This window comes from Neofelis nebulosa, chromosome 8 (assembly GCF_028018385.1).
Source record: "Neofelis nebulosa isolate mNeoNeb1 chromosome 8, mNeoNeb1.pri, whole genome shotgun sequence".
In the NCBI taxonomy this organism is placed as follows: domain Eukaryota; kingdom Metazoa; phylum Chordata; class Mammalia; order Carnivora; family Felidae; genus Neofelis; species Neofelis nebulosa.
This window is the reverse complement of record NC_080789.1, coordinates 64,562,759-64,835,193: the sequence shown is the minus strand read 5'-3', so window position 1 is coordinate 64,835,193 and position 272,435 is coordinate 64,562,759. Positions and strand designations below refer to the sequence as shown.

At 42.9% G+C, this 272,435-nt stretch overlaps 8 protein-coding genes and 1 pseudogene across 38 annotated transcripts; 4 read left to right on the top strand and 5 right to left on the bottom strand.

Annotated features, from left to right (window-relative positions):
* The first annotated feature begins 15,047 nt into the window (after positions 1–15,047).
* TMPRSS12 (transmembrane serine protease 12) lies at positions 15,048–37,275 on the top strand. Its single transcript, XM_058682231.1, has 5 exons — positions 15,048–15,928; positions 16,495–16,702; positions 23,777–24,045; positions 33,444–33,586; positions 36,699–37,275. The coding sequence occupies exons 1-5, from the start codon at positions 15,598–15,600 to the stop codon at positions 36,948–36,950; spliced, it is 1,203 nt and encodes a 400-aa protein (XP_058538214.1). The 5' UTR covers positions 15,048–15,597; the 3' UTR covers positions 36,951–37,275.
* A 9,882-nt stretch (positions 37,276–47,157) lies between these two features.
* On the top strand, positions 47,158–56,643 carry TMT1A (thiol methyltransferase 1A). The gene is made up of 2 exons (XM_058742796.1): positions 47,158–48,010; positions 55,020–56,643. The coding sequence occupies exons 1-2, from the start codon at positions 47,513–47,515 to the stop codon at positions 55,254–55,256; spliced, it is 735 nt and encodes a 244-aa protein (XP_058598779.1). The 5' UTR covers positions 47,158–47,512; the 3' UTR covers positions 55,257–56,643.
* LOC131483705 (heterogeneous nuclear ribonucleoprotein A1-like 3) lies at positions 51,074–54,557 on the bottom strand (annotated as a pseudogene).
* A 618-nt stretch (positions 56,644–57,261) lies between the features above and the next one.
* Positions 57,262–88,406, top strand: HIGD1C (HIG1 hypoxia inducible domain family member 1C). The gene is made up of 4 exons (XM_058742797.1): positions 57,262–57,592; positions 73,707–73,808; positions 78,089–78,223; positions 87,976–88,406. The coding sequence occupies exons 1-4, from the start codon at positions 57,475–57,477 to the stop codon at positions 88,038–88,040; spliced, it is 420 nt and encodes a 139-aa protein (XP_058598780.1). The 5' UTR covers positions 57,262–57,474; the 3' UTR covers positions 88,041–88,406.
* On the bottom strand, positions 80,363–135,219 carry SLC11A2 (solute carrier family 11 member 2). Of its 9 annotated transcripts, XM_058742776.1 has the most exons (20): positions 134,675–135,219; positions 134,071–134,232; positions 129,955–130,088; positions 125,980–126,688; positions 113,802–113,873; positions 111,730–111,878; positions 111,064–111,189; positions 110,067–110,186; positions 108,565–108,671; positions 107,963–108,033; positions 107,792–107,859; positions 106,319–106,474; positions 105,502–105,660; positions 104,603–104,689; positions 103,288–103,407; positions 102,994–103,143; positions 101,890–101,963; positions 101,117–101,270; positions 99,282–99,335; positions 91,658–93,180 (listed from the first exon to the last, which is right to left on the bottom strand). In XM_058742776.1, the coding sequence occupies exons 4-20, from the start codon at positions 126,023–126,025 to the stop codon at positions 93,103–93,105; spliced, it is 1,791 nt and encodes a 596-aa protein (XP_058598759.1). In that variant the 5' UTR covers positions 126,026–126,688; positions 129,955–130,088; positions 134,071–134,232; positions 134,675–135,219; the 3' UTR covers positions 91,658–93,102. The 9 variants fall into 9 exon arrangements, 7 of the variants coding, with proteins under 7 accessions (XP_058598759.1, XP_058598762.1, XP_058598763.1 ...); XR_009265714.1 differs by lacking the exons at positions 129,955–130,088; positions 134,071–134,232; positions 134,675–135,219 and adding an exon at positions 80,363–83,229 and having other exon boundaries at positions 93,015–93,180; positions 125,980–126,034; XR_009265713.1 differs by lacking the exons at positions 129,955–130,088; positions 134,071–134,232; positions 134,675–135,219 and adding an exon at positions 88,599–89,648 and having other exon boundaries at positions 93,015–93,180; positions 125,980–126,034.
* A 9,283-nt stretch (positions 135,220–144,502) lies between these two features.
* On the top strand, positions 144,503–153,655 carry LETMD1 (LETM1 domain containing 1). Of its 12 annotated transcripts, none has more exons than XM_058742788.1 (9): positions 144,503–144,619; positions 145,548–145,699; positions 147,522–147,637; positions 148,296–148,378; positions 149,916–150,102; positions 150,226–150,327; positions 150,432–150,584; positions 151,012–151,108; positions 152,654–153,655. In XM_058742788.1, exons 2-9 carry the CDS (start codon positions 145,693–145,695, stop codon positions 152,722–152,724), a joined length of 816 nt encoding a protein of 271 aa, XP_058598771.1. In that variant the 5' UTR covers positions 144,503–144,619; positions 145,548–145,692; the 3' UTR covers positions 152,725–153,655. The 12 variants fall into 12 exon arrangements, with proteins under 12 accessions (XP_058598771.1, XP_058598772.1, XP_058598778.1 ...); XM_058742789.1 differs by having other exon boundaries at positions 144,508–144,619; positions 147,518–147,637; XM_058742785.1 differs by lacking the exon at positions 144,503–144,619 and adding an exon at positions 144,843–145,000 and having other exon boundaries at positions 145,527–145,699.
* Positions 153,656–156,626: 2,971 nt separating this feature from the next.
* Positions 156,627–170,800, bottom strand: CSRNP2 (cysteine and serine rich nuclear protein 2). 3 transcript variants are annotated; one of them, XM_058742783.1, is made up of 6 exons: positions 170,507–170,800; positions 166,430–166,595; positions 165,464–165,700; positions 163,218–163,477; positions 159,444–159,740; positions 156,627–157,638 (listed from the first exon to the last, which is right to left on the bottom strand). In XM_058742783.1, the coding sequence occupies exons 3-6, from the start codon at positions 165,612–165,614 to the stop codon at positions 156,715–156,717; spliced, it is 1,632 nt and encodes a 543-aa protein (XP_058598766.1). In that variant the 5' UTR covers positions 165,615–165,700; positions 166,430–166,595; positions 170,507–170,800; the 3' UTR covers positions 156,627–156,714. The 3 variants fall into 3 exon arrangements, with proteins under 3 accessions (XP_058598766.1, XP_058598764.1, XP_058598765.1); XM_058742781.1 differs by lacking the exon at positions 166,430–166,595 and having other exon boundaries at positions 170,507–170,799; XM_058742782.1 differs by lacking the exon at positions 166,430–166,595 and having other exon boundaries at positions 170,398–170,511.
* A 7,347-nt stretch (positions 170,801–178,147) lies between these two features.
* On the bottom strand, positions 178,148–223,659 carry TFCP2 (transcription factor CP2). 4 transcript variants are annotated; one of them, XM_058742770.1, is made up of 15 exons: positions 222,830–223,659; positions 197,413–197,564; positions 196,769–196,845; positions 194,392–194,497; positions 190,497–190,603; positions 189,112–189,264; positions 188,186–188,296; positions 187,745–187,833; positions 185,566–185,632; positions 185,071–185,164; positions 184,106–184,196; positions 182,466–182,584; positions 181,891–182,033; positions 180,088–180,139; positions 178,148–179,670 (listed from the first exon to the last, which is right to left on the bottom strand). In XM_058742770.1, the coding sequence occupies exons 1-15, from the start codon at positions 222,949–222,951 to the stop codon at positions 179,633–179,635; spliced, it is 1,521 nt and encodes a 506-aa protein (XP_058598753.1). In that variant the 5' UTR covers positions 222,952–223,659; the 3' UTR covers positions 178,148–179,632. The 4 variants fall into 4 exon arrangements, with proteins under 4 accessions (XP_058598753.1, XP_058598754.1, XP_058598755.1 ...); XM_058742771.1 differs by having other exon boundaries at positions 178,148–179,667; XM_058742772.1 differs by having other exon boundaries at positions 185,584–185,632; positions 222,830–223,658.
* An 8,916-nt stretch (positions 223,660–232,575) lies between these two features.
* Positions 232,576–262,514, bottom strand: POU6F1 (POU class 6 homeobox 1). 7 transcript variants are annotated; one of them, XM_058742763.1, is made up of 14 exons: positions 262,156–262,513; positions 258,516–258,568; positions 258,049–258,288; positions 256,185–256,264; positions 250,557–250,648; positions 248,099–248,294; positions 243,880–244,001; positions 242,751–242,976; positions 241,961–242,214; positions 241,163–241,291; positions 240,327–240,530; positions 237,048–237,189; positions 236,327–236,495; positions 232,576–235,320 (listed from the first exon to the last, which is right to left on the bottom strand). In XM_058742763.1, the coding sequence occupies exons 5-14, from the start codon at positions 250,602–250,604 to the stop codon at positions 234,975–234,977; spliced, it is 1,836 nt and encodes a 611-aa protein (XP_058598746.1). In that variant the 5' UTR covers positions 250,605–250,648; positions 256,185–256,264; positions 258,049–258,288; positions 258,516–258,568; positions 262,156–262,513; the 3' UTR covers positions 232,576–234,974. The 7 variants fall into 7 exon arrangements, with proteins under 7 accessions (XP_058598746.1, XP_058598752.1, XP_058598745.1 ...); XM_058742769.1 differs by lacking the exon at positions 258,049–258,288 and having other exon boundaries at positions 241,961–242,211; positions 262,156–262,514; XM_058742762.1 differs by lacking the exon at positions 258,049–258,288.
* Between the last annotated feature and the right edge of the window lie 9,921 nt (positions 262,515–272,435).

The following is a 272,435-nucleotide window of genomic DNA, read 5'->3' as shown; positions in this document are numbered from 1 at the left end:
CAAAGGAACGCTTACCTCAAGGTTGTGGAATTCAGAAGCCTATCCTAGGCAGAGTTTGGCAAGAATTTTTTTATTGTTTATTTTGAGAGTGAGCATGCATGCACATGAGCAGGGGAGGGGCAGAGGAGACCGGGAATCCCAAGCAGGCTCTATGCCAGCTCACAGCCCAAAGCGAGACTCCAACCCACAAACTGTGAGATCGTGACCTAAGCCAAGATCAAGAGTCGGTCATTTAACCAACCGACTGCACCACCCAGGCACCCCTGGCAAGAGTCTTGAGGGATAGTCATTTAGAGGAGGCCTAGGCCATTTAACTTTTTTTTTTTTTCAAGTTTATTTGAGAGAGTACCTGCACATGAAGTTGGGGAGGGGCAGAGGGAGAGTGAGAATCCCAAGCAGGCTCCGCACTGTCAGCTAGGATGGGACCCGTGAACTGTGAGATTGTGACCTGAGCCAATACCAAGAGTCCGACGCTTAATCCACTGAGCCACCCAGGTGTCCCTAACATTTTTTTTTTTTTTAAAGACCCATTCTGATAACTCTGTCCCCTTGTGTCAGTGTAAGTTTCTTTGTAGCAAAGAGGTGTTAGAGATCAAGTCTTTATCATTTCATGATTGGAATCCTTTTCCTGAAAACTGACAGATATAGTTTGCTGCCTTCCATAAGTATATATAACAGTTTTTAACTGGTAACTTATGTAAATATGTATAAGCTTAAATTGTTACAAATTCAGAGTTTCCTATATACATAATATACACAGTAGTACCATTTCTTTAATATCTACTATTGAGTGCAGCAAGCTTAGTAAATGTACCCAGAAACTGTATTAAAGTAAAGCCATTCATTCATTCATTCGTTCAGATATTAAAGGCCTCTTATATGTCAAGCTTTACTAGGGAAAGTGATGAATGAGGCAGTGTTACAACTCTTGTGGAATGTAGATATCTGTGTCATCCTGTGAGCTTGTTAACTTGCCTAAGATTATAGGAGTATTAATAATTAGGGATCTGAGACTTAAACCTAATAATATCTGACCATTCAATCGAAAATAGTAGTCTTGGGGCACCTGGGTGGCTCAGTTGTTTGAGCGTCCAACTTCGGCTCAGATCATGATCTCATAGCTCAGGAGTTCGAGCCCCGCATCGGGCTCTGTGCTGACAGCTCAGAGCCTGGAGGCTGCTTCAGATTCTGTGTCTCCCTCTCTCTCTCTGCCCCTCCCCCACTCACGCTCTGTCTCTCTCTCTCTCAAAAATAAACATTAAAAAAAAGAAGGGCTCCTGGGTGGCTCAGTCGGTTAAGTGTCCAACTTCACTCAGGTATGATCTCACAGTTTGTGAGTTTGAGCCCCTCGTCGGGCTCTGTGCTGACAGCTCAGAGCCTGGAGACTGCTTTAGATTCTGTGTCTCCCTCTCTTCTCTGCCCTTCCTCTGCTCATGTTCTTTGTCTCTGAAAAATAAACATTAAAAACTTTCTTTAAAGAAGAAAAAAAATAGTCTTGGGGTGCTTGGCTGGCTCAGTAGAAGGAGCATGCAGCTCTTGATCTCAAGGTTGTGAGTTCAAGCTTCGTGTTGGGTGTGTAGAGTTTACTTAAAAATTTTTTAAAATAAAAGGGCACTAATCTCATTTACCAAAAAACCCAGTAGTCTCTACTTGGACAACAAATCTAGGATTCATACCTAGGTGTGGCTCAACTCCAAAGTTTGTGGTCTTAACCACCAGAATGGACCTTCTTTCCTATCTGTGTTGTTGAAGAAATGTAAAAAGCTTTGTTCCATGGTATCTTTACAAAGATTTTTAAAGTTGTACTTAAACATGTCCACTAGATGGCAACCTCCATTTTAAAATCACAGTTTTACAAACTTAAAACTATATTAAAAACTACACAAGTTTAACACAAAATCCTTATACACCTACCATTCATGATAATAAATGTTAATGTTTTGTTATCTTTACTTCAGATCATTTTCTGAAGCCTAATCCAATTTCCCCCGAGTCCATGTTTTTTATTTTTTAATATTTTATTTTTGGGGGCGCCTGGGTGGCTCAGTCGGTTAAGCGGCCGACTTCAGCTCAGGTCATGATCTCACGGTCCATGGGTTCGAGCCCCGCGTCAGGCTCTGTGCTGACAGCTCAGAGCCTGGAGCCTGTTTCAGATTCTGTGTCTCCCTCTCTCTGACCCTCTCCCTGTTCATGCTCTGTCTCTCTCTGTCTCAAAAATAAATGTTAAAAAAAAAATTTTTTTTTTTAGTAAAATTTAAAAAAAAGATTTTATTTTTTAAAGTAATCCCTAAACCCAACATAGGGCTCAAACTTACAACCCTGAGATTAGGAGTCATATATTCTACTGACTGAGCCAGCCAGGCGCCCCTAGTTCACGTTTTTATGTTTATTACATGAATCCATAAATAACATGTTAGAAGATAGTGTCTCTTTTAGAAGTTCATAAATGATACCTTACTGATGTACCATTCTCTAATGAAAGGTCAAGAACACCAAAGAAAACTTGGGATTTTATCTATGGTAATTTAATACGTTGTTTTTGGGGGGGAAAGCAGCATCAAAGATTTTTTTCCACTGGCAACAGATATTTAATATCACATCTGGGAAAAAAATGCTTGCCCCCGCCCCCAAATTTTTTTTAATTAAGGAAACACTGTGCAAGTAACACTTGGGTTAAGTTTACAAAATGCTAAACAAAAATGGATGCAGACAGAATTTCAAAAAGGAAAAAGGCCACATTCCTTTTTTGCCCACTACTCTTTACCATCATAAGTAATCAAATGCAATTTTTATGAATTAACTGTACAAAACATTGTGCTTGATGAAGATACCAAAAAAAAAAAAAAAAAGAAACATGGTCTTTCACAAGCTCAAACTACTTGGGGAAATGACAAAAGAGCCCTCTGGTTTTCTCTATGTCACTGTACATAATAGTACAACATCTAGGGACGCCTGGGTGACTCAGTTGACTGTCCAACTTCAGGTCATGATCTCACAGTTAGTGGGTTCAAGCCCCGCATTGAGCTGTCTGCCATCATCACAGAGTCTCTGTCTCCCTCTCTCTGTGTGTGCTTTCTCTCAAAAATAATAAACATTAAAAAAAAAAAAAAAACTAGAATTCTATACTTAATGGAAAACACTCGTCAATCCAAAAGAAAACCGGGAAGGAGGGAAAAGAAACAGGACAAATTGCCCAAAGTAAAACGGTAGAAATCTTTATGCATCAGTAATCATGATAAATGTAAATGCACTGGGTGTTTTAGTTAAATACTAAAGATTGCCATGTTGAATTAGAAAACAAAATCCAGCTATATGTTATTTACAAAATAACAGCTGTGCTGACAGCTCAGAGCCTGGAGCCTGCTTCAGATTCTGTGTCTTCCTCTCCCTCTGCCCTTACCCCACTTGCGTGCAGTCTCCCTCAAAAATAAACAAAGATTAAAAGAATTACAATAGGGGCACCTGGATGGCTCAGTTGGTTACGTGTCCAACTTCAGCTCAGGTCATGATCTCATGGGTCATGAATTCAAGTCCCACGGCAGGCTCTGTGCTCACAGCTCAGAGCCTGGAGCCTGCTTCAGATTCTGTCTCCTTCTCTTTCTGCCCCTCCGCAACCCCCCCCCCCCTCAAAATAAACAATAAAAAATTTTTAAATTAAAATAAAAAATAAAAATATGAGGGTACAGAAGGTTTAAAGGAAAAATATGGAAAAAGTTATACCAAATACTAGCCAAAGGAAAGTACTGATATAGCTACATTTATATTGGACAAAATAGACTTTAAAGAAAAAAATATTGGTACAAAGACGGTCACTATGAAATGATAAAAGATTCAATTCACCTGGAAGATAAAACACATCTGAACTTGTAGGCACATACTAATACAGGATCAGGATGTTAAAATGTAGAAAGATAATGAGAAAGAAAAATACACAATCTTAGTAAGTTTTTAACATCCCTCTCATAAGTGATACCAAAAAAAAAAAAAAAAACCAAACATGAAAACAATCAGTAAATTTAGACATTGATTTGAACAATTAAAAAGCTTGACCTAATATACTGAATTTCATCAATTATAAACCACCATTGATAGTAAGACACCCTATTATCTCAAGTACCCATAAGGAAGAAAAACCACCGCCAGTGAAAGTATGAGATGCCCTTGAGAGCCAGATCATTCTGATTTCAGAGATGTTTAAACGTGAAAAATGTGCATCTTCTAATCGAAATTTGATGTAGAATACAAAGCTAAAAGTAGTTCTTTTCAAACACATAAGAGTGTTTATAAAAAGAGAACCATGTATTAGGCACTAAAAGAAGTCCAAAATTTTTTCAAAGGATTCGTTTCAAACGACTATGTTCCATTGATCTATGTGTCTATCCTTTCACCAAAACCACGCTGCCTTGGTTACTATAGCTTTATTGTCAGTCTTGAAATCAGTATGAATTCTTCGAGTTTTAGTTTTAGTTTTTCCTTTTTTCCCCATTAAAATTGCTTTGGCTATTCTGGTCCCTTTGCCTTTCTATATAAATTCTAGAATCAACTTGCCTATATCTATAAAAAAAAAAAAAATCCTGCTGGGTTTTGATTGGGTTGTTTTTAACCTATATATAGATCAATTGGGGAAGAACTGACACCTTAACAATACTGAGGCTTCTAGTGCATAAGCACAATATATCTCCATTTATTTAAACCTGTTTCAATTTTCTTCCTTAGATTTTCTTTCTCAGATTTTCTTTCTCTTTTTCTTCCTTCTTTCCCTTCCCTTCCCTTTTGTTTTTGTTCTTCTGGCATAGAGACTCTGCATGTATTTTGTGAGATTTATACCTAATTACTACTTCTTTTTCTTTCTTATAGCGATTTAAAATGTTTATGGGGCGCCTGGGTGGCTCAGTTGGTTAAGCGGCTGACTTCAGCTCAGGTCACGATCTCGTGGTCCGTGAGTTCGAGCCCCGCGTCGGGCTCTGGCCTGATGGCTCAGAGCCTGGAGCCTGCTTCCGATTCTGTGTCTCCCTCTCTCTCTCTGCCCCTCCCCCGTTCATGCTCTGTCTCTCGCTGTCTCAAAAATAAATAAAACGTTAAAAAAAATTTAAAAAATGTTTAAACTTCAGTTTCCAATTGTTCCTCGCTAGGATATAGGAAGAGGCCTTGTGTCCCCTTACCTTGCTACATTCACTTATTCTAGGAGGGTTTGTTTGTTTGTTTGTTTGTTTTGTAGATTGCTGGGGCCCTGGGGACAGAAGGAGTGGGCTCAATGTAGATAATGTCATCTGTGAATAGAGATAGTTTTATATCTTTAAAACCGATATGCCTTTAACTTATCTTGCTTTATTTTACTGCCTAGGATTTCTAGTACAGTGTTAAATAGGATTGGTAAGAGTGGACCTCTTTCATTCTTAATTTCTCCCAGTCTTAAGGGGGAAACCACATGGTCTTTTAACATTAAGTATAATATTAGCTGTAGGAGTTTTGTTTTGTTTTGTTTTGTTTTGTTTTGTTTTGTTTTTAGAAGCCATGTCTCATGTTAGGAGAGTTTCCTTCTGTTCCTAATCCAGGAGATTTTTTTCTATCGAGGACAGATGTTGAATTTCATCAAATGCTTTTTCTACATCCATTGATATCATCATGTTTTATGTTTATTTTTGAGAAAGCACAAGCAGGGAAGGGGCAGAGAGAGAGGGAGACACAGAATCCGAAGCAGGCTCCAGGCTCCGAGCTGTCAGCACAGAGCCTGACGTGGGGCTCGAACTCACAGACCGCGAGATCATGACCTGAGCCGAAGTCGGACACTCAACCGACTGAGCCACCCTGGTGCCCCTCATCATGTGGCTTTTTAAAAAATGTTTATTTATTTATTTTGAGAGAGAGCACAAGTGAGCAAGGAGGGGCAGAGAGAGAGGGAGAGAATCCCAAGCAGGCTCGGCACTATCAGTGTGGAGTCCCACGTGGGGCTCAAACTCACAAACTGTGAGATCGTGACCTGAGCAGAAATCAAGAGTTACTTATCCGACTGAACCACCCAGGCACCCCATGTGGCTTTTCTTTATTAGTTTGTTTAGATGATAGATTTTATTAATTGATTTCCTAATATTGAACCAGTCTTGCATTCCCCGGAGAACTATCACTTGGTCACGATGTATAAATCATTTTATTAATTTTGGACTTGATCTACTAATGTTTTATTGAAGATTTTCATTCATGAGGGATATTGGTCTGCAGTATTATGTTCTTAAAATGTCTTTGTCTGTTTTGGGGTATCAGGGTAATGCTGGATTTATTTAATGGGTTGCTATTAAAGAATTCTTATTTTAAGTGTGATATTGGTGTTGCAATTATGTTTTGAAATTCCTTGTATTTTTGAATAAAAAATGTTTATATATAAAAGTACATAATTTTTGGAATTTACTTCAAGATAATTTTGGTGGTGGGGGAAAGTAGATAGGGATATAAAGGTAGCAAGATTGGCCATGAAATTATAATTGTCGGGTTTATTCTATTCTTGCATATATACATGTATGATTTTTCCATACAAAAAGTTTAAAAAAGTCAATAAGTGGTGCTGGAAGTACTGGTTATTCACATAGGAAAATGGAAATCGGATGCATACCTCACACCATGCACAAAAATCAATTCCAAGTGGATGGAAAACTTAAATACGGGAGACAAAAACTATGAAACCTTTAGAAGACAATGTAAGGAATACCTTTAAAACCTCAACTTAGGGAAGGATTTCTTAAGTCATATAAAGTACATCCTAAACAAGTCACAAAAAAAGGAAAAAACAGACATTGTTGGATTCAGTTATAAGTAAGCAGATGAAAAAAATAAAAATTAGAATCTGTGAAATCGAAAACAGGAAATCAGTGGAGAAAACCAATGAAATCAAAGCTGGTTCTCTTAAAAGAGCAATAAAATTGAGAAGACTCTAAACAGGTTAAGAAAAAAAGAAACACATAAATTATTATTAAAATGGGAAGAGGGGACATTGTTATTGAACCCATCGACATTAAAAGAAAGAAGAAAGGAATACTCTGAACAACTCTGTGCCAACAAACTTGATAACCTGGATGAAGTGGACCAATTCCTTAAGGCACAATCTGACAAAACGCATGCAAGAAAAAACAGTCAATCTGAATTAGGCCTCTATTTATTACGGAAATTGAATCAATAATGAATAACCTTCCAAAATAGAAAGGACTGGGACACCTGAGTGGCTCAGTCAGTTGAGCATCTGTCTTTGGCTCAGGTCATGATCTTGCAGTTCATGGATTTGGCCCCGCATCAGGCTCCATGCTGGCAGTGCAGAGCCTGCTTGGGATTCTCTCCCTCTCCCTCTCCCTCTCTCTCTGCCCCTCCCCTACTTGCACTGCCTCTCTCAAAATAAATAAATAAACTTAAAAAAATAGGGTCTCCTGGGTAGCTCAGTCAGTTAAGCGACCAACTTCAGCTCAGGTCATGATCCCACTGTTCTTGAGTTTGAGCCCCGTGTCGGCCTCTGTGCTGACAGCTTGGAGCCTGGAGCCTGCTTCAGAGTCTGACCCATCCCCCGCCTCTCTCTGACCCCTCCCCCACTCGCGCTCTCTTTGTCTCAAAACTAAACATTAAAAAAAATTTTTTAAATAAATTTAAAAAAATAGAGAACAGTATACCTGAATGGGTTCACTGGTGAATTCTACCAAACACTTAAGGAATTATAATTATAGTAACTAAATTAAACCAATTCTCCACAATCTCTCTCAGAAGGTATAAACAGAAGAAATAATTCCTAACTCATTTCCTGAGTTACCCTAAACCCAAAACCAGACAAAGATATTCTTTTTTTTTTTAATTTTTTAATGTTTATTTATTTTTGAGAGAGAGAGAAACAAAGCACAAGGTGGGGCGGGGCAGAGAGAGAGGGAGACACAGAATCTGGAGCAGGCTCCAGGCTCCAAGCTGTCGGCACAGAGCCCGATGCAGGGCTCAAACCCACAAATCGCGAGATCATGACCTGAGCCGAAGTCGGACGCTTAACTGACTGAGCCATTCAGGTGCCTCCCAGACAAAGATATTCTAAGAAAACAGAACAATGCTTCTCATGCACGAATGCAAAAACTCTCAAAATATTAGCAAGTCAAATCCAACAATGTATAAAAAGAACTGTAGTAGACCGTGACCAGGTAGTATTTATCCTAGGGATGCAAGGCTGGTTCAACATTTTAAAATCAATCCATCACAGGTCACCTGCCTTGGCTCAGTGGGTTGAGGGTCTGACTCCTGATTTCAGCTCAGGTCATGATTTCATCATTCATGGGATCAAATCCCACATCAGTATTTGTTGTCAGCAAATCTGCTGTCAGCACAGAACCTGCTTGGGTTTCTCTCTCCCTCTCTCTGCCCCTTCCCTGCTCACACACATACTTTCTCTCTCTCTCTCTCTGAAAAAAAAAATTTTTTTAAATAAAATAAAACTAAGCCATCACAACAGGCTGAAGAAGAAAAATCATATAACAATAGATGCAGAAAAAGCATATGACAAAATTCAACACTCCTGATTTAAAAAAAAAAAAAAAACCTAGTAAACAAGAGGGGGAACTTCCTCACCGTGATAAACATCTACTAAAAAACCTACAACTATCCTCATACTTACTACGGAGAAACTCCCAAAGCTTTCCCACTATAGTCAGGAACAAGGCAAAATGTCCCCTCTCACCACTGCTTTTCAACATTGTACTGTTAAGTCCTAGCTAATGAAATATGAAAAGGAAATGAAAGGTAGACAGATTAGGATGGAAGAAATAAAACTGTATTTGCAGAGGACATGATTATCTATGCAGAAAATCCAAAAGATTCAATAAAGAAATTCCTGGAATAAATAAGTGAATACAGCAGAATTGCAGGATACGAGGTTAATATACAAAAGTCAATTGCTCTCTTATATACCGGCAATGAACAACTGGAATTTGAAATACAATACTATTTACATTAACCAGCCCCCAAAATGAAGTACTTAGGTACAAATCTAACAAAAATATGTATAAGAGCTATATGAGGAAAACTACAAAACTCTGATAAAAGAAATCAAAGAACTAAGTAATATGCCATGTTAATGGACAGAAAGATAATATTGTCAGGATTCCCACCTTGGTCTATAGATTCAGTGCAAGCTCAGTCAAAATCCCAGCATTTTGTGGATATCAACAAACTGATTCTAAAGGTTATACAGAGAGTAAAAAGACCCAGAATAGACTACACGATATTGGAGGAGAAGAAGAATGTTGGAGGACTAATGGTACCTGACTTCAAGACAATACTATAAAGCTACAGTAATCAAGACAGGATGTATTGGCAAAACGAACACACAAATACATCATTGGAAGAGAACAGGGAGCCCAGAAATAGACCCACACAAATATAGTCAACTGATCTTTAACGAGGGAGCAAAGATGGTCTTTTCAACAAGTGGTACTGAGACAATTAGACATCCACATGAAAAAAAAAAAAAAGAATTTAGACACAGACCTTACATCCTTCACAAAAATTAACTCAAAATGGATCACAGACATAAATGTAAAACACAGAAGTATATAAAAGTCTTAGAACATAGGAGAATAACATAGATGACCTTGGATTTGGTGATGACTTTAAGTGAACACCAAGGGCATTATATATGAAAGAAAGAATCGATAAACTGGACTTCATTAAAATTAAAAATTTCTGCTCTGTGCAAGACAACTTGAAGACAATGAAAAGACAAGCCACAGACGCAGAGAAAGTACAGTTGGTCCTTGAACAACATGGTTTTGAACTGAGTGAATGCACTTATATGTTGATTTCTTTCAATAAATACATTGGAATATTTTTTGGAGATTGGCGACAATTTGAAAAAAAGGTGCAGATGAACCACTTGGCCTAGAAATATCAAAAAATCTAAGAAAGAGTGATGTCATAAATGCCTTCTAGGGATACTGGATTCCAAAATAGATAAACCCATTGTGTCATATTCCCAGTAGGTGTATGGTACAATAAATGAATTACAATCATAGATAGCCACATGAGTGAAAGTCAAGAACCTAATACACATAAAATAAAGCTAGCTGCAAAAGAAAACTCAATGTATGATGCAACTTATGTAAAGTTCAAAAACATGCAAAACTAGACAACATACTGTGGAGAGCAGAGCTGTCCAATGGAGCTCTGCAATGGTGTAAATACTCTATAACTTGGCTGTCCAGTATGGTAACCACTAGACATAGGTGGCTATTAAGCGCTTAAAATATGGTCAACATGACTGATCAACTGAATGTTTATTTAATTAAATGTAAATTTAAATTATCATCTGTAGCTAATGGCTACCATACTGTACCCCCAGGTTTATAAACAGAGCCAATGGAATAACAAGTACAAAATTCAGAACATTTCCTTCTAAAGGAAAGAGAAAGGCAAAGAATCAGGGAGGGATATGCCGCAGATTCAAAAGTAACAATAACGTTCTTTTTCTTAAGTGGGTATCCTTGTATCCTTGTACGGTATTCTTTAAATTGTACATAAATTCTATAAATGTTCTTCTTTAGGGGCGCCTGGGTGGCTCAGTCAGTTAAGCGTCCGACTTCGGCTCAGGTCATGATCTCATGGTTCATGAGTTCGAGCCCTGCATCAGGCTCTGCGCTGGCAGTGCGGAGCCTGCTTCGGATCCTCTGTCTCCCTCTCTCTCTGCCCTCCCCATCTCTTGTGTGCAATCTCTGTCTCAAAAATAAACAAACATTTGGGGCACCTGGGTGGCTCAGTCGGTTGAGCGGCCGACTTCGGCTCAGGTCACGATCTCGCAGTCCGTGAGTTCAAGCCCCGCGTCGGGCTCTGTGCTGACAGCTCAGAGCCTGGAGCCTGTTTCAGATTCTGTGTCTCCCTCTCTCTGACCCTCCCCCGTTCATGCTCTGTCTCTCTCTGTCTCAAAAATAAATAAAACGTTAAAAAATTTTTTTTAAAATAAACAAACATTTAATAAATAAATAAATAAATGTTCTTTTACATGGACTAAATATTCAGTAAAACAAAAATAGTGAATGAGGTGGTAGGTATGTGGATATTTACACTGTTGTTATTATTTAAAGTCTGCATCGTAAAAAATTTCTATTAAAAAGATTTCTGGGCTTCACATGAGCCCCAAGTGGAGCCCTCGGGCACAACTAGGAAGAATAAAACTTGGCCCAACTCCAGACCTAGTCAGCCCTGACATCTGCCTTCCCCCACACAGCCAACCAACCAACCCCAAGCCCTAGACACAGCCCCCAGCACTAATGCTCTCATCCTCCTTCAAAGGTAGGAGAAACAAGTTGTATTACCTGTTGCTGCATAACAAATTATTCCAAACACTCAGTGCCTTGAAACAATAAAAAATCATCTCACGGTTTCTGTGGGGCATGAATCTTGAGTGTGGCTTGCTAATCCTCTGCCATAAGGTCTCTGATGAGGTTGCAGTTGTGGTGTTAGCCAGAACTGTGCTCTCGTCTGAAGGTTTGACCAGGGGGAGATCTGCGCCCCAGCCCCCTCATGTGGTGCGGTAGGATTTGGTTCTTCCCGGGCCATCAAATCAAGGACTTCAGTTCCTCACTGGCTACTGCTAGGAGCCACTCCATAGAGCAACTCACAACATGGCGGCCAGCGTCCCTCAGAGCAAGATAGGTAGAGAGAACATCAAGAACAAGTCATGGGGCGCCTGGGTGGCTCAGTGGGTTGAGCGACCGACTTCATGATCTCACGGTTTGAGAGTTTGGGCCCCGCACTGGACTCTGTGCTAACAGCTCGGAGCCCGGAGCCTGCTTGGGATTCTGTGTTTCCCCCGCTCATGCTCTGTCTCTCTCTGTCTCAGAAATAAACATTTAAAAAAAAAAAATTTTTTTTTTAACGTACATTTATTTTTGAGACAGAGAGAGACAGAGCATGAACGGGGGAGGGGCAGAGAGAGAGGGAGACACAGAATCTGAAACAGGCTCCAGGCTCTGAGCCGTCAGCACAGAGCCCGACGCGCGGCTCGAACTCACGGACCGCGAGATCATGACCTGAGCCGAAGTCGGCCGCTTAACCGATTGAGCCACCCAGGCACCCCCCAACTTTTTTTTTTTAAAAGAGCAAGTCACAATCTTTCTATAACCTAATCTTGGAAAGGATGGCCCATTACCTCTGCCACTTTCTATATGCTAGAAACATGTCACTAAATCCAGCTAACCCTATAGGCAGTGGGCGGGGGGGCGGGGGGGCAATGATTAAACAAGGGTGTGACTACCAGGAGAAGGAGGATTGGAGGTCATTTTGGAGGCTGCCTACCTCTGCGGATGGGCGTGATCCCACAAAGAAAGGAAGTGATAGAAGGTACAGAAGAGTGAAGATCTAGAAAATGCAGAGGAAATCCAGGTGCAGGACCTTTGCAGTTACTGGCCCATTGCATTTTTCATTGCCCTTTCATGACTTGGCTACGTGCACCTGTTTTTGATCAGAATCTGTAAAAGAATGTGTTGCATCCCTGTTAACTGTCACACCAAGACCTGTCATTTGACTTGCTTTCAAAGCCAGTCTGGTCACATTCCCCCCATACAGAGAAATATACCCTGTGTTTCTCCCCTTTCAAGTATCACCTTCCACTAAGATATTTGGGGAATAGGAAGTTTGTTTCTTGTCTGCCCCTGGGTCAGTTCATGCTGCAACTTGTTTCACTCCAATATGCACCCTCCCCATTTCAGCGTGCCCCTGATCTGTTCCCTTTCCCATGTGTCACCACCTGTAAGCCCCCACTAATAGCCTCCTTTGATTTTTAAAAAAAGTTTTTTTAATGTTTATTTATTTTTGAAAAGAGAGAGACAGAGCATGAGCAGGGGAGGAGAAAGAAAGAGGGAGACACAGAATCCCAAGCAGGCTCCAGGCTCTGAGCTGTCAGCACAGAGCCCAACGCGGGGCTCGAACTCACAGTCCGTGAGATCATGACCTGAGCTAAAGTCAGACGCTTAACCAACTGAGCCACCCAGGCACCCCTGGCCTCCTTTGATTTATTGCTGCCAACCATGACGACCTCAGAAAGATAATATGAGCAAGGTGGCTGTCCTTTTACTGACCCATACTTTAATTCCTCACCAGGTGACCAACCTCCTAGACTAACCACAGCCCACATTGTTCCCTTGTTACTGACAGTGTGGGATTAAGAGAAGCAGCCTTGGGGCGCCTGGGTGGCTCAGTCAGTTAAGCGTCCGACCTCAGCCAGGTCACGATCTCGCGGTCTGTGAGTTCGAGCCCCGCATCAGGCTCTGGGCTGATGGCTCGGAGCCTGGAGCCTGTTTCCGATTCTGTGTCTCCCTCTCTCTCTGCCCCTCCCCCGTTCATGCTCTGTCTCTCTCTGTCCCAAAAATAAATTAAAAACGTTGAAAAAAAAAATTTAAGAGAAGCAGCCTTCAGCACAGCTCAAGATAGCAACAATAAAACAATTTAAAACCAAACATTGGATCATTACTGTTTTAAAAACCCTGGGTCAACCCACCACAGTGAAACTCTCCTAGATCTCTTTTGGGCTCAGGCCTGGCCTTCTGCCATATTATTGGGCTGCCTGCTTCTTTCCTCCCTCTTCCCCAGCTTCCTTTGCACACTGAAAATTTTCTCGTAAGTTCTGCCGAGCAATCAATGCCTTTACTCTTAAGTAGGAAGCAGGCTCCAGGCTGACTACTGCATATCCAAAAGCTGTATTAAATGACTCTGCTAAAGGGAAGAGGGCCACACATGTTGATTCTGGACTTTAAAACAAAATCAAATCAAATACAAAACCAGGAAGAAGGCTTTAACTTAATTTTTGTCTTACATATCCTGATCAAAAATTTTAAGGCATGGCTTCTCTCTTTTGTCTCTGTAAGATAATAGAAAACAGTAAAAACAATAATAAAATTACACACACACACACACACACACATTACATTAGCATTATTGTGATGGTAAATTTGATGTATCAACTTGACTAGACTAAGGGATGCCCAGATAGCTGGTAAAACAGTATTTCCGGGTGTGTCCATGAGAGTGTTTCTGGAAGAGATCAGCATTAAGTCAGTAGACCCAGTAAAGATCTGCCCTCACCAATGTAGGCGGGTGTCATTCAGTCCAATCCACTGAGGGCCCAAATAGAACAAAGAGGTGGAGGAAGGGTAAATTCCCCCTTTCACCTTGACTTGGGACATCCATCTCTCCTGGACTCCCACACCAGAGCTCCTGGTTCTCAGCTCTTTGGGTTTGGACTGACTGATACCACTGGTCTTCCAAGTTCTCTAGCTTGCAGATGGCCTATCATGGGATTTCTCAGTCTCCTTAATTGCGTGTGAACCAATTTCCATAATAAATATATTATCTCTACATATCCTGTTGGTTCTGTTTCTCTGGGGAAATATGCATGGATATATGTCCATGCCTTTGTTTATGCTGTACCATTAGCCCAGCTGGTCTTCACTACATCTCCTTCCTCTTCTTCATCTTCCCCCTCAATCTAGGCCCAGCTCACAACCCCCTCCTTCAGGGACCTTCCCAGACTGCCACAGCCCACATCAATCCCTTGCGTCTGAATTTGTACTAGGTTTGGGTGTCATAGTTTATTTCTTTGTTCCCCAGGTGATTTTCTCTGCTAGCCAAGTTACAAAGTTCCCTGGGTCAGAGGCTGTGATATTTATTTCAGGACAGGTGCATAATGTGAGGTTAATACCTACTTGTTCAGTGGATCAGTTAACTGGTGCCACTTATCTTGTCCTCTCCCCACAGTGTTTGGAATGTCAAAGGTCATCTCAGGGGTTCTGATAGGGGTCAGGAATAACACATCTCTCAGGCTTGGGACTGAAGTGAGTGAGAGAGAGAAAGAGAGCGAGCAAGCGAGCAGTTACCATCCGGCAGTTTTTGTCAACTTTGCAGGTCCTGCAATTTGATTTTATCAGCTCACCCTGAGGTGACCACTTGAAAGCAAACTACTACAAAACACGTATCACAGAAATTGGGTTCCCCAGTGGCCATATTACCTCGGCTCCCCACCTTGCGTTTGCTTTGTTTTCTGCTTTCCCTCTCCCCTTCCCAGCTTCCGCGCCTCAGTTTAGCTGCCCTGACTTCTGGAAGCCTTCCGGGCCCTACAAGTCTGAGCTAGCAGTGCCCAGGGGCCCTGCACGTCCCCTCCCACAACAGTGGCCCAACTGTACTGTACGAGCGCAGTGGATCTGGCCAATGAATGAAGGCTCGGATCCGGCGAGGGCAGCACTCCTCAGGTGCGTCTGCCCCGTGAGTGGAAGCCAACGGGCACAGCCCCATCCGGGCCACTCCGCCAGCCTCGCTGGCCTCCTGCCCCTGGCCACCCCGGTGTGCTGGGGTCTCCCGCTCTGCATGCCCGCACACCCAGTCTCCTAGACTGCGGCCAGCCAATGCACACCCGCGTCTCTTAGGCCGTGGCCCATCGGCGCACTGCCCCCCATCTCCTAGGCCACGGCCCACCTGTGCACCGCGCCCCCTCCCCAGGCCGCGGAGCACCTGTGCCCCCCACCCCTGTCTCCTAGCCCGCGAAGCGCCTGCGCACCCCCGTCTCCCAGCCCGCGGCCCACAGCCGACAGACAGGAAATGCCTGCCGCCATCTTGTGCGCCAGGAGTTTCAAAATGGGGCTGCGGCTCCTGAGTGCAGCTCTGCTGTTTGTGGGCAGCGCTCTCCCGTACGCAGCGCACTACTCACTCTCTGAAAGGACGGGACACGGCCCCCGGCAGGAGCAGGTGGCTGCCCCGGGGTGGCCTGAGGCCCCGCGAGCAAGGCGGAGGGCACCCCAGGCCCGGGAGGAGGGAGCCGCAGACGAAGAGGGCAGTATCTGTTCATTCCTCTCTTTGGACGGTGTCCTGTGCGTCTTCCCCACCTCTGTAGTGTTTGGATTTGGGTCCCTCCCTTTCTGTCGTTCCAACTGTCTTTAAAACGTACAGACCTAAGCAGTCCATTCGTGACAGGGTAGTAGTCGTTGTAACACAAACGCCATAGGCTTTTGTGGCGCATCTGTGTATGTTCAAAACACTGAGGTTTGTCTTTCCCATTTTAATGATTAATTAAGGATTTAGTGGATTCAGGGTCGAAAAGGCCCGTAGGTGACCTTTTCATACTACACTTGAGAAAAATTAACCTAACAAGTTAAATACAAGTATTGTAACTTGTAGCCCGTGATTCATCAGTCCCAGGCTCTCTAATTGCCATTCTGCACAGGAAACAATGTGATACCTGGTCAAAGAAACCTATCTCATTTAGAGGAATAGAGTTTAAAATTAATGAATTGCGTTGATCTAACGCCCATTTGCAAGTGATCAGTTAAGCCTGTTTGTCTTAACGCTCCTTTAATTTTTTTTTTTTCCCAGAAGATGGGCATGCCTTAGGCATCCAGCTTGCTATATCCATCTTTTAAATAGGAATTTAAAAGATTGGTGTGTTAAGATTAGGAAGTAGTGCGTATTATTAGATGTTCAGTCCAAATAATATATGACTTTTATTTTTAGACTGTGGAACAGCACCACTTGCAGATGCATTGAAAGGGTCTCGGATTATAGGGGGCACAGAAGCTCAAATTGGTGCATGGCCATGGCTAGTTAGCCTGCAGATCCAATCAGGCAAAATTCTTGCTCACATATGTGGGGGAAGCTTAGTGAAAAGTAAGTGGGTCCTCACGGCTGCCCACTGCACTAAGGACACTAGGTATGTATTCAAAACTCAATTCCTATTTTTTCTTCTCTGAGGGAGTATTTTATTTTATTTATTTATTTTAAATGTTTTTATTTATGTTTTTGAGACAGAGAGAGACAGAGCATGAGCAGGGGAGGGGCAGAGAGAGAGGGAGACACAGAATCCGAAGCAGGCTCCAGGCTCTGAGCTGTCAGCACAGAGCCCGACGCGGGGCTTGAACTCACAGACTGTGAGATCATGACCTGAGCTGAAGGTGGACGCTCAGCCGACTGAGCCACCCAGGCGCCCCTCTGAGGGAGTATTTTAAAGTAGTAGAGGACCATTTTATTTCAGTCATGTTCAGTTAAGCTGTGTGTTTACAAATAGCCATAATGCTTTACATGTAGCACACTATTTATTGACGTGAATCCTATAAATCAGAAGTCAACACACTTTCTGCAAAGATAGCAAAAGTTTTAAGGACTCTGTCACAACTACTCAACTCTGTCGCTATAGAACCAAAGTAGCCATAGACAGTACAACTGAATAAGTGTGCTGTGATCCAATAACTTACTTATGAACACTAAAATTTGACAAAATACTATTGGGGGAGAGTCCCAACCATCTAAAAGTATAAAAAACATTCTTTGTTCGTGGGCTATACAAAAATAGGAGACAGGTAGATTTGGACTATGGGTTGGAGTTTGTCGGACATTGCTTTGAATACTGACAATTTTCTTTTAGCTTTTACAATTATATTGCAACCATGTGCTTGTCTTTCTCATGATTGGATCATGAGTTTTTTAAGAACAAGAGCTACATGTTTTATTTTGTATTCCTTGGACTAATATAGGATTTGGCCTACTTTATAGAAGACCTAATAAATGTTTATTGATTCTATGGGTGATGTCAGTCTTAGAGAAATAGGATTTAGCACAGTTAGAATAGAACTTCATGACCCTCATAACCATTTTATACGAAGCTCTAAGAAAAATATTTTGGGAAACGATGGTACCTGTCATATAACGTCCCTTGAGCTGTTTGGCTTTTTTAAAAAAATTTTTTTTCATGTTTATTTTATTTTTGAGAGAGACAAACTGTGATTGGAGGAGGGGCAGAGAGAGGAGACACAGAATCTGAAGCAGGCTCCAGGCTCTGAGAGCTGTCAGCACAGAGCCCAGTGTGGGGCTTGAACTCACGAGCAGTGAGATCATGACCTGAGCCAAAGTCAGCGCTTAACTGACTGAGCCACCCAGGCGCCCCTGTAGTTTTTCATTTATAACAGAACAGATCTCTTGGAGAAGAATGAAAAGTCTTTAAAAGGGACTAACAAGTTCAAAATTCAGTTGGGGGCAACTGGCCTGATGGGGTACATAAGGTTTTAGTCTGTGTACTACATTTTTTGTAAGTAAGCTCTATGCCCAACGTGGGGCTTGAACTCATGACCCTGAGACCAACTGAGCCAGCCAAGCGCCCCGGTATACTAAATTTTTGAAACATGCATTTCAGTTCCATAAATTGGCTTTTTGAGTAACAGAGGTAGAAAAATAGTAAGATACTAAGGTATAAACCAAACGTGGAGATCTAGAAAAAAAGTTTCAGAGTTAGGAATCAATTCTGTTCTTTCAAGGGTGAGTGCTTTACAATTGTTTTCTAACATGCTATCTTTAAAAACTGCTTTTCCGCAGCATTCAGACCTCAAATCAAGGGAGGAAAACCCTGGTTGATATGGTTTGAAGATTCTTGGAAAAGCTTTTCTTGCCTACCAAGTCCTGACATCGTGCTTTTTACTGGTCTAGTCCTTTGACACAGTAGGAAGAAAAATGAGTTTAGATTGAGGAGACCTGTATCCTAGTTTTCCACTGACACTCTGGTGCTGAGGCTTTAAGGAAGTTTCCAAAACCTACCAGATGTATGACCTTGGTCAAATAATATAGCTTTGTTACACTGTCATAGAATCTTAGAGTTCAAAGAGGCATTTTCAAGGTCTGGTTCATTCCTCTGTCCTGTATTTGAATCCTTCTTACAATATCGAAGTAAGAGGCTGTCGGGTCTGAAATAATGATTGCTTCAATGTGCTGAGCCAGGCATCTTTTCGTACTTAATTTTACCAACGTTTGCAACCATTCTTTGCTGTAGGGAGACCCTGAGACTTAAGCATTAAGTACCTTGCTCATGGCTAGAGAGCAACAAAATCAGGGATCAAATCCAGGTTTGTCAGAATGAAAACTCACACATGTAACCGGAACTACAGCATACGGCTCTCTACTTGAAACATTTCTTACGATGATGCACTGCTACCTTAGGAGGAATCTCACTTCTTTTTTGGACAGCTCTAATTCTTAGAAAGCTTTTCTTATGTTAAAATAAGTGCCTTGATTTTTTTATCTGCTTTCTGACGCCAGATATATTGAATCTAGCTCTTCGAGGATACTGTTCATATTCCACTTAACGTTTCTCAAGGCTAAATCTCATTGATGTTTTTACTTCTGCACTCGACATTTACTGGATATATGTTATCTGCTAGGGGCTGGGCTGGGTGCTGAGGAAGCAGACATTACTGGGGCATAATCTCTACTTTTCAGAAGCGCCCCCTCTGTCAGAGGACTAACTTTGCCACCTTTTATTCCGGTTCCTCCTCATTATGTTGCACCGTCAACGATCCCTTATTCCTTCTTATAAGTCATTTAGCAAAGACTTGCTCTGAGATTAAGTACTAAGGATGTTAAATATAATTCTGTTAAAAAAAAAAAAAAAAGCCCTCCCAGTAACCCACTGAGGTAGATAGCTATTATTATCTCTGTTTTACGCCTGAAGAACCCAGAGAGCAGAGCGATTTAGTAACTTGCCCAAGATCACACTGCTGTTAAATAGCAGCCACCTGATTTCAAGCCAGTTCTCAAATCTGTGCTGTTTCATTATACCTCAATGTTGCTTTAGTATTTTTTCAACCTCTCTCTGGTTTCTTTCCTGTAATCCTTACACGTGTTTAGGTCACTCCACCATTATTTAAAAACCCAAGCAACCTACCGATTAACCCTACCTGTTCCTGTTCTTCCCTTCACTGTTAAACACTCTGAGAGACCCCCTTTTGCTTCCTCTGCATTGACTCATAAGATCCCAATTGCAGTCTGATATCTGGGGCCAAATCACACTGTTAAAGATCCCCCCCCGCCGTGCCAAATCCAATGACTTCTTGTTAGTCCCCATCTTATTTGATCTTTTTTTTTTTTTTTTTAAGTTTCTTTATTTATTTTTGAGAGAGAGAGTGTGTGTGTGCAAGCGGGGGAGAGGCATAGAGAGGGAGGGAATCCCAAGCAGGCTCTGCACTGTCAGCACAGAGCCTGACGCAGGGCTCAAATTCACGAACCGTGTGAGATCATGACCTGAGCCGAAACCATGAGTTGGATGCTTAACCGACTGAGCCCCGCAGGGGTGCCTCCTATTTGATCTTTATAGCATGTGGCAAAGTTGACCGCTGCTCTCCTCGAAACGATCTGTTTCCTTGATTTCTTTTTTTTCTTTCTTTTTTTTTTCTTGATTTCTAAGTCACCGCCTCTTTTTTCTTTTCTCCTTTTCCTTGATGAGTCTGTCATTGTCTAAATGGCAGTATTTCTAGAGTTCCCCTTGTTATCCTTTTGCCTTATCATCTGTACTCTTTGCTGGAGATGTCCCGTCTACTTCTGTTTCAGTAATCACCATGTACTGGAAACAGCCAAGTCTCTCCAGGGGAGTCATGTTTCCAGTTCTCTGCTACACATTTATACTGGAGTTGCGATCTCAACAAGTCCGAAAATGAATTTTAAAAAATCTTTCCTCTACAACCCTGTTCCTTCTCGATTCTTTCACATAACACCATCACTCATGGCTCCATTACCTAGAATTAGCTCTCTCTGCACAGTAGCTCTTAAATTTGTTTCTTGTCTCCCAGTATCCCACACTGATTAGAAATCGATTCAGAACATCAGTCTCCATGTGCCTAGCTCATCGCTTACACTGCTTAACACTTACACTACTACTATGGTAACTATCCTAATGCGTGTGAAGTGTATCTCACGGTGGCTTTTGTGTTTTGTCTTTCTGTTTTTGTCTTTGTATTTTTCTCAGAGCGGGCAAGAGTGGGAGTGGGGGGCAGGGGTAATGGGAGAGGGGGCAGGGCGGGGAGAGGGAGAGAGAATCCCAAGCAGGCTCCACACCCCACGTGGAGCCCAACTTGAGGCTCAATCTCACACCCTGAGATCATGACCTGAGCTGAAATGAAGAGTCGTTTCCGCATTTGGTGCTTAACCGACTGAGCCACCCAGGCGCCCCTCACTGTGGTTTGGATTTACATTTCCCTAATAACTAGTGATGTTGAGCACCTTTCAATGTGCTTATTGGCCATGTGTATATCTTCCCTGAAGAAACATGTATTCAATCCTTTGCCCATTTTTAATTAGTATTTTTGCTGAGCTGTAGGAATGTTTTTTTATATTCTTGATATCAGTCCCTTATCAAATACAGGATTTGCAAATATTTTCTCTCATTCTGTGGTTTGTCTTTTCACTCGTTCATAATGATCTTTGATGCACAAAAGTTTTTAATCTTAAAGACGTCCTATTTATGGGGCGCCTGGGTGGCTCAGTCGGTTAAGCCTCCAACTTCGGCTCGGGTCAGGATCTCGTGGTATGTGAGTTCGAGCCCCACGTCGGGCTCTGTGCTGACTGCTCAGAGCCTGGAGCCTGTTTCAGATTCTGTGTCTCCCTCTCTCTCTCTGACCCTCCCCCGTTCATGCTCTGTCTCTCTCTGTCTCAAAAATAAATAAACGTCAAAAAAAAAAAAAAGACGTCCTATTTATTTATTTATTGTTACCTGTTTTTTTGGTGTCATATCCAAGAAATCATTGCCAAATCCAATACCGTGAAAGTTTCCTCCTGTGTCTTCTTCTAGGAGTTTTTTTGTTTTACTGTTATAGTTAGGCCTTCATCTGTTTTGGTTTAATTTTTGCATGTGGTGTAAGGTAAGTGTCCAATTCATTCTTTTGCATGTATATACACAACTTTGCCAGCAAAATTTGTTGAAAAGGGCTGTCTTGTCCCAGTGAATTGTCTTGACACTTCTGTTGAAAATCATTTGAGCCCATACGCAAGGGTGTATTTCTGGGCTTTCGATTCTTTTCAACTGGTGTGTGTGTGCCTGCCAGTACGATACTGTTTTGACTATTGTAGCTTTGCAGTAGGTTTCAAGTCTGGAAATGGGAGTCCTCCAACTAGAGTCTTCTTTTTCAAGATTATTTTGGCTATTTGGGGTCCCTTGACATTCTGTGTGAATTTAGGATGGGCTTTTCTATTTCTTCAAAAAAAAATCATTGGGATTTTTATAGGGGTTGCATTGAATCTATAGATTGCTTTGGGTAATTACTGTCATCTTAACAATATTAAGTTTTCCAGTCCATGAGCACAGAATCTCTTTCCACTTATTCATGTCTTCTTTAATTTCAGCAATGTATACATTTCAGTATACAGCCTGGGTCGTGTGTTTTTGTTTTTGTTTTTTTTACTATTATTTGAGAGTGAAAGAAAGCAGGGGGAAGAAAAGAAAGAGAGGGGGAGGAAGAGAGAGAAAGAGAATGAATCTCAAGCAGACTCCACGCTCAGCACAGAGCCTTATGTGGGGCTTGATCCCATGCTGGGATCATGACCTGAGACAAAATCAAGAGTTGGATACTCAACCAACTGAACCACCTAGGTGCCCCTACAGCCTGTTTTGTAATCTTATGGTCTGAATATAAACTGAAGCAAGGAATATAAGTTGAGTAAGTTTGGAAAAGAAAAGACCATTATTTCAAAGTAGCTCAAAGCAGTGATTTCTTTTTACACAAAATAGAACTAGGGCTTTACAATTTTTTGGTAAACTTTCTAGAGGTTACCTAACCCACTTTTAGGATAGCTGAATATCTTCTATTTCCTTGGGAGAAATTCTAGGAAGTAGAATTGCAGAGTAAAATACAATGCAAATTTTATAGGCTATTGATACATGCTGGCAAAGTACCCATCTGTTTATACGTCCCGCATGAATAAGAGTTGTTTTGTTTTGGTGACTTTTGTTTATCCTGAGCATTATACACACACACACACACACACACACACACACTCATAAACTTGGCCAGTTTGAAGGATGAAAAGGAATTTCAGCATTTGTAAACAACAGCCTATAAAGTAAAAGGTCCTCCTTCCCAGTCCAATTCCAGATGAACAACTATTAAATTCTTAAGGTTTTAATTGTTGATTTTGACCTACAGAAAACATTTTGGTTTTTTACTTGTTCTGTTTTTGTTTTTTTAAGATTGTCAAGATCCATAACTGCATCCTGTTTTATATATTTAGAATGTCGTGCTTGATCAAGTCCTTTTTCCTATGTATGCTATGTATTTCCTATCAATGCTATGTATTCACCTACATTTTCTTCCTAGTTTTTTATAATTCTCATGCTAATTTCATATCCAAAGATTTCATTCTAAAATTTCAAAAATTTACAAAAGTAGAAGGAATAGTTTAGTGAATTCCATGTACCTAGCATCCAGCTTCCAGTTATCAACTCTTACCTGATCTTATTTCATTTTTATCCCCACCAACTCCTCCCCCCTTCAATTATTTGGAAGCAAATCTCAGACAGATCACTTTATGTATCTCTAAAACGAAGATGTTATTTAAAAGATTTCTGCATTAAAAAAGATTTTTGCATTTAAATAATTAATCCATTTGGGGTTTATTTTACTGTTTAATGTTTTTCAGAGATTTAATTTTATCTCACTTTTCAAACTAGTTAGTTTAGCTAGATGTCCCCATACCATCTATCAAGTACATCATTCTTTTGTCCACTGGTAAGAAGTGATACCTTAATCATATATTAAAGTCTCATGTACTTAAATCTGTCTTAGGACCTCTGTCCCACTGATCTTTTTCTCCTTTCCTATGGCATGATATTTTGGCTCTTATTTGATGTGACTTCACGTACATGAAAGTAAGATTCAATTTTTCTGATTACCCTGAGAAAAACAAAAACTAGTGGGAGATGAAGAATACTTACTTAATAAACATGTTTATAACAACATTTATTCTCTTTCAGAGATCCTTTAATGTGGAGAGTTGTGATTGGAACTAATAACATACATGGAGGTCCTCCATACTCGAAGAAGATAAAAGTTAAAGCAATCATTATCCATCCAGATTTCAATTTGGAAACTTATGTAAATGATATTGCGCTTTTTCATTTAAAAAAAGCAGTGAGGTATAATGACTATGTTCAGCCTATTTGTCTACCTTTTGATGTTTTCCAAACGCTGGACCAAAACACGAAGTGTTTTATAAGTGGCTGGGGAAGAACAAAAGAAGAAGGTAATTATAGTCTGAATTTTATGTGTATATTTTTTTCCTGATTATTAGAGAGGATGAACCCTTCTATACATGTATCTCTTTATATCATGAGCTTGAGCAATTAGTCTTTATAAACCATTGAAAAGGAAATGTTCTTTTTTTTCTTGTTTTTCTTTTTTGTGGGAAAGATGAAATTATCTTCCAAAGCAGAAATAGAGACTTTCTCTGGTTATACCTGCCAAGACCCTTGAACCTCTAGACATTCTCAGAGAGGATGAGAGAGAGGTTTTAAGTGTTTCTGTTGTTCCAGCTCTGCAACAGAATGGCTTATCTTTTTATTAAATTTTTTTTATGTTTATTTATTTTTGAAAGACAGAGAGCACAAGAAGGGGTAGGGCGGAGAGAGAAGGGGACACAGAATCTGAAGCAGGCTCCAGGCTCTGAGCTGTCAGCACAGAGCCTGACGCGGGTCTCGAACTCACAAACCGCGAGATCATGACCTGAGCCGAAATCGGACGCTCAACCGACGGAGCCACCCAGGCGCCCCCAGAATGGCTTATCGTAATTAGCTTCTGGCTATAAGGGATCAAATTTAGGGTCCTTTTTACTTAATGTCCTATTTAGTATCAAGCAGGTTGATTGCCATACATTTTCTTTAGTGCACAAACAGGCACTAATTATTGATTGAACTACTGGGAAGAACAGACAAATGTAGAAACTAGTCTCTGCCTTTGGTGTTAACAATAGCTACTATTTGAGAGCATTTACCGTGTTTTAGGCCCTTTTTCTAAATATATTATTTTCTTTTATCTTCAAAATATTCCTATTAGGAAGTTAATGTTATTATTCCCATGTAACAGACCAGGAATTGTGGATCTTAGAGGTTGAAAAGGTAGGACACAAATTCAGATCTTCCTCATTGTAAAGCCTGAATATATAAGTACTACATTAAGTACAAATTGCCCTCAAAGGAATCCAAATCTAGTTAGCAATACATGATCTCAAGCGTTGAGTCTCTTTTCTATTCCCCACAGAAACTAGCCATTTAAATATGTGTAGATTAGGCGTGCCTGGGTGGTTCAGTCGGTTAAGCGTCCGACTTCAGTTCAGGTCATGATCTCAAAGTTGGTGGGTTCAAGTCCCGCATCGGGCTCTGTGCTGACAGCTCAGGGCCTGGAGCCTGCTTCCGATTCTGTGTCTCCCTCTCTCTCTGATCCTCCCTGCTTGCACTCTATCTCTCTCAAAAATAAATAAAGATGAAAAAAAAATTTTTAAGAAGTAAATAATTAGGTACAGATTAGATAGAATACCAGATAAATGTATGAAAGATCTGTGAATTATTTTTTTTTCCCTCTGAGAATACTGTTTAAACAAGATAAAGAGGTATGGGCTTTAGGACCAAAGACCTAAGTCTAAATCTCAGCCCTGCAGTGTACTAGCTGCATGACCGTGGGCAAGTTACTGACTCTTGAACAACAATTAGAGCAATGATATTGATATAGCAGCAGCTTCCATTTATTCAGGTCTAGGTACTTAATAAAATGCTAAGCACCTTAATGCATTTCTCACTTAATGCCCCCAGTAACACCATGAAAAATACTATGACATGAATGAACTGAGGTTTGAAGACGTGAAGTAAGCTGCCCCAAATTACACAGCTAAGTGAGGAGTAAAAATTCAATCCCAGGTTGGCCAGCTTCAAAACTCATGTGTTTCCACTATATTATATCATCTGTCACAATGTCATATGTATTCATGATCTGTGCGATGAGAGCAATTATACCTGTGAGAGGGGCACACGGGTGGCTCAGTTGGTTAAGCGTCCTACTTCGGCTCAGGTCATGATCTGGCGGTTCATGAGTTTGAGCCCTGTATGGGGCTCTGTGCTGATAGCTCAGAGCCTCGAGCCTGTTTTAGATTCTGTGTCTCCCTCTCTCTCTGCCTCTCCCCCGCTCATGCTCTGTCTCTCTCTCTCTCTCTCTCTCAAAAATAAACATTCAAAAAAAATTGAAAAAAAAAAAAGAAGTGTTAAGATACTGATTAACATTAGATTGAAGCATGAATGGTCAAATTTCAATAATAGAAATAGAAGATACAATGTGTAAACTAGTAGCAAGAAACAAATGGAATAAGAAAATGAAGACAAAATCTTAATAAATCAAGAAATAAGAAGCATAGGAAAAGTGAAAAAAGTAGAAAATATAAAATAAGACAGTAGAAAAAAGCCCAAATATATCCATAATCACAATAAGTGTTAATGGAGCAAACCACTAGTTAAAAGACAGATAATCAGATTAGGGAGTAGGAAATCCAGTTTACCTAAAGGGATAAGTAAAACAATAGTACAGAAATATATCAAGTAAATCCAAATTAAAAGAAAGCTAGTATCACTATGCAAATTGCAGACAAAATAGACTTTAAGACAAAAGAATTATTAGGGATAAAGGAGGTCATTTTTATTTAGAAAAGGTTTAACTCACCAAGACGATAGAGCAATTCTAGACTTCTGAACCTAATAGGACCCAGATAATATTAAGGAGGATTATAGAATTGTAGAATTGTATAGAAAAGTAGAATTGTACAACAAACATTATAACTCCTCTGTGATGGTAGGGAATTTTAATACAACACTATTTTTATTATTAACATACCAAACAGATGAAAACCTAGTAAGTAAAGATTTGGAATATTTGAACAACATAATTAGTAAGCTTGATTTAATAGCCAAATCACTGCTCTCAAAAAGTTAGAGAATTTTACCTTTTCGAGTATAGGTAGAATATTTATAAAAATTGACCACCTTCCGTGGGTTCAAGCCCTGCATCAGGCTCTGTGCTGACAGCTCAAAGCCCGGAGCCTTCTTTGGATTCTGTGTCTCCCTCTCTCTCTGCCCTTCCCTGCTCGCACTCTGTCTCCCTCTCTCTCAAAAATAAACATTAAAAAAATAATAATAAACTGACCAATTAATAGCCCATAAAACAAATCTCGAAGTTCAAAGGGTAAGTACTGTACAAACTATGAACTGTGATTATGAAACAATAAAACAATAAAAGGGATGGGAATTTGGGCTGTGATGGCATGGGGAGGGTGGCAAATCTTCTCCCCCCTCCCCAGATATAAACTGGACAAAATTGCCAAAAGCAGCCATTTCAGGGCCTTGAAAATCAACCAAAGTGCACAACACATTGAGAAATATTTGTTCATCATAAACGGCTATAAACTGGGTAAAAGAGGAATTTGCAGCTTTCTTGTTTGTGGTTGGTCCAAAGTCCCCTCCCATCAGTCAGTGCAATAGTTTTACTAGGGTCATGAAGAACAGAATCTTGTTACCAGAGGAGGTGAACTCTATCTGGAACAGCAGATGAAAATCCTGGCTAACAGCACTCTCAATAAAAAGTAGAAGACTCAGCAAGAGACAAATGGGGAAAACCCACAGCCTCTGCTAGTCCTGGATATGGCCAGCAGAACAGTCAGAAATTTGACAGAAAAATCCTGAAAATGTGAGAGCTCAATAAGCTTTTCAAATATCTTTGGCTGGTTGGGAAACCATACACGTGTCAGGAAAATCTGAGAGAACTCACAATAAAGAGAAAGTCAAAGTAGATTTGAAAACTGACTGGACTTTGAATACAGTCCCCAACCGAAACACAGATTTATTCATCAGCAGCCCAAATCATTGACTGACCCCTAAACTATACAGATACACATGCAAGCCCTATGAAGCTAGGCTAAAGGTAAAAATCAGAATTAAAACACTGAGCAGAAACATCAACAGTCACAACAGACAGAGTCTACAATTTAAGTCCGGGCAAGTTACTTTAAGAATGACAACATTCTTGGGGCGCCTGGGTGGTGCAGTCGGTTAAGCGTCCGACTTCAGCCAGGTCACGATCTCGCGGTCCGTGAGTTCGAGCCCCGCGTCAGGCTCTGGGCTGATGGCTCGGAGCCTGGAGCCTGTTTCCGATTCTGTGTCTCCCTCTCTCTCTGCCCCTCCCCCGTTCATGCTCTGTCTGTCTCTGTCCCAAAAATAAATTAAAAACATTGAAAAAAAGAATGACAACATTTTTTTTTTTTTTTAATTTTAGAGAGAGCATGTGAGCAAGGGAAGGACAGAGGGGGAGAGAGAGAGAGACAGAGAGAGAGAGAATCTTAAGCAAGCTCCACACTCAGTGCAGAGCCTGATGTAAGGCTCAATCCCACCATCCGGGATCATGACCCGAGCTGAAATCACGAGTTGGATACTCAACTGACTGAACCACCCAGGTGCCCCTGACAACAACATTCTTGAGGAAGGAATCAAAATCCAGGGTTGTTACAATATACTATCTAAAATAACAAATTTTCTTTGTTTTTTTTTAAAAAAAATTTTATTTATTTATTTTTGAGAGAGAGAGAGAGAGAGAGAGAGAGAGAGAATGAGCCCATGAAAGCAGGGGAGGGGCAGAGAGGGAGACAAAATCCAAAGCAGGCTCCAGGCTCTGAGCTGTCAACGCAGAGCCCAATGCAGGATTCAAACTCATGAACCATTAGATCATGACCTGAGCTGACATTGGACTCTTAACCAACTGAGCCACCCAGGCGCCCCTAAAATGCCCAATTTTCAACAAAAATATAAGACATACAAAACAAACAAACAAAAAACCCAAAAGTGTCACCTATTCTCAGGTGGGGGAAATGGTCAATAGAACCAGACTCTGTATAGGCTCAGATGTTGAAGCAGATAAAGACTTCAGAGAAGCTCTTTAAAAAATTATTCATTTACTTTAAGAGAAAGAGAGAATGCAAACCAGGTTGGGGGTGGGGAGGGGGAGAGAGGGAGAGAGAGAGAGAGAGAGAGAGAGAGAGAGAGAATGAATCCCAAGCAGGCTTGGTGCTATCAGCACAGTGTCTAACACAGGGCTCGATCTCACGAACCATAAGATCATGACCTGAGCCAAAATCAAGAGTTGGATACTAAACCGATTGAGCTGCCCAGGCACCCCAAAGAAGCTCGTTAGGTGTGCATAAGTCAAAGGAATTAAAGGAAAATGTGATGACAATAATTTACCAAATACGGAATATCTATAGTGAAAGAGTCAATTTCAAAAGAACTGAATAAAAAGTCTAGTGAGATGAAATGGTGCAAGAATCCGTGAACTGAAACACAGCAAAAGAAGTGACCTAACCTGAAGAACACAGAGGAAAAATATTGCAGAAAAAATGAATCCACACTCAGAGACATGTGGCACAACATCAAGTACACCAACATGTGTGCAATGGGATTTCTGGAAGGGGAAGAGAGAGAAGATGGGGAAGAAAAATTAATTCAAAGAAAATATGACCCCAAGCTCCTGAAATTTCATGAAAAACATTTACAAAAGCTCAATGAATCCCCAGTTAAGATTTAAAAAAAAAGAAAGAGGTCCACACCTACATTCACTGTAGCCAACAAAAGAGGTGCAAGGTCTATACATTGAAAACTTCAAGGGGCACCTGGGTAGCTCAGTTAAGCGACCGACTCTTGATTTCGGCTCAGGTCATGATCTCATGGTTCGTGAGCTCAAGCCCCACATTGGGCTCTCTGCTGTCAGCACAGACCCTGCTTCGGAGGCTCACTGTCCCCCTCTCTCCTTACCCCTCCCCTGCCTGTGCGTGCACATAGTGCTCTCTCGCGCTCTCAAAAATAAACATTAAAAAAAAGTAAATATTAAAAAAAAATCTGCAAAACATTACATAAAGAAGACCTAATAAATGAATGTCATACTGATTTGTATTAGAAGATTCATTATTGTTAATACTACAAGTATCTCTAGGTTGACCTATATATTCAATGCAATCGCTATCCATATCCCAGCAAACTTCTTCATACAAATTGACAAACTTAGATGAAAAGGCAAAGGACCTACAATAGCCAAAATTATTTTGAAAAACAACAAGTCTGAAGGAGTTACTCTGATTTCATATAAAACTATAGCCATCAAGACAGCAGGGCATGGGTTTGTTTTCTGTACTGAGAGCATAGAGATCAATAGAACACAATACAGTCCAAAAAAAAAAAAAAAAAGGCGGGGGGGATCCTAACTTACATTTGTGGCCAATTGATTTCTTCATACAAACTTTCTAGAAAAGGCAAACCCATAGTGGCAGTAATCCTATTAGTCATTTTTTGAATGTGGGTTGGAGGTGGGAATTGACCGCACATGGGCATGGGAGGACTCTTTGGAGTGAAGGAAATAGTCTAAAACTAGGTTGTGGTGCCGGTATAAATTTACCAGAAATCATCGAACTGCAAGCCTACAGTGTGAGAATTTTGTTATGTAAATTAAACATTCATGAAGCTTTTTAAAAAATGACAAAGATAATATTTTTTTAAAAAACTCACACATTTAGAAAATTCAAAATACACTACGAAATAACTCCTGTGTCATAACTTTAAATCCTTAGACCTGAACGGTAATGTGTATACTGCACAGAGAAGCTTGAATGTTGCAATTTCAGTGCCACATAAAGGGAAATGTAAAGCTTTAAATACATACACCTTTAGGCTCAAAAATATCAAAGAGTAAATATTTGACCTATTAGAGAAAAAAGGCTAAACACCATGCATTAAATATCCAACTGGAAAAAGTTTAACAGAACATTACATGACCCATAGAAAGAAGAAAAAGAGAAATCGAGATAAGCACAGCAATTCATGAATAGAAAATAGAGTTAGAAAAAAGAGGACCAACAAAGCCAAAATCTAGTTCTTTGAAGAAAAAAAAAAAAAAAAAAAGCAAACCCCGGTGAGACTGATGAGAAAAGGAGAGAAGACACAAATACAAATAAGGTTATGAATTAAAAGATAAGATACTTTAAGCTATGTTAAGTTCTCCATTTTAATACTTAGATAAAATGGATAAATTCCTAGAAAATTCAAAGTAACCCAAACTGACTAAGAATAGTCCTATAAAGAGTAAAGGAGGGGCGCCTGGGTGGCTCAGTCGGTTGACTTGGGCTCAGGTCTGATCTCACAGCTCTTGAGTCTGAGCCCTGCGTTGGGCTCTGTGCTGACAGCTCAGAGCCTGGAGCCTGCTTCAGATTCTGTTTCTCCCTCTCTCTCTGCCCCACCCCTTCTTGCTCTCTGTCTCTCAAAAATGAATAAACACTAAAAAACACTTTTTAAAGAGTAAAGGAAATGATTCAGTAATTATTGTTTTCAAAAATAAAACACCAGAATTCAGAACAAGTGAGTCCTACCTTAATTACCAGAGATAAGCTGTTTAAATTTCATATGAATACTTCCAGAGAATCCAAAAAGAGGGAACCCCTCCTGTTTTTACTAATCAGTTTATGATTAATAAGTATAGTATAGTACAAGAAAGGCCAATATTATAAAGGCAGACATGCCAAACAAATTATAAGCACACTGAATCTATCAAAAATAGTATAAATAGAATTCAACATAACCAAGACAAACGTATCGAAGGAAATTAAGGGTGGTTGGATGTTAGAAGTCTCTTGATATAATCCACCACATTAACTGATTAAAGGATTTTTTAAAACATGATTATTTCAATATGAGCAGAAGAAGCTCTGTTAAAAACATAACAATCTAGGGATGCCTGGGTGGCTCTGGTTAAGCCTCTGACTTCAGTTCCGGTCATGATCTCACGGTCCGTGAGTTTGAGCCCCACACTGGGCTCTGTCCTGACAGCTCAGAGCCTAGAGCCTGCTTCGGATTCTGTGTTTCCATCTCTGTCTCTGTCCCTCCCCTGCTTGCACTCTGTCTCTCTCTCTCTCTCAAAAATAAATAAATGTTAAAAAAAAAATTTTTTTAGGGGCGCCTGGGTGGCGCAGTCGGTTAAGCGTCCGACTTCAGCCAGGTCACGATCTCACGGTCTGTGAGTTCGAGCCCCGCGTCAGGCTCTGGGCTGATGGCTCAGAGCCTGGAGCCTGTTTCCGATTCTGTGTCTCCCTCTCTCTCTCTGCCCCTCCCCCGTTCATGCTCTGTCTCTCTCTGTCCCAAAAAATAAAATAAACGTTGAAAAAAAAAATTTAAAAAAAAAAATAAATAAAAAATAAAAAATAAAAAATTTTTTTTAAACAATAGCAATCCAGACACAGAAGAGAACTTCCTGAACCTGATTAAGGTTATCTACCTCCAGACTACAGCAAACATCATTATTATAAATGAACATGTCTCTTAGAATCAGGAACAATTTCCCCCACAATCACTACTTTTGTCAATATCATAGTAGAGGTTCTAGCAAGTGCAGTCACACTAGAAAAAGATGCAAAACACCTATGACTTAGGTAATAACAAAACACTCACTATTCACAGATGATGGGACTACCTACATTAATACAGTCTACAATACATTGGAATTAAGAGAGTCCAGTAAAGTGTCCAGATATAAAACCAAAATGCCAAAATTGATTTCATTTTTATACACTACCAATAGTTAGGAAATGTAGGGGTGCCTGAGTGGCTCAGTCAGTTAACTTTCTGACTTTGGCTCAGGTCATGATCTTGCGGTTCGTGAGTTCGAGCCCCGTGTTGGGCTCTGGGCTGACAGCTCCGAGCCTGGAGCCTGCTTCAGATTCTGTGTCTGCCTCTGTCTCTCTGCCTCTTCCCTGCTGGGACTCTGTCTCTCGAAAATAAATAAACATGAAAAAAAAAAAAAAGAATCAGGAACAGAAACAAACCCCAGATCTTTTGATCTGCAGATATTTAAAAAAATTGTTAGGAAATGTAATTTTCAAAGTTAATAAATGTCACACCCACAAGGATGTCTATAATCCAAAGTTAGACGGGAACGAGCGTTGACAAGGATGCAAAGAAATTGGAACCCTCGTGCATTGCTGGTGGGAATATAAAATGGCACAGGTGTTTTGGAGCATAGTTTGGAATATAGTATAAATTAAAATTTATAGTTCCCGTATAATTCCGAACCTCCACTCCTATGTCTATACCCAAGAGAAATGAAAACACATGTCCACACAAACACCTGTACTCAAATGCTCACAGCAGCATTATTCATATTAGAAAAAAAAAAAATCTAAAGATCCATCAACTGATAAATGGATAAACAAAATGTGGTATATTCATACAATGGAATATTATCTAGCCGTTAAAAGGAATGAAGTGTTGGTACCTGCTACATTATACTAAGTGAAATAAGCTTGACATAAAAGCTCACATATTGTACGATTCCATTTGTAGGATGAAATGTCCAGAATGGGCAAATCATAGAGACAAAAAGTAACTTAAAGGAATTAAACTATGAACAATCAGATTATTCTTCCACGATCTTCCTAGGCACACATGCATATATGGATACAACTTTACATAATTGTTGAATCACTTTGGAAAGAAAACCTATTCAACACGAACATTTTATATTGCCGTCAAAATGCCTGCTCTCCAAAATAATTTACTGGTATTTTTTTGTTAATAGGTAATATTACAGATGTGTTACAGGAAGCGGAAGTACATTATATCTCTCGAAAGATCTGTGATTCTGAGAAGAGTTATGGGCAAATAATCCCTAATACCTCATTTTGTGCAGGTGATGAAGATGGAATTTTTGATACTTGCAGGGTAAGACCAAATAATTTTCCTCTGCAATATTTGCTAAAGCTAGAGGGAAACTTGAACAGGCCTTTGATCACTTTCTGCGAAAGTCTTGAATTATCAAATTTAAAGGTACTAAATTCTTTTTTCTCCTTTTAAACTACATTCCAACAATCCAAATCCTATTGCTTTCCTGATTCCTTGGTTTCGTGGTCAACTTCAGGCGGAATTTGTCTTGAATCTTCCTTTTCTTATTACCACCTTTATTGAGATATTAATATACATATGTGTAATTCACCCATTTAAAGTGTATAACTCAACGGGCTTTTAGTGTATTTACAGAGCATCGCAACCATCATCTCAATCTAATTTTAGGACACTTGTCAACCCAAAAAGAAGCCTCTACCCATTATGAATCACTCCCCATTCTCTGCCCACCTGTCCTCAGGCCTAGGCAACCAGTAATCCCTACAGATTTGCCTATTCTGGAAATTTCATATGAATGGAATCATTCAGTATGTTTTGTGATCGGCATCTTTCACTTAACGTAGTGTTTCCAAGGTTCATCCATATTATAGCATGTATTGATACTTTATTCATTTTATTGTTGAATAATATCCCACCATACGGACGTGCCGCATTTTATCCATTCATTAGTCGATGGACACTTGAGCTGTTTCCATTTTTTTGGCTATTGTGAATAATGTTGCTGTACACGTTTGTGTATACGGTTTTTATGTGTGGGTATGTTTTTTATTTCTTCTGGAAATTCCACCTAGGACTGGAATTGTTGGGTCAATGTTTAACATTTTGAAGAACTGCCAAAGCCTATTCCAGATGGCTGCACTATTTTATATTCCTACCAGCAATATGAAAGCTCCAATCTCTCCACATCCTGCCAGGACTTGTTATTGTTTGTCGTCTTTTTTTTTTTTTTTTTTCCTTAATGAGAGAGAGGGAGACACAGAATCTGAAGCAGGCTCCAGACTCTGAGCTGTCAGCACAGAGTCCAACGCGGGGCTCGAACTCCCGAACGAGATCATGACCTGAGCCCAAGTGGGACGCCCAGCTGACTGAGCCACCCAGGCACCCCTATTGTTTGTCCTCTTGACTGTAGCCACCCTCATGGGTGTGAAGGGGTGTTTTTACTGTGGTTTTCATTTGCATTTTCCTAGTGACTAATGATGTTGAGCATCTCTTCATGTGCTTCTTTGCCAGCCATTTGTACATCTTCTTTGGAGGTGTGTCTATTCAAATAGTTTGCCCATTTTAAAACTGAGTTATTTATCTTTTTATTATTGAGTCATCAGCACTTTTTATAGATTTTAGATTCAAGTCTCTCGCCAGATATATGGTTAGCAAATTTTTTCCCCCATTCTGTGGTCTCTCTCTTCATCTCCTTGATGTTACCATTTGTAGCACAGATTTTTATTTTTAGGAAGCCCAGTTTACTTGTCTTTTGGTTTTGTCTCTTGGGCTTTTTGAATCTTTCTTTATTCTACTTCTCAATCAGCACTTCACTCCCAAGCAGAACCCCCATGCTCTACCCTTTTCCTACTCGTTCTGATTTCTGCAATCCAGCGTTTATCTTTCCAGTGTCCTTTTTCTTAAAATTTTTACTGAGTAAAACAGTAGAGAATCAAAATCTAATTGAATCGCATTCATAAGCAAAACATCCTCATTACTGGGGCACCTGGTGACTCAGTCAGTTAAGCGTCCTGCCTCAGGTCTCAGGGCATGATCTCGCGGTTCGTGGGTTCGAGCCCCGCATCGGGCTCTGTGCTGACAGCTCAGAGCCTGGAGCCTGCTTCGGATTCTGTGTCTCCCTCTCTCTCTCTCTGGCCCTCTCCTGCTCCCGTTCTGTCTTTCTCTTCTTGAAAACAAATAAACATTAAAAAAAAATTTTTTAAGCCTCACTATCAAAAGGTAATTACTCATTCAATGCCTACCTTATAGAGAGACACTGAAAACACCTTAGAAATACATTCCTGAATCTTTAGACACTGAAACAGTTCTCTCAAGGTTCTAGTTGTTTTGAGTGATTAACAGTCCTTAGTAATAGTGTTTTGGTGCACCGACAGTCTTGTATAAACTATGACAGACATTCGTTATTGTAACGCTATTGAGAGGCTTAGCCATTTATTCCTGTTACCCCTGCAGCAGCCAACGTTAACACTTGGAAAGATGCCATCTCCTGCAAGATGCCAGTTTGTACGTCTCTTCTAGTGAGCAAACCTTGCACACAACTTCAAGAATCCTTTATCCATTTAAAGTTACACTTTTCACATAGAGCATTAAGCAATAAAAAGTATTCTAGCAGTATTTACAGTATTTTGCACACTACTCCCTAAATTATGTCTCTCCTGAGTAATTATACTAAAACTCCAAACAATTGGATTTATAGTATCCTGGTGCAAGAGCATGCAAATAGGAGGTTTATCTACCAGCTTTATGGTTCCTCTAATTATCAGGCCAGACAGAATGCTTTCTGTCTGAGTTGGAATGTAAAGCTGAAGATCTATGGATCTTTATAACTTGAAGATACATTGAAAATGTATATTGGGGCACCTGGGTGGCTCAGTTGGTTAAGCAATCCGACTTCAGCTCAGGTCATGATCTCACAGTTCATGAGATCGAGCCCCACGTCAGGCTCTGTGCTGACAGCTTGGAGCCTGGAGCTGCTTGGATTCTGTGTCTCCCTCTCCCTCTACTCCTCCCCCGCTCACGCTTGCTCTCAAAAATAAACATTAAAAAATTTATTTATTTATTTATTTATTTATTTATTTATTTATTTTTAATTTTTTTTTAACGTTTATTCATTTTTGAGAGACACAGAGACAGCGTGTGAATGGGGGAAAGGTAGAGAGAGAGGGAGACACAGAATCCGAAGCAGGCTCCAGGCTCCGAGCTGTCAGCACAGAGCCCGATGCGGGGCTCGAACCCACGAACCGTGAGATCATGACCTGAGCCGAAGCCAGACGCTCAACCGACTGAGCCACCCAGGCGCCCCTAAAAAGTTTTTTTAAAGAAAATTTATATTTATATAAATGTCTGATTAATGGGATTAATTTATTAAAGCGTTCCTGTTGTTTAAAGACTACCAGAAGCAACTAACGCTATTTTGGAACTTTTTTAATAGGGTGATAGTGGTGGACCATTAATGTGCTACTTACCAGAACACAGACGATTTTTTGTAATGGGAATTACCAGTTACGGATATGGCTGTGGTCGGAAAAATTTCCCTGGTGTCTATTGTGGGCCCTCCTTCTACCAGCAGTGGCTGACGGATCACCTCTACCGGGCAAGCAGTAAAGGCATGTTTAACGTAAATGTTCTACTTGGACAGGTCCTCATAGCCTCAGGTTCTGTTGTCTTACTGGGAATCCCATAATGAAATTCTGAAGAATCTTTATCTTGCGTCGTGTCCCTTTCCATGTTCCACCTAATGAAACCCATTTATCCTTTTGGCAAGTAATTGCCCGCTTTGCACTTCTCATGTGAACGTTTTTTGCAACAAAAGGATTGTGACATATTAGATATGTTTTCATAAATTTGGCACTGACATGCCTCTTTGACGTCTTTTGATTTTTTTTTAACTTTATAATCATAATTTTGCATTTGGAATTCTTCCCTAGAGTGTGTATGGAATATTCAGTTAAATATATGCTTTATGTATACAAATGCCAAATAATAAAGAGTTTATAATTAAAATGAAAGCTGTTCTTTCTTAAATTAATCAAAACCATTTCCTTTTAAGTTAGATTTTCTTGAAAATTTGATATGCAGCATATATATATATATTTTTGAACTTTTTTTTTCTTAAATTTTTTTTTTAATGTTTTTTATTTATTTTTTTTTTGAGACAGAGAGAGACAGAGCATGAACGGGGGAGGGGCAGAGAGAGAGGGAGACACAGAATCGGAACAGGCTCCAGGCTCCGAGCCATCAGCCCAGAGCCTGACGCGGGGCTCGAACTCACGGACCGCGAGATCGTGACCTGGCTGAAGTCGGACACTTAACCGACTGCGCCACCCAGGTGCCCCTATATTTTTGAACTTTTTAAACGTTTATTTACTTTTGAGAGACACAGAGAGAGACCAAGCACAAGTGGGGGAGAGGCAGAGAGATTGGGACCCAGAATCCAAAGCAGGCTCCAGGCTCTGAGCTGTCAGCCCAGAGCCTGATGTGGGGCTCAAACTCACAAACCACTAGATCATGACCTGAGCCGAGGTCAGATGCTTAACCGACTGAGCCACCCAGGTGACCCTATAGTGTATATTTTTAATTACCATCCTGTTTCTGGTTCTCACTTGGAGGAGAAAAAGTATTTGCCTATTTTTAAAATTCTAATGAAAATAATTTTTAAAATATTAATACTCCCCTTCTTATGCCAAAAAAGAACCATGGTGCAGACACCCCCAAAATAATTTATTTTTTATTTAAAAATTGATCATGTGACTTTCTTTTTTTTTTTATTTTTGTTAACGTTTATTCATTTTTGAGACAGAGAGAGACAGAGCATGAATGGGGGAGGGGCAGAGAGAGAGAGGGAGACACAGAATCTGAACCGGGCTCCAGGCTCTGAGCTGTCAGCACAGGGCCCCACGCGGGCTCGAACTCACGGACCGTGAGATCATGACCTGAGCCGAAGTCGGATGCCCAACTGACTGAGCCACCCAGGCGCCCCTCATGTGACTTTCTTAAAGCCCTTTATCTACTTCTCTCTTCTTGTAAGTTTATTTATTTTGAGAGGTGGGGAGGAGAGAACGTGGGAGAGGGGCAGAGAGACAATCCCAAGCAGGCTCCACACCGTCAGCACACCACCAGACATGGGTCTTGATCTCGCAAACCCTGAGATCATCACCTGAGCCAAAATCAAGAGTTGGACACTTAACCAACTGAGACACCCAGGTGCCACTTACCTACTTCTAAACCTATTTTCTTGGAGCCCATGCTCCAATTTTGTACTCCTTGGACTCTCTGAATTAACTGTGAGGAGAGGTGACTAAAATCCTTGCTGGATAAAAGAGGGAATCCAACCTGGAACAAACTTACATAAAATAAATTATTAAAGCAAAAGAACAAGTTGCCTCAGTATCTACGATTAATAAATTCACATCTCCTTTGAATTTTGGGAACCCATGTTGTAAAAGAGAACTAATTTTCTCATCCTTGTTTTTACATTCAATAAGCTAAAACCAAGTGTTTTGTTTTTGTTGTTGTTTCGCTTTGCTTTAACCTAATTTCAGGATTTAAGCTGAAAGGAAGGATGAGTTTTCTTTCTATTAATTCGCTTAGGGATCATTGTTGGTTTAAGACTCATGGGGTAGAAGACTGTGATTTGTACAGGCTTGTAAGCAACACTGAGGGGCTATTGACTGTTCTTTCTTAAAAGAGGCCCTAGATTTCCATGAGCAAGGTCTTATAAGGAACTCGTTGGTAATGCTTGTATAACAATCAGCACAATGTATTAGGTTTTTCCTATTTATACTACCTGAGTACCTTTCAGATTCACTTGATAGCCCTGAATGTAAATATTAAGTAACTCTTCCAAAATACATTCAACAGCACTGGGGGGCAGGTCTTGCGGTTCGCTTCAAAAGTATGCCTTGGGGCGCCTGGGTGGCTCAGTCGGGCAAGTAGCTGACTCCTGATTTCGGCTCAGGTCACGATCTCGTGGTTTGTGAGACTGGGCTCTGTGCTGACAGTGCAGAGCTTGCTTGGGATTCTCTCTCTCTCCCTCTCTCTCTGCCCCTCCCCCATGTTCTCTCTCTGTCTCAAAATAAAGAAGTAAGCTTTAACAAAAAGTATGCCTTAATTACTCTTCAGGTATGTATTTCTAATCAGGCAGGAGCTACAACCAGCAATTTCTTATCTTTTACCCAACCGAGTTCACTTATTTCAGGCAACCGGAATTCAGGTATATAATGCTTCTCTCCACCAAAAGAGACTAGTAGAGTATACACTGCAATTTATTTTTATTTTTTTACTTGAGTATAGTTGACACACGTCACAAAATGGCAATAAATACATACATATCAATGATTATTTTATATATAAATGGACCTAAGGCTCCAATCAAAAGACATAGAGTGACTGAAAGGATCAAGACAACAAAACAAAACGAAACGAACAAAACAGAAAACCCCCATCTATATGGTGCCTACAAGAGACTAATTTCAGACCTAAAGACACATGCAGAATGAAAGTGAAGGGCTGGAAAACATATACCATGCAAATGGAAGGGGAGAAAAAGGCCAGGTAGTAATACTTGTAACAGACAAAATGGGCATTATTTTATTTCTTAAAAATTTATTTTAATGTTTATTTATTTTTTGAGAGAGAGACACAGAGCGTGAGCAAGGGAGGGGCAGAGAGAGAGGGAGACCCAGAATCCCAAGCAGGCTTCAGGCTCTGAGCTGTCAGCACAGAGCCTGACGCGGGGCTCGAACTCACAAACTGTGAAATCGTGACCTGAGCCAAAGTCAGACACATAAATGACCAAGACACCCAGGTGCCCCACAAAATAGGCTCTAAAACAAAGACTATAGGTGCAAAAACCCTCAACAAAATATCAACAAGCTGAATTCAACAATACATAAAAAAGAATCATTTAGGGTTGCCTGGGTGGCTCAGTCAGTTGAGCATCCAACTTCGGCTCAGGTCATGATTGCACCGTTCGTGGGTTCAAGCCCAGTTACAGTAATCAGACAAGAAAAAGAAAAGGCATCCTAATTGGTAAGGAAGAAGTAAAACTGTCACTATTTGCAGATGACATGACATGTTACAAAGAAAAACCTAGACTCCACCCAAAATCTACTAGAATAACTGAACTCACTAAAACTGCAAAATATAAAATTAATATGTAGAAATTTGTTGCACTGCTATACACTTAAAATGAAGCAGCAGAAAGGGAAATTAAGAAAACAATCACACTGAAAATTGTACCCCAAACAATAAAATACCTAGGAATAAACTTAACCAAGGAGGTGAAAGACCTGTGCTCTGAAAATTACAAAATGCTGATGAAAGAAATTGAAAACAGTACAAATAAATGGGAAGATACAACATGCTGTAGATTGGCATGAACTAATTAATTAATATGAGTAAAATGTCCATACTATCCAAAGCAATCTATAGATCCAAGACAATCCCTATCAAAATGCAAATAGCATTTTCACAGAACAAGAACAAATAACCCTAAAATTTGCACGGAACCAAAAAACACCCTGAATCAACAAATCAGTCTTGAGAAAAAAGAACAAAGATGAAGGTATCATACTCCCAGACTTCAAACTATACTACAAAACTATAGTAGTCAAAATGGTATGGTAATAGAACAAAAACAGACACATAAACCAATAGAACAGAATAGAATGCCCAGAAATAAACCCACATGTATATGGTCATTTAATCTAAAACAAAAGAGGCAAGAAAATACCATGGGGGAGGGGCACCTGGGTGGCTCAGTCAGTTAAGCGTCCGACTTCGGCTAAGGTCGAGATCTCACGGGTCTTGGGTTTGAGCCCCGCATCGGGCTCTGTGCTGACAGAGCAGAGCGTGGAGCCTGCTTCAGATTCTGTGTCTCCCTCTCTCTCTGCCCCTCCCCCACTCATATTCTCTCTCTCTCTCTCTCAAAAATAAATGAAAAAAGAAAATACCATGGGGGGGGGGGAACACAATCTCTTCAATAAATGGTGTTAGGAAAACATATGAAAAAGAATGCATATGCAAAAAATGCAAAGAATGATATTGGAACATCTTCATACACCACATAGAAAGATAAACTCGGGGCGCCTGGGTGGCTCAGTCGATTGGGCGACTGGCTCTTGATTTCAGCTCAGGTCATGATCTCACAGTTCATGAGATTCAGCCCTGTGCCAGGCTCTGCGTTGACAGTGCTAAGCCTGCTTGGGATTCTCTCTCTGCCCCTGCTCTCTCTCTCAAGCTCTCTCTCTGTCAAATAAATAAACTTAAAAAAAAACTTAAAAAAAAAAAAGAAAGAAAAATAAACTCAAAGTGGATTAAAGATCTAAATGCAAGACTTGAAATCATAAAGATCCTAAAAGAAAACAGAGGCAGTAATCTCTTGGACATTGTTCTTAGCAATATTTTTTTTTTGGATCTGTCTCCTCAGGCAAGGGCAACAAAACCAAAAATAAATAATTGGAACTACATCAAACGAAAAAGGTTCCGCAGAGTAAAAGAAACCTTCAACAAAATGAAAAAGCAACCTACTGAATGGGAGAAGATATTTGTAAATCATATATCCAATAAGGGGGTAATATCCAAAACATATAAAAAACTCATACAATGCAACACCAAAAACAAAATAAAACAAAACAAACCCACAATCTGACTTAAAAATGGGCAGAGGACCTGACCAGACATTTTTCCAAGGAAGACATACAATGGCCAACAGACACGTGAAAAGATGCTCAACATCACTAATCACCAGGGAAATGCAAATCAAAACCACCAGGAGGTATCACTTCCTACCTGTCAGAATGGCTAATGTCAAACCCTCACGCACTATTGGTGGAAATGTAAAGTGATGCAACCCCTATGGAAAACACTGTGGCGTTGCCTCAAAAAATTAAAAATACAAACACCATACAATCCAGCAGTTCCGCTACTGGGTATTTACCCAAAGAAAATGAAAACACTAATTTGAACACATAGAGACACCCCTATGTTCCCTACAGCATTATATACAACAGCCAAGATATGGAATCAGCCTAAGTGTCCATCAACAGATGAATGGCTAATGAAGTCATAGTATGGAATATTATGTAGCCATAAAAAAAGAGTGAAATCTTGCCATTTGCAACAACATGGGAGGACCCAGAGGGTATAATGCTAAGTGAAATAAGTCATGCAGAAAAAGACAAATACTGTATGATCTCGCTTACATGTGGAATCCAGAAAACAAAACAGGGGCGCCTCGGTGGCTCAGTCGGTTAAGCATCCAACTTCGGCTCAGGTCATGATTTCATGCTTTCATGAGTTCAAGGCCTGCGTTGGGCTCTGTGCTCATGGAGCAGAGCCTGCTTGGGATTCTCTTTCCCTCCCTCCCTCTCTGCGCCTCCTTCACTCGTGCTGTCTCTGTCTCTCTCAAAAAAATAAAAAATAGGGGTGCCTGGGTGGCTCAGTTGGTTAAGCATCTGACTTCAGCTCAGGTCATGATCTCACAGTCGGTGAGTTTAAGCCCGAATCAGACTTTGTGCTGACAGCTCAGAGCCTGGAGCCTGCTTCCGATTCTGTGTCTCCCTCTCTCTCTGCCCCTCCCCTGCTCACGCTGTCTCTCTCTCTCTCAAAAATAAACAAACATTAAAAAAAATTTGTTAATGCAAAAATGTATAAATTGGACTTTATCAAAATAAAAGACACGCTAAGACACTCTCTCAAAAATTAAAAAAAAATAAAACAAAAACAAAAACAAATGAACAAATAAAACAGAAAGAGATTCATAAATACAGAGAAGAAACTGGTAGTTGCCAGAGGGGAGGGGCATCAGGGGATGGGCAAAATAGGTGAAGGGGATTAAGAGGTACAAATTGAACTGCAATAAAGTACGGATATGAAGTATACAGTGACATAAAGTATAGTGTAGGGAACAGAGTCAATAATATTATAATAATTTTGAATGGTGATGGACAGTAACTAACCACATTTATGGTGGTCAGCATTTTGTAATGCATATAAGTATTGAATGGCCATGTTGTACACCTGAAAGTAATAGAATATTATATTATGTATATCAAGTAGCCTTCAATTAAAAAAGCCCTCTAGCTAAATTCACCAAAAAAAAAAAAAAAAAGACACAAAATATCCGTATCATTTCTATAGATCCTACAGCTATTAAAAGGATTATAAGAGAACATTGTGGCCAACTCTATACCAATAAATTCAACAACTTGGACTTTATAGGTGGCAAATTTCTGAAGGACACATGACCAAAACAGACACAGGAAGAACTAGAAAATCTGAACAGTCCCAAATTTCCTAAAGAAATTACATTTTCCATTAAAAATTTACAATATGTATATTTCTATAATTTTAAAATTTCTACATTTTATATAAAGACGCAAACGACCTAAAGAGTCAAAGCAATTTTGAGAAAGAAGAACAGAGTCAGAAAGCTTAAGCTACTTGATTTCAAGATTTTCTATAAAGCTACAGTAATCAAAGCAGTGTGATCCTGGGATATGGATGGATAGAGAGACAATAAAGCAGAATTCCCAGAAATAGACCCACACGTATATATGACCAATATATTTTTAACAAAGTTGCCAAAATAATTCAACTGAAGAAAGGATAGTTTTTCAACAAATTATGCTAGAGTAACTAGATATCCATATGGAAAAAATATTAACATTCATGCTATATAAACTTATAAGGTTCTGTCAATTGTATTTTAATAGAACTGGAAAAAGTTAACCTTGTCCTTTACCTTAAATATCACACATTAAAAAAAAAAACTTTACTTGAATCATAGACCTAGATATAAAATCTAAAACCTCAAAAGATGTAGAAAGAACATATAAGAGAAACTCTTCACAACCACAGACTAGGTGAGGGTTTCTTAGGAAAAAAATCAGGGATCATGAAAAAAAAATGTAGGGGCGCCTGGGGGCTTCAGTTTGTTAAGCATCCAACTCTTGATTTTGGCTCAGGTCATGATCTCACAGTTTGTGAGACTGAGCCCTGTGTGGGGCTCTGTTCTTTTTTTTTTTTTTAATTTTTTTTTCAACGTTTTTTATTTATTTTTGGGACAGAGAGAGACAGAGCATGAACGGGGAGGGGCAAAGAGAGAGGGAGGCACAGAATCGGAAACAGGCTCCAGGCTCCGAGCCATCAGCCCAGAGCCTGACGCGGGGCTCGAACTCACGGACCGCGAGATCGTGACCTGGCTGAAGTCGGACGCTTAACCGACTACGCCACCCAGGCGCCCCGATGTGGGGCTCTGTTCTGATGGTGCAGAACCTGTTTGAGATTCTCTTTCTGCTACTCTTCCCATTCAAGCATGCGCTCTCTCTCTCTCTCTCTCTCAAAATAAATAAATAAACATTAAAAAAAAGAAAAAATGTGGCGCGCCTGGGTGGCTCCGTCAGTTAACTGTCCGACTTCGGCTCAGGTCATGATATTATGGTGTGTGAGTTCGAGCCCCGTGTTGGGCTCTGTGCTGAAAGCTCCGAGCCTGGAGCCTGCTTCGGATTCTGGGTCTCCCTCTCTCTCTGCCCCTCCCTTGCTCACGCTGTCTCTCTCTCTTAAAAATAAACAAACATTAAAAAAATTTTTTAAATGAAAAAATGTATAAATTGGACTTTACCAAAATAAAAGGCACAGCTAAGACAACATGGATGGACCTTGACGGCATTATTCTCAGCAAAATAAGCCAGTCACAGACAAATACCATATGATTGCACTCATCTGTGTAACCAAAAAACAAAAAAACAAAATCACCCCACAAAAAAGAAAAAAAAAAAAAACAACAAACACACAGATACAGAGAACAGACTGGTGGTTGGCAGAGGCAGGAGGAGCAGGGGAGAGGAGGCAAGATGGTGACACCATTAAGAGAATAAAAAGACCGGTCACAGACTAGGAAAAAGTCACCCATTTGATAAATGACATACTGAGAATATACAAAGAATTCTCCATCTTCAATAAGAAAACAACCCAATTAAAAAAAATTTTTTTAATGTTTTATTTATTTTTGAGACAGAGGGAGACAGAGCATGAATGGGAGAGGGGCACAGAGAGAGGGAGACACAGAATCTGAAACGGGCTCCAGGCTCTGAGCTGTCAGCACAGAGCCCGACGCGGGGCTCGAACTCACGGACCGTAAGATCATGACATGAGCTGAAGTCGGATACTTAACTGACCGAGCCACCCAGGTGCCCCAGAAAATAACCCAATTTAAAAGTGAGTGAAAGATCTGAACAGAGACCTTACCAAATAAGACCACAAATGGCAAACAGGTCCATTAAAAGATGCTCAACATCATTAATCATCAGGGAAATGCTAATTATAAGTACAAGGAGAGACTACTACAGACCTTTTAAAATGGCTAAAATAGGGGCGCCTGGGTGGCTGGTCGGTTGAGTGTCCGACTTCGGCTCAGGTCATGATCTCACGGTCTGTGGGTTCGAGCCCCGCTTCGGGCTCTGTGCTGACAGCTCAGAGCCTGAAGCCTGTTTCAGATTCTGTGTCTCCCTCTCTCTGTGACCCTCCCCCATTCATGCTCTGTCTCTCTCTGTCTCAAAAATAAATAAACGTTAAAAAAAAATTTTTTTTTAATAAAATAAAATGGCTAAAATAAAAAAAGACAATTACACCAAGTATTGGTCAGGATGTGAAACAGCTAAATCTCTTGTACCCTTACAGTGGGAATATAAAATGGTATACCACTACGGAAAACAGTTTGGCAGTTTCTTAAAAAAAAAATTTGCAAAAAAAAAAAAAAAGTTAAATATTTGCCTACCATGTGACCCATATATCCTACTCCTAAAAATTTATCCAAGAGAAATGAAAGCTTTTGTCCATACAAAGACCTGTATGCTGATACTCACATTAGCTCAATCTGTAACAGTCAAAAACAACCCAAATGTCCATCAGTAGGTGAACAGATAAACAAACTGTCATACATCCATACAATGGAATACTACTAAGGGACAAAATCAATGGATTCATGCAACAATGTTGCTGACTTTCAAAATAATTATGCTGAGTAAAAGAAGTCAGACAAAAAAGCACATTATGCCTGATTCCATTTACACAAAATTCTAGGAAATGCATAACTCGTCTCTAGTGACAAAAAACTGATGAGTGGTTGCCTTGGGATGGGGAGGGCAGGAGGGAAGGATCACAAAGGGGCAAGAGGAAACTTTCGGGGGTGATGACTAAAGTGATGGTGTCACAGGTATGTACCTAGGTCAGAACTTACCAGACTGTACACTTTATATAGTTTATTGTATGTCAATTCCACCTCAAGAAAGCTGCTAAATGTGGAAGATATATTTATATAGAGGATCACAAATAATGAATCAACAGAACACTCCCTGTATCCATCACCCAATTTAAAAAAGTAAACGTTACCATAATTTTTGAAAATTTCTGTGTTCCCTGACCCACCCGAAAGCCAAGGCTTTCTTGTTAAAAACAGATGAATGCTTGAAACTACTTTCTGTATACTTTAGGGCTTTAGGTTCCCCAACACGAATATTCTGGGGGCTATTTTTATCTAAATTTAGCTGAGTGACGGAGCAGTCACGCACAATTTGAAGTTGAAACTTGCCCTTTAAAAAATGGGAGGCCCAGAACTGTGACTCAAAAATAATCCTGTTGAGTTATGAACGTCTGAGAGCCTTGATCCAGAATGCAAAAGGGGGGAACCTCTCGTTAACTGTGGTCAGGCAAGCGTGTCTTCTCGTTTCCTCTTTTTAAAAACAGGGCTGGGGGAGGAGAGGGACCAAAGGGTGACAGGAGGCGGTCACTTGGCAGCTGCCTCCTAGTACGGTTTAGCCAGGCTCCACCCACGGGTTCTGTTTTCTTTGCAGATGTCATTGGAGGACCCGGATGGGGTGTGTACGAGCAGCGAGCAGCGTGCGTATAAAACTCCAGCAGGAAACCAGCGGTAGTTTCCAAACCCAGAGAAGGAGAAGCAGCAATAGATCTGGAATAAGGGACTGTAATCAACTTTCCTTCTGAGGAGAAGCTGGGAAATTTCTCACTTTGCTTCATGAAAACGAAGCTGAATCTTTTGCCCAGCGCCTATTAATTAGGTGAAATGGGCCTCTCGCCCACGATTTGACTTGAGCTGTGTCTCTCTAGCCCGGCCAATTCTTCTTTCCTCCGCAGCGGATTGGCTCTGGCTAGAAGCCTACCTCCTGCAATAAAGGAGTCTGGTTGCTGGGTCGCTAACCCGTTGATCTTTTTCTCTTGTTGGTGATGGCGCTTATCATCTTTACGCTCCGGCTGGCCATCGGCATCCTGCTATTTCCCATGTTCCTGCTGAACCTTCTGGGCTTGTGGAACCAGATATGCAAAAAATGGTTCCCCTACTTCTTGCGGAGGTTCACCGTGATGTACAACGAACAGATGGCGAGCAAGAAGCGCGAGCTCTTCAGCAACCTGCCGGAGTTTGCGGGCCCCTCCGGGAAGCTCTCTCTGCTGGAAGTGGGCTGCGGCACCGGGGCCAACTTCAAGTTCTACCCGGCTGGATGCAGGGTGACTTGTATCGACCCCAACCCCAACTTTGAGAAGTTCTTGATCAAGAGCGTCGCCGAGAACCGACACCTGCAGTTCGAGCGCTTCGTGGTGGCTGCGGGGGAGAACATGCAGCAGGTGGCCGATGGCTCCATGGATGTGGTGGTCTGCACCCTGGTCCTGTGCTCCGTGCAGAACCAGGAGCAGATCCTCCAGGAGGTGTGCCGAGTGCTGAGGCCGGTGAGTGAGGCGGTGCAAGGGGGACTGGTTAGTGGCAACCACTATCCCCAAGGGTAGTTAGTTCCATCAATTTCAGGTGGATCGGACGTTCAACCATAAAAAGGGCAACTAGGAGAGAAGGCACTGTTGAATTTTGTAGAATCTTAGAGTTGGGAAGAAGCTATAAAGGGAAAGACTGATTCTGAATACACAAAAAGTGTAAAACTTCGACAGAGGAAAAAAAATACTATAAACACAGTAAAGTACAAAAACATAGAAGTATTTGCCAGGGACGATAGACAAAAAAGGTTAACTTCCTTCATATTAAAAAGACATTACAAATCAAAAGATCAGTAGGATTTTTTTTTTAAACAATAAGAAAAACACAAGAGAAAAATAGGCAAACAGCAGGAATGGAAATATAAATATAAATAAAAATAGCCAATTATATGCCAGGGGCCTGGGTGGCCCAGTTGGTTGAGCTTCACCTTGATTTCTGCTCAGGTCATGATCTGACAGTCGGTGAAGTGGGGAGCCTGCTTGAGATTCTCTCTCTCTCTCTCTCTCTCTGCCCCCTCCACCCCCCCCCACTCTCTCTCAAAATAAATAAATAATTTTTTTAAATAGCCAATTATGTGATAAAAATGCTCAACTTGACACGCAATTAAAGAACAAAATAAAGCCAGATACCATTTTTACCTATTAATACTATCAGAGGCTTTTAAGGCCAATATGGTATTATGGTTTTGGGAGGCAGGACATCTTCCTTTACATTGGAGGAAGTGCCCTCTTTCGAGGGTAATTTGATAATATCAAAATTTATCAAAATATCAAAAGGTGCACAGAGTCTTTTCTCCAATAATTTATCCCATAGTTATACTGCACAAATATGCAAAAACGTGGCCATATGCAAAGATATTCATTAGAGTATTTATAATAGCATAACTTGGAAATAACCTACATGTCCATCGACAGGAGGCCATTCAAGTAAACTGTCACAGAGTATAGAAGAATTCTGTGCAGTTGTTAAAAAGAACAAGGAAGGGTTACCTATGTTGATATGGAAAAAATCCCTAAGAGATCATGTTAAATGAAAAAAAGCAATCAAAGAATAGACAATTAGGTAGAGTATAAGTGCATGGGATATACATATATATATATGCATATACACACACATATACATACACATATATATGTGTGGGATATACATATATATGTATATGTATATATGTGTGTATACACACATACATACACACATATATGCATATGTATATATGTTAAAGTGTAGGATATATATGTATGTATACATATGTATACACACATATATGTACACATATATATGCATGTGTATATATGTTAAAGGAAATGACAGACAAAAAACTATTAACAATGGTTACCTCTTAGGAATGGGATTGGATGCAGGGGAAGAATCACTTTTTTTTTTTTAATTTTATTTTTTATTTTTTAAAATTTACATCCAAATTAGCATATAGTGCAAGAATGATTTCGGGGGTAGATTCCTTAGTGCCCCTTACCCATTTAGCCCATCCCCCTTCCCACTACCCCTCCTGTAACCCTCAGTTTGTTCTCCATATTTATGAGTCTCTTCTGTTTTGTCCCCCTCCCTGTTTTTATATTATTTTTGTTTCCCTTCCCTTATGTTCATCTGTTTTGTCTCATAAAGTCCTCATATGAGTGAAGTCATATGATTTTTGTCTTTCTCTGACTAATTTCACTTAGCATAATACCCTCCAGTTCCATCCACGTTGTTGCAAAGGGCAAGATTTCATTCTTTTTGATTACTGAGTAATACTCTATTGTATAATTATACCACATCTTCTTTATCCATTCATCCATCAATGGACATTTGGGCTCTTTCCATACTTTGGCTATTGTTGATAGTGCTGCTATAAACATGGGGGTGCATGTGTCCGTTCGAAACAGCACAAGTGTATCCTTTGGATAAATGCCTAGTAGTGCAATTGCTGGGTCACAGGGTAGTTCTGTTTTTAGTTTTTTGAGGAACCTCCATACTGTTTCCCAGAGTGGCCGCACCAGTTTGCATTCCCATACTTTTCATTTTATATCTTTTGGTATTGTTTGGAATTCTTTATACTTGCATGTAATTTTTACCTATTACCTTTATTATTTTTTAATAGTTTTATTCTAAACATAGTTGAACATAGATAAAGTATGGATGTCTCAACAGTTGAATTCACTGCTCTAGTAGAACAGGATGCTCTGTAATCCCCAGTTTTATTTTCTAGTAGAGGAAGTTCCTCAGGAAGAAAAGGACTTGAGATGGAGTTTACAGGCAATGATATAATTCTGTCTTTGGTTCAAGGATAGGCCAACATCAAAATAGTAAATGAAAAAGTTCTGCCTCTTATACCCAAATGCTGGGTTTTTGTGTCCTGAGACTGGGCACTAACTGGGCAATGTTGGCAAATGTTTTGCTTACAGTGTTATCCCTACAAAACAAGTAATTCTGACCCCCGTTTTAATAGCACTCTTAAGGAGATCACATTCTTTGTAGCCTTCTACTCTCTACTGAATATAACCAGGAGCTTTATTACATTGTCATTTAACCTTCACAACAGTCCTTTAAAGCAGATACTGTCTTCATGTTGTTTTGAGGAAACAGACTCAGAGAGGTTAAGAAATTTGCCCAAGGTTACACAGCTAGTAGGTCTCACTTCCTTTTATTTATTATTTATTATTTTTGTTTGTTTGTTTAGAGAGAGACAGAGAGAGAGAGAGACAGACTGTGAGTGTGTTGGGGGGCAGATGGTTTCTAAATCTAAATATCTAGCCCAGATCTTTCTTCTAACCCCAAATCTGCATATCCAGCTGTCTCTTCAATAGTCACCTGAATGGGTGACAGGCATCTATCTCTCGCTTAAACCTGTGTGACCCTTGGGGTAACACTGGCCTCCATGGGTCTCCTCCTTTCTCTCCTGCTCTAGTCTATGGATTTTTTTTTTTTTTTACCCAATCAGGAAATTCCAAGTTTTCCATTCCTGAACTTATACTTACATTCCTGTCTTATACTTACTTACCCACAGAAATGGGAAACTCCCACCTCTAAGCTCTCTGCTTGGGATAGGCAAGATTAGGGTAGATAAAAGAGGCTAAGAAGAGTGTGGCCGTCACCACAGGTTTTGGAGGGGATTTGGAGGTCCCTTTCCCCTTATTTCCCAAAGAGGTAGATAGGTAGGAGACTTCTGAAATCCCCCTGATAATCTATACCCTCCACTGTGTCTATACTTCACCTACGTTTATAGGACTGCCCTAGATGAAAGCAGCAGTTGCTAATTCCTACATGACAGTGACTTACGTATCACATCCACCGAATAAAATACCTAATGACACAATGGTACTGTGACTTCAGTAATGCTTTCGATGCTTCAGCATTTTATTATTATTATTTTTGAAAAAGACACATTTATTCAGTGTCACGATGAGACTATTACATTTAGCAATCAATAGCACGGGTGCAAAAAAATAAATCTACACTAAAACCCTTTGTTGGGGGGCTCCCGGGTGGCTCAGTCAGTTAAGTGTCGACTTCAGCTCAGGTCATGATCTCATGCTTTGTGGGTTCGATCCCCGCATCAGGCTCTGTGCAGATAGCTCAGAGCCTGGAGCCTGCTTCAGCTGCTGTGTCTCCCTTTCTCTCCACCCCTCCCCTGCTTGCACTCTGTCTCCTTCCCTCTCTCAAAAATAAACAAACACTTAAAAAAAAATTTAAAAAAACCCAAACCTTTGTTGGAATGCTTTATGCTTTCCATAGAACAGAAACTAAAATACCCTGTTATACAATTAGTCACAAATACAGTCCTCGAGCCTTTTGCCCATACACATGAGTATTGTCTAAAACGTGTCTTCTTTGTAGCAGCTAGGCCCTGCCACCCCTGTGCTTGGCTGAGTTCACAAATCTGTTGGAACCTGTAGCCTCCCTGTCACTTCCCTGGCTCTTCATTCCTGCTAAGCTTTGTGTCCTGGTAGCAATTAAAACCTAAAACCATCCGACTTCGGCTCAGGTCATGATCTCACGGTTTGTGAGTCCAAGCCCCGCGTCGGGCTCTGTGCTGGCAGCTCAGAGCCTGGAGCCTGTTTCAGATTCTGTGTCTCCCTCTCTCTCTGCCCCTCCCCCGTTCATGCTCTGTCTCTCCCTGTCTCAAAAATAAATAAACGTTAAAAAAAATAAAAAATAAAATAAAATAAAATAAAAATATTTTTTTTTAAATATTTATTTTTTTTATTTTTGAGACAGAGAGAGACAGAGCATGAACAGGGGAGGGGCAGAGAGAGAGGGAGACACAGAATCTGAAACGGGCTCCAGGCTCTGAGCTGTCAGCAAAGAGCCCGACGCGGGGCTCGAACTCGCGCACCGTGAGATCATGACCTGAGCCGAAGTCGGCTGCTTAACCAACTGAGCCACCCAGGCGCCCCATAAAAAAATTTTTTTTAAACCTCTGCCACTGCCATAGCTGCTGCTGCTGCAACCACCATAGCCACGCTGGATTTGTGGTTTGGCAAAGTACTGGCCTCCACCACCACAGGGGCCAGAGCTTCGGCCCCCCAAATTGCCTCCTTTCCTGGGTCTAAAGTTTGAAGATTGGCCGTTGTAACTGTCAAAATCATTATAGCTTCCGCAACCTCCAAAGTTGCTTCCATCATTACCAAATCCGTGACAGCCATCCCCACTGCCACTGTATCCATTGCCACCTCGACTGCCACCAAAGCCACCTTGCCCACTGCAGTTTCCTCCACGACCAAAGTTGTCATTCCCGCCAAAACCACCTCCGTGACCACCACCAAAGTTTCCAGAACCACCTCGACCTCTTTGGCTGGACGAAGCACTGGCCATCTCTTGCTTAGATACGGCTCTTCTGACTTCACAGTTGTGGCCGTTCACAGTATGGTATTTTCGAATGACAATCTTGTCTACAGAGTCACGGTCATCAAACGTCACACAAGCAAAGCCTCTCTTTCTGCCACCGCCTCGGTCAGTCATGATTTCAATCACTTCAGTTTTCCCCTACTGTTCAAAATAATCTCTTAGGTGATGTTGTTCAGCATCTTCTTTAATGCCACCGACCAAAATCTTTTTCATGGTTAAGTGCGCACCAGGTCTCTAAGAATCTTCTCTCTCTCTCTTTGGTTCCACAACTCTCCCATCCATCTTGTGTGGCCTTGCATTCATGGTTGCGTCCACCTCCTCCACAGTGGCATAGGTGACAAACCCAAAGCCTCTGGAGCGTTTGGTGTTTGGGTCTCTCATTACCATACAGCCTGTGAGCATTCCCCATCTGGCTCCTCAGATGCTCATCGGTTGTTTCAAAGCTCAAACCTCCAATAAAAGCTTCTGTTCAGGCTCTTTAGTAGATTCTGACTTAGACATGACAGCTGGGGGAGGGGAGACTTTCACGATGCTGACTTGGCGGTGTCCACAGGCTGATGCTTCAGTATTTTAATTCATCATATCATTTACATCCTTGTGACAATGGTACAAAAGTGTAAGACATGCTTATTCAGTCTCAGGCAATGCTGGATGTGGATTCAGACTCTCCCACAGGTTTGCAAAACAGAACCCAAGAGCAATTCTCAGATGAAGTAAAAAAAAAAAAAAATTTTGTATGTATGTATGTAAAGTTTATTTATTTTGAGAGAGGAGGGGAGGGACAGAGAGAGACAGAGACAGAGAATCCCAAGCAGGCACCATGCTGTCAGCACGGAACCCCATGCAGGGCTCGATCCCACTAACTGCGAGATCCTGATCTGAGCCAAAATCAAGAGTTGGGCTGACTGAGCCACCCAGGCACCCCCAAATTTTTGTTTTTAAATAAAAGTAGAAGTTACAAAAAATGTGCCATTAAAAGGCAAACAACAAACTGGGGGAGACCTTTGTAGTATATGTTGCCTTATTATACTAAATGCCCCCACTAAGCAGTAAGAAAAACCCAACACCCTACTAGAAAACCGATGAAGGACATAACAGACAAATCGGAAGAGAAGAAATCCAAATCACCAATAAGGTTTAGCGAAAGATGTTATCTATATTAAGGATATTAAAGATGTACACATTATTGAAAATGAAATACCATTTTACCCATCAGCTTGCCAAGGATACAGAGGAAAAAAGGACTGAGAAGAGTTTATTGGAAATGGGCACTCATATGCATTGCTAGCATGAATGTAAGTTTGCTACGACTCTTCCGTAGGGCAATTTGACCACCTGTACCAACAGTTTAAGAAGACACAGACTTTGGACTCAGCAGTTCCACTTTTTAGCAAGTTATTTTTTTGGAAATAATTAGAGGTTGTCACAGAGATGTACAGACAAGGCTATTGACTGCGATAGTATTTATAATGATGAAAAACTGGAAATAACTTCAATGAGAATGGTTAAAGGAGACATGGTACCTTCAGTGGTGTGAAATGTTGTGTGAAAAGTTTTTAAATCATGTTTTAGGATAATATTCGAATACATAAACAAAGCAGGTTACAAAAGAGAATGTACATTCTAATCCTAGTTTTAGGGAAAAAATAGATATTCACATAATATGAATTTTTTAACGTTTATTTGACAGAGAGTGCGCATGCACAGGAGAGGGGGGGAGAGAGAGAGAGAAAGAGAAAGAGAGAGAGAGAGGAAGAGAGAATCCCAAGAAGACTCCTTGCTGTCAGCACAGAGCCCAACGTGGGGCTCAATCCCACTAACCGTGAGCTTGTGACCTGAGCCAAAACCAAGAGTCAGACGTAACTGACTGAGCCACCCAGGCGCCCCTATATGATCAGAAAATATGTGTAAATTGCCTGAAATTGGCAGCTCTGTATAAAATTTGACAGAAGGTGAGACTATTGGCCAAAATGGTGCCTTAGCAAGTTTTAATTTATCCATGCCTTTTCATGAAGGTAGCCTCTGGGGCCACTGAAATCGAAGCTTCTTCAGTCATCTTATAAACCTGTTCTGACAAAACCAATATGCGGGGTTTGTTTGTTTGTTTGTTTGTTTGTTTCTCAGGGAGGGGCTTTCTATTTCCTGGAGCATGTAGCCGCTGAGAGCTCAACTTGGAATTACTTCTGGCAACAAGTCCTGGATCCCGCATGGTACCTGCTGTTTGATGGGTGCAACCTGACCAGAGAGAGCTGGAAGGCCCTGGAACGGGCGCGCTTCTCTAAACTTGAGCTGCAGCACCTCCAGGCGCCGCTGCCCGTGGAGCTGGTGCGCCCTCACATCTGTGGATATGCTGTGAAATAGCAGGAGCGGGGGCGGAGAGCTGCGTGGCTCAGATGGCTTAAGGCTACAGTTTTATTTACACTCACAATACTAATTGGGAGAAAGGAAACCTTTTTTTTTTTTTTTAAGTAAAGTTGAATTTCATCCCTAGAAGTTTATGTGATAACCTGTTTAGCCATTTTCTGTTGGCTCCCAGAGGATCAAAACCAAAGCAAACGCAAAACAGGACTCTCCCTTAAAAGGAAACCCTGGGCTTTCATAATTGAAGTTTACCATTATCCCCAAACTTAAGTCTGTAACTTCAAAATCCTCCCAGCCGTCTTTTTTGTCTTTTAATATCATAGATTTTTATAATTTTTTCATGTTTTATTTCTGAGAGACAAAGAGCGAGCACAAGTAGGGGAGGGCAGAGAGGAGGAGACAGGATCTGAGGCAGGCTCTGTGCTGAGAGCAGAGAAGCCAATGTGGGGCTTGAACTCACGAACCATGAGATCATGACCTGAGCGCAAGTCAGACGCTTAACCGACTGAGCCACCCAGGCGCCCCACAACTGTCTTACTTACATGGTTACCTGACGGATTTTAATTGTACCCGCTTTTTGAGAGCTTGGTGCTAATAAGCCGTCAAATCACTCAAAAGAAGACTTTGAAAGGGGAGACGTGACAAGATCTTAATAACTCACAAACTGAATAAAGATATCCTACCCAGGCAAAAATCCTAATCTGAACAGCCCAGATTTTTTCAGAAAGAAAGCTGAATGCATGTGTTGTTCTTAGGATCGCGGGGCTGGTTTTCAAAATTAATGGACCAGTTCTGCCTGGTCACAGGCAGTTCTGCCTAGGTCACACCTAGTTCTGCCCAGCTTTACTGTGTTTTCTCCAGTATTCCACCCACATTTGTCTTCCTGCATTCCAGTCTTCAACTCTTAAGGTGAAGAGTGTGCTTGACCCGTTAGTATGTCCATAAAAATAGTTGAGATACTTAAGGTTCTTGACTCCATTTTCCTGATTATGTGGCGTATACTTTGCTGGATGTCTTAAATTGTAGGCAAGGAAAAGGGCCACTGTAATTAGGAAAACCTTGGGTAATTAGGCATATTTTGTAAGAACCCCTATAACCCAGGCAATCTGTGAATCTGTCAAGAAGTAGACACATATTTTGGAGATAATTCTGACCAAATGTCCCCTCTTGTCCCAAGATGATTTCTTTGTTCCTTGCCACTCTGGGAACCTCTAAAGTGTTAGGTTGGTCAGAGGACTTAAGAATAGCGTTTTCAGCAATAGTTCATATGTATTTTAATAAATTTAGTATATTTTCTGAGATGACTTTACAAAAGGACTATTTTAATTATCAAATCAATACGTTCATATAGATTTTAGGAATGGAAATAAATGGTTTATGTCTTTGCTGGCTTGGCTTCATTTTTTTCTTTTTTTTTTTAATGTCTGGAAGGGGAAAATTAAGCTATTTGAACATACAGATTTATGTTTCTAGAGCCAGGTAATTGCTTACAGAAAGCAGAGGGAGGATCAGAATGGATTTTGAAAAGTTCGAGTCCAAAGACCTCCACTTATAACATTCATAAAGCAAAAAGGAAGGAAACATAACGATTCTAACTCTCTTGAACATGAAGACAGTTACTGTTATGGTGAGGTTAGGATACTTACCTAAGGCCTTCTGAGCTCTAGAACAGGGATCTCCTCCCTCTGCAGTCGCTCCAAAGCAGGGACCTCCTTAATCACCCCACTTCACTATCGGTTAAGGTAGTCCAGTGCTTGAGAAATATGAAAAACCACAGGTTGACATGCTGAAATGTTATCAGCATGTTGAAAGGAATGCCATATAGCACAATGTACTGGGTCCATTCTTATCAATTCCCTCTTGTCTAAGTGGTGTGGCAAAGTTGATCCTTTCTATGGAGAAATAAATAAAGTTTCTTACATTCCACGAGTTCCCGAGCAAGTCTTAGAAGCCCTAATTCCTGAAACTACAAGACCTGTCTTTTTTTTTTTTTTTTAACGTTTATTTATTTTTGAGACAGAGAGAGACAGAGCATGAATGGGGGAGGGTCACAGAGAGAGGGAGACACAGAATCTGAAACAGGCTCCAGGCTCTGAGCTGTCAGCACAGAGCCCGACGCAGGGCTCGAACCCACGGACCGTGAGATCATGACCTGAGCCGAAGTCGGACGCTTAACCGACCGAGCCACCCAGGCGCCCCCAAGACCTGTCTTGACATCATGGCTGCCATAGCACCTCCCCACTGCTTTCCTCCACAGGCCAGAAGACACACGTTTGTGGTCATTCCGACAGCCTGTGGAAGTGACCTAAGCCCGTGCAAAATGGAAACCGGAAAAGGTAAAACGGGTCCAATGTCTTTTGGGTCCTGTGTTGGTTAGGATTCCTTCGATTGCAAGTGACGTGACTGTTCGACCAAAAAAAGGCATAAGCAGAAGAAAGACCTTCAGACTCAAATTAGTGAAAAGCACAGGGGCAGAAAGCCTCCGGCACAGCTTGAGCAGGGCTCAGCTGATGTGATCAGATGTCACATCTGCCCTTCCTGACTGCCCTACCAGGTGGTGAGTCTGTGGAAGTGGTGCCAATCTTCATGCTTCCCTGGGGTCAAGGCCAGTTGGAAAGATCAAAGCTATTTTGCAAATGCTCCACCCAATTTCTGCACTGAGTCTCAGCTGGCTCTTGTTGACAATCTGGGGTCACAAGTCCATCCCCGAATCAGTCATAATGTTTAGACCAAACGGATTAGGCTGATTTGGCTCAAGTAAAGGTCACAGTGCTTCATCCCCGGGGCTGAGCACACCCAGACCTTTGTGAACAGAGACAAGGAGACTTGTGTATCCTCCAAATGAAACAAGGCTGGGGGAAAGCGGGAAGGGAGGCTGAGAAGGCACGCCGCAAATGCTCGTTATGGGCACATCACTGCATTTCAATCAGACCCTGTTTGCTTCCTGGTGGTAGATTACGTAGTACCGTGCTGAGAACCCTGGCTTTTCACTAGGATAGTTGCATGCAACAAGGAAGATAAAACACAAAATGACACTGGCTTTGGCATCCAAGTGACTTAGGTCAAGTCCTGGTTGTGTCATCTGTTGACTGTGAGACCTTGGGCAAGTTATTTCTCTAGTGTCACCTTCTTTATTATTATTATTATTATTATTATTATTATTATTATTATTATTTGTATTTTAGTCAGTTCATATACAGTCCAAATTGGTTTCAGGAGTAGAATTCAGTGATTCATCACTTACATATAACACCCAGTGCTCCTCACAAGTACCCTCCTTAATACCCATCAGGCACCTAGCCCATCCCCCACCCACCTCCCTCCATCAACCCTCGGTTTGTTCTCTATCTTTAAGATTCTCTTGTGTTTTGTTTCCCTTTCTAGTGCCACTTTCCTCATCTGTTAATGAGGATAATATCTACCTCAAGGGTTACTGAGAGGAATTAATGAAGTGAAGCATTTGGTACTTAACAAATGTTAAACTTCATTCGACAGTTATTGAGTGCCTACTGTGTACTCCACACTTGGTGCTTGGCCTAGAGCCCTGAATAAGCTAGACTTGTTCTCTGCCCTCACGGAGCAGAGGCATAGGCGGTGATAAATGCTAGGAGGGAGAAGCACCAGGCACCAGGAAAATGGAATCGGCTGCCCTGGGGTGGGGGAGGGAGGGGAGGATCAGAAGTTTCTTGAGGAAGTGACATCCGAGCTGAATTCCAGAGGGTATTAGTATTTCAGCCTAACAGAACAGCTGGTACCACACACAAATAAAAGCAGGAAACACAATGTGTTCAAGGAACTGAAGGCAGGCAGGGCTGGGTATGAGAGACTGCAAGGAGGATTTGGGGATGGCTGCTTACTTACACCAGGCCTCTTCCTAATCTTGTTAAGTCCCTGGACCCATGAGCCCCGTACTTCATTTTAATGGCAAACCAAACATACTTAGGAACAGAGTGTTTTATGATATAAACATAAGAAATTTCAAATACCATTGAAATTTCTTATGTTTATATCATAAAACACTCTGTTCCTAACTGTTTTCATATTCTAATTGCTTCTTCTGAATTCTTACATATTTCATACTTGGATAGCGAGTGAAGCAAATATTGCATAATAGCACCTTGTGTACTCTTAACCCTTAACATAAGCCTTCCCCTTTGGTATTGCTTTAGAAGACCTAGAACTTAACTGAAATTCAATTCCCATTAATCTGTTAATGCAATTGGGAGCGTAATGATCAAGGAGCCTAGTGCCAACAAAAGCTAAAAAGAAAACTGTCCAGGAAGTGTCACTTGAACTCTTTCAATACCTAAAACCAAAAGCATTCAGGCTACATTAAAGAAAAACCAAGGGCGCCAGGCTGGCTCAGCCGGAGGAGCATGTGACTCTTGATCTCAGGGTTGGGAGTTAGAGCCCCACGTTGAGTGCAGAGATTACTTAAAAATAAAATCCTTACAAAATAAGAAAAGAATAATCAGAACTCCCTGATCCATGGAACTGCCAGAATCAAGAACAGAGGACATGATGATTGAGGATACAGGAAATGAACGTAGAGGGGCCAATATTCCCAATTTCTAGCTCATTTGAAAACAAACAAAAAAAGCAAACAAAACAACAACAAACAAAAAATAAAACATAGCAATTTGCTGGCCAAGCAAGTTATTATTTTATTCCTAAAGGAAATTTGCGGAACCTATAGAGAATTACATACAAACAAGGACAATTGCCATTCAGAATTTACTGTTCTAAAAGTAAAAACCTCTCACAGCCTTAATTCAGGCTGTGTCCTTCTCAATCTTTAAAATGGGTCCGACACTGATGTCACACTTCTCCTTGGAATGATCCTTCTATTCCAAGACTCTAATAGCTAATAATAAAAATTTTCATTTATTACATGCCTTCTTTATGCCAGGCACCAAGTTTTTACACAATTATTTCATAGAATACTCATAACTCTATAAGGCAGATACATTACCTGCAATTGACAAACGAGAAAGGGCCCGTGACAAATGGTCAATGTCACTTGCCCAAAGCCACTTACTGAGTGATCACACCAGTATGCCCATGAAACTTACCTGATTCCAAAGCCCAGCCCTCCCCACAATGTTGTGATGCTTCTTGAGGTCTCTTCAAACCCAAGTCTCTGTAATTCTGTCTCCTTTCTCTACCATTTCACTGTGAATGGTCCCCGAGACTCATTCAGTGTGTGTTTCATCCCTCGAGCCTTGCTTATACTCCTAGCTTGTGAGCTATCACCCGTGTGGAAGACATTCTTAAACCTCACACTTTTGCCATTCCTTTGCATTGAGAATTTAACATGTCAAAAACAAAACTCAGGGGCGCCTGGGTGGCGCAGTCGGTTAAGCGTCCGACTTCAGCCAGGTCACGATCTCGCAGTCCGTGAGTTCGAGCCCCGCGTCAGGCTCTGGGCTGATGGCTCAGAGCCTGGAGCCTGTTTCCGCTTCTGTGCCTCCCTCTCTCTCTGCCCCTCCCCTGTTCATGCTCTGTCTCTCTCTGTCCCAAAAATAAATAAAAAACGTTGAAAAAAAAAAATTTAAAAAAAAAAACAAAAACAAAACAAAAAAAAAAAACAACAAAACTCAACCGTGTCCTTCCCTAAACAAGCGACACTTGCTAATTTCTTCAACACGTAGGATTATTTTCCAAGGACCAGATAAAGAGACGCCCTTCTAGAAAGCATTTGCTGGCTGTTTCAAGAAGCTTCCTCTTTGAGAAATCCCTCAGCATTCACTAATACACTTGTGGGTATTAGTGCACAGGCCAGACACAGTGCTTACTACGTACCAGGTGCTCCCAGAGTAGTTACCGATCAATTCGTCATCAAATCCCCTTCTCCATACCTCTTAGATGGCCCCTTCTACCGCCTTTCCACAGCCACCATCTTAATTTGAGAACTAAGCCCTGGATGATTACATGTATAGATTGAGTGTGGACAGCTCGAATCACAAACCATGTGTGCAGGAACTTGCTAGGTATTGCATGATTCAGGGACATGGCAGCAAAATAGCTCCAAGGTGAGGGGAAGATACTACATGTAGATAGAGAAGTAGAAAAACACTCCTTTTGCAACTGACTCAGCTTTCTTTGCCTTCCTTCACTCAATTCACCCCAATAACCTAGGATGGAAAAACGATAACTCAGCAAATAATTTTCCTGAGGCACAAAGAAGTGGTTTCCTAGGAAGGCACCAATGTCTGATCTAAGTCACAATCTCTCATGCCAGAAAATGCTTCAAACTGGTCTCCATGCCTTCAACACCCACCGCCTTCAAGCTCCTAATTTCCAAAACACTTTACTCTAGCCATTCCTGCAACTCAAATTATGAAGGCAGCTACTCGGCTTCCTGAGTTGAACTGAGGTCGCTCAACTTCGCACTTGGGACTGTCCACAGACACCTCAACACTTCTCCCTGCTGTGTAGGCCAGCGGGGAAAGGATGGGGTTCGGAGTGAGAACGTCTGAATCTTACTAACTGAATCTAATTGAATCTAATCGTACTAACATTACGTCTTACTAATTCACTTGTTCACTTAAAAAGAGAACACTGCTTACATCTCCCAGGATTCTTGTGAGGATGCAGGACATAATGCAAACAGTGCTTTGTAAACTTCAAACTGTTTGCCGTGAGCGCTGGAGTTCTTCACATGGTCCCTTACTTGGGTCGGGGCCCGGCCTCCTTAAGCAATTGTGAGAGGAACAGAATAAAGTTAATTTGTCTATAGGAAAAGATATTTTACTTCTTTCTTAATTTTTTTAATGTTTATTTATTCTTTGAGAGAGAGAGAGAGAGAGAGCTAGAGAGAGCGAACATGAGCAGGAGAGGGGCAGAAAGAGAGGGAGACACGGAATCCCAGACAGGCTCCAGGCTCTGAGCTATCAGCACAGAGCCCGATGCGGGGCTCGAACTCACGGACCAGGAGATCATGACCTGAGCCGAAGTCGGTCACTCAACCGACTGAGCCACCCAGGCGCCCCAAGATATTTTACTTCTATAAATGCAGTCCTAGAATTCCAATCGGCTGGATTACTATACACCCTAATGTTTTTCTGGAGACTCAGTATACTGTTAAACAAATCTCCCGTAAAAAATAACTTGACAAAGCCCTCATGTTTGCACCTAACAATAAAATGTTTGGCACCTACAGGAGATGCTACAAAGAACTTCTACACAGAGCGCTAAAGATACAGATGTGATTTCCCAAATCCCTCTAATCTTGGCTCACATTTTACCTGTCAGGCTAAGTAGACAGTATTAGAACTGTAAAAACAGCAGCACTCAGTTCAAATCTATCTCACCTCTCAGGTTATGGGAACGGATTATTTGCTCTGGTCTCAGAGGAAGAGTTTCTTTTAAATTTTATTGTCCGCCACAGCTTAAGGACAAAAAAAGCTAAAAACTTTTTTAAAAGCCAAGAGTGCAATATTAAAATACATAATATTTATAATGTTTATTTGTTTTTGAGAGAAAGAGACAGAGCATGAGTGGGAGAGGGGCAGAGAGAGGGAGACACAGAATCTGAAACAGGCTCTAGGCTTTAAGCTGTCAGCACAGAGCCCGATGCGGGGCCCGAACTCATGAACTGTGACATCATGACCTGAGCCGACGTTGGACCCTTAACCGACTGAGCCACCCAGGTGACCCCATAATATTTACTTATAAATATAAATGTTGCCATATACCAAACTACTTACCAATGGATGCAACCTCATCTGCCCAAATGTTGAAAGTGAGAGAAAACAATGGAGAACGTGGCCACAATCAATAAATCAATAACCTGTCAGCCCCCCTTTTTGCTACTGTGGTTTTATTTTCTTCCCTTCATATTCTGGGAAGGAGGCCTTCTGGGATCCTGAGTAAATTTCATAAAAAATATTTGCCTTTTGCACACACAGCAAATACACATCCATACCTGGAGGACAGGTATGTCTGAAAGTGTAAGAATTAGGTAAAAATGGTGCCACCTGGGGGCGCCTGGGTGGCTCAGTTGGTTAAGCTTCTGACTTCGGATCAGGTCATGATCTCGCAGTTCTTGAGTTCAAGCCCTGCAACAGGCTCTGTGCTGAGAGCTCAGAGCCTGGAGCCTGCTTCGGATTCTGTCTCTCTCTCTCTCTCTCTCTCTCTCTCTCTCTCTCTCTCTCTGCCCCTCCCCTGCTCGTGCTTTGTCTCTCTCTGTCTCTCAAAAATAAATAAATGTAAAAAAAAAAAAGTTTTTTTTTAATCACTTCCTGCCTCAAACCTTTGGGTGGCTTTTCATGGTTTTCAGATGAAACTTCAAAATCCTTAGGTTAAAATGCAAGGCTCTCGCGATCTGGCCCCACTGGCCCTGCAGCTTGATTCTCTACAAGCCACTCCCACCCCTGACTCTACACACTGTGCTGTCTGGACCTTCTGCCTCTAAGCCTTTCCATGCGCTGTGCCCTCTGCCCGGAATGCCCTACCCTCTCCTCTCTTCACCTCAAATCGACTAGTTTTCTACAATATCCCGTAAAAGTCACTTTCTCCGAAAAGAACTTCCTTAATTCTCCAGTTGGGTCTTTAGGTCCTTCATCCAGGCTCCCACGAGCCCAGGCCTCCTCCTGTCACGTTCTCATGTGCTGCCATTGTTGCTTTACTCATCTGTCTGCCCCAGACTGACTCAAAGCTTCTTGGGGGACAGGGGGTTCCTCTTAACTCAGCTTTTACCTGCAGCACTCCATCTGTGTGAAACGTACAAACGATCCCACTCATTTGTCTCCTCTGCTGCCTTTAGGAGAGAGCCCAGAGCCCCAGCTAGACTTCTCAGGGCTGCTCAGAAACTGCTAATGTACCCTCAGCTGCCACAGGGTCCCGCCCATCCTTGACCATGCTCATTTCCACATTGCCACGCCTCTCCTCTCAGCAGAGGACTTTTACTACTCCACAGAGGGAAACACAAACAGAGAGCCATTGAGCGGGTCTACAGATTTAAGAACCCCACCAGATGCCCTCTCCTGATCAGATCTGCAAGGCCAGCCCTGGGCCCTGGATTCATTTCTTCCCGGTCTTTTTTTCCTGCCAAGTCACATTCTTTTTGCATCTTCACTCTTCCCCTTGTGTTCAAATACCCTAAAATCCACACCACCTTCCTCCAGTAAAAACAAACAAACAAAAAACACCAAAAAACACTTAGCTTTGCTTTCCCCTGAAATCGCTATGCTCTTTTCCTCCCTTCAAATCTCTTAAAAATATCAAATCCATTTTTTTTTTTTTTTTTTTTGCCTACTTCCCACTCACTCTTCAATCCATTCTCATTGGGTAGCCAGCCCTCTCTGAAACTGTTCTCCTCGAAGCCACCACGGATATCCTGCTTCCCAAATATAAAGTCTTTGTTCTTTGGTGTGTTTTTATTTTTTTATTTTTTTTAAATGTTTATTTATTTTTGAGAGAGAGAGACAGAGCGTGAGTGGGGGAGGAGTAGAGAGAGAGGGAGTCACAGAATCCAAAGCAGGGTCCAGGCTCTGAGCTGTCAGCACAGAGCCCAATGCAGGACTCGAGCGCACAAACCGTGAGATTATGACCCGAGTGGAAGTCAGACGCTTAACCGACTGAGCCACCCACGCGCCCCAAGTCTTCGTTCTTTATATGAACTGTGTACTATCTGATTCTGACCGCTCTCCTGGAGATCTTCCTCCTTTTTCTTGTGAGTCTTTTTGACCCTCTGGCTGCTCCATCTCGAGCTCCTTGGCTGCCTTTTACTTCCCCAGAATTCTATCCTTAGTCCTCTCCATCCCTACAGACTTCCCTTTGTGGGAATTCAACAGAACTGCCAAGTCCAGTTCCACATCACCTCCCTCTCCTGGCCTTTGGGGCAGACTGGCTATGTGGGAGGATGCCAGGCCCGTGTCAGCCATATTAGTTTCCTATTGCTGCCATGACAAATTACCACAGATTTAGTGGTTTAAAACAATACAAACTTGTATCTACCGGTTCTGGAGGACAAAAGCCCCAAATGGGTGTCACTTGGCTAAAACCAAGGTGTTGGCAGGGTTTCGTTTGTTTGTTCGTTTTCTGTAGGCCCCCCGGAAGAAACTCTTCCCTTGCCTTCGCCAGCTTCGCGAGGCCACGCTGGTTCAAATCTCTTTCTGAAACGGACCTGACTTTCTTGTCTCCCAGTTTCACTTCTAAGGGCCCTTGTGATTACACAGGCCCTACCGAGATACTCCAGAATAACCACATCTCAAGGTCAGCTGGATAGCAAGCTTAATTCCCCCTGCAACCTTAGTTTCCCTTTGCCTTGTAACATAACACATCCAATAGGTTGCGGGTACTAGGACGGGGAGATCTCTGGGAGCGGGGTAGAGGAGGCATTATTCTGCCTACCACATCAGCTAGACTGGACAAAGAAAGAAAAGGCAAATATGTAAATGATAGTGGGGACTTCACGAAGCTCCAGCTGGCCTGACACAGAGCCAAGGTGAGAACGGTGCAGAATGGCAAACGAGTTGCGGGAAGAACTGAACGAGGGATACAAAAGGACAACATGAAACTCTAGGTTTCAAAAAGGCAACTCGGCTGCACTTTACAGGACAGCTCGTGTTTGTCTCTGAGGTCTCCTCACGCTAAAATGATCATTTCTACTTCTGGAGGCTTCCCGTACCGATCCCTGAACTCAGAATCCTTTGACGAGTCTGGGGATATCTGCCAACCCTCCCCAAATTCCTCAGGAACTTTAAAATTATGAAGGAAATAATTTTTACTACGCAAAAATGGCCCTAGACGTCATGCTCAATCTCGCTCACAATCCACAAAATGCGAATTAAACCTACTGGGGGATACCACTTCTCACACATCAGGTCTGCCAAGACTCCAAAAGTCTGACAATACATTCAGATGGGCAAGCCATGGGGAAACAGACATACCTGCGTATCGCTGATGGGGATGCCAAAGTGTTCAACTCTTGTGGAATTTGGCAATACTTGACAAAACTATACCTGCATTTACCTTTTGGCCCGGCACTCCCACCTCTAGAATCGCATCCTGAAGATACGCTTCTAACAACAGGAAAGTACAGAAGCACAAGACAGTTCATTGTCGCATCGTTTGTAATGTTTCCAAGCTAGATGCTCATACATACAAATATGCTTGAATAAACCAGGGCACTTTTTGCACAGCGGAGCACTTACTACATACCCGAATAGCAGCATGACAAACAGCTGCTAGAGTCTACGGCCACACCACCCTGAACGCGCCCGATCTCGTCTGATCTCGGAAGCTAAGCAGGGTCAGGCCTGGTTAGTGCTTGGATGGGAGACAGAGAGCTGCTAGGGTGATAAGGTGTGATTTCAAGGACATATTATTGAGTAAACAGAAGCTCTGTCACCTAAAACTAGCTATTGTGTGGTACCTTCTCTGTAAAAAAGAAGGGTAAATAAGAGAATACCCACGTATATGTTTATTTTTGCAAAAAGAAACTGCAGAAGAATAAGCCAGACACTAGCGAGATTGGTTGTCTATAGCGGTGGGTGGGAAGAGAGCAGAAATAAAAGGGGGAAGAGCAGTGATGCAGTTTTAAATATACCCTTTGTATAGTTTTGATTTGGGGAACCATGTTAATGTCTTACATAAAATATGCAAAAGAATGTTTTTTACATAAGATGAAATGAAGAATGGGGGGGGGGCATCCCTAAAATCGAAAAATAAAAAACACCTAATGGTATTCTTTTTAAAAATTTTTTTTTTCAACGTTTTTTATTTATTTTTGGGACAGAGAGAGACAGAGCATGAACGGGGGAGGGGCAGAGAGAGAGGGAGGCACAGAAGCAGAAACAGGCTCCAGGCTCCGAGCCATCAGCCCAGAGCCTGACGCGGGGCTCGAACTCACGGACCGCGAGATCGTGACCTGGCTGAAGTCGGACGCTTAACCGACTGCGCCACCCAGGCGCCCCTTTTTTTTTTTTTTTTAATTTTTTTTTTTTTCCTAATGGTATTCTTTTGTGTGTGTGTGTGTGTGTGTGTGTGTGTGTGTGTAAAATTCTTTTCTGCTTTTTTTTTTAAGTTTTATTTATTTATTGAGAGAGAGAGAGAGAGCAAGCACAGGCAAGGTAGGAGCAGAGAGGAGACACAGAATCCCAAGCAGCCTCAGCACCGTCAGTGTAGAGTCCAATGTGGGGCTCGAACTCACAAACCGTGAGATCATGACCTGAGCCTAGATCAAGAGTCAGACACTTAACCAACTACTCCACCCAGGTGCCCTAATTGTATTCTAAATGAAGACTAACCACATTGATGCAGGGGGAGAAAATTCAACCCAAGTAGCTTTTTTTTCAAGTAACTTTTTTGTGTGTGTCGTTAGATTTATCTATTTATTTTTTAATATGAAATTTATTGTCAAATTGGTTTCCATACAACACCCAGAGCTCCTCCCAACAGGTGCCCTCCTCAATGCCCATCACCCACCCTTCCCTTCCTCCCACTCCCCATCAACCCTTAGTTTATTCTCAGTTTTTAAATTTTTTTTTTAACGTTTATTTATTGAGACAGAGACAGAGCATGAATGGGGGAGGGTCAGAGAGAGGGAGACACAGAATCTGAAACAGGCTCCAGGCTCTGAGCTGTCAGCACAGAGCCCGACGCGGGGCTCAAACTCACGGACCACGAGATCATGACCTGAGCCGAAGTCGGCCGCTTAAATGACTGAGCCACCCAGGCGCCCCTATTCTCAGTTTTTAAGAGTCTCTTATGGTTTGGCTCTCTCCCTAATTTTTTTCTTTTTCTTCCCCTCCCCCATCAAGTAACTTTTTTTTAAACAACTTTGTTAACATATAATTCACATATCCTAAAATTTACCTGAAATATACAATTAAGTGATTTTTTATTATATTTAGCATTGTGCAACCAACATCACAATCTTTATTTTTATTTTTTTATTTTTTTTAATTTTTTTTAACGTTTATTTATTTTTGAGACAGAGAGAGACAGAGCATGAACGGGGGAGGGTCAGAGAGAGAGGGAGACACAGAATCTGAGACAGGCTCCAGGCTCTGAGCAGTCAGCACAGAGCCCAACGCAGGGCTCGAACTCACATACCGCGAGATCGTGACCTGAGCCGAAGTCGGACGCTTAACCAACTGAGCCACCCAGGCGCCCCCACAATCTTTATTTTTAAATGTTTGTTTATTTTGAGAGAGAGAGAGAGAGAGAGAGAAAGCACAAGCAGAGGAGGGGCAGAGAGAGAAAGAGGGAGAGAGAGGAGAGAGAATCCCAAGGCAGGCTCCATGCTGTCAGCACAGAGCTTGACGTGGGCTTGATCTCATGAACCACGAGATCATGATCTGAGCTGAAATCAAGAGTCAGATACTTAACTGCCTGAGCTACCGGTGCCCCCAACACAATCTATTTAAAAAATTTTTTTCATTACCCCCTGAAAAGCCTCTGTAACCATTAGTAGTCACTCCCTATTTTCCTTCCACTGTCTCACAGCCTCAGGCAACCACTAATCTATTTTATTTTTTAAAATTTATGGTTTTAATTTTATTATTTTTTTATTTTAGAGAGAGTGAGTGAGCATAAGCAGGGGAGAGGTGCAGAGGCAGGAGACACGGGGTGGGGTGGGGGGAGAGAATATTTTAAGCAGGCCCCACACTCAGCATGGAGCCCAATGCAGGACTCAATTCCATGACCCTGGGATTATGACCTGAGCTGAAACCAAGAGTCGGACGCTCAACCAACTGAGCCACCCAGGCAGCTCTCTATTTTCTATCTCTATAGATTTGTTTATTCTGGGTATTTCATAAAAATGGAATCACACAATATATGGTCTTTTATAACAGGCTTCTTTCACTTAGCATGTTTCAAGGCTCATCTATGGTATAGCACATATCAGTACTTCATTTCTTTTTATGGCCAAATAATTTTCCATTGTACAGCTATATCACATTTTCTTTTCTTTTTTTTTTTTGTTAAATATAATTTTATTGTCAAGTTAGCTAACATACAGTGTATACAGTGTGCTCTTGGCTTCAGGAGTAGATTCCCATGATTCATCGCTTCCATACAACACCCAGTGCTCATTCCAACAAAGGGCCCTCCTCAATGCCATCACTCATTTCCCCCTCTCTCCCACCCTTCCCCCTCAACCCTCAAGTTTGTTCTCTGTATTTAAGAGTTTCTTATGGTTTGCCTCCCTCACATTTTATTTTTCCATCAAATGATGGATGTTTGGGTTGTTTCCATTTATTGGCTACTAAGAACAATGATGCTGTGGACATCTGCCCACGAGTTTTTGTGTAGAAATGTGTTTTCATTCCAAATGATTTTTAAAGACAGTATTTTGACCATTTTCCCTCTGACAAAAAAAGAACTATAAAGAATATTTAGTGGGCTTGTTTTTCACAGAGGTATGGGTTAGAAAATCTGAAATGAATTTTTGTGTACTCTAGAATTAAGCAAATAAGTAAATATCCTAAAGATAGTAGGAGCCAGGTCTCTCACAGAGAAAGGTATCACAAATAATGAAAAGGGAAGACTAGAATGAATCCTGTGGAGTTGGGCTGAATTTGGAGATCTTACTACAAACTCATGATTTTAGTATAGATAGATACATAGGAAGAGAAACAGACATAGATATAAATCCTAATTCTGCCTACTGAGAGAGGGCTTAGAAGGAAGGACACTCCAGGAACAATGAGCACTTCTAATGCCTGGAACGTGGTTTCTAAATATCATTCTCGACTAAAATGAATCAGGGCTCCTTAAAGAAGTGGCTGATTTCAGAGCTGGGGCAGAAAAAGTACAAGTTTAGCCTGGAATATCTTGTTATGCCAGGATAGAAAGAAGAATGTTTGAAGAATGATGGGGTCATGTCAATAGGAGTCAATAGAAGCCAGCCTGAAGGGGCTCCCATTAGACAAATCTGGGACAGTTTGACCATCAAAATAAATAACGGTGGTGATGGATAAGCACTGAATAAAATAGAAATTCACGAGACCAAACTGATATAAATAAATGAATAATAGGAAAGAAGGAAAAGCAATTCCTTACATTAGAGTGCCAACTGAAAAATGTAAAAAGAATGATGTATTTAGAAAATTATCATCTGGCAAACATAATATTAATTGATTCAGGCAAGGATCATAAATGGATGCTGAAGTTAATGAGTAAAAGCCTGATACATAACAGTGTATTTGCATAATACTAAAGTATCTCCTCACAAAATACTCATTATGAATAAAGGGAAAAAAGAGGAACTTTACAGTGTAGAAACTGGCGGACCCCACCTTAATCCAAATGCTCAAAACTGTGGCGTGCCAGAGTCAACTCACCCCAACTCAGGGGCAGCACGTCTCTTCCCAACTTTGTGTTCAGTGATGACATAACAGTAGCTTGAAATTGGCCATTTACAAGTGGAAAGTGACAAATATTACAAGTCAGAGCTTCTCTTCCTCTGGATAACCAGCTGTTAGACATTTATCAGCATAACAGTGGATCAGAGTTACTGCCACCAGACGAACTAAGTTATGTGCCTCCGGATACTGCACACCAAGAACACAGCATCACTCTGCCAAAAATGTATAACCACAACCTAATGATGAGAAAGTATCAGCAAAAAACTAAATTGGGAGACATCCTACAAAATAAGTGGCCTGTGTTAGCAAAATATCAGGGTCATGAAAGACAAAAGAAGATTTTGATGGTTAATTTTACATGTCAACTTGACTGGGCTAAGGGATGCCCAGATAGCTGGTAAAACCTTATATCTGGGTGTGTTTGTGAGGGTGTTTCCAGAAGAGATTATTAGCATTTGAGCTGGTAGACCAATAAAGAGCACCCTCGCCAATGCAGCGGAGTATTACCAAATCCACTGAGGGCCTGAACAGGACAAAAAGGCAGAGGAAGGGTGAATGTGTTCTCTGCCTGAGCAGGAACATCCATCTTCTGCCCTCAGACATCACTGCTCCCGGTTCTCAGGCCTTTGGGGTTGGATAAGGACTTACACCATTGCGAGGTTGCAGGTGGCAGATCATGAGACTTCTCAGCTCCCACAACCACGTGAGCCAATTCCTATAGTAAATTTCTTCATATATAAGTATATATACATGAATATATGCATACGGAGATATGCAAGCTCATACATATATATATATATATATATACATACATACATACATGTATGTGTGTGCGTATATGTGTGTAAGTATATATATGTGTATATATATCTCCTGTTGGTTCTGTTTCTCTGGAGAATCTTGACTAATACAACGACTAAGGAAATGTTTCAGATTAGAGGGGGGGATAAAGCGACTTGACAACCAAAGGCAGTATGTAATCCTGATTGAATCTTAGCCTAGAAAAAAAATGTTTGTTATTAAGGTCATCACTGGGACCTTAACTGCTGAAATATGAATAAAATCTTTAGATTATAGTATTATAACAAAACTAGCATCCTGATTTTGACCACGGTACTATGGTTACATAAAAGAATGCCCCACATGCATACAAAAGTTTTTAGGGGTTGGGGCGCATCAGTATATGACTCACTCTCAGATGGGTCTCAGGAAGAAAGGAAGGAAGGGAGAAATCTTCGTTGAGAAAAATGATAAAGCAAATGTGGCTAAATGTTAACAGAAGGCAAGCTGGGTGTCGGACATCCAATTTTTTGTACTATTCTGGGCACTTCTCTGTAAATTCGAAATTACTTAAAAGTTTAAAGCCATAAGGAAAAAACCGTGAACGCTACCTGGTGCTCTGCGCTCATCTTTGTGGATGCAGTCAGAAGGAGACGGTGAGCCAGGACTTTTCCGAGGCCTCGAGCACCCGAAGGCTGCGGGGTCACAACAGAAGCAAAAGCAGCGTCCACCACCGACCCGCCCGGGGAGCCACAGAAGGCTCAGGCTCCTGGCACAGGCGCAGGACAACAGCTCCCTCAGCACCTTCCTGCGCCTATCGGGCTCTCACATTGGCCGGGGGCTTGGTGACGTCAAGTGCTTTACAGCCTGGTGCTCTAGCTGCTCGAGGCTCTGCGGGAGCCTCAGGTGTGAGGGCCTCGCCTCCAGGTGACCCCAGGTGCAGGCTCGTGGCATCTCAGCCAGGGATCTGGGCCGCAGTGGGCGCCCCTTTAGCAAGTGCATATTCTTTTTTCTTTTTAATGTTTGTTTAATTGATTAATTAATTTTTGAGAGACCGAGTGTGAGTGGGGGAAGGGTAGAGAGAGAGGGAGACAGAATCTGAAGCCGACTGCAGGCTCTGAACTGATGGGGGGGGGGGGGGGGCCTGAACCCAGGAACCAGGAGATCATGACCCGAGCTGAAGTGGGAGGCTTAACCGACTGAGCCACCCAGGCGCCCCCAGAGTCGTTAAAGACAAGACTCTCGGCCTCAGATGGCTAACATCCACCCCCGCCCAAGCCCAATGTTGTAACCACGGGCCCACTTTCCTCTTGATTTGGGGTCCTGGTATCAGGTAGTGGGGACTCACAGCCATGGAGAGAAGTTGGGAGCTCCCTGTGAAGGCAGAATTCAGTAAAAGCATCTTCTTCAAAATCCTTAATGTTTCCTTAGTGCTGTCTTCAAAACCCGCAATGTTTGTGGTCCAGGTGGTGTTAGTAAATTTCCAGCGGGGGAGGTGGAAACCTTGGCAATACCAGCTGGCCACGCCCCCCTGGGGCGGGGGCGGGGGCGAGCAGGTTGTTTCTGGGCTTTCTCATGATCAATTCGTAGGAAATTGCACATAAATGTGTCTCAGCCTTTCAAAGCCTGTTCTGATCCACAGCTTCCTGCTCAAGGAGCACTGGGACAGGCAGCAGGTGGTGGGGTACGCCAAAGGTATGGTGCTTCTGCCGCTTACCGGGTTCCATTTTCCGATGAAAGCCGATTTATAGGATGAAGCCATGGTATTTGAATTTTGAGGTAAAAAGAGTGGGTGGTGCAGATAACAGACTGAGGTGCTGCTAAGCCATGTTGATGACTGTGAGTTTCCTCATTCCTGTATAGACAAGGAGGATTATTTCCACTGTGTCAATGATTTTATAGTGCTCTGCACATTCTGAAGAATTGGAATGATCATTCTGCCATCAGCTGTGAATCGGGAAGTAATTCTGCATATGTGGCACTGCCATCATTCTTTAAAATGTTTTGTAAAAGCATTGTCTTCCTGTTTGTGGAAGAAGTTTTGAGATTCCCCATGTTCTCAAATGCTGAGCAGTGAAAGGAGACTGAATAACCCAGTTATGATCTGTGTCTTCATTCTGTATTCACGGAATCTGATTATCATCACTTCTCTTTTTCTTTTACCCCCTACCCCCAAACAAGATGAAAGGATTCCATAATGAAAAGGGTGAAGGAAACAGGACTGTTTATTTCAATGGAGCAAGCAGGCAGATCAAGCAAACTGAAAACACATAATCGACAATGTATTGGGAGAGGGTAAATGGATTTTTAATGATTCACAGCAACCACATTTATCCCCTACTGTTACTAGAGAGAAAAATGTCTTCAGATAACCAGTGGTCAGCAGATGGGGAGGAAAGCCCACTCTCACGACTGATTAGGAAATCCAGAGACTCCCCCTTTGTCCCCGTAGGTAAGTACAAGCCTTGACTGGACACTGGAGAACTGTCTGTAATAATAATAATAATGCCTTACCCAGTATCTTTGAGAATGGAGATGTTTTACATCATTGAACTTTTAAGATAACTGAAGCTAAGCCTCTCTAAGTAGAAGTTAAACTTTCAGAACAGTTTCTAGTAGATGGCAAATCCCCAGTAAATGTTAGCTATTTTTATTACGAAGCTTCAAATCTTACTTAACTCCTCTTCATTCGAGGTCTATCTCGAATTCCTAGTTCCCAGCCACTCTAACTGGAGTTGAATGAACTTTAACACTTCTATGATGACTAGATCATTAGCAGCACCAGTTTATTACATTGAAAGTCTAAGAGTGACTACTGAGATGTGTATGTCTCTTTCTGTTCTAACTCCAACCTTTAAACTCTTGTGCCTGATGTTTATAGATTTTTCTGTCTCTTCCATTAATGTTGAGTGCAATCAAAAACTTCTGCTTCTAGTATTCTGTGGCACCAGAAGCTAGCTACCCAAGTTTAAAAGAACTGTGAGTCAATTCAGAGTAAAGAAGCTCCGAATGAAAAAGCCTAGGCCTACCTACTTGTCTGTACACTTGAGAGCGTGAACTTTGTGATGTTCATGTTCAATGGCCCTTTTTGCTGGTTTCCTGAAGTGTTCCAGATGTTGAGGTTGATGGTTAAATAAACTCTAGATTAAAGAAGTGGTATTATAATTAGACCTGGAGGCTTAGCCAGTTTGTCTTTTCCCGACACAGACTTAATATGCCTACATTTAGAACAAATACTATATGTAAGTGGACTTAGACACACACACACACACACACACAATCTAAACACCAATATTATGTTTTAAAATCTAAGTTTTCTCTTTCTTCTTTTGGATGCTTTAGCTGATGCAAGCATTATTGTATACTGCAGCCACGCCTCTTGCCTGGTGTTCATTTGGTCTGGAAGCTATTAAAATAACTTATTTAAATGAGACTTACATTATGTAAGTTACACTGACATAGGTGATTAATTCCCTAAAACCTCCTGAATAGGTATATCATTGGGTTTCTGTTACCACTGCAAATCTAGCAACCCCGTGTCATTATTCACATATTAAAAAGAATCAAAATTTTACTTTATACTAATATGCTGTTTATACGTTTAATTTCATTTGATTAAAACTTGATAACAGCGCCTACAAGAAATGGAAGCAAATAATGTTATAGTGATTCATCTTCCTTAGCATTTTTAACTGGAAAAACAATTCAAGAACTTGTTGCCACTTGAACAGATCACTATCATGAATAGAGAGATTAATCACTGTGCCCACTGCAAATTAAATAATTTTTCCAGAGACATTTAGGGTGATTAAAGTAGTAAGATAAAAGTGTTTCCAGCTAAATTCAATTACATATAAACTACACAGAGACACTACATGGAAAACAGTAAAGGTTCTGACTTTAATCTCCAAAAGAAACAAAACCAATTTAACTAAGAACAGAGCCTTGATTTGATAAGGGAAGAGAATCAAGTTTTTGCTAGAAAAATAAATGACAAAATCTGAATATATATTATTGAATAGTTTGTTTAGCTATTGTTATTTTAATAATATCTACTATATATTTCCTGCTGCAGGGAGTGAGCTGTGCCGAAAACTCACAAAACATTTGTATTTATCTTCAACAACTTCCATCATTAAATATATCTATAAAGAGATATATTTACATTCCACCAATAAATATTTTTATTGTCTTCAACAACTTCCATCATTAAATATAAGTAGATATATTTCCATTCCATCAATAAATACAATCTATATTGCTTAAAATTATTTTATGATCATTGTTAAGGTCTCTGCACACATTATACATATTGAAACTCCTTGCTATGCTTATAATTTTTTTCGTAGCTATGGCAGTTCTTCCTCTGTTTGGGACATTTGGGTTGTTCAGGTTTTCTTCATACATAGTGTAGCCATAAACATCTTTGTGTCAACTTCTTGACGTTTCTTTTGCTTATTTCCTTGGAGTATGAATTTTTAGGGCAGGAAGTACATCTGATTTAACACCCCTTATTATATATTTCCAGAAATCTTTATAGAGTTGGCTAAACTCACAGAGCTTTCAGCATTGTACCTGTTTCTCAACATGTCTGCCACTATTCTATTATTACTTGTTTTTTGCTGTTTTTGTCATTTTAATTTTGATATCATTTGCTAATCGGCCTACAAAATATACGTGTCAATGCAATTACTCTCTTACTTCCACTTATTAAATGGATTCTGAAAGAATAAATATATCCTCACCCACCTACAGAGGCATACATGTGCCAACATAACTAATCAAAATTTGCTATCCTACATAAATACCAACTGAATTTCCATGTATTAACAACATACAGAAACTGAAATTAAAAACATAACCTCATTTACAGTCACTCCAAAGGCAATGAAATGCTTAGATATATGCTTAACAAAACATACATGCAATCTGTATGCTGAAAATTATAAAATGTTAATGAAAGAATTAAAAAAGGACCTAAATAAACGTAAAGACCACAGGTAGTATTGTGTTCATGGATTGGAAGACTCTCCCCAAATTGATCTACATGTTTGTGTACTTCCCATCAAAATCCCAGTAAGTTTTTTTGTAGATAAGACATGCTTACTCCAAAATTTACATGTAAAGGGGTGCATGGGTGACTTAGTCAGTTGGGCTCTGATTCTTGATTTTGGCTCAGGTCATGATCTCTGGGTTTGTGAGTTTGAACCCCACGTCACTGGCATTCTCTCTCTCTCAAAAATAAATACACTTAAAAAAATTTTTTTTTAGGGACACCTGGGTGGCTCAGTAGGTTAAGCGTCCGACTTTGGCTCAGGTCATGAGCTCACGGTTCATACGTTTGAGTCCCGTGTCAGGCTCTGGGCTGACAGCTCGGAGCCTGGAGCCTGCTTTGGGTTCTGTGTCTCCCTCTCTCTTTGCCCCTCCTCTGCTCACACTCTGTCTCTCTCTCTCTCTCTCTCTCTCAAAAATAAACATTAAAAATTCGTTTTTAAAAATTGTTTTAAAAATAGTTTTAAAAAGTCAATAAAAAATAAAATTTACAAGTAAAGGCAGAAGTCCTAAAGTGGCTAAAACATTAAAAAACAAGGATAAAGTGGGAGAAATCACTCTACCTGATATGGAGGCTTACTACATAGCTACAGTAATCAAGACAGTGTGGTGTTGATGGAGGGACAGATACACAGACCAACAACATAGGAGAGAAAACCCAAAAAATAGACCCATGTTTTCATTATGCAAAAGTTTTCTTTATTCTTATGTCAAAATGGCATTTTGTCCTTATCATTTTCTCTTAAGTCTATTTTACCCTCTTTTAGATGTTACAAATATGCTATTCCTCTTTGTTTTTATTGGTGTTTTTGTTTTGTTTTTACATTTAATTCTAACTCCTGCAGAATTTTTTTTGGAGGGTCTGCTGTGAGATACAAATCCAAATTAGTTCTTTATACCAACAAATTGTACCGATGGAATTTATTAAATAATTACTCCTTTATCTGTTATTTGGTTATTTTGATTTGTCATGAATTCTCAGTGTTCTCACAGTGTTTTAAATCTGTTTCTAGAACATTTCCTATTCAGTTGATTGGTGTTCTGTCTTAGAGCCAATTACATAGGATCTTGGTTGTCACAGCAGCATATTCACCCCTTGACACTGGTAGGGAATACAAAAATATTTGCCCTTCTGGAGTCTCCTAGAGTCATAGTTCTTTTTGGAGTCACACACTTCCTGTGCAAATATTCATACCTTTCCATGTCTCATTACAATTCAAATATCTCATTTTTACAGAAGATCAAAAATGTTCTCATTTTACTAGATTTACCCCTTATTTGATAACAAGTAGACAGGAGTAAAGGCAAACATTCGAAAGCTATGGATGCTGGGATGTTTGTTGTTGGTTCACTCACTGGCTAAAGTGACTTGCCCCAGATAAAAGTCTCTCAGCATGCACAATCTGAAATCATGCCTCAGGAAAAAAGAGAAATTACTACACTCTATGATTCGGGGTTTTCTGGGAAGAGTCAAAAACTGCAAATATTGAATCCATAAATGTTAAGGGTGTCTTTAAAAAATCTGTGGATCAAATCCAGCATGGTTCTTTTTAAAGTATTCTCTGGTATCTTGCCTGCTTATCTTCCAAGTACTGATCCTTTGGACAGTCTTATTCAGCTCTCTAAATGTTGGGGATTCTAGCCTACTATTTACATAACCTCTACTTTTTTCTTTAACAGGAATAGCAGGCTTTATGACTGTGGTGTCCTATGGTCTTTACACGTTAAAGTACAGAAGGGATCAGAAAATGTCCATTCATCTTATTCACATGAGAGTTGCTGCCCAAGGATGTGTTGTAGGAGCTGTGACTCTAGGTAACCTCCTTAATTTGTATCTTGTGCTGTCTTTGTGAGTATTTTTATTTATTTTATTCAATCATATTGGAAAATGAAAATTGGGTTAAGATGATATAATGGAGGAGGAATGGTAAGAAAGACCATGAACTTCACTTGGTTGAAGTTGCTTCCCCATAATAGGCTTAATTTCTTGGTATTTTAAGCACTGAAAGAAAAACAACCAGTAGACAAAAAGTACAAACGTCCAGCTATAAAATAAATAAGTGCTGGGGATGTCATGTACATACTAGTGACTATAGTTCATAATACGGTTTTTGCATATTTGAAAGTTGCTGAGAGTAGAGAGTAGACCTTCAAAGTTCTCATCACAGGAAAAAAATTCTGTAAGTATTCATGGTTACAGACATTAACTAGGCTTACTGTGGTGATCATTACAACATATAGAAATAACAGATCATTGTTGTACACCTGAAACTAATATAATGTTATAGGTCGATTATAACTCAGTTTAAAACAGAGGGGACACCTGGGTAGTTCCGTCACTTGACAGTCTGACCCTTAATTTCGGCTCAGGTCATGATCTCACGTTTTGCGAGATCGAGCCCTACATTGGGCTCTGGACTGAGAGCGTGGCACCTGCTTCGGGTTCTCTCTCTCCCTCTGCCCCTCCCCACTCTCTCCCCACCTCTCTCTCAAGATAAATAAATAAACATTTTTAAAAGGTAGAGAACTAGGTTTTGGGTTCTGTTATCTTGTATTATGAAAGGAGCAGTGAATAGTTTGTACCCTCTATAACCCAACTAAAGCAGTGGTTCTAGATTCCAGCCTTTACTGCTCACCTAAGAGCAGCAGTCATAGTTCTTGGCCTATTCGAACAGCAGATATAATTACTGATGTAGTTTAACTGGGAAGAATACATTTTTTGGAGCCCACAATCTCCACATCTGTTCTCCTTTTAGTCCCGGTCTGAACAATAGGCAACCCTTTTTTAATCAGTCTATAAATTAGGCTATACTTAACATAGTGCAATCCAAAGAACAGGTGTAAAATTATCTGGTTAATTCCAGTTATATCAACAGCTAAACCAGATAGCTCTAACAAGAAATCTACTTTGGGGATCTAAATTATCTTTTTTTTTTTTTTTTTTTGGTCTACATTAATGAGAACAAGTTACAATGTTCTTAGTTCTCTTTCATGCTGTGCAGAGTAGAATCAGCCTAAGAGTAGGTCTAGGATTATGAAATGAGCAGTGTGGGGATTGTGTATAGGGAGTTATATGGTAATTATCTTACTACCATGAGCTGTGATACACAGGTGTTAACAAAATACAAGAAGCCTCACTACAAAGTTACAATGCTCATTTTCATCATTTAGCAAACATTTATTAAGCTCTTGCTATGTGCAAAGCACTGCACTGGTCTAGAGATACAGAGGTAAGACTCAGTCCCTACCCTCAAACAGTTTAGTCTCCTTAGGAAGAGACACCAACAACAGAAGACCATATAAACTCACAGATGCTATGACAGAGATAGCACAGGTTGTTGCTATGGAAGCACAAGCAGAAAGGAGGGGCATTTAACTAGGGCTGAGAGTCCAGGAGAGGCTTCCCTAAGGATTAAACCATATGAAGGGTGCCTGGGTGGTTCAGTCAGTTAAGCATCCAACTTCAGCTCAGGTCACGATCTCGCAGTTCGTGAATTTGAGCCCTGCATCGGGCTCTGTGCTGACAGCTCAGAGCCTAAAGCCTGCCTCAGATTCTGTATCTTTCTCTCTCTCTGCCCTTCCCCCGCTCACACTCTGTCTCTCAAAAATAAATAAACATTAAAAAAAAATGAAAAGTAGATGTGGGGGCACGTGGGTGGCTCAGTCAGTTGAGCGCCCAACTTTGGCTTAGGTCATGATCTTGCAGTTTGAGTTCAAGCCCCACATGGGGCTGTCAGCACAGAGCAAGATTTGGATCCTCTGTCCCCCTCTCTCTGCTCCTCCCCCGCTTGCACTCTCCCAATAAATAAATATATATATATATATATATATATATATATATATATATATATATATATATATTTTTTTTTTTTTTTTATTCAAATGGTCTTTATTTTCCTATCTGGCGTTTCTAGCAAAAAGCCAGATAGATATAAATAAATATTTTTTTTAAAAAAGTAGATGTAAAGTGAGAGAAGCAAGAAAAATCTGAAAGCTACAAGGATGGGCTGAACACATAGGATAGACTGGAACCCTTGTGGGTTTCTCACCATCTCTAAGCCTCTGAATTCGATGATGGGAGTGACAGAGGGAAAAATGATGCCCTTCATCTTGGAGATAAACATGAACCTAGCCAAGGAGTCAGAAAAGGTGAAGGAGGAAATTAAGCAGGTCCACAGTAGATGCATTCCTAGTTGTTGCCCCATGCCAACAAAGTGGACCAGCAGATAAGCAAACATGTGCTGCCTTCCAAGAAAAAAATGAATTTAGCTGCTGCTTCACTTCTGTCCTCTAAACCTTATGCAAAGTGTTTCTTCTGCAATAACTCAGGGAATAAACGGAAAGGAATTCTGGAAATGTAGTTATAGTTTAGCTTAAGTTGACACAACACAAACTTACCACTAGGCCTTGTCAACCTGGCATCCATGTACATCTCTTTTAATACACTTAACTTTCAAATAAAGACAATGGCAAAATCAACCATCCATTGTATAACCAAAAACATGCTAATTCTGTCCCAAAAGAGGATACAAAAATCCTTTTACCCATCTTTGGGTGGTGTTGATTTGTCTCTGAATAGAGTCACATTCCCGTTTGATATCCTGTAACCTAAATCCTGAAATGTAAGATTAAGTATTATTAACACTTTTTACATTAGATGGTAGATAAATGGAAGTAGCAAATAGAAAAAAAAAATAATGTATATACAAATGTATTCATATCAAAATAAGCAAGAAATAGTCCCATCAGACTTTGTTTCTACAACTGGCCGGATGGTCATGGCTGGTATTATAACTATGTTCTTCCACTAGTCATTTCTCACTCACTTTGCCTTCAGCAAGCACCTTGGCTATTCGTGGTTATTTGACTAGAATGGTGACCCACACCTTCATTCCTAAATGGTCTCGGTCCTTAGCCAGTCTGCTTGTATTGGGTATAGTTTTCCACGGTCTTTAATCACAGGACATGGGAGTACTAAAAAATGCCCAGAAGATACATGCATTCCACACATACCACCTTACCTTACCATTATATAGTAGTACCGTAATCTCCCCTTGATAGATCAGATCAATGTAATGGATTAACGTGCTGTCCTGTGCAATGGAGCGATGATCAAAGTCCTTGCAGACCAGATTATGGCATAGTCTGGAGAATTCAGGCAGCCCTGAGACTGAATAGTGAAAGTATACTCTTGGCCCAACCGGGTGAAAGCAAAATGCTTTTGGTAGTTTTTATTGAAAGCTCTAGAGAATAAAGCAATCAACCAGATTAACAGCTGCGAATCAAACAGCAAAGATGCTTGTATTGATAGGCTCTAGCAATGAAACCACACCTGGACAACAGCTGCAATTAGAGTGATCATCTGATTAAGTTTATAGAAATCCATTATCATTCTCCAAGAGCCATCTGTCTTCTAGCCAAAGAGGCAAATTGAATTGGTATGTGGAGGAATCCCCACCCTAGCATCTTTAAAGTCCTTGATGAGGGCACTAATCTCCACAGTCCATCTAGGAATGCAGTACTGCTTTGGTTTACTCTTTTGGTAGATACAGGCAAGTAGAACGGCTTACAGTTGGCTTTCCCCACCATAATAGCCCTTACACCCCAGGTCAGGGAACTGATGTGAGGATTCTGACAGTTGCTGAGTATGGCCCTTCCAGTTACACCTTCCAGAACTGGGGAAATGACAATCCAAATGACATATGGATTTAGGGGCCCACCAGGCCAACTGCAAAACGGACCCACAGCAAAACTCCACTGACCACCTGACCTTCATAAACTCCTAGCTTGACTGGTAGACTGCCCTAATTCTCCAGGCATTCGTATCAATTCAGAGCCAGTGTTTCATAATCTCACAAATGTGATCATTTGCCATTCCTTATGCATAGGCATCTTAGTGAATGGCCACAGATCTGTTCATAGTATTTACTTTTTGGCCGTGTTAACAGCATCTTTTCTTAAGGAGATCTGACTTCTCCTTTATTCAAGGGACTCTGGGTCTGTGAAGTGACTCAAATCTGGGAATTGGTTGGGGGCCCATGGCTGTCTACTGTGATGACTCAAGTTAAACTTTTATTCACCAAACCTAGAGCTTTTCTGCTTCAATGTTGCCCACCACTTTCAACTCTAGGGACACCATAATCAATTAGACAATGCCAAAGGTCTTTGTGGCTTAGCCTATTCTGATTACTGTTTAGTCTTTGCTGCCCATTACAGTAATCACACTTTCCTCGTCTTTGTCAATTAAATGGTGCTCCTTGACCCCTGCTTCTCAGGATCCCACCGTCTCCACTGAATTCAGGAAGCTTAGCAGTTTCCACCGTCATTTCTGGCTTACAGAAGATAGTTGCCACGGAACTCTCCAAGGATGCCAGGACTCCCTTCACAAATGTGTTTTCCCCAGCCTTGGTGAAGCGAGTAGATATATTTAGGGGGTGAATGAGCAGGATAAATCTACCTTAACATTCCAATCTCCCTAAGCCTTTGGATACCTTCCCAAATGTCAGGGTTTCTTAGTCTCGGCACTACTGACATTTTGGACTAATTGCTCTGTGGAGGGCTGTCTTGTGCATTACGGGATGTTTAGCAGCATCCCTGGCCCCTACCCTCTAGATGCCAATAGCACCTACCCACCCCCAGAGTGACAACCAAAAATAGCTACAGAAATTGCCAGATTTCCCTGGGCAATAACATTGCCCCAGTAAAGAAGAATCACTGCCAGTACAGAATCACTGCTGTACCTTACAATTATACCAAGAAAGCTCTGGCATTGCAACTTCATTTAGTGGAGATTACCTTTCAGTCCAAGTTTCAGTCATTCTCTGAAAGGAGTGGAAAGGGGTCTCGGTCAGATACAGGGATTTAAGGACTCCCTGTCACTGAAATCTGCCCACGTATCCCCATCTTAATTTTCAGGGTCCCACTCTTTCCAAAGCAATGCCCTAACTTTGACAAAAGAGACTCTGTGAGGGTGGGAATTTTGTGATTGTAGTGATTAGCCACTCACAGGATAAGTCCCTGTGTTGTGTTTTTCAAAAATATCAGCCTCACAGCTACAGGAGTTGAGTTTCTTTCTGGGAAGTCATAAAGCTTTCAGGTCCCCTCATCGGATTTTAAACGAGGAGTTAAAAGCCCTGAGCCCATCATTTTGTTTTCCCGAGTTCTCCAGCACACTTAGAAGAAACCAACCTAATTATACTTCTCTTTTCCACTAAATGTTCTATGACAGTAAATACTTGATCACCCAAAGCCCTTGTTTTCTACAGGCACCTGATTAAGGGTATCTTATCTATAGGCGACAGTCTTTAAAAAATGCTTTGCTAGCATGCCATGGGCTGCTAGCATTGTCTTTACTACTGGAAAAAATGGCCATTAATATCTTTAAATCTCATCACACCAGAGAACCAATTCGAGATGACCCAGAACCTATTCGGAGGACCTGTACTCATGGTAACGTTCCTCTGGAAGCTTCTGATACCAAAATCTGTATCAGTCAGGGTTCAACCAGAGAAGTAAAACTATGAGTAGTGATATATACAGAGGGAATTATAGAAACATGACCCTAACCAACTTTGGGAGCTGGTTAAACAGTCCATGTGAGGCTGTTGCTTATGTTCCTAATACCGGAGCCTAAATTTAGCCAGGCAGCAGTTGGGAAGGAAAAATAAACTGGAATCTGCAAGGAAGAGCTGGAACCCACAGAGAAATAGAAACCTGAGCCAGTCTCTAACTGACTCCAACTTCGATCATGGTGTGACCTGTAGGAGAAGCTGGAGCCGTCTATCATGGAGCTAATCCACTGGCCTTGTAGCCAAAGAAGCTAAAGGAGGAGCTCCAGAAGGAGCTGAACAATCTGTGGGTCTGACAGCTGCCCAGCAACGGCAAGGTGAGCCAGCAGATAAACAACACGCACAAGCTGTAACAGCGCCTAGTAACCCTGCACCGAGCCTTCCAAGTGTGAAAAGAATACAGAAGCTATACTGCTTCAATTTTACCTTCAAATCTCCAGCAAAATGTCTCTTGTGAGCCAAGCTAACTCAGAAAAAATGCAGGGATGGGAATTACAGTTTAGCTAACCTGATAGAGAACAAATCCCCAATAGATCTACATGGCTGCGAGCTGAGAAGTCAACGAGATGAAGTGAGCCAGTGAAAGATTTAAACAGGGGAGTAACGTAGTCAGAATGCCAGCTCAGAAAGATGCCTGCCTTATCAAAGCTCAAAAACAGGCAATATGAAACTGTTTGTTTAAACAGATGGTCACACTATAAAGACAAGGAAAAAAACCTGTTACCATAAAAGTCAGAACGGTGGTTATCTATGGAAAAGAGAGCGAGATACAGCCAGGCTTCTAGGATGCTTGCTATATTCTATTTCTTGACCCACAAATACAAGTATTCAGTCTACAACTGTTTGTTAATCTAGTCGTTTAAACTGTGTCTACTGTTTTCCATGCATATTATATTTCACCATGAAAAAAAATGTGAAAAGGAAAAAGAAAATGATTAGAGATGACTGGCAAAGGAGGGGAGAAAATAAAGACAGAGAGGCCAATGAGATGATGAACTGGGTCTGAATTAAAGCAGTAATGGTGAAAACGGGAGGAGATGGAGTCTACGAACATTGAGAACTCAGCAACTAAGTGCGTGGGAAAAGGAAGGAAGGAGGAGTCCAGGATGATTCCTAGGTTTCTGGTTTGGGCAATCCGATATAAGATGGGCCTTTCACTAATGTAAAAAATGAAGCAGAACAGGGTTGGTAGGAGAGTAAGTCCAGTAAGTACTGGACAAAACAATAATAGCTAATAGTTAATGAGTGTTTATGATGTGGAACCCACTCTAATTGCTTTATATATCACTACCTCACTTAACCTTTTTTTGTAAGTAAATTTTATATTATTATTATTTTCATTCCAGTATAACATACAGTGTTATGTTAGTTTCAGGTGTATAATATAGTGATTTAATCCTAATAAATACCTCTTTACACCACCTGGTGTACTGTAATACAATTCAATACTGATCCCAACCACTGCAGCTCACCTTAGATGCCACAGGTTTAAGGACATGGTTCCCGAAGGGACTGCTGTTACTTCAGACACCAGCCATTGGGGGTTCCCAGGCCACCTGCCCTTCTGACCAACTAGCGACAAATTCAGGGGTTCCCAAGACTCCTTCAGGTTTGATATTTCACTAGAACAACTTGTGAACTCAGGAAAGCTCTATACTTACAATTACAGTTTTATTACAAAGTATACAGATCAGAAGCAGCCCAACGAAACACATAGGGTATAGGTCTGGGAGGGTCCCAAACTCAAAGCTTCTGTACCCTCTCCCTGTGGAATGCCACCCTTCCAGCACATCAGTGTGTTTACCAACCAAGAGACTCTACGGAGCTTCAGTACCCAGAGTTTTTATTGTGGCTTCGTTACATAGGCACCATTGATTGAATCACTGGCCCTATGACACAACTCAGTCTCCAGTCCTGTTCCCCTCCTGGAGGTCTAGTCACATAGTTGGCCTTCCTGGCATGACTAGCCATATCCTGAAGTTATCTAGGAGCCCATCATGGATCACACCATTAACGTAAACTCCAGTATGATCCAAGAGGCTCATGAATAACAAAGATACTCCCATACCTGGTAAATTCCAAGCATTTTAGAAGCTCTATGCCATGAACTGTGGACGAAGACCAAAGTCTTTATTAAACAATACCCTATGAAGTAGGTACTGTTATAATCCCATTTACAGATAAGGAAATTGAGGCTTAGAGAGGAAAACTTTCTTGCTCACAATCACGGGGGCTCTCTACTCCAGGGCCTGAACTCTTAATTCTGTATTATACTGACTGAGGTACCTGTGGCAGATGTCTCTAAATTAGAGTACTCATACCCTAAGAGATGTAGAAGGAGATCCGTGGGTATGTAGGAAGAATATATTTCTATCTTAAAAACAAAAAGCTTTGGGGCGCCTGGGTGGCTCAGTCGATTGAGCGTCCGACTTTGGCTCAGGTCATGATCTCACACCTCGTGAGTTCGAGCCCCGTGTCAGGCTCTGTGCTGAGAGCTTGGAGCCTGCAGCCTGCTTCAGATTCTGTGCCTCCCTCTCTCTCTGCCCCAACCCACTCACATTCTGTCTCTGTCTCTCTCAAAAATAAACAAACATCAAAAAAAATAAAATAAAAATTAAAAAAATTTAAAAAACCAAAAAACTTTACTAATAGACACACTGACCAATAGTACATTTATATAAGTTTATAAATAAATGAACATTTTGAGGAGCAAGCTCAAATTACTGATTTGTGCACAATTTAAAAGTCTGGCAGCCACCTACCCATGTATGTGGAAATGCCGTATAGTATAATGAATATAAGTCTCATGTTCAGAAGAGAGATCTAATAACTTGCTTACCAGTGAAGCAACAGGTATGAGTGAGGCGACAAAAGAGTTGAGATTGGAACTCCAGGGAACACCAACATTTAAAAGGTAGGCATGAGGTAAGAATTATCTGTGTCTAATAAGCATAGGGAAATGAGTTCTAGAAGTCTCTCTGCATTGGAGAATGTTATTTCCCTAGATACGACAATGATTCAGGTAGGCATATTTTTGCCTTGGATCTTATGCATCTATGATAGTTACACTCCTGTTTCGTTAGAAAATTGTGCAGACAGCTGCCTCACGTGGCTACCATGTTGAGATGAGAACAACTAACTTACTGACCTCTTATTCTCTGTGCGCTCTTTGAAGATATTAACAAGAGGTGTAAGAAAGCAGAAGAAAATGGAGGATTTAGATTAGACAATCTACTAGATATCTGAAGCCTTGATAATTGATACGGGTGGGAATGGGAGCTGAGCGGACTCCTTAACTTGCTTTGGGTATGAACATTTGCTGACATCCCCACAATTCAACGAAAGCACTCTATTCCACACGCTATTTCCCCTGACTCCTTACCCTTTTCTGCATGGCCCTAGGACCTCATCCTGGTGAAAGACCCACATCTATGTCATCTGCCTAAACTCACAGCTAATTTACCCACTAGACTGTAATCCCCTAGAAGCAGTTTTGCTTCTCTTGAGATGCTGAGTACAAGCAGACACTGAATAGAGGTTTGCTAAGTTGAGGTGTCTACTATTTCTATTTTATTATCTAGCCAAATCTCCCCACTCTCTCTTTTTCACCAATATTTTAAAATTCAAATTTTAGGATGACATAGTAACATTATAAATTCAGATTTAGATTTGTACTGATCTTAATGGGCTCTAACTTTTTTGGGCTTCTTTTTCTGGAGCCACTTATATAATCTAAGCCAAAAGTTAGTGAGATGGAAGGCATTTGTTTGTTTTTAAAGTAAGGGATAACGGGGCCCCTGGCTGGCTTAGTCAGTAGAGCATGTGACTCTTGATCTTGGTGTTGTGAGTTCAAGCCCATCATTGGGTGTAGAGGTCACTTAAAAAAAAAAAAAGGCACCTAAACTGAGGGACAGTTTTGGAAAAATACAAGCAGAATACAATAAATTCAGTGTTTGTTTCCCATAGATACCGTATTGATGTCTATCTTTTTGTTTCTAGGTGTTCTCTATTCTATGTATAAGGATTACATTAGACCTCGATTCTTCAATGTGTCCAAAAAATGAAGCTACATACATACAAGACAAGAAGGCTTCTGAAAACTATTTATTCTGAAGAATAAATTTTCAGTATGTAGTAAATTATACTGCAAAAGTATGAGACAGGATTCGCATAGCCTTGTATAGCAAGTCTCAATTGTTTATGTTGATTTTCAAATCAAGAGTCATAGTCAACTCAAAAATATCCTTGTTGTCTTTCAGAACCTAGGACATGATTTTCTGACTTTTAGAATTTTTATTTTCTAGTTAGTGGCAAAAAATAATCTATATTACATCAAACCAATCTGAAAATTAGGAGTTAGTTATATAATGGCTACAGAAAAATTATCTATACCTGTATTAAATGTGACGGTCTAGCCTGGGTGGCTCAGTCGGTTAAGTGTCCAACTTCAGCTCAGGTCATGATCTCGCAGTTTGTGGGTTCAAGCCCCACGTCGGGCTCTGGGCTGACAGCTCAGAGCCTGGAGCCTGTTTCGGATTCTGTGTGTGTGTGTCTCACTCTTGCTGTCCCTCCTCTGCTCACTCTCTCTCTCTCAAAATAAATAAATAAACCTTAAAAAAAAATGATGCTCCATTCATTGTTTAATTCTCTCCAAATAGGGCAAGGTAATTAAAGCTTTCATAAATTCCTTTTGAGAATGGGAAACAATTACATCAGAGGAGAATGGCCATGTTGTTATTTAAATTTGGTTTACCATTGTGTGCTTCCCTCTTATCTCAAAATTTGACTATTTTGCCACAAACATAAATTTTTAACATTTAAATGTCTGTGTATTCATTTTTATACTTGAAAGCATTTCTAGGAGTACAAAGGTGAATTGCTAAAAAAAAAAATCCCTTTTCCCCAGATGACAACTGTAGGGGTGAAAGGAATTAGTCCAGTGCTATTGTTAATCTGGTATGACACTCGAAAACACAGAAATCAAAACAGACATTAAATGTTAATTACACCTGTGACCTGAAACTCCTCTACAACTGCCCTAAGGCTCTAAAAAATTAACTATACTGTTGAAGTCATTACATCTGTGACTCAGATCTACCTTCTAAGACTCCAAGCCTGGGGAGAAAGGGAAAAAAAAAAAAAAAAAAAAAAAGCAAAACCAGAAACAAACAAATGAAAAAAGCATTCACTGAAAAAAAATCAAGAATGCATTATAAAGTTATCTGTGGTGGTTATTTCCTTTTCTTTGATGTCTCCTACGGTGGAGAGTTCATCTGAAAGGAAGGTGAAGTCTAGTATTTGGGAAAAGAAACAATGTCGGAATATCTGAAATTAAGTCTGCAGTCTAGGCATTAACCCCCACTGTTCTGTGTATTAATTGGCACAGGCAATTATTTTTAAAATTGTCATTTGTACCTGTCATGGGGCTCTCCTAGTTCCACCAACAAGTATACATACTTTGGGCAACATTGTCCTCTGGGGAAAATAGGCAAGGCAAGAATCCAACGACTTTATTCCACTAAATAGTCCTGCAGCTGGATCTAATATGTTGCATGGAGGTCAGGGAGATTGAGAACAGCAGGCATAGAAATGTCACCCTTCGTGTTGATTCCACAATGGAGAAGTACTTCTATTCAGGGTCCTGGAAAGATTCCATTCTCTCAATGTATACTCTGCATTAAAAATAGACTTAAGTGTTTAATTAGAAATGGGCTTTTTTCATAACACCCAACAGGTTCCAGAATTTTGTAATTTTACTGAGAGCTGAATATATTTATTGCTTGAAAGAGAAATGCAAAGTATTTATTCACCAAGAATAGCTATGCATGAGAACTCACAAACTGTATTTAAATTAACGTGTAAAATCATCTGTGTAGAAAAGAAGCAGGATGCTCATTTATCCACTTTAGCTTGGGTTAAGAAGAGGGGGTCACTGCAGGGACCCTACATATAGGTGAAATACAGTACCCGAATGAAAACAACACTTCTGGGGCAAAACTTTGGAGGCTTGATATCATAATGTTTAAAGTTGAGAAGGCTTTTTTCATTAACTACTGAAACCCCTAATGCCTCACTTGCTAAACTATTTCATTTGCCTCAATATGCTCTGCCTTTTATTTTTTTTAATTAAAAAAATTTTTTTTCAACATTTATATATTTTTGAGAGACGGAGCACAAGCAGGGAGGGCAGAGAGAGAGGGAGACACAGAATCCCAAGCAGGCTTCAGGCTCTGAGCTGTCAGTACAGAGCCCAACATGGGGCTCGAACCCATGAACTGTGAGATCATGACCTGAACCAAAACTGACTGACTGCCTTTTATATTAGGTGGACATGTGGTTAGGTAGCAGCAGCTGCCCAGTAACTATTATTTAGTTGTATTTTTTTTGACATTCTGGATATTCATTGTCAGAGCATCCTCTTATAAATTGACTCCATAATGTTAAACCTGAGGAACTGAGTGAGTGTATGCTTCTAGGTTTATCTTACGATTGAATATGTTAATAGCTATAAAAGCATATAATATAAAATCCAGATTTGTAAATATAAATTAGAGAATGATTAAAAGTTCTAACTTAGAAAAAAAGTTTACCCAAGACTCATTCTTTAGAAATCAGTCTCCTCTACTGATCTTGGTGTGACTGTTTATCAACTTTTCAGATTACAGGAGTTGTATGACTTGATGGATAAATTTATAAACATTTTTTTCAATTTATTTTTATTTTAAGTAGCTTCCACACCAACATGGGGCTTGAACTCATAACCTGAGATCAAGAGTTGCATGTTCTACCGACTGAGTGGGCCAGGTGCCCCAAACTTAAAAGCTTTTGTAAACTCCAGTCTGTTCCATTAATGTACAGCCATAGGATGGAGATGAGAGCTAGACTCCCCCAAGTACTTAGTCTCTGTATAACCAAGCACTTCATCTTTTTATGAGTGGCAAAACAGAATTTTGTAACCTTTTTCTTCTTTCTTCTAACACTCTCTGGTCATGAAACTAACTACCTGAGAAAATGAATTTCCAAGAGAGGCAGGAAAATCCAAATTGGTTCATCTAGAGTTGCTATCTGTGTATAAAGAATATAAAATACTGTGGGGCAGCTGACTGGCTCAGTCAAACAGCATGTGACTCTTGATCTTGGGGTCATGAGTTCAAGTCCATGTTGGGTGTAGAGATTACTTAAATAAATAAAATGTCTTAAAAAAAATCTAAAATACTGAAACTCATTTAAAAAACCTCTTTTTCGGGGCGCCTGGGTGGCGCAGTCGGTTAAGCGTCCGACTTCAGCCAGGTCACGATCTCGCGGTCCGTGAGTTCGAGCCCCGCGTCAGGCTCTGGGCTGATGGCTCGGAGCCTGGAGCCTGTTTCCGATTCTGTGTCTCCCTCTCTCTCTGCCCCTCCCCCGTTCATGCTCTGTCTCTCTCTGTCCCAAAAATAAATAAAAAGCGTTGAAAAAAAAAAAATTTAAAAAAAAAAAAAAACTGAGAACAAACTGAGGGTTGACGGGGGGTGGGAGGGAGGGGAGGGGAGGGGGGGTGATGGGTATTGAGGAGGGCACTTGTTGGGATCAGCACTGGGTGTTGTATGGAAACCAATTTGACAATAAATTTCATATATTGAAAAAAATAAATAAAATAAAATAAAATAAAATAAAATAAAATAAAATAAAATAAAATAAAAAAGACAGAGAGGTCAGATATTTCACTTTTAAGCTGAAAGAGGAAAATGATGCTCAAAGTCATACAAAAGCTGCAGGGTTTGCAAACTCAATGTCTTTGGGGCTAGAAGGAAACGAATCGAAGAAGTGTGTGCCACCCTGAAGTCCATTAAAACGGACTAGCCACCATCCAGTTCCAGCCAACTGCAATTCCATGCAGGAATGTAAGCCCAGTGTGGCCAATCTTCTTTTCAATCAGATAATTATGCAACATTTTTCCAATTTTTAAATATTAACTTTTTTTATTATAAAAATCTTAAAGAAAAAAGTCCTGGTTAAGAAGAGGGGTCAAAAAAAGTCTATCACCCACATGTAGGCAGGCAGTTTATGACATGAGAACTAGTCGTCCATGTCCTGGTCTAGTTCTGCTCTCGTATTACTTGATATAAATATCTTAAATAAAATGCTTAGCATTCAAGGAAATTCAACACTAGAAATAGTAACCATTCCTGGAAATAGACTTTGGACCTAGAAATGGTGTCTGTGGAGTTTTAGTGGGGAAAAATGGGAAGAAAAGACATGGAAGAACTCTACAAACGTTAGAAAGAAAACAAGTAACCTCCATCATTTTCTGTTTGGGACTTACAAAGTTAAATGTTAGAAGGTTCTTCTTTTTATACCTAAAGCTTGAATGCTAGAATGGGCTGAGTTACGATGTCACATGGAAAACTGATCATTGGTTCGAGTATGGTTTCTGAATCTTCTGATGAGGTATTAAGCTCTTCGGGAAATACCACCATACCTCTGACAAGATTTCAAGAAAAGCAACAAAGAATAATAATTGCAAAGCACACAATATAACCAGGATAAATCTGCTGAAAAGAAGAACTGTTTCCTTTAGAAATGATGTGCTGCTAGTCAGTAGTCGCTAAGGGTCTGGTTAAAACTGAAATCGAATTTAACTAGCCATAGTCAAGTGTCACTTTAAAAGGCAAGTCAATTTGACCAGATCATTCCGAAAAAGAGCATTACTCCCTTTCCTCTCTCACTTGTGACCCAGAGAAAACAAATATCTGATTTATCTATAGCTTTTAAAAAAATAAGAAAGACCTATCAATTTCACATAACCTTAAAACTCTACCCAAACTGACATGTTCAGGTTTACATAAATATATACACATATATATTTTTTAAATTCCAGAGGTCAAGACACAAGCCCATAGGGGTGTGTGGCCACCGTGGGCCAATCATGTCACTCTGGCTACTGTAGGACCATCGTGAGGTGGGTGGGTCTCTGTCCTACACTTAGAGCTGGCAGCTTTTAACACCCTTCCCATGAGGAAATCTTTGACTTTTGTTCAAAACATCTGAACAAAACTCACCTCTGAACTAACAGAGATATGTTAACAGGACACCTGGCACAAAAGGACTAAGACAAAGTGGTTCTTAAACAGTCTCTCAGGCTGTCAGTCATCTAGACACAAGTGAGTCAGCATCCACGGTGTTGAGAAGGTAGAGTTCAGGCTGAGCTGTCAGTCCCAGATGGTACTAAGGACAAAAAAATGAAACAGGGTTAGACTGATGTGCAAGTATTTGTTATTATTTTTTTATGTCTATTTCTGAGAGACGGAGTGCACACGTGAGCGGGGGAAGGGGAGAGGCAGAGATGGGGACAGAGGATCTGAAGTGAGCTCCATGCTGACAACAGAGAGCCGGAGAGCTGGAGAGCCAGATGCGGGGCTCAAACTCACAAACTGATCATGACCTGAATGGAAGTCAGGCGCTTAGCCAACTGAGCCACCCAGGCAGCCCTGATTTACGAGTATTTAAATACTGAAACTGGCACACGAGCACCTATAATCAGCAGCCTTTTTTCAGTACTGCTATATTTTTGTTTCCGAAAAGAAATGGCTTACAGAAACGGTTTACATAAAATACTAGTTTGGAGCTGAATGAAATAGTTAAGAACTGGGATAATGCCAAGTGCCCTCATGAAATCTGCACTTTGACTATTCTTGTGACACACTTGTTCCAGAGGGGTGCTTGCTGGCGACAAGGACGAGAGCAAACAAACACTCTGAGCACTTTTGTATTCTAGTACTGTGTTTTAGAAATCAAATAAGCTCTAAGTAATTCAAATAAATACTAGAATCAAATACTAATTCTAACTCTTGAGCTCACTCTAACTCCTAAACCCAGTATCCAGGCCCCATGATCTTCTGGCACCTGAGCCAATTCTTCCCCTAAAAAAAAAGAAAATAGCACGTGCTAAGAGTGACAGGGAGATGACCTGAGTCGCAAAAGTTTGTCAGGCTGAATCAAATCACTTGGACTGCTATCAAAACACATTGCTGGGGCGCCTGGGTGGCTCACTTGGAGAAGCGTCAGACTCTTAATTTCGGCTCAGGTCATGATCCCAGCATCGTGGGGTCAAGCCCCGTTTTGGGCTCCATGCTGAGTGTAGAACCTGCTTGAGATTCTCTCTCTCTCTCTCTCTCTCTCTCTCTCTCTCTCTCTCTTCCTCTGCCCCTATCCTCTGCTCTCTCCAAAATAAATAACATGGAAAAAAAAACAACAACAACAAATATTGCCAAACCACCTTCCTGGAAACATGAATCCCTATGGATTGTGTTGAGATCTTTGAAGTTGTCGTTTACTCTTTTTCTCTCCTCTGCATACCATCATGAGATAATCACTGAATCTCACTTTAGCCCTACTGTTATTACTTAGGGCTTTAGGAATGTTATCACCCCTTGGCATCAACAACCTGTGAGTTAAGGCAGAATGTAGACTATGAATCCACAGGAGGAAAATATTCCTATTATAGCACAGTGGAAAAGGCACCAGAGTCGAGTTCAAGCTCCAACTCTGCCGCTTCCTGTGACCTTGAGCAAGTTCATGTATCCTTTTTGGAGCCTTATCCTACTTATTTGTAAAATGGGAATAAATGCTACATTTGAAAATGCCAAGTACGCTGATAGGCTGTGTTAGTCTTCAACAAATATGATTTTTTAATGTTTATTTTTTAATGTTTGTTTGTTTGTTCATTTATAGAGGCAGAGAGAGAGAATCCCAAGCAGGTTCTGCATTCTCAGTATAGAACCGGTTGCAGGGCTCGAGCCCACGAACCGTGAGATCATGACCTGAGCTGAGATCAAGAGTCGGATGCTTAACTGACTGAGCCACCCAGGCACCTCGACAAACAGAATTTTTTAACACATTACAAATTGCCCTGTATACCTCACAAGCTTCTGATGACCCCGTGGACACCAAATGAACCCCCAAATAAAATTATTCTAGGCATAGTGAGCTAGGAAATTACTAACACTGGCCTTAGGGCAGAGAAACAGCTCTTCAGACAAGCCTCCTTATTCATTTCAGGGTCTTCCATTTCAGGTTTTAGTAACCAAGAGCAACTGTCAGATACACTATAAATTCATTGCTGCCTTTTCACAAGATTGCTGAGCTGGTGGGCTTCCTCATTACGTAATAAGCAAGAGTTGCCTTATTAGTCCTGTGATTCCCAGACTCTTAGAGGACTTGTTAGGGTTCCTTCACTGGAGGAGTCTGTCATATTGTTGGGAGACACTGAGAAGTGGCGCGGAACGGCACAGGAATAGGCTAACTGCTGTCACAGGGGCAGAGAGGTAATGCAAATAAATGAGTAAGCTTCATAGTTCTTAGCTACTCCTGGGGTAGGATCAGAGAGGGCCCTGTCCGCCTTCTGTGCCCACCAAAAAGCATTCAAAGTTGTTCCAAATTTAACACAGTCCAAGCAAAATTAGTCTGTCAGTTGGCTAGAGTACAAATCTCTCACTAATCAGAGTATCAAGCGAGATGCTCTGACGTGTTCCTGTAATGCCAGACACCAAAGCTTGGCGTCTTAACCTGGCATGAAGAGTGTACTACGTATTACACAGGACGGTTCAGTAATGGCAACGTGGACTCTGGGGTTTAGCTATTCAAGTTGACATGCCAGCTGCTCATTTACCACTGATGTGATTCAAGGAAGTTAACTTTACTTTTTGGCCTTCCAGCTGCCTCATCGACGTAGAGGCCGATCCTCTTGTTGTAACAACTGAATGAGGTCCTAGGAGTGCTCAGACCAGGACGAGCACATGGGGGTCAGTGTCAGCCGTTTTTAACCTTCATAAGCTAAGGTGCCAAGGGAAGCTGACACATTTAGATTCATTGGCCCTACCTATCGAATAAAGGAGTAGAAAGCATTCCAGAGGGCAGAGCTAAAAGAAATGTCTCAAATCAGGATCTTCAAACGACTGCATCCTATTCTAGTTTGGAAAGTAAACCCAAGAGAAGAAGGGAGAGCTAAACGAGGAAGGACAACATGGAGAACAGAATCCCCAGATTACTTCTCTGGTGTTACAGTATTCAGCTCCTATAAGACAGGCAGAAAAGCTTATGACAGAGAAAGGGAAAATGAAGTTCAAGTGACAATCTTGGAATAAATCAAGTGTTCACTTAGATTTTCCTGTCATTTGTATGGTGACAGGGCTAGTAGTTTATTAGGCCTGAGCTTCGTCTTTGTTTTCATTAAATGGCGCCAATGTTTCCGTTTATATCCGTTCCACCAAAATGCTTTCAATTTTTTTTTTTTCCCAACGTTTTTTATTTATTTTTGGGACAGAGAGAGACAGAGCATGAACGGGGGAGGGGCAGAGAGAGAGGGAGACACAGAATCGGAAACAGGCTCCAGGCTCCGAGCCATCGGCCCAGAGCCTGATGCGGGGCTCGAACTCACGGACCGCGAGATCGTGACCTGGCTGAAGTCGGACGCTTAACCGACTGCGCCACCCAGGCGCCCCTCAATTTTTAAGCTAAACAATTTTGGTTTCTCTTTTCAAACACTTATACTTTTTATGGGCAGCATACATGGAATATAAAAGCCTATTCCAACGGTGAAACAAGACTACGGACAGAAAAATGTTCAGCTTAGAGCAAAGAAAGGCTGAATTAATTTTTTTTCGAGTTTAAATAAGGCAATGATGTGACCTTTAGCAACAGCAAGACAAACAGTATGTGACTAAGTGGGTAGATTGATATTCGTGTTTGCTGTCTGCAGTTCATCAAGTCTTCTAGGGACTAAAGCTATTTATACCTCCATCCCTTCACAAGAGAAAATCACTAACACTGTGGGCTTAATATGTCAATCCAGGTGGCGGCTGATGTTTCAGTATTTCAGAAGTTAAATATTTTCCAGGTGAAAAAAAATACCCAGGAAACCAAACAGGAAAAAGAAAAAATTTTTAATTACAAACCAAGTTTACATACTGTTAAGTGGTCACTAACAGCTCAGTTGTCACCACTTGGAATACGACTAGCAGGACCTCACAGGAGCCAAACTACAGCTCATCCCCATCCCTATGAATTCCCAAGATGCTGTACCAGCACAATTATTTCATGTCACATTTCTGGAGAACAAGGACGGATTTACATAAGGTACAATTGTATATCCTTAACATTCCACGCACACACACACACACACTGCACATGCTGGCACCGGAAGACTTCATAAGCATTGTTTATTGCACCCAGAGTACTGGCTAAAGGACACTCTCTCTCTAAGAGGATCAAATGGAATATGGTTTGGGAGTGCTTTTAACACTGTAAAACACTCCACACACACATAGTATTATAAAATGCCACTTAAGTGGGAAGAAATTTTCCATCATCGTCAGTCATAAATAAAACTTTAAAAAAGAAAATAAGCAGCTTTACTTGAACTTCTAAATACATATTGTGAATCTGAGACTGACTGGGCCCACCAGACTCAGGGCAAAGGGAAGTGTCACTGTACTGTCTTTACAAAGAATTTTTCTTGTCAATTTTGCCTTCACCTAGCACAGCCAGATGAGAGATAAAGATGTCAGTCTCCAACATCTTCACAGAGTGCCCTTATGACCAGGCATGACGATAGGGAGAGGGGAAGATGTGAGGAGGAACAGTTGGGGAAATTTGTCTTTCATGATCCTGTCAGATATTACTTGAGGGACTAAGAGAAGGTATAGTCAGTGAAACAGTAGTTTGTCCTTAATGCCTTATGAAAAACAATCCATCCAGTCTGTGCTTTTGACTGTGTGCAAAATATGAGCAATAATGCTTTCAGGGGCTGAGATGAATACATAATATCAATCAACCAGGACTCCAGAAGGAAAGCTCCAAAAAACGAGAAGTCCTTCAATGCCATTCCCGTTACTGTTCTCACCAAGTCAATGGCTATAAAAGACTTGATTATTTATCTCCACCAGACAAATGTGATTTGATTTGGTATAATCACACAAACTCAGGCTCCACATGTAAAAGTATCAGAAGTGGCTGAAGAGCAGCAGCTTCATGCTGAAGGGACCCATTTCCTCTGACTCCAAAGCTCCACCATCTGGTCTCAAAATTTTTCCCTCTGAGGGAATGGCTGAAGAGAGGTAGCCCAGCGCAACCTTGCTGAGAGAACTCTGCAACCACAGTGATACCTACTGACTTGCTGAGGGAGAGAGAAAGAGCTTTGCAACAGTTAGGTCCACAGCTCCTGAGATTGCCTCGCAAGTGGTCTTGGGCATGCTTCAGAAAAACGTGACAATTCTGGTAGGAGATGGCTTTTAGGAATAAAACAGATGGCTCTTCTTTTCCTTTAAGTCTTTTCTCCTCATTCCAAAATCTCATGAGAACGTCAGTTCATAAATGCTACCATCTTTTTCTATAACCAACTTCCTGGATGAGGAAGGTGAAGGTTTTACAACTGTATGCACTCAAAGAGGAAGTATCAACGGGAAAGCTCGGTACTAAGATGAAACTTATGGAAATCAGGACTCCCAAGAAATTCCTGATAAGCTTTCCATCTCTGAGGGAAATCTGCTCAGTGATGTTCCAAGGTGATTAATAACCACCACCTGCATGTCAGCTTTGCTATTTGTTCGTTTATCACCGTCTAAATTTATGCTTTCTCATCCCTCTTAACTTCCACCAAAAATTTAAAGTGGAAAGAAGTTAAAAGAATCCTGAACCTGAAAGAGGTAGAGATGTTTCACAATTTTATATTTAATATGGATGACACCACCTTAGGTGAGTTGGTTTTTTTTTAATAAGTAAAGTAACTGAAAGGGTATGGATAAGAAAAGTATTTCTCAGCCTCTTAAAATCCAGAATCTTTTGATAAACAAAACCTGCATACCCATTCTATAATTTGTATTAAGAAAAATTTATTACATTTTCCATTTTTTTTTTTTTTTTTTTTTTAACACACAGCCTAGTTAAGAATCATGCCTACAGGATTCTCTCTCAAAAGGATAAAACAAGCTGGCCCTTAGGCAGCTACTTAAAATTTTAGTGTTGGAATGATAGCAGCAAATGTCAGCTTTTCAAAGATCCTATCTAATCCAGTTCCCAGGTTAGGAGGTCAGGAAGAAAAAAAATTCCATCTTTCAAACATATATTGAAACAAAGTCTTTCCCAACAAACAGTTGAGTCTTAAATGAAGTCTGTGCAACAGCACATACTTTTGTCTATGTTCACACAGTAAACCATAGAAACACACTGGCTCTGATGGCTACCTGTGGAGGACAGACAGACTGATCCAGTGTTTACTTAGTATAGCCACCGGTGGCTTCTTCGGTCAGCAGGACTTTAGAGATGCTTACCGTGTGCCCACAGTCCAGGAAGGACATGCCCAGTGCAATCAAACATTGCCAACCCTGAAAGATAAAGCACGGCCATCATTCACCAGCCCCTCTGAAGAGCCCTCTTACCCACCATGACTGCTCACGCCTCACTGCTCAGACACAAACCTGCTCTCTTCCTTGCATATCCAGCTTTGCTCATCTCCTACCACCAAGGTTGCACAAAGTCATTCTCCCAACCCCACACCCCCTTCAAAACATCCTGGAGTTTGCCTTCCTCAGCAACGTTTTTTTTTTGCAGACTATTTTCAATACTGAGCTCCCTGCTCCTACCGCTTTTTGTTTGTCATTTGTTTCTTTCATCCGACTGGGAGTTCCCTGAAGACCCATTCCTCATGATGAAGGTGGAGGCGGAGGGAATGAAGGACAGACTAATACAAATGGAATAGTATCCTGAACTGCTCTACGACGTCCATGCTTTGGGGGCTTCACAGCCCTCAGCCTTAAAATGGGTCTTCAACAATCTCGACAGTCTCAGGGTGACTGAGGACAACTCGGACCCTTCATACACAATTTGCAGGAAGGAAAGATTCCTTTAACTTCTACGGTGAATTTTTAAAATATTTCCTGTCAAAGACACGTTCAATTACTTGGATTTCCTTAGAGTAAATCCCTAGAACATAGGCTCAGCATAATCCTAGTGTGCCCCAGGTTTACTGGGGAGAAAAAAAAGAAAAGCTATATCAATCCAGGACATAATTTTTCAATAGTCACTAAAGCGATTTTCTCAATCTAGTACCTAACCTGTGGCAAACACTGGCATGGGGATTAGTTAAATGTTCAAAAGATCGGGTTTCCAGCCTCTGTCCTTAACCATTCTCTCAGCAGATATGGTATAAATTCTGCTGCCCCTAAATTCCTCCAAACATGAATTTTTCAGAGAAACCTGTATGGAACAGGGAGGTGGATTTGTTGTTTTTGTTGCTAGAACTATTTCCATTACTATAAGTAACGTGACAGAACATTTGGGAAATAGAGAAAAGAATGTATCTATGATGGTACCATCTTTTTTTTAATGTTTATTTATTTTGGGGGGGGGGGATACAAGTGGGGGATGAGCAGAGAGAGAGAGAGAGGGACACAGAATCTGAAGCAGGCTCCAGGCTCTATGCTGACAGTAAACAGCCCGACTCAGGGCTTGACCTCATGAACCATGAGATCATGACCTGAGCCGAAATTGGACGCTTAGGACTGAGCCACCCAGGCACCCCCATGATGGTACCATCCGAACATAACTATCATCATGTTCACATAATCTACCCTAGACTTTTGAGAAGGAACTTGATTATCTCGGAACACATTACTCCGTATTCATTTTCTATGTAGTTACGATTTCATAACCATCATTTTTAAATCACTCTAGAGTAATTCAATGAGCGAGTATCACTGTTATTTCTTTACGAGACAGTTATTAAATGGCAGAGCTGAGCAGGACCGTGAACTCACGTGTATCCCGCCCCAAAGCTCTGACATCTCACCAACCCCATCTCGTACTACCCTCTACTTTCTATACTGCTCTTCTTTTAATTCCTCAAACACAGTACACTCTCTTATTAGGAATTACTAAGAATGGAAACCAGCAGAAGTGACAGGACAGCTCTTAGGAGCCTAAATTTTATGGTTAAAAATATTGTTTAACCACAGCTGACGTTATTAACAATTTCATGTAAACTGTTCCAGTAACCTGGAGATAAGAAGGCTATGTGCTCTTTTGAGTCCTTTCATTTTGGTATCAGTAAGCCCCGTCTCTACCAACTCTGATACATATACCCCTACTCCCTCCTGAATGGACTTACCAAGTATAACACAAAGCTCAGATAAGCCACACTGACCACAGCAGCTACCACATACAATGCCACATGCCCTAGTTCCTGGACATAAACCATGACAAAGTACATGTTGATGGAACAGACGATAAGGACCAAGATCCCGCCTGCAATCCTCCAGCCTCTGTAAAAGAATCAGCAATCATTGGTGGAATAGTCCAACCTATCTGTAAGCAGAAAAGGACACTCGGTCTTGTGGGGCAGACAGGACAGGAGTTAAGAGGCATTTCAAAATGAACTGAAAATTGTCTTATTATGTCCCAATTAAATGAGCCAAATAGACACCAGTAGGGAGAAAGAGGTGGGGGAAATACTATCAAATAATCCCTGATATTTAAGTCCCTAAAAATGCAACAAGCCCTAAAAATGCAACAAGCCCGGAGTTCCTAGAGATGCAACAGACAATTTCAAATGCCCCACACTCTTTAAAGATGCATATAAAAGGTATTAGTTTATGCCTTTCTCATTAAGATCATTTAACATGAAATTAAGGCAGCTTCAGTGGCTGCAGCTGAAGAATAAAACCCTAAGAGCTGACCTTTCTCTCCCCAAAAATGAAAAATTGCTTGCCTTCTTTTACTACATTCAGAGTCTCCATTTTCTAAGCCAAAGATTGAGGGGCACCTCTAGGAATCACCTCTCAAAGCATGTGGTTCCCTATATGACTCATTTTCTGACTGGCCTGTTGGATGCAGATACCATTTCCCCACATATTTTGGGGGAACTGAGAGAAGTACACTCACATTCCATTGGCAAAGTCACTCATTACTGGCCGCAAGCTCGTAAATGTGAGGATGGGTATGAGAGCAAAGGGAAGCTGGAAAAGAAAGAACAAAGATCAGACAGGACTACTGGAGATACTCATATTACCCAGCACTGTTAGCAAGAGGGAAACACACACCCTGCTTCATCTGCCCCATGAGAAATTATTCCTGTCATCCCAACATGCTCATGCATTACGTTGAAATCTATAGAGGCATCATTAACTTAGCATCGATCATCATCCTTTGAGTCCTTAAAAACATTTGTTATCTTCCTTGTCTTCTTAACCTCCACAGGACCTAGCAATGTCCTATGTTATTTATTATTTAATGTTTGCTTAGATTAAGAAACAATAATTTTATACTCTGTACGTAATTATAGCAGATAATTCCCATTCAACAAGCTTTTAAAACCAAACCATGTCCAAAAGATTTTATTTAAAAGAATGTTTTAAAATTCATTTGAGAGAGAAAGAGAGAAAGAGAGAGGAGAGAGAGAGAGAGAGAGGGAGAGAGAGAGAGAATATAAACGGGGGAGGGGCAGAGAGAAGAAGAGACAGAATCTCAAGCAAGATCTGCACTGTCAGTGCAGAGCCAGATGCAGGGCTCAAACTCATGAATTGTGAGATCGTGACCTGAGCTGAGGTCAAGAGTCTGACGCTTCACTGACTGTACCACCCAGGCACCCTAAAAGCTTTCATTTATGCATTTATTTATTTTTGTTTGTTTGTTTATTTATTTTTGAGAGCAAGTGGGGGAGGCGCAGAGGGAGAGGGAGACAGAGAATCCCAATCAGGCTCTGCGCTATCAGCATAGAGCCTGACTAGGGGCTCAAGTCCATGAACGGTGATATCATGACCTGAGTTCAAGTCAAGAGTTGGATGCTTAACCGAATGAACCACCCAGGCATCCCTAAAAGGTTTTTAGATACCGGGATTCCATGCATTTACTGCAGACCAAGACTCTGCCTCTTTCTTCCTCTCAATTTTCCCCAGCACCCAGCCCTATACACTCAGTACCTAGGGACAGCAATATACAATGCTGCCTGATTAAATGGAATGGGAGTTTCCTCAGCTCCTTCCTTACCTGTAAGCTCTGCAGAACATTCAGGAAGTCATTCATCCCTGTTAGATGCTCTACATCCTGGAAGATGGCAACAAGCAGAGTGGGGATGATGGCAATAGAGCGGGTCAGAATCACTCGGGCAAAGCGTGACCACTTTAGGTTCAGGAATCCCTGGAAGAAAACACAGCAGGATGAATGTCTAGAATAGGAAACAGAGAGAGGTCTGGGAAGCCCTTAGAAACATGGGAGTAAGAAGAAGTAACAAAAGGACAATGTTTTCTTCCTCTAATGTATACCAGTCACAACAGCACATACCTCCATGACGAACTGGCCAGAATAGGTTCCTGTCATGGTAGAGCTCTGCCCTGCAGCCAGGATCCCCACTGCCCAGATGTAGAGTGCAGCAGGCCCAAAGTAACATCCCAGTACAACACCCTGGGAGAAGCAGGGAAGAAAGATGTTTGTGTCAATGATCTGCTTAGACAACACCCAAAACAGAATTCCTCTGCAGCATTTCTCCCTCTTCCTTCCTATGTACCAATCTACACCAAGTGCTGTGCTGGGAACTACCCCAGAAGCTAGACTCAGGACCTGTCCTCACTTCAGAGGCCCTCAACCTAAATTTTCCTGGATATTCCTTCATTCCTCTACCTCTTCTCCAAGTTCTTAAAGGCTTCGTCTTCAACATAGATTTTAAATATGTGAGAAAAAAAAAAAAGTCTATACCACATTTCTCAAATTATATTACTTAACACACTATTCTAGAAGATAACAACAGGAGTGAAGAAAAAGGTCAAATAAATTTGGGAAGTGCTACATAAGCTATGTGTTCTACTCTTGGAGGTTCGTAATGTAACCAACATAAAAGGGACTGAGAGGTCCCAATAAAGAATACTTCATCAGAAACACTTTCTTCAGTCTCCCCCAATAAATATCCTATAAAAAGGGGTGCCTGGGGGCGCCTGGGTGGCGTAGTCGGTTAAGCGTCCGACTTCAGCCAGGTCACGATCTCGCAGTCCGTGAGTTCGAGCCCCGCGTCAGGCTCTGGGCTGATGGCTCGGAGCCTGGAGCCTGTTTCCGATTCTGTGTCTCCCTCTCTCTCTGCCCCTCCCCCGTTCATGCTCTGTCTCTCTCTGTCCCAAAAATAAAAATAAAAAACGTTGGGAAAAAAAAAAAAAAAAAAGGGGTGCCTGGGTGGTTCAGTCGGTTGGGCATCCAACTTTAGCTTCATGATCTCGCGGTTTGTGAGTTTGAGCCCCATGTCAGGCTTGCCACTATCAGTGCAGAGCCTCTGTCCCCATCCCCCTCTCTCTGCCTCTCCCCTGCTCACTCGCACGCACTCTCTGCCTCTAAATAAAAAACTTTAAAAAGAAATTTTTAAAAATCCTATAAAACAATATACTACCAGCATAACTCTGGGAATGGCTGATACTGTTCATCTTTATCTTTCAGCTTATCCTCTATTCCCTCCCATGTAATCCAAAAATGCTTGTCTGACATCTAGACCTCTGAAATAAATGGCACTCCAGAGAAGATATATTCAGTTCTGAAGTGAACCCACAGAAAAGACCAGATACTATTCCAAGAATATTGATTCAGGAGCAATCATCACAGATCTGAATAGGTTTACCCCTTTGTAGATGTCCACAGCCAGTGTCGAGTTATCGTCAGGAAAGAGGCTAGTGTGCGGACTGCTGGCATTTCTACAGACTGCAACCTGGAATGCAAGCAGTTTAGGAGCAACTTTTATTTTTGAGGCAAGGACCAGATCAGAAGAACTCTCCAGCAAATCACAAACTACACGTCATACTCAAGTCATCTATGAGACCTAGGGTGGAGGTAAGACACCGGATACAGGTTGTAAAGGGAGCAGAGACTGGCACCAATGTCACGTGTGGTCTTCTTCCATATTCTACACCCCCATGCCATCAAAAATATTTACCGAGTGAAGAGTATGCATGGTAATACGTGAATGCTGGCTCACTTTAAGCGATGACAGGAGGAGAGGGCCCCTAAGAAACAGGAGAGGACTCCTGAGTCAAAGCAGAGCCAGAAGTCTGAGTTCCTATAGACAGGCAATCAGGAATCAAGACGACAGAGAATTCAAAATGCAAAAGAGTGAGAAAAAAAAAATGCCAAAGAGTGTATCTTAGGCGGTTTCTGTTTTCTGTTTGTTGACTCCTCCCCACTTGTCCTCATCACCAAATGGCAGGACTGGCAAGCAGGCTGGCAGTTGATAAACAGGAAACAAAAGGGGATGACAAAGAGCCAAACTGACACGAAGCCACTAACAGCAACATGAGGCAATCTTTAATCTGAGGCAAGCTCTCTTCTGTGCCAAAAGATGGGAAAAATGGGTCTAGGCTTAGTCTGCCCCCAGACTCCAGACCCTAACTACTGCAGTGATTAGGGGGCAGCCCTGAGGTTGGAGATCTGTTTCCCCTGAGCTTCAAGTCACTGTCATTCTGCCTACCCCACTCCTTCACTTATCCTCACATTCACTACCATTCACGACCCTGGCTTACTCACCACCTGGTCGTTGGTTTTTTCAAAAAATGCTTCGGCAAAGACGGAGACGACAAAGACGTTGATGATGAAGGAAACAAAGAGAGCAATGCAGGATTCAATGAAAAAGTACTTATTAGCTTCTCGTACCTCCTGCTTATTGGCTCGGTTTACCTGTCTGGACTAGAGAGAGGACAGCAGTAGTCGTTAATTAGTTAGAACAAGTCTCCTCGTACGTAATATTGCATGAGTTTGGAGTCAGAGGAAAGATGCAGAGGGCAAAACAACTGACCATATGAAATGTGAGAAAACTCACTTTAACATCCTAGTTCATGAAGTGAGTAAGAACTTCGTGACACTTTGACAACGTTGGGCATGCCCCAAACAGGAAATGATGACTATGAGCTCTCAGTTATTGTGGCCAGAAGAACCACCGACATACAAAAACAACCTGATTTTCAGTCCTAATAACTTTAATTATAAAGGTCTCTGAAACCTCCCAGCGAACTACTGTAGAAGACTGACTGAGAAAAGCTTTGTTGGGTACTTTACTTCTGATCTCCTCACGGTCACTCAGACTTTTGAGATTCAAACACAAGAGACTTGGTGTACTTTTGGACCTTTTAGGTAGAACTTTAGTCCCAGTTTTTCTGTGGGGTCGCTTATTTCTGGTCATCTTTGTGATAAGAACAGTCTGAGTGTGTGGAGTTTATAAACACCCAACTGTGGAAAAATACTTCTCTCCTTTAGGGCTCTAACAGTTTTAAACTATGCGTGTGTCCCTTGCAACTGAAGGAACCATCAACTACCTGGGGGGCATGGAGATAAGGGCCATGCTCACCTTGACTAAGGCAGAATGCAGGTACATATTGTGTGGCATGATGACAGCTCCCACGATGCCCACAGCCTGCTCGATCTGTGGGGTGTGACAGCCTGGACAGGATGGCAGGAACATGCCCTTGAGTACCTGGCTCTGGCTGGGTTTCACTGTAACATACTATATGCCAACATAACAACTATTAGGATATGAGACCGGGGGAGTAACACAGTACTAGGAAACACTCAGCATCCATTGTTCCTTACAATACTTTCTTCAACAACTACCTGGAATAATGAGGAACACAGAACCATTAGGAAACCAAGAAGCATAAGAGGGGCTTGCTGCCAGAGGTCTGAGAATTCAGGACTGGGGTACCCAGACACTTTACATCACATTTTAAATATACAAAGTAGATGTGTGGAGAATGTAATTAATATTCTAAAGAAACAGTCAGCAGCTGCTAAGGGCCTCACTGATAGCAGCTTCACAATCACTCCTGGGAGACAGACCCAAGAATACAGTCAATTCTTGATTACCCACACTCATGCCTCTGTTCACCCATGTTTATCTAAAAATCACTTATGTTTGCCACTAACGTATGCTGAGACTCATTGATAAATACTTCCCATACATACTTTTTCCTGGTTCCGCATTTCTCTTGGAAGCCTTAGACTAACCTATTGCATAATCTATTCACAGATTAGATACACTTTTCCAAGTTTAGTGAGGCCATTAAGCAAAAATCAGTTTATAACAATTGAACATAGGGGCGCCCAAGTGGCTCAGTTGGGTAAACATCCAACTCTTGATTTCGGCTTAGGCCATGATCTTAAGGTTCATGAGATCGAGCCCCAAGTGGAGCTCTGGGCTGACAGGGTGGGGTGGAGCCTGCTTGGGATTCTCTCTCTCCCTCTCTTTCTGCCCCTCCCTTGCTCACGTGTACACGCACGCTTTCTCTCTCTCTCTCAAAATAAATATATATTTAAAAAAAACAATTGGACACAGAAAGGTACTATTACTGCATAAAACGGTACTGATTCCTAGGAGCAGCTGGGTTGGGGCACAAAGCAGGAAACGTCGGCCATATCCCTTAAGAGTTCATTAACTGTTGCAATACAGAGAAAGTTCAAGCTGCAGTTGGTATAAGCCAATATAAGTAAAACCCCTCCAAGTTCACAGCCAGGAATAACCCTGCTTCCTCCCTAGCCCTCTCCCAGCATGCTCTATTGTTGGGATGGCCAACTTGGAACCAGAGAGTCTAGTCTAGGAAGTCCTAAAAAATCTAGTCACTTTTGAACTAGGAGCGCCAGCAGGCCTTCCTGGAGACTAGCCTTTGCTACAGATCCTATTCCTTCAAAACCGGCCTAGACTGAATTGGCTTTTTGTTAATGCATGGGATACAACTAAACCATCCTAGCATTATATGATTGTAAATAAAAGGCAAAAAAATCTTTCCTTTGTTGTAAAAGCTAACGAACAGCCTATAATACTTGCCTCATATCCAAATGTGAGGGCCATAATAGTGATGAGAAAGCCAAAAAATGCTTCTAGCTTCCGTAAGCCTAAAAGGGAAAATGCAGCAGTGAGCTCACAGAAGGCAGACTTCTCCATCAGCTACATGATGGAAAGTAGATTCTTTGACCCCTCCATTCCCACTCTCCTTACCGTACTTGTCCAAAAAGAGAAATACAAAGGTATCTGCAATGGTGATGAGAACTCCACCCCATAGAGGAACCCTAGGTCAGAGGTAAGAAATGGAGATTAAAAGAAAGAAAGAAAACATTGAGAAACACTTTCTCTCCAACAGGTCTCCAGATATACAATACTTGGAGAAGCAAGGACTTGGGGGAGAGGCGACAGTGGTGGGAGGTCAGGCCTTGGGTAGTTTAGGATCACAGCACCAACTGAATTAATTACATTCATTCCAACACTGATGGTCTACTAAGTCAGACATTTCGGATACACAGCTGAAAAGTATAGGTCTTACCCCTCTAGGAGCTCACTGTCTAGTGGGATAAGCTGATATACAGATAAATAATTGTAATACACAATGTCACATACTATACAACAGTGGGATGTATAACCCAACATGAGAACATGGGACATATAGAGCCTACAGGCTGCTGGGAGAGAAGGTGGCTCCAGAAAGGCTCCACAGAAAAAATAATACTCAAGTTGAATCTTGAAAACTGAAAATGAGTTGGGTGGTTTTTACATTTGTTTTGAAATTTAGCAAAATATTACTCTCTGGAGGAAAACCCCCTCACCTTCCTACAGTCAGGAGATTGATGGCAATGGCTGAGCCAATAACTTCTTGCATATCTGAGCCAATGATAGCCAACTCCACCATCAGCCATAGGATAATTCGTGGGACCTAAATACCAAACAGCAGAAAGACATGGTTCTAATTAATCATTTCTAAGAACTTTCCTTAGAGTTTGGAATTCACATCTGGCACTGACCCATCCACAGTCCTTTATAAGCTTTCAGTCTAGGGATGGACTACTGCACTGTGGCCCCCAGCTGGAGAAAGCAAGGGTGTTTCTACGTGGTAGAACCTATGAGCCGAGGTCAAGGCAAGGGCTGATCCTAATTTTTTCTCTTTCCCTTCCACTCAAGAGAGGAACAGAATTTCCATTCATTAATTTCCACTTAATTTCCCGCCTAAAAACAAACTTAAAAGTTTTAGGGGAAGATGAGGATGCTCATATGGTCAAAATACTGTTCAGGAGAGAACAGAAAATGACAAGAGAAAATATCTTGACCGTGGCTAAAGAGACAAAACAAAAATGAAAAGGCTGGGGTCATCCTTAATGTAATAATAATACACAAGCAAGTGAAAAAGGACAGACATGTAAAGGGACTTAGGGTGAACTGATTAGAATTGAGTGGCATATAAGAGGAAACTAATCTGGTCAAATAATCCAGCTAAAAGACAAATTTAGTTAATACTGGCTAGCAGAGGTCAAGAAAAAAAAACAAACAAACATCTTCAGGTATTGACTATACAAAAAAATTGTCACAAAAAACAACTGTTAAGATACATGAAGAAAAAGAAGCTACAAGAAATTATAAATTACCATGGCTTTTTTGAGAAGCATATATGGGGAAATAAAGCAGATACAGACAGTTTCTCACAGCCATGAAAGGAGATTAAACATTTAGGACAAACCAGAGGCAGATCAGTATCTTATCTAAAGATGAACCTAGGTTAAAACTATCTTCCAGACACAGAGTCCATTCCTGCCTTAGAGAGCAGTGAGAAAGGGCCAAAATGTCCAGAAAAAAAGCTGCAGAAGACAGTATAACCTCCAGGGTCATGGTAAATTGAAAAATAATTATTAACAAATCCAAAGATCCTGCCACATGTAGTAAAGTAAAATGAAAAACCTTATTTTTCAAATTGATGACAAAGTCAATCAAAAAAGAAAATATGTATGATAGTAATAAAGATGTATGACTCAAAGTGCTTAGAGCACTCCCACCCCTCCATGGGCTGGGCACTGCAAGATGCCAGAAGGCAGAATGAATGGCAGGTATTTATGTTATGCAAACTGAATTTTTCGAAGGAACCTTTCTGGCAAAAAGCGAATCCCAAGTTAAATTCTGAAGGAGTAGAGAAATATGGGTTGGCGGCAAGAGGAACTAAATAATATTCCTTGCGACTCATCCTCAGGGCCCCTGACCGCCAAGCCCTCCGGCCAGCACGTATCATCAGACACACAGGTTCCTATGAGATGAGTAACAAACAGCACACTACATTGCTCACCCTGGGATACTGACGGTGACACACTTCAGCAAGATGCAAACCTGTGACCACTCCCAGTCTAGCTGCAAGGCGCTGGAGTAGGAGCCCCACCATGGTGGCCAACAGAAGAACCCAGAGCAACTAGAAAAGAACAAAATCCCGTCATAACACTCATTAGACAACTGGGGTGTTTTTGTTTGGCTGTTTAGCAACATGAATGAGAAATACAACATTCAGGAAAGAGCCCAGATCCAGAATCAAATGACCTGAGTTCTGTATCAGGTTCTGTACATAACCTGCTAGGTCACCTCATACCTTTCTGAGTCTGAGTTTCTCCCACCTACAGTTTCTCCTTTGTTCAAGGAAACTATGTGGAGTAGATAAAACAAAACAAAAATTTAAAACCAAATATGTGTCTAAAATAAATTAAGGGGCACCTGGGTGGCTTGGTCAGTTAAGCATCCGACTCTGGCACAGTACATGACCTCAAGGTTCGTGAGTTTCAGCCCCACACGGGCTCGTTGCAGACAGCTCAGAGCTTGGAGCCTGCTTTGGATTCTGTCTCCCTCTCTCTCTGCCCTCCTCCGCTGGCGCTCTCTCTCTCTCTCTCTCAAAAATAAATAAACATTGAAAAAAAATTTTTTTAATAAATTAAAAAAAAAAACAAAACAGAAGCGTGACTCAATCAGTTGAGCATCCAACTTCAGCTCAGGTCATGATCTCACAGTTCTTGAGTTTAAGCCCCACATTGAACTCACTGCTGTTCAGTGAGGAGTATGCTTCAGATCCTTTGTCCCTCTCTCTCTGCCCCTCACCCACTCACATTTTCTCAAAAATAAATAAACATTAAAAAAAAAAAAAAAGCAGATGGTGGAAAGTACTTTTCACCTAAGCATTACTGCCAATGAAGTATTTGCATGTAACTCCCAAGGCTGACATCCGACAGGCACTGTAGGGGGAAAGGATGTGAGGGTGTACTGTGTGTTTAAAAGGGACAGGGGTAAGACCAGATATTCACCTTAAATCCAGCCACCGCTCCAGACTGCAAATCAGACTCGATGTTTCCTGGATCCAAGTAGGCAATACTCATAAGAAAGCCCGGTCCCGTGAAAGCCCAGAGTTTACGAAAGCTAAAACAAGAATACTATACGAGAGAGGAAGACATCAAACGAATTACCACCTCCAAATTACTGATCTAATTTATCTGTTATTTTGTTACATATAAAACAACAATATGAGCTTCATAAGATCGAAAGACTTAGGATGTTGGACACTGCGTGTGTCCAAGTTCAACTTCCATGTTACCCACTTCTTATCAATAAGCTACCTCTTCTCTGTCCAAATAGGAGCCCTTTCTTTACCTGTTCTTTCCATCAATCAGCCTCTCAGTCTAAAACCTATCAGTACCCCTATGCCCAATCACTACCTAAATGGGACACTGTAAAAAAAAAGAACATGAAATTCATACTTCTAGATCAAAAAGTATTCACTAGGTCAACGTGGCAACTGTTTTTCAAGGTCCTCATTTTCCCAAACAGTTTCTACTTATTCTGATTACAAAAGCTGTCTTCAGAGACTGCTTGCCAAAATTAGATGTGAGGCCATTAATCTTGAGTTATCCAGCAGACTTTTCACTCCTAAGTTTTCTCTAAATAAAGTTTTCCTCCAAAGATTTGTCACTAACCTCCTCTTCAGGAATGGCAATCTTCTCATCAAAGTAGGTGGTGAAGGGCTCCTGTGAGTGCCCAGTGGACTGGGAAAGAGATGAGTTACTATAGGCAGGGTTGAGGGTACCAAGACTGGCAGGGTCCCCATGGTCTCCAGAAGCATCATCTAAATTAACAAATTTGAGAAGAAATGAAAATGAACAAAATACACTGACAACTCATCCTTAGTAACTTTTAAATTAAATCTTTTAATACCTAAATGCACAAGACCAAGCTGACTCTACTCAATTTATTTCTAATATTTTATTTATATTTTTAATAAACTAATTCCTTTCTTAAAAGTTTATTTATTTTGAGAAAGAGAGCACCAGTGAGGGAGGGGCAGAGAAAGAGGGTGAGAGAGAGAACCTCAAGCAGGCTCCATGCTGGCAGCACAGAGCCCAATGCAGGGCTCAAACTCACGAACCGTGAGATCATGACCTGAGTCAAAGTCAAGAGTCAAATGCTTAACTACTGAGCCACCCAGGCGCCCAAAATAAATGAATTCTTTAATAGGCGATATATTCACAGGGATGGAAATTCAGGAAATAAAAAAAGCTTATGGCAACAAAGCTCCCTCTCACCGCTCTTCCCCAGTCACTCAGCTCTCGATCAGTTTTAACACTCATCTTGCAATGGTTTTCCTACTTTCACACTTCTATATTCCCAGGTAGCAATTTTTAGAAGCACTTCATTTTCTTCTAAAAACACGGATGTCTAGGGCTCAAAATATAACATTCCCAGGCTGGTAAAACCTAAAATCTTAACTTTTAGAAGAAAGGAACTAAGTCTGTCTAGTTCTGTCTCCAACCCATCATTTGGTAGGACTTACTCAAAGAATCATCCTTGGACATTATACCTCTGTCAGGCTTCTCAATAAATGTGGAAGTTGAAAAATCCTGCCACAGTTCAAGCTAAAATCTGAACCTGCAGGAAAGCCACCAAGCAGTAACCCTTTGCCTCCTGACTACGGTCTGCAGTGAAGAGCTTTGGGTCACGGGGTGTGGGCACCCTTGTGATAGGAGGTCTCATCTTAGACTGGTAATCAGTGTTTCCCTGAGTCCTGCATTTCGCAGTTAATCTTAAGTGCTGGGAAGGGGAGGGTCTGGAAGAAAAGGGCTAATCTGCCAGAAGGACACAAAGCCTAGTTTGGTAGCCATCAAATGGCTATTTTGAACCACAGAGCTCTCTAATGTTAGGGTTTCCAAGAAATCCTTGCAACCTCCAATTAGAAAAACAAAAGCTTTCTTTCTATAAGGAGCTGACCCACTTGAGGTGAAGTGGCCCTGAATTAATGAAGATGTTTAAAGAAAAGGAATGAAAATTCTACAGGGGACATTTAGAATTCGGAAGGATTAGAGCACTCAAGAAGCTCTAATGGAATACACAGTTTAAGGTGTTTGCTCGGTATTTTATTGCTCCTCACGTTAAGTATCTGCAGTGCTGTGAAAAGCCAAAGCATTCTAAAGAATTTTATGCCAGGTCTGTGATTAATACTGCCCTTGCAAGCATTACTGCTATAGAAATCAAACTTGTAGCTAATCTTGGCTCATCTCAGGATTGGAAATAAGACAGGAGACAGATCTTTCTAGTTATAAATCCATTTTCATTTACAGCCTAAATCAGCAGATGGTGACTGGATCGGACCTGATTGGAGCAGGTCTCTGTGATGATACTGTTGGCTAGGGAAGCGGAGTTAAGGACAGTTTTTGTTACCACAGATGACAAGAAGGAAAATATGGTCAATTTCTGTTACTGATTTCAACCTAATTCCAGGGCGCCTGGGTGGCTCAATTGGTTAAGCGGCCGACTTCGGCTCAGGTCATGATCTCACGGTCCATGAGTTCGAGCCCCGCGTCAGGCTCTGTGCTGACAGCTCAGAGCCTGGAGCCTGCTTCAGATTGTGTGTCTCCCTCTCTTTCTGCCCCTCTCCCATTCATGCTTTGTCTCTCTCTCTCTCTTTCAAAAATAAGCATTAAAAAAATTAAAATAAAAAAAATAAACTTAGTTCCAAATAAAAATCAGACAATAACACAAAGCTGTAAATTACCATCTGGCATCTTCTGTTCAGGACCCAATACCATGGTGGATGACTGAGTGTCCAAGTTCTTAGAATAGGATTCTGAAATGGAGAAAAGGAAGAGAGGAATCAGCAAGAACAAACTAAAAGTTTAGAACCAGCATTTTGTTACTCTGTACAACTGATCCCGTATTATAGGAAAAGAATCCTTCTACTGAATTAGATAACCTTGAAAATAATCAGTTTTCAGAGTATGATTGAGATATTTAATAAAAATATAAAAGTCTTGCTAATAAGACTTCTAAGCCAAACTGAAGCAAAAGGTGTTTCAGGGAAATAGGCAAATACTTTTTAATAAGCATCCACAGAGAGGCTGCTAGGCGATTCCCCAGTTTCTGCCCTTTGCTTCCAGATTAACTCAAATATTTAAAACCAGATTGGTCCCCCTGCCTTTTACAAGTTTTTTATTTTAATTTTTTTTTTTAATGTTTATTTATTTTTGAGACAGCAAGAGACAGAGAATGAACGGGGGAGGGTCAGAGAGAGAGGGAGACACAGAATCTGAAGCAGGTTCCAGGCTCGGAGCTGTCAGCACAGAGCCCGACGCGGGGCTCGAACTCATGGACGATGAGATCATGACCTGAGCTGAAGTCGGACGTTTAACCAACTGAGCCACCCAGGCACCCCAAAAGACAAAGATCTGTAACCCTTTTTGATCTAGGAAACAATTTAAGCTCATGCTTCAATTTTCTGAGAAGGGGGGAGAAAAGGAGGGCCATTATTCCCCAGGCTCATATTTCCCTGAGGAGAGAGAGACTTCTCCTACGACATTTCTCATTCCCTAACCCTTCAACAACCGGGAGCAGAAACTAATCACCATGGCCTTCCCTTCTTGGGCTCTCAGGAAAAGATGAGGTACCAGGAGGAGTAGGCACAGTCTGCATGATGCCAGAACTTCTCTCTGGCCTGCAAGGCCCAGGTGGGGGTCGGGGGACGGCGGGATGAGTGGTTGTCCCAGAGGTCCAGCATCCTGTTGGGTTAAGTTTAACTGGGGAGAGGGGAAGATGGTTGTAAGCTCATCTAGCCACAGATCTATGGAGTATTCTCCAGTCAACCCCACCAATCAGGATGATTTTTTAACATTTTGATCTGCTGATTAAGGAATTTATTTCTCAGTTGATTTCAAATTTAGAAGGAAAAAGACAAGGCAATATTTATTGTTTTAAAAAAAATTTTTTTAATGTTTATTTCTGAGACAGAGAGAGAGCATGAGCAGGGGAGGGGCAGAGAGAGAGAGAGAGAGAGAGAGAGAAAGAGAGATACAGAATCCGAAGCAGGCTCCAGGCTCCGAGCGGTCAGCACAGAGCCTGACACGGGGCTCGAACTCACAAACTGCGAGATCACGACCTGATCACGAGCCAAAGTCGGCCACTCAACCAACTGAGCCACCCAGGCGCCCTAAGGCAATATTTATTGTTAACCCTAACCCCCACTTAAATCCCAATAAAAACTATCCTCCTAAAAAGTTATAAAGCCTCTCCTTAGATATCTTTTACTGTATAAAGTCTTCATCTCTCTTGTCCCTTGTTCCTATCTGAACATTCCTCTACTTTCTTTTTTACATAATCTATCTACCAACATATTCTGTACCTATTTTAAAGAATTACAGAATTCAGACCTGAAGGGTTTTAGGTTTCATCTATCTTCCCGATGTAAAACATACTACCACTTACTAATTTGGAAAACATAACCTTTTACCTCTATAATCACCAATATCAAGTATTTTGTTGCAATGGACAACTAGCCATGTCCCTCCTATCAGGTTTTAAGACACCAGATGTCAAAAAACCAGCCAACAGATGCCAGTAATACTGATGATATTCAAACCCTCTTTAGCACCTCATCTAAATGAGATTTACATAGCTGACCACTCAGAGTAGCAGTAGCCACTTGGATTCCAATCACAGCACAGCCCTTTGGCCCCATCCAGAGCCTTTTTATTTTACATAGAATTCTAAGAAGCTAGGTTATCAGGTTATCCTAACCCATCATAAATTAGGCACTGCAAATCAGCTTTGGGACTATGGCTCTTACGGGAAAAGGTTTTGGGCCACTTGGTGTGAGGTAAAGAGCCCTTCTTTATACTTTGATCAACTCTGAGAACATTATTATTACTTAAAATTATGTTATTAATATTTTATTATGTATTATGTTATTATCAAGAATAACTCAACTTTCTTCCAATGTGGTCCCACTCACCAAGAACTGACTAAATTAGATTACTTTTATAGTGATGACTGAGAGCCTCTTTAAGGCACAGAATTGTTTAATGCATCTGGTGAAATTTTCTCCCCAAAATAAGCTTTTAAATTAAATTCTGAGAACAAACAATTCAGATAGTACTCTGTTTTTCCCCAAGCCTACAGTCTACAAAGGTGATAAATAATTTTAGACAGAAATATTTCATGACAAAATTTTTTACAATTGTTATTTGTATTCTATGGGACTATTCCTATACTAACTACATACAGAGCCAATAAGATACAAGAAGTCTGACCTTCTCTCTGAAATCTCAGGAATGTATTATTTTAAGAAAGGAAAAGAGATTATAGATTCCATTTTTCTCATCAAAACTTGCAGTTAACAAACTAGAAGTTCCACTGTTTCCAGTGTCTACAGAACATAACGAGAGCAGGGAATAGAGAAGGTCAGTTATGCTTGGTATTTAAATCTCCATGAAAATTTAAGACTCATATGGAAGCACTAAGACAGTTTTCCTCCCTAGGACTATGCCACCAGATCATTTCAGTCATTCAACTACATTAATAAAAAGATCAAGTTGAAATATAAGCAACCAGAATCAATCCAGCAATACTTGGTAATTATGATTAATATACCTTTGATAATATTCTAGCTCACCCTCAACCATAAAGCGTCACCTTCTTCCAAAGCCAGTAAGTTTCCTCCTGTCAAACAGCAACAACAGAAAAAATGGCACTCCTGGATACATGTACTATAAACTGTTTTATCCCATTCCTTATCAAAAGTTGTAAGAATGAGGTGCCTGGATGGCTCAGTCGGTTGAGGGTCCAACTCTTGATTTCGGCTCAGGTCATAATCCTGGGGTCGTGAGATAAAGCCCCATGTCAGGCTCCTCACTGAGCATGGAGCCTGCTTGGGATTCTCTCTCTCCCTCTACCCCTCTCCAACTTGTGTGTACCCACTCTCTCTCTCTTTCAAGACAAAAAAAGCTGTAAGAATGTTTACAAGTGGGGTGCCCGGCTGGCTCAGTCGGTAGAGCAATAGAGCCATGTGACTCTTGATCTCGGGGTCATGAGTTCAAGCGCCACATTGGGGTCATGAGTTCAAGCCCCACATGAGATCAAGCCCCACAGAGATTACTTTCAAACAAATGTTTTACAAGATTAAAAGGCTAATAAAATTACATTTTCTGTCTCAAATGTTAAAAGCACCCTTTGACCCAGCAATTCTGTTTCTAAGAATGTATCCTAAAGAAACACCCATACAAGGAAGTATGTGCAAGGAAATTTCCTGTAACGCTGTTTGTAGTATCAATAGACTAAAAACAACCTTGATATCAGTCAAAGACTGGTTAAATAGACTATGTACATTCACAGGATAGAATGCCATGCAGCTATTATAATAGAGCATATCTAACTGTACTGATAGGAGACAATCTCCAAGATATGTTTTCAAGTAAAAAATCCAATTTATAGACAGTATGGAATCATTTATATGGCAAGAAGAAAAAAAGAGGAGGGATGATAATATACATACGTACATGTATGGACTATCTCTCAAGGACATACCAAAAACTAATAATGCTGTCCCCAAGATGAAAGAGTAGGGAAGTACAAACAAGGTCAGGTGAAAGGAAGACCTCTCACTGAATATACACCATATACCATTTTGCACTTAAAAAAAAAATCATTTTGTCATGTACTTGTACCATTTATTTATTTTTTAATGCAAAAGTCCTATGGATTCACTCAGCTTCCAAACAAATACTTTCAGAATGTGTAGATGAACTCTGTCTGACAAAACTTCTGTAATGGATAATCAGAGATCTGCAGCTGTCCAGCTGACAGGCATATAATATACTATCTTAAGCTTAACTTATTACTACTTTGTCTTAGTGCCCAAACAGCCATGCTCTGAAATTATGAATTGGGAATTTCACTTGAATGCAAAAATTAGAAGCTGCCTTGTCAGGAGTTTCCTGACTCCTTAATTTGGGTATCCCCCCAAACACATACTAGCCATAATCAATTCTGAACATCTTATTAACATTATCTCATGTGTTCTCTTAGCATTCACAAGAACTCTGGAAGAACAGTTAATTTTTTAAAGAACAATTTAGATAGCCCAAATCTGTTTTTAAATTGCCCCCAAGAAAGTATGAAATACTGAATGTTAAAAAACATGTAAGTTAAGGGACGCCTGGGTGGCTCAGCTGGTTAAATATCTGACTCTTGGTTTCAGCTCAGGTCATGATCTCATGGTTCCTGAGATGGAACCGGCCATAAGTCGGGCTCCACACTGACAGTGTGGAGCCTGCTTGGGATTCTCTCTCTTTCTCCCTCTCTCTCTGACCCTCCCCTGCTGGTGCACAAACTCCCTCTCTCAAAATAAATAAATAAACCTGGGCACCTGGGTGGCTGAGTCAGTTAAGCATTTGACTTCAGCGCAGGTCATGATTTCACGGTTTGTGGGTTTGAGCTCTACGCTGACAGCTCAGAGCCTGGAGCCTGCTCCAGATTCTGTGTCTCCCTCTCTCTCTGGACCTCCCCTGCTCCCACTCCTCACTTGCTCACTCTCTCTCAAAAATAAACAAACATAAATAAATACATACATACAAACTATTTCACCGATTTCAGAGTAGTGCTCAATATTGCAAAAGTCTCCCTAAAATTAATTATAAAGTTTAGAGAGTAATGTTTTTGAACATTCCTCTAATTCATCCCTTTTTACCTCCCCTCCCCTCCCCTATATAAATAAAATCAAAGACAGCATTAAGAAGGCAACAAACTCTCATAGAGGGAACCAAAAGTGTTTATATGGAAGCAACTGGCTAAATAAATGTGAACAGGAATGTTTAAAGCTGACTGGCAAAATTCACAAGGTAGTCAGGAATCGCTTTTGCAAAGCATGGAAGGACTGAACATCCCCACCCTGATTTATTTTTTATTTTTTTATTTTTATTTTTTTAATTTTTTAAAAATGTTTATTTCGGAGAGAGAGAGAGAGAGAGAGAGAGAGAGAGAGAGAGAGAGAGAGAGAGAGAGAGAATGAGAAGGGGAGGGGCAGAGAGAGAGGGAGACACAGAATCCGAAGCAGGCTCCAGGCTCTGAGCTGTCAGCATAGAGCGTGACCCACAAACCGTGAGATCATGACCTGAGCTGAAGTCGATGCTCAACTGACTGAGCCACCTAGGCACTCCTCCCACCCTGATTTAGACCACAGGTGCTGCCCCAAGACCCCCACCAAAGCCCATGTAAGGAGTAACATAACATAGCATAACATAGCACCTAGAGGGTATTATGCTAAGTGAAATATGTCAAAGAGGGAAAGACAAATACCATATGATTTCACTTATATGTGGAATCTAAAAAGCAAAACAAACAAATGAACAATCTCTTAAATACAGAGACCAAACGGATGGTTACCTGAGTGGAGGTGTGAGGGAAGATGGGCAAAATAGGTAACGGGGATTAAGAGGTACAAACTTCCAGGTGGCTGGGTGAGTCAGTCCATTAAGCATCTGACTTCATCTCAGGTCATGATCTCATGGTTTCTGAGTTCAAGTCCTGCACTGGTGAGCTTGAGCCCTGCTTAGGGTGAGCCCCAATTCTCTCCCTCCCTCTCTCTCTGCCCCTCGCTCACTTGCGCCCCCCCCCCCTCAAAAAAAAAAAAGAAGTACAAACTTCCAATTTTAAAATAAATAAGTCATGGAAATGAAAAGGAAAGCATAGGGAATATAGTCAACAATACTGTAATAACATTTCACGGTGGCAAATGGGAACTCCATGTACCATGGGAAGTGTCCCATTATGTACAGAATTGTCAAATCACTATGTTGTACACCTGACTCTAATATAATATTATATGTCAACTATGATAATTAATTTTTAAAAAGCCTTGTGAATTTCTAAATTATTCTTGAGGATACAAAGTTTAGAATTTTTTAAATTTAGATGTAAGTGCCTCCTATTTTTCTGTTATGAAAATGAATTTGATAGAAAATGATAAAATGAAGAAAAGACAGGTTGAGACTGATTACACCTACTTCTGTGAAGGAAGGAAAAGTGAAAAGTCCCTGTGGTGTTAGTTTAAGAAAAGGCCTGAAAACTCTAATCCTCACTACCTAACTAGAGAATGTCTTCATATTAGAATGTCTTCAGCCAAAGCCACAGAAACACACCCAGTTCACAAAGTACAAACAGTACTCCTATTGTACAATGTGCTTAATACGCATCAGGGCTTCTGTATGTGTGTGTCTCTTTCTCACTCTGGCACGATGGCCATTAAGATACCAGTGTGGACTGTTTTTCATTTTACTGACTTTGTATACTGTAGTAATAATTTCAAAATTGGGATAATCTTGCTTAGTCTCCCAGAGAACCACAATTTCAACTCAACATCAAGTTTGCTGTTTCTCGCTTGAGCTGGACTTCTGAGAATCTGTTTCACAGTTGAAAGAAAAACATGACATTGAGAACACTGAATGATAAAAAAAAAAAAAAGAAGAAAAAAAATGTTAAGCAGCAAGGAGAGAGGGAGTAAGAAATGGGGAGAAAGATAATGAAACTGGCTGCCTGGGTGTCAAAGATGATAACAGCTGGGAGAAATGTGGCCAGGCTGTCCAGAAGTACTGATCTTTCAAAAAATATATCACTCATCAACCAGAGACTTCAGAATTAGAAGGACCTGATACCTACTAGACAGAACACTTTCTCTGCTCATTGCTGAGGGTTAACCAGCTTTCAAACCTCTATGCTCACAAGTCAGGGTCCCTGAAGTCTGACCTCTAGAGACTGTAGCTGGGTCTTTGTTCCTCCCAATTCTCACACAGAGAGCTTCCTCTGATTTCTTCCTAACCAGAAGTAAACAGCCGTGCATTTCCCTTTGGGGGAACCAACCTGGCCTCCCAGCCTGACGCATCTATCCTGCAACTCTACACTCTGTGAACAATTTCAAACACCCCTTTATATTGAAATAAGAAGGTCACTATTAAGTAAGCCTATACCCACTCATGCCTCAGAAAAATGTTTTGCCCTCACACTTGCATGAGTCATTTTCCTCTGGCAAATGTGAAGAATGATTACTAGACTACATTCAATTCATTCATTCCAATGACACATTCTGGCCCATCGGACGTAGCCTGGCCTTAACAATTTGAGTACATATTTTCCTCAACACGTCTTTTCTTAAAGAAAAATTATATGTACAGACAAATAACACTTACTACAAGATTCTCCAGCTGCACACCTGCCTCCTTCTGCTCTTTGGAACCTGTTTAAAATTTTAATAATTAACTTGCAGCCTTCTCCTTTCATTACCTAGGGGTTTTAGCAGTCACTTGATTACTAGCGATTAATGGGACCAAAACAAAAATAACCCAAACAAGATCACCTACCAGCAATAAGCATAAAGACAAGCCTAAGAACCCCAACTTCCCAATTCAAGGTTTTACTGGAAACTTTGGTCTTCACATTAAAAAATATAAGTGACTTCAGCCTTAAAATTAAAAGTGGAGGGGCGCCTGGGTGGCTCAGTCGGTTAAGCGGCCGACTTCGGCTCAGGTCATGATCTCGCGGTCAGTGAGTTCAAGCCCCGCGTCGGGCTCTGTGCTGACAGCTCAGAGCCTGGAGCCTGTTTCAGATTCTGTGTCTCCCTCTCTCTGACCCTCCCCCGTTCATGCTCTGTCTCTCTCTGTCTCAAAAATAAGTAAACGTTAAAAAAAAAAAAATTAAAAGTGGAAAAGGAACTAGATGATAAGTATATTTTCTATCATTCCTGGCCAACTATTTTATATTCTATTCCCATTTTATTATAGTTTATAATACAAACAATGTTGTATGTTATCCATGATGCCCCTGATGATGTCTGAAGGGTCTTTCTTTGTGTCTCCAGGGGCCCAAAAATGTCAATTGTTAAATATCTGTTTGTTAAATTATCAAAAGAATGAATAGCATCTGATGAGACAAAAGGGGTCTAGCTTTTCCAAAGCCTTATATTCTGCACATTCCAATGCTCCCTGCCTTCTTTTCCAAAATATTTTATTCAGACCACAGAGACTCAGATGATAAGGATGACAACAACATTAGAGCAAAAGGCTTCCTTTTCTCCCTTAAACACTCAACTCCTTGAAGATGCCACTCCCTTTCCTCCTTACTCAAGCACAAGTAAAGAGGTTTCAAGAAGACACCGTCCTCTATCCTCACCAAACTCACATCCAACTTTCAACCCTACAGAAGTACTAAATTGTCTCATTCCAAAGCTAAATAACTGAACGTATACCATCCGTACTTCAGCCAAATCGGGACAGCATACTCTTTTTCACAAATTCAGAGTTTCTCATTTTGTGATTATGCTATGTGTGTAAATAGCAGCTTTCATGGAAGGGGAGAATTGGAAGACAAAACAGTCTTCCATTAGCGCCTTCCAGATAACACTGTAAGAACTTAGGAGAGACTTTTAAGGGCACCTGGGTGGCCCTAAAATCAAGTGTCTGACACTCGATTTCAGCTCAGGTCACGATCTCACAGTTCGTGAATTTGGGCCCTGCATCAGGCTCTGGAGTAGAGCCTGCTTGGGATTCTGTCTCCCTCTCTCTCTCTCTCTGTCCCTCTCCCCTCTCAAAATAAACAAATAAACATTAAAAAGAAATTTAAAAAAAAAGAGACAATTTTAAGCTCATGGAAAGGGTATAAATCTGTCAGCAGACTGTATTTATGTACATGGGGAGGAGACAAGGAATAAAGACGCCTTTCACTCCACAGCACCCACCCAAAAGATGCTACTTTATGGATACTGTTCTCTAACCTCTAACCTTGACGTCACTGAGTCAAAACTGAAGTAAAACTGCTTAGTAGTTGCTCTGTAGAGTAATCCAAGGAACCACTGCGGATTTCCTAACAGTAAAGTAAGATTAGATTCATACCAAGCTTCCCCATTCATTAACAAGAAGTGTTGCCAGGCTGCCCAGAAATTCCCCTCCGAAGTCCCACAGCCATCCCGGAAACATGAGAAACCAAGTATACTGCAATCATGGCCTTTTTGGTAGTGGATCCAAAATAAACCGTGCCTGGGCCAAGACTGTCAATGAAGTATTTTCCAATGAAAAACTAAACAGCCCAAAAAGTTTTGAGGCTTCGTTTACTCAACACAGCTGTCACAGCCATACCTAGTATAGTGATAGTTTCCAACCTTATTTAATGATACAGTAAACACCCAGTAGGAAGCCTCTAATCACCCGGAATTATACTATACCTTCAGGTCAACGTTAACACCAGGGATGGAAAACAAGGGCCTAAGGATTCATTCACAATAGGCTCACACGATTCTGAGCAAAGGGTAAGTTATAAGATCAAAATTCTTTGGACGGGAATCTTTAGCCGAAAGAAGGCACGTGTTAAGTAATAAAAATTCCTACACGCCAAGAACTAAGCACTTCATCTGTATCAACTTATTTTATACTCACTAACAAACTTGTAAGATTTATAGTATCAATTCTCATTTTAAATTCCTGGAGACAAATGAACCAGGAGGCTAAGCAACTTGCTCAAAGGTTTACACAGCCAAGAAGTGGTGCAAACTGGTGGGCCTTCCATTCACAGGAGTCACGGTCAACAGTGTCCCCCCGGTTTCACCGACATTCACTAAAATAATGGCCAGCAAAAGTTTCTGGAAGCCCATTTGCCCTTGCTGCTCCTTCCACAGAATTTCTGCTTTTGCCTTCCACTTTAGAGATATGCCGCGTTCCCTTAACTTCGCAGCACTCTTCTGAAAGCAACAGACAATATGAAAATATGCTCATTTTACACACAGGAAAACTCAATCCCAGGTTCCTCAACTTCTTCCCTAATGATGCTCTTTGAAATCGTCTGGTACATGAGTCGGGGAATTGGGGCGCGGGGCGGGGGGGGGGGGGGGGGGGAGTGGAAAGGAATCCAAAGACGGAATATCGCAGCTTTAAAAGCAGGGATACAAGAAACCGAACAGTTGGAGAGCATCCACCCCACTTCAATACCGTGTGCCCCCTATAAAAGTACCTGGAGCCAGGAAGCGGCACAAAGAGCCCTAAAACCAATCTACACGCGAGTACTCAGCGGCCTGCCCAGGCCCTTCACTCGAAGGCGCTCCATGGATGTCGGCTGCACTAAAGTGATCTTTATTGTTAAAGAGGAGCGGCGGGAGGCCCAGGGAACGGGCGCGGCCCCAGGGCTCCGCAGATAAGAAGGCGGCTGCGGGGACCTTGCCCTGTGCCCGTCGCCTCCTCCGCGGCGTGAAGCGGGTCAGCGCACCCTGGATCACGGGTTCCCGCGCGGCGGCAGGTCCACACGGGGGTTCGGCCATTTCGCCTAGGCCGCGGCGGGGAAGGGACAAGGCCCCACAACCTCAGGCGTTCGCTCCCTGCCCCCACCCCCCGCCCCGCTCTCTGTCTTCCTTCGAATAAGGCGGCTCTGTCTGGCCCCCCGCACCGCCCCTCGCCGTCCCGCATGGCGCCCCGCGTGCCCCATACTGGCCCCGGCGCCTGCTCCCTGGCCCACCCCCGCGCCCTCCCGGCCGGCCTGGGGAAACTGGTGCGGCCGCGTGACCCCTGACCTCGCCCGCCGGTGGCCTTACCGGTTCCGCAGCCACCAGACAGGATGCCCTCGCGCTGGCCGCTCCATATCCCGGGAGCTAGCGCCAAGCCGGCCAACCCCCTACACGCCCCGCGATTGGCCGATAGGACCGCAGTTGCACATTCCTATTGGCTGGACTCCTCGTATTCCCGGTAGCTGCCGGCGCGCGTGGCCAGCTGAGGGCGTCCCGAGGGTCCGCCCACCCCAGGGTCAGCAGGCTGGAGGCGGGGCCACGACGGCCTGGGCTGGAGCTGTTTCTCGCCGAGCCATTGCGAGCGCGGGTCGTGCTCAACTGAGTGTGGATGTTGGGGCTCCGGCGGTCCTGCGCCCAGTCCCGGGTCAGATCAATTTCCTACCTCAGTTAGCCGCTGCCTCACATTAGATACTGGCAGTCAAGCCCCCTTTTTTTCTGGAGACTTTGTTCAGCGAGGTACAGCTCCACTCCATAAAGTTTAGCCAACCTGGCAGGACCATATGCTCTCGTCCCCAGAGCCACACCATAGTATCTGCTGCTTCACCGAAAGCAACCCACACCCGGGAGGAATCGCGAGACATCAGCTAGTACAGCCAGTTCCACCGCATCAGATGCCCCACTCCCAAGCCTCTGTAATGAATTGTTTTCCTCCATCCTACCCGGCTGGTTCACTTCTTCCTCCAAGCTTTATCTCTGCCTACCTAAAAGCGATCCCGCCCCAGCCCCAACCTCACAACGCCAGCCTTTCCCTGAAGATGATAGCCAGACTAGTGGTGCTTTAGAGGGAAGAAAAATTGTCTGACGAGCCACCCTCATTTTCTACAATGCCCTTTAGAGCTTCCAGAAACATTCTTAGACACCCCCCTACAGCTTACGTTGAAGATAACCAAGCTTATCTAACCAAATTGTAGGCTTAGAGAGGAAAAGAAGCATAAACCCCTCCAACTTCTTTCTCCACGTAAAAAACTGCTAGGAGAAAATTTTATTAGATAGTAAAAAGAGTCCAAGAGAGGAGGAAGGAGAATGAACTGCAAAAAGAAAACTCCAAATCAAGTACAAAGTAAAAATCTCAGGGACAAAAAAACTGGGCTGAGTATCCTCAGTTACTCTGGAACAGGCTGGTTTCCATACAGAACTTCCCCTAGAGAGAAAAAGAAAATGCACAAATTAGTTCTGAGAATCTCTCTCCAACACCTCTGGGTAGTTTTCAGAAAGGCTTCATGAAGTCCTTCCAGACCAGAACCTTTCCTGTGGGAACTTCTGCTGCAACTAGAAAGTAAAATGGCTGGAGCCATTCATGTCCCCCTAACAGGTCTGCTCAGCTAAGCAACCTCTTTGGGCTTCCGCATGGTTGCTGGCTACTTACTGAGCTCACAGTGTGGAGCTTCATCCTTCTTAGGTTGCTTCTTCATTGTGCAGGCTGGATTTGACTTTTCCGAGCGTCAGCTCCTGCCTGTATATATGCAGACAAGTGCGCCTCCCTTGGTTAGATAAGGGCACTTGGGCTGCTCTGGGCAACACCACGTTGGTAAAGACACTGCCGGGAATTTCAAGAGGCAAACCACACCCTTCAAAGCATAATCAAATTTCATCTTTGACCTGCCATGAAAAGGGAAGCATCGTATATCTGCCACTCCCGGATATTAATGAACAATTAATTGAGTTTGAAAACGTGTATTCTAAGATTTCGTCTTTGATCCACCGGGCAGGAGCTGGAGGCCAATCTGTGAGTGGCAGTGGATGAAAGGGGTGGAGTAAAAGGAATTGCTTTCCTTCAGGATGCCACTCCCCTTGGTGTGAAGCTAGTTAGGGCACTTGTACCACGGCAGCATGTGCACAAAGACTCTGCTCCCATAAGGTGTTAGCTGAAACCAATTAACCCCAAGCCTGACAGTCCACTAGTATTTTCCATAGGTACGTGCGGCACTGATGCAATTATGAGGAGTCTCACGGTGTGGGTAAAAGCACCGCCCAGTCTGTCCCTTGGGATCTGAGGGACCCGCTGGCTCAGGCTGGTCAATCAGTGATCCACAGGCTGACAACAAAGACATGCGAACCCAGGACTGGGGCATCTGCTGGAAAAGAAAAAGAAAAAACAAAAATGAAAACCTGAGACTGTAAAAAAAATCCAGAGCAAGCCCAGAATTTCTCAATCTGGGAGAAGGGGAATTGAAAGAATGAGGAAATCATGCCTCTGGCAAATAGTTTATTTAGTAGGCCAGCTGGAGGCAGAGGTGGAAAGGAGACATGGGGGCGGGGCAAGTAAGAAGAGTGAAGTGGGATACTGGGAGGAAGAAGTTGCTGCCTTCAGAAACTTTTCTCACAGTTTTAAAGAAAATCTGCTTAATACCACAAAAACATATGCAAATAAGTGCGATAGAAAGAAATGTCTTAGAATGGAAAAGAAAGAAAAGAGTAATCGATTCATATTGGTCAAAGTAGGCTTCTAGCAGGTGGCTCTGCTTCCTATTCAGAACTGTAGGGTCAGAAGATCTACAAATCTCTTTCCCTGGATCCCAGATGAAGATCTCTTTGTTTCAGGGCACGCACAAATACTAAAAGCCGTATCATTACAATGTGCCCTGCTCCTTATCCTTGTGCTACCTCAGACAAGTTCCCCAATGCAGAGCTGCCTTAGATTGAGTGGGGCACTGATTTGTCCCCCTTCCCAGGAAAATACGTACACACAAAATCATCCCTGAACTAAAATGTTGGAGGAAGAAGCCCTATTTTGGTTTAGGAGTTCCAAAAACAGGAATGGATTTTACAATGAGACTCTACCATAGCTCCTGTTTCGTTTACTCAACAGTTCCCCTGGTATATACACTCCACTCATGCCTTCCAGGTCCGTGATTCTCACTGACATTAATTGCATTCTTATTATGTATCCGTATCAGACACCACATATAACATGTCACAAACATGAGCTAGGCTTTGAACACAGATCTGTTCTTGAAGAACCAGCGCTCAACCACCATACCATTCTGCCTCTGTTGTGTACACCTAAAACAATTCCCTTTCATTCAACTCCAGCTCAAAAAACGATCTCTTGTAAATTCCCTGAATATCCCACATTACCACAGTAGCCAACTGGTTTCTGGGTAGATGTTAATATGTGTTTGTGTCACGCGTGCCCTTTATCGAAATAGGAGACTTTTCCTTCCATGCTTTACCTTTGACCCACCCTCCAAGTATTCTTTTTCATGCTTTTGTTTTCCCTGAAACAGCTGCTAGGAATTAACTCCTCCCACCCTTCCCCTTCCTTACCTGGAAAACTCGTTATTATCATTTAAGCTTCCCTTAAAATATCCCCCTCCGTGATGCATTCCTGCCTCCTCCAGGCTGCATTAGCCCTCTATTCTCTTTGACCCAAGCAGTTTTTGCTCTACTCTAGCACTGGCTCATTCTGTATATACCTATTGAGAATCTACTGTGTGCCAGGCATAGATGGGGTGGTACAGATATAAACACAAATAAGATAAGCACAGCCTCTTACAGGGCTATTGTTTTGGTGCATCCCTTCTCCCACTAACTTGTTCGCTTCTCAATATGGGTGATTATCTTATCTTTGTACATCTGCTAACAAAGGCCAGCTATATGGGAGGTGTTTCATAAACGGATTAGCCCACTTTTTAATATGTTATGGCTGACATATTGCCTGACAAGGCAATACAGAATAATGATTAGGATATGTTTATATTAATGTATCTATTTCCCAAGTTGAGTCTTACTACCCTAAAAACATTTCTCCCTCGAATCCGCTAGCCTTGTAAGGCTATTGCTGTGATAAATGTTAGAATGCACAGACAGGATCCCCCTTGGGAATAAAGGACTTATGACCCCAGCTGTTGAAGTGGGCACACTGCTGGCAGATGGCCCTCAGCTGTCACGTCATGCCTCTTTCTTAGGGAGCCCACACGGAATGACTGATTTATGTAGGAGCGTAAAGATTCATCCCTCTCACCCCAACCAGGAACAGCTCTGAAAGTCAGCTGAGCCTTCGTCCTGCCTCACAGCCCGACTTCTCCTTCGGTGCAGATTTGCTTCCCTTACCTTCGTAGTGATCTCAAGAGCACTTCCTAATAAACCTAGTGCTTCCAACACAGAGTTGGCTTCTCTTCTTACTTCCTCTTCTTATAAAACCCAAAATCAAGGTCTCTGAAAAAGTGACCAGCACTTACTCTGCTTCCTGAACACTCCTTTATTTTTCTACCCTTTGTGATCTACCCCGGTAAGTACTTTCTTGTTAGCTAAATAATATCGTCATTGGCCATCTATGGTCAGAACCCACAGACTCTTGAGCTCTTGCCACATTCGAAATGTCATACCACTCCTCTTCCTTCCAACTCTGTGTCTTTGGATTCCATCATACTCTGCTCTCTGGGCAGTTCTATTTGGATCGCGCTTCCTCTACTTTCTTCAATTGCTACTTTTCTTCTTCCTACTCCTTAAATGTTGGCATTCCTTAGGTTCAACGCTTGGTCCTCTAATTCTACACAATCCCTACAACTTCAGTGTAACAATACCGGGACCCACCCAGCATTAGAGACACTATGGGACAGCTTGGAATAATGGAAAGAGCAACCTCTTAAGAGTAACACGGACCTGGATTTGAGGTCTAGCCAGCTGGGAAACCATGGGTACGCTCTTAAATCTTTGTGTTGATATGGTATGATAAGTGGGTATGATACTAACCTCTGAAGGATATTCTCTCTATCGTTTGTTCCCCAAATGCACCAATGTTCTTTCTTGCCTCCCCACCTTTTCACATGCTGTACTCCTGCTGGAACATTCTTGCTCTACACATCTTTCAGCTGGGCCTATTCCTACTCACCACTGAGGTCTCACTTTAAATGCTTCTTCCTCCAAAAGCCTTCCACGAGCCCAAGTGTCTGAGTAAGGCATGTTTTCTATGTAGTCCTATGATATACTATACTGTATTCTTCCCTTTCCCATAACACCGAATTGCTTTTGTGGTTTGTATTTCTCCTTGAGAGCCAGAACTTTATCATGTTCACTGGTGTGTCCTTGGGGAGGAGTCCCAGGCTGTGATAGCATCCCTTCACAGCCATGGCACCATTTCACCTTCTTGACAATGATTCCCAAAGGCCATTACTCTCTGTACCCTCTTTCCCTGAGCTACACCTGCCTCTTGGACTTTCTCCTCGCATGTCCAGCTAGAAAGTCAGCATTACTATATCCCCAACTATCCTCCTTTCTCTTCAAACCAGGTTGTTCTTACAATTTCCTTATATTCCCAGTTTCTAGGACTTGAAAACTGAAGGTTATCATGGATTCCTCATCTTCCCTTACATAAAATAATGGTAATTATGTAGCCTACCTGCGCAAGGTCAGTTGTCCCCTTCTATTTCAACTGCTACCTTCCTGCTTAGGCCCCCATAGCTCTGACCTCCATAGCCTCAATTTCCTCCTGATCAATCTATTTCTCTACCCCACTTGGAAACTTCCTATAGCCTACAGAGTAAAGAAGGAAAGAGGAGATCACATCAACTAAGTGCCACTTCATGCCACGTGGAGGATATTTTACACACATTATCACATTAAATACAGAACAGACTTTTCATCTGGCATTCAAGATCCCCCACACCATGGTTCCAGCCCTCCTTCCACCTCATCTTCCACCTCTCCACCATGCAAACCCTTCTTTTCCGTTGAATTTCCGATTTTCTTTCCCCAACACACCCTGGGTTTGCCTGACCCTATGCTTTTGGCTCCTTTTGTTACCTCCACTCACAGTTCTAGTCTCCATTTTTTTAATGCTTTTTATCAAAATTTGTTTTTAAGTTTGTTTATTTGGGGGCGGGAGAGCACGAGAAGGGGAGGGGCAGAGAGAGGGAGAGGGAAAGAAAGAATCCAAGGAGGCTCCAAGCTGCCAACACAGAGCCTGATGCAGGGCTCGATCCCACAAACCGTGAGATCGTGACCTGAGTCAACATCAAGAGTTGAACATTCAACCAACTGAGTCACCCACGTGTCCCTCTAGTATCCATTTTTCAAGGCTCAACTCAAATACCACCTGCTCCCTTAAAGCCTTTCCTGATTCTCACGGGATATGACTTCTGCTGCTCCAGAATCTTTGTGAGGGCTTTTTTTTTTTTTTTTTGGCTCAAATTTTTCCTTTTATTAAGGAAATAAATTCCTTTTATTTGAGCTTATTCTCTAATTTTTGCCAGTAGAGTATGAGCTTCATAAAGATAGCTGTACATACATTATTTTTTTATTGTTCGCTGCACCTAGTAATATACTTAGCACATCCTTTAGCACTCAATAAACATTTGTGATCTTGAACTTTAGCTTGGATTTGACTTTACATATATGTGACCTGTAAAAGTGTTTTTCAAACTGAGTCTCAATCCATCTTACTGAATGGTGAAGTCAATTTAGTGGGTCACAATCCGAATTTTTAAAAAATGAAATAGGTTGGGGCACCTGGGTGGCTCAGTCGGTTGAGCGTCTGACTTTGGCTCAGGTCACGATCTTACGGTTTGTGAGTTCAAGCCCCACGTCAGGCTCTGTGCTGACAGCTCAGAGCCTGGAGCCTGCTTCGGATTCTGTGTCTCCCTCTCTGTCTGTCCCCCCCGCCCCCCACCTCAAGAATAAGTAAACATTAAAAAAAATTTTTTTAATGAGATAGGAAATATCAAAGAATGTCATAAGTACTAAGGTAGGTATTGCTTTGTAAAACTTTAATGATGTGTGTGTGGCTTCTTACCGTAGCAGTCAAAAAAAGGTGAAAAAGCACCACTTTAATACATATGCATTATTTCAGTCAGCTGATTACAAGCTCCTTGATGACAGAAAGCTGATCTGACCAACTCTAACCTTACGATCGGTGAGAGCCAACCCCCTACTCCTGAACCTCACTCATTCCAGAAAGCTGCCCTAGGAATTAAAAGAGGGACTCAAGGCAAACAGCAAGGTCCTATTAAGTGAGCTTCTCCTCTGTTAAGAGAGACAAAAAATAAATAAATTCATGAAGAAATTCTACAAATACTTAAGAAAGCAGATGGAAAACTATAGACCAGGCCTTGGATTTAGCACCAGAAGACCCACATTAGAGTTCTCACTCTGCTGTTCACTGTGTGATGCTGAATGAATTGCTTGATTTCTTGAGCTTCAGTTTTAACCAATTAAAAGAACAACATATACCCCGCCTCACATAACTGTATTAAAATTAAATTTTATATACACACGAGATTATTTTGTAAACTATAAAAATGTTCAAAAGTTTTAGATAAAAACCTGCATGTGTCATTCAGTAAAAAAGTGAAAATTGATGGGGCACAAATTATACAGCTAAATGGGCACGAGGTGTGATTTTCATTTTGTTTTTTGATGGTCAGTGACACCCAGAAACCCACTCAGACTGGTGTGCTCAAAGGGAACTGAATCATTCACATAAGTGGGAAATCCAATGGCACATCTAGCTTGAAGCAGGGCTGGATCTGAGGACTCAGATAATATTGCCAAGCTACCGTGCACCTGTCTTTATCTAACTCTCTCTCTCTAGACTCTGTATCCGTCCTAGAATGATTTTATTCTCAAGCAAGTTCTCCTTGCATGGGGGAACAATGGCCACCATCTGCTCTGGGCCAATGTGATCCTCACAGCCTGGAGTATCTCTTTCCCTATTGTTCCAGCAAAAGTGTTGGGGAGGGCTGTGTCTGATAACCTAGCTTGGGTCACGAACCAAGTCCCAAGCTGAAAACAGTGCCCAGGGGTGCCTGGGACACAAGCTGACCATTAGAGCTAGGGGGTGTGGTCAGCCCTACTGGAGTCATCTGAACTGAAAAAGAGATTGGTAGGGAGTCTTCTCCAGGGGTCAGAGATTCAGAATGACAGAGATTCAGAATGACCAAGTTTCTTTTTTTTTTTTTTTTTTTTTTTTTTAATTTTTTTTTCAACGTTTTTTATTTATTTTTGGGGCAGAGAGAGACAGAGCATGAACGGGGGAGGGGCAGAGAGAGAGGGAGACACACAGAACTGGAAACAGGCTCCAGGCTCCGAGCCATCAGCCCAGAGCCCGACGCGGGGCTCGAACTCACGGACCGCGAGATCGTGACCTGGCTGAAGTCGGACGCTTAACCGACTGCGCCATCCAGGCGCCCCCAGAATGACCAAGTTTCTAAAGCTGAATAGGATTAGTTTAGAAAGACTTCATGATCTCTTCTGCTTAGCTTCACCATAAAACAGCAGAGGAATGTTTGTTCCATTTCATTTCATTTACTTAATAAATATAGCACCGAGGATCTACTATGTGCAAGTGCTGTTCAAGGCACTGGAATATTGTAATGATCAAGATATACAAATGTCCTGCTCTCAGAGAACTTACATTCTGTGGGGGAGACCAATAATAAACAAGTCAATAAATATAAGTGAGAAAGTAATAAATTCTATTAAAAAATAAATTTGAGGGGCGCCTGGGTGGCTCAGTCGGTTAAGCGTCCGACTTCGGCTCAGGGCATGATCTCACGGTCCGTGAGTTCGAGCCCCACGTCGGGCTCTGTGCTGACAGCTCAGAGCCTGGAGCCTGCTTCGGATTCTGTGTCTCCCTCTCTCTCTGACCCTCCGCCGTTCATGCCCTGTCTCTCTCTGTCTCAAAAATGAATAAACATTAAAAAACAAATTTGAAAGGTAAGGTAAGGAGCAGCAAGAGCCAGAGGTGAGAGGTAAGGATTATTTGACAAAGGATGGTTAGAGAAGATGTCACTGGGTGACTTTGAAGCAGAAATCTGACCAAAGTGAGAAAGCAAACCACATGATTAGCATCTGGGAAAGAACTTCCAGGCAGAGGGACCAGCAAGTGCAAAGATCCTGAGACAGGGCCAATAACTTCCCCCTGGAGCAATACATGTACACTTATTAACATATATTTGCATGTGTATGTGATCATGTTAATTATTTTTCTACATTAAATCGATGACTTTTAGGACAGTAATACTAAACTGCAAAATCCTGGGGCGCCTGGGTGGTTCAGTCAGTTAAGCATCCGACTTCGGCTCAGGTCATGATCTCGCGGTTTGTGGGTTCGGGCCCCACATAGGGCTCTGTGCTGACAGCTCGGAGCCTGAAGCCTGCTTTGGATTCTTGTCTTCCCCCTCTCTGCCCCTCCCCTGCTCCTGCTCTGTGTCTCTCTGTCTCTCAATAATAAATAAACGTTAAAAAAATTTTTAACTGCAAAATCCGTAAAGTCTTTCTACTATTGATTCTTCTAGGTAAGATATTTATGAATCTTGTTGAGTGTGCACAGGTGCCTAGACTTGAGGCAGGGACTTCCTTTGCCCAATAGAAACTGAACCCAGCGGAAGCTCACTAAATGGTGCTGGTGGGATAACAAGCCATGCAGCACAGTGAATACCAAGACTGATGGGACAGAGATCCTGGGTGACCCAACTAAAGCTGGGTGGGGAGAATTTCCTTCTAGGGATTTTCTTACCTCTGTCCTTTTGCTCTAATTGCCGTGGACGTGCCAGGCGGCACAAAGTGGCTCCTGAGGGTGGTTCCTGCTGCTGCTGGGTAAAGGTCCCTTATCCAAAGCCAAGGACTAACACAAAGGAAAAATTCCTCTGATCTCAGTCCTTAGCAAGGGTTATGTCACCTGAAAGAGAAAAGCTTGGGGTGGGGTACGTGTGTGTGAAGGGTGGAAGGGAGTGAGAGAAGTCAGAAAGCAAGAGACCCGCCCTCCCTAATTGATTGGTGACAGTTTCCCTGAACTTGGAACCCCTATAACCCATCCCTACTTGGCGCTGTTTTTCATCCAGTGATGCCCTTATCCTTAAATTGCACTATTTCTGGCATGTTTGATGTTCTTTACTACCCCCAGTAGCTAGATTGGCCTTTTAATTGTCAGATGGATAGGTCCTTTGCTTATCTGTTTGTATTCATTTTCATAGAGTATGAATTCTTAGACCATGTTCAGGAAAAACATATTCTAAATGTAGCTCAGTGTCTACCTTAATTGCTCATTACGAACAGGCACTCATAAAGGCTTTTTGATGATGATTATGACTGCAGTGATTACACTGGAAATCAAAGGCTACCTGTTATAATTTTGGACTGCTGCTCCTCTGGAATGCTAACCTCTTTTACAAGTCTTCTCTCATAAACTGGTTTCCACTGGACTCCACCCGAACCCCTTCCGTTTGATGGCCAGGAGACCTATGTTTTAATCTCAGATCCACCAAAAACTTCTGTGTGTCTCTTACATGCCTTAGTTTCACAGTTTTCTAGTGCAGGATGGAAGAAGCTCACAGGACTTGCAAGTAGAAACAAGAGGTAAAATTAAAAAGTAGATACGGTAGATGCGGAAGGGCTTCAAGAGTAGGACGTGAGGAGGCTGTCAGAAGCTTCTCCTTCAGTCCCAGCCCTCTGAGACACTCTTCTTTCTCCCTGTAGACACACTTCTTCCAGGATCCTCAGGTTCCCGGTCTGAAGGAGGAACCATGCTTGCGCGTCATCTTTCGCAGAGTTTCCTCCCGATGACCCTCTTGACCTCATTTTTGCCGCTTGCTTCTTCCTTACAGGCCTTCAAACAGATACTTTTCTAAGCCTGGAGGTCGTTTATATCCCCATTCTGTTCTTGCTAAGAGAAAAACAATGTGCCAAAAAACAATGACTGGAATGAGAAATGTGCTGGAGTCAAACGGTGAGCCCCGCAAGCTTCAGAAGACAGAAAAAGAACAAGCAAAAATAAACTCCAGGCGAATTAAAGACCTGAAATGGTAAAACAAATGAAATAAAACCTTCAAAATCATCTGAAAAAATATAAATATCTTTATGATCCTAAGATAGAATTTAAAAAGCCAAATTATGAAAAAGCAGAAGTTATAATAGCCAGTTTTGATAAAGCTGACTGTAACAAATCTGTAACAAATACTAAATACTCATACACACACACACACACACACACACAAAATATATATATATATATTTTTTTAGTAGGTTCCACACCCAATGTGGGGCTTGAACTCATGATCCTGAGATGAAGAGTGACATGCTCCACCAACTGAGCCAGCTGGCAGCCCCTCTAAAAGTATTTTATTTTATTTATTTATTTTTTTTTTTAATTTTTTTTTTTTTTAACATTTATTTATTTTTGAGACAGAGAGAGACAGAGCATGAACGGGGAAGGGTCAGAGAGAGAGGGAGACACAGAATCTGAAACGGGCTCCAGGCTCCGAGCCATCAGCCCAGAGCCTGACGCGGGGCTCGAACTCACGGACCGCGAGATCGTGACCTGGCTGAAGTCGGACGCTTAACCGACTGCGCCACCCAGGCGCCCCTAAAAGTATTTTAAACAAGGTCAAAATACAAGTAACGGATGGGGAGATAGGGAGAAGGTATCTGCAATGTACATGCATATCAGAAAAAGATTGGTATTTAGCATCTGTAAAGGCTTCCTATAAACCAATTACAATAAAAAAGAAGATAAACAACCCAGTGGGAAGATAGACATAAGGTATGAATAGACAATTACCAGAAGACATTCAAACAATGGTACATATAAAAATCTATTCTACCTCTCCAGTATCCAGGAAAATGCAAAGTAAACTGACAAAGAGTTTCATTGCACATCTACTGGATTAGCAATAATCTAAAAGTCTGACCATTTTAAGTGTTGGTGAGAAACTAGGACTTGCATATCCTGTAAAACTGATACAACCACTTTGGAGAGCAACAGGGCAATATTTACTCAAGTTGAAAATGCATATATCCTCCGATCCAGAAAGTCTACTGCCTTGGAACAGTGTTTTTTAGTCCATTAGTGGGTCATGAAATCGTTTTAGTTAGTCGTGTCCAGCATTTTACAAAAATGGAATAGAATAGTAAATAGAGTGCAGATAGCCTAAGTAAGTATTATTTCACTAAACTTTTATTTTGTATATTAAATGAGTCTTGTTATAAAATGCATTTTTTTAATTGTTCATTTATTTTTGAGACAGCATGTGCGCACTGTCAGCGCAGAGCCTGATGCAGGCTTGAACTCATGAGCTGTGAGATCATGACATGAGCCGAAGTTCGATGCTTAACGGACTAAGTCACTCAGGCGCCTCATAAATTAATTGTATTCTTACCATGAGTTATGGTTAAAAAAACACAAAAAACCACTCTGAAAACACTGCTTAAGAGGAACTCTCATACATAAGAACAAGGAAGCCTGTTCAAGGATGTTCCCCTACAAGACAGTGTTTGTAATAATGAAACATTGAAAACAACATAAATGTTTATCAGTAACAAACAGAATAACAAACTGGAGTGCATTCATGAGATGGAACACCACACAGCAGCTAAAATTAATGAACTTGGTCTACATGGATGAATTCTGAAAGCAAATTTGAGGGAAATAAAAATAAATGCCACTTGAAACCAATTACAGTTGACCTTTGAACAACACAGGGGTTGGGGTATTGATCCCTCACGCGGTCAAAAATCCATGTATATCGGGGCGCCTGGGTGGCTCAATCAGTTGAGCATCCGACTTCAGCTCAGGTCATGGTCTCGCGGTCTGTGAGTTCGAGCCCCTCATCGGGCTCTGTGCTGACAGCTCAGAGCCTGGAGCTTGCTTCGGATTCTATGTCTCCCTCGCTCTCTGCCCCTCCCCCACTCATGCTCTGTCTCTCTCTCTGTCAAAAATAAATAAACATTAAAAAAATTTTTAAAAATCCATGTATAACTTTTGACTCCCTTCAGACTTAACTATTGACCAGAAGCCTTACCAATAACATAGTCAGTTAATACATATTTTGTATGTTCTATGTATTATATCCTGTATTCTTACAATAAAGTGTGCTAGAGAGAAGAAAATGTTATTTGGAAAATCACAAAGAAGAGAAAATACATTTATAGTCCCGTACTGTATTTATTGAAAAAAATCTCCATATAAGTGGGAGTGGACCCGCATTGTGTCCCAGTTCACATTATAAATTAATTTACAAATATAGAATTGTGTTAGAAACAATATTTATAAAAGTCCCTATGATTTTTCACATAGAAAAATATCCATAGAAACTTTTTTTGTACACACAGTCTGGGGGGGGGGGGTAGGTAGTCTGTTTGGTTGTCTTTCTTCATAATACTTAAAAAGTAATAGTGACGTTATTTATACCTCAATAAACTGAAAATAATTTTCTGTATTGTATATTTCAAAATAAAATTTTAAAGTAATGCTGTGAGTCTCAAAAAAGAATACACAGGGAAAAGTTAAAGTTTTTTTTACAATGTACTTGTGTTCCTTTCTCTAAAAAAAATTAAATCCCCAAACCAGCACTACTCCTATCAAAGACCCAACAACATGGTACAAAGGCAACTCAGGACATGATCTTGACCTTAATGGAATGCTGTTCCACTAAAATCAACAATTATCCACATTTTAATTAGCACTTTTTGAGTAAGTTCAAACAGGGGCTGTGCTGTGCAAACCCATGTTGTTCAAGGGTCAACTGTATATGAATATTGATTTATTAAGTAGGCTTCATGTCCAGCATGGAGCCCAACACAGGATTTGAACTCATGACCCTGAGATCAAGACCTGAGCTGAGATCAAGAGTCAGATGCTTAGGGGTGCCTGGGTGGCTCAGCTGGTTAAGCGTCCTACTTCGGCTCAAGTCATGATCTCACGGTTTGTGGGTTTGAGCCCCGCGTTGGGCTCTGTATGACAGCACAGAGACTGGAGTCTGCTACAGATTCTGTGTCTCCCTCTCTTTCTGCCCCTCCCCTGCTTGTGCTCTGCCTCTCTCTGTCTCTCTCGAAACTAAATAAACATTTAAAGAATCAGATGCTTAACCAGCTCAGCCACCCAGGTGACCCTGTATATGAATTTTTAAAACATTAAAAAAACTCATATAGTAGGGGCGCCTGGGTGGCGCAGTCGGTTAAGCGTCCGACTTCAGCCAGGTCACGATCTCGCAGTCCGTGAGTTCGAGCCCCGCGTCAGGCTCTGGGCTGATGGCTCGGAGCCTGGAGCCTGTTTCCGATTCTGTGTCTCCCTCTCTCTCTGCCCCTCCCCCGTTCATGCTCTGTCTCTCTCTGTCCCAAAAATAAATAAAAAACGTTGAAAAAAAAAAAAAAACTCATATAGTATATATTCATATGCATATATATTCAAATATATATATATGTAATCCATATTGAATATACATATGCTCATATATAATTCATGTAATTTATATTCAATATATAATTATATATATTATAATATACATATTCAAAGTGTTAAAAGTGGACTGATACAAAGGGGATGCCCAGGAAGGGAGGGAAATGGGACTTGGGAAAAAGTAGGTATGATATTATTTATTCATTTTAGGTGGTGGATATGTAAGTGTACGTTATAGTATTCCTTGTTCTCTTCCTTTTAAAATATTAATTTTTTTTTCTTTTAGTAATCCCCACCCAAGATGGGGCTCGAACCCATGACCCAGAGATCAAGAGGCACATGCTCTTTGACAGACAGCCAGGCTTCCCAACCTTTTTAACACATAAGAAAAAAATGCAATTAAGAAGTTTTCATCTTGTTCAGATTCTGAAAGAATATCATAAAATTGTATTAAGCACTGGTTATTAAAACTCTTTCATTCTGGGATATTTTTTTTAGTGCCTTGGGATGAATAACCTGCCAAAGGCAGCCTGTCAAACTTAATGAATTAGTATCTAAGATTGGCAAATCACTGCAGTGAGTATTTCCACTAGCAAAAGAGATTTCTCTTTTCCTGAAATTTCAATCTTTCCTATCTTTGGACATGCTGTTCCTTCTTTTCACAAAGCCCTTCCTTCCGGTGCTTGTCTGCCAGGCAATCTCCAATTTATCTTCTATGACCTAGTTCCAGCGTGACTTCTCTTCATCTGGATGCTCTGTCCCCCACCACCAGATTTTATCAATGATTACTCCTTCCTTTAACTCTCACTGTGCCCTGAACATATTTCTCTGTTACAGCACCTATCACATGATAGCACAGTAACTTTCAAATGCCAATCTTCACTGCTAAACTTTTGAACTTCTTGAGGGAAAGGCCTACCTCTTATTTGCCCTTATTTTCCTAGAACCTAGCAGAATGGCTACAGAGTGGCCCCTCAAATGTTTATAAGATGAACGCCAAATTCTGATGACAAACCACATGATATATGGGTTTGGGGAGCTCAAATCTGATTCCCATTTATTGCACCACAAATCTGGACCGCTTTAAGGTGGTCCTTATTTTAGGGCATTCTATTGGTTCCTCACTATCTCTTGTCCAGGTCCTTATAATAACTCTTTTGTATCCTTAACCTTCAGTCTCTTCCCACTCTGATCCATCCTGGATGCCACCCCAGACTAATTTTTATAAAACATCATCTTTTCTTGTCATTCCTTTGAGCAAAATGCAGCAGGACTCTCTAATCCTTTCATATCAAATCCAAATCTCTAGTCTTCAGTCATGAGGCCTTCAGAAACCCAGCCTCACTTGAGTATTCCAAACATATCTCCCAATCATTTTATTATGTGAACTATCCTAGGGCTGGAATTACCTGTCTCATCTCTGATTTATTCCGAGCAACAAGAAAATGGCTGGCCTGGGGGAGAGGCTTAATAATTGCGAGATCATTGAATAAATGAACTAATCCTAATATATAATCATTTGTTTCAGCCCAGCTAGTTTCTTCTTGTTTTGTATACACACCAAATTCATATCAGCCCATCTTTGTGTCAGCTAGTACCTAATAAACAACACTTAATAAAATGTATTGCAAAATAAGGCAGTGCCTTATTTTCCCAAAGAGAAGAACTAAAAAAATAGTTTTTGGTCAACCTCATATACATGAAATAGTCAACTGTCTACTTTAAGTAGTACTAATTTAGTGAACATACACTATCTAATATTATTTAGCAACACATTTAAAATCACATACGAAATAGAGATAATGCTTTTTCCCTCGAACTTTATAATACAATTTCATTCAAATTATCAGTGCTTTCATCATCATTCAAGCCAATTTTATCATCAGCTGGCCCAATTTACAGATCACACCATCCTCACATATATCCAAATTATTTGAGGACAGTTGGTTTTTTTAAATTCATGCTATGCTTATATATTCCTGATATCCACAATATACCCTTTCTGCTTGTTAATTTTTTTTCAACACTCATTTATTTTTGAGAGACAGAGTGAGAGCTGGGGAGGGGCAGAGAGAGAAAGAGAGAGACGAATCCGAAGCAGGCTCCAGGCTCTGAGCTGTCAGCACAGAGCCCGACGCGGGGCTCGAACCCACAACTGCGAGATCATGACCTGAGCTGAAGTCGGACGCTCAACCGACTGAGCCACCCAGGTGCCCCGCTGCTGCTTTTTAAAAGGCTTACTCCGGGGCGCCTGGGTGGCTCAGTCGGTTGAGCGTCCGACTTCAGCTCAGGTCATGATCTCGCAGTTGTGGGTTCGAGCCCCGCGTCGGGCTCTGTGCTGACAGCTCAGAGCCTGCAGCCTGTTTCAGATTCTATGTCTCCCTCTTCCTCTGACCCTCCCCTGTTCATGCTCTCTCTCTCTCTCTCTGTCTCAAAAATAAATAAATGTTAAAAAAAAATTAAAAAAATAAAAGGCTTACTCCAACAAGATCTAACACTTGAAACTGTGAGGTCCTGAAGCCAGAATAATTCCTTAAATCCGTGTTAACGTTTTTCGCCTCCCTTTTAAGTAATTCCATATGGTGATCTCTGTAAACTTGGAGAACCAGCATCGACTAAGGTCATCTCAGGCTGCATCTTCCCCAAACAGTATTTTCATTCAAAACGAAATATATAAAACAGGCACCGCGGGCTATAAGAGACTTTGTAAGAACACAAGATATAAGGCAACTTCTTTCCTGCAAAATTATTTTCAGAATAAAATAAAAAAATAAATAATAAATAAAACACTACCTTATATTCAGGTATATAAAATACTTATTCATGTAACAAATATTTAATGAGCACATCTTGTGTCCCAGGCACTGTGCGAGGGACTATAAATACAGTGAGCTTAGAATTCCATGGAATTCATGAAATGCATAATGCCACAGCTGATTAATTATGATCATTTTAAGTACTATTAAGGACAAGTATACCTAGCTACAAGATAGATGAGCAACAGAGGAACCTAAATCTGTGGGATTAAAAAATAGTTTTCTCCAAGTGCTGTTTATGTACAGTGCAGCAGTAATTCACGTGCCCAGTCCGGGTTCAAATCCTGACTCAAATCTTGAGCAGGTTACTTAACCTCCCTTTCCTCATTTATAAAGTGGAGCTGGGGCGCCTGCGTGGCTGAGTCGGTTGAGCATCCGACTTCAGCTCAGGTCAAGATCTCACAATTCCGTGGGTTCCAGCCCGGCGTCAGGCTCTGTGCCGACAGCTCAGAGTCTGGAGCCCGCTTCCGATTCTGTGTCCCTCTTGTGCTCTGCCCCTCCCCCGCTCACTCTGTCACTCTCTCTCTCTCTCTCAAGAATAAATAAACATGAAAAAGAAAATAATAAATAAATAATAAAGTGGGGTTAACAACAGTATCTACCTCATGAAGTTATACTGAGGATTAAATGACATAATACACAGAAAGCATCAAGAACATTGCTGGCACATGGTAGTTGCTTAATAAACGCTAGCTATTATTACCATTTCAGCTGGAACTTGAAAGACAAACTGGGAGGGAGGGACGACACTCCAAGCAAAGAGCAACATGCAAAAGCCCAGAGCATAAGGTTGCTTGGCCTAAAGTAGAACTGAAAGGCTAACGTTTCTTAGCATAGAAAGCGAAGGGGTTGACAAGACACGAGGCGGTATGAAAGGAGGCTGGGAAGACAGGATGAAGTCAATAATGCAAAGCCTTGTAGGCCAGGTTAAGGAGTCTGAACTTTATCCTAAGAGTCAGAGGAAACTTGAAAGGTTTTATAAAGGGGAGTGACAAGCTTAGATTTGCAATTTTCAAAGCTTTCTCTGGCTATGGAATAGAAAACTGGTTGGAAGGAGGCCAAAACAGATGAAAGGGAAACCAGTAAGGAAGCGGATCCAGTCTTCTAGATCAAAGGCGGGTGGTGGCACAGGAGAGAGGAAACTGGATGACTGAAGAAATAGTTAGAAGGCTGAACCAGCAAGACTTATGTGTGTATGTTGTGGTGAGGGGGCATGGAGGGAGAGGCACTAAATAATAAACATGTATTTGAGGAAGGAAGGAAGGAAGGAAGGAAGGAAGGAAGGAAGGAAGGAAGGAAGGAAGGAAGGAAGGAAGGAAAGAAAGAATTCCTGTGTTCCTGCCATATTGTTTTACTGCTCCCTCGACTCCATCTTTCCAGGTACAATACCTGCCTATTTCCTCCACAAAAGTGTCTCTGATTGATCTTGCCCCCTTCTTTCCATGAGTGTTCTAGAATTTTAGAGCTGAATATTTTTCTTTTTTTTAAGTAGGCTCCACACCCAGCGTGGAGCCCAACATGGGGCTTGAACTCACAACCCTGAGATCAAGACCTATAGAGCTAAATATTCTTGAGATACATAACAGTTGAGAGAACTTAGACACTGCCTGAAGACTGAAATCATGTTTTAGTCAACTTTCTATCCTGCCCACCTCATCTACCCAACAATTGTAGAGACCATCACTTACAGAACATTTTCTGACTTCATGAGCAGTAGTCATAAACAGTCTATGTTAATATGAAACTCTCTGACCCATTAAGGGTCATATGGAGTTTTCACAACCATTTTTTTCTTGGCTTTTCACAGAACTCTTATCAAATGAGTACTCTTACAGAATAAATAGAGCTAAAGTAACTTGTCCAAGGTCACATACACTAAAGGAAATGGCAGTGCTAAGATTTGAACCTAGATCCTGTTTACCAATAGGATGCTTTTTACTACTCTCCATGTAGGGTAAATATTCATATGTACTCAAGACAGCAAACTAACTCTGGGCAGCAGCTAAGCACCACCTCTAAGAATCCTTCCCAGTTTCAGTAATTAGTTTAACTCAAAAATATTTATTGAACACCTACTACATCCCAGGCATGGCGCCTATTGTTAGGGGTAGGGTACAGCAGTGAACAAGGCAGGAAGGTGCTTGCCCTCAGTCTAGTTCAGGGAGCCGGCCAAACAAGGAAACAAATGTATAAACAATGTAAGTGGTAAGTTGATGGAGGGAGGGAGGTGGGGGATGGGCTAGAAGGGTAAGGGGTACTAAAGAGGGCACTTGTGATGAGCACTGGATTTTGTATATAAGGGATAAATCACTAACTTCTCTTGAAACCAATATTGCACGTGCATGTTAACTACAATTTAAGTTAATGTGTATATATATATACATTATACATATGTATATAATGTATACATGTATGTATACATGTATAACACATATGTATATATGTATAACACATGTACGTTTACATGTATAATACATTATATATAACACATGTACGCATATATGTATAATACATATATAATGTATTACATTTTATATATATATATATATATATATATATATATATATATATACACACACACACACACACACACATATACACACGCTAGGTGACGGAGGAAAATGTGTATCCTTTTTGTTGGCATTACTTTGGATAAAGTGGACAGAGAAAGCGTCTCGGAAAAGTGACACTTCAGACCCGACCTTGGTCTTCAGGAGGCTTTTAAGGAAAGACACCTTCCCACAAACCTAGTTTGGAAAAAGCTGGCTAAAGTAAAAAGGTACTTGGTGCGCACAGGGGCCGCTCCCTCATCGCCACGACTGACACTGGACAGTTCCCGGCCACCGCCACTAGAGGGCGCCTCGGGCCCCAACCCCCAGGAGGCGCCTTGGCCCCAGTCACTGCCACCGTGACACCTGGTACCGGCCCCCCCCCCCCAACCCCCCTCCACCGCCTCAAGGCCCCGAAGTCCGGAGTAAGGACAGAGGGCAAGGGAGGCGCTAGGAAGCCCTAGTGAATCGCGAGGGGTCAGCAGGTCCTCAGAGGACGTCCTCAAGATCGCAAAACCAACCACTGCCGTAAGTCCTCATTCCCTTCGGGACAACCCGCTTCCGGCGCTTTTAAACAAGGAAATACTGGCTGCATCCAATCCTGCTCCTTCTTTCGCCACCTAGTTAGCATCGGTTCCTCGCCAGGGGAGCCTCAGACAGGCCGTCTATGGATACCAATCAGCGCTCAGGAAAGACGCATGCGTTCTGGAACGAACGTGACGTACAGTGAACTTTGACCTAAAGACGACCTCTTTCCTTCTCTCCCGCCCTCGCTGTGAAGATGGCGCTCTCCAGGGTGTGCTGGGCTCGGGCTGGTCTGTGGGGTTCGGCGGTCACCCCCGGACCTTATGTCACCCGGAAGCTGCAACTTGCTCGCCCTCGCGCTGGCCTGGCCTGGGGGGCCCCTCGGTGAGGGACGTGGGAGAAAGGAAAGCGTTTCTGATGTTCAGGCCCTTCCAGTCTCTCAACCTTGTTTGCATGCCTTTTCTTAATTCTTAGCATTACACGTCCTAGCCCCGGGTTTTGATTCTGCTCAGAATTCGCACCCCGATCCCTACTGGTCATATGGCTTCCTGACCCGCTTCAACTTTCAGGGCTCCATATTGTCCGAATTCCCCACGTATTCCGAGCTTTCAGCCTCCCTTTTTCTACTCCAGCTTTACGGCTGCTGGTCTGGATCCCATCTCTCTGGCCTTAGCCTGCTGTTCAAATGGTCCCTCAGGCCTTGCGCTCCCTGCAGACTCATACCCACACCCAACATTCCTTCCCGTCTGATCTTTCATCTGCCCGATCTGTTTTTCTTTTCTGATCGCTTATCTCTTCCTGAGCCCAAGATCTTCCTTGGATTTCAGAAGTTTCAGGCCTTAGCATACATTCCCTGAGACCTGGTGTTTTACATTAGTGTGGACGGACTCCAGGACTGATGCCCAGATAGTCTCTTTGATCTTCCTTGTAGGTCTTCAAACCTCCACCTTTCTCCAAAGGCAGATGTGAAGAGCTTGATTTCTTATGTGGTGACCAAGACCAAAGTGATTAATGGGAAATACCATCGTTTCTTGGGTCGTCATTTCCCCCGCTTCTATGTCCTGTACACAATCTTCATGAAAGGTAAAACCAAAACAGAAATCCCTTGAATCAGTTCATGAGCAATGTCAAAGAGTTAGAATGAGTAAGAGTGTTTGCATGTTCTGCTATGTGATATGAGCTGGGGGGGGGGGGGGTGGTTTCTGTGTCATAAATGCTTGAGCGTGAAACGAATTCTTTTAAGTTAGCACTTCTGGAGAATGTTTCTAGAAAAGTATTATGACAACAACTTCTGAGAGCATCTGGAGGGGGATGCCTATAGGTATTTTTGCACTTTTCTTAACCATACGCAGCTATTACGGAAATTCTTTGACATGCACCAGGCCAGACGTCTATGGCTGCACAGACCTGCCCTGTGATTTATCAGTGGACTTGGCCCATAAGCAGATGTGGTTCAATGGTTATCACAAATCTATAGGTAGCGTATTGTGGAAATTGCACTACATATACTTGTTTTCTGGATGTTTTCATTAAAATCAAAGCTGAGCTAGTTACTAAGAGATGGTATAATGACACGTCCACTCTGGTGCCAGACTGCCTGTGTTCAAATCCTAGCTTGTCACTGGCTATGTGATTGGACTAGTTACTTAACCTCTCTGTTCCTTGTTTTTTTCATCTGTAAAATACAGCAAATAATAATAGAACCTACCTATTGACCCACATGGTTGTGAAGATTAAATACATCAATATTTGTAAAGTACTCATGGCCTGATCATAGTATGTGCTCAATAAATGTATCTCTATTATTATACTCTGTACTTTTATCATAACACCAATTACAACAAAGTACCATGTTGTCAGCTGTGAATATTATCATGATTATTACTAGCTTCATGGAAAATCTAAAGTAGAAATAGAATGGCTACTTTCTCTGCTCCCGGTTTATAGCTATGATTAAATGAGAAAAAGGTCCGAAAAAATATTTTGGTTGGTTTGTTTTTAAGCTTTTGATTGTGTAAAGTTTTAAATGTACACAAAAGTAGAGAGAATAATGTAATGAATTTCCATACACTCAGTCTCACTTCAACAGCTACCAACTCATGGCTGCCGGTCTTACTTCATTTATACACTTGCCTTCTCCTGTATAATTTTGAAGCCAACCTACACATTATATCATTTCATTCATAAATATGAAAGCATTTTTAAGAACTAAAGCCCTAGATAAAATGTAAGAATAATCATCGAATGAAGAAAAAAATTGAACCATAGAAATCTGTTGAATTATACTATTTCTAAAAGTGTCCTAGAAAGAAGATAAGTTAATATCTGGTTGGGGAAAAGATAAGGTTAATTGAGCAAGACTTCCTGAAGTTAGGGAGCTTTTGAATTTTTTTTATTTCTAAATGTTTATCTCTTTTAAGAGAGAGAGGGTGCACACGCGTACAGCAGGTGAAGGGCAGAGAGAGACAGGGAGAGACAACCCCCAAGCAGGCTCCACCCTGTCAGTGCAGAGCCTGATGCGAGGCTCAAGCCCATAAGCTGTGAGATCACGGCCTGAGCTGAGATCAAGAGTCGGACGCTCAACTGACAAAGCCACCCAGCACCCCTTGGATTTTCATTTTAAGGAGGGAGCGGGCAATGAACCAGAAGAGGGAGACCATTCTATAGTAGATCACAGAAGGCCGGCTTGGCTGGGAGATAGGTGTTGTGTCGCAGGGGAAAAGAATGAGAAAAGAGATACAAGTTGGCCTCACAAGAGTTTTAAGTGTCCTAGTTTAGAGCTCTGATTTAGAGTAATTTTGGGGAGCGACAAGTACGTGCATTGGGGTTAGACATGGAGTAGGGACCTGTGGTAAGATTCACACTGGGATAACATTACACTCTGTCCTCTACTTTAATGAGGCAGGATTGCAGATGTTTTGGGCTGATGCCAAAAAGGCTAGAAGAATAAAGACATATATGTGGAAGCACAATGTAAAGTTTCATCAACTTTCATACCGGGAGATGGAGCATTTGAGACAGGTATGGGCCAGGGGCAGATACCCAGAAGTTCATGGTGAGGTAATTAAAGTTAACTAAGATCTCAAGTGTTTTTTGTTTTGTTTTTTTTTTTCCTTTCCTATCTTGTTCACCACTGATCAACCTTTCCCCTCTGCTGTGAGATCAAAGTATCGAACTAAGTAAGAACATCGGGTTATTGGTCAGAATTGGGTTTATTCGGAGTTGTAGCCCTCTATAACAGAGCTCCATAGAGATTCTGGCATCCTTGCTGAATGAAAGTTGTGGACACTAAAATCGAGTTCATTTCTGATACATAAAAATCTGCAAGGATCCCAAAGGCAGCAGGAAAGTAGTATTTGGTAGTGACTTGATGGTGTTCACTTTGGTGGTGACTTTGAAACTGAGAGCGAGAACCTGGGACCCGTTTGGCACATCAGGAAGAATTTGTTGAGAGATTTGGTATAATGTCAGGCCCTGTACTAGACATTATTTGGGATACAAAAATGAACAAATCAGGGCTTCTGTCCTCAAGGAATTTACCAACTAGAGGTAGATAGAAATAAGCTTGATCCTTCTCTGGGCTGTAATAGAAATTTACTGCACAGTGTTGGGGAGGGATTGTCCATTGTATTAAGAACTTACTTGGGTTAAAACTGCGTCTGTGTTTATTTCTGCTTAGTTCCGCCGAGACGTCACCAAGTGTCTTTTCCTAGGTATTATTTCCATTCCACCCTTTGCCAACTACCTGGTCTTCTTGCTAATGTGAGTACAGACTTCTATCTTCCCAGCGTATTGAAGATATATAGATTTTTTTTTTAATTCAAAATTATTTTAAGAAGAACTTTCCATTTCAGAAATAGGCAGAGATTATCACATTTCCTGCTCCAGTCTTCTAATTAGCCACACTTGGTAACACTTGGATTACTGGGTTAGCTGTAGGTCTAGGTAGCGTAGACTTTTCCTGCCTCTCAGCTGCCTCTGTGTGTTGTGAAATAAGATTATGACCTTTTCCATCATCCCTAGAGGCAGCAACCCACTCCCTGAGAGGCTTAGCAATTTGGGACAGTTTTTTTAGGAGAGAAACGCATTTCATATCCTGATCACATAAATCTTTACTCTGTATCCAAACACGACACTTTTGATGATTGATTGATTGATTGATTTTTTAAGTTTATTTATCTTGAAAGAGAGGAGAGAGAGAATCTCAAGCTGGCTCTGCACTGTCAGCACAGAGCCCAATGCAGGGCTAGAACTCACAAACCGTGAGCCGTGTGACCTGAGCCGAAGTCAAGAGTTGGATGCTTAATTGACTGAGCTACCCAGACGCCCCCCCCTCCTCCCAAAGATGACACTTTTAAACTTTGATCTTGTGTGTTTTAGTTATCTGTTGCTACATAACAAACAACCTCAAAGCTTAATAGCTTTTCATGGTTTCGTGGGTCAGGAAATTGGGCAGGGTTCAGGTGTGTGACTGATTTTTCTCTTCCGTGTGATGTTGACAGAAGTCTCTCAGTGATATTTAGCTGATGAATGGACTGGTCTGGATGATCTAAGATCACTCTTATGTCTGGTGCCTTAGCAGGGATGGCCGGAAGGCTGGGACTGTCAGAGTGCCTATATGTGGCCTCTTTAATATGGTGGCCTCAGAGTAATAGGACTTCTTACATGGCAGGCAGCTCAGGGCTCCAAGGGTGAGTGTTTCAGCAAATAAGAATCCGGGTGGCCTTTTATAACCTAGCCTTGGAAGTCACAAAGACTCACTTCTGCTCTGCTTTATTGGTTGAATCAGTCACCCAGATTTAAAAGTAAGGGGGACATAGACCTTCCTTCTCAATGAGAGGGTTGCCAGAGCATTTGTGGCCGTGCTTTAAAACCACCACACATGCGGAAAATGAATTAAAAAACAAATTTGACTTTCACATTTTGTATACACATACGGACTGTGCAACAGCTTGAGGTTGTCACCATCACATATAATGACCAGCTCTGTCTGCATCTGTCTCCCGGTCTGTCCAGCATATGTTCTTCAGATGCTTTGGTTCAAAAGGAGTCATTTTATCCAATTACTGCATGCGAGGCTATTCCACCACTGCTTGCTTTCACAAACCTCAGTAATGTTGCTTGAAATTGTGCTTCCATGTCTCTTAAACCTTGGTCTGAGACTCATTTACAGAACAGTGAGGTAGGGAGTAATGTCTCCATTTCTTCTTCCTAGTATTCATATCTGCCAAATGCTTTCTTAGATCGCTTTGAGGATGCCGGTTTCAGCAAGTGACATTGTGATTCCTTTTCCTTTCAGGTACCTGTTTCCTAGGCAGCTACTGATCCAACATTTCTGGACCCCAAAGCAACAAATTGATTTCTTAGATATCTATCATGCTCTCCGGAAGCAGTCCCACCCAGAAATCCTTGGCTATTTAGAAAGGGTTATCCCTCTCGTTTCTGATGCAGGACTCCGGTGGCATATGACAGAGCTGTGCACCAAGGTATTCCTCTAGCTAACCCTTCCTGCAAACTAGGACTCTTGTTAGATCCAGTTTGCACTAAAACTAGGAAAGAGAGCCAGTCAGGAGCTTCCTAACCTCTACCAATCTCTTGGCTCTCCCAAGATACAGCATGGTACCCACCCAGCAATACATGATATCCTGGCTCTGAGAGAGTGTTTCTCTAACCATCCTCTGGGCATGAACCAACTCCATGCTTTGCAAATGGTGAGCACTTCGAGGCTTTCTCTGTTCCGCAGCCTCGCCTTGCCTCAGGTTCTGTGTATGGTAATGCCGTGCTGACTTTCTCCTCCTGTGTCGTTGCGTTACAGAAAGCCTTGAGTCGAGCCATGCTTCTCACACCTTATCTGCCTTCTTTCTTGTTGAGACACCGTTTAAAGACTCATACCACTGTAATTCACCAACTGGACAAAGCTTTGGCAAAGCTGGGGATTGGCCACCTGACCCCTCAGGAAGTGAAATCGGTAAGAATTTGATGGCAATATCAACCCTCAATCCTTGGTGGGCTTTTGAGCTCACAGGACTGGGAGCTTACAGAGACCCCCACCATGTTTTGGTTGTTAGAACAAAGCCCAAACTCTTTATTCTTTCACTTCATTTCTGTGTCTTTTTTTCCTCAGTGAACTCATGGGAGGGAATTGCCCAGAGTAGTTTTGGCTTATGGCCTTTCAAAAACCAGGGACACTGTTCTTTAGACCTACTATTTTTGGTTATATAGTCCTCTTTGCTTGTCTTCTTGTCCATTGTAGTTCAGATTGCCACAGAGAAAGGTTTCTTGTGGGGATGAGATTGGAACTTACTTAGAGGTTTTGAATTATTAGTGGGTTTACAGTTCATGGCCATACTTGCTATGTGATTATTGAGGACTGTTTCTCTTCTGGGTGATAATAGGCTTGTTATCTTCGTGGCCTGAATTCTACCCATATCGCTGAAGAGAGGTGTCGAACTTGGCTGGGAGAATGGCTACAGATTTCCTGCAGCCTGAAAGGTAAGACCCATCCCTGCGGTTATGCCACTCAAATTCAAATAATTTTTATATTTTATTCTGAGATTACTTTGGAGTTGATGAGTGAGTACTGTGAGACCCTTATCCTGTGTATAAACTCATTTGCCTACAGGGGCTAAGCAGGTAGTGAAGTAGACTGTGCAAGACAAGAGGCAGTAGCGGGGACTGGGGGAACCAAGACTACGTGCATGCCAGTCTGAACCAGTTTCTCAGCCTCAGCACTACAGATGCTTCGTCCTGGGGGGCTACCATGTGCGTTAGAGGGTATCTAGCAGTAGCCCTGCCCTCTACCCACTAGATGTCAGTAGCGCCCTCCACCCCAGTTCTGATCATCAAAAAACGTCTCCCAACATTGCTGGATGTCCTGTGGGGGAAGGGGGAATAGAATTATCCCGGGTGAGAAGCGCCAGTCTAAAGGCATTCAAACTCAAAACAGAAACACTTGGAGCACCTGGCTGGCTCAGTCGGTAGAGCATACAACTCTTGATCTCAGGGTTGTGAGTTCGAGCTCCACGTTGGGTGTAGAGATGACTTAAAAATAGGGGCGCCTGGGTGGCGCAGTCGGTTAAGCGTCCGACTTCAGCCAGGTCACGATCTCGCGGTCCGTGAGTTCGAGCCCCGCGTCAGGCTCTGGGCCGATGGCTCGGAGCCTGGAGCCTGTTTCCGATTCTGTGTCTCCCTCTCTCTCTGCCCCTCCCCCGTTCATGCTCTGTCTCTCTCTGTCCCAAAAATAAATAAAAAATGTTGAAAAAAAAAAATTTAAAAAAAAAAAAAAAAATAAAAAAAAAAAAATAAATCTTGGGGCGCCTGGGTGGCTCAGTCGGTTAGGCGTCCGACTTCGGCTCAGGTCACGATCTCACGGTCTGTGAGTTCGAGCCCCGCATCGGGCTGTGCTGACAGCTCAGAGCCTGGAGCCTGCTTCGGATTCTGTGTCTCCCTCTCTCTCTGCCTCTCCCCTGCTCACACTCTGTCTCTGTCTCTCTCAAAAATAAAACTTTTTTTTTTTTTTTTTAAGTTTAAAATAAAAACAAATCTTTAAAAAAAAAACCCCACAAAATCAAAAACAATTGGCTAAATAAAAAGTATCTGAGGGTGGGTACTAGGCCTGTGAGTCACTTATTGGAACCTTTGGCTGGGCTTTGATGTTTTCTAAGCCTGTGAATAGCAGGGTAGGCCTACTAATCTCCTTGGAGCCAAGAAATGTTTCCAGAGCACCAGCTTCTAGCAGAAGAATCCCAAGGGTGACAATAGTTAGTGTTCACTACCATTAGCATCTCTGAGTTTTTTCCCACCACCACATGAGAGGCAAGAAGTGAGGATGAGGAGAAAGGAATACCTGGTGGAAGGAAACGAAAGCATACGTGGCAGGGACTGGGGTGAAGCAGGGGACCTTCAAGAACAGTAGCCTCTCGATGTCACACCTCCCTGCACTTGGCTTCCCGACTCCAGGATCAAGCCCTGCCCCTCCCCCACCCCCCCCAGGTGACTGTTCCCTGGCCAAACCATTAACATTGATGGTGTTTTCAGAAGCTGAGCTGTCCCTCTTGCTACACAACGTGGTCCTGCTTTCCATCAACTACACCGGCTCAAGGCGCTGAATGAACGTGGAGCGGGTGGCATCATCCTGCAGTCACACAGTACGGCAGCGTGGTACCAAACAGCACGGGCCGGCAAAGCATCTGTGTGCCCTGGCGGGGGTGTGCGGGAGGCAGAGGAGCAGGTGCCCGCGGGCTTCCCAGCGTGGTACCCTCGAGGGAGGGAGCTGGAACTGAAACAGACCCTCTTACCAGAAGTGTCATCCCAACTTCCTCACCATCAGCCAGAGCTGGCAGCAGCCTCCGTACTGGGCTTTAATTGTGATGTTTTGAGTTCAGATCCTAGGAAGTGAGCTTTTGCCCCAGGTGGGGCAAGTCCTAGCAGCCTCGGACTTAACCACTGCCACATTCTTTACAGCTGGGTTTTTGTTAGTTTCTGGCTGGGGATGGGGGCAGCCCTGTTGAAACTGGAGCATTTACATCTGTGCGTGTCCTTTGATGCTCCCCTCAATCCTTTTTGTGACCAAAAATAGGCTTTTTATTTTTATTTTTATTTTTGGTCCCCTCACTGGGTTAACCACTCCAAGTCCATGAAACATTTTTTTTTTTTTAAAGCAAATAGTTATTCATATATGGGAACATTGTGATGGCAATGATGCAAGGAAATACAAGTGCCACTTGACCCTTTCCATGTTTATAGCCTTCACCCCACCCTTGTCTTAATTTCCGGGCTGTGGTGCAGCCTCCACAGATCTTAAACTCTGCTACCTCCGCTGAGTTGCGGCAGTCCGGCTGTAACTGCCAGTGGCCGCCTTTGGGCCCTGGATTAAGCCTCCAAGGCACTAACGACCACTCTGCTTGGGAGCCCGGGAGCGGTCTGCGTCGAGAGTACGTTGGGTTTAGCTTTTGTCCCTGTACACTAGTGACATGTAATAACTTATTGTTAAATGCATGAAGCACTGTTTTAAAGCCAAGTAAAGACTGCCTGAAACCAGTTGCTGGAAGTGACTTCTGCATACTCGGATGATTTTGCTAAAGCTCCTTTGACAAGACGGACGTAACGTAACTAATGGAGACGTAGTCGGTTGGGATAGAAGCTTCTGATGGGATGGAAGTTCTGAGGGAACGGATTTGACACTGATCCTCTGCTCGATTTTAACGCGATAACCAGGAACAGAGAATTTTATATATATTATAGATGCATACATAATCTGTAAAAATTATATATATATGATTGTAAAGAAAATGGGATTAGCAGATGAGCCCCCAGGATACGGACTATAGACAGGGAAAAGCTTCAACAGGGGAGCATCAGGCGTGCTCCAGCTTGGGTGCATTAGGGCATACGATGCACGTCAAGTTCTTGACGCTCCAAAGAGAATGTTCTGTTTTTCCATCGTAAAACATTTCTGTTGTTAACATTAATATCTAACTGACCTAATTGGTTTTATATACAACGCTGGAGAAGCACCCTTTGTCTAACAAGTAACTAACTTGTGGCCTGCCAGGATAAAGAATAACACACCATTCTTTTGAATATTTCTTTAATATTACATTTAAATATTCTCTTTAAATACAGCATTATCACAATGTAAAGGACCTAAAAGGCAAAAAAAAAAAAAAAAAAAAAATTGTTTTCAGAGAACCAGACAAGCTTTGGATTCACATTGAAAATACTACCTGTGTACAGTATATGAGAAAGGAAACTGGAAAATCTTAAGAGTTGCAGTAATAAGATTTCTTTTATCTAGGCCTAGACTGAGTGGGACTGAAGCCGTACGGTCCTGTGATCAGAGGCCTAGGCTTAGCTTTTCTAGCAACCATGAGCGAGAACTGTGTCCAGCTCAGGTAGCACCAGAAACGAGATGGACTAGGTTGTAGAAAAGGCCCTTTGCTTAACAAGACAGTTAATGCTCAGTGTTAATATTTCAGCATTTAAAAACTTGGGATCGGCGGGAGTCAGAAGTGTTGTTCCTGGAGGGACGGATTTGGATTAAGAAACTAGTTTTTCAGAAAAACCAAATCTCTTGGGGGCTGGCAATGAGTTTAATAATGAGATTCCAATTCTTGGCTTGACCCCAAAGGCTAAAGGGTCTCTTACCAAGCAGGTGGAATCCACTTCCAAAGGTGAGGCTGGAGCCTTCCTAAGGAGGGAATGTTTAGAGCCCACGCTCCCCTCCCGATATAAGCTTTCAGGAAGAAAGTCAGTTTGCAGTTTAAGCTTCAGCCTTGTATTCAAGGGGATGGCCGATCGTGGGGGAGTGTGGCTTGGCTTGGGATAGTGTCTACATCTCGGGTGCTTAAGACTCTCTTGTTTTGTGAGGCTAGAGGATGGGGAGGGACAAGGTCTTGTACTGAAGAACTCCCCTCCAAATGTAAAACCAAGCAAAACCAGGAATGAACTGGAGAGGCAGACTGGGTTAAAAGACGTACCTGTTTAAGTACAAGGCCTCACAGGCTCAGTTTAGAGATTTTCTAGGTGAAATGTTGCTGTGACATACATAAAGAGTGCGTTCACGTCCCACAAGGAAAGGCTTTGTGAGCAAGGTAAGTAGGAAGAGTTCTCTCCCCACCAAAAGCAAACAGTTTTCCACTTGTTCTTTCTTGGTCAATAAACCATACCAGAAGTGAAGTGTGATGTAAAGGATGCTAGTGGAGAGTGTTTTTTGCTCCCTACTGACTCCATTTTAAAATGGACGCAAAGAGAACTAATAAGAATTCAGCGATGTTTAGCAGAGCGCATCCTAGAACATGAGCTGGACATAAGAACGGGAACCGTGTCCCCCCATGGAGGTAAGACCCGAATTTGAGTCCCACTCTATAGATCTCAAAAGTAACAGTCAGAACTTGAACTCTTTGGAACCTGGGAGCTGTGTGTAGCAATTAAGAATTCGTTTGGCTTCCAATTTTTATGTATCAAGTTGGAGGGATCCAATAAACATTTGCATTTGTCAGGGCGGGGGGACTGGAATAGCAAAACTCTCTTAACCCTGTATATCCAAGGACCACAAGGGTAGTACAGAAAGAAAAGGACAAAAACTAGTTGGTGACTTTAGATTGCCACGTCCTGCATTCCTTTAAAGCTCAAACCTCCCAGAGCGGGGTGGGGGGACCCTGGGTGAAAAAGCAAGCATGGCACAGATCAAGTCCACTTCTTTGCAGACAGCAGCCTTTTCCTGCTGCCTCTTTCGGACACAGGCAATGCTCCATATATGCCTCCTGTGGGACGTGTGAGCCCCGGCCTGAAGCTGCCTGACGGAGCCGGCATTACACAGGCACAAGCCTCAGGCTCTTTAGGCCACATCCCCAGCCAATCTAGCTTTTTCTTCAAGGGAAAAAGAAAGGGGGTGGGGGAGACAAATAGGCAAGTTTAACTCTAGTACCTAAGAACATGTGAAAGAAAGAATTCAAGTTACAGACCAGGAATCCCCAGTATGGGGAACAGGTCGGAGGACACCAAACGTGTCAAATATTAACTTATTTACCAAACGGGGGGCCAGGGAAGGCAGGTTAAGTTTTTCTAAATTCTGGAGGTTTTCTACAGAGGCAGAGACCCTTCTACCCGTTCCTCTCTAGATCTGGCCAGATGGTACTCCAACTGCGTTACGCACCAAAGTGGGGCATCAGGGTGACCGATGAGAAAACTTGAGGTTCTTCCCCACCTGGAGCTCAGGAAAGGAGAAGGGAGCTTTGCCACGCTGTTCAAATTATTGCGTTCTGGTCCCTACATAAAGAATAGCTGCTCGAATTACCCAGCTTCTCCTGTGAGATCCTCGTTCTTTGTTCCAACGGCCCAGAAAGCTCAGTATTCAGCACTGTGCGGCCTCCTCTGCCCCAAGACTCTCCCCACATCCAGCTGGGACCGGTCTCCTTGGTTCTGTTTACCCTTTAAAAAATACTCGTACAAACGATTCTTTCCCACCCATCCCCCCAAGACCCCAATAAAATAACATGGGCGTAGCAGCTGCTTCTACAGTTTTGTTTTGAAACGGTGTTAGATAAAATAAGGGAATAAATAGAGAATGGGTCAGAGGCAGAATCTCCATCCCCGGGTCACACTGCCAGAGGGAGTTCTAGGGAAGAATCTTCGGGGGGCCTGTCCTCACTCTGCTGTGAGGTTTTCTCCACCACACGGCCCTCTTCATGGTCCGTGCGGAAGGGGAGGCTCGAGGGGGACCAAGAGGGGCGGAAGTCTTCGCTCTCAGGCTCGTCAGGGTTACAGCCTTCGGGCACTAGCGCCTCTAGGGTGGACGCTTTCCCCACTTCTGACTTACACAGGGCAGCTGGGTCTGTGGGGCTACAAGCCACCAGTGAGGTAACCGGGAGAGAGAAGACGTTCAGATCCTTCTCCTTGGGGAAAGAAGGCGGGACTTCTTCCGCGCTAGGCTCTCCTTTCACCCCCAGGACTGGCCTCTGCTCCACCTGATAGTAGACCAGGGGCCCACCGTTCAAGTAGGACGGGCTGTTCACTGCCGAGGCGGCCGGGTGGTCTGAGTTCTCGGCGAAACACAGGACCGAGGAGCCCGGGGGCAGCTGAGCCTGGATGAGGATGGGGGCTGTGAGGCCCGGGCACAGCTCTTCGGGCACGGCCAGCGGCTCCTCCAGGATGCACACGCCCAGGCTCTCGATGCTGGAGTCCAGGCTGGCGCTAGAGCCGCTGGAGTCTTCCTCTGCCTTGAGCCGCTCCAGTTCCTCTGCACTCTGCAGGTGCATGACCGCCGTCTCGTTCTCAGCAATGAACTCCTGGAAGTCCTGTGTCTCGGAGCCCTGGGCTCCCGTCAGGCTGCAACCGGCGGCGGGTGAGGGCTCCTCGTCCGGGGCTGGCGGGCGGCTCACCTGCCGCTTGCTCTCCAGCTCCAGCTTCATGATGGTGTGGAGGTAATGAGTCCGGACCCGGATCGGATTAAATTCAATGCGCCCCGCCATGTTCCCGCAGCCATCCCGGGAACAACCGCACGGAAAGGACATGCGATCCACCTGAGGAGGGGACAAGGAGGTTGAGGGAAGATGAGGCCAGCAGATTTAATAACGGAGATAGGAGACGTCAGCTGGCAAACACGGGCAGCTGGGATTTGAGGTCTTCTTACAAGAGGAACAACTAATTCAAAGCGTAACGTGCAACGTGGTGACCTAAGAGCATGAGGTGGTAGTTTTCAGACCACTCGCGTTCTGATTCCAGCACAGCCATTAGCAGTTAGCAGTTGTGACCTCGGGAAGGTCCTGTATCTCTCCAAGGCTTTGTTTCCTCTTCCAAATAAAGTGTAGCCAAAAATCACGTCAAAGGGCCTTTCCAGTTAAAAAGTCCTGAGACCACCTCTCTGAATGCTGACAGTTCTCAGAGTGGAAGAAATTTTTGTGCCTCAGACTTTCCCAGAACTTACCTGGTGTGTCGAGAAGACAAAGGCTGGGGCCCAAGCCTAGTGCCTTCTGCAACGACAGGCGTGGGAAAGGAAGTAGATCTAGCTGGTCCAAAGCAATCATACATTCCAGGGAAACTAGCGAAAGTGCCTTAGTGTGCTAAGGTGCTATCGTGACAGTTCCAACAAAATAATGGCCAGCTTTTCACTGCCTGCTTCATTTTTCCCTGATGGTTGGCCAGTTTAGTTCTGAAACAGTTATAGACCAGGAATATGTAGAAAGGGGATCTACTCTACCTCCTTATTGGATCCCAAAAGGAAAAAAGCACCCCCCCCACCACCAAAAATAAAATAACATCAGCAAATATGTGCAAACACACAATGTCTTCCTATGATATCAACTTCTAGAACTCTCCATTCCAGTCTTAAGAACAGTCCAATTCTTAGGACTATTCTCAGGACTGTAAAACAGAATGATATATTAGGGACTTCAGTCTGAAAAGCAGTATTTGGCCAGATCAGCTAGAGCTATTACCTGCCTAAAATTAAGAAACAAAAGGTTGGTTAGGAGCCATTCAACCAGAAGGACTCAGCACCCACATCCTACAAGTTCCAGGTAGATTTCATCCTCTGGGATGGTACTACTCTTTTCAGTTGGGCTAGGCCTTCTAACCTGTCCCTTGTCGGAGGGCCAGGTGGGGAATGAGGTCTTCTATCTTTTAAGATCCTGGACCTAAGGGGTGCCTGGGTGGCTCAGTTGGTTAAGCGTCTGACTTCATGATCTCACAGTTCTTGAGTTCAAACCCCACGTGGGGCTCTTGGCTGTCAGCACAGAGCCTGCTTTGGATCCTGTCCCCCTCTCTCTCTGCCCCTATCTCACTTGTTCTCTCTCTCAAAATAAATAATTTTTTTTTTTTATTTTAGAAACTTAAAAAAAAAAAAAAAAAGATCCTGAACTTAAGATCCTGGACTTAACCTCTGCCAGGCCAAGTTTGATCCTAAATTACAGGATCCGAGAATTACTTTGAGTTTTATAAAATCGGGGTAGAGGTCCTGTGAGTGAAGATAAAATCCAAAGGCCTAACTCAGCTCTCTGCTTCCTTTTATCTCACGAAATCAATATTTAAGGAATAGCTACTAATGGTAAACTTACCCCTGTTCCCTGTTCCCCCATTTGCGGACAGCTGCCTCTTCATCACCTCTGAGGTGAGAAACACAGAAAAGGTAACTGCTATCTGCATAGCCTAGGAATCCTGCCGTGCTTGGTTTTCTCCTTGGTGGAGGAGGGTTATGGAGCTATGGAGTGTTCACACTCACGGGGAATCCACCCACGGGTGACGGGCGGCCTCCCGTGTTCATGGGTACCCGCATCACGTCCCCCAGACTCTAGAGTAGATATGCTCTCTCAGGTCGACTTGGACTCACCTGGCATTTAATCCCAGCCTGACTACAGGCACAGGCTTCTGGGTCACAGTACAGGCGACAGTCGCAACCACACTCTTCCCGTGACAGGCGGATGGCTCTAAGCTCCTGTTTCTCTTCGGCATCGATGCGGTGGACCCCCGAAGCCCTCAGCAAGGCTCGGCGCCGCTTGGTGGGCAGGGGCTGCAGGAAGAAGTAATCATCCACCTCCACGTTTTCCACGTCAATATCTTCATCTGAAACATCATCCAGGGTCAGGCCGTCGGCCTCCACTGACTCCACCGTCCCATTCTTGGTCAGCTGCCAGGAGACAGGGAGGACAGGTTAGCCTTGAGTATTTGCAGGCACCTCCTCACAGTGGGTGTCTAGAGCAGCACAGTCCAACTGAACCTGGTGCGACGATGGAAATGGCCATGCTGCTCATAGCACGTGTGGCTACTGAACACTGAAAATGCGGCTAGTGCAGATGAGAAGCTGAACGTTTTCATTTCCTTTCACTTCAATTGAGTGTAGTATAAAGAGCCACATGGGGCGCCTGGGTGGCACGGTCGGTTAAGCGGCCGACTCTTGGTCTCGGCTCAGGTCATGATCTCACAGTGCACGAGTTCAAGCCCCGCACTGAGCTCTGCGTCGATGGTGGGGAGCTTGCTTGGGATTTTCGCTCTCCTTCTCTCTGCCCCTCCCCCACTTGTGCTCCTTATCTCTCTCCCAAAAATAAATAAACTTTAAAAAAAAAATAGCCATGTGTGGCTAGCGGCTACCATATTGGATAGTTTAAGAGAATAAACCTAGAGCAGGAAGGCAGGAAGCCTCATGTAGCTCGGTAGTTCTAACACCTTCCTGTCGACACCGGGTATCACCTTGGTAGATCAAAGTTTCTCAAAACCTGTGTCTCATCCTCCCTCCTAGAAGATAATATTCTTCCACGAATATATTCTCCATTCCCAGACTTGTGTCCCTTAACTTCAGCTAACTTGCCTTCTAACACAGGGAGGAGAAGGTCTATCAATGGCTAGATATTCCTTGGATGGATAGAGAATATTGCAAAACACCCTTCAATATGTACCCCCAAAGGACCCAAAACCACATTCTGGGAAGAAGACGACACTCAAGTGTAGTACAAGGCCACCGGGTCTTTGTCAATGAGCCTAAATCTTCACAGTGTCAACAATGATCTACATACACAGAAGAGCTTCATTTCATTGGGAGGAGGAAAAAAAAGGAGCAAGTTGTTAATGGCTACCAAAGAAAGCTCTCACTTCCGGCCCACAGTCTAGAACATATTCTTTCTCCTGATACTTCTTTATTTGATTTCAAAGAAAAGCAGTATGTGAGGCAGGGTGGCTTATATAGCACTAAGGTACCATCTACAGGCAGAAATCTGGGTTCTCTGGGCTAAGAAGGATAGCCAGCCAGAAAAGGGAGTCTTAGTGGAAGGACAGTGTGAAGACAAGCTGGCTGAATGAGTTTTGAAAACTCACCAGAGAATTCTAGTGAAGAAAATGAGACCTCATCATCTCCAGAGCTCTGGAAGCTACTAGCAAGCTACTGGAGGGGCTGGCTTACTTCATCAGACAGCCACAGATTGGTGCTGGTAAAGGAACAGCTCCTGGGGGACGTGATGCAATAGGCCTGGCTAATAAGCTCCACACCTGTTGTGTTTGTTTGTGGGAAGGTGGGACAGAGGAGACAAATACAGTGGTGCTTCTGGGGGTTTCCTGGTCTGTTATTTCTGTACCAGGCAGACCAACGATGAGGGGCCTTTCTGCAGACCTTGGGATCGCCCCTGCCTATTTCACTGGGGATGGCTTCCTCCTCACCCTCCCTCTCGCTGTCCTCTCAAGGGAAAGAAGCTAGAGATGCAATAGAAAGAAACCCACACAAATGTAAGGATGTAACACGATAGAGGTGGCATTTCAAATCAAGTGAGAAGAGTCCTCTGGCATTAAATGGTATTGGGACAACTGGATATTCTTTTGGGGGAAGAAAAAAAAAAGTTAGATTCCCAATTCATACTACCCATAATAATAAAGCACTCCAAAGGAATGAAAGGCCAAAATTAAAAAGAAAAATAACTGGGGCACCTGGGTGGCTCAGTTGGTTGAGCATCTGACTTTGGCTCAAGTCACGATCTGCTGGTTTCATGGGTTCCAGCCCCATGTCGGGCTCTGTGCACCGACTTCATGGAGGCTGCTTGGGCCTCTCTCTCTGCCCCTTCCCCACGTGTGTGTGTGTGTGTGTGCGCGCGCGCACGCGTGCGCACTCTCAAAATAAATTTAAAATTTTTTAATGAAAATATTAGAAAAATTATATATAATCAAAGCTACAGAGCACCAGCAGTTTTTTTTTGTTTTTGTTGGCAGCCTAAAAGGAAAAAATACCAGATGGCACATGGGCCATGCAAAAGATGTATCTTTGGGATCAACAGGGTCTCCCCTGTAGAGCGCTAAATAAAGATAGGAAAGCTTTCTAAGAGCAAACTGGACCTGGGGAGGGCAAAGGCAGGGTTTTCTCTTGACACAGAAAGATGTACCAGCTGCCACCAGTGCTGCTGTTCGCGAAGTCTGCTAATAAGGAGGAAATCTTGGCCAGCCTGGAGTTTGCTGAGCTCTGTCCCTAGACATCCTGCAAGGGGGGGCCACAGAACAGGATGGAATCCTGCTGTGACAGGCTATGCCTCTACCGGATTTAGGAGACGGGTTTCTTCTACGGAAAGGGAAGAAAGCCTTCGTCGCAAATGACGGGAACAGTGTTTATTTCCCCAGCTGTTGCTATAGCAGCAGGAAGGTGATAGGGTCAGTGACAGAATTCCTCAGACACAAGAAAGGGACGCCTCAATGTCATTCCAGTTAGACAAACAGGTGTAAGGCTTTGGGAGTCGACTGAGGGAAGGAGACACGGCTCTCACAGGGGGAAAGGGATATCATTAGTCCACATCCCCTGCCGTCAGTTCTCCGACCACACCACAGTCTGGTGTGGCTCATCAGGGGGTCACCCGCAGCCCTGGAAATAACGCAGCCACCTGTCTTAATATGGGTCAGCAGGCTTCGGGCCCACAAGAAACTTGGCCGGGCCAGAAGCAGTGTTCTCCAAGTTTGGAACTAGGAACTCGGGGGGACCTTTTTGCGGCCTGGTGGAAAAACACGGCTGTGGAGTGCCAGGCAGTGCTGAAAGCAAACGGGTAGCTGTGAAGAGCCATCCTGCGAGAGACGGGTCTTCTTCCAGCGCTGCTCTCCTACCCTGCGAGAGCTGGCGTGGCCTCAGCGGCAGGCCCGGGACCATCCACAGTGAAAGAACTATTTGGCTACACTGTCATTTACACATAAAAGACTATCACCTCGAGGTGACGGGGGTTATAGAAACAGCAGGGTCCTATCAGAGAACGTAAAGGATCTAAAACCCGTTCTGGGCATTGGGACAACAGACGATCATTTGACAAGAAACTGAAACACTGTGCTTCCTCAGATTCCAAGGGTGGCAGACTCGAATGTTTGTAGATATTCACATTTTAAACTTTTTAAAAATCTGCTGAGGGTAGGGAATTCTAGGGCAGCCATTTTGCTACCCTGTGTAGACTCCCCGCCAGAGACCAGAACAATGGTGTCTCAGACTGAGATCGGATTCCAAATCTGGGATGTCTCGTTCAAAAGATCTGGAATTTCTACGTGCCGAGGGCAGCAAATTTAAAACAAATAAATAAAGAATCCAGAGACCCAGATGGTTTTCCATTTTATCTCGGAACGCGGTTAAATACCAGATCCCAGACCCCTTAGGCACCTTCATCTTCTTGGCATGGAGCTTCTCCTCCTTCAGGTGTTCACGAAGAATCTCCCGATGGTTCACCTCCTGCTCCTGAGCAAACTCACAGAGCGTGTAGCTGCGCACGGAGTTATGGCGCTGGGCCATGCCCAGAGAGCTCCCACCCTGGCTGGGCACACTCGTGAAGCCTTGGCGTCGGGCAAAGTAGTAAACGGTCACCTGGTCAAAGCGCACATTCTTCCTCCGCAGCTGCTTCTGCCGCTTGAGGATGGATGTGGCTGAGAAGGGAGCACAGAGCAGTGTTACTAACCCAGGAACGGCCTGCCTGGCGGTCTCGTTCTTTCTCATTCAACTAAGCTCTCAACTGTTGCCCACAGTGCTCTCTGAACCTTGGGAAACTTCTGATCGTCACATCATAAATGCACGGTTGGGAGGGGCCTTGAACATCAGCTGGTCCGAACCAGTGCCTCCAGACCGACTTTACCCACACAGATGACCACAACATCTAATTCTGGACATCAGCCGGGAAGAGGACATCTAGGCCATCTTTTCAGGATGTAACAATCTATATAGCTTCAGTCAGTATGGCAGCAAGTAACCACCTGTGGCGATTTAAATTTCAGTTACTCAAAATAAAATTTAAAATTCAGCTCTTCAATTACACTAATCACATTTCAAGTGCTCACAGCTACGTACAGCTGATGGCTATCATACTGGACAGTGCAGATGTAAAACTTTTTTTTTTTTTTTTTTTTTTAAGAAAGAGAGAGTGTAAGTGGGGGAGAGGGGCAGAGGGAGAGAGAGAATCCCAAGCAGGCTCCACACTCAACATGGAGCCCAACATGGGGCTGGATCTCACAATGCCAGGATCATGACCTGAGCCAAAATCAAGAGTCAGACACTCAACGGACTGAGACACCTAGTACCCCTAGACCATTTCTATCATAAGAGAAAATTCTATTGGACAGTGTGTATAATCTATAGCAGAGGATGCTATATTTCTTTAAAGGGCCAGATAGTAAATACTTTAGGCTTTGCAACTCGGCTGCAACTACTCAACTCTGCCACTGTAGCATGAAATCAATTACAACGTGTGTGGCTGTATTCCAATAAAACTTTATTTACAAAAACAGGCAGCGGGCCAGATTTGGTCCAGAGGCAACCTCTGATCTACAGAATCCGAAGTTCTGGGGCACCTGAGTAGCCCAGTCAGTTAAGTGTTGGACTCTTGATTTCTGCTCAGGTCATGACCAGATGGTTGTGAGATCGAGCCCAGCGTGGGACTCTGCACTAGGCATGGAGCCTGCTTAGGATTCTCTCTCTCCCTCTTCCTCTATCCCTCTCCTGCTCTCATGTGGAAGTTCTTTCCAAGAAATTAATTGAGCCATAAGAATTAAGAAATGTGGGGATGCTTGGGTGGCTCAGTTAGTTAAGCGGCCGATTTCGGCTCAGGTCATGATCTCACGGTCCGTGGGTTCAAGTCCCACATCGGGCTCTGTGCTGACAGCTCAGAGCCTGTATCCTGTTTCGGATTCTGTGTCTCCCTCTCTCTCTGCCCCTCCCCCACTCACACTCTGTCTCTCTCTCTCTCTCTCTCTCTCTCTCTCAAAAACAAACATTTTAAACAATTAAAAAAAAAAAAAAAAGAATTAAGAAATCTGGAGTTTCCCCAGTTGTCCAGGCAGTAAGCATTTATGTCCTACTAGTGCTACAATTGTGTGGAACTCGGGTGGGCAAGGGTAGTATCCTGGACTTCTTCAATTTATTTTTTTTTATTTTTTATTAAAAAAAAATTTTTTTTTTTAACGTTTATTTATTTTTGAGACAGAGAGAGACAGAGCATGAACGGGGGAGGGGCAGAGAGAGAGGGAGGCACAGAATCGGAAGCAGGCTCCAGGCTCTGAGCCATCAGCCCAGAGCCCGACGCGGGGCTCGAACTCACAGACCATGAGATCGTGACCTGAGCCGAAGTCGGATGTTTAACCGACTGAGCCACCCAGGCGCCCCTGGACTTCTTCAATTTAATTCAGCCCATAGGTTCCTGGGAACCTATAAAGCATGGCATAAGCTAGAGGAAGTCAGACCTAAGTCTATGATATTAGAGCAGTGAAGTCCTCCAAAGAGCGAGGTTGGGCTAAGAGTAGGAAGATTATGGTTAAGGGAAAATCCCCAAGCTGGACAGAAGAAGCAGTCGCAAGGACTGCAATGGGCTCTGATGCTTGGGGGGGTGTGGGTGCAGGTGGGGGGTAGAGGGGCTCACTCACGTGTGAAGCTGGCAGTTGTAGGAGGATTGAGACTGTCACAGCTGTCAGCACTGTCACTGCTGGAGATCTCATCATCGGAGTTGGAAACTGATGAGCCCACATCCACATCATCAAACTTCCTCTTGAGACCCGAGCCCGTGAATGCATCCATTGGTTTCAAAGGGGTTTCCTTGGGGAGCCCACGGCGTTGGCCCCAAAGCCCCTGCTCACCACCAGTTAGCCAGGCGCATTAGGATTCTGCCCAGGGGAAAAGAGGAATCAGCACTCCTGTCCTGAGACAGACCTCCCTCCCAAGTCTATACACGCGGCTCTCCAAATGAAGAAACAAAGTCCCTGAGCTAGCACTGATGTCTGGTCTCTTGCGACTAGGTCATTTCTCTACCTATTCTGGCCAACGTTCTCCTACTTATGTTTCCCTTCAGTCCCAGGCACTCTTAGAATAATGAGATGAGTAACAGCAGCACCCTTCCCAGCAGAGTGAAGGCCTTTGGTTCCACGCCAGCTGGGCTCTGGGTTTCACTAGCGCGGGGATAATGGTAGCTGCTCTTGTGCTCACACGGGAGAGCTCTCCCAAGGGACCAGGAGGAGGGACTGGGGATCAAAGGCAGAATTAGGCTGTGCCTAAACCTAAACGAGAGCCAATTATTTCTCCTAGGGAAAATTTGGCCTGGCGTTTCCCAAAGTGTGTACATTAAATAAACTAGTTCCATGGATATTAATAGCCTTACGTGGAAATAGGACTGCCGTGTCCAAACAGTTTAGAAAAGCGCTATGAGAGGATAGCTTGAAGGCCTTGAATATGCCAACGAGCATGGTGAAGCGTGAGAGCCCACAGCTAGTGCAGTGTTCCACACACCCGATTATGGAAGAATCTCAGGGGGCAAATGAGCCTTGGATCGCACATTGGGAAACACTGCTCTCGGCCCCAAATTTCACAGTCTATCAGAAGCCAGGGAAACACTTTACCTAGATCTTCACAAGGGTGAAGATTCTCACCGGCCTCCTACAAAGATCAAATGTGGTTGTAAAGAATGGACTGAAGATTAGAATCTGCACTGCCTTCGAAACCCAGAAGCTTTTCCGATCTCATATAGCTCCATAAAATAGGGCTCGGCTGGTCTGCCATCATCCCCTGTGCGAGGAAAACTTAGCTTTACAATCTTAGCCCCCTGTAAAGAAACCAGCGAGGGGAAAACAAATAGCAAAAGAAGTGACAATCGACTCTGGTAAAGTCAATACGGCAGGCAGTGTTCTCAACGTGCCACACGAGGGATAGTCCATTTCCCAGGTACAGATCTCTCTCCTTCTCCATCTTTGGACCTAAGTTCCCAAGAATATGAACCTGCTCGAAACAGAAATGCTGTCAGAGCCGGAGCCACATGTGACGATACGAAGCCTCCCTGCTTTGCCTCAGTAATGCCAGAATCTCCCCAGACTATGATCTCACTAGTTGCTAATTATGCAGCAGGAATAACAACACTGCCCAGAAAGACAGGGCTGCGTTACTGCAGAGCAGCCACCCAGAATATACTGTGGTGTCAAAAGCTGCCTGCTACAGAGCTGTTTTTCTGGACTGAGTCTCTCGGAAGCAATTTGCCTGCTCCTGGATCAGCTCTACTTAGTCAACCAGACCTAATGAGTACTTTAGCGAAGAGATTTCCTGATCTCTCTGTGCAGATCTCATCAAAATTCTGTATTCAAGTCACAAGATGTACCTAGGAAACCTCAGCCATCATAGGTCTAGACAAGCACATTCCTGAAATACACTTGGCCAGGAGGAAAAAAAAAAAATAACCAAGTGCTTGATAAGAATTGTAATGAAATTCAAAAAGGAGCCCAAAGTATCGATTCGATTCTTCGGGCTACTGATCTTACCATCAGAGGTCACGTTCCTCGCACATATTAAGAACGGAGAGCGCCAAGGACTCTTTAATGGGCTAAGACTTCAGCTGGGTTTAAAGATACCTATTAACTAACAAATTTCTTCCTTGCATTCGACATGGGGAGGTAATCTTTCCGACTGAGAATTTATGTGGGTGATGTTTAAAAAAAAGAGAGAGAGAAAGAATACCGTTGACCACTGAACCGAGTTTTTTCTTCCCCACTTAAAAATCTTATCAACCACATAAAAACTCAGACTGAGCTGAAAGTCTGCTCTTTTGAGAAAGGGCCTCAGTCCAGCTTCAGTTTTAACTGGTATCTTTAGTGTTGCTACTGGGAAGGTGGCCTTTTCCTCAGCCTGGAAGCATGAGGGGGATCTCTGACCAGAAGCAAACTGTGCGCTCCTGGTCTTTCCTCCAGTGTCCCTTTGCTTCCAGTATTGTGGGCTCCCTTTGAATATTTCTCTTTATGCCCTGCACGAGTTTGGGTTTGGTCCAAAATCATCTTTATTATTAAAATTCTCGCTGTCTTAACCCAGCTGCCCTCAGGGGTAGCACTTCCTCTGGTGCAGCGAGGACTGCTGGCTACTTGTTCCATTCTCCTTCGCCCCTTTTTCTAGGTCTTCCCCACTTCCACTTCTGGAAGAGTGGCTTCTGGGCAATCGTAAGAAAAGGTAAGAAAGGGGGGGGGGGAAGAAAGAAAGGATGTGAAACCTAGGAGAAAGATATTTTCCTTAAAACGCCGGAGAATAATCTGAACCTACGGCTCTATGTGTAAATAATGTGCATACTGATTTAGCTCTCCTAACGCTACCCAGGATCTGTTTGCGTCACTTTTTCACTCCATTTTATACATATATTTATATATACAAATACATACATGTATGTATTTGTATACACACACACACACACACACACATATATATATATATATACATATACATACACACAAAATCCATCAACTCTGTCCTGACAACCAATAGAAGTTTAAATTTCAACCCAGCCTTCCTTACCCAACTCTGGTGTGAACTCGACTTGTCAGGCAAAGATACTCCCTGGGCATCAAGAACAAACCTCCCATCCACTTCCCACAGTGGCCTGAAGAGACCTTTCTTTGCAACAGAAGCAACTAGAATAGGTTCCACACTTTCCAGTTCATCAAATCAACCTCTTTTCAAACCACAATTAGAAATCAGTCATGCCCACCTCTCTCAACCATTCATTGGCAAAGGATCAATGCCTGTGTATAAGAGAAACACTTGTAAGTTACACTCCAAGCACTTAAACCCAGACAGAAATAATGAAGGTGAGACTGGAAATGCAGGTCATAACTGACAGTTAACTGTCAAAATGACCAACTCAAACAACAAATGCTTTTGGAGAAAACAATGCAAACCTCTATAAAAGCTTTTTAATGACAGTGAAATGAAAGGTCAGCTGATACTTTCTGGCTACATACTTCTGCCTTATGGTCTTTTCTCAAGTGTGTCTGAGTATTTCTCAAAGGTATATGAAATAACTCATATCCAGAGTATATAGAAGATATTAGGCTAGCACCAAATCAAGATCTACAGCATATGTGCATTTTAGTACTAGATCTAAGCCTTTTCACGTCTGTAGGATTCCTATCACTCCCCCCAAAACCAAAACAGCTTATGTGAGACTAGCAGAAGAGGGACTGTCCAGAAATAATTTTGTGGGTCCAGAGTGTACTCGCCAAGTTTAGGTAACAAAGGCCTCTCTCTTAAATGAGTATAAAATGACGAGACAAGGTATATCTCATGGGAGAAAGCCTCCCCACTCCACTGGAACCCAACCTTCTACTAAAGGTCAAGAGACAAAAATCTCTGGTAAGATCGTCAGGGTTATTTTCCATAGCTGGGTTAGAGGAAGGAAGGCTTGCTGCTAATTGTTAGGATAAACCTGAATAAGACGACCGACCCTGTTTCTCCTTTTACAAGATATTGCAGCTGATTCTCAAATACTATCAATTCCTTGGATCCATGTGTCCTTGTGATTACCAGGATTATGAACATATAAAGTGCTTAAGTGCAAACATACTGTTTAAACTAGGTATTTTAAGGAAGCGTCCCTCCAACCCTCCCCCCCCCCCATTCGCTGACACAAGGTTAGTATTTGGCTTTCCATGTCTAAACTACCATCGTATGGAGAACACAAGATCTTTGTGGGAGATGAGGAACGTGATGCTGCAGGAACCACTAACCCTCAAGGATATCCAGTCATTGATAACTCTGGCACACACCAACATCCTCCTGGCTTTGGAAATTAGCAAGATGTAAAGTCAGTGAAGAAAATGAAAATGTGAATCAACTATGGGTTTCCCTTAAACTAAAAACTGCAGGACAAGAGGACACTGTGTCTCTCGGGGATAACTTCCAACATTTCATATTGAAGAACGGTTTGTGTGTCACGCTGCCACTCTAACCCCTTCAAAAAAAATAAATAAATCAAGACCATGGCACTAAAAGGGATGGATGGCAGTCAGCTGCGTGTTTGGGCCTGTGAAAAAACGATCGAGCTAGCAACCAGGGCAAGTGATGCTTTCGTTTTCCCCCACAACGCCAGAAAAATGGGAGACATCAGGAACCAGAGCTGAAAGGGCATGTCAAGGCATCAGCTCCCTTTAATGGACACCCCTGCTGAACCCTTCAGCTCCCAACCCATTTCTCTGATTCCTGCTAACCTTCCCGCTCATTCCAATCGTCTGCAGCCCCTGCCCAGCCTTCCTCATCCCTTCCTGCCTGCTACTCACAAATTCCCAACCACTCCTCCCACATTTTCCTCTATTCGCCCTCCCCTTCCTTCACTTCCCTCCATCCTACATCATCTCCACTCCGTTCCGAACTCAACCCTCATCCGCAATCCTGCCAGCTTCCAAGCCGCCCATCGGTCTCCCCCGAGCTGCCCCCGCAGTTCGGGCCCGCGTCCTCCGTGCCCCTAGCTCCCACGCCTCTCCCGACTCTTTCCCTTCCCAGCGGCGCCCTGGCTCCCCGCCCCCCGACCGCTCCCGTCCGAGCCTCCCTCATTTCTGACCCCTCCATCCGCGCAGCTCTGGGTTGACCACTCCTCCACAGCCGCCCGAGGGCCGATCCCGAGAAAGGACGAGGCGGCACCCTCCGCCCCGCACCCCCAGGCCCATTACCGGCCCCGCCGCAGCTGCCTCCTCCCGTGATGGTCTCTGCCGCCCCCGCTGCCGCCGCCGCCGCCCTAGCCCGGGTGGGAAGGAGAGAGGAGATAGCGAGTCCCGGGCCCGCGGCGACGGTCGGGGAGTTCCCAGGGCGGCAGGGCTGGGAGGGAGGGCGGGTGGGCAGGTCGGCCGGCAGGCGGCGGAGGGCGGGCGGCTCCAGCAAACTCAGGCGCCCCCGGTAGCAGACGCCCAGAACCGCCCCGGCTCCGGCTAACAATAGGCTCCGGCCGCAGCGCTCTGGCTCTTATAGGCGCCGGCACGTCCTGACCGAGCCCCGGGGCATGCTGGGAAATGGAGTCTACGTGTCGGCCCCACGCCCGCGGCATGCCGGGAGTTGAAGGCGGCGACAGGCACAGAGCCGAAAGTCGCCGGCAAACAGGCTTTGGAGGCGGTGTCTCTGCTGCAGTGGACCCTGGGAGAGCGAGTTGGGCGCCGCTGCAGCCTTTTAAACAGGAAGAGGGACAACCTCAGCTACAGATCTTCAATGACTAAACGAATCTCCATCTAAAGCTCCGCTTTTTCTTTCTCCGGGACCACTCTCCTATGCCTAAAGAACATAATCCCCCTTATGCGCACTCATGGGAGCTTAGTCTTAAGCAGCATGACATGCTGCAGCTTACGCAAGGTATAGAGAAGAAAATGCAATGTATTGAGTACTGCAATACGTATTGACTGGTTGATTTAAGTGTTTTATGTCAAAAGTATTCCTACATGGTCTATGATCTTCACAACTTTGCAATTCATTTTTAAGATGGGGAAAACGAAAACCCAGAAGTCAAGTTATATGTCATTTGCCACGGACACTCTGGTTTCCGATCTCACTCAGAATAGACGTTATGTATGTCTCTTTGACTTCTAAGTCAACCTCCCCTCCATCCTGTCATCTTGTTTCCTTCTACGTTTCCCCTCCTGTACTCTGCTTTAACTACCCTGGACCACTGGTGTCCTTGCAGTTCCTTCAACAATCATGCTCTCAGCTCAGGGCCTTTTCCTTAAAACATGTTCGCTAGCAAGCCACATACATATTCCTCCACTTAATATTTGCGCAAATGTCCCCATATCAGACTTTGCTTAACCATTAAGAAAAAAATGATGCTTAGTCTCTATCCCTTTGACTTATATTTCTTCTTAGCATTCACCTCCTGATGTATATTTTTCAGTCTTCTCTCACTTGACTAAATTCCATGAGAGCAAGGAATTGCTTTGTTTACTGTATCCTGAGCACTCAGTACAAAGCCTGGTAGTTGACATTTAGGAACTCACTAGATATTTACTGCATACTTATTGGCTATTTATGGCAGGATTTAAACTCAGGTTAGACTGGTTCCATAGCCTAGTGCAGTCTTCACTGCAACCAAGAACTATGGAGCCAGATGGTTACCAAGCCATCTCAGTCTTAGGACTGAGAAGTTGGCTGGTTTGGACAAAATGCCAAAAATTCCAGTCCTCTCACCTTGGTGACATTAGAGGCTCCATGAGGCTAGGAAACAACAGTGCAAGATGAAAGGGCAGATCACAAAAAAGCAGTCTTTAGTGTACCATGCACTGATCGGCTCCCTATCTGCTGAAATTTAGGCATGATATAACACGTGATCTAGAGCCAGGCTGCATAGATACAAGCCCAACTCCTCCACTCAGTAGTGGTATGGCCCTTGGCAAGGTGCAGTAACTTCTCTTGCCTTAGCTTCTGTATCTGCAAAAGGGGGCGAACAGTATGTATCTTAGAGGGTTTTGTGGAGATTAAATAGTTAATATAGTATAAATGTTTACAATGCAGTCAGTGCTATGTAAATGTTCATGATTCTGTCTTTCCTGGACACACAGGTAACAGGAGAAAGCTCCAGACCACTCTGTAGAGTCAGTGAATACAACGTTACAAAATAACAGCCATAAGGCCATGTTGGATAGGCTAAAAAAGTGTCTCATATGCCTAAACATCCACAGTTTGAATCATGGAAGTTCATCAGGGTACCATCAGCCTCAATGCCCATGATTTGTAGTTTATGATACCAAATCAGGAGTCAGCCAAGCCAAAGTCAGCACAGCCTTTGAAAAGAGCAGAATTCAATTTGGCAATAAGCTCTATGTCAGTCAGAAGATTATCTGAACCTGTTATAAACATCACAACTCTACGATAAGTTATCACAGAGTCACCTATTTATCACATTTCACTGTCTCCATAGAATCACTAGAGAAGTTGCTACAATGGTGCCAGTTCACCCAGAATTGCAATTCTGCCTCCCACCTAAGCAGGGCCTATGGAGGGCAAATGGTGGCCAGGAAGCTCAAATGCAGAATAGAAACTACAAAGAAAAGTGAAAAGAAATGCTAATAGCATTCAATGTCTAATTCTAAGTGTTACTGCTTTGTTCCAAAACCACACTGCAACATACGTATGAACCAGCTCAGAAGGCACAAATCATAAATGGGTGGTTCATTTGCGGGCCAAAAAGGTCAAAGCAAAACAGGAAGATATACAATCAGCAACAGCAGCTGCAGATAAAAACCAAAGGTCAGATTTCCCTGTCCTGGGCAGTGTTTACCTATCTGTCTTGCCCGTTATGTCTACATGTAGAGGTGATCTTGTAATCAGTAGTATCCTAAGTTTATTGAGAAATTGGAAACGTGTACTAGATACAAAGTAAAACTTTTATACTCCTTATCCTTTTTTAATCTCCCAACAATCCTATGAATTAGGTATTATATCCTTTTTAAGATGAGAAGGTGGAGGTTTAAGAGAGTATTTTGTTCAAGGTCACATCCAGGAAAAGCAAGACCTAAGATTTGAACAGCCTTATCTGACACCAAAGTATACATTGTATCAACTATTCTTTACCACCAAAAGAAAAATATATTCTCCAGGTGGGTTGAAAATGAATAGGTCTGAGGATACTAAGTGCTAAGCTTTTTAGAGAAAAAGAGTTAACCTGTAGATTTAGCCCTAAAGTTAACATTACTTTACGAATTTACATTTAATTATAATCCAGATCTAGAAAGGCAGGTACCTCTTTGTGACTAATTGTACAAAGAGATCAGTACAGTAAGTAAATACTAAGTAATCAGTATAATAACAAAAAGAGATCAGTATGCACAAATCTGGGGGAAAGTGCCATGGCAATTTAAAACAATAAAACAACGGGGCGCCTGGGTGGCTCAGTAGGTTAAGCGGCCGACTTCGGCTCAGGTCATGATCTCGCGGTCCGTGAGTTCGAGCCCCGCGTCGGGCTCTGTGCTGACAGCTCAGAGCCTGGAGCCTGTTTCAGATTCTGTGTCTCCCTCCCACTGACCCTTCCCTGTTCATGCTGTCTCTCTCTGTCTCAAAAATAAATAAAAACGTTAAAAAAATTAAAAAATAAAACAATAAAACCAAAAAGCTGTATGATTCAGGAAGATTTCAAAATGGACACACACGAAATGACCTGTATATGTGCACAACACACATCCTCTTTAAAAAAGCAAACAGGGGCGCCTGGGTGGCGCAGTCGGTTAAGCGTCCGACTTCAGCCAGGTCACGATCTCGCGGTCTGTGAGTTCGAGCCCCGCGTCAGGCTCTGGGCTGATGGCTCGGAGCCTGGAGCCTGTTTCCGATTCTGTGTCTCCCTCTCTCTCTGCCCCTCCCCCGTTCATGCTCTGTCTCTCTCTGTCCCAAAAATAAATAAAAAACGTTGAAAAAAAAAAAATTTAAAAAAATAAAAAAGCAAACAATCAGGGGGTAGAGTGCAGGAGTGAGTTTAGAGAGGGCAAGCTTAACAAACCTAAAGGAAGTGAATGAAAGCCTGAGCAAAGTTATAAAGATGTGTATGGAAACATAAATGAAAAATCAGACATTAGAATTCATGCAGAAAACAGGAATCTGTAGCGATTAAAATGAGGAATGTTTACCTCATCTTATGCAAATATATGAAAATACAGATTCCATGAGAGATAACTGGTTATAACTCATGCCCTTCAAGACCCCATACAGTACAAAACAGTGCAATAATATAAATACAACAGTATTTTTTAAATAGCAAGTTTCCGTCCAACTTCGGCTCAGGTCATATCTCACGGTTCGTGAGTCCGAGCCCTGCGTCAGGCTCTGTGTTGACAGAGTGGAGCCTGGAGCCTGCTTCGGATTCTGGGTCTCCCTCTCTCTCTGCCCCTCTCCCGCTTGCACTCTGTATCTCTCAAAAATAAATAAACGTTAAAAGAAATTAAATAGCAAGTTTCCTTCTAATTCACATTAATCCAACTGAAAAATTTAATTCCGATAGAACTTTAAATGTAAATGCTAGACTTAGGTGCAATTTGTTCAGTAGACCCCTGTACATAAGGAACAACACAGAGGAGATCTAGAAGCGAAAAGGAAAGATGAAGAAAAAGAGGAAGAAGTCGAAATAGATGGATGTTTAAGGTCAAAGTAAAATACAAGGTCATTAAATGAAGCAATAAAAGAAATAAAATATTAACGGTACAGAAAGAAACAGACGCTTATGGCATTAATCTTATGTCACATAGGGCATTTTTTCTCCAGTTCATTCCATTTTGCAGTGGTAGTAAATTCTTCCCCATTTAAGCCCTGCAGCTTGTATAACAAAACAAATCGAATCGCAAACTAAAAATAAATATTCTAACTTTAGGAAGAGTGCAACTGAGAAAAGAGATCATTTTTAGGATAGAAATAGAAGAATGATGGAAGGTACTGTGTGAATTAGTATACAAATGATGCAGCTAGGTGGGGCATTTGTGCCATTTCTGTTGAGATTGGAGTTCTCATAACAGACCAATAGAGGCCACACAACAGATCAAATTCCTGTAGAGGAACCACCCATGACCAAGGAAGTCGAACAATTCAGTAAGATAATAAAACAGGTCAACTTCAGCTCTCTAATCATGCTATCTGAAATTGTTAGGTAATGGACAAAAGAAAAAAAAAGCCACAGTGAAGAGGGGTAAGCTCAGTCTTGAGTTCAGATATTTGCACCCCAAATTTGTATTACTTTCAAAACCCAATGCCGAACCTTCATTCACTTCACAGTAGTTTACGAGACGGCCCAAATCTCTGCAGCAACGCTACACAAAAGACCCGCTGAGAATAAATATTTGGGGATACAAACGGTTTTCAGAACACTCCTCCATTAGGCATAAATTCAAAACAACGGGGTTGCTCTGTACGGTTAAGTGTCTGCAAGATCTCACGGTTCATGAGATCAAGCCCCACATTGTGCTCTGAGCTGACAGCGCAGAGCCTGCTTGGGATTCTCACTCCCTCTCTCTGCCCGTCCCCTGCTCACGTGCGCTCTCTCTCAAAATAAACAAACATTAAACAAGTATATTAAAACAGGAAAATAAATGACTAGTTCTATTTTGCCAAGCCTTCTTTACTCACCAAGCTTCCCCATGCTCATTCGACCCAGTGGTGAGATCACGCTCTACCTTTCACAACATACCCAGTGCCTACCTGTGCCTGATGTCCAGGCATCAGAATGTCTGCCCCCTTGTGTGGACCTCACTTTCTCACGTCTCTGACTCTGGTTGTCTTGTGTTGGTTGTAGTGTAATCTCTTTCCAGATATTATGACCATCTCCATTTCCCCTCCCCATTTAAATAGCTTCCTGAATAAATAATTTATGTAAACATTCTTATTAGGCCATAATATTGGGCAATCTTATTTAGTAGCTGTATTTATGTAGTGACTAGTCCTTAATCCTTGGAGAAGGGCAATGGCTCCCCCCGCCCCCCGCCTTTTATCTCCCAACAACTCCCTGTTAACTATCAAGTCTTTATACAGCTGATCCTTGTAGACAGAACCTATTACACTTCAAGGGAACAGTTCACACAATGCTAAATCAAATAGGATGCTACTCCACTTCTCAGGAGGGCCTAAAATCTAACCATTCTCCTCAAATACCCTCACTTTAATAAAAACATTAAACCATCTACTGCAGTTCATGTATTAACTGTCACATTATTCAAAAGATAAAATCTGGGGCGCCTGGGTGGCGCAGTCGGTTAAGCGTCGGACTTCAGCCAGGTCACGATCTCGCGGTCTGTGAGTTCGAGCCCCGCGTCAGGCTCTGGGCTGATGGCTCGGAGCCTGGAGCCTGTTTCCAGTTCTGTGTGTCTCCCTCTCTCTCTGCCCCTTCCCCGTTCATGCTCTGTCTCTCTCTGTCCCAAAAATAAAAAAATAAAAAATAATTTAAAAAAAAAAAACGTTGAAGAAAAAAAAAAAAAAACAAAAGATAAAATCCAGTAAATTTTACTTCTGGGAATATATCATAGAGGTACATGCAGAAAACTTACGAAGATGCATGTTCAAATGGACTTAACCTAAACAACATCCATAGGGAATGGCTATTTTTAAAACTGAATGATGCAGAATTATAAATTCTAATGATGGAAAGATGTTCAAGATATGTTAAATACAAAAAGCAAATTGCATACCATTAGTGTAACATGAGCCCATGTTTGTGTGTGTTGTGTATTTGTGTGGGGAGTGGGGGAGAGAGAATGAGAGGGAGAAAGGGAGGGAGGACTGGGGGAGTACTTTTTGTAAGGATTACCTCCTTAGAGTGGGACTAGGAGGTAAGCAGAAGAAGTTATATGCCTCTTTATTGTTTGAATTTATTATTTTGTGTATTATTTTCATAATAAAAGCTAGTTTAGATTTTTCATTTAATTGAAAGGATCAATAGTAAACAGATGTGATTCTTAAAAGCAAGTTGAATCACAACATCCTAGCACTATACCATGTCTTACCAATGATATAGTATTGGCACTATAAATACTTTCTGGAGCTAAAGAAAGCCTAAGCAATTTTCTGGTTAATTCAAGGATCTCTGATTGCAAACCTATATAAACCCATTTCTTAAAAAAAATTTCATTTCTATAATAAATATGAAGACTACTCTAAAAAACTCTAACGCTAAGTAAATCAGTAAGTGTAATTTGTAGTAAATACATTAAAAGAATCCTATGTATCATTTGCAGTAAAGAAGATTCACAGATTTAGAAGGGACCTTTCAAGGTCATCTAGTCCAAGTCTCCAGCCTAATATTCAGACAATAAAAAACACCACCACCACCAACCGGGGTGCCTGGGTGGCTCAGTCAGTTGAGCATCTGACTCTTGATTCCTTTCAGCTCAGGTCATGATCTCAGGGTTCATGGGTTCGAGTCCCACGTTGGGCTCTGTGCTGACAGTGTAGATCCTGCTTGGGATTCTCTCTTCCTCTCTCTGCCCCTCTCCCACTCACTCTCTCTCTCTCTCTCTCTCACACACACACACACACACACACACACACACACACACACACACACACTCTCTCTGTCTCTCGCTCTCTCTCTCTCTCTCAAAAAGAACAGAAAACAACCAAAAAACAAAAATACTAGCAGCCTGCTGAGGAGGGAATGGACTTCTCTGAAACGAAGAACAGTCTCAGGAACATAACACAACCAGAAATGTCCCCCTGAAACAGGGACATCTGGTAATTCCACTAAAAAAATATTTTGGTCCAATGTCAAGTTGTTGCACAGGCCAGTTTAAAAAAGTCACTTGACCTCATTTTCCAGTTTCAAAGCTTTCAATTTGTTTAAAACCAAAAGAAATCAGACCATATTGCAGGTTGATTTTAATGAACAAAATTCTCTGTATAAAAACATTTAAACTTTATCAAATGCTTTAAAAACACACACGCACAGATCCAAATCCATTACAGAATCTTTGAACATTATCTTTTTTCACCTCAACATAACGTGTAAAGGGATAAAACTCTACATGTGAAAAAATTAAGACCCGCAGCCTCACACATGTATGCACACACATGCACAGCACACACGCACGCGCGCGCGCACACACACACACACGCTCACACGCTTTAAGAAGAACAAAAATATATGGGATGGGATCGGAATGAATTTCTTATAAAGTTTCTATAAAAGAACACTACAGGAATAAAAGAACTTTCTCTACCAAGAAAAGATGCAGAGAGGGGAAAACAGAAAGCAGGGGTTAGCCAAACTCATTAATAAATAGTTTGAGAAGCTCATTCAAGAACAGTGAATTGGGGGAGTTACAGATGACCCCTCCTTTTCACCATCTCAATGTCTGTGAATCTGATAAGTGATGATGCTTAAAAAGCACCTGTGTTCTCATTTTTTGTAGGTCTTGATTTGTTCAGCATTATTTAGGTGTGGTTTGTCCCCTTCAGTGGTTGATTTCCTCAGTTCTCAATCGGTGTCATGTCCTACGCAGCAGAAGAGCCACGGTCAGAAACCGCGGCAAACACAGGGTATGGCAAGGGAGGCAGGAATGGCTGGCGGTTAAAAGGAGCCGGGTTGCCTGGGTTTGGATTTCGGCGACACTCCTGGCGAGCTGCCCGCCACTCAGCAAGCTCTTTAGCCCCTCTACTGGCTCCACTTCCTCAGCTTCAATTAGGGATCATTATTATCTACTTCAGCTAGGTCTATCAGAGAGGATTTAAACAAAGTAATCCACTTAAAGATTTTATCACACTAACAGGCACAAGTAAATGTTCAGTAAATGTTAGCTAAAACTATTAGTCTTGGCAGTACAGAGCAACCAAAAGAAAAGTTCGATTCTATCTTTGTCCTTCCCCTCGTCGGTGAGGTTTTCAGGGGCCAACTGTGGCAAAAGCCAGCATGTATGATGCAAAGAGACTGAGGATCCAGTCTTAGGAATATAGATGTTCACTTTTATATTAGAAAAAAATTACATGGCTCCGTATCACAAAATTTAACATCTTTCCATGAAACATCACACAACTCTCATCATCATTATGCCCTACAGACACCCTAAATGGTGTGGAGTTTCTAATGGTATTCAACAACAACAGGGTCCATAAATTTTAACTAAGAAACAGCTGCAGAAATGGGTGTTGGGCAATAATCTGTGTGTGCCACAAGAGCTTGGGCCGACAGATGGCTGGGGTTCTGCCTCCACGGCCTGGACTCCCCCACACACAGTCAGATGGGTCAGGCTCCTGCAGACCTTCAAATCTCCATTAGCGAGTGACTCCCTTCAGCGGGGAAGCTTCCAAGAGGTGAAGGAAGCAGCAGCCACTGAGGATGGAATGCCCCGCACCTACTTCAGTATGATATGATAGCTATCATTGGTTTCTGCTGTAAAAAAAAAAAGAGAGAGAGAGAGAGAGAAGAATCTTTAGTCACCTTTAAAACACAGCAGGAGAAAAAAAGATACACTAAGGCTCTTTTGAGAAGGGAGAAAAAAAAAACAGCAGGACAAAGGGCAGCATACTCGTTAATTATCACAAACTATTTACAATAAATATGCATTATGAAAACAGCATGCCTCAATCTCATTTGTCCATGGAAGGTGGAAGACAAGGGCAGAGTCGTCACTTACACTCTTAGAGATGGTTCCTTTTGTATGAACTGGCTTCTTGCCAATCTCTAAGGACATCGCTTTTTCTACTTCAGATATGGTGGTCCATCCCTTCCCTCTCTCCTCAAAGGAGTAAACCATGAACAAAGCTCTTAAACTCCTTAGAGAGAGGCAGCTGCTTACTATTTTATTACCTTTCATTGTGTCCAGAATAAAACAGGCTTCCTCCTGAAAGTTCTGTATCATCTGAGGAAAGCAAGAAAATTTGCTAATTATTAAAAACTTGGGTTTGCTGCATTTATTTAGACTATATGGCTTTTTATTAGGTTAGGTTTAAGGGAGAATAATTCTTTGTTTTGCTTTCTCCCATTTAGTTCTTACATTTTAAAAGCTAAGCAGTCTAAAACAGTGATCTTAAAATTATAGTATGCGTTTTCCTGGGTTAACCCAAAGACGTTCCAAGGGGTGCACAGACCCTGACAGGCCCATTTGGGAGCACTGACTTCCTGGTCCTTATCTTCTACAGGTACTCTTTCCCAAAACCGCCTGAGCACCTCTTCAGCTTTCTCTACCCATTTTCCCTTCTCCCATTTTTCAAAATAAAGTCATAACTTTCACCCTCCTGGAATCCTACCAAGATGCATTATTGCCCCAGGGTACAAAATCTCCAGGATGCCAAAGTGTGACTGTTAATGCGAACTTTAATAATGGGGTAACAAACTCTTATGGGAGTCACGTGGTTTCTAATTCTTTCCTTTCACCAGAACTGAAGACTGACCTAATCACAAACTGTCAAATGATAGGCGATTCAAAATAATTCTTTGTAACATCACTATATAATTTTTGGCACCTAACTCAGTAGTTAAAAAAAAAAAAAATCCAGTGATGCTGTTATAAAAAAACTCCTTCCATTCCTGTCTGACAATCTGTGTGAATCAGATTCCATAGCACTTATATCTAGAGAATAAAACAGAATGGAAGTGATGGTGAACTCTATTTCATGCTATAAATCAGTAGATGGTATTCATCAAAACATGAATTAATGTGGGTGGGGGTGGGGAATCAGACAATCCCGTCCATCTCATTGACAGAGATACTTCTACATTTTTTTCTTGTTGTTTCAAATTTTTATCTAATACATATTTCTTAGTGGTTAATAATTTCTTATCAAGGGATGCCTGGGTGGCTCCGTCAGTTAAGCGTCCGACTTCGGCTCAGGTCATGATCTCGCAGTTCATGGGTTTGAGCCCTGCATCGGGCTCTGTGCTGACAGTTCAGAGCCTGGAGCCTGCTTTGGATTCTGTGTCTCCCTCTCTCTGTCTCTCCCCGGCTCATGCTCTCTCTCTCAGAAATAAACATTAAAAAATAATGATAATAAATTCTTATTCAAACATAATACATTTATGTTAATTGTATGATTATGGTGATAATTCTATTCAGAAGAAATAATTTTTAAATTTTTATTGAAACATTCTTTTGTTGAAACAGATTTGTTTCAAAGAAATATGGTAGGATAATTAGTAAAGGATGCTTGAGCATAAAAATAGGTTATGATAAGATAAGATTCTACGGGGGAAGTGAGTGGAAATAGGAATTCAAGGCAATCAAGAAATGATATAAAACTCTGATAAAGAGAAGTATATTCATGTGTTTTTTAAGATGATGGTGCTGGTATTAAATCACTTCTATTTAGGTCACATGGAATATAGTTAGAATAGTGATGCAACCATTTCATTTTTAAAGTTTATATAATATGCCCAGGAATGACATATTCTGCAACTATTTAAACTTAAAGCAGAAAGTTTCAAGTCAACCTAAAAATGTGCAAGGGGATACATGGTATTTAGAAATTATTTTAGAAAGTAATAAGCAAGCACAAGATTTTGCAAAGCCCTGGACTGGAAAACAGAGCGCTGTGCCCCAGTAGAATTGCTCTTGCTCCTGTCACATGCCCTGACAACCTGTCATCTGGTGACTCAGCTCTACTGAAACTCTACCTCATCACTAATGAGCACATGGATTCCTGTCGGCCCCTGCTTGTAGATCTGGCTGATCTGGCGAGGGGAAATGCTGAAAAGCTGAGCGATTTTTTCGGTCAGTTCAACAGCGGTCAGTTCTTCTAGATAGATGGCGTGGTACACTGCAAAAGGGAGAGAGCGATGGCAGTCAATACAGGTCTCTCTGCTGTTAAAGGTAATCCGCTCACTCGGTACGCCCGCTTTCCTGAAGGGCTCGGAGTCAGACTGCCTGAGTTCAAATCTTGGCTCCGCCACTGGCTGGCTGTATGACGGGAGTGAGTTACTTAACATCTCTAAGCCTCATTTTCCTCACCCGAATGTTAGCAGTGACAATAAATCTACCGCAAAGAGGAGACACTGGTTGTAAAAATCAAGGCACGCAGAAGGGCCGAGAATAGTGCCTGGTATATACGAGGAACTCGATACGCGTTACCGATGAACATTACTTCTAGCAAATGCTGCATCTGCTGTTTGAGGAATTCCCATCACACGTGCTCATAAGGCACCTCCCTCCCTTTCTTCGTGGGCGTCCTCGCCTGTCCAGAACCACCTACCGAAGAAAGTCCCATTTGAGTCTCCATCCTCACGCTTCTGCTGCTGCTGCTGCTGCTGCTGCTCCCTCAACTGCAGGGATTCCTGACAAACATAAATGGTTAGCCTTGGGCGCACCATCCTAAGGAGGAAAACAAGGCTGTTAGTCTTACGGTTTTCACGGGAAGCACATTTTAAGGGAGAGCTTGTGTATCTATGTTAACGCTATACAGTGGGGCCGAGAACTGGCAGCCCGCGGGCCAAGGGAGCTCATCTGCTGTTTTGTCAGCTCCCCACCAGGATGTGCGTGTGTCTGCGTGCGTGTGCGCGTGCATTTTAAATGAATTTGTTCCCACATCGTGTGTCGGGACATTTGGCTTTTCTTAAAAAACCGGATCTGGCAATCTGAGACCCTGACACTTACAAGAAAACAATCAGCTGTTCTCCTTGCGTGATTCAAGCATTCTTCAGTACACCCACTGTCACTCATTTACATCTGGCCTCTGTAGTCATTTGAGTTTATGACCTTTGAGGTAAAGTTTAGAAATATTCAACATGTGTGAGCCACTGTTTCATGGGTCCAGGTCAACATATACCTTCTCCTTGGAGGCACCACGCTAATGAACTGGAGAATCTCACTTCCCTCATTACCTTCTCCTAAGTAGCCTAAGCCTCCTTTCTGTTCTTACTTCTTAGACAACAGCATTCAATTACCCCTTGATCCGATCATCTCATTCCTTCCTATGTTTAAATGCTCTTTAAGTAATATGTTAAAAAATAAAAGATCCATTCCTTTTTCTCCAAGTCCTCAACCTCTGAACTTTTCCTCTCTCTTTAAAATTTTCCAAGATTACAGCCAAGCTGATTCCACAGTTCTTGTGATGTACCCAAACAAAATACTTCACGATCTGTTTCATTATTTAGTCACCGATTTGGTTCTGTGGCACTAATCTGTATGTTTTTTCCATTCATACCACTACCTGTTTGAAATTCTAAATTCCGTGTGGGGACTACAAATGACTCTGTATTACAATTCGTAAGCAGACACGTAAGTATTTCCTATCCAAGAATGACGTCTTCTTCAGTTAAAAGACTTCGAGCCTTCGCACCTGTTGTTCCTCCTGCCTAGAGTGTTCTTCCCTCCTCTGATTCCACAGCTTCCGTCCTTCCCCTAATTCAGTTTAAGTGCCCCCACTTCAGAGAGGTCTTTCCTGACCAGATTCTGGGTGCTCTACAGGTGATAACCTTGTTTTTGTTTATTTGTTTGCTTTTCCCTCAAAGCACTTATCACTATCCAAAATACTGTTTATATTTTTCTCTCTCTCCCCGTTAGAAAATGAACTCATGATAATGGGTACCTTGTGTGTTTTGCTCACCAACATATCCCTAGAGCCTACAATAGTACGTGGCTCACGATAGGGATAATGAATATTTATCGAATGAAAAAACTACCTGGAAAGGAAAAATGGGGTATCATGGGGCATTCCTTGAATCAACTGTAGGAAAGGGTATTTTCATCTTTGCTTATTTGGTACAGAGCTGGCATTCGCAAAGAATGTTTTGACAAGACGCAGTTAGCTGTGCAAAGAGTACCGTGGAGAGTCCCTGAATCCAAATCCATTTGAAATCCAACCTCACGGGTATTTTAACACTAATTACATACCGGCCTTTTAATGCATTAAAAAGTCTGATTCCATCTGCAGGGCCACAGATTTGGATCACATCATCTCTAGTTAGTTTCAATAAATCTGCCCCTGGAATAAATATAAGAAAATGGGTGAAAAAGGCAAAGACTGTCTTTGTTAATGACCGTTAAAATGGGCTCTGTTATGTTCTAGCCCCTAATCTTCTGCATGGTACATAAGCCTCTCCATGACCTGGCCTCTGTTTCCTCTCCCACCTCAACTGCCACCCAACGAACTGGTCCACTTTACCCTATGCTTTCATCACACTGATGAAGTCTAATGAGCAAGTTGCTCCTCCTACCTGAAATAGCCTTCCACTGTCCCACCAACAGAGTCCTCAACATCTCCCAAGATTTACGTCACACATTACACATGTTCCCTAACTCCAGAAACTACTCCCCTCCCCTGCTTTGTACCACTTATCTACTACATTACAACTATTTTTTTTTTCAGGGTTTTATTTTGATTTGGGGTTTTTTTGATACTAGATGATGAATGATCAGAAAGTATGCCTTATCCATGTGTGTATCCCTACCATACCTGGTATACAGAAGGTGCTAAATAAGTGGAATATGCAAATAAAATACAATATGGTGATATCAAAAGGGAAATTTCAGACTATCTACAAATGCCCTTGATAAAAGTGTGTGGAGTATAGTTTTAAAAGCACTGTATGGAACAAATATTTTCAAACTGAAGTGAGTTTAAACGAAGAAGTCTTTCTTAAGTATTTTGCAGCACAGATGCACCTGCTGAGAAAGTCTGAAGGGTTCTATGAAATTCACTTCATCAGAAAAAAGCACGAAGACCCCCCCCCCCCCGCCACACACACACACCCCTGCATGTGCACGCACACAACACACCCTTACGTGGATGCCAAGAAGCCCTAGAATGTAAAGGAATATCTTGTGCTGGGGAAAACAAAAGGACAAATCAATTTAACCTGAGAAGTTTGTAAAAAGCCTTGTGAACGTAGAAAAACGATTTCGATGCAACCACTGCTGAGCTTCCTGAGGTGTGGTTGTTGGCAAGAGGTTCTGAAAGGAAAAGAAAGCAAGTGGGGTTTTTTTTTTTTTGGTAACTCAATAGATTTAGCTCTTACATCATTAGGTAACACAGAGCCAAACACACTCACACTCAGACGGGCCGCCTAGTTTGCCTGGAAGTTGTTTATACCTCATCAGTCTTCTGTCTCTAGCCAAGCAAGATGCCCACGGAATCCCATACCTGTCTTCCTTACTAGACTGTAAGCTCTTTAAATGCAAGCGTTCCTGCATTAGCTTGTTCACATCTCAGTTCCCTAGCATTGTCAAAATTCAGAGTCAAAATTCAATAAATGCCTATTTAATGAATGAATAAAAAGTACTCCTTAAAAGCTGGGCATTTCTGTGGAACTGCACAGTCATCAAAGTATTAGTAGACACTGCAAATCACTTACATTTAACTTTAGACTTACATCTGTGACTGGAGGGGGTGGCTCTGGCTGGTGGTTTGGTGAACCATTTCTGAAAACACATGTAAAATGAAAAGGATGAGACACATACTAGGGTCCATCATCTCATTCCTCACCCTCATAGTAAGTCTCAAACTAGACATTTTTTTTTAAAGTAATCTCCACATCCAACCTATACCCGAACCCACAAACCCCGAGATTAAGAGTCGAGTGCTCTACTGACTGAGCCAGCCAGGGGCCCCTCAAGCTAGAGATTTAAAAGGAATCTGTGCTCTCTCATAAAGCAGTTTTAGTCTATAGTCAATACCTCTATCGTCTGTTAATTTAACATTAAGATCACAGGGGGAGGGTAAGAAACTGTCATTGCAACATTTTTTATTATTGGACAAATTGAAAAAAGATAAAAATTTCAGTAAATTGGGATTCATTAGATAAATTGTGGCATAAAGAATATTTAACATAAGCAGTTTATAAGAAACTAAAAATATCAGAACATAACAGCAATCAATAGATTACTATTTTAATAAATATATAGATATACACACAAACATATATATAGGAAAAAAATACCAGAAGAAACTTTATGTAATGCAATGTGATCCCATACTTTTTTTTTTTTTTTTTTTTTTTTTGAGACAGAGAGAGAGAGAGAAAGAGTGAGAGAGCGAACGTGTGTGCGAGCAAGCTCGAACAGGAAAGGAGCAGAGAGAGAGGGAGAGATAATCCCAAGCAGGCTCTGTGCTGTCAGTGCAGAGTCTGACACGGGGCTCAAACTCACAAACTGTGAGATCATGACCTGAGCTGAAATCAAGAGTCGGACCCTTAACTGACTGAGCCACCCAGGTGCCCCCACATATTTTTATAATGACAACCAAAACCATTATTTTTAAAGCAGCTTCAAAAATGAGTGCTGCCTAATTTGCAATCCACAGGCTATCTCCATACTCTTCAGTTTTTCCCTATACCTCCTATACTCTAAAGACTGCCCCTATTCCCTAATACTCCTTTTATCAGAGAAAAATTTGAGCCTAATAACAAAGTAATGACAAAGAGAAGAGAGAAAATTTTAAAACACAACTCTTTAATCCCACATATTTACAATTGCCTACAGGCGCGTGGCTGGCTGAGTCAGGAGAGTGTGTGATTCTTGATCTCGGGGTTATAAGTTCAAGCTCCACATCGGGTGTGGAGATTACTAAAAAAAAATTAACCTTAAAAAACATTAAAAAATTGCCTATAAGTAGACTGCGTACTCCATATGGATGGTAAGAGATTTTTCTTTCAAAACAGACTTTCTTCTTTTTTTTTGCTTTAACTGCAAAATTCAAATTCAGTATTCAAACTTAGTAATTAAATTATCACCAGGCCTTAATTATCTATTCTCTCTACAACTTCTGCTTATTTTTATTCTTAATTGTTATATTTTGAATATTGAAGCTACTTTAATTGCTTATAAATGCAGACTGAACCAAAGCCTACGTAAATTCAAAAACAAACATTACAACCAAAACACATCACACATTTAGTAGCCTATTTCAAATTTCAATGTGGCCTAGGTGGAATATGTGTTAAATACTAAGACTAGTAAGACAACTTATTTTAACTGGCATAGGCATCTGTACCAACTTTCAATGATCTCTGATGATAAAAGACTAATAAAAAGAGATTAAATGCATCCCACAGATCATTCTAAAACTTCATTTTAGCTTTCTTCAACCTTCTTTCCCAATTATCAAAGATCCATAATAATAAGGTATTAGGATCATTCTTAGTAAGTAACAAAACAGATTTTAGTGTCGTACAACTGTGTTTCAATTCCTAATGACCACTCTGGTGGAAAGTATGAGCAGGAAATGAAATAACCACAAGATAAGCAGTGACAGAAGTGAAAAGCCCAGAAAATCAGTCTCTGAAACACGAAAAACTAACCATAATGCTGTTTTCTTTTTTTTTTTTTAATGCTGTTTTTTAATAGAAAGAAAAAAGAGGAGGAGAAAGGACTTTCAGTCACTTTTGAAGATAATCCAAACCTCAGTTAATCCATGAATCCATCAGAGACTGACCAAATAGGACTTACTGACTTATAAAGAACTTGTATATGAGAAGATAATGAAAGAAGACATATTTAGGACAAACACAACCTACTTTCATTTCCCAGACTTACCCTTCCCCAAGAGAAAAACTGCTGTGGGAACTGTTGAAGCCAGGTGATGGGGAATTATTGACATATGTGATCTCAGGCCATGGAGAACACTAAAAACAAAGAACAACTGAAATACGGAAAAAGTACATTTGACCCTACTGTCCCACTAAAACATTATTACTTGAATAGCGTATCTTGATTAGTAAGTCTTAACTACACAGAGGCCCCCATAATGAAGAGCAAATATACCCAGGACAACTAAATCTTGACCAGGCAAAAAGTTGTGGGGGGTTATTTCATTTTGTTTTTAAAAAACTGAGATACAACTGCCATACAACACAGTGTTAGTTTTAAGGTGCACAACATAATGATTTGATACACATACACACTGAGAAATGGGGGGATTTTCTTTTAAGAATAAAGAGTATTGACTGAAATTGTCACCAAAAGAAATCCTTTTACCTCCGTGAGTATCGTTGTCTCATAGGAAGGCTGATACTTCTCCTTTTCATGAGGTGTTCGTTTCTCCATTTTCTCCCTATCTGTTTTTTGCTTTCTGTCTGCACCTTTGGGCTGAAATGAGAAATGTTTTGTCTTGACTCACCGACGGAATTTTGAGCCAACAATATTATTTCTAAGAGCTTAAATAGTCACATGTGAAACAAAGATGTACGCACAATAATGTAAACACAAGATGCAACCTTGCGTCTATGTCTGAAAATAGGAAACCTAACTGTCTGATGCAGTTAAAAAAGAATTTGCAGTCTATAGTTATAGACGTGGAAATATCTCTAAAGCACATAGCTAACTGAAAAAAGCAAGCCTCAAAACAACTCATCTAGTGCAATCCTGTTTATCCTTCAAAGAAAATACACGTGTATATAAAGCACAGAAGGGACTAAAAGGATACATGCTAAATTAGGACAGTAGTGACCCCTGAGAAAGATTGGGGAGTCGGGGTAAAAGTGGTAAAGAGGGACTTCAGTCTGAATACTTCATCTTCTGCAGTGAGAACATATTTATCCGTGTGATAAAAATAAAGACCAAAAGAAAAAAAGAAAGTCAAATACCAATGTAACCAAAACTATCAACTTTTCATAATTTTGTGAGCTTTTACAAGAGCTTATAATCTCAAAAGACTTTAAGAGTTTTCAGTGAAAATCCATGTTTTTGCCTCTAGCTCCCTTTGCAAATTCCCCTTCTCCCATGCCCATCCCCATATAAATCCATTACCAGACATCTCAGTAATGACCTCAAGGACTCCAGCTCAGACTGAGTTTTCACAGTTGTTGAAAAACAGACAAGCGGACTTTCCCACTTGGTAACTAATGTTAAAATTGAAAGAGGAGGAAAAAGGATACAAGGGACAGCAAGCTGCCCAGGAATACCTTGAAGACTTTGATCTGGCAGCTGGCTGAGTGTAAGTGCTCAGTATATTCCCCGTTTTCATTTTCCTTGAAGGTATCAATTTGTACTCGGAATGGCACTCCCTTTTCTCCACCATGCTTCCTCATAGTGAACTCTGTGCTAATGCAGTGCACCTACAAAGAATACAACATCCAGGTTTCGGTACCTCTAGCCAGCCAAACCACTCAGCAATATTTTTGCAGCTCCTACTAAGAGCAAAACCTTTAGAAAACACTATGAACACCTATAAAAAACTTCTACTCTAGGGACACCTGGCTGGCTCGGTCGGAGAATATGCAACTCTTGATCTCTCAGGGTTCTAAGTTTGAGTCCCATGTTGGGCATAGAGCTTACTTAAAAGCATATATATGTAATCTTAAAAAAAAAAAAAAAAAAAAAAAAAAAAAAAAAAACAAGAAAAAACTTGTACTCTCTTTTTGATCTTGAAGAACGTATATTCTAATGGAGGAAATAAAAAAAACGTATTTACAAATGAAACAAAGTAAATGGACAGATCCAACGCTAACAAAAGTTACTTGGAGGAACTAAATTCATTAACTGCTTCAGAGAATACAGAGTTAATATAAAAGAGAAATGATTTCTATTAGTAAAAGTTTTCTAGACTTTAAGGTAGAGGTTAGAAAGCACAGGCACCATCCATGCTGGCAAAATACCAACTATGAAAGCTCACGGGCAATAGTGGGGAAAAAAGGCTTTCAAGGCTTGCTTGGCTACTGCATAAAGTGAACGCCTTGGTGAATCTGAACTGTGAAACCCTGACTGGCCACTTATTAGCTTAGATAAATTGTTAATTTCTCTAAGCCTCAAAGACTATTCCTAGTCCCCAGGATTACTGCTAAAAGTTTTAAATAAGATCATGTATACAAACTGTTTACTTAACATAGTGACCAATGGGACGTACTCCATAAACCCTAGCTTTCTTTATTACAAGTAAGAATTTTAAAGGAATCTACTCAACAGAAATAATCAGATATGTAAATCAAATTTTAAGCATAACGATGTTCAAAACAACTTCATGGAAAATAGGGCAAATTTAGAACAACCTAAATGCTAAATAATAAGGAAGTGATACTACATCCAAAGAATGGAACATTACGCAGCCGTTAGCAAGCATGTTTTTGTTTGTTTGTTTGTTTGTTTTTGTCATACAAATAAATAAATTGGGGAAATTAGAAGGGCAATTCAGACACTCCTCATCGCTCTCAGGCAAGTGTTGAGGAGTCTGGACTTGACAGCCAAGCTGGAACCCTGTAAAAATTTCAAATGCAACATGTTTTATCCTTTAAGAAACAAACTGGGAGTAAGAATGCTCTTCATCACCGGAAGGCCATCTGCAAGGCCCTACCTGAATAAACACAGATGTCCTCTTTGCCGGGTCCCACAGGAACTCCACTGTATTCAGTTGGGTTGGATTGGCCCTAGGATCGATTATACCCACAGACATTGGGATATCTGAGAAACAAAATGGTAATCATTGAACAATTCTGAGGGCTACTGGGTTTAAATAAGAAAGTACCATTGTTTTATTATTGGTCCTCGTTACCAAGATTTTTTTTTTTTTTTAAATTTTTTTTTCAACGTTTTTTATTTATTTTTGGGACAGAGAGAGACAGAGCATGAACGGGGGAGGGGCAGAGAGAGAGGGAGACACAGAATCGGAAACAGGCTCCAGGCTCCGAGCCATCAGCCCAGAGCCTGACGCGGGGCTCGAACTCACGGACCGTGAGATCGTGACCTGGCTGAAGTCGGACGCTTAACCGACTGCGCCACCCAGGCGCCCCAAGATTTTTATGTATCACATCCTAAACCTCTTTTTGCCAATGAAAAGGGTTTGATTAGAGCTAAAATGGACCTAAGTACTTTCCTTCTGAGTATCTTTTTTCCACTTTGAAAGGTTTTTTTAAATAAGACAATTTAAACGCAGTTTCCTTTTAATTTGCCAAAATTCTACTTAAAGATAGATTTAGTCTACACACTAGTTCTAAAATTGTAATATAATCTGCTTCACTTACAGTTTTAAGATTAGTGTTACTGATAGAAGAACACTAAGAAGACTGCTACAGAAAGAGAAAGCAGAGTGTCTGAATAAAGGCAGAAGCATTGTATTACAGAAAGAAATGGGAAAAATTTAATACAGAGATCGATGCTGGCCTTGAAGTCATCAAATAATCCTGTAACAGAGCAACAAATCTGATACTCAAGAGGGAAACAAAAATGAATGAGCCTTGGCAGAATTGCTTTCCATTCCACATAGCATATACTCACTCAAATATCATTTCCTGACTCCTATTAATATTCAAACTGGGGAGATAAAGCCAGGCTGATATTATCACAACTAATACTAACCATACTACTGTTTTACTGTCAATTCAAACAACAAAGCATTAAGTGGGTCCCACAATGTTAGTTGTGTTGGATTCATCCTAAGGTCAATTTATCAAATAGATATCAGGATGTCTGTATGAGAATCGGTATTTTCTTAGGTAAAGCTAGTAGGTACTTAGATTTGCTTAACAATTATGTTTCCCAGTAGGAGATCAAAGACACAGATGGCAGGATTAAAAGTACATTCATGAAAAGAGACTGCATGTATGTTTGTAAAACAACTTCCCTTAAGCCCAATGATTTAAGAAAAATCAATTCTAGGGGCGATGGGTGGCTCAGCTGGTTAAACGTCCAACTTCAGCTCAGGTCATGATCTTGCGGCTCCTGATTTCAAGCCCCGCATGGGTCGGGCTCTGTGCTGACAGTTCAGAACCTGGAGCTTGCTTCCAATTCTGTGTCTCCCTCTCCCCCCCCTTCCCTCCCTGTTCCCTCAAAAATAAATAAACATTAAAAATTCAAAAAAAAAAAAAAAAAACAAACAAGAGAAACATTCTACTCTGTAGTAGTAGGGGCAAAAATATAAACTACAAATCAAGAGACATAGATTCTAATCCCAGGTCTCTTACTGTAGGTAAAACAAACACTATCTGGCTCTCAAGTATTAGTAAAAAAAAAGAACTTGCAGCATTTGGGGAACCCTTTTACATACACTCAAAATATCAGACCCTGAATAGCCAAGACAATCTTGAGAAATAAAGTTGGAGGTCTCACATTTCTAGATTTCAAAACTTACTACAAAGTTGCAGTTATCAAAGTTATGCCAGTGTGGTACTGGCATAAAGATGGAGACACGAACAAATGGAATACAAGAGAGAGCCCAGAAATGAATCCTCACATATGTGGTCAAATGACGTTGGACAAAGGTGCCAAGACCAACCAGTGGGGAAAGAATAGTTGTTTCAATAAATGGTTTTGGGAAAACGGAATATCCACATACAAGGAATGAAGACGAACTCTTACTTTATACCATATACAAAAATGTACTGAAAAATGTATCAAACACCTAAATGTAAGACCTAAAACTATAAAACATATCAGGAAAAGCTTCACTGGGTTTTGCAACAATTTCTTAGATGTGACACCAAATGCACGGGCAAGGCAATAAAATTAAATACATAAACTGGACTACATCAAAATTTAAAACTTTTATACATCAAAGGACATTATCAACGCCGTGAAAAGACAATCCACACAGAATGGAAGAAAATATTGCAAAGCATGTATCTGATAGGGGGTTAATATCCAAAATATATAAAGAACTCCTACAACTCAACAACCAACAGCCACAAAACAACCAGAATCAAAAGCTAGGAAAGGACCTGAATATACATTTCTTCATAGAAGATACATATATAGCCAATAAGCATATGAAAAGATGCCCAACATCACAAATCATTACAGAAATGTAAATCAAAACCATGATGAGATACCAATTCACATCCATTAGGATGGGTACTATTTAAAAAAAAGGAAAATAGGGGTGCCTGGGTGGCTCAGTCAGTTGAGCCTCTGACTTCAGCTCAGGTCATGATCTTGCAGTTTGGGAGCTCAAGCCCTGCGTCAGGCTCTATGATGACAGCTCAGAGGCTGGAGCCTCCTTCGGATTTTGTCTCCCTCTCTGTCCCTCCCCCACTTGCATTCTGTCTCTCTCCCTCTCAAAAATAAATAAAACATCTGGCCACCTCAGTGGCTCAGTTGACTGAGCATCCGACTTCAGCTCAGGTCATGATCTCACGGTTTGTGGGTTTGAGCTCTGTATTGGGCTCTGTGCTGACAGCTCAGAGCTTGGAGCCTGCTTCAGATTCTGTGTCTCCCTCTCTCTGCCTCTCCCCTGCTTGTTCTCTCTCTCTCAAAAATAAATAAACGTTAAAAAAAAATTATTAAAAATAAATAAATAAAACATTTTCAAATTAAAAAAAAATTAAAATTAAAAAAGGAAAATAGCACATGTTGGTGAGGAGGTAGAATAATTAGAACCCTTGTTCACTTCTGACGGGAATGTAAAACGTGCAGCTGCTATGGAAACAGTACGGTGGTTCCTCAAAAAATTTAAAAATAGAATTATCACATATGATCTAGCAATTCCGTCTCTGGGCTTATACCCAAAAGAACTGAAAGCAGACTGAAATATCTGTATACCCATGGTCATAAGTTGCATTATTCACAATCACCAAAAGGTAGAATCAGCCCAAGTGTCTACTAAAGGATGAATGGATAAACAAAATGTGGTATTTATACACAATGGAATAGTATTCAGCCTTAAAAAGGAGGAAAATTCTGATGCATACCACTATGTAGATGAACCTTGAGGATTATGTTAACTGAACCAAGCCAATCACAAAGAGACAAATACTGGATGATTTCACTTATATGAGGCACTTAGAGTAGTCAAATTCATTCAAACAAAAAATAGAATGGTAGTTGCCAGGGGCTGGGGAGAAAAGGGGATGGGGAGTCACTGTTGAATGGTTACAGAGTTTCAGTTTTGCAAGATGAAAAAAGTTCTGGAGATGGATGCAGTGAGGGCTGCACAATGTGAATGGGCACTGAATTATTTACTTTAAAATCTTTTGAAATACTAACTTTCATGTTCTATATATTTTACCATAACTACATTAAAAACACAAAAACAAACCCTAAAGTACTGGATGTAATTGTTACTGAACTGAAGTGTTCCAACTTCAATTTTGGTATTATCCCAGTAATTTTTTATGCTTATGGTCAATAACCCCTTCGGGGTTTTTGCTAATTGAGCCCCTGAAACATTCTGAATCAAGGTAAACATGAAGTAAAGAAAACTGATTCTCAGACCATACTTATAAGCATTTCCTGGGCAAAAGATTCCCTTAACTCACCAATGTCAAGAATTCTATCTCCAGGTCGGTTCCACCTCCAGCCTTCCAGCTGCTGATGTTCAGTGTATTGTAGTCGTCTGTCATGGAACACTACACGGAATATACTCTAAAAGGGAGCAACACAATCAAATGATAATAGGATCCTTTAAAAGTCAGTGCTGACCTGTCAAAAACAATGAAATCTTGCCATGTGCAACAACGTGGATGGAGCTAGAGTATATCATGCTAAGCGAAACAAATCAGTCAGAGAAAGACAAAATACCATATGATTTTACTTGTATGTAGAATTTAAGAAACAAAACAGACGAACATATGGGAAAGGGAAAAAAAAGGAGGGAAGCAAACCATAAGAGACTCTTAAAGATAGAGAACAAACTTGAGAATGCAAGCTGGTGCAGCCGCTCTGGAAAACAGTATGGGGGTTCCTCAAAAAACTAAAAACAGAACTACCCTACGACCCAGCAATTGCACTACTAGGCATTTATCCAAGAGATACAGGTGTGCTGTTTCGAAGGTGCACGTGCACCCCAATGTTTATAGCAGCGCTATCGACAATAGCCAAAGTATGGAAAGAGCCCAAATGTCCATCGATAGATGAATGGATAAAGATGTGCTGTGTGTGTGTGTGTGTGTGTGTGTGTGTGTGTGTGTGTGTGTGTGTAATGGAGTATTACTCGGCAATCAAAAAGAATGAAATCTTGCCATTTGCAACTACATGGATGGAACTGGAGGGTATTCTGCTAAGTGAAATTAGTCAGAAAAAGACAAAAATCATATGACTTCTCTCATATGAGGACTTTAAGAGACAAAACAGATGAACGTAAGGGAAGGGAAACAAAAATAATATAAAAACAGGGAGGGGGACAAAAACAGAAGAGACTCATAAATATGGAGAGCAGACTGAGGGTCACGGGAGGGGTCGTGGGAGGGGGGATGGGCTAAATGAGTAAGGGACACTAAGGAATCTACTCCTGAAATCATTGTTGCACCATATGCTAACTAATTTGGACGTAAATTTAAAAAAAAATTAAAAATTAAAAAAAAAAAGATTTAAACATGAAACAAACAAAGATAGAGAACAAACTCTGAGGGTTGGTGGAGGGAGGTGGGTGGGGGGTGGGCTAAATGAGTGATAGGTATTACGGCAGGCACTTGTGATGAGCGCTGGGTATAATATGTAAGTGATAAATCACTAAATTCTACTCCTGAAACCAATATTACACTATATGGTAACTAACTAGAATTTAAATAAAAATTTGAAAAAAAATAAATAAAAATAAAAATCAGTGCTGACAAAAGAAAACTAGCAGAAGTTACCTCCAGCTAGTTTTCTAGATATAACCTAAAATTATTTTTCCTAAGACCTGTTTCACCCTATGGGTGCCTGGGTCAGTTAAAGCATGACTCTTGCTTTTGGCTCAGGTCATGATCTCACGGCTTATAGGTTCGAGCCCCATGGTCGGGCTCTGTGCTGGCAGCACAAAGCTTGCTGGGGATTCTCTGTCTCTCTCTCTCTCTCTCTCTCTCTCTCTCTCTCTCTCTGCCCCTCCCCTGTGCTCTCACTCTATCTCTCAAAAATAAATTTAAAAAAAAATCTGTTTCACCCTAAAACCCATCATACCATGCCAAATTCTACTTCGGGGTAAATTTTATAAGTGCTCAGATATAATCTTTATAGTTACTAGTACCATATTTAATACTTGGCTTAAACATCAGTCCTGATGGACTGGGTATAAAGCATTCCTATTAGAAGCATTTCTACAAGTTTCTACTCTTCCCATGTAATATCCAGCTCAGGTCTTCAGATGTATATGAAAAACTCACCAAGCTCCCTCCTTGCTAACCCACCACACGACACTAAGGGTAAGCAGGGGCTGTATCAATCAACTTCCCTTTTGTTACTCTGGCTTTGTGGAGGTGCTTATTTATATCCCCCCACCAACTTTCACAGCGGCTGACCAAACTCTTCAGTCCCAAATGTGCTGTGAATTCATTGCTCGAAGTCTAGACTAAAATAACTGCTATTCATTAACAGCAGTTTCTGTTTTTCTTGTTACTAGACCAAGTATCCAAAGAGACACTGGAGCTTTTCTAAAAATTTCAAGGAGGTTACTCTATTCCACCCAAAACAACTTCACTGAGCCAGGAGACTACTTTGACATGGAGTAGTAAGCCTTCTGTTTCCGCAGCTGTGAAAAATCTAAGTGAATAAGGGGGCTCACTCTCACGCCAAAGGAATTCCAGCTTCCCACTCTGCCAGCAAATTGTAGTGGGTAAGAGATACCACCAAGCCCTTAATGGAAGCAAAAGAATATTACCCAAAAAGGGTCAGTAAAAGAATACTGCGCAGAGAAATGATTTACTCATTTTCCTTTACCTTTACCAACTTGCCATTAATTTCTGGAAGTTCTCCAAGTTTCCTATTGTCTAGCATACGAATTTCATAAGACTGGCCTAGAAGAAAAAGTAACTACATATTACATTAATCATAAATTAACTTTGCAAGATGCACAAAGAATAAAATCCAGCTGAATATACAAGAGTATAATATTATTAGTATTATTAACAAAACTATAATCCTTTACTATGTGCTAGGCACAGTGCTAAGTGTTTTCATACATTATATAATTAACTGATACAATTCTCAAAACTATTATCAATCCCATTTTTACAGATACAGGAATTGAAACGTGAAGAGTTTAAGTAACTTGTCCAAGGCCACGCAACTGGAAAACACAGCTGGGTAAGGTAATACTTCTTGGTTGGTAACCAATGAATGGGGATGTGCAGGGACCATGGATTAGAAAGAAAGAGGGAGACAGGAACTAAAAATGGGCAAGTACACAAAAGAAGCCAGTAATATACATTAAACATGACATTAAAGTGAAAATCTCTGAAGTAAGGTTTCAACTCTGACAGGTCACGCTAGAAAGATGTACTTTTTACATATAAGTATACCTAGTAAAATATCATCAGTCCAGCATATCTTCAATAATACTAACAAATAAGGAAGCATCTAACCTTGATTGAGATATGTCAGGGTTTCATCATGGAGTTTCACTGCTGGAGAGGTAGCAGCACAAAGCACATATTGAAAAGGTAGGATTTTATTCTCATTATCAGGGGGCAAACTTGACTCTTCTTGCTTAAAAATGGGCAATGCAAGGACATCACTGAAATAAAACAAATAACTTACATTAACATTGGACAGAAGTGCAAGAGTGGATTTATGCTGAAACAATTTAACTGCAATTTGCTTTGGAAAACTATAAACATTATTCACTTTGAAAAAAAAAACAAAAAACAAAACACATTATTCACTTTGATGAAGTTTCTTCCCAACCACTCAGTTCAGATTACCTGCTGTGATAGTCCCCTCACCACAACAATGTGGGCAATGACAGATAGATATTCACTGCTAAGACCATCTAGACAGGGGTGCCTAAAAGGGCTCTGAAAATTATATGCAGAGTTCCAAAATGTCAATTTAGGATGCTCAGTAATGTGTTTGTTCTTAGAAAGGCACCAACTACAGTTATCTTTATAACCACATCAGCTGATCTACTCTAAGGACTAAAACAAGACTCAGAATTCCTAGAAGCCACTTGAAAAGGACAAATCAATGACCAGTGTATATTTCAAGGTCAGCTTACATTCTGTGGAATACAGCTAACTAGAAGTGCTGTGTTTCAGTTCCTAAAAGCCTTACGCAAATCTTAGACAAGCTCTCTAGTCTTCGCTCCTTCATCTATAAAATGGGAACCGCATCTGCTCTCTAGAGTAAATATGTAAGAAAGTATTTTGGAATCCGTAAGGGACTAAAATTGATGTCAAGGATTAACAGTAATCTTCCCTCATAAACTCTAGCCATGGATTAGTGGGAAAGAACATCCTGGGCCCTATCCTGGAGACCGACTGTTATGATCAACATTCGCTCCAAACTTTAAAAGAATCTTAATAGATGTACCAAATTAAAAAGTGTTTCCAATTATCTCAAGACATGCCACAAAATTAAATGTATTTTATTTTACTTTAAAGAATTTGTACATGTAATCACTAGAACAGCTAAAATTAAAAAGAATGACAACCCAAATGTTGGCAAGGATGTGGAGCAACCAGAACTCTTATTCTTTGCCAGTAGGAGTGTAAAATAGCACAACCACTTTGGAAAAAGGTTTGACCATTTCTTATAAAAGGAAACATCTATCTGCCCTTTGATCCAGCAATTCTATTCATAGGTATTTATCCAAGAGAAATGAAAATGTAAGTCCATGTAAAGCTTGTACATAAATGCTCATAGCACAAAAGCAAAAATGGGAAAGAATCCAAACGTTTATAATTAAGAGAAACGGATGCACAAACTGTGGTATATTCCATACAGTAGAATACTACTCAGAAAAACAAAGAAATGCAACAACATGGATGAATCTCGCAGACACGATACTGAACAAAAGAAGCTATACAAAAAGAACATATAATGTATGATTCCATTTATATGGTGTTCTAAAACAGGCAAAACCAAGGAGAACAGTGGTTTCCTGGCAGGGCAGAGATTGCTTGGAAGACATACAAGAGAACTTTCCGGGGAGATAAAAATGGTCTACACAATGTTAAGTGTGTGGGCAACACGAAAATTCTTTAAATGTACCCTCAGCAGTGTACAAACATCCTCCCCAAACATTACAGAATCGTTACATTCAGGCAAAAACCACCATTGACAGAAAAATGGCTGAACTCAGGTAAATCTTAGAGACAACATTACAAATTTTCACTGGAAAGCAAAACAAGCAGAAAATGCTCTGATTATTGTCCTAATAATCCACACAGGAGTAATAAAAATTTAATGGTATTAATGCTAACAAACAAAACAAGCAGGTGGAAGGGAATAGTAAAAGAAATTTCTCTTTTCTGCTGATGTCTAAACAGCAAGGTTACGTGTTATTAGTTGAATCCAGGCACTCGGGACGCAAACCAGCTTTTATGGAACACAAGTTTCTTGTTGCTAAGAAGTATCTCAAAGGCTAGAAAAACAAAACGTGCTTTCATCCCCTTAGGTCTGGAGGTGTGTGTGCTGTGCTCAAATGCATGGGGTTGGGTGGAGAAGGCAAGGACTCCCTCTGTCTGTATTAATTTGTCAGGTAAACATACTACCAATCCCTTGAGACTACTTAAAACTGTAGAAGCACAGGTTTTCTAGAAAAGTATTCCATGCCAGTTCCTCCACTTCTAAAGTCACGAAGTTACCAATGCTCCCACCACAAACAGTACAGAACATAAAGCAAAACACTACAAAACTTCAGAAACATGATGGTAGTCTTTGGGAGACTTTATTACCATACCATTCCCAATACATATCATTCTCAAAAACATCACCTCTGATGATTCTTTGAAAGATTAGTGAAGATTATCAGGAATCAAGGCAAATCAGATTTTGCAACATAGCAACAGCTCAACCTTTAGGAATGTAGGGTATTTTTTTTCTTCTCAATGTTACTGCCTAGCAAAGTTAATATATAGCAATAGTCCCTAGTCATCTCAATATAATGTGGCTTTACACCTAATCCCTCATGACTAAGCAAAGGACTGTCATTTGATGCTTAAATTTTAAAACGGATTCTACAAGCTACCTCTAAAATTAAATAACTCAAAACAGCCAAACCAAATACACAAAGCTATATTTTCTCATCAGAGCTTTTAAGATCCCAAAACCTCAAACATATTTGAACTATTCATGCTCTTGCAATACTGCATTTCTTTTACTCTGCTGTGGATCAAAAATACCATTTGATTTCACGTTCCCAGAGGTGGAGGCTAAAGGTCATTGGCGAACACAGTTCTAGGCCCCTGTTTATAGCAAAACAGTAATGGATTAAGCAAGAAATCGTAACAGATTTGGAAATACAAAAGTCTGCTCCTCTGTCTCAGGGGTAAATGGACCATGGATTAGGGAAACCCACTCTGGTGGAGTCTTAAGTAGTTGGTACCAATGTATAATTTAGCATTTTATTACTTTATCTGATTGCTTCATGTATTTATTTTTTTTAAGATTTTATTTATTTTATTTTTCAAAAAAGATTTTTTTTTGTTAAGTAATCTCTACACCCAATGTGGGACTTGAATTCATGACCCAGAAATCAAGAGTCCCTTGTTCCACCAACTGAGCCAGCCAGGTGCTCCTGCTGCATATATTTAATTTATTCCAATGAAACATAAGCTGTTTGAAGGAGCAACTTCTGTTTTCTGTTCTTAGTAAATATTTGTTGATGTGATTTACATTTTTGTTTGCATTTTCCGGAATATTCAGCACTAGTACACTGTGATCATTTTATTTTTTTAATGTTTATTATTTTTGAGGGAGAGACAGAGAGAAAGAGAGCAAGCAGGAGAGGGTCAGAGAGAGAGGGAGACACAGAATTGGAAGCAGCCTCCAGGCTCTAAGTTGTTAGCATGTGGGGCTCGAACTCACAGACTGAAATCATGACCTGAGCTGAAGTCGGCCGCTTAAACAACTGAGCCACCCAGGCGCCCCTCATTGCGATCATTTTAGAGTTTGACATCTCACCCTATCTATCTGTGATCAAATGTAAGGATACAGAAATCTCACCTGCTAAAAAGATAACTTGAGTGTATGTTAAATACGTGCATCGCTAAGTGGAAATTCACACCTGAGAGTGAACACATAGCAGAAAGCATCTGAGTGGAAGCAACACAGGAACAGAAGTGATCTTGCCTATATGTAACCGGGATTCCACGAAGAGCTGCTTCACGGTCTTCTGAGGCATAAACTACTCTTTCCAGATAAGGCAGCCTCTGAATGGTCTGTACTAAATTCACAGCTATGGTTTACTTAACCTTCCCCCTCAGGCCTACTAGCTGCTGCTGAATGCCCTCTTCTAGAGACAGCCTAGTGAAGAAAGAGGGAAAGGTTTGATGAGCTCTCCTTGAGTAAGAGAGGCAAGTAGACAGGTTGTCCATAGCATCAAGGGAAGTCACAAAAAAGGATGCGATCTTCCCATTTGTGACAACACGGATGGATCTGGAAGGTATTATGCTAAATGAAATAAGTCAGATTGAGAAAGACAAATACCATATGATTTCACTTCTGTCTGGAATCTAAAAAACAAATGAATAAACAAACAAAAAGCAGAACTATAGAGAACAAACTGATGGTTGCCAGAGGGAAGGGAGCGAGGGGAAAGGCAAAATGAGTAAAAGGGAATAGGAGACACAAGCTTCCAGTTATGGAATGAGTAGGTCACAGGAATAAAAGGCACAGCACAGGGAACACAGCTGATGATACTGTGTGCATTGCATGGTGACAGATGGCAGCTACACTTGTGGTGAGCACAGCATAACATATAGAGAAGGTGAATTATTGTGTTGTACACCTGAAACTAATGTAATACTGTATATGTCAGCTATACTCAAATTTTAAAGATCTAAATAAGAAATAAATAAAACAAATTAATGCTTATAAAAACTACACTGCCAACAAAACACACTTATTTTCATTCTTTCTGGTAAAGAAACAGCAGTAAAGAATTTAAACAATATGGTCAGATCCAAAGAATAAGCAGGTGGGTAAGAAACAAAACAAAACAAAACAAAACAAAACAAAACAAAACAAAAGAAAGTGGGAGAGATAAAGAGAGAAAAGACTCTGGCCCCATTAAGAGAATGATAGGACAACCACCTCTTTTCCTCCATCTTTTCACATGCTCTTGTCCTATGGCTTTCAAATTTTTCTGAATACCATTTACGTTAAGTACTTTTTTGAAAAAATTTTTAAAGTTTATTTACTTATTTTGAGAGAGAGAGAGAGAGAGAGCACGCGCGCGCACGAGCAGGGGAGAGGTAGAGAGAAAGGGAGAGAGAATTCCAAGCAGGCAGGGCTCGATCCTATGCACCATGAGACCATGACCTAAGCCAAATCGAGAATCAGATGTTTTAACTGACTGAGTCACCCAGGCTCCCCTAAGTAAGTCGTTTTTGTATTAAGACTCAGTGGATGTGTCCCCAGAACTGAAATAAGTTTCATAAAACAATACTTATTAATTTTGGTATTTTCTATAGCACTTCATTTTTGAAAACGTTGACCACAACCTGCAGTTTGAAGAACACTGCTCCTCTTTCCCTTAAAACTTTGCACTAAATTAAACCAAGTTTATTTACAATCCCTTTATCAGTATTCAAAACACAACACAATAAAAGACAAGTCTTCCAGATCAGACTGTCATTCAGCTACTCAAGAATAGGGAATATTATCTGCTTTAATAGACAAAGAAATACAGAGACTTACACAGAGAGTAAACACAGACAGTACTTCCTTAACTCATTATTAGCTCCCTTTTGGCTCTCTCATTTTTAAATTCATACAGCACATAACTCTCCATTGCAAAGGAACAAAGAAGGCTGCAAAATATAACAGCCAGCATATTCACACTGAAGACTGTCTTAAAAACTGCGATCCAAATCCTGCTTTTTTAAGTCAGAAAATATTTGGAAGTAAAATAGTTTTCAAGTAATCTTCTGCCGTAACTTGTAGACTGCATTATTAAATTAGAGTCAAATCCGTATGGAAGGCATACAAAGATCAGTGCTGTTAACCTTGGGTGCATATTAACAATTGATGGTGGGGTGGTGGTTAAAACTCCTTTCTGGGCCATATCCTGTGCCAATTAAATCAGAAGGGGGGGCAGATCGTGAGCTTAATTACTTAGTTCCATGTCTTAATAAGCCAACATAATGGGTATGATCTCCATGTCATCGAAGATGACCACCTCCCTATACCAAAATCTGATTTTACAGAGGTCCTCAATGAGCCATCTTGAAACACTACCTCTAATGGAAAGGGAGTTTCTTCAATCTATGCATATCTATCACCACTACTAGAGGGAAAACACTCAGCTTGACATTGAATCAGTAAATCTCTTTCCTTTTTTCCCCCCCCATTTATTCAGCAAATAGTCTTTGAGCACCTACTATCTTCTGGGCCCTATTTTAGGTGGCAGGGATAGAATAATCAAGATAAGGTCCCCCTTAAAAGTATAGCATCATTGTCTAAATTCCTATCTGTGAACAGCAACAAATCATTCTACATTATTCTACAGATACCTATTTGTTTTCTTATTTCCAGTTCATTGTCCTTACAGTATTACAGATACTCAAGCATAAATGAATCATTATAGAATACAGAGCAAAAATGATACAACTCAAAAAGGCTTAGTATATCTCTAGCAGATGTTTTATATAACTCTGACCTGAGTATCTTAACTGCACTCCTCCTTTCCAACTGCAAACCTGGAATGCAGACTGTCCAGTGAGTAGGACATGAGTAGGACATCAAAATGACAAGTGAGCAGTAGATAAAAACACCATATCTGGATTTTATGCTGATGATGCCCCTGACCGAGATATTGGTCGTCTGACAAGTCTTTCTTGTCAGAAAGTATTTATGGAACTTTTTTCAAGATCTCAATACTGGGCTTAATGCTCTTTAAGCACTTTAAGGAGTACTTCTAGATATAAACCATTCTATTTCTTCCACACAGTTATGAGAGACCAGCAGTTTGAATAGTTGTCATTCATTACATACTCAAAGTTTACCCAAAAATGAAGCTAATTCCTCTCCCTCTACCCCAGTCTCTGGATCTTCCTCATTCTACTCTGTTGAATTATTTGTCAACTACTATTTATTTACTGCTATAAGCAATGCACTTTTTATTTTTCCTTAGCTTAGAAAGTCAATAAAAACTTCTCACTTCAAACCTGTCTGCAAGCCTTATTTCTTTTCGAAGCTGAAAAGTATCTGACCCATTTCAGATACAAATTTACTTCCAGAAAACTTGCAAGATATTAAAAGTTTAATCAAAGAAATATGAATCAGCAAAGCCCTACCTCAGGAGATTTGCCAGATATAGGCCTGCTTTCTGTTTTTTTTTTCCTACATTACAGGATTAGCTCTGACCAGCCTATAAATCTCATTAAAACACTGCTAATTGAAAATATCACCTGTGGCATCATTAGTATCAGGCTCTTTTATTAAATTTGAAATTACTGACTCTTCCCCTTTAGGTGATAAACGGCAAACTGCAACAATATTCGTGTGTTATATATTCCAGGAATCTGACAATTTTGATAAAGGAAGTGGAACCCTCCCATTTCAGTATTCAAAATCTGATTATCTACCATCAGAGTAGGACCTAAAGGGGAAAACAAGATTGTTCTGTCTTCCTGCGACTAAGGGAAACCATACATAGACCCTAATATGGTGCTGAGCCTCAAATCTTCTTTTCAGGTCCAAAATGTCTACCATTTCTTTTCTTTTTTCTTCTCCTTCTTCTCCTTCTTCTTTGATGTAGTTCAGATTCCTTCCCTCTTCGCAGACAAGCATCACTCACCACCTATCTGTTGGTGTTCTTCTGCTTTGCTCATTTCATCCCCACTACCAAGCCTATCTTCAAAGCCCCCAAATCTCCTTGGTCCCCCATTCCTCGCTGCAGTGAAATACAAGCATAGATTTTTTTTTTTTAAGGCTTTAATTGCTAATGACTTTTGGGAAAATCCTACAAGTACCAGAACATTAGTCCTATGAAATGGTAAAAAGGCCTTAGCGATCTCTCTTCCCTTTGTGCACCCAGTGGTAAGCCTTACGAAAATCGCTCCTCCTTCAAACCATACCTTTGATGAAAGCCTAGTCTTCTAAAATGGCCAACACATTCCCTGGAGATATTGCAAATTAGGCTGATGATGTAATCAGAGCAGAACTGTTATTTGCTCCCTTTCTTTTACAGTAGGTAGACAGAGGGAAGTAATCTGCATTTCTAAGAATATGCAGAGCAGAAGATACCTATGAAACTTCAACCCTTCTCAGGGACAATAACCATCTTTTTATCAATATCAGCCAATCTGCAGCCAGAGTAACCTTTAAAAATGTAAATTTGGTGCCCCTGGGTGGCTCAGTTAAGCCTCCTACTTCAGCTCAAGTCAAGATCTCACTGTTCCTGGGTTCGAGCCCCGTGTTGGGCTGTCAGCCCAGAGCCTGGAGCTGCTTTAGATTCTGTCTCTCCCTCTCTCTTCTTTTAAATAAAAATTTTTTAAAAATATAAATTTAAGGGGCACCTGGGTGGCTCAGTTGATTAAGCGTCTGAATCCTGATTTCAGCTTAGGTCATGATCTCATGGTTTCCCGGGTTTGAGCCCTGCATCAGGCTCTGTGCACTGACTGTGAGGTTCCTGCTTACGACTTTCCCTCTCTCTGTGTCCGTCCCTATTCACACTCTCTCAAAAATAAATAAACTTAAAAAAATAAAATTCCTATAAATTAATATGAAAAAGACCAACTCCCCTCCCTCCCCCCAAAAAAAAAACTTGAATAGTTACTTCTTAAGAGAAAACATGAATGGCTAGTAAACATGTTGAACAGGTGCTCAGACTCAAAAAACCAGGAAAACGCAAATAAAACCACAATGAAATCCACATCCACTAATTGACAAAAATTAAGACACTGACTAAATAAAACACTGGTTAGGATGTAGAACAACCAAAACTTTTAAACTCCTAAGTATACTGGGAAAAACAAGTTAGCATTATTTTGAATAAAGATACACAAACTTCGAGCTGCCTTGGTGGCTCAGATCTGGACTTCCTCTCAGATCATGAGCTCAGGTCATGATCTCGCAGTTCGTGGGTTTGAGCCCCCTGTCGGGCTCTGTGCTGACAGCTGGGAGCCTGGAGCCTGATTCAGATTCTGCATCCCCCTCTCTCTCTGTCCCTTGACATTTAAGGGGCACCTGGGTGGCTCAGTCGGTTAAGCCGCCGACTTCGCTCAGGTCATGATCTCGCGGTCTGTGAGTTCGAGCCCCGCGTCGGGCTCTGTGCTGACAGCTCAGAGCCTGGAGCCTGTTTCAGATTCTGTGTCTCCCTCTCTCTGACCCTCCCCGTTCATGCTTTGTTTCTCTCTGTCTCAAAAATAAATAAACATTTAAAAAATTAAAAAAAAATAAAACAAAAAAAATAAAACAAACATTTAAAAAAAAAAAAAAGGTACACAAACTTCATAATCCAGCAATTACATTAATCCTACAACCCCTCTGCCTGAAACATTTTCTTTCTCCATCTTTGCAGGCTCAAATCTTACTCTTCTTTCAGATACGCCTTCAGGAGGTAGAATTTAGTATTTCTATGCTCTAAACTCCTGTAGCACTTTATCTCTAAGTGCTCTGATGTATCAGTTTCTAGCTTGTATCATACCTATTTAAATACATGTCTTATCTTCTCTAGCAAATTATAAGCAACTAGAGGACAAAAAGTTGCTTGATTTTGTCTTTTAATCACCATGGCACCAGACACAGCACTACATACAGAAGTGTATGGTTAAGACTCAAAGCTACACAATCAAGCTGGAACACAAAACCTAGCATTCAGAAGGCACTCAAGTATTTGTTGAATGAATAAAAATCTGCTGAGGGACTGAATCAACCAGGACTTGATGTGCACACAAAGCATGAAGTAGCCGTGAGAGAAAATCACAACATCAATTTGTGTATCCAAAGCCCCCAATCTATTTTTCTCCCAGATTCTGGTTTGATGTTGCATCAGGAGAGCCAGCTATCAGGTACAAATGGAAACCACTGCCAATCAGGCAGACAAAGAATGAGGGCAGGGCAGGAGGAGGTGGAAAAAAGAAAGAGAAGGTAACAAAGTAGAAGGAAGGAATGGCAACGCTGGAGGTCAACTTCCATAAGTATTCCAAGAGAGCAAGAACCAGAAGGAAGCAAAGTTACAGACCTTTGGCAAAAAAGACAAGGAATGATAGGACAAGTTAAAAAGACGAGGAAAGCGAGCCAGCAATCGATTGTGTGCTAGACACTCTTGGACTTATATTATGCAGTATTTCAGACTTTACAAGAAGGTTAAACAAAAAAAAAAAAAAACTTAACAGATACCTGTGTACGCTCCACTCAGCTTAAGAAATTAAGCACTAACAGGGAGGGGTGCCTGGGTGGCTCAGTCAGTTAAGCGTCTGACTTCGGCTCAGGTCATGATCTCACGGCTCCTGAGTTCAAGCCCTGCGTGGGGCTCCGTGCTGACAGCTCAGAGCCTGGAGCCTGCTTCCAATTCTGTCTCTGTCTCTCTCTGCCTCCTCCGCTCACTCACTGTCTCTCTTTCAAATATAAAAAAACATTTAAAAAAAAAGAAAGAAAGAGCACTAACAGTTGAAGCCCTCCATACCCTTCCTCCATTGTATCCCCCTTTAACTTCCAGAGGCAACAGTAACATAAATTTGGAGTTAAACATTCTTACTCATTTCTTTGTATTTTTACAGTGGTGCCATCTTTTTAAAAAGTAGTGGTAAATTTTATGGTAAAGGGAGGAATCTCACCTAAATACACAGTCCATCATAAGACACTGAGAGTAACAGGGAAAGTAAAGGCACAGTCAGGAACAACTGACCAACTCTAAGACCCAAAAAAATGGAAGATTTAGGAGATGGATGGGTAACAGTTGAAGGGGGAAAAATGAAGGCAAACAGTAGTGAAAAAGACGCACAGCAAAAAAGAAGAAAATTCAGGTTTTCGTAATAATTTTTTACTGTTTGTTTTTCAGAGAGAGAGACCGAGTATGAGCAGGGGAGGGGCAGAAAGAGAGGGAGACACAGAATCCGAAGCAGGCTTCAGGCTCCAAGCTGTCAGCACAGAGCCCGATGCGGGGCTCAAACTCACAGACTGTGAGATCATGACCTGAACTGAAGTCGGATGCTCAACCGACTGAGCCACCCAGGTGTCAAAAATTCAGTTTTGATGAAGAGAAATAGTTGCCTCAGAAACTGCTATGCTAGTGGCCTTTGAAACAAAATAGAGTGAATTCAGTTCACATACCCAACAAATCAGCACGAACTATCTGTTAGCCACCCTTCTCCTGGAGCATTTATTCTAATTGGGGAAAGAGTCAAACAAATGAATAAGATATCAGATGTTTGGAAAAAGATAAAGCAGAGTAGAGTAGGCAGAGTACTGGTGAGGACAAGGAGGTGTTTGCTATCATATGTGAAGGTGGTTACAGAACCTCTCTGACAAAGTGACATTGGAGCAGAAACCTAAAGCAAGTAGGGAATGCAGAAGACTGTTTCAGGAAGAGAGGCGCCTGGGTGGCTTAGCTGGTTAAGCATCTTTTGTTTTTTAGTGTTTATTTCTTTTTTTTATTAAAATTTTTTTTTAATGTTTATTTATTTATTTTCGAGAGAGAGAGTGAGAGAGAGAGACAGAGCACAAGCCGGGGAGGGGCAGAGAGAGAGGGAGACACAGACTCTGAAGCAGGCTCCAGGCTCCCAGCTGTCAGCACAGAGCCCAACACGGAGCTCGAACCCACAAACCGCAAGATCGTGACTTGAGCCGAAGTCAGCTGCTCAACCCACTGAGCCACCCAGGCGCTCCAAGGAACTCTACTCTTGATTTTGGCTCAGGTCCTGATCTTACAAACCATGAGCTGATATAGCATGGAGCCTGCTTAGGATTTTCTCTCCCTCTCTTTCTCTGCTCCCTGCCCACCCCCCTGGTGTGCATGCACACATGTGTGGGCTCTCTCTCAAAATAAATAAAAATTAAAAAAAAAAAAAAAAAGACTTCCAGTAAGAGTAACAGCAAATGCAAAGGCCCTGAGGCAGAAAGGTGCATAGGATTTGAGGGACCGTAAGACCATCAGATGTGGCTGGGGCAGAGCATGCTATAAAAAGAGTCTAGACAGAATGATCAGAAGGGCACCCTGTGTACATCAATGCCAGAACTGGGGCTTTAATTCAAAACAAGATGCAAAATGAATGGAGGGTTTCCAGGAGAAAAGTGAAATGATCTGCTCTACATTTTAAATAAACTATCATATAATTTATCATTTAAATAGGGACACTTTGTGAGTGAACAAGGGTGCTATTAGCAGTTACCTCAGGACAACAGACATTAACAAGACCTTAATTTTAAAAGGCTTCTGTGCAGGGGTGCCTGGGTGGCTCAGTCAGTTAAGCGTCTGACTTCAGCTCAGGTCATGATCTCATAGTGAGTTTGAGCCCCATGTTGGGCTCTGAGCTGACAGCTTGGAGCCTGGAGCCTGCTTCAGATTCTGTGTCTCCCTCTCTCTCTTTGTCCCTCCCCTTCTTGTGCACATGTGCTCTCATGCTCTCTCTCAATAAACAAACATTTAACAATAAATAAATAAAAGGCTTCTATGCAGAGCCAGTTTGAAGGGGTTCTTCTGGCCAAATCTGGAATAATTTAATCAAGATATATAATGGTAGTAAAAGATTACAACATATTGAATAAAGTAAAAATCTGAGACTACACTGTTAAAAATAAATCAATAAGAAGGGAAAGTTCCCTCTTACAGTAGACAGCCAACTAGTAAATGTAGAAGGAAAGACATAATTAGAAAGTCATCATTTGGGACGCCTGTGTGGCTTAGTCGGTTAAGCATCCCACTCTTGGTTTCAGCTCAGGTCATGATCTCAGGGTTTCATGAGTTCAAACCCTGCATCTGGCTCTGTGCTGACAGGGCAGAGCCTGCTTGGAATTCTCTCCCTCTCTCTCTCTGCCCCTCCCCTGTTCATGCAGTCTCTGTCTCTCTCAAAAATAAATACATAAAGCTAAAATATATACATATATATATATATATATATATATATATATATATATGAAAATCATCATTTAGCAATCATCATAAAGAAAACTGATTAGGGCAAGAATCATCAATAAATGCTAAAACTGGTTGGTGAAAATTTGAAAATAGGATATTTACATGGTGTCAAAATGTCGCCCCTACAGAATACTAATTACAAAAGGCAAAGCAATAAATTTATAATGGAGAAAATTGGCATACCCCACCTTAACTAAGTGGTTAAAATTAACATTGCCAGCAATGGGACCAATCAATAGCATGTGTACCATAATATGATACACAGAGAACTCAGCATCCCTTCTTAGGTAGTACCACCCAAAGCGCATAACCTAAATCTACCATGAGGAAACATCAGACAAACCCAAACTGAGGGATATTCTACAAAATAACTGACCTCTACCCATCAAATTGTTAATGTCATAAAAATACAAAGACTCGGGGTGCCTGGGTGGCTCAGTCGGTTGGGCGTCCGACTTTGGCTCAGGTCACGATCTCGCGGTCCGTGGGTTCGAGCTCTGCGTCGGGCTCTGGGCTGATGGCTCAGAGCCTGGAGCCTGCTTCTGATTCTGTGTGTCCCTCTCTCTCTGCCCCTCCCCCGTTCATGCTCTGTCTCTCTCTGTCTCACAAATAAATAAACGTTAAAAAAAAAAATACAGGGGCGCCTGGGTGGCGCAGTCGGTTAAGCGTCCGACTTCAGCCAGGTCACGATCTCGCGGTCCGTGAGTTCGAGCCCCGCGTCAGGCTCTGGGCTGATGGCTCGGAGCCTGGAGCCTGTTTCCGATTCTGTGTCTCCCTCTCTCTCTGCCCCTCCCCGTTCATGCTCTGTCTCTCTCTGTCCCAAAAATAAATAAAAAATGTTGGAAAAAAAAAAAAATACAAAGACTCATGATCTCTAGATTAAAGGAGATAAAAGACATGACAACTGAATCAATACATGATCTTGGATATTTTTTTGCTATAAAGGACATTATTGGGACAATTGGCAAAATCTGAATAAGGTCCACAGATTAGATCATACACGGTATTGTGTGTTAAGCTCCTAATTTTGATCACTATATTATAGTTACGTAAGAGCATTTCATGTTTCTTCCCTGCCCCTCCACCAGAGAATTTCATGTTTTTTAAAAATACACACTGAAGTATTTGGGTGTTAAGGGACACTGCAACTGCAACTTAAACAGTTCAGATTAAAAAAATAATAATAATTCTAGGTGTTGGGGAGGAGCAGAAGAGAGGAAGATAAAACAAATATAGCAAAATGTTAACATGTGAGTAATCTCGGTGAAGGGTATTTACAATTTCTTTGCACTGTTTTTGCAAATCTTCTGCAAGTCTGAAATTGTTATTATTTTTTATGAACAGAATACACATAGACTTCTAAGTTTCTGTGTAGAGAACAGGCTATGGGGGTGATGAGTGCAGAGTTGGAAGCAGGGCTGGACCAGTTAAAAGGCTACTATAGATTAAGGACAGAGGTCATGAAAGACTGCACAGTAGGAAGCTCCAGGAATTGGTCCCTCCACTAAAATAACTATTGAGCCGGCACAAAATGCTTGAAGCAACTATTCTGGAACTCTGGAATCTAGTCAAATACTTGCAGCAAACAAGGGAATGCTTGATGAAGAAAGAGGCTGGTAAATTTTAGTGAATTTCAGCATCTGGCACACCATCTACCTTCCCCTAGCTCCCAGTCCCATGGCAGACAGCTGTGGGGACAGTAGCCTGGGATCCTGTTGCAGTCTGCTGGTGTCAGGGTGGGCAATAGGGACCTTGTCCTCCAAAAATCAGCATTATATATTCTGATTACTGCTTTTGATCGCTGAAGAGCTGGCACACAGGCTGGACATTGTTTCAACCACCATGGCTGAGGTGGCTTCCTTAGCAGAGTCAGACAAAGGGATTTAAAGAAACAGAACATTCTTTTTTTTCCCCATTTTTTCTTATTAGATCCAAGCATTTAAGAAAATTTCTGTCAAGTCATTGGCGGACCACGGAGCTCATAGAAGAGACTTCAGTGTTCACAAAAAGTAAGGAACGCATTCTTTACAAAAACACTTTGGGAAAGTCACTAAATAAATGGACAACTTCAGCTTTAATCAAGTAACAACAGTAATCTCTAGGGAGGGAGTAGAATCTGATTTCCAGAGCTACCATATTACAATACTCAAAATGTCCAGTTCTAAACAAAAAATTACAAAGCATACAAAGATTAAGGAAAGTATGGCCAATTCACAAGAAAAGAGAAATTGACAGAAACTATCCTTGAGCAAGCCTAGACACTAGACTTAATATACAAAGACCTTAAATTAACTATCTTAAATATGCCCAAAGAGCTGAAGGAAACCATGGACAAATAACTAAAGGAAACCAGGAAAACAATGTATGAGCAACTAAAGAATAGCAACAAAAGATCAAAGTTATAAAAAGTAAACAAATAGAAATTCTGGACCCAAAAGTACAAGAGCTGGAATTAAAAATATACTAGAGGGACTCAACAGAAGATCAACAGAAGAAAGAATCAGCAAACTTGAAGATGGCAAATTGAGGTTACTCAGGCTGAAGAGCAAAAACAAAAATGAAGAAAACTAAATAGAACCTAAGAATACAATGGTACACCATCAAGTGTACCAATGTGCATATTATGGGAGTCCCAGGAGAAGAAGGAGAGAAAAAGGGAGAAAAGTTTTTGAAGAAATAATGGTTAAAAACTTTCCAAATTGATGACACACGTGAATCTACACATTCAAGGAGCTCAACAAACTTCAAAAGAATAAATTCAAAGACAGCCACAGCAAGGTACACAATATTCAAACTGTTGAAAAGAGAGAATCTTCAAAGCAGCAAAAAGTGACTCATCACATTATGAGGGAAACTCAATGAAATTAATAGCCAATATCTCATCAGAAACCATGGAGGCCAGAGGCAGTGGGATGATATATGTAAAGTGTTGAAAGTAAAAACTATCAACCAAGAATTCTAAGATGAAGGAGAAATTAAAATATTTCTCAACAAAAGGTAAGGAAGTTCATTGCTAATAAACCTGCCCTACAAGAAATGCTAAAGGGAATCTTTCAGCCTGAAATGAAAGAACACTAGATGGTAACTCACAGTCATATGAAGAAATAAAGATCATTACACAGGTCACACAGGTAAAATACAAAAGCTAGCATACCATATTTTTGGTATGTAACCTCTTCTTTTTGTTTCCTATGTGACTTAAAAGACGAATACATAGGGGCACCTGGCTGGTGGAACGTGCAACTTTTGATCTTGGGGGTTGTGAATTTGAGACCCACATTGAGTGTAGAGCTTACTTAAAAATATTTTTAAAAAAGACAAATGCATTGGGGCGTCTGGGTGGCTCAGTCGGTTGAGCGTCCGACTTCGGCCCAGGTCATGATCTCGCGGTCCGTGGGTTCGAGCCCGCATTGGGTTCTGTGCTGACAGCTCAGAGCCCGGAGCCTGTTTCGGATTTTGTGTCTCCCTCTCTCTCTGATCCTCCCCTGTTCATGCTCTGTCTCTCTCTGTCTCAAAAATAAATAAACATTAAAAAAAAAATTTTTTTTTTAAAAGACAAATGCATAAAACAATAATTATAAATCTATTGTAACAAGCACACAGCGTATAAAGACATAATTTGTGACAATAACAACATAAAGAATGGAAACAGAACTGACAGGAACAGAGTTAATGTATGCTCTTTTTTTTAAGTTGTTATATAACTGGGGCGCCTGGGTGGCTCAGTTGTTAAGCATCCAACTTCGGTTCAGGTCATGATCTCACTGCTCTTGAGTTTGAGCCCTGCATCAGGCTCTATGCTAACAGCTCAGAGCCTGGACCCTGCTTCAGATTCTGTGTCTCCCTCTCTCTGCCCCTCCTCCCTTGGGCTCTGTCTCTGTCTCTCTCTCAAAAATAAACATTAAAAAAATAATAAAAAAATAAATAAATTTGTGATATAATTGACATATAACATTATATTAATTTCAGGTGTACAACATAATGATTTGATTTTTATAGATATTGCAAAATGATCATCGTAAGAAGTCTAGTTTAATGTATGCTCTTGAAGCTAAAGTGTTATCAATTCAAATTAGATTCCTATACACTTAGGATATTAACTGTAATCCCCACGGTAACCACTAAGAAAATAACTTTAAAAATATACAAAAAAAAAAAAAAGGAAATAAAGAAGAAATTAAAATGATACATTAGAAAAAATCAGACACGGGGCGCCTGGGTGGCTCAGTCGGTTGAGTCAGCTCAGGTCATGATCTCGCGGTCCGTGAGTTCGAGCCCCACGTCAGGCTCTGTGCTGACTGCTCAGAGCCTGGAGCCTGCTTCCGATTCTGTGTCTCCCTCTCTCTCTGTCCCTCCCCCGTTCATGTTCTGTCTCTCTATGTCTCAAAAATAAATAAACGTTTAAAAAAAAAAAAGAAAAAGAAAAAATCAAACACAAAAGAAGACATATTGGAGTCATTGAGGAACAAAAGAATATGACATATAGAAAACAAATAGCACAATGGCAGAAATTAGTTCTTCATTGTCAGTAATCACTTTAAGTACAAATGGATTAACTCACCGATTAAAGACACAGATTGGGGAAAAAGATATTTGTTCTTGTGGTCAACATGTGACCAACCACATGTTGCTTATAGAAGACTCACTTCAGATACAACACACAAATAGGTTAAAAGGAAAACAGTGAAAGAGGATATTCTATGCAAACAGTAACCAAAAGAGAACTGAAGTGACTCGTCAAATATCAAACAAGAGGCTCCTGGGTGGCTCAGTCAGTTCAGCTACCAACTCTTGATTGCCGCTTGGGTCATGGTCTCACAGTTTGTGAAATCGAGCCCTGCGTTGGGCCCTGTGCTGACAGTGTGGATCCTGCTTGGGATTCTCTCTCTCCTCTCTCTCTGCCCCTCTCCAGCACTCTCTCTCCCTCAAAATAAATGGGATAAACATTTTTTAAAAATATATCAAATAGGGGCGCCTGGGTGGCTCAGTCGGTTAAGCATCTGACTTTGGCTCAGGTCATGATCTCACGGTTCCTGAGTTTGAGCCCAACATAGAGCTCTGTGCTGACAGCTTGAAGCCTGGAGTCGGCTTCAGATGCTGTGTCTTCCTCTCTCCCTGCCCCTCCCCTGCTCACACTCTCTCTCTCAAAAATAAACAAACAGTAAAAAAATTTAAAAACATATATATCAAACAAAATAGAACTTAAGTCAAAAGTTGTTACAAGAGGGGTACCTGGGTAGCTCATTTGGTTAAGCAACCCGCTCATGATTTCAGCTCAGGTCATGATTTCAGGGTCATGAGATCAAGCCCTACATTGGGTTCTGTGTCTCCCTCTCTCTCTGCTCCTACCCCCACACTCACTCACTCTCTCTCTCTCTCTCTCTCTCTCTCTCTCTCAAAAATAATAAACATTTAAAAAATGTGTAAAAAGGGGCGCCTGGGTGGCGCAGTCGGTTAAGCGTCCGACTTCAGCCAGGTCACGATCTCGCGGTCCGTGAGTTTGAGCCCCGCGTCAGGCTCTGGGCTGATGGCTCAGAGCCTGGAGCCTGTTTCCGATTCTGTGTCTCCCTCTCTCTCTGCCCCTCCCCCGTTCATGCTCTGTCTCTCTCTGTCCCAAAAATAAATTAAAAAACGTTGAAAAAAAATTAAAAAAAAAAAATGTGTAAAAAAACATCACAGGAAAAGCAGACCAATATCCCTTATGAATAAAGACACAAAAATCCTCAACAAAATACTGTACTAGCAAACTGAATCCAATGATCATACACTATAACCAAGTAGGATTTTTCCCAGAAATATAAGGGTGGTTCAACATAAAGAAATCAACGTAATATACCACATGATCATCTCAACAGACACAGAAAATGCACTGGACAAAATTCAGCACCTGTCACAATAAAAACACTCAGCAAAACCTTGAAGACATTATGCTAAGTGAAATAAGGCAGTCACATAAGGACAAATTTGTATGATTCCACTTACATGAGATTCCTAGAGTAGTCAAATTCATAGAGACAGAAAGTAGAATGGGGGTTGTCAGGAACTAGGCGAGTTAGTGATTAATGGGTAGAGAGTTTCTGTTTGGGAAACTAAAAATATTCTGGAGATGGATGGTGGTAATATTTGCACAACAAATTCACAACAATGTGAATGTACTTAATGCCACTGAACTATACACTTAAAAATAACTAAAACGGTAAATTTTATGTGTATTTTACCATAATAATACACACGGACATTCGTACAGACACACACACACACACGTACATACACACACAACAACCTAGGAATAGAAACTTCCTCAAAATTAAAAAGGCATTTATGAAAAATTCACAGCTCAGTGGTGAAAAACTGAAAGCTTTCCCTCTAAAATCAGGAATAAGCTAAAGATGCCCACTTTCACTACTACTATTCAACACTGTACTGGAAGTCCTTGCAAGACCAATTAAGCAAGAAAAACAAATAAAAAACATACAAACAGGAAAAGAAAAAGTGAAGCTATATCTATTTGCATATGACATGACTCTACATACAGAAAATCCCGTAAGTCCAGGAAAATGTTACCAAAGCTAAAAAAAGAATTCAGCAAAGTTACAGGATATGAGATCAACATAAAAAATCAGTAGTTTCTAAATAATCAGTAGTTATTGCCAGCAATAAACAATCCAAAGAGGAAATTAAGAAAACAATTCCATGTATAATAGTATCCAAAAGAGTAAAATACACAGGAATAAATTTAGCCAATGGTATGAAAGACTTGTACAGCTTTTCCTTGACTTACAATGGGGTTACATCCCAATAAACCCATCGTAAGCTGAAAATACTGTCAGTCAAAAATGTATTTAATACATCTAACCTACCAAACATCATAGCTTAACCTAGCCAAATGTACTCAGAACACTTACATCAACCTACTGTTGGGTAAAATCATCTTACACAAAGCGTATATTATAACGAAGTGTTGAATATCATGTAGTTTATTGAGTACTGTACTGAAGGTAAAAAATGGAATGGTTGTATGGATACTGTACAGTTATAAGCATATCATTTGCAACCCTCATGATCACCTGGCCAACTGGGAGCTGTGGCTCACTGCCACTGCCCAGCATCATGAAAAAGTATTGGACTTCATACCACCAGCCCAGTTAAAGTTCAAAATTCAAAATTGGAAGTATGGTTTCTACCATGTGTATCACTTTTACACCACTGTAAAGTCAAAAAAAATCATAAGTTGAACCACCGTAAGCTGGGGACCATATGTCGGTTGATGGGGTGCCTGGCTGGCTCAGTTGGTACAGCATGTAACTCTTGATCTCGGGGTTGTAAGTTTGAGCCCCAAGTTGGGTGTAGAGATTTAAAAATGAAATCTTTAAAAAAAAGACTTGAAAAGACACTTCCCCAAAGAAGATCTACAAATGGCCAGCAAGTACGTGAAAAGATGTTCAACTTCATGGTCAAGGAATAGCAAAACACGATCACAATGATATACTACTTCACACTCATTAGGATGGGTTTAATTAAAAAAACAACAAAAAGAAAATAGGAAGTAAAAAGTCCTGACAAAGAGTGTGGAGAAACAGGAACCCTCATACATTGCTGATGGAACATAAAGCAGTTCAGATGTTATGTAAAACAGCTTGAGAGTTCTTGACAAAGTTTAGTATATACTATACATCTACCAGAATGGCCAAAATCCAGAACACTGACAACACCAAATACTGATAAGGATGTGGAGCAAAGGGAACTCTCACCAATTTGTAGTAAGAATGCAAAATGGTACAGCCACTTTGGAGGACAGTTTGGCCTTTTCTTAACAACACTAAATATATTCTTACCATATAATCCCGAGTTGCATTCCTTGTATTTACCCAAAGGAGTTGAAAATTATCTCTATACGAAAACCTACACATGGATGTTTATAACAGCTTTATTCATAATTGCCAAAACTTGGAAGGAATCAAGATGTCCTCCAGTAGGTGAATGAATAAACTGTGGTACATCCAGACAATAGAATATTATTGAGTACTAAAAAGAAATGAGCTATCAAGCTATGAAAAGACATAGAGGAATATTAAATGCATATTTCTAAGTGAAAGAAGCTAATCTGAAAAGGCAACATATTGTAGGATTCCAATTTTATGACATTCTAGAAAGGCAAAACTGGAAACATTAAAAAAAAAAATCAGTGGTTGTCAGGGTTGGGGTGGAGCAATGAATAGGCAGAACACAGAGGGCTTTTTTTTTTTTTTTCAAGTTGATCTTTATTTTTTTTTTTTTAAACATTTATTTAGTTTTGAGAGACAGAGAGAGACAGAGCACAAGCAGGGGAGGGGCAGAGAGAGGGAAACACAGAACTCGAAGCAGGCTCCAGGCTCTGAGTCATCAGCACAGAGTCGGACGTGGGGCTGGAACCCACAAACCGTGAGATCATGACCTGAGATGCTCAACCGACTGAGCCACCCAGAACACAGAGGACTTTTAAAGCAGAGAAAATCCTCTGTATGATACTCTATGATGGGTATGTGTCATTCTATATTGGTCCAAAACCACAGAATGTATACCACCAAGAGGGAACTCTCAGGTAAACTATAGACTTTGGGTGATTATGATACGTCAATTTAGGTTCATCAATGTAGGTACAGAGTGGGTACCACTCTGGTAAATGATGTTGATAAAAGGGGAGGCTATGCATGTGTGGAGGCAAGAGGGTATATGGGAAAATTCTGTACCTTCCTCTCAGTATTTCTGTGAGCCTAAACTGCTCTAAAAAGTCTTTAGATTTAAAAACAAAAAAGTTAAGCATAGAATTACCATATGAGCCAGCAATTCCACGCCTAGATATATATACCCAAGAGAAATGGAAACATATGTCTAGTACAGCATCGTGACTATAGTTAATAATACTGTAATGCAGATTTGAAACTTGCTAAGAGAGTAGCTCTTAAAAGTTCTCATAAGACTCAAGTACAGAGAACAAACCGAGGGTTGATGGGGGGTGGGGGAGAGGGGAAAGTGCGTGATGGGCATTGAGGAGGGCACTTGCTGGGATGAGCACTGGGTGTTGTATGGAAGCCAATCTGACAATAAATTATATTAAAAATAAATTAATTTTAAAAAGTTCTCATAAGAAAAAAATTGTTTTGTACAGTGAAAGATGTTAACTAGACATTGTGATCATTTTGCAATATATACAAATACATAATCATTATGTTGTACACCTTAAACTAATACAATGTTATATATCATTATACCTCAATTAAAAGAAATCTACACAGAAAAAAACAGAAAAATAGAAATCTACACAGAAACTTGTATACGAACGTTTATAAACATTGCAGGTCAGGGCATCTGGGTGGCTCAGTCAGTTAAGTATATGACTTTGGCTCAGGTCATGATCTCACAGCTTGGCTCATGAGTTCGAGCCTGTGTCGGGCTCTGTGCTGACAGCTCAGAGCCTGGAGCCTGCTTCGGGTTCTTTGTCTCCCTCTCTCTGCCCCTCCACTGCTCTCTCTTTCTCTCCCTCTCAAAAATAAGTAAACATTTAAAAAATTTAAAAACAAAATGTCATGGTCATCTCCTTTATAAACAACCCCTACAGTCTACCAATTGATGAATGGATAAACAAGCTGCGTTATATACATAGAAAGGGTTATTCAGCCATAAAAAGGAATGAGATACTGAACTACTGATACATGCTACCTGTGAATGGACCCTGAAAACATGATGCTGAGTGAAAGAAGCCAGACACTAAAGGACACGTTACACGATTCCATTTATATGAAATATCCAAAATAGGTAAATCCATGCACACAGACTACAGAGGGGGAGGGGGAAATGGGGAGCAACTGCATTAAGAGGTACAGGGTTTTCTTTTGGACTGATGGAAGTGGTGGGTGGTCGCACAACATTGCGAATGTACCAAATAACACTGAATTGTTCACTTTAAAATGGTTAATTTTACATGATGCGAATTCCACCTCAACTTTAAAAAAAAAATGAAAGACATAAAATTCTTTTCAATATACAGAATTTGATCCTCTTTCCTTTTTTTTTTTATAACAGCACTATTTTGACACAATTCCTGTACTATACAATTCACCCATCTAAGGTGCACAGTTCAGTTGTCTTTAGTGTAGTCACAGAATTGCCCAACTATCAAAATTAATTTGCAGGTATGTATATATGTATGTATGTATGTATGTATGTATGTATTTTAATTAATTGCCACACCCAACATGGGGTTCAAACCCCAACATCAAGAGTTACATGCTCTACCGACAACCAGGCAGATGCCCCGGACCACAATTTTAGAACACTTATCAACCACCGCCCAAAAAACCCAGTACCATCAGCAGTCACTCCCCCATTACCTCTTTCCCCAAGCTCTAGCCAACCACTATTCTACTTTCTGTCTCTACAGATTTGCCTATTCTGGACATTTCATAGAAGTGGAATCGTATATTGTGTGATCTTTTGTGACTAGCTCCTTTCGCTTAGCATTTTTTTCAGGGGATTTCCTTTATTTTAACAATAAAAGTTTGTACCAAGTATTAAAGTGTAAGGGGAAAAGTAAGAAAGATATTAAAGAACCATTTAGAAAATGGTTCTTATATATATACCTTATAATATACCTTATATTACTGAATATAAGGGCAGATCAAGTCCAAAACAGAAATCCAGTTAAGGTGAATCTTCATAAAATCTAAATCAATAGCTCTGAAGTGAAACCATTATAAGATGCAGCAGAAAATAAGAAAATTAGGTTAGAATGAATACATCAGAGAATACATTTTACAAAACAAATAGCTTGACAAAGAGAACATTTTCCCTAATAAAGGTGTAGGAAAATCGATTAGAAGGTTTAATTATAGAGAGAAACACAAAGAACAAAGAATCATGGTCTTTGTGTATAAAAACTCCTCCAGTCAGTGTTTCTCAACATGTGGTCGCTGGATTACCTGCATCAAAATCACCTAAGAACTTGTTTAAAAAATCAGATTTCTGGCCTGTGCCCCAGAAAAATCAGTGAAGATGAGGCCCTGGGAACTATTTTTAAATAAGCACTCTAGAGGACTCTCATGAACACAAACGTTTGAGAACTAATATCTAATTAACACAAATTAATGCAAATGATTAAACGTGTATCAAAGTCAGGAGAAGAGTGACAAGAGCAAAATGCATGAAAAAGAGGAAGGTGAAAAAAAAGAAAGAAAAAATACTTGACGTTTTGGCACATCGTGCTCTGGGGAAAACAGAAAGTGATGTTTGGAAAACTCTTGCAGAATTGATGTTAGAAAAAAATTCTAAAGGTGTGAATTTGCAAACCATTCTACTAATACCAGCGTAGACCATTCGGGGTATGACACTGGAAAGCAGTTTTAAATGTAAGGTTATATGGTACGGAAAGCACATGACACACGCACAGAATGTTGACGATGTTAACTATTTTTATAACAAGTATGGTTATAGTTAATTACCTCCATCTTCTGACAAACTAGACAAAACCAAACTTTTTGCTGCGGTAGTCTTTACATGAAAAACAGTATGAATTATCAACTAGTATGTCAGATACTGAGTATAAGCTCAGGGTTAGGGCATTTATTTTCAGACCAAGTTAATCTCTATTTTTCGGGCCAGACTTATGTAAACAAGGACAGACAAAACTAGAGTTAAATTTCTTAACACTAAGAGTATTGCATGATAGCACTTAAATTTCCCTGAAAATCACTTAAGTATGTATACAAGATAGCCTTTATTATTCTAGCTGTAAGCACAGATTCCTGAAGGTGAAGTACTAAGTTCTAACTCATTATTTTACTTGAGAAAAATCCGTTTTGGGTTAGCAGAGATAAAGACAAGAAGTTTACATTACATAACTCTCAAAGTATCTCGTGATCAGAACACAAAATTTGTCCGCTTTCACCATAAAAAACATCTTTCTCCTATAAACTCAAACTGTTAAGTTCTGAAGTCTCTTCTAACTCACTTATTTAGATTGAGCCTTATAATGCATTTGGAAACCCAATTATATTCCATCTAACCCTCACGTGCAGGTGTTTCAACATTTCCAGACCTGATTCTCGTACATCTCATAAACGAAACAAACTATACTGGGGAAATGAAATCACTAATGCATGCAAATAAATTACATGGGAGGTTATGCTTCTTTCATAGGAGATTTTTATTTCTGATCAATATTTGACTTGATACACTAAGATCTAGAAGTATCTAAAAGTTCTCTGACACTTTTTCTTTTCATAGCTTGTGTTTCAAAAGGCAGACATCCTAGAATTAATCCTTAAAGCAAGCTAAGGTACAGATGTGTGGGCTTCTTCACCAAGGTTTCCTTCCAAGAAGCAGTCAACCAATATTCATCAATAAACCCCAGCTCCCAACTCCCCAGATGTGGCCCCTTCACACACCTCCAGCCCAACCTGACCACATATACACATACACACTATAGGTCTCCAATCTCTCACACTGGCACAACGGCCTCTCAACATTCATCTGGTTGCTAGCCAAGGGCCATTCCTGCTTCTTCCACTGATCCTGCACAGACCTGACACTGCCTTCTTCTTCCATTTCTTCCACAGTAGTCACTACTCAAAGTAACAAAGAAAAAAGTCAATTTTCCCTAACCGCAGACAGCTTATTTAACTCTAAATACCTCCCTCCCACACCCCTCCAACCTTATTTATTCCCTTCCCTGCTTTTGTTATTCAGAAGGTGCAGGGTCAGGTAAAAATCTCACTCACCTCATGCTATAGGCACCAGCACCCAGTTCCTGGCCGATCCCGGACAGACTAGCATCAAAGTCCTGCACCAGCCCAGATTCAATCACTTCATCGGCCAGAGGCAGCTTCAGAGCCCAGGCCATGCTGGCTCCTTCCTTGCCCCAGGAGACACCGTTTCTTGTACAAAGGCAAGTAGTGTGATTCTACCCAATGGGGGCAAGACTGTGGAAAACTCCAAACCAAGATCTCCCACGCCGTCCCCACCGACCACCCCCAAGCCCGAACCGCACTTCCCGCACAACTAATCTGCCGTACCCTCAGCTCCTGGCTCCTGCCTCGACTTCCAAAATCCCTCCCACCCAGTTCTTTGGAGCCGTGCGAGGGCCCCTGTGCTTAGCTATTCCAGATTCCGCTGAGGCAGCCCTAGGCTCCCGCACTCCCACTGCTTGGGCTCTCCCCTCGAGCTCGTGGTGGTCACTTGCTGCCTCCCAAACAGACCAGCAGCAGCGACCCACTGCCTACCCGGCACTCCCACGGCGCTTTCGCACCTTTCTCCCCCGTCCCCTTCTGCTGGAAGCCCCCCTCCCTCCCGGGACCCGCTCTCCCTTTCCCCTCCAGGCCTCGCTTCCGGTCAGTCCCAAGATCACTTCCGGTCACCCCTTCTCAACCCCACGGCTCTTAGAACCCAATCCAGGTCTCCGCCGAGCCGACTCCCCGCCCTCTGCAGTCCCCCAGAGCCTCGGAACATGGAAGGGGAAAGTCCAGCACCGGCTGGAAACCTAGACTCGCCAGGGTCCTCCACCGCCCGCCGCCCCGGCGCCAACCAATCATGGCGCCCTCTTCCTTTGCGGGTCCGCCGAACATGACGTCACCCCGGAGGTCGCCAATGAGGAAGAGAGTTCGCGGGCTTCGGCAGTGATGATAGGCTAGCTGCGCGACGGCCCCTCCCCGCCCCCGCAGATGAGTTGGGCGGTCTGGGAGAGGACCCCGCGTGCGTCGGGTGTCTGCTCTTTAAATGGCTCTTTCTGAGGCTACCTGAGTCCTGCCTAGGGCGGTGTGCCAAGTCGACACTCTAGGGCGTGGATGGAGCCTTCACTCTAGTCTTACCGAACTCACCCCGGCCCCTGGAGGACTCCGGACCGTTTCCCCAGAGCTCCCTGTAGGGGTTCCTTTGCTCCTGGAATGCTCGCTCTCCTTAAACTCACCTCTCCGAAGGTCAAGACTCATCTTCCGCATTCCCCCTGATGCGTTAGAACAGGCATGAGATAGGTGAAAGTTGTCGTTTTCAAAAGGTCGTGGTCTGAAGATCACGATTTGGGTTGGCGTCTTCACTTGCTAGTTTGGTGACTTTTCGAATAATCACTTATCTCACCGAGATTTCGTTTCCTCATTTGAAAAGCAAGGATAACCATCCCTGCTCCCCCTTCGTCCTATTAGGATTAAATAGTAATGTCCATTGTTTATCAAGCATCAACTATATGCCAGGAACTTTATTACGTTGTTAGTAATCCTCAAGACAATCTTGCAATTAGAATTATAATTCTAAGGGTAAGTATTTATGACCCTCATTTTACTAGTAAGGAAAGAAGGCTAATGGGGTTAAATTACCCACAACTAAGTTACCGTGCCAACTTCAGAGCTGATTCCAAAGTCTGATGATATTTTTCACTATAAAACACTGCCTATATGTGAAAGTATTGGCTCATTGTTGTATTTCATTATTTAACTTTTTACAGTTCGTCCTGAATTGTATATATTTGCTTGTTTCGCTAGACTGCGATTTCCTAAATAATAGGAAAGAAATCTTTCTCAGGCTTGTGTTCTACATATCTCCTAGTATAGTTTCTGCATTCAATAGGACTTTTAAAAAATGCTTATTGAGGGGTGCCTAGATACCTCAGTCATGATCTCATGTTTGGTGAGTTTGAGCCCTGCATGTGGCTAGCACTGACAGTGCAGAGCCTGCTTGGGATTCCCTCTCTCTCCCTCTGCCCCTCCTGCTCTCTCACTCTCTCTCACAAAAAATAAACTTTAAAAATAAATAAGGGCACCTGGGTGGCTCAGTCAGTTAAGCGTCCAACTTTGACTCAGGTCATGATCTCGTGTTTCGTGGGTTCAGGCCCCTGGGTCGGGCTCTGTGCTGACGGCTCAGAGCCTGGAGCCTGCTTCGGATTCTGTGTCTCCCTCTCTCTCTCTGCCCCTCCCCTGCTCGCACTGCCTCTCTGTCTCTCTCAAAAATAAATAAACATTACAAAAAAATTTTTTTAAAAACATGCCTATGAGTAAAGCAACTGGAACTGGGCTCAGAAGCCAAAAGAGAGATGCCATAATCAAAATTCTTTGTAAACGAACATTAGATCCATGGTAGTATTTTTACATGCCTTTTAGGTGGAACCATGCCTCCTTGAATGACAACTCCATCTCTACATGCATCATCTGGGCAAGTAACTTTAAATCTCTGATGTAATAATGAGAGGCTCATATTTACTGAGCCTTTCCTAAGTGCCAACCCCTGACTAGGTGTTTTATGCACATAATCTCATTTAATTCTCACATCACTCCTGTAAGAAAGGTACCATTATTAGATGCATTTCATAGATCAAGAAACTGAGGCTCAGAAAAATTAATTGACTTGTCCAGGGTCACTCAGCTTGTGAGTGGTGAAGCCTGACTGATCTCACAGTCTGGACATGTAAGCATCATGCCACTGTGTCCCTGTGGATGGTGTTAACCTAAAAAAACATCTGCTTCCTACCTAGCCTTCTTTTCAGAGATGCATTTTGAAGCCTGCGGAGGTGAGAACATAAATTTTCAAAAACTGGTCACGTGAAGATAGCTTGAATGAAGCATTTTTTAAAAGTTGATTTATTCATCTTAGAGAGAGAGAAGGAGGAGGAGGGGCAGAGAGAGAATTGTAAGCGGGCTCTGCACTGCCAGCACGGAGCCTGACATGGGACTCAAACCCACAAACCGTGAGATCATGACCTGAGTTGACATCAAGAGTCAGACACTTAACCGACTAAGCCACCCAGGTGCCCTGAAGCATTTTTTTTTTTTAATATGCAGAAAAATAGGGGCACCTGGCTGGCTTAGTCAGTAGAGCATGTGACTCTTGATCTTGGGGTTGGGGGTTCATGCCCCATGTTGGGTGTGGATATTACTTAAAAATAAAATCTTAGGGGCACGTGGGTGGCTCAGTCAGTTGAATGGCCAACTCTTGATTTCTGCTCAGGTCATGATCTCACAGTTCGTGAGTTCGAGCCCCGTGTCTAGCTGTGTGCTGACCGCTTGGAGCCTGTTTGCGATTTTCTGTCTCCCTTTCTCTCCGCCCCTCTCCTGTTCATGCTCTGTCTCTCTCTTCCGAAAATAAATAAATACACATTTAAAAATGAAATCTTAAAAACATGCAGAAAAAGAGCACAGAGTGAATAACTTTATTTTTTTTTTTTTAATTTTTTTTTTTTCAACATTTTTTATTTATTTTTGGGACAGAGAGAGACAGAGCATGAACGGGGGAGGGGCAGAGAGAGAGGGAGACACAGAATCGGAAACAGGCTCCAGGCTCCGAGCCATCAGCCCAGAGCCTGACGCGGGGCTCGAACTCACGGACCGCGAGATCGTGACCTGGCTGAAGTCGGACGCTTAACCGACTGCGCCACCCAGGCGCCCCCAGAGTGAATAACTTTAAAATAAAGCAAGGAATATTCATATTAGATGTTTGGAAGAGATCATTGCCATATCCAAGAATCTCGTAGAGCCCTGTCCTCTGGAAAATATTTAGAAAAAGACAGACATGTTCTTCTCAGAAATGCTTGAGCTCAAGTTTAAATTCTGAACCGAAATAAAGACTTCACAAAAGTCCTCCTTGCCACTTATTAATTCTAAAATAAACTGGGTAAGATGAAAAATAATTCCTAAGCTTCCCTCCCAATTGGAATGCAGATCAGCCTTGAGATTTATGTCTGTGAGCCCAGATCCCTCTGTGGGGAAAAGATTTTATTGACTGTTTACCCCTGGAATTCTGTGCCTGGGGGAAGTGGACTTTTTCCTTCCTCTCCCTTTCCCAGTGCAACTCAGAGTGAAATTGGAGTGCCAGGACTAGAAACAGGGATTCCAGGGATAGCCCTGGGAATTCTGCTTCCAAGAAAAGATCACCAGGCATTCCCCTGGAAATCCAGCACCGCCTATCAATAAACCAAAGTTTGTATGCATAAATTCATCCCACAACGCAAATCACGGCTCTTACTAGAGATAATAAATATGATTAACTAGAATACCCGTGGCACAGAGTTCCAAATTCAGTATTCTGGACCATTTGGGTGGCGTTAAGGCTTATCTGCAAAGGGCTCATTTCTCTAGATTAGGTCCCGAAACAGACACTGTTTAGATGGAACTGAAGAGGTTCAGAATGAGCCTCCCCAAAATGTGCCGCTTTGGCATGTGGACTGCTTCGAGCTGAAGTCAGTCAAGGCCCAAAAGACTCAGGAGACGCTTTTACTTTACTTTTAACGGCCTAAAATACTTGAGATGGAGTGCCTAGTCCAGGAAGAGAACTATCATCAGAGATAACTACAGAGAATATGAGCTAAGTATGGTAGCTGTGGGAAGCTCAACAGGGCCTGTTTGTTCCGATTCCTTTTTGGCTCCGTTGTCTCTGCATCCCGTGGCAAACATTTACTTACCAACTACTTGCTCTACCCATCTTCCTGTAAATTATCTTCCTCCCCTGTGAAGTCTCAGACCTCTACCCTCATCCGCATAGCTCAGGAGGCCATATAAGCCTCAGTTGCCTGACCACCTGGGGGTCTCATGTTCTTATGGGCCTTCTGTACGTATGCAATTAGATTTCTTTCTCTCCTCTTGGTGTGTTTTGTCGATTTAATTAAGTGACCCACCAAAAGAACCTAAAAGGGTAAAGGAAAAGTTCTTCCTCCTCTACAGAACACGGTAGAGCTTACCCTGGATGGTAAAAACATGTGGAAATCCTACAAAAATGATCAGGACAGAAAAGCAATTCCCAGGTCCCATCCTGTATAGCATAAGGTTAAGCACACAGGCTTTAGAAACAGCCTACCTGGGTTCAAGACTTGGTTCTGCAGCACACAAAGCAACCGTAAGTAGGTTCCTCATCTTGTCTGCACTTCAACTCCTTACCTATAAAATGGGTATAGGAATCAGCTTGGGTGGCTCAGTTGGTTAAGCATCCGACTTTGGCTCAGGTGAGTTTGAGCCCGGCATCAGGCTCTGCGCTGAGAGCTCGGAGTCTGGAGCCTGCTCTGGATTCGGTGTCTCCCTCTCTCTGCCCCTCCCCTGCTTGTGCACGCTCTCTCTCTCTCTCTCTCTCAAAAATTAAATAAACATTTAAAAAATAAATAATATGGGCATAGTTACTGCTTTACAGAATTATGGTGAGAATTAACTGACAAAATGCATGTTAAGTACTTAGAAGAGTACCTAGCACATAGTGATCAGTATTATTATGACTGATAAAAAGGGGACCCTAGCACCTGTCCTGCCTACTTCTCAAGACAAATCAATTCTCTCAGAGGCTTGAGGGCTCAAGCTTCTGGATCAGCACCTGTCTATCCCCTAGTCTTCCCTTCTCATTCATTTACTGAAGTCAGAGTCTCTATTGCTGGGTTCCCCAGGCAATTATTGGGCATTTTCCTTTAGATAACAGGAAGAAACCATTATCCGGACAGGCTTTGTTGAGGGACTGGCCACCTAGGTTTAACTCTTCACATCTTCCCACATCCCATCCCGACAAGCCCGTGAGCTCCAGTCTGGCTTCTTTGAAGGAGTGTAGTTGAAAGAAAAAGAAATCAAAAGCTTTCACAGCCATGCAGCTCCCAACAACTTCAGGTTGTGATCTGTATCCAGAAACCAGCGCAATCTTCTCCAGTCCATAAAAGACCAGTTCTCCCTTCACAGCAGTCCTTAGCATGGTGGACAGCTGCAATATGATGATTTATAAGAAATTTACACACACACACATATATATATATATATATATATATATATATATATATAACCAAAATATATTTCTCATACATATTTGGTCTTCATCCATAGTTCCTGGCTCACAGGCCCCAAAACCCTTGGAATTTCCTGAGCAATAGGGCTATGGGAGCACAGCATCTTTTGCGATATTTGGTCTGTCTTCAGTTCCTGAAAATGCTTCAGAGCCATGAAGGTAAAATGAGTGTCTTGTTGTTCATAACAACCTCCTTTCCACCACAACTGGGTTTGTTAACAAAGGTGGCTTTGGGGACGCCTGGGCGGCTTGGTCGGTTAAGTGTCTGACTTCCACTCAGGTCATGATCTCGCAGTTCGTGAGTTCGAGCCCCATGTCGGGCTCTGTGCTGACAGCTCAGAGCCTGGAGCTCACTTCAGATTCTGTGGCTCCCTCTATTTCTGCGCCTCCCTCGCTCACACTCTGTCTCTTTCTCTCTCAAAAATAAATAAACGTTAAAAAAAATAAAAAATAAAATGAAAAACAAAGTTGGCTTTGGGAAAGCACTTATGGATGGGGGCTGCTTCCCAGGGTAACTAACCATGAATAGTGGGTTGGACCTTTCAGTCCCACCTCCTGATTTCAGGGAAAGGGAGAGGGGCTACAGTTTGAATCAATCACCAATGGCCAATGAGTTAATCAACCATGTCTATGTAATGAAGCCTCCATAAAAACCCCAAAGGAAGGAGTTCAGAGAGTTTCCAGGTTGGGGAACAGAACTGTTCCATGTGCCACCATGCCAGGGTCCCAAGCTCCAAGAACACAAAAGCTCCTTTGTTCAGGACATCACCATGTGTATCTCTTCACAGGGCTGTTGATTTGTATCACTTATTCTAGTGAGTAAATGGGTTTCCCTGAGTTCTATGAGCCATTCAAGTAAATTCATTGAACTCAAAGAGAGGGTCATGGGAACGTCTAATTTACAGCCATTTGGTCAGAAGTGTAGGTAACAACCTATACTCACAGTTGGCATCCTGAGCTGGAAGGGGGTTGTTGGAGCCTCCGATTTATAGCTGGTCTTTCAGAAGCACAGGTAACAGCCTGGGCTTGTGATGGTGGTTTGAAGTGGAGGGTGGTCTTGTGGGACAGAGCCTTTTACCTGTGGAATCTGATGCTATCTTCAGGTGGATGAATTCTTTAATTTTTTTTTTTTTCAACATTTTTTATTTATTTTTGGGACAGAGAGAGACAGAGCATGAACGGGGGAGGGGCAGAGAGAGAGGGAGACACAGAATCGGAAACAGGCTCCAGGCTCCGAGCCGTCGGCCCAGAGCCTGACGCGGGGCTCGAACTCACGGACCGCGAGATCGTGACCTGGCTGAAGTCGGACGCTCAACCGACTGCGCCACCCAGGCGCCCCGGTGGATGAATTCTTGAGTTGAATTCTCGGATACCTTGTTGGTGTCCGAGATTGCTCGTTGGTGTGGGGAAGCCTCCACACACACATCAGAACTGGGTCCAGGAGGGGCGCCTGGGTGGCTCAGTCGGTTGAGCGACTGACTTCGGTTCAGGTCATGATCTCACGGTTTGTGAGTTCAAGCCCTGCGTCGGGCTCTGTGCTGACAGCTCGGAGCCTGGAGCCTGCTTCGGATTCTGTGTCTCCCTCTCTCTCTGCCCCTTCCCCACTAATGCTCTGTCTCTCTCTGTCTCAGAAATAAATAAACGTAAAAAAAAAATTAAAAAAAAAAAAAGAACTGGGTCCAGGAACCCAAAAGAACATCCCAGGAATAGAAACTCCAGTCCCTCCACAAACCCACCCCTCTTCCTTGTAGGCTGTCCTGGGCCAACTGTCCGGAACCACATTCGGCTGGTTTAAGCCAGAGATATCAGCTTCCATTAACTGTTCTGGTGGTAGCTGCCTTTCCCAGGTCAAGGCCAGTTGTTGGCCAGATTCCATTCACTCCCCCATAGCACAGTCTAAACCCTGCATGGCTAAGCAGAATCCTCTGTACCTGCTTTCTCCCAGTTGCATGAAGTCAATGACTTAGCTCTTATTATTTCTTGAAGGAGAGGACAGGAAATACATTCAGTCATCTATCGGACATTTGTCAAGGACCTGTTGTGTGCTATCCTGACCTGGATACTGAGGAATCCCAGCCTAGTGTGGACAGCTAATATTAGGGTTATGACATCTATGCAGAAGTAAGTGTTGGCTTCTATTTGACTTCTCTGCCCCATCGTTTCAGAGTGCTGTAAAGCTTCTCTGGCCCCTGAGCCTTACATCAGAATATTGGACACCTATTGTCCCTTGGGTGGAGGTAGGGTGGTAGAACACAATCTAGAATGAAGCACACTGCCCGGCTCGGGGATGTTAATTGGGTGGAATCAAAGGTGATGCCTTGCTCTCACCTGTTTCGATTATGGAGCCCAGACCTTATCCATACCAGGTAGGTGAAAGAGGAAGGAGGGAGGGCTGCAGGGGTGCATGGCATGAAGCCAACTCCTAGGAGGTAGACAAGTAAAGAGGGGGGCCCTAATTATAGCCGTGCTCTCCTTGCTCTAAGCTCAAGTGGCAGGCCCTAACATTTGCAGGCCTGAGCAGCAACACAAATGAAGATCCACTTACCATGTAGCTAAATTTGTGTTAAGACAAGCTAATTGCGGATGATCTAGCCTTCTATCACGACAAGCATACCTTCATCATCACCTGGAAGGCCACGTTTGAATTTAGACTTCTAGCACTCCTTGAAGTGCTAGACTTCAAGTTCTGTGCTAGAATGTTCCCCAGTCTTGGTCCCCAGCCCACTACCTGCCTTCTCTCCCCGGGTGGCAGGCGCACCTCACACTGCAAAGGGCTTTGTATATACTTATCAACACTCCAGCTTGCATATCCAAACTCTATCCCCCCAGCTCTCCAACAGAGAGCTGTCCCTTGGTCATCTCTTGGGGCTAGGAATGTGCACAGTCTATCGGGACTCAGAGAAGAGGGGAGGGAAAGTGGGCTTTGCAGGGAATTCTGGGGTCCTACTCGGAGAAAGGGTGCATCCCCTTGACCTGCATTCCATGGGGAGGGTCATGGCAGGGCCTTCTGAAGTGATAGTCCCGGGCACTGGGTCTCGCCCTCTTGCAGTGGGATTTTCCAGGCTCTGAGCTCTGATAGCAAAGGCAGCTCCCAGATCCTTCTCTGGCCTCTCCCTATCAGCCCCACCCTGAGAGGCGAAGGATAAACGAACAGACCAGTACAAAAGAAAAATACTGTTTATTCCACACAACTACATCCCCATTTTCCCCTCCCCACCCCTCACTCCAGCCCTCAGCAGACTTTGCCCCATGTCAGGGAATAGTCAGAACCTCAGCGTCAGAGCCTGGCTTATGAGACAGGAAGCGAATATAGGCATAGGAAGGTGATTGGGTTTCCAAGGACACAAAAACGTCAGGGACTCTCATTCCAAATTCAAGTGTGTTCCTCAGTCCATTTGGCCAAATTCCTTCCCGGGCCCCCGCTAGATAAAATGCTATGGATAGTGCAGGGTCACAGACCCCAGCTGACTCACCAGGCCATAGAAATTTTGGTCTTCTCTCATTTTAAAACAAAACAAACAATGCCACACACAGACAGTTAAATCACTTCTGCCCTTTCTCCTGCCTTTCCATGGCAAAGGAGCCACTAAGCTCTGGGTTATGTCCAGAAAGGTGCTTTCAAAACAAAATTCATATCGACACCCCTCAGAACCTGATGCTATCAGAAGCAAAACAGAAAACCCACCTCTGGTGGAGATAGCTGTTCCCCAAGGGCTTTACATTGGGCGGGGGGGGGGGGGGGGGGGCGGGGAGCTCGAGCAGAGACAGCAGGCCTGTGAGCTCTGCCTTGGGCACACTTCAGGGACACTCTGCACCCCGTGCCTGGGGACTTCACCCTGCAAAACTTCTGCCCCTGGTATCCTTCCTCCGAAAGACCTACTCATCCTTCCCGCAGAGGAGAAAATGGTGTCGTTCTAACCCAGCCCCGGGAAGACAGATTTAGACAAGGGAGGAGCTGAGAAAGCGTGGCCAGGCCTGATTTAGACCAGGACTTCATTATCTTCTTTTCACAGACCAGGACAGATGGTATTCTCCTGCATATCTACTGCCACGGACACACCCTGGATTATATGCTACTCCCAGGGCTCCAGCTGTGACCCACTTGTCTCTCTCAAAAAAAGAAAGCCTATCTGAACACAAGTGTTTGCGGGTGCAAGCCTACCTCTCTCATTTATTGATGTGTAAGTCACTGAATCCTTCACAGACGCCAGCACCCTGGGTCTTCTTACTGAAAACTTGTTTACGATGCCCGCCCGAGTGAGCCCCTCATCTCGTTGACACAGGCGGATAACCCTAAACTTGAACGTGAAGCCTCCCCCTTGGAGACGTATCCTCTCCCGGGAGGCTTGGGGCAGGCAGGGTGCCCGCCTGCTTCCTCGTTCCCACCACACTCTGGAAAGTTGGGGCGGTCCGAACGCACTGGGGCAGGAGTGTGTGCGTACGTAGGGGGTTTGGGGAAAATCTGACACACAACCGTCCTCTCACTGGCAGGGCCGCCAAGAGGGTGGCCACTCTGGCATTGTAGGGCCTGACAGGGACCAGCTGTAGGCAGGAAAGGGAACACCACAAGCCAGAGGAAGCTAGACCAGGAGGGGACTCTGTGCCGGTGACCAGTGGGGTAGGGCTGTGCCCTCGCCTGGCAGCCATTTTGTCAGGGTAGATCCTGTGAGGTGCCGTGGAGGGCAGCTGCTGATCTGGCTCTGTGACTTGTGGCCTTGGACACGGTCTACACGGTGAGTCTAGGTTCACCTAAGCACACCTCTTAGTGCTCGCCCGACCTCCTGGAGTAACATACTGAGTTCCAGGGGCCGTCCAGCCACAGCGAGGCTGGGAAACTCACTGAGCAGCTTGGATGGGGTGCCCGTCTTCAGTGTGCCATTTTTGTCCTCTCTGTAGGCAAGACCCGTCCTGCTTCGGGGGTATTCTTGACTCAGAGGAGCTCCGGCAGGCAGGGGTGGGGAGGACTGTTTGCACAAACACATGGTGTAAGACTCCAGACAAAACAAGATTTCTCCTCCAGTATCCAAGGCTCAAAGTCACCAAGAAAATTAGAGTTAAGTCACCTTCCACAAGAGACTTTCTTGGGCTGCCATCCATTCTTCCTGGATGGTGGCCTTTTCCCCAGGGCCTTGCTGTCTGGTTTAGGGTTTCGTGTGCCCCTCTGACAAGGCCCAGCACTGGGTTAGGGGTGAGTGGGAGGACAAGAGAAAGAGAGAGTCAGCATTTCTTTCATTTCTCTTCGGGGTGCTGCGAGCTTGGGCAGTGGGATTTTCCAGGCTGCCGGTTCTTTAACCCTCACTGTCTAGTGAGGGAGAGAGCCACGGGCAGAGTTTATATTAAAATCTGGAAGGATGGGTTCATCTATTAAGTTCCCAACCTGCCACAGACCCAGGTCAACTCCAGGACGGCCAGAGTTCAAAGCTGCTTCCTTCCAACCTGGGTCACAAATGAACAGGTTCTGCTTTAGTGCAATTTCCCCCCAAAGGAAGCAGGGATCACATGTTCTGGCCCCAGGGCTGCGAGAACCTTCTGACCTCGAGGGCAAGGCAGACACTGAGCCTGACCTGCTGAGCAGCTCGTCACACTTTTCGGAACTGTGCCCCTTGGGTCCTTTCGGGGGCAGGGTGCCTGCAGGCAAAGGGTGGGAGTTGAGGCTGTGGTTCCGCTGCACGAGCTGCTACACCTGCGACACTTCCACAGAGGAGCACAGGGGAAGGGAGGGTGGAGAGAGAATGCCATCAAAGACAAGAGCTAAGGGTCAGTGGTACTTAGGGGCTGCCGCAGCCCTGCCCCAAAGACGGGGAGCTTCTGGTTCCCAACCAGAATTCACCCTTCGAAAACCACCTTCGCAAAGTGCTTCTTTAAGTGACACCACTTAATGGAAGGGTCCCTTGGCGTGACCGGCCCGGAGCCTGGAGCTCTCAGGTGAGCCCCCTCTGCCCTCCCCGTGATGTGAGCTACGTGGAGGAGAGGAGGGAGGCAGTGAACGCACATGCACACAGTGGAGTCTCACGACCCCAGGACAAGCGCAGCCGCACGTGGCAGAACGACAGGTGCCGTCACGGCAGTGGCTGCAGCCAGGGGCCAAGGGAAAAGTACAAAGTGCTGGAACACAGGGCCGGGGGCGGAGCCCTAAGGGATCTGAAAGACATTCAGCTTGCTGGTGTTCTTGAGCGTCTGGCGCCGATTGCAGAACCAGACGCGCACGACCTCCCGGTCGTAGTTGAGCTCCTTAGCAATCTCGGTGATCTCCTGGCCTGTGGGCAGCGGGTTCTTCTCGAAGTAGGCATTCAGAGCCTCTATGGCCTGGGGGGTGAAGGAGGTGCGGCGTTTGCGTTTCTTGGAGGGCTCACCTCCCACGAACTCCATCAGGTTCTGCTGCCCTTCCTGGTTCCGGAGTTCGGCTTCATTCAGCCACTTTTCCAGCACTGGCTTCAGCTTCTGGGCACTCTTGGGTGTGATATCCAGCTTCTCAAACCTGTGGGTGACCCAAGCCCGGGAAGGGACAGTGAGAATGCCTTACTCCCCACCCTGGGGTGTGAGTACTCTCCACGAGGGGTTGCCCCTCTGAGGACTGGTGGGACCATACTAAATGGTCCCCTCACCGCCCCCATCGAGACCACCCTGGCTCAGCCAAGCCCAGACTCCGCAGATTATCCCGTAAGCCAGGTCACAAAGCCTCAGTTCAGTGGCGCAACGATAACAGTGCAGCTGCTGTCTGAACAACTCTTCTAAAACGTTCACACCCAAATGAGTGAGGTCCTTTGAGGAGTTATCTTAAGAGGACTTCAGAGATGGCACATGGATGTCACAAGTGCCATCTCCTCCGATTTCGTCTCACAGTAGTGACACTGAGTCAGACCGCTCTTCCTGGCCGAGCCCGGATGTGACTACAGAACTGCCAGCGTGACACCTGGTCTAGCGGTCACTCTTGTCTAATCTGGGAGCTGGCAGGCACCTTTCGGCCAACCCTGAGCCATGCACTCATTCCTGTTTGCAACGCTTTGCCCTCCTTTGATACTGGCATCAGAACCAGTCTGAACGCCACACACAGAAAAATCAGCTACATCGCTTTAAAGTCATGCCTTGGGAGGAGGGGGGATGGGAGCATAACAGCGGGGAGGGTGGGTTGCGGTGGACAGCTAAGTCAGAACGGAAGTTCCCACTTTTGTGACCAACGGCATAAGCTGTACCCTTTCCCTGTAGGGTTCCTGAATGGATTAGGGTCTTAGGTTCCCCCCAACGAAAGACCACGTACATGCTCAGGATTGAAGAATAAACTTGAGAGGGCCCTCAGACGGACTGGATCAGCCTCTGGCCACTCTAGGTGTTCCCGTCTACCCTTGGAACAACCTTCCTGGTCTGGAAGGAGGCAGGAGCAAGAGAGAATATGGAAAGGAGCCATGCACCTGGGTCCCAATGAGTGCTTAGTGCCATCAAATGCCTGAGCCGGCCTTGACCTTGTCCAGAACAGCCTTACTCACCGGCAGATGGCTGACTGGCTGTAGGCTGGGCCTTCCGTTGCAGTCAGAGCCTGGCCCACCTGAGTCTGTGTGAGGCCCAGGGACAGCCGCCGGATCTTAAAGTTCTTGGCAAACTCCCGGATCTCTTCCAAGTTGATTCCGTCCTCATCCAGACTTGGGGTATGCGGCTCTAGGTCAGAGGAAGGGACCAGGGGTGAGTGTGTAAGACAGATGATAGCCCTCCTTATCTAGCTTATTGGCCTGGCCTGGTGAAGCAGTGAGGGATGAGGACATTTGACAAAAGGCCTATATACCCTTAACACCTTCACCACCCCTGTTCCCAAAGCAAACAAAACTTGAGGAAAAGGGGCCTGGACTAACCTGTCTGGAAGTAGGGGTCTCTTTTCTAGTTCTTCCAGCTCTGGTGGCTGACCCTCCCCCATTCTCCCCACTCCTGGCCCCAAGCAGAGCTGAGCCACCCACATTCCTCAAATGCTGGGTGAGAGACCAAACGAGAGACAGCCCATGGATTGGCTTCTTGAGGAAGTGGCCTCCACTGTCATCATGCCTAGAATCCAGCTCAGCAGGAATGGGAATAAGAAAGCCAATGCCTGGTAGCGGGCCTTTGCCCTTCCCCTTTGGACGCTAGAAAGTTTATTAAGGAGAGCAGCATCTAAAGGGGCTGGGGAATCCGAATACATGCCTCTCCTCCTCTCTACAACCTTTTTCAGGAGTCACTTACTGGATACCAACTGGCTGACAGTAGGGGTCTCAGAGCAGGTGATTGGAATGGGAGCAGAGGCAGATGGCTTGGCCGCCGGGGCTGGGCTGGTGATGACCACCGCTGGCTGCGGCACGGCTGGCGTGGGCTGGATGGGCTGGACCTGGGAGAAGAGAGCCAACGAGACGCTACTGCCCACCTGCCTGGCTCAGGGGGTGGGAGTCCCTGCACGGGCCACATGAAAATGGGCATGAAATCCTCACTCCCCCAGCACACTCCTACCCGTGCCCCATCACAAAGCAAGACTAGAAGCTACTTAATTACACCCACCCAACGACAGTGACCTCTGAAGTAAGGACAGCAACATGCCCCACCAAGTTGGAGCCTCGCAGCCACCCGTGACACAGGCAGGTCAGAGGCTCCGAAAGGTTCAGTACAGTTGTTCAAAGCCCAACAGGTGTCCACCCTTGAGATACCTGCTCTCAAATCTTTTCCCTCAGAACAGAAACCTACATTTGATTCTAGAAGCTCCCAGGCCCCAAATGTCCATTAACAGGGAACTGGCAAATGACTCTGGGGACCTTTTTACAAGGAGATTCTGTGCAGCTACTAAAAAGAATACAGTGGGGCGCCCGGGTGGTTTAGTCGGTTGAGTGTCCGTGATTTCAGCTCAGGTCATGATCTCAGGGTCCGTGAGTTCGAGCCCCGCGTTGGGCTCTGTGCTGACAGCTCAGGGCCTGCAGCCTGCTTCAGATTCTTTGTCTCCCTCTCTCTCTGCTCTTCTCTGCTCACGCACTGTCTCTCTTTCTCACATATAAATATTTAAAAAAAAAAGTACGCAGTTAATCTCTTAATTAACCGACATGGAAGGAGCTCTGGGTCACAGTGCTAAGTGGAAGAAAAGATAAAGTGAAAACAATTTTTATAGAATAACTCCTATAAAAAATACATATGAATTTCCAGGAAAAACAAAATCTTGAGACATATAAAGCAAGTTGTCTATATCAGCTATCTCTGGGGGTGGACTTGTAAGAGATTTTTGCTTTTTTCCATTACACATAATATTGGAATTTTTATAAAAAGTGTGTGTCAGGGTGCCTGAGTGGTTCAGTCAGTTAAGTGTCCGACTTCGGCTCAGGTCGTGATCTCAAGGCCCGTGAGTTCAAGCCCCACGTTGGGTTCTGTGCTGACAGCTCAGAGCCTGGAGCCTGCCTCGGATTGTGTCTTCCTCTCTCTGCGCCTTTCCTGCTTATGCTCTGTTTCTCAGCCTCTCAAAAATAAATAAACATTAAAAAAAAATTTTTTTTAAGTGTGTATCATATTTGTCATCAGGAGAAACTATAAATATATCAAATCAGTATTTTTAGTATGAATTTTTAAAGTAAACTCAACCCAACAGTGTGGGGCTAGAACTCAAAACCCCGAGATCAAGAGTTGCATGCTTAACTTACTGACTGAGCCAGCCAGGCAGCCCAGGATGATTGTTTTTAAAAGCTTCCTGAGGGGCGCCTGGGTGGCTCAGTCGGTGGAGCGTTTGGCTCTTGGTTTGGGCTTAGGTCATGGTCTCCAAGTTTCATGAGTTCGAGCCCGAGGCCAGCTCCATGCTGGCAGTGTGGAGCCTGCTTGGGCTTCTCTCTCTCCCTCTCTCTCTCTTCCCCCTTCTCTCTGCCCCTCCCCCACGTGCACTGTCCCCGTCTCTCTCAAAATATATAAATAAATAAATGTTAAATAATAACAATAGAAAAATAAAACAACTTCCTGGAAAGTGCACATTTCTCTAGGATGGGTCCTATTCCCTGGATTCTACCCTTTGGTAGCTCTCAAGCCCAGGCCCTCTTCCTCCCCAGGGACTTAGCCTTAGTTCAGGGCTCCTGGTTTCTTGGTAGAACTGTTTCAGCTGCCTCCTAACAGGTGACAAGGAGTCAAGTCTCACCACAGTTCAGTTCTTGGCTCCACCCGGATAACAGGTAATTTTTTTTTTAATTTTTTTTTTTTAACGTTTATTTTTGAGACAGAGAGAGAGAGCATGAACAGGGGAGGGGCAGAGAGAGAGAGGGAGACACAGAATCTGAAACGGGCTCCAGGCTCTGAGCTGTCAGCACAGAGCCCGACGCGGGGCTCGAACTCACGGATCGTGAGATCATGACCTGAGCCGAAGTCGGACGCTTAACCGACCGAGCCACCCAGGCGCCCTGGTAATTTTTTTTTAATACGCATCTACTTAGCCACTTCCCTTCCATGACTCTCTGCTCCATAATAACAGTGATAAAATAAAAGCACAGTTTTTTTCCAGTGCTCCCTGCATACCAGAGTGTTACCTGTCTTACGCGTGATATATCCATTAACGTTCATAACCTTCGGAGGTTGGTACTCTGATAATCTCCATTTTACAGATGAGGCTAGGAGGTTATTCACAAAGCCTGGAAGCGGCATGCTGCATTTGAGAGCCAAGGCCTCAACCTCGCCCGAGAACTTGCTAGAAATGCAAATTCCGGAGCGCCACTCCAGAACTTCTGAACAAGAAACTCCAAGGGTGGGGGGACGTGTGTGCGTCGGGACTCTGCATTCCAGCTGTCCTGCAGGTGCTTCTGACACACAACTCTGGGAACCCCTGCTCTGACACCTTCTAATTCCTGCAATTACAGTAAAGGGGGGGACCCACTCTCCCGCCCACCGCATCCCTTTAGATTAGTGCCGCGTCCCTTCTCTACGAAGCTTTGCTGAATTCCCCAGTCGGTCCAGAACTCCCTTCTCGGGGTCCCTACAGCAGCTTGTCACGTCCCTGTCATAGTCTTTGTCACTCTGGCTTGCGACTGTCTCCAGCAGTGGGCCACCTAAGGCTAGGAAAGGCATCTTACTCGTCCCTGGATCTACAGCACCTGGAGTATAGTAGGCACTCAAAAACTGCTCCTGGAATGAACAAATAAGGCAATAATCAAAGCCACAGTGCAAGTGAAGGGGTGAGGCGGAGGGGATGCCGAGTCACCTCCCTGGGCTTTCCTGGCAATCGGTTCACCCTGGAGACGATCAAGGCTCAGTTTGCTTTGACTACCTCCCTGGCCCTTTCAGCATGGCACTGGCCTCTGAGGGCACATACACTTGTTTTGGGGGTGGGGGGAGTGGGGAGGGGAGTGCTCTGTCCCTGAACAGAGTATGTGGGGCCTTCTACTCTGGGATTTCCCCTCACTTTGGGGAGGTACTCTGTGTGCCAGGGGCTTCGGAAAATAGTCTTGTCCTGCCCTGCAGTCTTGAGGGAGGCACCCCCCCACCCCTGCCCTCATCCCAGCCCAGCCCTTGTACCTCACTCTTAGCAGGGGACTCAGGCGTGCTTGCCTTCCGGACAGCCACGGGCGGAGGCAGGGGGCTGCTGGCCAGGGTCGCGATCACCTGGCCCTGGGCATTCAACAACAGCTGGGGTGTCACAGCCTGGACCTGCAGGCTTTGGGCTGGTGCTGGGGCTGCCACACTAGCCGAGTTCACTACCCACGGAAGTGCTCCAATAACCTGGAGGAAACAAGGCAGGGACCCCAGGTGTGAGGCCAGCGTCCAGTTCTACCCCCAACCCAAATCCCCACGTGGGCAGGGGAAGGGAACCTCAACAAATCGTTGAACCCTTCCGGACCTCAGTTCCCTCATTGATAAAGCGGTTTCCTTTATTCTATCCCCGGAGCCGAGGTGCAGGAAGAATAGGTCTGCATGCGATTCACACAGCCCTGGATGTGAAGCCCTGCCCTGCCCTGCCCTGCCACATTTTATTGGGTGGCTTACTTTCTCTGAACCGCGGCCTTCTCCCCCGGGAAAAATGGGAATGAAAATCTCCACCTAACAGACCTGTACTCACAATGAGGTGAGATAATGTGAGAAAGCACCTAACACAGAGCCTGGTTACAAAGTGGGTGCTCCACGAAGGAAAACCCCAGACTAGAGTGAGCACCTATAGGCTGGGGTGGAGGTGAGGCCCCTGCCGGGGCTCAGCATCAGCAGAGAGCTGCCACACGAGAGATGAACGGCAGCGTGGCACCCTGTCCGAGTTTCTAGGACCCTCAGCCCAAGTCCCGGCCCCCCCCACCCCCACCCCCACCCCCAGGCAGCCTCACCGCAGCCCTCAACCCTCAGCCCTGGCTTCGACCACTTGCCTGTCCCTGAGCGTTGGTGAGGATCTGACTGCTGATCCCTGGCATGCTGGGAATGGCGTTGGCAATGACCGGAGTGGTAGTGAGGGAGCCTAGGATCTGGGTCTGTCCCCCGAGGGAAGCAGCACTGATCTGTGGGTGGAGAAAGAGCCTTGCTCAGAGGCCACGGGGTGAGAAAGAGCCCAAGGCAGAGAGGAAAAGGCTGAGCGCTTTGGGGTGGGGAGATACGGATGCTGGGCAGGTGTGAATGTGGGCTGCAGGCCTATGTCCACCAGCTGAATAGCATCCAGGGCCAGGGGCTGCGGGGAAGGGGGAGGGGCACCACCACGGAAGAGTAACTCCGGCTAATCTTTCAGGCCAGGCCCAGGAGGACAGAAGGCCAGACTGGAGGGGTCGATGTGAATCTAGTCACATCCAACAGCTCCACTGCCCGAGCCGGGAGCCACACCGGACAGACACGGGCACGGGGCTGTGAGCCTCCAGCTCCACCTTAGTTACAGCTCACGAGTTTGCAATCCCCAGACATCATCCCACCCTCCAAGGCCGGTCCAGTGGTTCAGGTTCTGGAGAATTTGCCCAGCCCTCTTGGCGGAGATTGTCTGCTCTTGTCTGGGATGGATGGGCTGGCAGATGCAAGGAGAAGGCCTCAGAGGGAGCCATCTCTGCGGATGTGTTGGAAAAGAGCCGTTTTCGGGGGGCTGGTCCTCCACCTCCTTCCTCCCCTGTGGGAAGGGCCAGTTCCACCCTTGGCCCGAGATTCGGTCCATCCCTGGTCAGCCCTGGGTGAGGGCAGCAGCTTACAATTCCTGGACTCAGTGCGAAGCCTGCAGGCTGGACGGTGATCTGTGGGGGGGTGTCCACTGGCTTGGGGACGGGGGCAGTAGCGGTGGCAGCGGTGGGCTGCGGTAGAATGGCCGGCGTGGTCTGCAGCAGCGGCTGGGTCTGGAACAGCGTCTGGGGCTGGGCCGCTGGCCGGGGCTGCGTGGGCGAGGAGGCCTGTACCGGCGGGACAGCTTGTACGGGTGTCGGGAGAGCGGCGTTCAGCACGGCAGCTGCTACGGAGCAAGGCAGAGACAGAGGCGCTCAAATGCCTAGCCGCAGCCCAGAGCGGCTCCAATCCCAAGGGATCTGGCCCAAGAATGAGAGGGGGGTTGGGACAGCGGGGCAGAGGGGACAGGCAGCCGTGATTCCCTTGATCCTTGCAGGGGCAGCGCGTGGCAGCATCTCTCATCCCCCCCTCCCTCGGGCCTGCTGGAGACGCGTAGGTTCCAAAGCAGAAGCTGAATCTTCTTGCGGTGGTCCTTCTTAGGAGGCTGGTCGTGGGGCGAACTCTGGCGTGGGGGGGGGGAGGGGGGCAGTCTCGGTTGGCTGGAGTGAGAGAGGCCCGCTGGGCCGGCACGGTGTCATGGCCTAGAGTCCCGAGGTGGTGCAGCAGCTCTGTGGCTGGGTGCCTGGGACACCGGATCCGGACTCCAGGGCTGTTGCCCCGGTGGGCCGCGTGTTCTGAGTCCAGCATGGCAAGCACACGTGCAGGGACAGTAGTGTAGGGTGGTGGGGGGCCTGGTGCAGTCCTGGGGAGAGTTGCCGTTACCTTGCAGACCGGCTAAAGGTGGCTTGAAAATTCCCCCCGTAGGAGAAGCAGCTGTCAGTCCTGGGAGGGCAGCCACGGTTGCTGTAGGAATTGTCCACACGGCCAGCCCCTGCTGACCAGCCACTTGACCTGCAATACTGATGGGGATAAGAAGAGGTTGAGTAACTGCCCCTGCTGGAACCATAACTCCTGTCAGAACTGTGGCTAAGTTTTCCTGAGTCAAGACCTGCAAAAGCAAACAAGATTTCAAAAAGAAAAGAAAAAATAAAAAATCAACATTGACAGCGCAAACACCAGGTCTCTCAGACCCAGTTGAGCACAAACAAAGCATTCTGAGGGCGGTGGGGAAAAGGCCGGTGAGGGTGGGGAAGAGACCAGCCCTAGCCGGAGGCCTGACCCCGAGGGGGTGCCTGGACCAGACTATCCTGCCTTCAGAGAAGCTGCCTGAACCGGAGATGGGGCCTGGCCCCACTCACAGGACAGCAGAGGGTGTGCCGGCCTCCTCCACCACAGTCTGCTGCCTCCCAGGCCTTCCCTGGGCCCTGGCCCACCAATGCTTCGTGGCCGTCGGGAAGCAGGGGGCGGGGGCTGGTGGAACCAGGAGATCAAGGGCCTACAGAGGCTTCTGAGAAGCTCTGACGGAGGATACCCCGCTGGATGCCTTGCAGATCTGTGCGTGTAGCAAAAGGTCACAGGGAACTCAGCACAGCCGGGGACCCGGGAGGCAGCTTCTCGCGGCGCTGGGGCGGCCCCCTGGCTCTAAATGAGGACTCTGAACGATCCATTAACTCTTCCAGGCATCTCCTGGAGGGGCTAACAAGGCTATTCACTCATTTAGTCATTAGATAAACAGAGATGCCTGTGGCACGAAAGAGTTAACGTTATCTCTACAATCTTTGCTGGACCCAAGAATATTAGTTGGCAAAGACAGATCCAATCTTCCCAGTGGGCCTAATCTGGGGTAGGGGAGAGGCCAGGGGTGCCCAGGAAGGGATTCCCTCCTTCAAGCCACAGCCCCTTCCCTGTTCTGCCCCGAGAAATCCCCAGATCCCATGGCCACCCCACACTGGCTGCCCCATGCTTTGCTCCCGCCCAGGGCCCTCTGTTCAGCTCCCCGGGGGGCCCTTACCTGGGGGGCAGCTTGTACAGCCAGTGGCGTCAGGGTCTGCGATGCCTGAGGCTGGCTTGGGGCTTGGCTGAAGGTGGCAACCGCAGGGGCAGGGCTCGGAGGGATCCCCGGGAGAGACTTCACTTCATGTGGCATTGAGAGAAAGGACAAGGAGTGAGCCCGGTGTGAGTGGAGGGGTCACTGGAGTAGAACCTCTGGTTGCAGTTTGGAGTGCTAAATTCTCAGGCCTACATTGTTTTTCTGCATAACCCAGGGCCAATCACCAGCCTTCCCTGGCTCAGGAGGCAGCTTCCCAAATGCTACCGGTAGTGAGAATGGAAGGATGGGGGACCCTGTGCCAGACCTGAAAGGTGGGCTACCCTCTTCCCACATCTAGTTGAAGAAGATGCAGGCCTATGCACAGTTGCCTATCAAGTCTCCCATTTCCTGGCTCCATAGGACATGGTGACCTATCACATAATCAGTAAAGGGGCCCTAAGCAAACGTGTGTCAGGGAAGGAAGGAGCTAGAATTGATGGGAGCAACTTCCCTTGACTCATCCAGCAATTGAATCATTGTTACACCACCTGCAGGTGACTTTGTGGATGCAGGAGCTAGCCTGGGGAAGGGGCAAAGATTCCTGTTAGGTGAGGTCCTTGAAGTGACAGTCCCTGAAAACTGGACAGGTCTTTGCCACACTCCAGAACACAGGGGCATTCCAGGCCAGGCAGCTTTTCTCTGCCAGGGCCTGCGGTCCGAAGTCCAGCTGAGAAGCCTCACTGAGCTTCCAAAAGAACTTCTTTCCTGTGAAAGGGTGCTTTTCACCCAGCTGATAGCTTCCTCTTGCTACCTTGATTTAGTCCGGTATTGGAGAACCCCACCAGGAAACCTCTTCAAAGCCACACAACAATGAGGAGAAGGGTTATTATTTAATACACAGTAAAACTTGAAAAGGAATCTACATATTGGGTGATGGACGTTAGACCAGATTGGTGGCCTCTTAATATTGGCTGGGTGTAGATTTCCAGGCCCTAATCTAAGCCTACTGAATTGGATGTCTGGGAATGGAGGTCAGTAACCTCTCCTCTCTTTTTCCTTTTAACCCCCCTTGTGATACATCATGCAGCCAGAGGAGGAACCACGGAATTAGATAGCCTTTCCACCTTGCATTCCCAGCCCACATTTTCATCTGGAAAGGCAGTAACCTAACTCAGGACTATAAAGTTCACAGTATATAATGAAAAAAAAAAAAAAAATCCAACTCTTTAAGGAATCAAAGAGAAAACAGGCAACAACAAAAGTCTTCTAAAATACAAACAGAAAACAAAACGGCAGGTTTATGTCCACTGTGGAGGGGAAATACAGGTCTAGCTACTGAAAAAAAAAAAAATCAGAAAAGATCACGATACTCTGAACCCACAAAAACTTAAAAAATATTTTGCTTGACAAAATGTTATGAAATATAAAAAAAAAGCAAAGTGGGAAAATGGGAATGTGATAAACATGAATGAGAAAAGCTTATCATCTAAAGAAACGAAATGTTCATTTTATTAGGATTTATTTTCAAAGTAGGACTAAGGGTCCAAGGGTTTGCATACATTTAGGGCTTTTATCACTTCCTGCTAGACTGCTTTTCAGAAAGACTGAACCAATTCACAGAACCACAAGTAATGTGCCCATTTCTCCACAGTGCCACCCAACCTAGGTTTTATCACTGTTTATTTATTTTTCTGGCTTAACAGCCATGTGGTACCTTGTAGCCAATTACTGGTCCTCTCATTGATAGATTTTGTACTTTTCCAGGTGATAACTTCCTCCTAGGTACACAACTGATTTCTTTTCGAAAGGAATTTGAGGGGCGCCTGGGTGGCTCAGCTGGTTAGGCGTCCAACTCTTGATTTAGGCTCCGTCATGATCTCACGGTATGTGGGTTTGAGCCCCACCTCCGATTCTGCATTGATAGCACAGAGCCTGCTTGGGCTTCTCGCTCTCGATCTTGCTCTCTTTCTGTCCTTCCCCCACTCTCCCTCAAAAAATTAATTAATTTTTTAAAAAAGGAGTTTGAGGGGCGCCTGGGTGGCTCGGTCTGTTGAGGTCCGACTTCCACTCAGGTCATGATCTCTCAGTTTGTGAGTTTGAGTCCCGCATCGGGCTCTGTGCTGACAGCTCAGAGCCTGGAACCTACTTCGGATTCTGTGTCTCCCCCTCTCTGCCCCTCCCTCACTCAGGCTCAGTCTCTCTCTGTCTCTCAATAATAAATAGACGTTAAAAAATTTTTTAATAAAAAAAATTTTTAAAATACACACATGGACAAGGACTGGGTAGTAATTTAGAGTGATATAAATCACTAGATTTTTCTCATCCTGAAAGTTTCCCATTACTTAGTTTCATTTTAAGAGGAAACTGGTTTTTTTGTTTTTTGTTTTTTACTTTTTTAATGTTGATTCATTTTTGAGAGAGAGACAGCATAAGTGGGGGAGGACAGAGAGAGGACGACACAGAATCTGAAGCAGCCTCCAGGCTCTGAGCTGTCAGCACAGAGCCCGACGCAGGGCTCAAACTCGCGAGCAGTGAGATCATAACCCGAGCTGAAGTCGTATTCTTAACCGACTGAGCCACCCAGGCGCCCAAGAGGAAACTCTTCTTAGCCTCTGCTCTGCAATAGCATTATCAAGAAAGGTTCCATCAAGGCCACAGTCTAAGTTGGCAGCTTCTTGGGAGGTACCATCAAAATACCTCCCTTACCTACCCGATGATCACTAAAATGCCTTTACAGAGAAAAGGACTTTCGTGAAGAGGCTTAAATGTACAAACCCCTGGAAGAAGATGCACAGTACCATAAACACTGATGCTAAGGTATAAATAGTTGACTTAGGATCCATTTCCGAGAGCAGGTTTGAACAAGAAACAGAATTAAGGCACCAGACGAAATGAGATATGGAAGATGGTTAAAAGAATAAAAAGGGAAATTGCCGACCCTGTGGGTAAACCTGGGAAATCTCCTGAATTTTCTGGAAAAGGGCCCCATCCCCACCATGGAAAGGAGTGGAAGATCGGTCAGACGTAGAATCCTGGTCTTTGCTGCCTGCTCTCTGGGGCGCTGCCCTGCGGAGCACGTGACACCCCACCCTGGTCTCAACATGGAGCAGAGCATTTCCAGGCTAGGGGAAAACGGTCAAGCCTCTTGCCGTTCCTTTATTCAAAAGGAGAAAAAATAACCTAGGTCACTAGGGTGCCAACTGAATCTGCGTGCTGATTTGCAGGCAGAGTGAGGGATGTGAGGTCTCACAGTTTTCTTATTAAGGAGTTGCTATTTCCCTAAAGCCTGGTCTGTTCTCATTTGCTCTCTTCTTGGCTCCTCTTCTTGGCCCACCCCCACAAGCCCAGATCTCCAATCCGGGGAAGGGAAGATAAGCAGAAGGCTAGGGGAGATGAATCGTGGAGTTCTGGGGGTACTAACTGGGGATCCCCAGGTTTCCAGCAAAAGACGTCTACTCTGAAAGGTGTCAATGAGGGAAGTCCATGAAAGGGTGCCCCACAACCAGACAGCCATGCCTGGCACCTCAGTCCCAGCCTCTAGAACAGCCCTGGCTGTCTCGCAGCTATACTGCAGGGTAATTAGGAGAGATGGTGTGGGTGGATCGTCCCCATCCATTCCCCTTACCGGGGAATCAAGCTCTTGCCCAAAAGTCGCCTCTGGAGACAGCATGAATAAGACACCAGGCTTGACTCACGCCAGCCCAGCTAGGAGTAAGGAGCTGGGATTCTGCAAGGTCCTACCTAACCTACATCTTTAGTGTGGGGTAGGTAACATGCCCTCCTGTCCCCAGCCGCTGGAACCTCCCAGATTCACCACAGAAGGTACTGGGTTAGAAAGGCTGTCGGGATCCTGAAGGTCTAGTCCTTTCTGCACTCGGCCTTTCTGGCTTGGACGTACAGCCCTCTCGGAGGTTAATTCAATCCCCTCAACTGAGCCCAGCTGCTCTCCTCCCACCTCACCCGGACCCATCCCAGTTTAGATGTGGAAGTGAATGAAACCAGAACTAAAGTTCCAGGGACATGGAGGGCAGGACGGCCCTAGCAGCTGAGCAGAAGTACAGCTGTGGCCAGAGGTCGTCCAGTGGACCGGAAGACAAGACCCTGAGGCCACCCTGGCCCTAGGGACTCACGCTGGCTCTCCAAGGAGCCAGAAAGAGGGACTTGGGTGGACCAATGCCAAATGGGAGCAATGGCCTCGTACCAGTTGCCTCTGCAGAGGAGTCTGGGTTGTCTGGCCCAGCTTCACCAGCGGGTTCACTGGCTTCGGCCGGGCCTCTGCTCTGGGAGCCCTCGGCAGCGACACCCTCCAGTCCTTTGCCCTCCTCCTCAGCAGAGATCTGGGCATCCACTCCAACTTCCAGCACGCGGATGGTCTCGTGGCCTGACATCACGATGACCTGAAAACACAGGACAGGGGACGTTGCTGGTGGGGAGTGGCCAGTAGGCTTCTGGCTGGGGGAGAGAGGAGAGAGCACTTGGAGATGCAGACCGCTTGCCTGAGGGCTGTGTGCTGTGACAATTCCACAGCCTGGGGCAGGCTGCAGCTCCCCAACCCCAGGAAAGAAACTGGGGCCTGGTGACACGGGAAGGGCTTGACACACGCTAGTAAAAGCCCCACAGAGCCAAACCACTTGGAGATATTTCTATTTGCTCCCCGTCCTGGACTCAGTTCAGGGAGTGGTTAAGTGGCCTATCCCACAGCCCTGCAAGGGCGTCCTCTTAGCTGCTAGGATACTGGAGGCCCCTAACTAACACAGCATCCAGCCTTAGGCTGGGCCAAGAAGCAGATCCCTCTTCACTTCTCTTGAAACCTTACAGGAGTTTCCTCAAAGACAAAGGGATGGACATGAATGCTCCACAATGTTGAGTAACTTTTTAGGCTCATGATTCCAAAACTCTGGGGTACAGGCCAAGGTTTCCAGTCAAGCTAACTTCCTGAAACGCAGGTCAGGAATACTGTAGAAGCAGCCGCTGGCTCCACCTCCCAGGACTGGAGCCCCACCTCTCCAACTGGAGCCCCACCTCCCAAGACTGAAGCCCCACCTCTCTGGACTGGAGCCCCACCTCCCAGGACTAAAGCCCCACCTCTCTGAACTGGAGCTCCACCTCTCCGGACTGGAGCCCCACCTCTCCGACTGCAGCCCCACCTCCCAAGACTAAAGCCCCACCTCTCTGGACTGGAGCCCCATCTCTCCAACTGGAGCCCAACCTCTCCGACTGGAGCCTTGCACCCTGTGGACCTGTGGGGCCAGCCCTGCCACCTGCAGGCATGCTCCGACCTCGAGGGGGCCTTCCATATCCTCAGAACACTTGATCTTCTTCCCCTGTTCAAACAGCCAGCCCTCAGCTCTTCACCTCCAGCACTGGCATGCTTTGAATTACACCAATCAAGAATCAGGGACACGCTGTATGTTCAAAATCTGTGTCGAGCCTCCCCTGCACTTGGCCTGTACCCGAAGGCACTCCCACAACACAGTCCTCAAAATTGAACCCAGCCAGAGATTGCTGGAAAAAGTGACAATGTGACCTCTCAGGGGAGTATGAGTGAAATACACCTCCAAAAGCAGTTCCTTTTCAGATTTAAATTTGATATGAGGGACTTCAGTCCAATTACCTTTTAAGAAATGTTAACCTTTTTTTTTTTCCTTTAAAAAATTATGTAATGAATGTTCACTGCAAAAAATTGTAAAATATATTTAGGAAAAAACAGAGTAAATTACCTGATGTCCAAATCTTTTCCTTATGTAAACTTATACATATTTGTATATATATTTAAACTTTTTATTATTTTTTTAAGTAAACTCTACCCCCAATGTGGGGCTTGAACTCATGACCCTGATATCAAGTGTCACATGCTCTACTAAGTCAGCTAGGCATCCCATACAATTTTTTATATTTTAATTTCACTTCTTTTTTTAAGTTTATTTATTTTGAGACAGAGAGAGAGAGAGAGAGAGAGAGCGCGCGCACGCATGAATAGGGTAGGGGCTGAGAGAGAGAGGGAGAGAGAGAAACCGAAGCAGGCTCTGCACTGTCAGCACAGAGCCCAACAAGGGGCTTGATCCCATGAATTTCGAGATCATGACCTGAGCCAGAACCAAGAGTCAACTGCTGAACCGACTAATCCACTCAGGTGCCCCTAAGCTGTGACTTTAAAAAGTGAAATTAAGGGGTGCCTGGGTGGCTCAGTCGGTTAAGTATCTGACTCTTGATTTCAGGTCAGGTCATGATCTCGTGGTTTGTGAGTTCGAGCCCCAAGTCAGGGTGTCTGTGCTGATGGCGTGGAGCCTGCTTGGGATTCATTCTCTCTCTCTCTCTCTCTCTCTCTCTCTCTCTCTCTCTCTCTCGCTCTCGCTCTCTCTCGCTCTGCCCCTCCCTTGCTTGGGCATGCACGCACGTGCACCTCTGTTCTCTCTCTTTCTCTAAAAATAAATAAGATAAGCTTAAAATAAATAAATAAATAAATAATAAAGTCACAGCTTAAATCCCCGATCTCAGCCCCTGAGAAATCCTAGCTAGTAACTACATCTGGATGGGTGAAATCAGCATGAATTTTGGTGAAGAAACAGATACTGACAGGCTCTGTGGAGTGTTCCTCCTGGTCACGCCCCAGGGTCCATCACCCTCACTCCCCCACCTCTTCCTGCCCCAGAACATACCTGCTCATTGACGGTCAGTGATGACTCTGGCCCGGCTCCAGGATCCATGGTCACTTAGGGTGGGGTGGGGGCTGGCCCACACCTAGCACAGCCTGTGGGATGACATGGGACGGGAAAAGCAAAGGCTGATGTGACACAGTAATACAATTTCTATACCATCTTGGAGAGTCAGGAGTAGAATGGTAGGAAGGGAAAAAAATCTAAATTCTCCCAAGTATCCGTAAAAGTAAAGGAAACAGGATTCAAAGGACCTGAAAACGGAAGTGTCTTGCTTCCTACAGCACCCCAAGAGATCCTACACTCAGGAAGAACCAGGGTGACAAGAGGAAAGAGAGGGCCAGGCATCCGTACCTGGGCGTTCCCCAGTCTGCAGGGAGAGAGCAGACCCAGCAGAACCCAAGCTGACTTTGACCCAGACATTCAGAGCCTCCAGAGCCTCAGACACAGGAAAGGAGCACTCTGGCTATCAGAGGGCTTCTCAGGGGAGGAGTCTGAATAGACTTCCTGGAAGAGATGGTAAAGACCCAAATAAATTGAAACAGTAGTCCCAAATCTGAATGTGCGTGATCACCACTTGGAGCGCTTATTAAAAATGCAGACCCCAGGGGTGCCTGGGTGGCTCAGTTGGTTGGGCAACTGACTTCGGCTCAGGTCATGATCTCGCAGTTTGTGAGTTTGAGCCCCACATTGGGCTCTGTGCTGACAGCTCAGATCCTGGAGCCTACTTCAAATTCTATGTCTCCCCCTCTCTCTACCCCTCCCCTGCTCACGCTCTGTGTCTCTCTGTCTCTCAATAATAAATAAACATTTAAAAATAAATAAATAAAAATGCAGACCCCAGATTCCCCTGAGAGTCTGATTCAGCCAACGGGTCCCACAGAAGCAGCTCTTAAGTGATTCTGTGGCAGTGGCCTAAGGACCATCCTGGCCTTTAACACAGGAGCCAGGACAACATCCCAGATGGCTCATGTCATGATCTCCCTGCCAAATGCAGGGAGAGGGAGTGGGAGGAGCCCTCGTGAAGAACAGATTCACAGACCATAGAGTCGTAAGAAATAAAGGTATAAAGCGGACAAATAGGTTTAGATACTTATACAGAAAAGAAGGCAATTAACATTTACGTTGAGCGCCTATAAGTGCTAAGTATTTCTATAACACTTACTCAAGCTCATTACTCATGCCCGCTGGGGGATGGGAGAATTACCACCACCATGGTCCAGATGAGGGACCTAAGCTCAGAGAAATGCGCTAGCTTCCCCCTCTTTCGACTTCCTCCTCCTCTTTCAACCCTGGGTTGGCTGACAGGTTCTCCTTTGGTTATTTTATTGATTGAGGTAAAATCCACGTAACATAAAATTCACCATTTTAACCATTCTAAAGCGCAAAACTCCGCGGAACTGAATGCATTTATAATGTTGTGCAACCACCACCACTGTTTAGTTCCAGAACATTTTCATCATCCCCAAAGGGAACCCCATACCCATTAGCAATTCCTCCCTTTCTCTGCCACCACTGGCCCCTGGCAGCCGCCAGTCGGCCTTTTCTTTATGGATGTGTCTATTCTCCATATTTCATAAAAACAGATGCATACAGTAAGTGGCCTTTGTGTCTGGCTTCTTTTAGCAAAACGTTGTCAAGGCACGTATCAGGACTTTGATCCTTTTTATAGCTATGGAATAACGGATAATATCGGGTGGGCTTTCTCTCTGGGGAGGGCTGAGAGAGAGGCAAACTGAGGTTCCATTTCCAAGATGGAAAGCTCATCACACTCAGCTGTGACTCGACCAGCCCTCCACACAGGTGTGTGCCAATCCACCACCTCCCCACACAAGCGGTTCAAGAAAAAACCCTGTATGGGGCGCCTGGGTGGCTCAGTCGGTTAAGCATCCGACTTGGGCTCAGGTCATGATCTCACGGTTCGTGGGTTCGAGCCCCATGTTGGGCTCTGTGCTGACAGCTCGGAGCCCAGAGCCTGTTTCAGACTCTGTGTCTCCCTCTCTCTCTGCCCCTCCCCCACTCACGCTCTGTCTCCCTCTGTCTCAAAAATAAACATTAAAAAAAAAAAAGATGGGGTGCCTGGGTGGCTCAGTCGGTTAAGCATCCAACTTCGGCTCATGTCATGATCTCTCGGTCCGTGAGTTCAAGCCCCGCGTCGGGCTCTGTGCTGACAGCTCAGAGTCTAGAGCCTGTTTCAGATTCTGTGTCTCCCTCTCTCTGCCCCTCCCCTGCTCATGCTCTGTCTCTCCCTGTCTCAAAAATAAATAAAACGTTAAAAAAAATTTTAATAAAAATAAAAAAATAAAAAACCCTGTAAGTGCAACACTTAGACAATGACTGAGGAACGGAAGATTTTCATGTAATCCCTGTTACAGCATGGTAAAACACCTCAAAGCAGAGAATGAAGAAAACTATCGAACCTTTTCAAAGAAACCGGCATCTTCTCCAGAAGAAAACTGTTTGGAATCTCAGAACTCTTTTTTTTTTTTTTTTTGAAGGTTACTTATTTATTTATTAATCTCTACACCCAACACAGGGCTTGAACGCATGACCTCAAGACCAAGAGTCATGCGCACTATTGACGGAGCCCGCCAGGTGGCCCTGGAACTTTTGAGACCATTTTAAACACACAGATGGTAAAGCTGAAGGAAGGAAGCATTTGGAAAATACCTTCAAGAATTATCAGCGCATGTGAATCTAATGACTTGATACTGTGTCGTGCAATGGTCTTCAAAAACTATTTGGCGAATGAGAATTCCCAAACGAGGATCTGGGGGATGAAACTAGCAGAACGTATAGATCAAAGAATGATTTGTGTTAGTTACGGTTGTCTGAAAAAGAGGCGGAGAAGCCTGTAGTCAGTTGCTTTATGAGGTGCAGTCAGCTGCATCTGAGAACAAGACTCAGCCTTGCTCAGCTGATAGACCACCATGGGTTAGAGGACCAATTGCTACACTGCAACAGAAATGAAGAACTGGGGCACCTGGGTGGCTCAGCCGGTTAAGCTTCTGACTCTTGATTTCCACTTGGGTCATGACCTCACGGTTCACGGGTTTGAGCCCAGCATTGGTCTCTGCACTGGCAGTGCAGAGCCTGCTTGGGATTCTCATTCTTTCTCTCTGCCCCTACGCTGCTTGTTCTCTTTCTCTCAACATAAATAAATAAACTTAATTTTTTAAAAAAGCATCTGACTCTTGATCTCAGCTCAGGTCACGATCTCACAGTTCAGGAGTTCAAGCCCCAAGTTGGGCTCTGTGCTGACAGTGGGAAGCCTGCTTAGGATTCTCTCTCTCTCTCTCTCTCTCTCTCTCTCTCTGTGCCCCTCCCCTGCTTGTGCTCTCTGGGTCTCTCTTTCTCTCAAAATAAATAAACTTAAAAAAAAAAAATGAAGAACTTACAGGTGTTTAATTCATGTTTTCTCTAGACTATCTTTGAAAATGATAAAATAATTAAAAGATACACATTTTTTTGATACACACTTTAAAGGGAAGATATAAGCCATTAGGGCTTAGAGAACGGTATTCTGATGAACATCAATTTAGGGCACCCTGTTATATAAATATAAACTAAATTATACAATGAAAATTTATGTTTTTGGATAAATTTGCCAAAGAAAACTTGACATTTAAAGAAATGTGGAAAAAAATTAATCATGATTAAAAAATCATTTGGACAATTCTGGAATTCCGTTTTAGTATATTGTTTTTTCACTGTGGTAAAAAATTTTATTTTAAGAGGTGCCCTGCTGGCTCAATTGGTGGAGCATGCGACTTTTAATCTCAGCGTTGTGAGTTCAAGTTCCATGCTGGGTGTAGAGACTACTTAAAAATAAAATCTTAAGAAAGTATTTGTTTTAAATGTTTTTTTTTTTAAAGCCCAACCTGGTGAACATCTAAACCTAAACTGCTCTAAAAATGCCTGCCTTTCTCCTAATTTTATGACCCTTGTTTCCATTCATTTACCACATATTTCCATCTGGATGGTCTAGTAGGTAATTAAACTCGTAGGTCTTGAAAAAAAAAAATCCATGTATGGATATACCACATTTTGTCTCTCCATTCCTCGGCGGATAGATGTTTGGGTTGTTTCTCCCTTTTGACCATGTGAATAGTGCTTCAATGAATTTTTGTGTACAAGTTTTTGTTTGAATATTTGTTTTCAGTTCTTTGGTATATATGCCTAAGAGTGTTGTTGCTGGCTCACCTAAGAGGTTTTAGGGTCTTCACCCTTTGGTAGAATGTTCCCTGGCCAAAGAGGCAAGCAGAACCATGAGGTTCCCTCTCTCCATTTCCTTCCCTAACCACCTACAGTAGGAATGAAAGTGAGGGCAAGAAATTCAAGACACCTAGCAATTTGAAAAAAGAGGAAATGAGGCCTCTCTTTTTAGGTACAAGGGGGTACAGGAGGGGCAGAGGAATTTGCTGGAAGAGCTAGTAGGCATCTTCCAACCTCAATGGGACTCTAGCCTCATTCCTGGGTGATGTCCTCCTCCAGATTTTGTACATGGGAGCCTTCTATGAGTTTTGCCAAGAACTTGACAATTTACCACCACTTCTGGATGGGAACTGGGATGAGCCATGGAATTTGTTACATAAAGAAGTCTGGGGCACTTGGGTGGCTCAGTCGGTTAAGCGTCCGACTCTTGACCTCAGCTTAGGTCATGATCTCATGGTTCATGGGTGTGAGCCTCGAGTTGGGCTCTATACTGACAGTGCAGAGGCTGCTGGGGATTCTCACTCTTCCCCCCAAAATAAGTAAATAAACTTAAAAAAAAGAATGTCAATTAGCAAGTCATTTGCAAATTCAAATAAAAGGCAGACACCAACCTGAGAGGAAAGGTATGCAAGGTAAATCTGGGTCCATTATAGCTTGATATGTACATTTCATGGAGGAAGAATTTCCCAATCCTAAAGGCCTTTAGGTGGGAGGCATTGGTAGCCAGTCATTGTGGGGCAAGGGGCATCTGCTCAAGAGGGGCTCAAAGTCTGCTCATAGTCTTGTTGTGGTCACTGGCTCCTTTCGGCCAACCATGGCCACTCACAGGGAGTTGTTAGGTAACTATCCACTTTTGTGGCTGTGTTACTAGGGAAATTCAAGTAGTAGAGAAGGCTCAGGTGATTCTAAGATCCCTTCTGCCCTTGAGATTCTATGAGCTTATGTGGGGTGGGCCTGGTTTCTCAATGTCTAGTCCTTTGTGTCAAGGGCAAAGTCAGTCCTGGCTCAGAGCCTCTGGCCACACACAGGCCCACTCTAACCCACCAACCAGGCTTCAGCACACCAGAAATACAGGCAGAACAGAGACAAAGGCCCCCCTCATTTCAGACCCTAGAACACCCTTGGCTTTACACTTGGCCTTACATGACTCCTTAGCCTTGGCTCTACAGGACGCCTATCAGAGATATGCATGGGCACAAACACATCGCTGAGAAGTAGACACTCAGCATTTTGACTCTGAGCTGTGTCCTGTGTGTTCCCCTAGTTCAGCATCTGTGCAGACTTACTCCTGGACCTAGCCCCACCCCCTTGCCAGGAACTTTCCACATTCCTCAAGCCTTAGGCTGTGGCTTGGTCTCACTGACCGCCATCTTTAGTTTGCTTTTTGACCAGTTCCCTAATGACTGGGGTACATACATTTGAATGGCCTCCTTTGAGCTCATGATGCCATGCAGGGTCCACAGCCTGACAGCCAGGGAGGAGAGATGATCCACAGTCTGCTTTAAGAGAAGGGACTCCTGTGATCACTTTGGCAGTAGAACACTACACATACAGATCACGGCAGAGCTGCTCTGGGTAAAGCTGGGACGGGAGCCAGCGCCCACCCAGAGCCTCCTCCTTTGTCTTCTTTCTCCAGTGAGTGGAGTGAAAAACACCTGAATCAAACCTGGCAAAGCACCACGGCTGCCTACCAGATGGCTCATTTATCCCTCACTTTCCTGTGCTAACATCTAAAAACACAGGTAGCCTCGGGGAGAGAATGAACTGTGTGTGCTCAAGCATTTGCTCACAATCCGAAAATCCAGAGCTCCAGGACCATCAAGGAGTTCCCGGGGAGGGGAATGAGTTAGGGGACCGGGTTCTATGTATCATTCTCCTTTGGCAACTGCTCTGGGCTCGCTTAGGGCAACATTCTAAGACACCGGGGAGGAGCGTTAGGAAATCTCAGACAAATCCGAACCCCCTAGAGTAGCCAGAGATCCTATTGGGAAAAATTCTGAAATGTTTCATCCCTTATTTATTCAACAAATATTTCAGTGGCTACTATGTGCTGGGTTTTGGGGCTACAATGAGGGAAAAAAACATTTGCCAGCTTTGTTGAGAAGCCTTCAGTCTGACGTGGGAGTCAAGGAAATAAAAAGATAACTACGTTACAGTATGTTTAAATGTCATGGTGGATAAATAGAAGGTAGTAGAGGATCCACAGAAGGGATACCTAATGCAATCTGGTGTGGTCCTTTTCCCCTTGTTCCACGAGAGCGTGTGTTTCAGACACGAAATTTTATGTATGAAGATGGGGTGCCTGGGTGGCTCAGTCTGCTGAGTGGCCGACTCTTGATATCAGCTCAGGTCATGATCTTGTGGTCACGGGATCGAGCCCCACGTCGGGGACCCCCTCCAACCCCCCACCCCCCCCCTCCTCCACCGGGCATGGAGCCTGCTTAAGATTCTCTCCCTCTGCCCCCTCCCCCACTAGTGCTCTCTCGCGCTCTCTCTCTCTCTCTCAAAAATAAACTTGAAAAAAAAATATTACACCATATAGAGGAAAATGGAAGTTCTTATATGGGGTTCAGACTTTTAACTCAGATGCATTTCTGTGTTTTGTTGTTGTTGTCATTGTTGTTTTAGAGAGAGAGAGAGAGTGTGTGTGCATGTGAATTTTAAGCAGGCTCCACGCTGAGTAGGGAGGCTGACATGGGGCTTGATCCCATGACCCTCAGATCATTGTCTGAGCTGAAATCAAGAGTCAGATGCCTCACCAAGTGAGCCACCCAGGCGCCCCGTCATTTCTGTGGGTTTAATCCCTCCCTTAACACTTAATGTGGTTGAGGTTTTCAAGGTGTAAAATGCCTTCTCATTATCCAGTCATTCGGAGGGGCAGGATACGCTGCGTGAAGTTACTGGACTCTGAGGAATGGTCGATTAAGCTGAAATTAGTTTTATGTATTCAATGGAAAGAAAGTCACATTTGTTGTGACACAGGGCGCCTGGGTGGCTCAGTTGGTTAAGCATCCAACTCTTGATTTCGGCTCACGTCGTGATCTCACGGTTCATGGGATCGAGCCTTGAGTCCAGCCCCGTGCTGACAGCACAGAGCTTGGGATTCTCTCTCTCCTTCTCCCTCTGACCCTCTCCCTCTCTCTCTCTCTCTCTCTCTCTCTCTCTCTCTCTCAAAATAAGCAAATAAACTTAAAAAAGTGTTTTTGACGTAATTCCCTCAGGCTAGGTTGTTTGTGGGCATTCTACACTACTTTTATGTTTCAGCTGTATACCCACTTACCTCTTGCAAAGCTGCCATTCAAAAAGGCCACAATGACAGGAAGCAGGGGATTGGCAGATTAGCCAAGATTGGTAACTGGGGCCGAGCTGAATGGTGCCATGAACTCCTCACTTCCTCCCCAGGCGCGCTCACTCGGCCACACAAGGACCAAATCTCAATCTCTGGCCGGGACCTCCTCAGGGAACTTCAGCCTCATATATCCAAATGCCTACTGATTGTTCATATCCTCTCATATTCCACCTGTTCAAAACCAAACTCTAGATTTCCACCTCAAACCTGTTCCACCTGCATGCAGCCTTCCCCACGCCAGCCAATGGGCAACTACCTCGTTCCACAGATGCTCAGGCCAAAAACCTTGCCATCATCCTTGCCTTCTCTCTTACTGGTCGCATTCACTCCTTCACCGAATCCCATTGGCTCTCCCTTCCAATATGGGTTGGGTTCACAATCTCAGCCTTGATATTTACTAGCTGTGGGCCTCAGGACAAATGGTTTAACTTTTGTGCCTCAGTTTCTTCATCTGAAAAAAAAAATGAGATAAACAGCACCTACTTCATAGGGTTATAGTGAGGACTGAATAAATTAACGCGTGTAAAAAGTTTAGGTCGATGCCTGGCACATAGTAAGGGCTCAGAAAATGGTAGTTATTATAAAAATTTACATACATTATCTCATGCCACTTTAGTGTAGCAGTTGAGAGCCTAGATTCACCTCTCAGTTTTAAGAGTTCTTCACTGTGATGGGGTGCGCCCCGGTGGCTCAGTCGGTTAAGCGTCGAATTTCAGTTTTGGCTCAGGTCATGATCTCATGGCTTCAGGGGTTTGAGCCCCACATCGGGCTCTGCGCTGACAGTGTGGAGCCTGTTTGGGATTCTCTCTCTTCCTCTCACTCTCTGCCCCTCCCCCACTTGCACTGTCTCTGTCTCTCTCGAAACAAATTTTAAAAAAAATTATAAAAGATTTCTTCACCGTGAGAACCTTGGACAAGGACCTAACCTCTCTGTGCCTCAGTTACCATATTTGAAACTATTATTATTCAATTCTGACGCCAGCCCCCCCCCCTCCCCCCAGGCCATAGAGCAAATACACACCAAAGCCTGACCAATTGTGTGACCTTCCACAGAGGGGCAGGTTACTTCTCTGTTTTCTCAGGGATAAATAATAAGAGACCTCACCTTGGACTTACTGTGTAAAACACTAAGAACAGTTAGCTATTATTGCTCTCACTTTTACAGATAGAAAGTTGAGGGTTAAAGAGAAGTAGGCATAGAGGCTTTGGGAGGAAACCTAGACTCAAATCCCAGCTTGGCCGTGAAATAGCTGTGTGATCTTGGACAACTGACTTACTCTCTCTGAAACTCAAGTTCCTTATCTTTAACATGGTGATTAAATGGAAAGGCCTTACGGGGGTTGTTATAACGGTGATATGAGATCATGTAAGTAAAATGCTTAGTATGGTGTTCTTATTACGATTCTCGGTTTTATCGACAGGGAAATGGAGATAGAGAAAAGTCCGGTGATTTGCCCAAGGGCACAGGAAAGTCCATGGAAGGTTCGAAATTGAAGTCAGTGTCCACCTGCCCCAGATCCCTATCCTCCTAACACAATACCAAGCCTCCTCTCCGGAAATGGAAAGGGCCTGTTCTGGTCCCAAAGGATCAGGACACATTGGAAAATGGAGGCTCTCAGTTCTCCTCCAGAGCCACGCCCCCCCCCCAACCCCCCATGTCATGAGCAGAGATAAATGGCTTGGCAAGCCATTGGTAAACCAGCTAGGTATACACATGGGCCAGAAGAAAGGGAAGAGTAAAAAGATAGGAAAGTAGTGAATGACTTTAATTCCCCTTTTCCAAATTACCATTTATAATCTTAGACATATATAAGCGAACAGTAAACCTAGTTTATAAGGACACATTTAGATTTAGTTTCTCCTCCTGTACCCTTTCCTTTGTGCCCAAACATGATTCATCCTAGGCAGGGTGAAAGGAGGGGGCAAATGAAATGTGAAAAATAAAAAGTAGCTATATTCCCCCACCAGACTGTAAGCTCCAAGACCTGTCCACTTATTAACATACCCCAGTGCCTAGTACAATACCTCATACATAACAGGGGGTCAATGACTATAAGTCAAAAACATAAACTAAGAAATCAGGTCATATCATTTGGCTTCCTCATATTTCCTTCTCCCTCAAAACACAGATCCTATTTCAAATTTTTCTGGCCCCCATTTGCAGTACTAGGACTACTTAAAAATTATTTCAAAGAAGTAGCAACAGGGGCACCTGGGTGGCTCAGTTGGTTAAGCAGCAGCCTTCGCCTCAGGTCATGACCTCGCAGTTCATGGGTTCGAGCCCCACATCAGGCTCTCTGCTGTCTCGCTTCAGATCCTCTGTCCCCCTTTCTCTCTGCCCCTTCCCCGCTTGTTCTCTCTCTCTCTTTCAAAAATAAATAAAAATTTAAAAAAAAAAAAAGAGAGAGAGAGAAGTAGCAATAAGTTCTGGAGAACCCTGACCACACCAACTCTTTCCTACTGTGGCAATCCAGTTTCCCTCCCATTCCCTCTGTGGCCTCACTGACCCACCTTTTGACACAGAAAGAGCTTGGGGCTTAAAGGCAGAAGACCCAGGTTGAGTACTGCTTCTCCTCAAGTAATCTCTCTAAGCCTCAGTTTTCTTATCTGTAAAATGGGGCTAAATTACAGTACCCACCTCACGGGTCATTGTAAGGATTAAACTGATAACACTTAGGTAAGGCATTTAGAACAGGGCCTGGCACACAGCCAACACTATGTAACTGTTTGTGACTATTATTTTTATTTTTCATCGAACTAAAGCACGATATAAAAATGTTTTCAATTGCAAAGTGTTAAAAAATGTAAAAGATTACTATTATGATTTTATAGCCAGCAAACTGAAATGAAAACTCCATGACAAGGTCAATTCTGTCTGTACTGTTCAGAACTTGGCACATACTGGGTATTTTTGTTGGACTAATAAACAAAATGAAGTTCTATGGCACATATGCAAAACAACAACAACAACAACAAACCAGGTCACAGAAATATCACCCTGAGCCCAGGACTTCAATCAAAAGGGAATATATGGAATTATTCCTCATTAGGCCCTGCTCGTCGATGTTGGCTGCCTTAAAATACCAAGATTAGGAGAGGAGGGATAGATGTCTATGAACAATTGAAGATCAACCTCTACTTTTGGAACAAGGAATCGGAAAAAGTAGATGAGGCTCAAATCTTTGCAAAGAACTTCTTTTCGTTTGCCCAGAAAGGCTTCCTGACAGTGTTTTATTTCTCCTTGCCCTGCAGCCAAGGCTATTCTGTGGTTTCAGGCTTCCAATTATAGCTGAGTGGGGGATCCCAACGCTAAAGTGGGGATTAGAAGACACCCTGGGACTCCCTTGGCCTGGCCAGGTGAGAATGGCCAGGAAGCACCTAACAGGCCCATTATTATGACTATTTATTAATAATAATATTGTTATTAAATATTTATGAAGCGCTCATGCTCTGCTCGATGGTGACCCTCCCACATTCCCCCACCCTTCCAGCAACGCCTGGGTTCCTAACCCTGAGTCCCACCAGTGTACTGCGGCTGGGGAGAATTATGACAGGTCGCCTAGGCCTCCTCAGTTGACCTTAACCGCCAGGAACCCAGGCGTCCAGGTGCTCCTGCGGGGCAAGAATCGGCTTCTGGTCGCCACCGGGTCTGTGTACGTAACGTCCGCTCTGGTCCGTACCCCACCAGGGCTCCAGGGGCAGAAACGGGGAGGGGCCAGGTCCAAGCACCCCACGGGGTCCACCTGGCGGCCGCCCCCTCCCCTCCCCGGGTCCCCGCCGGCCCGCGGGCGGACCAGGGCGCGGCCCCGGGGTCTCCGGCCCCAGGCAGGCGGCCGCGCGCTGTCCCACTCCCGGAGCTCCCCGCCGCCCCGGCCCGGCATCCCGGCACCCCGGCCCCGCGGCATTTTTTCTCTTTATCATAAATATATAAATTATGCTAATTACGGGCATTGCATATTAACCAAACCCGAAACCTCCCCTGCCCGGCCCCCTCCCCGTCCGTGCAAACCCCTCCCCGCCCCGGACCCCGCTACTTACCGGAGCCCGAGCCCGAGCCGCCTCCGCCCCGGGTGCCCGGCGGCCACCGATTACAGATTCATCTCACAGCCCGGGCCAGGGGGCCGGGGCCGGGGCCAGGCGGCCGCCGCCCGCAGACAAAGAAGCCAGTGCGGCTTGGCTGGGCTCGGCTCGGCCCGGGAGCCGGTCGGGACCCGCCGCCGCCCCCGGGCCCCCAGGCCGGGCTGGGCAGAGCCGAAGGGGACTCCGCGGGCTGCGCTGGGCGGAGGGGGGGGGGCGGCCGGGAAGCGGGGTGGGGGAGCTGGGGGGGGGGCGGGCAGGTATATATATTTTTCTTCTTTTACCCCTTCCACGGCCCCCCCTCTCCCTCCCCCCCCCTTTTTTTCCCTCCTTCTGCTACTTGGATTTTTTTAGCTGCTGCGTCATGAGCATAATTTATGCAAAGAGCTTTGCCGCATGCTGCACCGCGCGCGCCAGCCGCCGGGGGCGGCGGGCTGGGCGGGTGGTGGAGGAAGGGAGGGGATCTGGGGAGCGGGGAACGAGGGGTGGGGGTGGGGAGGGCAGCACCCTTAGCCCCTGGCCACGCCAGGAGGCCCCAAGGGCTCCCTTCCTGGACTGGAATGGAGGGTCCGTGGGGCGGGTCACGCAGCCCCCTCGGAGGTGCTGCTCGAGGTGCTTTCGTTTTGGAAGGTGCGAGAGGGGGAGCACGGGAGTCTGAAGTGGAGACTCTGTGCCACGGTCCCTTCAGCCTGGGGTTGGGGCGGTGACTCCCCGTCGCCGCCGCCTTTCCACTCTAGGTTAGTCAGCTGTGCCCCTCCTCGTCCGGAAAGTCAAGTTCAGGTCCATTCCGAAGCCCCAGGCCGGAACCCCACCGCGACAGAGGAGGGGGAACTCGTGGGCGCTCAGCCAGCTCCATTTCAGGAAGGGAACCCAGGTCCTGAATGCACCCTCCACCCTCACCCCAGTGGCGGTTTGTTGTGGGCTGTCTTGTCTAAAGACGACTTCCCTGTCTTCTTGTCCAAGTGGACAAGAAATGTAAAAAAAAAAAAAAAAAAAAAAAAAAAAAGACAAAGTTCGGTAAAATGGAGACAACGTTGTGCTTTGCTGGTGATGGTGGTGTGGAGGATTTGGTTTCCTAGGGGCTTTTGAAGGTAGGAGAAGGGATTGGAAAAGGCAGAGTTGGGGGCTGAGGGAAAGCAGGTTGGAGAAGTAGTTGCGAGTGGAAGAGGAAAGAGTTGGAAGTCCCAAGGGGGAAGAGAAGGAATGAGGGGAGAATAATTTAGGGAGGCTCTAAATTCAGCGAATATGGATCCCTCAATGTAGGCGGCCCGTTGTTGGCCTGGATTGCACACCCACTGCCCGCCCCACCCCCACCCCCAATTTGGTGGATTTCGGGGAGAGCGGGAGATAGAGGAGTGACAGGTAGCACGGGGAGAATCTGTGGAGTCCTCAGCCCTCCCCCGACCGTTCTTTAAGCCCCTTAGGGGAAGACCCTGCAGGGGAGGGGTATAGAAGGGAAGCCGCACCAGTGGCTCCACAGGCTTTTCCAGAATGTCACCGGGAGCCTGCTCGCACCCAGAGGTCCTGCTCACAGAAGCTTCCCCCTTGAGGCCTGACGTCATCATCTGCTGGGCCAGCCGGGCTCAGGTGCTGCCCGTTTGCTGTTTCCGTGTGGGGGTGAGGAGTTCCTGCTGGTGGATTAGGAGTCAGATCGTTGAGGTTTTAGTCCCAACTCTTCCGCTTGTAGTCCAGGCAAGTAGTTGAACTTCTTCATTACTTAGAAAATGAGGGTACTATCTATAGGCACTACTGCCTAGGGTTAAGAAGTTTAATAGTGGGGCTGTGTGTGAAAAAACTTCAAAAACTATAAGCTCTATACAGATGTATCATTACCTGTACAATAGTCTTATATCCACTTTAATGGCCTTGTGAAACTCATACATATCATGGTATTCTATCTCTTGGGAGTTCAAAAAAAATTTTTTTTAAGTTTATTTATTTTTGAGAGAGAGAGAGAGAGAGTAGAGGAGGGGCAGAGACAGAGGGAGAGAGGGAATCCCAGGCAGGCTCTGCACTGTCAGTGTGGAGCCAGATGTGGGGCTTGAACGCACAAACCACGAGATCATGACCTGAGCTGAAACCAAGAGTGGGATGTTTAACCAACTGAGCCACCCAAGTGCCCCTCTTGGGAGTTTTGTTTGGTCTGTAGTCTCTGTGGTCTTTCCCCTCTGACTGTAAATTCCTTGAGAGCACAGGCTGTGACTTACTCATTTTTGTATTTCCCATCACTCTGTGAAGAAGGGGCACATTCTTACTCTTGAACGTTATCACACGAAGGCAGAAACCCTTAGTCTATGCGACTTGGTTTGGTACTAGACACAGATCAAATGTTTTGAATGTAAGTATGAAGGATAGTTTGAAGAAAGAAATGGACGTGATGGAAGGGGTTGGGGGGAGAGATACATCAAAATGTTAATTGTGGTTTTCTCTGGAAAAAGGAAACCTCTAATTTGTATTGTGTATGCTTCTGCATTGCTTAAATTTTTGATGATGAGCATATATTACTTCTTTGTGTGCTTAATTTTTTTTAAATTCAGGTTTGACATGTGCACCTAGTAAAGTACCTAAGTCTTAAATGTACAACTTGAAGTTTTACATAATTATCATCACCATCCCAAACGAGATATAGAGCATTTCCGGGACACCTGGCTGGCTCAGTCAGTAGAGCATGCAATTCTTGATTTCAGGGTTTTGAGTTCAAGCCCCACGTTGGGCATGGAGCCTACTTTAAAAAAAAAAAAAAAAAAAAAAAGAGCACTTCCAACACCCAAGAAGACTCAACTGTTACCACTATTCTGAATTCTATCACCATAGATTAGCTTTGCTGGTTCTTGAACTTCATATAAATGGAATCAAGACAGTATGTGCTCTTGGGTCTGCCTTCTGTCACTGAACATATGTTCCTGAGATTCATCCATGTTGTTGTGCCTAGCAGTATTGTTTGCTCTTTTTTTGTTGCTGTATATATATTCCATTGCATAATTATGCCACAATATATCCATTCTACTATGGATGGGCATTCGGGTTATTCTTGTTTTTGTCTTTTATGGATAAAGCTGCTATGAACAGGGGCACCTGGGTGGCTCAGTTTGGTTAGGGGTCCGACTCCTGATTTTGGCTCAGGTCATGATCTTGCAGTTTGGGAGTTTGAGCCCCACATCAGGCTCTGCACGGACAGTGCAGACAGAGCCTGCTTGGGATTCACTCTCTCTCTCCCTCTCTCTCTGCCCCTCCCCTGCTCATGCTCTTTCTCTCTCTCAAAATAAATAAATAAATAAATAAATAAATAAATAAATAAATAAAAAGAAAGAAAGAAAGAAGGAAAACAACGTGATGTGAAAGAGAATAACACTGGGGGGCAGGGCAGGGGAGACCTTTCTGAAGAAGTGAAATGTAAGACAAACTTTAAAACACAGGATAGGCAGGAGGCAGAAGGAACAGCAGAGGCAGAGGCCGGGCAGAGGCCATCTGGCAGGAAAGAACTTGGCATTCAAGACACTGAAAGAGGATCAACATGGCTGGAGCACAGCAGTGAAAATTGCACAAAATGGGGCTGGGAAGATTGGCAGGGCCCACATCAGGAAGGCCTGGCCATATATACCTCTAATCTTTCAGTTTAACTGGGTCTTTCTTCCTTTGTAAACTCCACTCAAGGTTTATCTCCTGCAAAAAGCTTTCTTGAATAATATGTTGTTCTAATTAGTATTATTTTAGCTACATCATTGTTCCAATAACTTCATTATCTAATTTGTAGTTTATAGGCCATTCGTTCTTTTTCTGGAGAACATATTGGTTTCCCCACCAGATGTGGGGCAGGGCCTTCTGTTTCCTTTTTTGTCTGGTCTCCACCAAGCACTCAGCACATCAGGGGGATAGCAAGAGTCTGTTGACGGCTCCCTTGGCTTGGTACTCCATTCCTAGAAAGCTCTCTGGTGTCCTATCTTCCCTGGCTTGAGAACTCACCCAGTTTCAGGTTTTCAGAATTGTGGCAGAACAACCAAATTTCCCCAGGATCCATGCCTGTTTTCCCAAACACCTTCCTCGTGTCCGTAGTTGATCTTGCCCCCCCCCCCCCCCGCCCCCCATCACCAGATTAAAGGCATCACTGCTGTTGCTAAGGGAATGAGGTTTGGGCAGGTGGGAGTGAGTTGGAGGATGATACAGCAGGGAGTCAGGTTGGTCAGCAGGAAAAAAAAACCCCTCAATTGGGAGGAGACAAAAGACAGCAATGCATTTCCAAGTGCTTCTCCACCAGTTTTTCCCCTCTGTGTGCTACCTGTTTGTTCTCTCTGAAAGCTTTTAGAATTTTTTTAAAAAATGTCTCTGGAATCTTAGATTTTGCCATGTTATGGCCTGTCGCGGTTGGCCAGTTTTCACGAAACCAGGAAGCTGCCGTCCATCTTGACTGGTCATGTGGAAGCCCTTGGGAAGAGAATAGGTGGGAGAGGGGAAGGTCGCTGAGTACTGTTAACAATGCAGGGATATTTTAAGGTGAGAAGCCAGAGGTATTTTGCTGTCGTTGTTTGCTTGTTTTCTGAGAAGCCAGAGTTTTTGAAAACTTGTATGTGACACAGAGTGTGGCTTGCAAACTCCAGTTTTTACAGACCTCCCACCCTGAAATGCATATATTTTATTCTATTTACTGTAATCTTAGCAATGATGTAGGACTGTATTACTAAGCTGCTGTCACTCTGACGGATCACCCTACCAGCTCAAAGGGTAAATATGTTTTTTTCCCATAATTTTTGTACAGTAACAAGGTGAGGAACATTTTAGCTCATAAATTATTTACCAAACCTCACAGGCATAATAGGCTGTGTGCATATTCATCAGGCCATCATCCATTATTCATAAGAAGTTCACTTCAACTGTTAGAAGAAAATGAGGTTGTTGATTGAAATGCGGAAGAAATGTGGTCTTTTGTTCTCCTCGCCCCCCTTCTCCCATCTGAGTAAGTCTAGAAGTTTCCATCAAAAAAATGATATTGTAGGAAACAGAAATTTATTTCTGACATGCAGATGTGTAGATAAGAGGGAAAGAAAGCCTGGAGTAGGAAATAAATTGGCAGAATCAACCGCCATTCATTCAACTTGGCTAAAGGCCCCTGATTCCTGCTTGCACAGAGATTGTGCCCAGGAAGTGGCCAGAGGGGGGTATCCTTCCTTGCAATTAAAGAGCAGCTTCAGTAAATCTGATAGAGTTAATACTTAGATTAACTAAGATACAGGCTGATTTCTATAGCTCCAGAAGTATTCATCATTTATCTTCTTATTTGACCTTCACACCAAATCTGTGAGGTAGGAATAGTATTCAAGATGAGGAAAACTGAGGCTCAGAGAGGTCAAGTGACTTGTGTAAAGCCAAATAGCTGGTAAGGAGCAGACCAGGAGTCGAGCCTAAATTTTCTTTTGTGTTTCATATTCTTTATATTCTGTCTTCCTAAGTCCTCTGGGTGATAAAGACCACCAGTCCCAAGATAGAGGCATTTTACAATGTTTTCCGCAAACCATTGATTTGATTATGCCCCCCCCCCTTTAAAAGTATTTTTATTATTTCTGTGAACTACAGAAGCAATATAGGTTTGAAAGCATCGAATAATACAAAATTCTGTAGAACAGAGAATAACGAATGTCTCTGGGGCATGGACAGGCAGCCAACCCCCATTGCCACAGGAACAAGTAGGAGACATTATAATCCAATCAGATGCATAGATTTGTGTTCAGATGTGACCATGGTCACTTACTAGCTGTGTAACCTTGGACAGGTCTTTAAGCCATAGCCTCCCATTTGTAAAATGGGAATAACATTCACTCCTAGGGTTTTTTTAAGTGTTAGAGGAGATAATGTATATAAATCCAAGTGTCAGCATTTTCCTCCTTCCCCCCCCCCCCCCCATATCCTTCCATTTTAAGGGTCACCTGTCTCTCTCTAGTGTATTTGGGGAAGTGGAATGAAAGGCAAGGTTTGTCTCATGCCCGTCTCCCAAGTCTTCTGCTTGACCTTCTGTTCCATTCGGTCCTGGGCCCTTCACCTGGCTGCTGGCCATGGTCTAAAACTCCTGGTGTGGTTCCTCTGGATGAAATGCAACTATATTCACAGTGGAGCAGAGCTGTAAGTTCTCCTCAACATGACTGTACAAAGTGTTCTTTGCCGAAGGGTTGGGGGAAGACTAAAGAGAATTGCAATGAATAAGGGAAAACACTAAAAATTTGCCTTTGCGGGGGGGTACCCGGGTGGCTCAGTTGGTTGAGTATATGACTCTTGATTTCGGCTCAGGTCATGATCTCGTGGTTTATGGGATCGAGTCCTGTGTTGGGCTCTGTGCTGATGGTGCAGAGCCTGCTTAGAATTCTCTCTCCCTCTCTCTGTGCCCCTCCCCAACTCCTGCTCTCTCTTGCGTGCTCTCTCTCTCTCAAAATAAAAATAAACTTTAAAAAAAATTTTGCTTTCAGGTGCCTGGGTGGCTCAGTCGGTTGAATGTCCAACTCTTGATTTTGGCTCAGGTCATGATCCCAGAGTCTTGGGATCGAGCCCCACATCAGGCTCTGAGCTGAGCGTGGAGCTTTCTTAAGGTTCTCTCTCTCTCCCTCTGCCCCTGTCCCCCGCTCACACTCTCTCTCTAAAATAAAATAAAATAAAATAAAATAAAATAAAATAAAATAAAAGTAAAATAAATAAGTTTGCCTTTAACTTTCCCTATAATCCAAGTGAAAAACAGCTAAGAAATTCAATCTTTATTAAAGGGTCTGTACCTTTCATGGATGTACCCCAGACACTAACCTGGCTCCCTGTCCTCAGGTCTGCTTCCCTCCCTAGAAACTCTTTCAAACCTGCACTTCTGGGGCGCCTGGGTGGCTCAGTTGGGTAAGCATCCGGCTCTTGGTTTCGGTTCAGGTTGTGATCTCGTGGTTTTCATGAGTTCCAGTCCCACTTCGCGTCGGGCTCTGTGCTGACAGCACAGAGGTGCTTGGGATTCTTGGTCTCCCTGTCTCTCTGCCCCTCCCCCACTCAAGCTGTCTCTGTCTCTCTCAAAATAAATAAAGTTAAAAAAATTTTTTTTTTTTTAAAACCTCCACTTCTTTCTGGGAAGCCCCAGGGCCTTCCTCCCTCATGTTCCTCAGCTACTGCCAGCAAATTTCCCTAAATCTGACAAATCCAGTCTGGAAGAGGTGAGTGTTGCGGGGGGGAGGGTGCGTGGTGCTATGAGATGGACCAGGGGAAAGGCGCCACAGAGCATGTGTCCCAGTGAGCTCTGGCACACAGAGTTCACCCAGCAGAACTGTCTAGGGGCCGCTGGCACCCGAGTCCAGAACCCTTCCAGTCTCTTGGCCAGACTGAGATGCAGATGAGGCTTTATTCTTCTGACTGTCCTTTGGGAAGTAAGTAACCTTTGTGACACATACCCGTACCTCGAAGAATAAAATGAGATCTCAACCCCCAAACAGGCGAATGTGTGTTAGTATCACTGCATTACTTTGCACTTTTAATAAGCACGGAATGATTCTGGTGCAGGTGGCTTGGGATTTCACACTGAGAAAAATTGGTCAAAACCCCCAAAGAAGAGCCGCTGCCCCTGCCACGGTGGAATTAGCCCTTTGCATTATTATGCAGAGCGGTGTTAGTGCCTCTCCTACAAAGGCTTGCCTGGAATAAGAAAGGAGGGTCCATTTCTGAGTCATATATCTTGTAATCCTTGTTCCCTTAGTTACACAAAAACCAGCCAAAGCTTTGAAAAGGCTGCTTCAAAGAGCCTGATTGGATTCTTCCACAAACCACTACCCTCCTTCTTTGGGCTGGGAAATAGGAGGTGGTTTTGTTCTTCCAGTTACATAAGTCAAGAGCACAACACGTAGTAGGTGTTCAATTAAGGTACATAAAAAGGGGCGCCTGGGTGGCTCAGTCAGTTAAGTGTCCAACTCCTGACTTAGGCCCAGGTCATGATCTCACAGCTCTTGGGTTTGAGCCCCGCGCTGACAGTGCAGAGCCTGGTTGGGATTCCCTCTCTCTGCCTCTCCCCGACTCATGCTTGCTCTCTTGCTCTCTCTCATAATAAATAAACTTTTAAAAAAAGTTTAAAAAAAAAAAAAAAGGTACATAAAAAAGCTCTACTCGGCCTGATTAATTGGAAGTAGGGACCCAGCAGGAAGAGGCAAGGCCATTCTCTGAACCCTCAGACCACAGCTTACCCATCTGTACTCTAATATTTGCTAACTTCTGCCCTAATTTTGCTCCACATCCAGCTCGGAGCCCGATGTGAGGCTTGATCTTATGACCTTGAGATCATGACCTCAGCCAAAATCAAGAGTCCAATGCTTAACCAACTGAGCCACTCAGGCACCCCTAACATACCTTTACTGAGGTATAATGACACACGATAAACTGGACATTTAAGATGTACAATTTGATAAATTTTGGCACACATATACACCCATGAAAACCATGATCACAATCAAGATAATTAACACATCTATTACCCGCCAAAATTTTCCTGGAATCCATCTTTCCTTCCTGTCCCTCCCCCTCCCCCAGGCAACCACTGATCTGCTTTTTGTCACTGTAGATTAACTTGTATTTTCCAAAATTTTATATAAACAGAATCCTACAGTATGCATTTTTTAGTTTTTATTTTTCTTTGGTCTGGTTCCTTTCACTCAGCATAATTGAGATTATCCAGTTTGTGTGCATCCATAGTTCCTTTTCTTTTTTTTTTATGTTAAAAAAACCTTTTTCATGTTTATTGAGAGACTGAGGTTGAGTGGGGGAGGGGCAGAGAGAGGGAGACCCAGAATCCGAAGCAGGCTCCAGGCTCTGAGCTGTCAGCGCAGAGCCTGACGCGGGGCTCAAACCCACCAACCGCGAGATCATGACCTGAGCCGAAGTTGGACGCTTAACCGACTGAGCCACCCGGGCACTTCCATCGTTCATTCCTTTTTACTGTATAGCAATACAACAATTTGTTTACCCATTGGCCTGTTGACAGTCATTTGTGTTGTTTCCAGCTGGGGGCTGTTACAAATAAAGCTGTTATAAATATCCTTGGAAGTCTGTGTGTGCCCATACGCTTTCATTTCTCTTGGGTTAACAGGATTGGAATAGCTGGATCATATGGTATGAACTTAAAAAAAAATTGTTTTGTTTATTGTTTGTTTATTTTTTATTTTAAAAAAATTTTTTTAACGTTTATTTATTTTTGAGACAGAGAGCGACAGAGCATGAACGGGGGAGGGGCAGAGAGAGAGGGAGACACAGAATCTGAAGCAGGCTCCAGGCTCTGGGCCATCAGCCCAGAGCCCGACGCAGGGCTCGAACTCACGGACCGTGAGATCGTGACCTGAGCCGAAGTCGGACGCTCAACCGACTGGGCGCCACCCAGGCGCCCCTATTGTTTGTTTATTTATTTCAAGTTTTTGTTTAAATGCCAGTTCGTCAACATATAGCGCAGTATTAGTTTCAGGAGTAGCATCTAGTGATTCATCACCTACACACAATACCTAGTGCTCATCACAAGTGCCTCCTTAATACCCATCACCCGTTTAACCCATTCCCCCACCCCCCAGCAACCCTCAGTTTGTTCTAATTAAGAGTTTGTTTTATGGGTTTGCCTCTCTTTTTCTCTCCCTATGTTCATCTGTTCTTTTTCTTAAATTCCATATATGAGTGAAATGACAGGGTATTTGTCTTTCTCCGACTGACTTATTTCGCTTAGCATGATACATTCTAGCTCTATCCACATCATTGCAAATGGCAACATTTCATTCTTTTTTATGGCTGAATAATATTCCATTGTATGTATATATGTGTGTGCGTATATATATATGTGTGTGTGTATATATATTTAATTTAATATATACATGTGTATATATACGTGTGTGTGTATATATATATATATATATATGTATATAACACAACTTCTTTATCCATTCATCAGTTGATGGACATTTGGGATCTTTTCATAATTTGGCTACTGTTGATAGATGCTGCTATAAACAATCAGTTTTTGTATCCTTTGGGTAAATACTTAGTAGTGCGATTGCTGGATTGTAGGGTCGTTCTATGTGTATGTTTAACTTTTAAAGATTCTGCCATACTGTTTCCAAAGTGGTTAGACCATTTTATACTCTTACTAGCAGCATATGAGAGTTCTAATAGCTATACATTCTAACACTTGAAATAGTCAGGCTTTTTATATTAGCCATTTTATTGTATTTATTTAAAAAAATTTTTTTAAGTTTATTTAGCCA

Coding starts and splice junctions, on each gene's coding strand:
- SLC11A2 (XM_058742774.1), bottom strand. CDS start 114,715: ATGCAGACTGTGCCTACTCCTCCTGGTACCTCATCTTTTCCTGAGAGC. Junction 108,672..110,066: donor GTCACCGTCAGTATCCCAGG/GTGAGCAATGTA, acceptor TTTGGTATTTAG/GTCCCACGAATTATCCTATG. Junction 108,034..108,564: donor AATCTCCTGACTGTAGGAAG/GTGAGGGGGTTT, acceptor CCTCTGACCTAG/GGTTCCTCTATGGGGTGGAG.
- TFCP2 (XM_058742770.1), bottom strand. CDS start 222,951: ATGGCCTGGGCTCTGAAGCTGCCTCTGGCCGATGAAGTGATTGAATCT. Junction 190,604..194,391: donor AGATAGAATTCTTGACATTG/GTGAGTTAAGGG, acceptor TTTGTTTCTCAG/ATATCCCAATGTCTGTGGGT. Junction 184,197..185,070: donor GCTTTTTACAAACTTCTCAG/GTTAAATTGATT, acceptor TATTTATTCCAG/GGGCAGATTTATTGAAACTA.
- TMPRSS12 (XM_058682231.1), top strand. CDS start 15,598: ATGCCTGCCGCCATCTTGTGCGCCAGGAGTTTCAAAATGGGGCTGCGG. Junction 16,703..23,776: donor CACTGCACTAAGGACACTAG/GTATGTATTCAA, acceptor ATTCTCTTTCAG/AGATCCTTTAATGTGGAGAG. Junction 24,046..33,443: donor GGGAAGAACAAAAGAAGAAG/GTAATTATAGTC, acceptor TTTTGTTAATAG/GTAATATTACAGATGTGTTA.
- HIGD1C (XM_058742797.1), top strand. CDS start 57,475: ATGGCTGCCATAGCACCTCCCCACTGCTTTCCTCCACAGGCCAGAAGA. Junction 57,593..73,706: donor CAAAATGGAAACCGGAAAAG/GTAAAACGGGTC, acceptor TACTGTTACTAG/AGAGAAAAATGTCTTCAGAT. Junction 78,224..87,975: donor TGTAGGAGCTGTGACTCTAG/GTAACCTCCTTA, acceptor TTTTGTTTCTAG/GTGTTCTCTATTCTATGTAT.
- TMT1A (XM_058742796.1), top strand. CDS start 47,513: ATGGCGCTTATCATCTTTACGCTCCGGCTGGCCATCGGCATCCTGCTA. Junction 48,011..55,019: donor TGTGCCGAGTGCTGAGGCCG/GTGAGTGAGGCG, acceptor TTTGTTTCTCAG/GGAGGGGCTTTCTATTTCCT.
- CSRNP2 (XM_058742783.1), bottom strand. CDS start 165,614: ATGGATGCATTCACGGGCTCGGGTCTCAAGAGGAAGTTTGATGATGTG. Junction 163,478..165,463: donor TACAACTGCCAGCTTCACAC/GTGAGTGAGCCC, acceptor CTCCCTTCTCAG/CCACATCCATCCTCAAGCGG. Junction 157,639..159,443: donor AGGCTGGGATTAAATGCCAG/GTGAGTCCAAGT, acceptor TCCCCTCCTCAG/GTGGATCGCATGTCCTTTCC.
- LETMD1 (XM_058742784.1), top strand. CDS start 144,873: ATGGCGCTCTCCAGGGTGTGCTGGGCTCGGGCTGGTCTGTGGGGTTCG. Junction 145,001..145,526: donor CTGGCCTGGGGGGCCCCTCG/GTGAGGGACGTG, acceptor ATGCCCAGATAG/TCTCTTTGATCTTCCTTGTA. Junction 148,379..149,915: donor TACCTGGTCTTCTTGCTAAT/GTGAGTACAGAC, acceptor TTTTCCTTTCAG/GTACCTGTTTCCTAGGCAGC.
- POU6F1 (XM_058742763.1), bottom strand. CDS start 250,604: ATGGATCCTGGAGCCGGGCCAGAGTCATCACTGACCGTCAATGAGCAG. Junction 242,977..243,879: donor CTGTACAAGCTGCCCCCCAG/GTAAGGGCCCCC, acceptor TTGCTTTTGCAG/GTCTTGACTCAGGAAAACTT. Junction 240,531..241,162: donor TCACCAACGCTCAGGGACAG/GCAAGTGGTCGA, acceptor TGTTTCCTCCAG/GTTATTGGAGCACTTCCGTG.